The sequence below is a fragment of the Vulpes lagopus genome, chromosome 6 (assembly GCF_018345385.1).
Source record: "Vulpes lagopus strain Blue_001 chromosome 6, ASM1834538v1, whole genome shotgun sequence".
Classification (NCBI taxonomy): Eukaryota; Metazoa; Chordata; class Mammalia; order Carnivora; family Canidae; genus Vulpes; species Vulpes lagopus.
The window spans coordinates 77,798,063-78,086,420 of NC_054829.1; the positions used below are offsets into that span (position 1 = coordinate 77,798,063).

Sequence of the window (288,358 nt, forward strand, 5' to 3'; positions counted from 1 at the left end):
GTTAATTTTAGTCATTCTCACTGGTGTGAGGTGGTATCTCATTGTTTTGATTTGTATTTCCCTGATGGCAAGTGACGTGGAACATTTTTCCATATGCTTGTTGGCCATGTATAGGTCTTCTCTGGAGAAATGTTTGTTCATGTCTTCTGCCTATTTCTTGACTGGATTGTTTGTTTTTTGGGTACTGAGTTCAGTAAGTTCTTTATAGATCCTGGATACTAGCCCTTTATATGATACGCCATTTGCAAATATCTTCTCCCATTCTGCAGGTTGCCTTTTAGTTTTGTTGACTTCTTAGGATCACATCCCAACATCAACAACCTGCAAGGAAGATCTCCTAGACTCTGTCCTTTTGAGAAACTTAGGCCAAGATAGTCATTAACAGAAGTAGCTCAAAAAAAGCAAATGCTTCTGGACATGGATCACTCTCTAGTCACTCCATTGTTGGTTGATGACCCCAATGTGCTTTCACTCATGGTGGATTTGAAGTACAGGTAGAAGAGAAGCACTGGCTTATATGTAAAGCAGTAGCATTTAAACAGTATTGCACACACACACACACACACACACACACAAAACAGTATGGCACAATTTTAAGTATAAGGACTGTGAGGGTGTCCAGTTCCCAAAACTGACTTTGGACATCTTGAAAAAAGAAAATGACAAGCTCAGATTAGCCAACTGTAACTCAAGACATACTGTGAAAGCCAAATACATCCAGGGCAGTGCTTAAATGATTATTTCAGTAGCCACAGGGCAAACAATGCTAAAGATCAGGCACAGGGTTTGTATAACAGTAGTAGAGCCACAACAAATATGAGCATAATCTTCAAGGTTGTGCAAAGTGAAACTGTAAACGCTGGGATGGAAATATTTTGTAGAAAAGCCAGAGAAGGGGTACCTTGGTGCCTCAGTCAGCTGAGAAGCCAACTCTTCATTTTGGCTTAGATCATGATCTCAAGGTTGTGAGATCGAGTTGCACATTGGGCTCTGTGCTCAGCAGAGTCTGCTTGAGATTGTCTCTCTCCCACTGCCCCTCCCCTTATGCTCTCTCTTAAATATTAAAAAAAAAAAAAGATAAAAAAGGAAAAGCCAGAGAAGCTCAAATCCCCAGATGTCATTGAACCCTCAGGGCCCTCTCTCTTCCTAGAAGAAAGAAACCTCCTTTTGCCTGGAAACTTGCAAAGTTCTTACTTGCAGAAGCCTCAAAAGTCCTTCCAAAGTCCCATTCATGCTTCCATTCTTTGAACTTGGGACCAATAACTATGGTGACATTACAGTACCAACTGAGCAGAGGTATACAGCACTTAAACCAAAATAAACTAGCTTTCACACCCAAAGAATTCTAAGACCTGGGCTAACATTATGACCAGGATTAAAGAGAAATATGAATGTGGATCTTGAAAAGTGTTGAATCTGAGAGACCTGAGTAGGACTCTATATGGAATAATTTATTGACATAGTGGCCTTCTATTGTGATTCAAGATTTAAAGTCTTAGCAAACAATCAGTCCTAATATGCTGCTGGCATGATTCCTTGAAATTTGGTGTGGCAGGCTGTGTTCCTTGGGAAGCATAGTCTGAAATACAGATTAATATGCAATTAGTAGGAAACTGAAGATGGGATGGTGTTTCAGAGGTGCTGAGGTGGACTTAGACTGAAACTTAATACCCACATACCTCCCAGGCATTGGATGCTCCCAGGAAGGGTCATTTAGGGTTCACAATGCTGGTGCACAAATATTCATCATATTGGCATGAGAAAATAGGGCTGCTGCTACACAATGGAAGGCAGGAATAAGTATATCTGGAACCCAAGGGATTCGTGGGGCAGCTCTTGGTTCTTCCTTGTTCAGGGGTGGCTGGGAAAACCCAAGCAACCTATACCCAACAAGCACAAAACATCTTGTTGGGACGACGGTCTGGGTCGCCAAATCTTAGGAAAGCAATCTAGATCCACTGATGTGCTGGTGCAAAACTGAGTAAAATCTGGAATGCATGACAGAAGAGAGAAGGTGACAAATATTAATCAGCCTCAAAATCAGTTGCGATGGATTGTACCTTGTTCTCCGACTCCTTATTTTGTTGAGATTACAGTGTATCATTACGTCAGATTCCTCAGATGCCTCACATCCTCTCAGCTCACTTCCTTACTGCAATCATAGCTTAGCAACCAGTTGCACACAGGTGTAACTTTTTTGTAAAAAAGATTTTATTTATTTATTCATGAGAGACAGAGAGAGGTAGACACAGGCAGAGGGAGAAGCAGGCTCCATGCAGGGAGCCCGATGTGGGACTCCATCCCTGGTCTCCAGGATCACGCCGTGGACGGAAGGTGGCGCTAAACCGCTGAGCCACCCGGGCTGCCCACACAGGTGTAACTCAATAGCGCTTTGCTTTCCGGACCACCACCCAGTGTATTTCCCCCCATGAGATTCTTGCATGAATCTACTTAGTGAATTTAATAGATGCACACAGGTAAGAGTTAACACCCTTTTTTCCTGGGAGCCCCTACTCTCCTCTCCCACCCCTCATGAAGACAATTTTGAGGTGCACCCTACTCAGCTCCTCAGAGTCAGTGGTCAGTTTATGTCCCAGTTGCCCATAGAGGTGATCGGCTCAATATTGCATCCTTGACTTGGCTTTCCCTCTTTCTTGTCATTCCTACCCCCTTACTCTTTCTTGGGATCACTTCTCCAAATTACCTGCGTGCAAGCTTATCTTGGTGCCTTTTTCTATAATCTCATGAGATTGTTTCTTACATTCATTTTACTAGTATCGGTACATTTTTGTCAAGGTCATGTGGTGAAATGCAAGGACACTTAGTGTCTTGATTCCTCTATTTTAGAGTATCTTCTTAATAAGCCAGTTATCCTAAAGCCTGGTCCCTCTGAGATACAGTTCAAGTGATTCTACTTTTGGAGTACTTCCTGAAGGCTGCCAATGTCAAGACCTCTATACAGAGAGGATCCTTGGAGTCAATGACCAACTTATACTGGATCCTTGGTAAAAAGGGCCAATCAATAGGCACTGGGCTAAAGATCTGTCAATGTTCACAATCTGTTCCCCCCAAATCTTCCATTATCTTCCCTAAGCACTTACTAAACTGGACAGCTCAGTTGTTTCATTCTCTTCAAGAATAATCTGGTCCCAAGTATACCATATCTTAAATAACTTTTCAACTGAATATCCCTGAATGTAGTTTCAAAATTGCTATTTCAGTGTGCCTTTCCCTCCCCCGTCCCAAGACTCTAAAGATGTAAGATACCATTACTATAAAACACTTCAAATATTTTGTGTCAAAAATAGAAATGTTTGAAAAGTGAATTCTTCGAGGATGAGGAATCTGTCCAGCCTTATATCCCCAAAGCAGCTTGTTCCTAGTAGATAATTGAAATGTTGAATGAGTTTACTCTGTCTTGGAAAGTCTACTTATTAAGACTGGTTAATGTGGTAACTCAGCAGATCTGAAGGTTGCATATCAGCCAGTATGGGTTAGATCATGCTGCAATAACAAACCTTTATGAAGACACTAAGATTTGGCTGTTGTTTCTCACACATTTCTGTGTACGTCAGCAGGAAAGCTCTGTTCACTAGTCACTCAAAGATCTAGGATGGGAAGTTGAATCTCAATATATGCTTCCATTATCACCAAAGCAACAAATGGGAATACAGCAAACTGCACACTGGGTCTTAAAGCCTCACTCAGAAGTGACACATGTCCCTCTGCTCAGATATCTTCAGCCAAAGCAAGTCATAATTATGGCTAACTTCCAAATCTATTCTAATCAAGGTACTGTTTAAACAGTAATACAGTTTTCACTAGAAAAAAAATGTAGCATGAATTTATAATTTTTTGTCTGAATTACCTTGGCTTCTTACTTCACTTTCCAAGAGATGTACTGACCTAAAAGCAGACACATACTGCACAGACAAAGAGTAAAAAATCAAGACAAAGGTACGCAGTTGCAAAATGGCCATTTATTGCCTACAGGGGAAAGGGAGGGAAAGAAGAGGAAGTACACAGGTGCAAGGAAACAAGCATATATTTAGCCCTATACATCATGTGTGATCAGTACCCAATCTCCAAAATGGAAAAAAGTATTTTGTCATCTGACATAGTAGTTAAGGTTCTTAAGCACCTCCCTTCTGAGCTGCCACAAGATTTAAAAGGCAGGACTGCTTTGTTTAGTCAATGTTCACATTAATGAAAAAATACTACCACCCAACTGTGTCCTTTTGCACGCACATTTTGTACAGTGTCTACTGTGAAAAACATCTCAGCTGAGCAGTTCGGTCAAGTTTCAGACCTCATCAACTGTTTAATAAATAGAAAAATAAAGCAGCTGGTGATTTTGTCAGAGAGAATGTGTTCAGTAAGAGTAGAACCACTTTCTCCAAGGATAACAGAGTGTTAAATGATTAGAACGCCACAGAATCAGTCTATTAAACATTAAACACTAGTAAGCTACAATTACATGGCACTTCATTAAGTCTTCTAACAAGAGAATGAATGAAAAAAGAAAAAAAGGAAAAAAATCTTAGATTTTTAAACTGATTAATGGAACACAGTAACAAATTGATTTAGTGCTTGGCTTTTTCTTAGGACAAAAGTAAAGTAAATATATAACCTAAAACAGGAGAATCTGTTCTGGAATAGTACCACTAGAAACTCCCAAGCATTCAAGGGATAAATTACCAAAATATCTTGCTCAGTTTTAAACTCAAGTGTTTTGCTTTCCAACCATTAATTACAAAAACACTTTATAGGCCACAGAATGACTCAAATATATGCAAAACAATGTATTATTAATTTATTGCCAAATAATGAAAATAGATGAATCCTTCCCTATTCAAATGGTAAGTTGAGTTGAAGAGTAGATCGTCATTTATTTGGCACTTGTTTTATGGTTGAAAGAAATCACAATACAAGATATAAATTAACCCATAGTGAATATGGCAAACACCCTGGCCTTTCCGAAAGAGAAGGTACAAACACACTCTCTTTACCAAAAAGAAGTCTCCCTCATTACCACCCCATCCAGAAGTAAAAAAAGCCAAAGTTTGAAATGTTCATCCTCCTCAAAATATTCCAAGTAGTCCAATGAACTCTATTCCTCAACCTTTCCTAGATCAAAGAAATGCTTGCATTTGGACAACTGTACGAATGCCCATAGTGCACTTCTCAGTGCCGCTGGTGTTTAAGAAATTTGCCACTCACAACACTGAACAATTCCAGATCCAGTGTGCAGTAATACAGCCATCCAAACTCCTCCCACCCCCCCCACCCCCGAAAAAAGTTGGCAGAGCAACGCTCAGGAATTTCACAGGTAAGGGAATATATTTTTAGCAAGTTAAGCACAGAGAAAGAACAGTACAGCTTCTGAATACATACAGACCCAGACTACTGCATCACTTATTGTACCAAGACTGAAACAAGTAGCAGGAAACTAAGCCTGTTAAGCAAAGCCATTGTTTGACACATCAACACTGAGCCAATTGTGTGAGTTAAGATAACTAATTAAACAAATATGGTTCATATAACCATTAATAGCTTCAAAGAAAATACAGTTATATGTCAGTAACACAAAACTGAAGCAAGAAAGGGCCACTTTTGAGAGGGTTACCATGATTCTTATGCTTTTAGATTTAAAAGTGACAGAGGTACAAGTAGGGAAATAATCTAAATCTGGGGAGACTGTTGTAACAAAAAGAAGTACTAACAGGTGCCAAACTATGCTTTCTCCAAGTTTTTGAAAACTGCATGTACCAAGTATGCCAAGAGTCATATCCCTTGGCATTTACATACCCTTTTCAAAATGTGATTTACTGTTTCTGATAACATCATTTCTAGTTTTGGGACAATGCTACTGAGTTTAAACTAAGTGCCATAAAAAAAATGAACATTTAATAGGCAGAAATGTCCTTATTTTATATGCTTTGAAAGTAAAATCTATTTTACTTAAAAACATTCCATTACTTTAATGTCATGATGTATGTTGAATAAAACTTCAAACATGCTTGTTTTCCTTTGGTTCCAAGAATAACCCAAACTTACGCCAAAATAAATTACTAAGTAGGTTAACAAAGCTTGCTTTTCCTAGTACCTGCCTACTTCCTACTGTAAGACTTGAGTAAGTAATTCAACGAGAAACTTACATAAAGAAGGTATTTGGTTAAAATAAGAAAACATGCACGTTCTCCCTCACCACCTTCCTGAAAAAAACTTTTTTTTTTCATGGATCTTATTCAGAACACCCTGCAGTATAGGTATAAGAACTTTCTTCTTCTTATCCTTAAGCTTTAAGATGACACTTATTCACAGAGATTCCCAAATCATTTTCTGTAAAATCAAACACGCCCTTGGCATCCTGTTCTTAAATTACAACTTTGGTAAATAAGCCAGGTTAAAGGTGTAGTAATTAAGTTTCAATCTGAATTTGGTGATCATGATGCAATAAAAAAATTAAAATCATTCAAAGTAACCATAAGTATAAAAGTTTTGTCTACGAACTGGAAACTTTAGTGGAATTTCCTGGCTTAGAAAAATATCCTAATTTTCCTAGCTAATTTGTCTACCTATAATTCTCAGAGTTCTATAAACATGATATAATTCAAAAGGAAAAGGTTAAACAAATCTACATATTAGTTGGTTTTTTTTTTAAGGTGAGGGCAGGTAGGAAAAAGATAGTACCTTATAAATGTGACAATTCACATTTCTGTCAAAATATAAGTATATATGAGTGCTATTTTGAAAACGTGCCATAAAGTTACTGCTTGCTATATAACCATTATTCTATGGCCCTGCCAAATGTATCAGAAACTGATTATGTTTTCTGTGACCAAAGCTACTGATCAGTCAGTGCATTTTACAAAGCTATTAAAATCGCTCAGAATATAAGACTTAGAAACAAGTACTGTAAGTACTGGGACACAGTCAATTTGCTAGAAAACCTAGCCTTGTATTAGGAATGAAAAACCATATGCCTCTGGTTCCATCAAAGAACACATTTAACCTATTTTGTCTTGTGCTTTCTCTACTTCTTGCTATTTGATTTGAAAGTATAGATGGCATTTGTGATTTTTAGAAACTCTTGGAAATGCAAATACAAACTTAATTTTTCACCCACTTAACAACAGATACTTAGGAGATACAATTTCAAAATGGAACATAGTTATGTTTGCCCATGTTCCAGTTCTAATGTGCCACATCCTCAATTCTAATATAACCCATCATAGAATCAAGTGATACGAGTTTTAGGTATTTTCTCCCAATATTTCTCTGTGATTCAATACATAACTGTAACACACCAAATAATAGGGACAAATAAGAAACAAAGCTTTATATTTCTGCAAACTACAACACTGAAACACAGTGGCTTATTTAATACATTCACACAGGATGCTTATTAGTAAAATTAAATATCTGCCTATGAATATCAGAAAAGTAATTTGAAAAGAAAGAGCTTGGAACAAGGCAAATGGGAGGGTGGAAGGGTGGGGGGAGGGGGAGGGTGAAGCTGGTCTCAGAACCCATTGTGCCATTACCTGACTTTAACATGTGATATTCAAACGAATGTTCACACGCCTTACATCAAAGAAATGAAACAAAAATATTCAGCTACATTGTACAAAATTTTTTTTACATAAAACATCATAAATCTTGAACAGATTTACTATATCTGAATTCTAAAAAGTTGCCTATAGAATGGTGCTGGGATTCTGTTCTCTGCTTGCTTTTAGGCAGTGCTGTTGCTTAAAAGTTGACACCAGGCACAATATTTTAAAACAAAGTCAACAAGCAAGGAGCAGTAAGTGGATTTGAGCCTTTCCCAGATGTCAGTCCTGAGGATGCTGCAATATTCCCCATCAAAATGTGTAAAGCTATGAGGCAGAAACTGATGCCTGAGAGAGTGGGTGACTTGACATGCACTTGTATGACTGTTGTAATAGCAAACAGTGCAGTTTTCCCTTCCTCAAACAACACTGTTTTAATAAATTTAAAGAACACTCCAGTTCTTAGACAAATATCAGAAATCATATTTAACAGTTAAAAAAAACCACACATTATCACAACCTAAAAATGCCCAAATTTTCTCTTAACTTCAGATAAAATATGCAGCAGCCCCATGGCGTAAAGCTTATTAAACTTATTCTGAGAACTAGAAAGTATATAAGCATAAATATTTTACTTTCATTGAATATATACCATATGTCATTCACCTCTTCCTTTTGGCTTCTCACTGCCAAAGTTCCAAATGGCATGCGTTTTAACAAGACAATACTGAGGAGAGCAGCATTTCTGATCATCTGAATTGGCAGCTCAAAACAGATACCACTCCTTTTACAAAGGGAACAAAGGGTGAAAGGTGTGTGAAATTTGGGTAGTGGGCTAAAGGGAAACCGTGCACATGAAATTTGGGTTACCATGCCCCAAGTGTGTGTGCCACCCAAAACATAACACAATTAATTACCTACTTCAACAGAGCTATTACCAACATTTACTAAAACCACATTAAAAATACACAGGATAATGAATGGTTTGAAAGAGTGCATTTGGAAGCAGAGAGAACCCAATTACACACCTTCCTGCAACAGAGTGCCTCGATCATACACAAAATAAACTTAAGCTGTTTACAATGTTTCCCAATTTTTTTTATTTTTTCCCTCTACATTTAACTATTAAAAAAGTTTTTTATTAATAAATGGGCTCCTCTGTGGTTCATATACAATCATAAGTGAACTTTAAATTCCATTTTATACAAACATCTCAAAAAATATTGGGAGTGAAGTATGGTAGGAAATATTGCTCACATTGCTAATTAACATGCACATATGAAAGGAGGAAAATGTTTTGTTAGTGCATATACCTCCAGAGCAGAAAACCCACGCAAAACAAAAGATTTAAAATAAAACATACAGTAGCTGATTACAAAAAAAGGTAATGTCCACAAAATTAAGTTTTTCATGCTATTCTACTTTCCAGTACTATGGTTCAGGTAATCAATTTGCATGGCTAGATGTTGAATGTTTGAGGTATATAAGAAGGGATACCTGCACACTGAGGAAAATCTGTCACCTTAAGGGTTGTTTCTTTGTTTATTCTGGTACTTTACCATTTTTAAAAGAATATTTTATTTACATCAAACTCCACTCAACTACAATGACATTCCAATTATAATAGATGACAACAACGCCTCTATCACTAGGCACTTTTAAAAGGGAGGTTAGGCTCTACAGAACCCTTCTGATGCAATCCCATATATGACGTTACATCATCCCACCACCCTCGTCCCACTAAAATCACCCTTCTGGGGAAACATTATCTTATATAGCCTGATTAATTTACTATGGAAGAAATTAGTAGAAAATGACCAAAGGAAATGCATCATTTAAGACTAATAAAACAGCCTAAGATGTCAGGTTTGAAAGAGGAGGCAAATTGTATATATTTAAAACTAATTAAATAATTTAGATTTGACCTGTACTTTATATATTAGTGAGACACAAATATAGGCTATTTTCTTTTAAAATTTCATTCACATAATGGAAAATTTCTTGTTTATTAAAAATATCACATTTTGAGACTAGAAACAGTAAAGTGCATGAAAAGTTTAAAATATAAATTTCAGAAAACTCTTATAGCAGCAAAAAAGCAGAATAAAGAAAAACTTAAAAACAGAGACACAACCTTTTCCTGTTAACTGTGCCCTAATTAACATCAAGTAGCCAACCAATTTTTCCCCCAGAAAACCTATTATGTTCACTGCCTCTTGAGTCATAGATCTTCAACTGGCCCCTCCTGGGCAAAAAAAGGATTCCAACATTTCTAAAGAGCAACAACAGTTGGGAATAAACCAGTAGCTTCTTAATTCAACCCTGACAGACAACGGAAACAAAGATTAAAAGCATATAATGGCCATTTGGCAACTAGAGTCAGGAAAAAAATGATCCAGGGTTTTCAATTACTCCATGTTCTCTCTACCCCTCAAGTCCTTGCCACTGTCACCTCAAAAAGCCCAAACCAGCAGCCACCTGTCCTACTTCAAGAAACACATGAGATATTTGTATCACTTTTCCCTTTTAAAACTTTGATCAGGGCCTTTTTATTCAGCAGTTGTTTGGGTTTTGTTTGTTTGTTTTTTTAAACACTGAACTATAACAGCAAAAATTAATACCCAGATCTTATCTGTTTCTCCAGCACAATCAGGGAGAAAATGGTGGGTGACAATAATGAAAATATTAGACACTAATTTTGTGGGCAACCTAAATATAACAAATTCTACTTTCAAGACGTGTGGCAGTAGAAATTACCTACTATTTTCCAATAAACTAGAGAGAAAGGCTTAAAATTAATACTTCCAATGAGGTTATAACTAACAGAGGAACTAAATACAGAGTGATTCCTCAAAAAAAACAAAACAAAACAAAACAACCAGTGCTTGCCCAACAAACTGTCATGTGCTGTTGAATGCTTGATTTTGAAAGCATATTGTGCAACCATCTTTAATTTCTCTCTTCTTCTATTATGGTTAAAGCTGTATCATAGTTTATGTACAGATCTAGCAAATTTAAGTGCTTTGTTAATGTGCAAAAGACCAGGGGAGCCAAAAATCAGTTTGTTATAATGGAAAACAGAAATCTAAGAAATTTTTCCTGTAAGGCATGCCACCAGTTTAAAATGTCTTATTTATAGTTTTTAAAAATTGCCTTTTACAAAAATAGTTGGCTCATGTGAAACCATTCAAAAGAAAGTATTTGTTTTGGAAAAACAAATACACTGTTGTTGGGCCTTGAATTGGTGATTTATTAATTACGAATGCTGACTCCTAATATAATATGAAGAAGGTCCAACTTAAAAACAAATTAAAAATTTGGAAAGAGTAATACTTTGGTTCCAGCCCTAGTGCCAAATGATACCAATATACACAAAAATGTACAAAATCTTAGAGCAAACACATAATGAAAGGAACCTGAAGAAGCAGCTTAAGGATGGCCATACTTCACTCCTACATACTTTGATTTACAACTGTACAGGTCCATAGCAACAGATCCCCCCGTCTTTGCGGGGTAGTACTCCACTACCTCCGATTAGGCAAGTGAACACCATTAACAAGAGGCAGAAGTGGAGGGTGGAGTTCAAGTTGTGTTAACAGTGAGAAGTGGTCTGAAGGGATGTGAGGGTGTGGACACCCAGTGATGTTGTTCTCAACCAGCCATTGAGGATCTAAAGGCCCCAGGACACCAAGCACGTTCATATGAGTCTTGGAATAGAAAATGTAGTCAATCACGCCCTGGAAAGAGATTAGGGGTTGGGGAAAAAAAAGAAAAATATATGCTTAGAAAAAAAGAATAACTCAAGATATATAAAGAACAATTCATAATTTGTAAAAGCCAAATACCTGATTAACCTGTACTTCTAGTACCTGTTATCTTGACAATGGGTCAAATACGACTCAAGTCTTCAGTGGGTATTACATAAAATAAAGATGGCTCAACAGGGAAATACAGGACCCAACTGGAGTCATAAAGCCTTGTATGTGTGCATAAGTGGTAAGCAAACGGAGAAGCTAAACACACCAAACTGTCTAGGCATCTTTAAAATTGGCTTGCTTAAGTTAGTGAAATCTAATACATCAGTATAAACATTATGGGAATACACTAAATCTATCAGTTACAACAAGCTTTTTATATAAATGCATAATGAAAAGGTATGACTCAAATTAACTTTTTAATGTTAACTGGCATTATTTTCAATTATTTACACATCAAGATATCCAAACACATATGAATGAATCCATGGTAAAGCAGGTTTTCAGATTTGCCAATTCTAGTTCAGCTTTCTCAGATATGCTACCTATGTACAAATACTACATACAGTTAATTTTTCCAATGTGTTCTTCAGAATACTCATTTTCACAAATTCTGGTATACTGTAAATTCTGGATTCCTTAGCAAAAAATACTTGACAGGTATATATATATAGAGAGAGAGCCCAGCATGGAGCCTAATTAAAAAGGGGAGGGGAAGATAAAGTTAAATTTCTTCCTATCCATTTCAAAAGAGCCTGAGCCCAAGTGTGGAGAAATATTTCCAGATCTGGAAATATCTATTTAGAAATAGTAAACATAATGAGTTCCCGAAATATTATAATATTATAGTGAAATGGGCTACTTTAAAAAAATTAAAAAAAAAGAAAGTAGAGACTTTTAATTTTTATTTATTTATTTATTTATTTATTTATGACAGTCACAGAGACAGAGAGAGAGGCAGAGACACAGGCAGAGTGAGAAACAGGCTCCATGCATCGGGAGCCTGACGTGGGATTCGATCCCGGGTCTCCAGGATCGCGCCCTGAGTCAAAGGCAGGCGCCAAACCGCTGCGCCACCCAGGGATCCCAAGTAGAGACTTTTAATGAAAAAAGTTTGTATTATGAAATTTGGAAATAATTACCTCAGTTTGTTGACCAAGACCAAAATAATGAGATTGTGCTTTTGAGCAAGAGGGCCTCATTCAACATTTAGAAACCTTAATTTTGCCACAAATTAAGGTACCTACTTGAATCCAAGGAAGGACTTTTTGCCATTAATACTCAAAGTCTAAACAGTTAAAAAAAAATGATAGTACAAAGCATTATCCTTTCATTTTGGCTAATGCCCAGTTTTGCAGTGACATTTTAGGAAAAGGGTTACCAAGGGTCAGAGTGGATTTGTCTTTATGAGATCACTTTTGCTTCAACTATAAACAAAACATAAATGAAATACTCTGTTACTTAGGTTGAATAAATCTCCTGTATCACTTCTTAAGAGTGCCATTATGCACACTAGCTGCTAGACTTATAGAATCCTTTGCACACACAGGCCCCAAGAAGATGTTAAACACTCTAGAGAGTAAGACACATTTAACTGGAGGAATCACTTTTAACTATTTTCTTAATTTGAAACATTGAGAGTAAAAGCTCTTATCAAAACCCTTAGCAAGGTCCTATCTGCAAACTCACCCAAATATTTGTACATATGTATGTACATTTACATACTGTCAAGCCCACAAAGTAGGTTATTAGACTAATGATTCTTAACTTTTTTTTATTCAAACTTTTTTTTTAAGGCTACAATGTGGGGAAGTAGCCTTAATATTAGTAAAGACTATAGTAAGTTTATAGAACTGTATTTGAAAAAACAAAAAAGAAAGAATAATGGAAATAGCTTATGAGCTAACATTATGCTAATAAGTTTTAAAAGAATGTGAGAAAATTATATACTCTAATAGAGAAAGATTTATTACTTGACAAAATAGGAAAAGTGTCCTTTTTTCATTAACTGGTTCAGGCACACCCTTAGACTGGTGGGGCAAAGAGCAGCAGCAGCAATAGTGATGGCAGCAAATCTGCATTAAGCTGTCAATTCAATTTATCTGTTGTTACAGTCTGAAGGTTTCTGTCCCCCCAAAATTCACACCCTGAAATCCTAATTCCTAACATGATGGAAATAGGAGGTGGGTCTTTGGGGAGGTAATTCGATCATTAAGGTAGTGTTCTCATGAGTGGGATTAATGCTCTATAAAGAGAGACCCCAGAGAGTTCTCTCAGACTCTCTGCCTAGTGAGGATACAAAAATACAGGTCTCTGCAATCCAGAAGATCCTCATCTGAGCCTGACCATGCTGGTGCCCTGATTTTACACTTCCAGCCTCCAGCACTGTGATCAATAAACTTTTGTTGCTTATCACCCACACAGTCTATGGCCCATATTCTGTTAGCTATCACTAAGACACCTGGTCTACAAGCAATTGTCCTAAATGGCTTACCCACCCTTTGGTACATCCCAAATCAGTTCTAGATTAAATTCGTCTGAGTTCTAAACAACACGAAACCTCTCTCCCCTCACTCGAGAGGTCTCTCTTTTTTTTAAGATTTTATTTATCTGACACAGAGAGAGAGCTCAGAGAAGCAAGGGGGAGCAGCAGGCAGAGGGAGAGGGAGAAGTGAGCTCCCCACTGAGCAGGGAGCCCAACATGGGGCTCAATCCCAGGGCCCCAGGGTCATGACCTGAACCAAAAGCAGATGCTTAACCAGCTGAGCCACCCAGGCACCCCTGCATCTGAGTTCTAATATCACTTTTCTACATTTCTAACTTATTCAAGGACCAAGAAAGTAAACAGATGCTATAAGCCAAGTAAATAAAATTTAACAACACTCCACTGATGTAATGGCAGAATTTTGTATTTGGAACTGTATGTAATGTTAATTACATGACATTTTTTATGTCTGATACTATCTTTCCTTTTTTACTGATTGCCTTCAATACTGGGATGGCATAAAATGCTTTACATAAAACTGAAACACTCACTGTTATTTGGACTAAAAGCTTCATTTTCTGTTGTTAGGTATGCCCTTGGTTTGTTCTCTGGTCATCCTATCTTTAAATCTCCTCCCACTCTCCCATCCCATCCATCTATCTATCAAGCCAGCCAGTGTATTTATCTTCCTGTACACACCTGTCTCTCATGGATTTATAGCTCTGTCCTTCTGTCTCATCTTATCCTACATATTCAAACATCAAACACTCTCTGAGTCATGTGCTTTTGGTTCTTTTCCTGTACCTCTTTGGACAATGTAAATGGTTCAGTACAATTTTTGATTCAAATTATCACCACATGTAAAATCTTTTAAAGAAATAACAACAAAGGATTTTAAAACAATTAGATGGTTAAGAAAGATGGCTTAGATGAATATCCCAAATTTTGTTTCTCTAATTTCCATTGATGGACAAGGAAAAATAACCTTTATCAAAGCCTAGATGAGGTAGAAATTTGGTCTTTCTACCACACCCATGCCAAAACAACAAGAGTAGCAGAATTATTAAACATTTTAGGGAATTTTAATTTGGATTTTCTGGGTTGTACTGGCAAAGATGTATTATATATCACTATAGTCACAAGGACAGAAATTAACGTATAGTAAACTGTGTATCATTAAGCCTAGAGGTTTTCCTTTAAGCTTGCAAAAGAGCAGTGGTATGCTACAGCCAGCTGTACCTGCTTTCTTAGTGTTTCATCTCAATTCTGAATTCAATGGTATTACGTTGGGAGCTTAAAATCTACCATAGTGGGGAATACTTATACCACAGAAATCAACAAACACTGCAAGTTAGGGTTTCTTTTTCTGGGAAAGCTGGTTATTAAATGTCTACTAGCACATTACTGCATATGAGTGATTTGAACAAAATGAACTATCACTGGGGATATCACTATCTAACAGCAAGTACTAAAATTAGATTCAATTTATTCTAAGCAATTTTTTCTCTACTCTATGATCACAAAGTTGACTAATAACATCCCAGCAATTTCCCTTCCTCCTCCTCCAATTTGTTCCTTATAAAGGGGCTAACTAACAACAATCACTGAAAATAAAAACATAAAAAGATTTTGGAGATGTGAAAGAGCTCATTTCAAAATTTTTCTTTGGTATTTTTATGTATGACCCCTAGGCTTCTTACACCAAACCACTTTCTAACACCTGTACTTTTTTCCAGGAAAGTATAAGATTTTAATATAGATGCCTGAAATGCCAGAAAGTCAAACAGAAGTATAATGGAGAACTATAATCCAAAAGACTGATCAGATAATTGGCAATAGGAAAGTAATCTTAGTTACAGAAAACCACTACAATCTTTATTTTTATTTTTTATTTTTTTATATTTTATTTTATATTTATTTTATTATTTTATTTTATTTTATATTTTATTTATTTTATTTTATTTATTATTTTATTATTTTATTATTTTATTATTTTATTTTATTTTATTTTATTTTATTTTATTTTATTTATTTTATTTTATTTTATTATCCATGAAAGACTCAGAGTCATAGGCAGAGGGAGAAGCAGGCTCCATGCAGGGAGCCCAATGTGGGACTCGATCCCAGGACTCAAGGATCACACCCTGGGCTGAAGACAGACCTAAACCGCTGAGCCACCCAGGCATCTCACACACAGTCAATCTTTCTAAAGAACAATCTGTCTTGTACAATGGGCCCTCTAAATTTTTTTATCTTGAAAAAATATCTCTCTTTTCCTTTTATTAATAAGCTGTAGTGTTCCACTGCCTGGGAATATACTAGTTTGACTACATCAATAGAGGGCTGTGTGTGTGTGTGTGTGTGTGTGTGTGTGTATAAAAACAGACCCTCTCTAACCCCATCTCCCAAAGAAATTTGGAAAATTTAAAGATAGATAAGACATCTATGAAAATTACTAAGAAAATTCTTTGAGAATATTATATAAATTCATTCAAAGTAAACTTACTCATATACCTATATCAAGCTGATTATATAGATTCTTACTGAAAGTTAGGGAGTAATTATATTAATAAATATGAAGATTAACTATATTAATAAATATAAAGTGTTCTGAACAGTGCCTGGCAAATAGTAGGCATTTTGAGAGTTTGGGCTGTTTATTAGCATTACTTGAAATGTGAAAAACAAGGGTTCAAAATAATTCTCAAGTTAGCAATAACAAAAAACAAAGCTAACAAACCCCCTAACATTTAGTAGCATACTTCACGGCATTTTGAGAATCTAAAAATTCCTGAAGATTATACAATTAAGCATAAATAATACAGGTCTTTCTTATCCTATGTTTGTATTTAAAATAATTTCTATATCAGCTCAGAGACTGTCACTCACTTTGAAATCAAAGGTGTAATTGGTGTAAGGCATCAAGTTATTTTCATAGGCGCTCTTCAGTTGGAAGCCATGTGTGATTCTCCCTTCTGAGCTTCCATTCTTTCCATTGCAGCTGAAGTTCATAAGACACTCATTGTACCTTAGTTCCTTGAAGTCCTTATGGTTGTCAGCTACTCCTCCATTGCTCAAATATTCCACAACACCTAACAGAAAAGAAAAAGAAGAAATACTACCATTTAGCATTTAGACCTTAATATAAGACTATACGACCAAAATTTCATTATCAGGTGGATATACCAGGTTCAGAGCAGCTTAATTAGGTTGAGCCATATATGAAACTGCCTTTTTGTGGTGGTTGGTTGTTAAAAAAAAAAAATCAAACATCAATAACTTCATATGGTTAAATCAAACTGGAGGGTATTTGCCTGTTCCAAAACAAAGTATCAGGATCATCCAGAAATATCTTCAGTTTTTTAATGGGTTCTTCAAACTAAAGATGATTCCTTGAGGCAAAGGTGACATTCACCAAGAAAGACTTAACCTTGAAGGCTTTAGAATATTATCCTAAACCACTATCTCATTAGTATCTCACTATCCTATGCAGTCAATCAACAACTTTCAGGAATATGTATCATATAGCATACATAATAAAAAGTCATTTACAACAAAAATAGACTCTGCATCTTCAACATTTCAATGTCTATATTAGGTAGAAAGTATTCTTTATTTTGAACTACAGTGAATTCTTTTATTCTGATACTATATAAGGGACATTATATGCTACAAAAAAACTACTTGGTAAAAAATATTAAAAATGTATAAAAAGCTAAAGTAGAACCATTCACAAAATACAACTGCTTCCATTTAACAAGTAAATATGAAAAGTATATCACAATGCTGCTGCCGCTGCTGCTGCTGCTGCTGATGATGATAATGATTGAATACTGTTAGCTATCTCTTTCTATCTGTGATCAGGAATGACAGCAACATATAATGAATAAGTGATGAGCACAGTATCAGTACTGTGAAAAGGAGCTATCATGTATCTAGCATTTAGTATACGCCAGGCACTGTGTTAAGTACTTTACATACTTAAACCTCACAAACAACTTTATGTGGTGGCTAAAATTATTCCCTTATTTCAAAATGAGGAACTTACAGATTGCACCTGTAAGTGGTAGAAGCAGGATCTAACCCTGGCAGTCTGGCTCTAGAATCAGCTCACCACGCTGCACTGTCAATGACAGCTTATACAAATCAAATGAAGTGGGGGAAACATATTTGAGAGGATTTCACCTCAAAAAAGGACTGAGAAAGGAAGACAGGTTAAGGTGCCAATTGGGCTAGGGGCTAAAGACAAGTATGCAAAAGGATGATTTCAGCATTTGCTAAAGAGAAAAAGTAAAGATATTTTCTAGATTTGTGACTTATGAAAATTGCAAGCACTTGGGTTCACATTTATTGTTGAGTGATTATTTCAAATAATTTAAAATAGTTTATTGAAAATATAAAAAATTTAGAATATGCTACAGTAATAGAAAAACAGTAACACTTAAATGTCTCACATTTGAACTTTAATATCTAAAATGCAGAACTGATTTTTTACAAAGATCTGAAATAATATAAATTAGGATATAAAATGGTTTAGTACAGCTCAAGAAGTAATGTCAAATCCAAGGAGAATGTGGATCAGTTTTCTGCATCTAATTATCAGCATTCATATACCATTTAATGAATTCATTGAAAAGTTGCCAAGCATTAAATGTGTAAATTGCCCTGGGTAACACCGACATTTTCACAATGTTAATTCTTCAATCCATGAGCGTGGAATATTTTTCCATCTCTTTGTGTCTTCCTCAATTTCTTTCAGAATTGTTCTGTAGGTTTTAGGGTATAGATCCTTTACCTCTTTGGTTAGGTTTATTCCTAGGTATCTTATGCTTTTGGGTGCAATTATAAATGGGATTGACTCCTTAATTTCTCTTTCTTCAGTCTCATTGTTATCAAGACAGTATGGTAGTGGCACAAAAACAGACACATAGATCAATGGAACAGAATAGAGAATCCCAAAGTGGACCCTCAACTTTATGGTCAACTAATACTCGACAAAGCAAAGACTATCCACTGGAAAAAAAGACAGTCTCTTCAATAGACCATTCTCTTACACCATACACAAAGATAAACTCAAAATGGATGAAAGATATAAATGTGAGACAAGATTCCATCAAAATCCTAGAGGAGAACACAGGCAACACCCTTTTTGAACTTGGCCACAGCAAATTCTTGCAAGATACATCCATGAAGACAAAAGAAACAGAAGCAAAAATGAATTATTGGGACTTCATCAAGATAATAAGCTTTTGCAGAGCAAAAGAAGCAGTCAACAAAACTAAAAGACAACCTGCAGAATGGGAGAAGATATTTGCAAACGACATATCAGATAAAGGGCTAATATCCAAGATCTATAAAGAACTTATTAAACTCAACACCAAAGAAACAAACAATCCAATCATGAAATGGGCGAAAGACATGAACAGAAATCTCACAGAAGAAGACATAGACATGGCCAATAAGCACATGAGAAAATGCGCATCACTGGCCATCAGGGAAATACAAATCAAAACCACAATGAGATACCACCTCACACCAGTGAGAATGGGGAAAATTAACAAGGCAGGAAACCACAAATGTTGGAGAGGATGCGGAGAAAAGGGAACCCTCCTGCACTGTTGGTGGGAATGTGAACTGGTGCAGCCACTCTGGAAAACTGTGTGGAGGTTCCTCAAAGAGTTAAAAATAGATCTGCCCTACGACCCAGAAATTGCACTGTTAGGGATTTACCCCAAAGATATAGATGCAGTGAAAGGCTGGGACGTTTCTATCAGCAATGGCCACAATAGCCAAACTGTGGAAGGAGCCTCGGTGTTCATCGAAAAATGAATGGATAAAGAAGATGTGGTTTATGTATACAATGGAATATTACTCAGCCATTAGAAAAGACAAATACCCACCATTTGCTTCGACGTGGAGGGACCTGGAGGGTATTATGCTGAGTGAAATAAGTCAATCAGAAAAGGACAAACATATGGTCTCATTCATTTGGGGAATATAAAAATTAGTGAAAGGGAATAAAGGGAAAGGAGAGAAAATGAGTGAAAATATCAGTGAGGGTGACAAAACATGAGAGACACCTAACTCTGGGAAATGAACAAGGGGTAGTGGAAGGGGAGGTGGGTGGGGGGTTGGGGTGACTGGATGATGGGCACTGAGGGGGGCACTTGGCGGGATGAGCACTGGGTGTTATGCTATATGTTGGCAAATTGAACTCCAATAAAAAGAAATTTTTTTAAAAAATTGGGAAAAAAAAGCTTCTCTACTTGTTTGTTTAGTTAACTATGTAATAAAAGAGCTGATTAGCAAGCAGCATCAGATCCTCAAAAAAAAAAAAAAAAAAGTTGCCAAGCTTATTAAACTACTCGTGCTGAATATTTCCTCATTGTTTCTTCTCCATTGCACTCGGTGCCTCAGGATGCTGATTTTTTACTTGCATCAACAGCAAACCCCCCCACCCCACTCTACCTTCTAGTTGAATTTGGTCAATGGGCAGCACTGGCAGGACAGTAGAGTGAGACAGGGGGATATATTACCCCTGGCTCCCTTTTTGTTGATGTCAGAGATTAATAGCATCAGTTAACTCAAAGCCATCACTCCTACTACATAATCCTCTCTTTATAATTACTTTTTCCAAGTTCTGGTAACAGTTCCCACCACTCTCCAAACGTTGAGGTGTAGATGTGGTATAGAGTACCTAATTCCCTTAGTAATAGAGTACTGCCTTAACCCTGTACAAATTTTTGGAAATAGTTTCTTTACTAAACTTTCTGCAATTACCCCATGTCCTATTATCCCTGGATTCTTACTAATACATTCCCTAATTTCACAGAAAAATTCTCCACTCAAAAGTTAGGAGCAGGGATCCCTGGGTGGCGCAGCGGTTTGGCGCCTGCCTTTGGCCCAGGGCGCGATCCTGGAGACCCGGGATCGAATCCCACATCAGGCTCCCGGTGCATGGAGCCTGCTTCTCCCTCTGCCTGTGTCTCTGCCTCTCTCTCTCTCTCTCTGTGACTATCATAAATAAATTTAAAAAAAAAAAAAAAATTAAAAAAAAAAAAAAAGTTAGGAGCAAGCTAGCCCTTCAACTAGAAGCTAAAGCAAAACTAAAAGCAAAAGGAAATGATGTCATAAATACCTGAATCTGGCAATGAGTTAAGATCTGCACATAGCACCAGCGGGATGGAATTAGGATCTGCAGTTGGGCTGCCAGGCCTACTAGAGGCTTTCTCCAGAATGTTTTTAACCTCTGAGACAAACATCATGGTCTGGATGAGTTTCACATCAGAATACTCTGGGTCCCAATGCATGTGGGCATTTGCCACTATAAGCAGCTGTTTGTCTGCAGCATGAATAGGCTTCATACCTAAATTTAAACAGTAGAAAAAAAGGTAAGATTATGCTTTATATATCCAAAAAGCAATTAGCTTAAGGTTTTCTCCCCAAACCCTGTAGTCCCTTATTTTTTTTCCCATTAATTTATACCTTCCCTTTTATCTCATAATGTCTTAGAAGCTAAAGTGCTAAGATTCTGATAATTCCAACATGGGAATTACTCCTCTAGATCAGGGTAGACAAACTGCAGCCACAGACTAAACCTGGCCCACCACCTATTTTTGTACAGCCTATATGAGCTAATAGCCTGGTGTTACATTTTTAAAGGATTCTACAAAAATTTCCTTGAAAGACACTGACAGAGACTGTAGGTGACCCACAGAGACTAAAATATTAACTATCTGCCCCTTTACAGAAAAAGTTTGCCAATTTCTGCTCTTATACACCCAAGTTAAGAATTTTATCATGATATAATCAACATTTGATTTTAGTGCCTTGATTTGCTGAGTTCTTGAGGTAAACAAGCACTTTAAATAGCTATCATTTAAAGATCACAATTACCTAGTGAGGCAGGCTTTCAGTTATTTGAATTACCTAAACCTTAACTTAAATTCTTCCCACTGCCCAGTACTCAATCCACCTTGCACGTCCTGAGCAAATCAGTGATGGATCGACAATAAAAGGCAGTAATACTATATATATTAATTTATACAAATTAACTAAGGAAGAAAGTTTCCTATTAAAACAAATTCATACCAAACACCCAAATAGGGCACCTGGATGGCTCAGTGGTTGAGTGTCTGCCTTTGGCTCAGGGTGTGATTCTGGAGTCTTGGGATCAAGTCCCACATTGGGCTTCCTGCATGGAGCCTGCTTTTCCCTCTGCCTGTGTCTCTGCCTCTCTCTCTCTCTCTCTGTGTCTCATGAATAATAAATAAAACATCTAAAAAAATAAAACAAAATAAAAACAACACCCAAATAGTAATTTTAAAATGGAGACTTAGGGGATAGTGTGCTCTCAAAATGTGGACACTTGGGGTTTTAAATCTTTTTTACTGTTTATTTTCGTGTTGGGATGGTCACATAACCTTTGGTACTCAGGTTCATTTGGAAAGTGAGAAATGCAATTAGAAAATATGTGAGGTTCTTTCTTCCCCCTAAAATTCTGTTTTTAAAATTTTGTCAAAATAAGTATTAACATAGTATTAACTTTCAAAATGGGAAACAAAATATATAATATATTAAAAATTGTGAACATTAAAACTTGGTTACCATGTACAGGCAGAGAAAGATATTCAAAAATATTTAAAATACAAAGCTCAGTAGGCATGGTATGAGGCCATTTAAATAAAACTACAAAAAATAAATAAAACTACATACATACAGTCTATATCAGTAATGAGTAAAGAAATTAGCAAGAGCTTTTCCTAAAGAGTATGAATGAGATAAGGAACTTCTCTTTATTTTATATACTTTTGTATTATTGCAATATTAGTAAACATGCAAAATTCATTTTTTATTAAAATTTCTATAGAATTACCCTATGATCCAGCAGTTGCACTATGAGGATCAAAGGATACAAAAATACCATTTTGAAGGGATACATGCACCCCAATGTTTACAGCAGCATTACCAACAATAGCCAAATTATGGAAAGAGTCCAAATGCACACCTACTGATGAATGGATAAAGATATACATACACACACACACACATAAAAATGAAATATTACTCAGCATCAAAAAGAATTAAATCCTGCCATTCACAATGATGTGGATGGAGTTTGATGCTACGTGAAATAAGCCAGTCAGAGAAAAACAAATACCATACATATGATTTCACTCATATGTGGAACTTAAAGAAAAAACCAGATGAAGATTGGGGGTGAGGGGGGCGGAAAGAGAGGCAAACCAGAAAACAGACTCTTAACCACAGAGAACACACTCAGGGTTGATGGAGGGGAGTGAAGGGATAGGTTAAATGGGTAATGGGTATTAAGGAGGGCACTTGTGATGAGCACTGAATACTGTATGTAAGTAATGAATCACTAAATTCTATACCTGAAATATTATACTGTATATTAACTGTAATTTCCAGAAAATCAAAACTACCAAAAAATCTATAGAAATGCCTCTTAAATTTTTCTATTGAAAATATAAACTCTACAGAAAAAGACCTAATTTTCTAAGTCTTCTATTTTGATAAAGTTTATTATATCTTAGTAAAGTGAAAAGAAACTTACCTTCAATGTTGAATAATAAACAAGTAACTGAAGTGTTATATGTGACAGAAGTAGTCATTTTTTAAAAATTCTATTTAGGTACCCACCATTTGCTTCAACATGGATGGAACTGGAGGGTATAATGCTGAGTGAAGTAAGTCAATCGGAAAAGGACAAACAGTGTATGTTCTCATTCATTTGGGGAATATAAATAATAGTGAAAGGGAATATAAGGGAAGGGAGAAGAAATGTGTGGGAAATATCAGGAAGGGAGACAGAACATAAAGACTCCTAACTCTGGGAAACGAACTAGGGGTGGTGGAAGGGAGGAGGGCAGGGGGTGGGGGGAATGGGTGACGGGGACTGAGGGGGACACTTGACGGGAAGAGCACTGGGTGTTTTTCTGTATGTTGATAAACTGACACCAATAAAAATTAATTTATTAAAAAAATTCTATTTAGGTATAATTAATATAATAATGCTTTCAGATGTACTATATAATGATTCAATATTTGTTTACATTGCAAAATGATCACTACAGTAAGTCTAGTTACTATCTGTCACTATCTGTTAACTTTTATAAAGTTAAACTCTTGGGATTTACTCTCTTGGCAACTTTCAAGTACACTTTACAACATGAATGACTAGGGCACCTGGGTGGCTTGCTGGTTAAGCATCTGCCTTCTGCTCAGGTCATGATCTCAGGATCCTGGGATTGAGTTCCGTGGTGAGCTCCCTGCTCAGCAGGGAATCTGCATCTACCTTTCCCTTTGCTCCTCTCCCCATTTGTGCACATACATTCTCAAATAAATTTAAAAATATATATATATGAATGACTATAGACCCCCCATGCTGTACATATCCCCATAACTTATTTATTTTATAAGTAGAAGTTTGTACCTCTTGATCCACTTCACTCATTTTGCTCACTCCCCAGTCCCTCTCCCCTCTGGGAATCACCATTCTATTTTCTGTATCTATGATTTTGATTTTGTTGTCTCTTCATTTGTTTTGTTTTTTAGATTCCACATATAAGTGAGGTTATAAAATATTTCTTTCTCTGACTTATTCTATTTAGCATAATACTCTCAAGGCCCATCCATGTCATGCAAATGGCAGATATTCTTTTTTATAACTAAATAGCATTTCATACTACCTTTTCTTTAGCCATTCATCTGTTGATGGACACTTAGTTGCTTCCATGTCATGGCTATTATAAATAATGTTCCAATGAACATGGAGATGCCTATCTCTTTTCAAAGTTAGTATTTTCATCTTCTTTGGATAAATACCCAAAAGTGGAATTGCTGGATCACATAGTATTTCTTTTTTAACTTTTTTTTGTGGAACCTCCATACTGTTTCCCATAGTGTTATACCAGTTTATATTTCCACCAAGTATATAAGGATTCTCTTTCCTCCACATCCTCATCAAGACTTGTTATTTCTTGTCCTTTTAATAATAGCCATATTAAGGTATGAGGTGATACTTCATTGTGGTTCTGATTTCCATTTCCCTGATGATTAGTGATGTTGAATATCTTTCCATGTGCCTGATGGCCATCTCTGTCTTCTTTGGAGATATGTCTCTTCAGTACCTCTGCTCAAATTTTAATCTGAGTGTTCATTTTTCTTCCTATTGAGCTTTATGACTTATTTATATATTTTAGATATTAATTCTTTATCGGATATATGATTTACAAATATAGAAATAGTCCATTTAAAGCAATGTGATAAGATAAAATCTAACAGCCCAAATTCTCTAAGTTTTACTCTTTTCTGAGAAGTTTTATAGTGTCACTTCTGGCTATAGATTAAATGTTCACTATATTAAAATTAAGAACTACTGGGTACCGGATCCCTGGGTGGCACAGTGGTTTAGTGCCTGCCTTCAGCCCAGAGCGTGATCCTGGAGTCCTAGGATCAAGTCCCACATTGGGCTGCCTACATGGAGTCTGCTTCTCCCTCTGCCTGTGTCTCTGCCTCTCTCTGTCTCTCATGAATAAATAAGTAAAATCTTAAAGAAAAACAAAACAAAACAAAACTACCGGGTGCCTGGGTGGCTCAGTCGGTTAAGTGTCTGCCTCCGGATCAGGCTGTAGTCCCAAGGTCCTGGAATGGAGCCTGCATCAGGCTCCTTGCTGAACGGGGAGTCTGCTTCTCCCTCTCCCTCCCTCTGCCTGCTGTTCCCCTTGCTGTGCTTGCTTGCACACATTCTATCTAAATAAATAAATAAATAAATAAATAAATAAATGTTTTTTTGAGATTAAGGAACTATTTTTTTTTAATTTTTTTTTTTTATTTATGATAGTCACAGAGAGAGAGAGGCAGAGACACAGGCAGAGGGAGAAGCAGGCTCCATGCACCGGGAGCCCGACGTGGGACCCGATCCCGGGTCTCCAGGATCGCGCCCTGGGCCAAAGGCAGGCGCCAAACCGCTGCGCCACCCAGGGATCCCAGAGATTAAGGAACTATTAAAAACAATGGAGCCATAAGCACCTTCTATAATATTAAATTCCTCTTATAGAAGTAAGAGACATATTTCAAAATGTGAAACTGTCTGCTGTATAATTTATAATTACTCTTCTGAAAATTAAAAGGAGAATAAAACTTCAAAAGAAATTCAATTTTCATGTTACCAGAAAGAGGTACCTAACTTTTGAAAAGAATGAGACTGCAAAGGACATAACAGTAGGTAAAAAGGGAAAGGCCATAAAAGAAGAAAAATTTAAAATAAAATATCAAAGATTATTTGATGATGGATAAACTGAATACCAGAGAGAAAGGTTTGGACAGATAGGTATGGTCTGAATAATCCAAATCAATACTCAAAACAAACATCTTTTCTTTTATGATAAGTATTTTAAAAAAAAGTTTACAAATAAAGCCCTAATGTGGTCTTAACATCTCCTTGCTCTTGCGTAAAATATACTAATTAAATAAACAGTGAAATGCTCAAAGGCAGGCAGGAGAAAGGGGAAAAAAAGGTCTGGATATGCAAAGTACATATTGAGTTTCTGACTTTGAAGGAAGCTATAAATAATCTAAAATGCAAAAGATAACTACCAGGTAGATAAAAGATCCTGCTCTTATCCCAGTAATGACTGAGATATAACAAAGAAATTAGAGAAAACTTGCCAAGTACTTAACCTTAAAGATAAAAGATTTCGCACTCAAGAAGCTAAAAATATGGCTAAAAAGAGAACCAACTCATTTTAATTTCCAAACTCAGCCAACTAAGCATTTCCTACTTTAAATAGCCTTTTGGAAATAATGGCATATTAAAGACTTTCCTTTTTACAGATTACCTGGTAAGTAATATCCCTAGATATATATGATGGTTTACATAATTAGTCCTATTTTCCTGCCCATTTCCCTTAAGCTTTCTTAAAGACAAAAAGAAAAAAATAACTGTGCAATAAATAAGCAAGAGTCTGTGTATTTGTTTGAGATGGGAAAGCATGAGATGGTATTTATTTTTAGTAAGAATATTTTAAACTGCACTCACCTGTTCCAAATAGTTCCTTGTGGACCTCTAATACCACAGCGACACCAATATTATCTTTTGTCATCACTCTGTTCAGCATAGCTTCGGATCCATCTGAATTAGCCATTGCCACTTGGTTAAATTCCACTGTATGCTTTTGCACCAATGTAAATCTAAAAGGCACAATGCATTATTAGTGTAATAGTAGATACCTAGACTATCATGCTGAAAGACATTAAATGAGGGAGCAAAAGATACACTGTTCACTGTCTCCCTAGTCATTTTCCATCTGCAAGGGGACATGCATCAGTCCTGGCCAGGGGGACATAAGAAGTGCCACCTAGCAAAGACTGCATACATATCTCTTTGCCCTTTTATATGTTTATCCATGTGGTAAGAAGCAGGAGGGCAAAAGCTAACCCACTATGGACTGGGAAGCAGCTGAACCAGTTCTGGACTGATGTGAGAAAATTGCCCTTCTCTCATTTCTTTAAGCTATTATTAGAACTTTCTGATAAACTTTCTGATATTTAAAGGTGAACACAACCTTAACTAGTCAATAGATTAATGAGAAAGAACAAAATAAAATTTAACTACCCTGCTGTTTGCAGTTTTATTCTTACCACATCAAGATATTTGTCACAGGGCAGCCCCGGTGGCCGAGCGGTTTAGCGCCACCTTCAGCCCAGGGCATGATCTTGGACACCTGGGATTGAGTCCCATGTCAGGCTCCCTGTATGGAGCCTGCTTCTCCCTCTGCCTGTGTCTCTGCCTCTTTCTCTCTTTCTCTTTCTCTGTCTCTCTCATGGATAAATAAAATCTTTAAAAAAAAAAAAAAAGATATTTGTCACACACACAAAAAAGTTATTTGTCACACCCATATCTCAACTAAGGAGAAGCCATTTTTTTCATCTGATCTTTACTATAAAAAGGTGGAGTTAAACATATGTAAGGGTTCAGAAAGACAGCTTCTATAAGGTGAAAAATGACTCTCCCTGTATAGTTTCTTTTTGTTTTTTTTTAATTTTCTTTTTTTTTTATTTATGATAATCAGAGAGAGAGAGAGAGAGAGAGAGAGAGAGGCAGAAACACAGGCAGAGGGAGAAGCAGGCTCCATGCACCGGGAGCCCGACGTGGGATTTGATCCCGGGTCTCCAGGATCACGCCCTGGGCCAAAGGCAGGCGCCAAACCGCTGCGCCACCCAGGGATCCCACCCTGTATAGTTTCTGCATGAATAGTATTTTCTTTCTTTACTTCCAAGCTAAGTATTGTAGATTTATAGGACTTAATAGAATTGAATCTAGCACTGACATTTAATAGCAGTAAGACTTTAGGGCAAGCCATTTAACCACTTACAGCCTAGTTTTATTAGGTTTCTAAGATATTTATAAATGGCCAAAACCAACTAAATATAATTACTTTTCCCTAAGTACTATGTGGACAGAAGACACCTTTGTTCTTTTAACAGGCTTCCACCCCATCTTCCTCCTAGCTTTGAAACTGAAGCATGTATTCATCTCTTTATAAATACAGACTAAAATCTTACTATGCTGCAGGACACTGTGCTAGATAAAAACAGTACTCCTCTCCCTGCCCCAATTCTGAAGTTCTCATGCATGGAGAAGAACAAGGGCAAGAGTAATAAAGAGAAGGAAGATTCAAAGTATATTCTAGGTAGACTTGACGATCCTCCATACCAGACTTTTCCAAACATCTAAGCAGTAGAACATCTTTTTCAAACAATTTCTGGTAAGATTCTCGTACATAAAGTATTATGTTTGACTAAATCAATCACTGAAAACAATATGTTTTTATGAGTATAAAAATTTCAAATCGAAGGGTATAGATCATAGTCTTGTTAACAGTCCCTGCACCCAACTTATTTCTGCTTTTTCGTAAGCAGAACCTCTTTTATTCATTCAAAATGCTTAAGAGTCTTCTCTGGAAACCATGTCTTTCTTTCCTCTTGGAAGATTAATTTTCTACAGGCTGTAGTGTATATCTCTTTTTTTTTTAATTTATTGGAGCTCAATTTGCCAACATACAGCATAACACCCAGTGTTCATCCTGCCAAGTGCCCTGCTCAGTGCCCATCACCCAGTCATTCCAACCCACTGCCCACTTCCCCTTCCACTACCCCTTGTTCATTTCCCAGAATTAGGTATCTTTCATGTTTTGTCACCCTCACTGACTGATATTTTCACTCATTTTCTCTCCTTTCCTTTTTATTCCCTTTCACTAATTTTTATGTTCCCCAAATGAATGAGACCATATAATGTTTGTCCTTCTCCGATTGACTTATTTCACTAGCATAATACCCTCCAGGTCCCTCCAGGTCCAAGCAAATGGTGGGTATTTGTCGTTTCTAATGGCTGAGTAGTATTTCTGCATTTTTGTTTGGGTTATAAAGTATTAATAAAAATCCTGATCCACAGAGACACACGGATATAATTTGCAAATAACTGACCTTGAACTCAGAAAGCCTTAGCATGTAGGCAAAAACTTGATTCAGAGGTCTACACCAAAACAATTCAACTAAGCAGCACATCCAACACATATTATTAATTTCCAAAGTGTTAAAAATTGGTATTTGAAACATTTGAGTGAATATATTATTTTAAAATTATAATTTATTTGTATTTACTTTTTGAAATATATTCTAAATATTTACAGAACTCTTAAGGTGTATTTACAGGAACCTTGTAAGAAAGTATAAAAAGGGACACCTGGGTGGCTCAGTGGTTGACCATCTGCCTTTGGCTCAAGTTCTGGGATCGAGTCCCACATTGGGCTCCCTGCATGGAGCTTGCTTCTCCCTCTGCCTGTGTCTCTGCCTCTCTCTGTGTGTCTTTCATGAATAAATAAATAAAATATATATTTTTAAAAGTATAAAAATCCTGCTTAATGGTAATATTGTTAGTACTGGAATATTTTACTTCTACCAAAGTCAGGTTGTTATGGGGGGGGGGGGGTATCTAAGAGTTAGAAATGTCTTTGTTAACCAGAATTCGTTTCCCCTTACCTAACTTCCATTTAATCTAGATCTAGATATTTTCCTTAAGCAAATATAGAATAAAACCTAGTATCTCTTCTACTTGCCACTACTTTAAATATCCAATCACAGGATCCCTGGGTGGCGCAGCGGTTTGGCACTTGTCTTTGGCCCAGGGCGCGATCCTGGAGACCCGGGATCGAATCCCACATCAGGCTCCCGGTGCATGGAGCCTGCTTCTCCCTCTGCCTATGTCTCTGCCTCTCTCTCTCTCTCTGTGACTATCATAAATAAATAAAAATTAAAAAAAAATTTAAATATCCAATCACATCTTTTCTAAGAAATGGCCAATTTTTAAAAAATATTTATTTATTCATGAGAGACAGAGAGAGAGAGAGAGGAAGAGACATAGGCAGAGGGAGAAGCAGGCTCCCTGCAGAGAACCCGATAGGGTATTCGATACCCAGGCTCCAGGATCACGACCTAAGCCAAAGGCATATGCTCAACCACTGAGCCATCCAGGTGTCCCAGAAATGGCCAATTCTTTATATGATATATGGTGTGAGACAGTTGTTCACCTGAACATCTCAAGTTTTCCCAAAGGTACAGTATCTAGAATTGGGCATAAATGAACTAGTGCGGTCTTCATTTTGGACCGTATTTTTGTTAATAAAGACTGAAACTGCACTTTGGGGAAAGCCATATTAATCATAAACCAAATGAGAACTAAGATGTAACTAAAACTTCCTGGACTTTTTCCCTCTTAAACCAGGTCTCTCCAGTCCCGCATTTCATAAATGCTTATCAACAAATAAGTGGGGAAAAAAATGTACAATATACATATTGCACAGATTTGGGAACAAGCAAAAATACAAAGAAAATTGAGAGTTGCCTGCAACCAAATATCCTAACAAGTCAATATATTTCCCCAGACCTTTCTCCATGCATTTTCATGCAAATATTCCTATACAATTATGATAATACTCTATAATTTTATATTCTGGTTTATTAATAAACATTCTATCAGGACTTATAAAATTAAATATTCAAAACCAGTATATATGAAATGTATTATAGTTCACTATACAGACTCACCATAATTTAACATTCTGTGGCAGACATTTAAATTGCTTCTGATTTGAGCTATTATAACTAATGCCATTATGAACATTTTTACATATAAATATTTCTCTGTACTCTCAAATGACTGTATCCCTCCCTCTTTCCCTTCCCTTAATAATCTAAGTGTAGCCACTTTATTTCTGTTGAGTATCATTTCATGACTTTCTATTCATTAGTTCAGCCACTCTCAGTAAGCCACTCATATTAAGGATACTTTGTTATTTTTTTAAATTTTTATTTTAATTCCAGTCAGTTAATATACACAGTGTTGTATTAGTTTCAGGTGTATGATATAGTGATTCAACAATTCCATACGTCACCCAGTGCTTATCATAAATGTACTCCCTTACAGCCATCACCTATTTCACCCATCCCCCCACTTATCTCCTCCCCTCTGGTAACCATCAGTTTCTTCTCTTTAGTTAAAGAGTCTGTTTCTTGGTTTGTCTTTCTCCTCCCTTTGCTTATTTGTTTTGTTTCTTAAATACCAAATATGAGTGAAATCATATTGTGTTTGTCTTTCTCTGATTTATTTCACTTAGTTTAATAATCTCTAGCTCCATACATGTCCTTGCAAATGACGAGATTTCATTCATTTTCATGGCTGAATAATATTCCATTACATACACAGATACACACACACATCCCAAATCTTTCTTTATTCATCAATCAATGGACACTTGGTCTGCTTCTATATCTTGGCTATTGTACATAGTACTTCTATAAACATAGGGGTAAAATGCATCCCTCTGAACTGGTGTTTTTTGTATTCTTTCAGAAATATTCAGTAGTGCAACTGCTTAATCATAGGATAGTTTTATTTTTAACCTTTTGAAGAACTTCCATACTGTTTTCCAGAGTGGCTGCACCAGTTTGCATTCCCACCAACAGTGTAAGAGGATTCCTCTTTCTCCACATCCTCACCAACACCTGTTCCTTCTTGTGTTGTTGATTTTAGGCATTCTGACAAGTGTGAGGTGACATTTCATTGTAGTTTTAACTTGTATTTCCTTGATAAGTGACAATGAGCATATTTTCATGTGCCTTTTGGCCATTTGTATGTCATCTTTCAGAAATATTTGTTCATGTCTTCTACCCATTTTTTAATTGGATTATTTGGTTTTTTGGGGTGTTGAGTTGTACGGTTCTTTATATATTTTGGATACTAACCCTTTATCTGATATGTCATTTGCAAATATCTTTCCTCATTCTATAGTTTACCTCTTAGTTCTATTGATTATTTCCTTTGCTGTGCAGAAGTTTTCATTTTGATATAGCCCTAATAATTATTTTTGCTTTTATTTTCTTTGACTCAGGAGACCTATTTAGAAAAAATTTGCTATTGCTGATGTCAGAGAAGTCACTGACTAGGACACTTTGAAGCTTCATTCTTTTTTTCTAAAAGATTAAATATCCCTCCCTCCTTTTGGTTCTCACAAATCTTATGTGTGTTTATTGGTCTTCTCTTAAATAATCGAAATTCTCAATAGGACAGAACCAATAATAAAAATAATACATGCTGCCCATTACTGAGGATATATCTACTTTGTGTCAAAATTGTGATAGGGGGACACCTGGGTGGCTAAGCAGTTAGGCATCTGCTTTCGGCTCGGGGAGTGATGCTGGAGTCCCAGGATCAAGTCCTACATCAGGCTCCCTGCATGGAGCCTGCCACTCCCTCTGCCTATGTCTCTGCCCCCCTCTCTGTGTCTCTCATGAATAAATAAATAAAATCTTAAAAAAAAAAAACTTGTGATAGGTACTTCGTATGTTTTAATCCTATAACTTGCAAAAACTTTGCAAAGGGATGAATATGAAACACACTGTCCAGATTCCTCATCAACCCTTCAGGAATTGCTCCAGCTGCAAAAAGCTACCTCACTCAAGGTCAAGTACTTCCAGGAGTGATCTACATCCAGTTATACATCGAAAACAAAAGATAAAAGTTTAGGGATTTTGATCCCTCCTGGGTTAACTCTCACAGATCATTTTAGCTCCAAAGCTAACAGGCAGGATCAGCTGAGGCTGTAGGCTTATAACACAATTCTGTTTTCTATGTCCAATTTGATTTCTTTCCTGCTCCCTTCCATTGGGGAACATCAAACTACCTTATCTTTTTGAAAAATAAGATAGGTTTGTTCATTTTCAATATCCTAGGAACTTCTCCTACACTTCAAGATTCATAATAGATTACCCATGTCAGCTCTGTAGTCATACTTTTGCAAGATCTTTTATTACCACGGAATGTAATTATCTTGATTTGGAAACCTAACTAGTTCAGGCAGTTTAGTGACTCTTGGCTTACCAATCTCCTCTTCACTTCGTCTTTAGTCTTTCCACTTTGAAGATAATTCTCAATAGAGATCATGAAAGCAAAATAGAAGTTGTACAGCTGTTTTTTACCTTGACCCTCAATTAGTGATTATACAATTCACAATGGGTATATCCCTTCTTTACAGTGCATGGTATTTAAAATATCCTTCTCATTGCCTAAGCATTTTCACCAAGCCTCTGCTTTTTCTAGTCTTCTTAGCAAAGATCACAGATTCAGCCACGTTGTTTTTAAAATACATGCTTGGAAAAAAAAAAAAAAAATACATGCTTGGTTACTGACTTTTCTTCATTTAAAAATGAATCCTGAACAATTATTCAGTTTATGACATGCTTCTACCTACCCTTCAACTTACTTCCTAATTGGTATAATTAATGATTGTATTGCCTCACTTTTGACTTTTACTTCCAATCTTCTTAAAGTATCAGCTTTTTAATGTCTGTGGTTTCAAAAAGTTCAGAAAAATAAATACAGCTTTCCTGAACGAAGTATAGTATGTACATCCTTATAACTAACACTCCCTTCCTTGGCCCTTACAAATACGAAAGAGGACAGGGTCAAATTCTTGAATCTTATCATTTCAGCTTCACCAATTATTTGTTTTGTTTTTTAGATTTACTTATTAGAGAGAGAGCAAGCACACATGTGGGGGTGGGGGTGGAGGAGGAAGGGCAGAGGGAGAGAGCATCCTAAATAGACTCCAAGCGGAGTGTAGAGCCTGATGCAGGCCTTCATCTCACAACCCTGATGAGCTGAAACCAAGAGTTAGATGCTTAACCAACTGCACCATCCAAATGCCCCTTCACCAGTAGTTGAAGAATCAAAGAGATAGCTGAGAACTAAGCAATCAAAGAAAGTTCCTTCTTTACAGTGAGAATTAAGAGCAAGATATGCTTCTTGCATGGTAAAAACTTTTCAGGTACTCTACCTTAAGGAAATCTCCAGCACTAGTGCAGATCATTGCAGTCTCCTACAATTTGTCTTGTTTTTGTGTTACACTGTATTTATAATATATTCATAATATAACAAGAAATAATTATCCATTTTCCATCCATACTACCTTACTAATACTATTTCTTAATTCCCCCTCCGACACATAACCAAACACACTCTGCTATGCTTTGACTTTGTCTCATAGGTGACATTTTGACATACAGGGATATCTTCCTCATTCCTTCTATTAGATGTTTGTTTGGAATAAAACATACTGGTTTATAGTTACTTTTCACTCACTAATCTAAACCATCAAGCCTTGGTAACATGTAAAATCTTGTAACTTGTCTCTATTTAAATTCATTTTATCATTCCTATTGTATATGTAGAACGCAGATGCTATAAGCATTAATCTTCATGCTTTTTTTTCAGTCTAAGAATTCTATTTACCTCCTGAAAGTCTTATTTGATAGAAAGTTAAATGGGCTTAAAGACATCATATATAATAAAGACTGACATAATCAAAAACCAAAGACCCCACACCCTTCTTACATGATTTGAGAAAGATTATTAGGTTGAATCTTTCAAATACAGGAAAAACATGTCCAAAACAGTGCTTCAAACAGAACAATGAGATAGCTCATTTTTTTTCCCTAGCTTGTGATCTAGAAGTAATTTTATGGGCTGTGATGCCAACTGGTGAATGCCAACTATGAGCAAGCAAAACAGTATATAAGACTTCAGGAACAGCAAATAAGTCTAGTATCTAGATCTTCGTCTCCATTTGTCTCCATTTTCAATTTCAATTTCTCCATTTTCAATTGTGCATCTGGATCCAAGCCCATTTCTACTAACTGCTAAGTATACAAAATATGGTAAGAGGAAATTTAAGTTTCTGAGTCTAAAAAAGTTATCTATAGTAGCAGTCTTTCTGTATACACACAAGAACAAAAAAAATCCATCTATGTAGTTTATAAAATACTTTGCACTTAAGATAATAGTTACTGAGATAAAGGACAAGCAAATGCTGACTTCTAGAATTTTATGAATTGAAACTTTTATTTTCTGGTATCCATGCATCTAACCACCCAAAAAAATTTGTCATGATAACCAAAAGGTCCTGCCAAATCTTAAAGTGCTTTCTGAAACCCCGAAGACTAAACTACAATGAATATACTGCAAGTATATTATTTTATTGTATTCTATTTTAGAAATAGATAAGAAATTCTTATTATAGCATTTTGCTAAAAACTGTAATTATTATAGTTTCTATTTATTGTTACCTACTCTGTACCACCGTCTTCCACAAAGGGAAAAACTGTCATCAATGAAGATTAGGAATTATGAGATACTCTGGGGTTTTAGAAGAATGAGACTAAGTACTCTTCCTACAGCTATATTTTGACTTTGCCAGTTTTGTTAACTACATAAAGAAATTATCTTAGATGGTAATATACAAATATATACAAATGAGGAAATAAGCCCGGAAAGGGTAAGTGACTCATTCAAGGTTATATAGCTACATAAGTAGGAGAACCACCAGGCTTCACAATTCTTTTCTTTGCATTGTATTATGTCTCCAACCTGAAGGAAGAGTAGAATAAACATGGTAGTATACTTTGTATTAAATTTCAAATAGTTTGGCATTGGATAGTTAGGTCCTATGACATCAACAACTATTTGATACTACTCAGAAGAGAATATAATAAAGATATTAATCTGTTACTAGATCCAGGTTATTATTCAGGCAAAAAGAGTTGATGTCTGGAAGAAAATCTAATGATGCACCTAAGTATTTCCTATGTGTTCATCCCTTAACTAATTCATAGCATTTTTAATAATTCAAGCATCGATTTTCAAATACTTAATTGTTTAAAGTTCCCCTAGACAATAGTCATATTTGTTAGTTAATCTTAATCATCTCTAGTAAATTATCAAGGCATTTTAGATTTTCCTCTCAAATTGTGAAGGGAATGATAAAAATTATATTATCTTCCTTTGGGAAGAAACAATGGCAAATGGAAAAAGAACTTGATGTTTTATATTAATATTACCAGTACTCTTTTTTCAATTATGGTGTTTGAAGTAAATGTATATATGAATATAGGTAACAAACAACAAATTCAAGGTAATTTTTCTAAGTGAGGCAACCTTCTAAGACGTACAAGCAATAATGGAAGATCAACAAGAAACCTAAAAATTCAGTTTAGCACTATGGTTAAAAGCACTGACTATGGAGCCATACTACTTTCTGTACCTTGGTTTCCTCATCTATAAAAATGAGGATACAATTCTACCTCTAGCTCTGAGGCTTGCTTTAAAAATTAAATAAGAGAATCCATAAAATAAAAGGCCTAACATTACTACGAAGTAGTATCTATTGCTATTCTGAAATTCATAAAACAAAAATCACCAACTAGAAGAATTTAGTATATTCTAACCTCAAATACTTTAGGGGCTATGTACTAATTATTAGCCAAAATGAGAATATCTCTATTCAAAATTCACAGAGTAAAATAAACAAAAATTCACAAAAAATATAGGGAAGTAGGTACAAATAAATGAGAAAAGTAGGCCAAGTATCTTTCAAATTCACTTAATTCATATACTTAACATAACATGCTAGTAATATGCCTGTATCAATAAAACATGTAACTGGCTTTGTTATAACTGGTACTAATAAAGGGACAATACTGGAATACAGTATATGCTTATCCTATAAGTAGATGATTCCCTATCTAACATATCAAACCCAAATTATTAACCATATGATTTAACCTCGATCAGACTTTACACATTTCAGTCTTCTATTGGAGATTCCTTCATATTTTCCACTCTAAAACTGGCAGCCTTTCTGAGGCAAAAATATGTTCCTCTCTTTTCCTCAAGATGATAACTAAGGAATATGCCTGTAACATTCAGGCTCAGCCAGCACTCAAAAGAAGACCACTTTCTGAGTGTGTTGTGGCTCTACACCCTCCAGTAGGAAATGCAGGTTCCTAAATCCAGTGTACACAAGATAACAAAGGCTTCTATAAGATCATTTATGTATTTTATTAAGCAGATTCAGAATATTCTCACCGCTGACTTAATCAACCATATTAACCCCCCAAACACAAATTCTGTTTTCTGTGTGTCTGATGACTGTTTTCCATTGTCCTATCTCAATCCTTTAATTCTCCACCTCCATAGGCTGTGTTTCTCTTCCATCCTCCCTCATCTATCTATGCAAATCTCCATCTTATATATACCTTTTTTTACTTTGATTTTCTTATATGATTACCTTTTCCTACTAGACTAGAGCTCTAGTGGGATAAGGAACTATGTCTTGTCTTTGTGCCTTTTTTTTACTAGCACAGCACCTGTCAAAAAGCAAATGTTCAGTAAACATTTAGTGAATAAATGATTAAATATATGAAATGTGAATTGAAAAAGGTTAATAAAATTAAGGATTCTGAAAAAAGCCAACCTTAAAACAGAGAGACTCAGACCACTCATTTCAAATCTTAAAATGTACTATGCTTTCTTTTTTTTATAGTAGAACTAGTATTTTACTTCATGAAAACATATTTGGAAATACCATGCTAACACTATACTCAAGTATACACCTCTCAAAATTTTTATGTAATTTGGCAATAAAGCACTAAGTAAAATAAAGATTCTTAATTCTAATACACAGCCTAAGAAATATAACATTACCAAGAGTTTTTAATTTTTACATCTCTTGCTCTCTAACTTTTTGCTAATTTGTGTGTTAAAGAAATAAGTATGCACTATTATGCTTTGTTTCCTTAACTCACTTTTCTGTTTTGAAGAATATTGCACAACCATCCACATGCTTTCTCTCCTGCTCAGACATGATTTTGGCACGTGACTTTGGAGAAAAAAATCCATCGTATCCACGCTCCTTCAATGCTGGCAGAAAGAGAGTGAAGTATTGCTCTGTTTCCACTTCCTGAGGTGAAAGAAAAGTTGTCATCAAAATGACAGAGGAAAGAAAACACTGATTAAGATATAAAAATATTCAGCATTATGAGTAAAATGTGACTAAGTTAAAATAATTCACATAACAAATATTATCTATTCTAACCTTATTCCTAGCAGCAGCCATGTCACAATGGCAGCTTTTAAAACTCAAAGAACCTGACCTATTGGTATGATTTTTCTTGCTCACATAGCTAGTTGGTCCCAACTCTCTTTCGTCCCAGTTTAGAGTTCATTCTACCATACTTCAATTTATCAAAACTGGTAAAACTGGACATATTCCAGATTAAGCAGTAGGGAATAGTCAATTTTATACAGAGGTATAATATTTAAAATTATTTATCTTTCTCAACTGTGATAGAAAGGAATGATACCCAAAAGTGAGAAGTTTAACATCTATCAAGAAAAAGTTCTACTCTAAGGAATTTTTAGGTACCTGAACACCAATCATTCCAATGGTCCCTGTTAATCCAGTACTTTTAAGTTAGACTATTTTATTCTTTGACCCATAAAATATTTTTAACCAATCTTTCCAAATGAGATAATCAAATGTGAAGATAATGATTTATATGATAATGCTCATAACATGATTTTATAACAGTAAAAACTAATAAATAGCCTAAATTTCAGACATAGAGAAAATGCTAAATCAATAAATAATTATTCATATAATGAATCGGCATGAAGAATTTTAGTAATATAGAAAGTGCATTGAGTACAATAGTTTGATCTCAAATCTATTTTGAAAATATATCTGTAAATAAATAGGAAAATTGAATTAAAAAATACGTGCAATAAATATTTCAGAAGTTTTAACAGAGAAACTATTTTTGGATTATGACATTAGGTGTTTTCCTCCATCATTCTTTATATTTTTTCCAAAATATTCAATTTTTCTAGAATGAACATTTTATTCTACAGTATTACCTTATTACCTTTACAATAAAAAAATGCTTCTTAAATTATGACATTTTTATCCTTCAAACTATGCTTAGAAGAATGTGAGGCTATTATTACCGTGAATACTAAATTTTAAAAAAGGACAATTAAGTAACTACAACAAGGCTGACTTTGCCTCCTTCTCTCCCCCAATTCTAATGTCAGTTCTGTTTTTAGAAGAAAAATTAATGTTTGAAGATGTTTATTATTTCTCAGGAAATCATATGAACCATAGCCAACATAAATTATCAAGCTACTCTAGTTAAAAAAAAAAAAAGTTGTTTAAAAAATAATACCTTTTTTCAGGCTATGCTAAAAAGCAGTTATGAAATCATATCACTTAAAATTTTTAAATACCTTCATAAACATGTAACATGCTTTGAAAAGTTGCTAAGAAAAAATTACTAAACACTATCTAGAAACCTTGACTATTCATTAGCTAAGTGTTGAAAAGAAGTGCTAAAACACAAATTTCAACAGAAAGGTGCTTCTTCGGTTTAATTCATTATAATAAAGTGTTATAAAACACAAATGTCTAAATTTCAGATATGGTTTTTAAAATAACACAAAAATGCATGATTTATAGCACAGTATTTTTAAATGTTTACAATGTTTATCATTAAGGAATAGTGAACAAATAATTCTTTTTTTTTTTACAGAGTCTGTAAGTTAAATTTAGATTCCTAAGACACAACCTTCTGCAGTTTTCTCTTTCTACAATACCAATGATCTCTTCATAAGATGAACTGTTAACATGAATAATGGATAAGATTATTTTCACTTAATAGTAAATGAGTATAGGGGGAAGGTTATACTTAGCAAAATAGTTTCACTGCGCAAATGTCTTATATGCTTATTAAAATTGCCCTTTTTAAGAGGAGAGAAAACAATTCCTTTTGAATTTTGCTTTGAATACAGACTCTCTCCCAGAAGTAAGAACTAAGTTCACCTTTAAGTTTCAATTTCTTTTTTTAAATTTTTTTTAAGATTTTATTTTTAAGTAATTTCTACACGCAATGTGGGACTCGAACTTACTTGAACCCCAAAATCAAGAGTTGCATGCTCTACCAACTGAGCCAGTCAGGTGCCCCCAGACAACTAATTTCTATAGTTTTACCTGAAGACTAATGATATCTGCATCACAGTTAACAATTTCTTCCATAATTCCCTTTTTCCTGTATTCCCAGTTTAATGCCCAGGATGGGCAATAGCCGTATAGCTGCCGGGTGGCGTATTTATCACATAACACATTGTAACACATAACTGTGAATGATGCTAAGAATTGGGAGAAAAAAACAAAAGACAAAAGGGAGAAAATTAGGCAACTTTTTAAAAAAAGAAATACCATGTGTATACCTGCACAAGCACACATGGCACACAAACCTATCCTAAATATTGTGGAATGCCGTTGGCAAAATTCTGTTAAACTATATCTACAAAGACTTCACTAGAATCCATCACATCAAAATTCTATTACTAGAATTAGACTTACAGTTCATACTTTAGATTTTTAGGAAATTTATTTTAACAAAAATTCAAATTCTAAATCTGAAAGCTAATTGTACATAATTTTTTGACCAAACTCTAAATGGAACAAAAGTGAATTTTAGTTTTATTAAAAGGCTCTAACTTCATTAATTTTTAAAAATATACATTAATACTTTTGGGAGCCTCTTACTGCTCTGAGCCAGAAGCATATGAACTAATAACATAGTTATAAGTGAATCCTTTTTGCCAAATCATATATCCATTTCTGAAACTGAATTCTCATTTTAAAATGCCCTTAGATTATAAAAGGACTGTGACCAAACTAATAGGACAATAAGGTTTATATCCTTGTGCTCTGAAGAACAAGAGCATCAGTTATCACCTAGGAACTCAAAAATGCAGTCTCTTTGGTACCACAAAGACCTACTAAGTCAGAACCCGAAAGTTGACAAAATCCCCAGGTGAATCACATGTACATTAGCCTGAAAAGCCCTGATTTTTTTATCAGTAATTCTCTATCCAGGCTACCCATTACAATCACTTTGTACAGCATTTTTTAAAAGTGCTCATACCCAAGGCCCTGCTCAAGACTAATTAAGTTAGTGTATTTAGGGTCTAGATAATTCATATTTTTAAAAAGCATCTCAGATGATTATAGTGGGCAGGCATTGTTGCAAATCACATACTTAAATAAAAGGTGAGGAATCCAAATAATGAAAGTAATAGTACTTGATTGAAGTTGGTTGGTTAAGATTCAGCTAAATGGGGGCAAAATTAAGAGAAACTCAGTTCAGTGCTTCCCTGGGTATCTGACTGGAGGCCATTTTGTACACTGTCAGCTTTTTCACTATCTGGTACTGATTCTTAAAAATAATCATTATCGTTTTGTACCTATAAATCATAAGTTATTATAAACATCTCCCTAACTCCCTACTTTTACCAGTAGTAAAAGCCACTTTATTTAGCACTCAGATTCTACTTAAGAAAGTACAACAAATCCTGAGAAAAATTCATTCTCATTTTTCAATAAGGAAGGCCCAAGGATACATTACTTTGAGAATTCAACTGATGGATGAAATCATGTTTCTGTCATTCTTTTTCTTAATGAAAATGTAGGTATGCAGTATGAGGAAGGCTTTTTTTCAAGATTATGTTCATTAGTGCTCAAAAAGGGATTACTTTGAAGAACCAGAATATGGTGTTTTTATAATCAGAAAGGTAACAATTAATTATGCATTAAGGAAGGCTAAACAAAATAAATCCATCTATGTCAAGGCTTTGTATAAAACCTTAAGTATTCCTTTTACTCAGACCATCAATGTGTATCCTGTTAATAGGAGTGTTACTCAACACGGACACAGTGCCTCCTAGAACAAGGCTGATACTAAGCACGTGGTAGTTTTAAGATCACTGCCCCTGGAAGAAACAGAATTGTACTGTATATGCTGGTATTTCTCAGTGTTATTAACATACAAACAGAACCATGAAGATGATATACTTCCTACATTTCCTAATTTCAAAGCAAGTAATTTTTTCTGAATCCTCTAACTTTAAAAAAAAGCACACATACAGAAGGGCTTAAAAAGTACATAACAAGTTCTGCAATTCACCCTTTAAAAATTATTAAAGTGTCAGTATTCAGTGACTGGTTCAACCTTCATATTAAAACAATATAATTTTTATTTGTGAATTTTAAAATGAAACTGGATATAATGAAAACTTACTCTTGTGATTAAAAAGAAGGCATTTGGAAACATACTAATTCATAACTTATTTTAAGTAGAATTCCTAATCAAAAAATGTCTAATAAGCAGTAAGAAGCACTATAAATGATGTCTAATCTTTATTAGTCTCCACTGAAAAGATAAAGCTTTATATTTTCTACATTATTGCAGTTCTAGAAATGCTAACATATCTTTAAATTGATTAAAAATTCATGCTCTACAATTTCTACACCACTGGCCCGGCATTATATTTTGTTCCAATACAGCAAATATAGACTCAATCTAAATTATTCTTTTATAAGTGTTATCACTCTACCCACTCAAGATAGATAAAGTACCGAAGTAGTTTAAAATTTTTGGAAGAAAATTCATTATTTTTCATATTTTCTTTTTAAGTCACCCAATACCTTGTGTGAAGATGCCACTTGGAAGGCTTTATTTATTTTCTTATTGGAAGGCTTCATTATAAGGAATAATTTTAAAACCAAGAGCTCCATCACTATGAAAGATAGAGAAGATTCCTACATGTGGCCCTAATATGGGTTTTCTATTTTCAAATCTATCCATCAGTAGTAAGCTCATCTACCTTGTGGACATAAAATGAAGGTTTATTATACTTATATTACAAAGCCCAAATGCATTTCAAGTATTTCTGAAAATATTCAAGGAAGACTAAGGAAAACTATTTACCTGATGGCAGAATTTGGTCTCGTTCTTTTAATGTAATCCATGGCCTCGGAGGAAGCTGCTCTGGATGAACTAGGGAGAAGAAAAATCTTTTTTAAACATAAGTTAATTTCATGTGCTTCTAAAATTAGTATCATTTACTTTATAATGTCAAATCAACTTCTGTTTTCTCTTCAGCTCTAATGGCCCACAAACTGACTTAAAAATCTAATACTGAAACATAAAGAAGATTTAGAAGCCAAAGGAAGTTCAAGCAGACCTATGCTGAAAACATAATGAATATATGAAAACATTAGGAAACTCATTACTGACATTTCTACTTACACAGCATTTATGAGAAGTACCTACTTAAAACCTTACGTAGGATCGAGGTGCCTGGGTGGCTCAGTCAGTTAAGCATCCAACTCTTGATTTCAGCTCAGGTCATGATCTCAGGGGCTTGGAATCAAGCCCCGAGTTGGGCTCTGCTTTCAGCAGGGAGTCTGCTTAGGATTCTCTCCCCTGGGAATGCCTGGGTGGCTCAGCGGTTAAGCATCTGCATTTAGTCCCAGGATGAGTCCCACATTGGGCTCCTTGCATGGGGCCTACTTCTCCCTCTACTTATGTCTCTGCCTCTCTCTCTGTGTCTTTCATGAATAAGTAAAATCTTAAAAAAAAAAAAAAAAGAAAAAAGAAAAAAGAAAAAGGATTCTCTCCCTCACCTCTCTCACAGAAAAAATGAAGGCACTGGTTAAACATTAATTACTCAGATATGGTTATCAATACTATAGAACTAAAACCTACCCAACTATCAGATGAGAGAAAATTCACTAAGTTAAGATTTAACTAGCCTTTTACTTTTTTCCCTTTAAGAACATTTACAATTACAGGACAATTAGATTCAAGTTTGCAGATTTTCCCAGGGTATGCAATAGTTGAGAAATGTATTCCTTTAGAATAAAACACTCTTATCTTCATCCAGCCACAGAAATTTTGACCAGAGTATCCAAGATCTTTAAAAGCTTCTCTTTACTAGCCATTTTGGTGTTCCAAAAGTCTATCTAAAGAATGCATGTTTTAGCATCCATACTTTTCACAATGTGGAATGAACATTTTCTTTTGCATATTCCATATCTTGTCAGGAAAGGAATGAAGGATATCATTAGATGACGAACAAACCATCCAGCTGGATCAACATACTGAATATCCTGGAAAACAATCATGCCTGCCAGGAGTGCCAAGCCACAATCATAACAACTATCTAAAAAAATGGAAAGCCCAATATACAAATACAATGAAGTGTAAATAAGGAACTTTCTAGCTGCTGGGTTCCTTATCAGGAAATGGTTAAAAATTCAGAAATCAAAAAATCCTCAAAATAAAACCAGTAAGGTGATGCTGACATTTTGGTGCTTCCCAAAACTTTGCCAATATATTTTAATTAATTCATCACAATATATAAGTAAAATGTGTAGTATTCACTGACAATATCCAAAGAGCCAAAAACCTATGAAAAAACACTGTATCTAACCAGTAATCAAGAAAAATAAAGATGAGAGGGCATGTCTTTATCCAGACTGTCCCCCAAATTTTAATATAACCAGAATTGATAATGGTGATAAAAAACGAATACTTGCATACACAGCTGGTGAGAATACAAACTAGTACAGCTACCTGGGAGGACAAGTTGGATCATCTTTTAAAATTTAAACATATATGTCCCTATGACTCAGCAATTCTAATTTCCTGGGATCAGACCTATCTACTTGAAAAAAAGCATTCAAACAGATATTCACTACATTATTGTTTATAACAGCAAAATCAAGGGTAAATGGCTAATACCCATTTTACAGAAGTCTAAGCAAAAGTTTAAGAAAAAAAAGCAGAGATACAAGTGTGCTAAAATGGAAAGCTATATAAGAAATACTGGGTGAAAACAACTAGAAAATATATAATGATGGGGTGCCTGAGTGACTCAGTTGGTTAAGTGGCCAACTCTTGATTTTAGCTCAGGTCATGATCTCAGGGTCCTGTGAGGGATCAAGCACCCCACTGGCTCCATGCTCAGCAGGGAGTCTGCTTGAGGATTCTCTCATTCTCTCTCACTCTGCCCCTCCTCCTACTTACACACACACTCTAATAAATAAATAAATATTTAAAAAATATATATATAATGATAAAATAGAATATGTTTTATTAGAAAACATTTTAAAAACACACAGGAAAAGTAGTATTATCAAATTCTACTGGCATAATTTTTATATGTAAATGTCTATAAAAATACCTACAAGAACACACACTCAACTTACAAGTGTGTTTACTTATGATGGAGGGGACATGCAATTAAAGGTAGTGGTCAAAGAAAATTTTGGTCTTAATGGGAATTTAACATTTTTTACAAGGAGAATAATATATACATGTGTGCCATGTACTTTAATGTTCTTAAGATGAAACTACAATGTCAGTGATATGACAAACCATCAAATAAAATAAAGACTGTTTAAACTGACACAGTACTAGAATTTGGATTAATATGAAAGATAAGTCTGTTCTCATGAATAGAAAAGAAGAGACAGTAGTTAACATAGTAATAACTCTCTCAGGATCATACCTAAAATGTGATAAAACAGTAATCCTCCCATTTTATCTCCCATACATGCCACACCTGGTGCTAGACAGCCCTGCAACCAGCCCTGGAGCCATGAAGAATAGATTAGGGGCAGGGAGTAGGGCAGCAAGAAAATCATGATTTCTCTGGCCAGTGAAGCCAAAAAGAAGTGCAGCAAGTATTAGGTGGGAAACTTACACTCAGTGGCAGTTGTAATTCAATGTGCTAGTGGCAATCTAGCAGAGTCTAAGAGAGTCAACCCACCCCATCACTCCAGTGACGAGAAGCACTGGGCCTCATTTGCCCATGGTAAGTAAGGGTGTCAGCTGAGCCAGGAACAGCTGACAGAACCCATATACTAAATCTAAACTGGGCAACTGTCTGCTAAAATTGAGATTTGATTTTAAAAGGATCAAGAGTCTCCAAACTTAACATTTGAAATAACCAGGATTCAACTGAAAATCACTGGTCATACCAAAGGCCAAGAATATCAAAAATTAAGTGGAAAAAGACTATCAACAGAGACCAACACAGAGATGATTCAGATGTTAAAATTATCTGACAGACATTTTAGAGCAGCCATCATAAACCTGCTTCAAGAAGTAATTACAAATTCCCTTGAAACAAATAAAAAAATAAAATTCCCAAAGAAGCAGAAGTTCTACTTGCTGAAAAAGAAATTACTGAATGAAATTACTGAACTGAAAATCACAATAATCAAAATAATGAAACTCACTGGAAGGGCACAAAAATAAAGACAACCAAAAAATGAGTGAATCTGAGTATTTCATCTTAACAATTAAAAGGAAAATAAACTGTGGCAAAAAAATGAACAGAGCTTGAGAGACTAACAAAAGCTCTATGACTCATATAATCAGAATCCAGAATGACAAGAGAAAGAACATGGGCTTTTAAAAGTATTCTAAGAGATAATGGCTAAAAGGCCTCAAATTTGGTAAATGACATAACCTACAAATTCAAGAAGGTGAGAAAACTTCAAGTAGAATAAACCCAAAGAAATCCACACTAAGACACATCATAAACTGCTGAAAACTAAAGACCAAAAAAATCTCAAAAACATCAAAGAGAAAAGATATATTACCTATCAGGGAACAATGGGTTTCTTTTCTGAAACCATGGCAGCCAGAGGAAGTGGCACATTTTCAAGTGCTGAAAGAAAAGAACTGTCAAACCACAAATTCTGTATCATGCAAAATTTCCCTTCAGAAATCAAGGGGAAATAAAGATGTTATAAAAGGAAAACCATGAAACTTCGTGGCTAGCAGAACTGCCCTTAAAAAATAGCTAAAAGAAGCTCTCTAAACAGAAAGGAAATGATAAAAGAACTGGAACATCAAAAAAGAAAGAGCAAGCAATGAGTAAAATTAGGGGTATACACAATGGACTATCCTCTCCACATGAGCTTCTTAAATCATACCTGATGGCTAAAGCACAAATTATAACATCTGTGTGGTACTCTGTAAGTCAAGGAAAGATTACAGACAATTATATTTTAATAAAATTGGGGAGTGTGAAGGCATATAAAAGGGAAGGCATCAACAAGGCACTTAAAAGTGATAACACCACTATCAGTAGACTATGCTAAATATATATATTGTCATATCTAGAGCAACCACTAAGAAAACTACAGAAGACAATATACTCAAAGATAGCATAAATTTAAAAAGGTACAATTCTAAAATATATTTAGGTAACCCACAGGAAACCAAGAAATGATAAAGTAAAGGGAAACACAAGAAACAGAAAACTGAAAAAATGGCAGACTTAAGTTCTATGCATCAATAATTACTTCAAATGAAATGATCTAAATATACAAATTAAAACAGCAGAATCTTGGCAAGGCAGATAAGAAAAAAGTGATACCTGACTCAGTTGTATATTGTCTACAAGAAACTCATATCAAATATAATAAAATAGTAAAGTTGAAGGAGGAAGGAAAAAGATAATACCATGCCAGTATTAAACAACAACCAAAAAAAGCAGAGTGGTTAGATTAACAACAGATAAAGCAGACTTAAGGGCAAGGAAAATACTAGAAACAAAGAAGGGCATTACATAATGATAAAAGGTTCAATCCACCATATCAAATGTAATATAAATTCTAAATATGTACATACCAAACAATATACCTTCAAAATATATGAAGCAAAAACTGATAGGGCTGAAAGGAAAAATATGCAAATCTACAATTACAGTTGGGGATTTCAACATTATAATGTCAGTATTTATAACAATATGAGATAAAAAACTAGAAAAAATATAGAAGAATGGAACATCACCACTAACTAACATGATCTAATTTACATTTACAAAACCATTCACCAAGACAATAAAACAAATCCCAGCAAACTTAAAAGAACTGAAATAATGTAGAATGTTTTCCAACTGATCCCAAACTGGAATAAAACAAGAATAACAGAAAGAACAAGAAATTAACACATTTCTAAATAATCCATGAGTAAAAGAGGACGTTTCAAATGAAATTTTTAAAAATACATTAAGCAGAAAGAATACACAACATATCAAAATTTGTGGTTAGCTAATGTAGTTCTGAGAGGGAAATGTGTAATGCTACATGCTTGTATTTTTAAAGAGGAAGAATTTCAAGTCAAAACTCTTAAGTTTTTATTTCAAACAAGAAAAAGAACAAAATAAACCCAAAATAAGTAGACAGAAGGAATTACTAAGATATAAGGAAACAGAAAGGTTAAACATAAAAGAACAGAAAAAGATATATAGTGCAAATTCTAACCAAAAAGAATTTGCGTAGCTAGGTATTTTCATATAACCATACTAATATTAAAGTAATAAGAAGAGCATCAGGAGCTGATAAACACTTCAAATAACCAGAAAGATGAAATACATGAAAATATACCCTCAATATATGTAATTAAAAAGAAACACGAGGAACAAAGGAGGTGATTACATAATGATAAAAGAATTCATCTTTTTGATTCCTGCAAGAGCCGTAAGAAATAAACAAATCTGGGGTATGCAGGTGGCTCAGATTGTTATAGGTCTACCTTCAGCTTAGATCATGATCTCAGGGTCCTGGAAGGAAGACCTGAGTCAGCCTCTCTGCTCCGTGGGGGAGTCTGCTTCTCTCTCTCCCTCTGCCCCTCCCATTGCTTGTGCTTTCTCTTGCTTTTCTCTCTCTCTCTCTCTCTCTCTCTCAAATAAATAAGATCTTTAAAAAGATATAAACAAACCTACAATTAAAGTGGGAAATTTTAGCACAGCTCTATCAATAATAAATAAAAACAAAGTAATTACCAAGTGTCTATGTCATATTCAAACAGTTAACAAATGCTGTATTTATAGAAAACAGCACCAAATAACTACAGAATACACATTCTATTTAAGTACATACTTAACAATTAGAAAAATTAAGCATGTGCTGGCTAATAAATAGCACATTTTAAAAATTTTAACCAATTAAAAGTACTCTGACCACAATGCAACTAAACCAGGATTCAATGACAAAGAAAAACAACTCCTCTAGAAATAAAGACACTTCTAAGTGATTCATCTAAAAAGAAGTGATGAGAGCTTTTAGAAAACATGAACTGAATGATAATGAAAATAATACAATTAAAACTTGAAGGATGCAGCTAAAAACCATGTTTAAAGGGAGACATTAAAAAAATACTTTGAGAAAAAAAGGAAAGTCGAAGATTTTTTATGTATTCATTTGAGAGAGAGAGAGAGAGACAGAGAGAGAGAGAGACAGAGAGAGAGGGGGGGGGGGCGGGCAAGCAAGAGCAGAGGGAGAGGGAAAAGCAGAGTCCTGCTGAGCAGGGACCCCAATGCAGAACTCGATCCCAGGACCCCGGGATCATGACCTGAGCCCGAAGGCAGATGCTTAACCCCCTGAGCCACCCAGGTACCCAAAAAAAGGAAAGTCCAAAAGTTAATGATTTAGATGTTAAGCAGTTAAAAAAAGAAAAACAAATGAAACCCAAAGAAAGGCAAAGGAATAAAAATTTAAAATCACTGATACTGGGATCCCTGGGTGGTGCAGCGGTTTGGCGCCTGCCTTTGGCCCAGGGTGTGATCCTGGAGACCTGGGATCGAATCCCACGTCGGGCTCCCGGTGCATGGAGCCTGCTTCTCCCTCTGCCTATGTCTCTGCCTCTCTCTCTCTCTCTCTCTGTGACTATCATAAATAAATAAAATTAAATTAAAAATTAAAAAAATAGAAATAGAAAACCTGAACAGGCCAATAACCAGGGAGGAAATTGAAGCAGTCATCAAAAACCTCCCGAGACACAAGACTCCAGGGCCAGATGGCTTCCCAGGGGAATTCTATCAAACGTTTAAAGAAGAAATCATACCTATTCTACTAAAGCTGTTTGGAAAGATAGAAAGAGATGGAGTACTGCCAAATTCGTTCTATGAGGCCAGCATCACCTTAATTCCGAAACCAGACAAAGACCCCACCAAAAAGGAGAATTACAGACCAATATCCCTGATGAACATGGATGCAAAAATTCTCAACAAGATACTAGCCAATAGGATCCAACAACACATTAAGAAAATTATTCACCATGACCAAGTAGGATTTATCCCCGGGACACAAGGCTGGTTCAACACTCGTAAAACAATCAATGTGATTCATCATATCAGCAAGAGAAAAACCAAGAACCATATGATCCTCTCATTGGATGCAGAGAAAGCATTTGACAAAATACAGCATCCATTCCTGATCAAAACCCTTCAGAGTGTTGGGATAGAGGGAACTTTCCTCGACATCTTAAAAGCCATTTACGAAAAGCCCACAGCAAATATCATTCTCAATGGGGAAGCACTGGGAGCCTTTCCCCTAAGATCAGGAACAAGACAGGGATGTCCACTCTCACCACTGCTGTTCAACATAGTTCTGGAAGTCCTCGCCTCAGCAATCAGACAACAAAAAGACATTAAAGGCATTCAAATTGGCAAAGAAGAAGTCAAACTCTCCCTCTTCGCCGATGACATGATACTCTACATAGAAAACCCAAAAGCCTCCACCCCAAGATTGCTAGAACTCATACAGCAATTTGGTAGCGTGGCAGGATACAAAATCAATGCCCAGAAATCAATGGCATTTCTATACACTAACAATGAGACTGAAGAAAGAGAAATTAAGGAGTCAATCCCATTTACAATTGCACCCAAAAGCATAAGATACCTAGGAATAAACCTAACCAAAGAGGTGAAGGATCTATACCCTAAAAACTATAGAACACTTCTGAAAGAAATTGAGGAAGACACAAAGAGATGGAAAAATATTCCATGCTCATGGATTGGCAGAATTAATATTGTGAAAATGTCAATGTTACCCAGGGCAATTTACACGTTTAATGCAATCCCTAACAAAATACCATGGACTTTCTTCAAAGAGTGAGAACAAATTATTTTAAGATTTGTGTGGAATCAGAAAAGACCCCGAATAGCCAGGGGAATTTTAAAAAAGAAAACCATAGCTGGGGGCATCACAATGCCAGATTTCAGGTTGTACTACAAAGCTGTGGTCATCAAGACAGTGTGGTACTGGCACAAAAACAGACACATAGATCAATGGGACAGAATAGAGAACCCAGAAGTGGACCCTGAAATGTATGGTCATCTAATATTCGATAAAGGAGGAAAGACTATCCATTGGAAGAAAGACAGTCTCTTCAATAAATGGTGTTGGGAAAATTGGACATCCACATGCAGAAGAATGAAACTGGACCACTCTCTTTCACCATACACAAAGATAAACTCAAAATGGATGAGAGATCTAAATGTGAGACAAGATTCCATCAGAATCCTAGAGGAGAACACAGGCAACACCCTTTTTGAACTCGGCCACAGTAACTTCTTGCAAGATACATCCACAAAGGCAAAAGAAACAAAAGCAAAAATGAACTATTGGGACTTCATCAAGATAAGAAGCTTTTGCACAGCAAAGGATACAGTCAACAAAACTAAAAGACAACCTACAGAATGGGAGAAGATATTTGTAAACGACATATCAGATAAAGGGCTAGTTTCCAAAATCTATAAAGAACTTATTAAACTCAACACCAAAGAAACAAACAATCCAATCATGAAATGGGCAAAAGACATGAACAGAAATCTCACAGAGGAAGACATGGACATGGCCAACAGGCACATGAGAAAATGTTCTGCATCACTTGCCATCAGGGAAATACAAATCAAAACCACAATGAGATACCACCTCACCCCAGTGAGAATGGGGAAAATTAACAAGGCAGGAAACCACAAATGTTGGAGAGGATGCGGAGAAAAGGGAACCCTCTTACACTGTTGGTGGGAATGTGAACTGGTGCAGCCACTCTGGAAAACTGTGTGGAGGTTCCTCAAAGAGGTAAAAATAGACCTGCCCTACGACCCAGCAATTGCACTGCTGGGGATTTACCCCAAAGATTCAGATGCAATGAAACGTCGGGACACCTGCACCCCGATGTTTCTATCAGCAATGGCCACAATAGCCAAACTGTGGAAGGAGCCTCGGTGTCCATCGAAAGATGAATGGATAAAGAAGATGTGGTTTATGTATACAATGGAATATTACTCAGCAATTAGAAACGACAAATACCCACCATTTGCTTCAACGTGGATGGAACTGGAGGGTATTATGCTGAGTGAAATAAGTCAATCGGAGAAGGACAAGCAGTGTATGTTCTCATTCATTTGGGGAATATAAATAATAGTGAAAGGGAATATAAAGGAAGGGAGAAGAAATGTTGGGAAATATCAGGAAGGGAGACAGAACATAAAGACTCCTAACTCGGGGAAACGAACTAGGGGTGGTGGAAGGGGGGAGGAGGGCGGGTGTTGGAGGGGAATGGGTGACGGGCACTGAGGTGGACACTTGATGGGATGAGCACTGGGTGTTTTTCTGTATGTTGGTAAATTGAACACCAATAAAAATTAATTAAAAAAAAAAAACTAAAGTATGGAAAAAAAAATTAAAAAAATAAAAATAAATTTAAAAAAATAAAATCACTGATACTATTATTTATTAATAAGAGTGTCAATAAAGCTAAAAATCGGTCTTTTTCTACGCATGAAGTAAATAAAAGCAACATAAATAATATCTGGTATGTAAAAAAGACATCATCACTATATATCAAATAAACATTGAAAGATATTCTGAATAACTTTATGTCAATAAATTTGAAGATTTAGAGAAAATGGGCAAATTACCAAAAAACACAACTTTCAGAAACTGATAAGAGAAATGAAGAATCAGAACAGTACTACAGTTATTAAAGAAATTAAATCAGTAACTGAGAACTTCCTTCAAAGAAACCTCAGACTCAGATATATTCTACCAGACATTTAAGAAAAAAAGAAACCATTCTTAAATACACTTTTCTAAATAATAGAAAATAAATTTTATGATGCCAGTAAAATCTTTATACTAAAACCTGACAAGAATATTGAAGAAAAGAAAATTACTGGCCAATCTCACTCAAACTCATATGCAAAAAATCCTAGGTAAATTGTTAGTAAACTGAATAAGGGATACACACACACACACACACACACACACACACACACACAAACTTTCTTAACCTATATAAAAATTATGGTGAATGTCACATTTAATTGTAATTATTAAAAGCTAGTAATTTTTGAAATTAGATAAATTATCATTACTTTTAGTTAGCATGTACTGTGATCTTTAGCAAGCACAATAAAGAAAAAAGAAATAAAAGATATAAGAATTAGAGGGTTATAAAAGTGTCATTATTCATAGATGACACAATCGTAGAAATTGAAATAAAAATACATTAGGATTAAAAAGAGTTTAGCAAAGTGGCTGAATATGTATTTACCAAAGGCATTTTAAGTGTTCAGCAAGGTGCCTGGAAATCAAGAATATACAAAACCCAACTATATTCCATAAATAAGCAATAATAATCTTATTAAGATAAAATTCATTTTTGAAAAGAACATTTATGAGGGCATCAAAAAAAATCAATACCTAAAATAAATGTAATAAAAAAACATGAAGACCACTACACAGAAACATAAACTCAATAGAGAGAAATTAGAAAAATCACAATAAATCAAAGAATATTCAACGTTGTTAGATCAGAAGATCCAGTTGTAAACATATTGATTCTTTTTTTTTTTAAAGGTTTTATCTATTTATTAGAGACACACACAGAGAGAGAGAGAGAGAGAGAGAGAGACAGAGACAGAGAGAGAGAGAGGGAGGGAGGCAGAGGGAGAAGCAGGCTCCATGCAGGGAGCCTGATGTGGGACTTGATCCCAGGTCTCCAGGATCATGCCCTGGGCTGAAGGCAGCGCTAACCGCTAAGCCACCAGGGCTGCCCTGTTGATTATTCTTTCCAAAGCAATCTATAGATTTAATATTCTCAACCTAAATCTCTAACTTTTGGGAAGGAGAGAAATTTGAAAAGCCAATTCCAACAATTTTAATGAAAATACAAGGTAAAGGAAGAACACCAAAACTAGCTTGGACTTTAGAATCAAATCAAGAAAAAAAAAAAAAAAAAAAGAATCAAATCAAGAAGACTTACTCTATTGAATCTTAAGAATTTTATAAAAATATCATAATTACATTGTTATATTGCCATAAAGACTACCGGCAATGATCAGAAAACACAAAAATCAGAAATAAACCCATCATACAACAATAATTTATGACAAAGATGGCACTAAAAAACTTTTTTTTAAAGATTTTGTTTATTTATTCATGAGAGACACACAGAGAGAGAGAGAGAGAAAGGCAGAGACACAGGCAGAGGGAGAAGCAGGCTCCATGCAGGAAGCCTGATGTGGGACTCGATCCCTGGTCTCCAAGATCACACCCTGGGCTGAGGGCAAGTGCTAAACCACTGAGCCACCCAGGCTGCCCGGCACTAAAAAACATTAATGAAAGAACAGTCTTTTCAAAAAATGGCTCAAGATCAACTTAATCTACATATGGAAAAGTTATGAAAATTGACTCCTGTAAAAAAAAAAAAAAAAAAAAAAAGAAAATTGACTCCTGTGTTACTCAAATTTCAATTCTAGTAAGATATTAGCTTTAAATGTTACAAGCAAAAAATGGTATTTTTTAAAAGATTTTATTTATTTATTTATTCATAAGACATGGGGGCAGGGGGGAGAGGCAGAGACCTAGGCAGAGGGAGAAGCAGGCTCCATGCAAGGAGCCCGATGTGGGACTTGACCTCAGATCACCAGATCATACCCTGAGCCAAAGGCAGATGCTTAACCGCTGAGCCACCCAAGTGTCCCCAAATATGGTATTTTTAGATACAGTAAAATACATTCTTGAACTTGAGGTAGAAAAAAATTCTTAAATAGGACACAAAAGTAATACCATAATAGAAAAGATCAATGAATTCAATTATGTTAAAATGTTTTCTGTTCACCAAAAGACAAATTAAAAAAATAAAAATAAAAGACAAATTAAGAAAAGGAAGGCAAACAATAGCATGGGAGAAGATACCTGCAATATATAAAGCACCAAATGACTTGTATCTAAAGCTCTGCAGAATTCCTAAAATATTATACACACATACACCCCACACACATGCCATATGAATGAGTACATCTATTTAGACAAAGGAGATATGGATTTTTAAAGCAGGAAAGAAATAGTGTACACATACTATATATATAGCTAAATTAAACTTTTAGCCATATTATTAATTTGTTATAGAAAGGATCTCTCAAGTTTATTAACTCTCCCATTAATCAACTTTTAGTCTTTACAGCCAAAAAATTTTAGATGGTATTAATTTGGTTTTACATTATTGTAAATATTACTATTTTTTAAAATTTTTGTATGTAGATGTCTTCTGTGATGGAGAGAATTAAAGAATATAGACAACATATTGTGATGATGACCTCATGCTGGAATCTAGAGTTCTCTAGCTCTTTTTCAGGATTCTGTATTTTAGAAAGACATTATATTATTCCAAGAAAAATCTCTGAATTTAAACATCTACATACTTTTACTCATATTTTGAGTACTTAAGCAAAAAAAGAAAAAGTTTTAGGTCAAATACTTAAAAGACTCCTTAGAATACAACTATTTTAGTCAGGTGCATCTGGTGTTCTTAATCAAAATCCTGCTTCCAAATTTCCACATAGTATAGTGAATTCACAAAAAATGTGTACAGTGTATGGGATCCACATAATCTGCATCAAATTCAAACAATTAATAACTATGTATCTGGGATTAAGAGCAAGAGAATCTTGGGTTCACAGCTCTGGCATTAATCACCTGTGTTAACTTGGAAAAACTAATTTATTCTCTGAATCTCAGAACCTGCATCTGTATATTACCAGTAAAAATTCAGACCTCTTAGGTTCTTAGAAAGACTAAATGAGATAATGTTACTAAAGCTCCTAATATATTGCTTGGTAAACAGAAAGCACTCAGTATATGAAAAGAATGTCCCACTACCACGGGATTTAATAATAGGAGAAACTCTAAAATTATGATAAGCTTTAAAAAATGGTCAGATGCTCTTAAACAACATGTGACATATTAGCGAGTAGTAATACATGTAGAGTTCTCTGATTGGTCATTAAGAGTTACCTGCAAGATTGTCAAGCATGAAGTTCAGTAGCTTTCTGGTTCCATCTGGGTCCTGGTATAAATTGAGAATATCCTGTGATAAAGGATTGCCTAAAGCAGAATACAAAAGTAACATATGTAAGACTTACAACTGTAAGACCAGACAAATGTACACAATAAAACAAAATAATTTTCTAAAGTAAATTTTATAGTATTTAATCTGTTATTACATAAATTTAAAGAAATTATATGAATCTAAAGACTCTTTGTTAAGATAGTCATAAAGAAAAATTTCAAAAAAGTTCTTTCTTTCCAGATTTCACTGTTTATACTATATACCTACAATTTGTTTGCCAAAGTCACATATATAAACATATATATATCTTAGTCAATTCTGAAGTAATATCAAAACTCAGCACCCTGAATTTACCTTTATAAGTTCTATATTTATCTTTGAAGACAATATTCTAACTGAAAGACAAACAGTCCATACAAGAAAGAATGAATGCTATAAAAAAAAAAGGAGGGTCTTCCTAGTTAGAATATTTATATTACATATGGAGAAAGGATGACATTTCAACTAAAAAGGAAACCTTGTACAAATATATGACTTAGTTAAATATGAGAGGAAAATAAGAATTTTTCATAATGGTGATCAGGAATATCTGAGTAGTAACAGTATAAATGTATCAAACATAAAAAAAAACAAACAAGCTATTATTTTAAAATTTTTTTTAATTTTATTTATTTATGATAGGCACACAGTGAGAGAGAGAGAAGCAGAGACATAGGCAGAGGGAGAAGCAGGCTCCATGCACCGGGAGCCCGACGTGGGATTCGATCCCGGGTCTCCAGGATCGCGCCCCGGGGCCAAAGGCAGGCGCCAAACCGCTGCGCCACCCAGGGATCCCAACAAGTTATTATTAATAGTCTATATATTCCCTTAAGAAATATAAGAGGGGCACCTGGTGGCTCCAGCAGTTAAGCGTCTACCTTTGGCCCAGGTCATGATCCCAGGTTCCTGGGATCGAGCCCTGTGTGGGGTTCCCTGTTCAATGGAAAGCCTGCTTCTCCCTCTCCCTCTGCCCCTCCACGCTACTCCATGTTCTCTCTCTCTCTCAAATAAATAAAATCTTACTAAAATATTTGGGTATTTTATTACATATAACTCAAAGTACTAAGGGAAAAAACTATGATCAATGAGTTAAGCAGTACATCAGACACAGCTAAAAATAAAATTAGTGAACAGAAAAAAATACATTCAAAGAAACTACCAAGAATGTATCACTAAGAGAAAGATATAAAGTAGAAGACAGCAAAAGATATGTGAGTTAGATAAGATATCTTAACATATATCAAGTTGGAACTCTAGTCTAGAGAATAGAAGTTGGGTCTCTGGCTCAATATGGACTCAGAAGTTGTCACTCCTGCCCCGACAACTGAAGTTATAAGGCAAACTGCTGCCCTGAACACAACAGGGAGATATGTAAAATCACAGTCTAGTGGCAGCAAAATACTGGACACAGAAGCCCAGAAATGGAACTAGTATCAGTTGGCACACTTTAAGTTGTAACAGATAAACTGCTGGAGGCTTACAGAAAATTAGCTTGAGAGGTGTTAAAAAAAAAAAAAAAAACCAAAGCAAAAGGGATCCAGTCTTAGGAACCTCCAACACTTCCCTGAGTTTTATCTCTAAGAGCCCCCTGGGCTTTTTAATATACAGTCTGCAGAAAAATTCCCCTTGTTGCTTTTAGTGGGGGAAGGAGACAGAGTGGGCAATGCTCTTCTTAAGTCCTACATGCAAAGAAAACTGTTTTACCAGAGTATAATCAGGACAGGTTTTACCATTTAAGCTCAAGTTACTCCACACTCCAGGTCCATCTAGCCTGATTTAGGGCAGAAAGAGTACGAAGCAGGATATCTAATTCAAAGGCCCATTAAAAGACTGAGACCTAATCATAAAACTATAGGACTCTTCCTCTCTTCCTACATCTTATACATCAGTATTAATCCTGTATAATTACAGATGATTATTGTAAATAGAACCATAAGCCTGGGATCCCTGGGTGGCGCTGCGGTTTGGCGCCTGCCTTTGGCCCAGGGCGAGATCCTGGAGACCTGGGATCGAATCCCGCATCGGGCTCCCGGTGCATGGAGCCTGCTTCTCCCTCCGCCTGTGTCTCTGCCTCTCTCTCTCTCTCTGTGACTATCATAAATAAATAAAAATTAAAAATTAAAAAAAAAAGAACTATAAGCCTCAGAGTCTCTAGGAAAACCCATAGGCAACAGAGGAAATAAAAACAAGAAAACCGGAGGAAATTTTAGATTCTGACACACAACAGCAAACAGTTAACACAGACTAAGTCCTAGCCAGAAAGAATTCAGAGAGAAGTGAAAGACTCATTATTTTAAAAGAAAAAGGCTGCAAACTTTCAAAAGATAGTCCTTTAAAAATGAATAAACTGAGTCAAGAAGCACAATGTATACAAAGAAGTATATCAATGGATTTCATTTTACTTTGTACTGCAAACTAGAGAATGCCAATTACAAGTAGAATACTTTAAAATCTATTAGGGAAAATAATGAATTACTTAAAAACAGAAACTAAACAAAAAACATGGTAATAGCAATAAAAATAGCAAAATTGTAGACAAAAGTCCTATCTTATCAGAAAATATATTAAATATAAGTGGATTAAACTCAGATATTAGCAGTGAAGAAATTAGAATTCTAAAATGCAGACATTAACAGAATGAATAAAACATAATTCATTATATGCTGTCCACAAAAGATTCACTATAGATTCAAAGACACAAATAGATTGAAAATAAAGAACAGAAAGAGGTATGCCATGCAAACAAAAAAGAATGGAGTGACTATACTAAGAGTGGCTATACTAAGAAAGGGAAAATCTCAATGTTCTTTATCAATGAAAGAAATTCAGTTAGTAGTCAAAAACCTTTCAACAAAGATTAATTCCAGGCCTAAATGGTTTTACTGGAAAATTCTACCAATCATTTAAGAAAGTAATAATACAAATGTTCTGCAAACTCTTCCAGAAAAAAGAAGTGTTACACTTTCCAATTCATTTTATGAGGTCACCAGTATTCTGAAATCGAAACAAAGACATTGTAAGAAAAACATTACAGAATATGTCTTATGACCATTAATGTATAAACCCTCAACAAAATACTATATACACTAGTATATATATTCAGTATATATTTAGATGTTTCTCAATATATTAGAGAATATATAATGACCAAATTTTTTGAAATGGGAATAGAGGCTGACTCAACATCTGAAAAATCATATAAATGGAGTAAAGAAAAGTTACACGATCATCTCTATAGTCACACACAAAGTATTTGACCAAATTGGACTTAAATCAATAACAAAACCTTCAAACAAATGTGAAATAGAAGGAAATTTATTTAATCTGAATAGCATTACCAACAAACTTATCACTGATATAATTAATGGTGAGAGACTGTTTTTCTCTAAAATTGAGAACAAGGATGTGCACTGTCATCACAAGTATTTAATACTGTCCTAGCCAATGTGATAAGGCAATAAATTAAAAGCATATGCATTATAAATGAAGAAATGAAAGTCTCTTTGCACAGATTAAAAGTTTACCAATGATGCAAGAGACCAGCATTTGTAATATTTATAAATATAAATATTTTATATTTAAAAATTAACTGCATTTTAATTCTACAGTATCAATAAATAACTGAAATTTTAAAAGGCAGTATCATTTACAACAGCAATCAAAAATATCAAGTAAGTATAAATACAGCAAAGCATTTGTAAGATCTGCATGCTAAAAACTATAAAGTATTAAAGAAATAAGGAATGGCTTCATAAATGAAGAGACATATTGCATACATAGATTGGAAAACACAATCTTAAGTCTCGAGATTAAGATACTGAATCTCCTCCTCAAACTCATCCATATGTTCATCAATATTCAAAAAAAAAAATTTCAGCACAATATTTTGCAGAAATAATAAGCTGATTCTAAAATTTATATGGAAATGTATACCACCTAAAAGTATAAAAGCAAATGTGAAAAAAATCAAAATTTGGAGATCTCATGCTGCATAACCTCAAGGCTTATCATAAAGTTACAGTAAATCAAGTATTTTGGCATTGGCATAGATCAGTGGGACACAATAAAGTATCTAGCAGTAGATCCACATATATTTGGGTTCACTGAATTTTGACAGAGTTGCAAAAGAAGTCTACATAGAAAGTATAACCTTTTCAACAAATAGAGCTTAATTACTGGATGTGCATAGGCAAAAGAACAAACCTTGCCCCATATACAGAAATTAACTCAAAACAAATCATATATCTAAATGTAAAACCTAACTATAACATTTCTACAATAAGGGATCCCTGGGTGGCACAGTGGTTTAGCGCCTGCCTTTGGCCCAGGGCGCGATCCTGGAGACCCGGGATCGAATCGCACGTCGGGCTCCCTGAATGAAGCCTGCTTCTCCCTCTGCCTATGTCTCTGCCTCTCTCTCTCTCTGTGTGACTATCATAAATAAATAAAAATTTAAAAAAAAAACATTTCTACAATAAAATTTTCATGTACTTGGATGAGGTAAACATTTCTTAGAAATGACACCAAAGACATAAAAATCCATAGAAGAAAATAAATGATAAACTGGACTTCATCAAAATGGAAAACTGGCCCTATACAGAAAACAGAAATGCAAGCCACAGACTAGTAGAAAATATTTGCAAAACACTTAAACAGGATTTGAATCCAGAATATATAACTCAAATCTCAGTAATTAGAAAAAAGCAACTCAATTATAAAACTAGGCAAACAATGTGAAGACACTTCATCAAGGAAGACATACAAGAAATACGCAAACACATGAAAAGATACATTGTATCATTATTCATTACAGAAAAAAACTCATTATGAGCTATTCCTGCATCCTATTAGAATGGCAAAAATTGAAAAGACTGATTAATACCAAGTGCTGACAAGAATGCACAGTAACTAAAACTCATATTTGTAGTAGGAATGTAAAATGATACAACCACTTACAGAAAACAGTTTGATGGTTTCTTAGAGAATTCAACATATACCTACCATACGACCTGGTAATCCCACTTCCAGGTATTTACCCAAGGAAAATAAAATTTTGTTTCATGCAGAAATTTGTATTCAAATGTTTACATTGTGGCTTATTTCTAATCACCCGTAACTGAAAACAAAGTTCTTCAATTTGTGAACAGATAAAAATGTGCTGTATATCCACACAATAGAATACTACTCAGCAATAGAAATGAACTACTGAAATATCCAAAACGATTGAATCGCAAATGTATTATATGCTAAATGAAAGAACCTACTCTCAAAAAGCTACATTTTGTATGTTTCCCTATAGGATGTAAAGTAGGTGAAAGTAGATGTTGATTTCAACACAAATGAATTCTGAGGGGGTAAGAGAACGCTTCTATTTTTCAATTGTGGTGATGGTTATGAAAGCTAAATGTCTATCAACATTCACCAATTTTGAGTGTCTACACTCACCAAAGAGTTGAATTTCACTATATATAAATTATAACTTGGTAAAAAAAAGTTGCTAACAATTTAATTTTTTCAAAAATATATTAAAGGTATAATTTCAAGAGTAACCACTAAGAGTCTAGAAATAGAACATACTAACTCCAAAGCAAAAGAAAGTATATAAAACAAAGGGGAAAAAATATTTTTAGGCAAAAAAAAAAAAAAAGACACAGAAAGTTGTATCAAAAGGAAGGATAGCATAATACAAAAACATCCATAATTACAATATAGGTGAAGCAATTGATCTGAACCCACATTAAAAACAAAATAAAGTCAGAATGTATTAAAAACAAAGTTCAGGGGTAGCCGAGTGGCTCAGTCAGTTAAGTGTCTGACCCTTTAATTTCAGCTCACTTCATGATCTCAGGGTCCTCAGACTGAGTCCCACATTGGGCTCCCCCCAACCTCAGCAGGGAGTCTGCTTGTCTTCCTCTCCTTCTACCCCTCTCCCTATTTGCACATGCATGCCTTCTCTTGGCTCAAATAAATAAATAAATCTTAAAAAAAACAACAACAAAAAACAAAGTCCTAAGCATAAGTACACAGAAAGGTTGAAAGTAAACAGATGAGAAAAGATATATTAGACAAACATTAACCAAAAGAAAACTTGCACAGCTGCAATATTAGACAACATAGACCATAAGATGAAAATACTCAACAAGGAAGGAAGAGGCTCACTACCTATTATCAGGTTCTATTCACCAAAAGGTATATAGCATGATATACAATATAGCAAATATACAGCAAAAGGTGTAGGTGGTATACCTAATAAAATAATTTCAAAGGATATAAAGCAAAAGCTGAGTGAACTACATGGGGAAATGAGCAAATCTACAATTTTAGTGGAAATTTTACATTAATTACCTTAATTACAGGCTAGAGTCAAAAATGCATAAAAATATTTAAAAATCTGAGCAATAAATCTGATCTAACGGACAAATAATATAGACCTATGCCGAACAATCAGAGAAACAATATTCTTTCAGATGCAATAAAACATTTACAAAAATATATCACATACTAGGTCATAAATTAAGAACCAGAAAATGTCAGAGGATAGATTCATACAGGTTACCCTACCTGCCTATAAATGTTAACTTTAATGCTAACAATTAAAAAAGATTTAAAATCATGTATGCTTAGAAACATTAAATAATTAATGGGTCAAAGAAGATATGATAACCTATATTAAAAGTACTTAGACCAAAAGAAAAATGAAAATACTTCACGTTGAAATTGTGGGATATAGCCACAACAAAAAGAGCCAAATAGGCACATTTTATAGCCTTACTTAGATGTTTATACAAAATAAGAAAATCTAGGTATATATGAAACCACATATCCAACTTAAAAGGAGAAAAAAGGAAAATATAGAATAAGCCCAAACAAAACAGAACAAAGAAAAACAAAAACGACCCGTTTTTGAAAAATAAAAAGCAACACTGATTCACTGAAAATAACATAACTGACAAATCCATGGGGAGGCTAAATTAGGAAAAAAGAGAAGGCACAAATAAACAATTCTAGAAATGAAGAAGGGGATGATATAGCTATAAATAGAACAGAGTCTAAAAATATATCAAGAAAATATTATGAACACTTTCATGCAAATAAATTTGAAAAATTAAAAAGCCAAAACATTCCAATGGTACATATATGGTCCAACAAAACTGACTCATTAACAATTAGAAATCCTCAATGGTCTTATAACTAAAAATATATTGGGGTGGTACTTAAATATCTTCCATAAAGAAACAACTGTCAATGATAGTTTTATAGAATTATAAAATAAATTCTAGTTTTATAGAATTATAAAATAAATTATATAAATATAATTTATATATAGTGAAATTCACATCTTTGGTGAGTGCAGACACTCAAAATTGGTGAATGTTGATAGACATTTGGTTTTCATAACCATCAGCACAATTGGTATATAAAATATACCAAAATTTCAAGAACACATTAGTTCAATCTTATACAAACCCTTTAAGAGAACCAAATAAGAATCTTACTTAGGTCTGTCTTGTTCATGAGCATATGTGTAAAATTCCTAAAAAAAATTTTTTTGGGGATCCCTGGGTGGCGCAGTGGTTTGGCGCCTGCCTTTGGCCCAGGGCGCGATCCTGGAGACCCGGGATCGAATCCCACGTCGGGCTCCCGGTGCATGGAGCCTGCTTCTCCCTCTGCCTGTCTCTCTCTCTCTCTCTCTCTCTCTCTCTCTCTCTCTCTCTGACTATCATAAATAAAAAAAAAAAAAAATTAAAATAAAAAAAAAAATTTTTTTGTTGGGAAAAGCAGTCCACCAGGGACCCAGTGCTTCCCTCTTCATTCTTGGTAAGGGTGACAGATTCTGAGGTCTATAAGTCTGATACTGAGTAGTTTTGTAGCTAGTTATATAGGCAGCTAAATAGGTTAAGGCAACCATAGCAATATTTCCATGTAACTCTTTGCCTCCTGGGCAATTAATACTGCTGCTTACTAAAGAATTTGCTGCTTGCTTGAAAAGTGCTAAAACATTAGACATGAACTTACTCAAATGCAATGTAAACTCACTGTGTTCATAGCATGTTTAGACCCATCTTGTTGCTTGAAGGGATAATGATCTTTGTCTTGTCTCAGGAGTCTCAATGCCTCCTGCCACTATCCATGAAACAATCATTAACTTATCAGTAGGGTAAAATCTCAGCGCCTCCACAGTCCTTGAGAAATATTATCAAAATAAATCCAGCATACAAAAGCACAAGGTTGGCTTTATCTCAGTGATGCAAGTATAGTTTGAATTGGAAAAAATGGAGCACTTAGCTGACTTAGAACATTCGACTCTTGATCTTGGGCTCATGAGTTCAAGCCCCATCCTGGGTGTAGAGATTACCTAAATAAACTTTTTAAAATGAATAAATAAATAGGGAAAATATATAGATATAATTTACTAACTCAGCCTATGAAATGAGAAAGTTCTCCCACAACTGATGAAACATTTAATAAAATTCAGCACTTAAATAACGATTAGCAAAGCAGAAATAGAAGAACTTCTAGAAACTAAAAGTGTATTTTATGAAAAACATAAAGCAAATATGGAAAAATATTAGAAGCATTTCTTTTAAAATTGAGAATAGAGGCATGCTCATCCAGTATTAATACTTCTACTCAACATTGTACTTAACATCCTGCTCAGTACATTAAGAAAACATGTAAGTTGAAATAATTAAACCCAAAAGAATTTGCAGACAAATTTTCTGAAAGATAAGAATTTAGCCAAGAAAGCTTACTACAGATCAATTTTTCCCTCTTACTTGTATTTCTATACCCCAACAGCAAATAGGCAGGAAAAGCAACTTTAAAAATAATTGTTAACAGGGGCAGCCTGGGTGGCTCAGCGGTCTAGTGCTGCCTTCAGCCCAGGGCCTGATCCTGGAGACCCAGGACTGAGTCCCACGTCAGGCTCCCAGCATGGAGCCTGCTTCTCCCTCTACCTGTGTCTCTGCCTGCCTCTCTCTCTCTCATTAAAAAAAAAGAAAGAAAGAAATTGTAACAAGAAAAAGAAAAAAAGGTACCTAAGAAACAAAACCAATAAAAGATGTGCCTGAGAAAAAGGATGTGCAGAAAGTTATAAAATTTTATTTGAAATCATTAATATATAAATAAATGGGGGAAACACCAAAATTCATAGAAAGATTCAATATATTAAGGTTAATTCTTCTTAAATTGATCTACACATTCAATGCAATTCCAAAGTCACAAGAGTATTTTTTGTGAAACATAACAAGCTGTTTCTTATTTATGAGGAATCCAAGACAAACTGCCAAGACACTATGAAAGAAAAATGTAAGGGGAATTCCCAGACTAGATATCAAGTCTTAATATAAAGCCATCATGAAAAAAAAAAATAAATAAATAAAGCCATCATGATAATGGTAATGCAGTAATTGGTGCAAGGTCAGACAAATTAACTTCTGGATATATAAAATGGAGATCCTAAAACAGACCTTTACAAGCTGATAGGAAGGTGACTTTGCTGATTATCAGTGGGAAAAGGGAAAACTATTCAATAATGATAGTGAAACAGATGGTTATTCACAGAAAAAAAAAAAAGACTATATCACCCCCTCATGCCATATTAAAAAATTAGTTCCAAAATGGTACTGGAAGAATTGGATAGGTAAATGCAAAAGAATGAAACTGGACCACTTTCCCACACCATACACCAAAATAAACTTGAAAAGGTTTAATAACCTCAATGTAAGACCTGAGGCAGTCAAAACAGGCAGTCAAGTCTGGGACATTGGTCTTAATATCTTTGTGAATCTCTCTCCTTAGGCAAGGTAAACAAAAGGAAAAAGAAGTAACTGGGACAACATCAAACTTTTTTTTTTTTAGCACAGTGAAGGAAACCATCAACAAAACAAGAAAGCAATCTAATGAATGGTAGAAGGTATGTGCAAATACTGTTTGGTTAATACCCGAAATATACAAAGAATTCTTATACATCAACACCAAAGAAACTGATTAAAAACGGGTAGAGTTTTCCAAAGAAGACATACAGAGAGCCAACAGACACATAAAAAGGTGCTCATAATCACTAATCATCAAAGAGATGCAAATCTCTCTCTCTCTCTCTCTCTCTCACACACACACACACACACACACACACACAGAGGAATATGACTAAGCTATAAAAAATGAGATCTTGCCTTTTGTGACAACATGGATGGGTGTAGGGAGTATCATGCTAAGTGAAATAAGTTAGAGAAAGACAAATACCATATGATTTCATTTATATGCAGAACCTAAAAAAAATGAATAAAAAAGCAGAATCAGACCTATAAATACAGAGAACAAAGTTATGGCTGCCAGATTACTGCCAACAGACAAAATGGGTGAAGGGGAGTGGGAGATACAGGCTCCCAGTTATGGAATGAATTAAGTTAGAATAAAAAGCACATCATAAAAAGTCAATGGTGTTATAATAGTGTTACATGGTGACAGATAGTAGCTACACCTATGTTAAGCACAACATAACTTATAGAATTGTTGAATATCTAAGTTGTATACCTGAAGCCAATGTAACATGTGTCAAATATACCAAAAGAAATAATAAATCGACCTTTAAAAAGATATATGCACCCCCTGTTTACTGCAGCATTTTTACAACAGCCAAGATATGAAAACAACCTAAGCGACCAATGATAGATGAAAGGATAAAGATGTGGCATATATACATATACATATATATATATGTATATAATGAGATAATACTCATAAAAAAGAATAAAATCTTGCCATTTATGAAAACATAGGCCTAGAGGGAAGTATGCTAAGTGAACTAAACCAGAGAAAAACAAATACCTCAGGATTTCATTTGCATGTAGGACCTAAGAAACAAAACAAAACAGGGACACCTGACTGGTTCAGTCCATAGAGTATGCAACTATTGATCTCAGGGTTGTAAATTCAAGCCCCATGTTGAGCTTAGAGTTTACTTTAAAAACAAACACACAGGGCAGCCCTGGTGGCTCAGCGGTTTAGCGCCACCTTCAGTTCAGGGCCTGATCCTGGAGACCTGGAATCAAATCCCACATTGGGGGATCCCTGGGTGGCGCAGCGGTTTGGCGCCTGCCTCTGGCCCAGGGCGCGATCCTGGAGACCCAGGATCGAATCCCACGTCGGGCTCCCGGTGCATGGAGCCTGCTTCTCCCTCTGCCTGTGTCTCTGCCTCTCTCTCTCTCTGTGTAACTATCATAAATAAACTAAAAAAAAAAAAAAATCCCACATCGGGCTCCCTGCATGGAGCCTGCTTCTCCCTCTGCCCCTCTCTCTCTCTCTCTCTCTGTGTCTCTCATGAATAAATAAATAAAATCTTTTAAAAAAGGGGGGGGGGGAACCAGGGCTGCATGCATGGCTCAGTTAAGCAGCCAACTCTTGGTTTCAACTCAGGTCATGATCTCAGGACCGTGAGGCTGACCCCCTATCATAGGGCTCCACACTCAGCAGGGAGGGAATCTGACTCTCTCTCTGGCTCCCTCTCCCACCCCCCACATTGGTGCTCTTAAATAAATAAATCAAAACACACGCGCACAGACCCCAAACAAAAACCCAAACAGTCTCTTCCAGAGAACCACCAGGAGGTTGCCAGGAGGTAGGAGGATGGGGAGGAAATGCATAAAATGAGTGAAGAAGATAGAGTAGTACAAACTTCCAATCATATAATGAATAAATCACAGGGATGATAAGTGCAGCATAGAGGATGTAGTCAATAATATTTCAATAATATTATATGGTAACAGATGGTATCTAACCTTAATGTGGTATTTTGTAACGTATACACATCTGTCAAACCACTATGTTGTACCTGAAACTAATATGTCAACTATACTTCAATTAAAAATTTTTTGTAATTTCAAATTAATGAGAGAACTTATTATGAAGAGCAGAAGTTTACAAAACTTTTAGGAAATAATACAGAAAAAGAGTTTTCGACCTGGGACAGCATAGGATTTCTTTCACAAGACAAACATGCATTAATCATAAAAAATTTTTAAATTCAACTACAGTAAAAATATCAAATCTACTCATTAAAAGATACCTAAGAAAACAAAAGAAAAGCCACAGAATGGAAGAAGACATATACAATACAAAATAGACAAAAGAACTCCTGTAAGTCATTAATAAATACTTCAAGTGAAAATGCTCAGAGACATCAATAGCAACTTCAAACAAAAACCATGGCCAATAAATACATGGAAAGGTGCTCAGTCTTACTATCAATTAGGAAAACACAAATTAAGAGAACTAGAAACTATTTCACACTCAGTAACAGACAAAACTTTTAATTTTTTTAAAAGATTTTATTTATTTATTCATAGAAATGCAGAGAGAGAGAGAGAGAGAGAGGGGCAGAGACACAGGCAGAGGGAGAAGCAGGCTCCATGCAGAGAGCCTGACGTGGGACTCAATCCCAGGACTCCAGAATCATGCCCTGGGCTGCAGGTGGCACTAAACCGCTGCGCCACCGGGACTGCCCCAGACAAAACTTTTAAAAGTTGACAATACTACATGTTGGGAAGAAGACATAAATGGAAACTGTATTACTTTTGAGAGTGTACTTTAGTACAACTACCTTGTAAAACATTATGGCATTATGTAATAAAGCTAAGAAATACAAGTAAATCTCTACAACCCAACTATTCCACTCCTGGGAACTCTATCAGGAGATGTATACAAGAATGTTCATGGCTACATTGCTTATAGTAGCCATAAAAAGGTCAAATCATCTAAATATCTACTGTGGAATGAATAATTATAGCATATTCATATATCAGAGACAACACAGCAATTAAATTACAATTACATGCATGAGCATGGCTGAATTATAAAAACCATAAAGTTGAAAAAAGCCAAGTCATAGAAAAATACAGTCAGTAGGATTTCATTTATTTATATAAAGGTTAAATCACCAGTAATAGTTACATATATAACCACAGCATCTAGCACATAGTAGGTACTCATCAATACCTGTTGTTTGAAAAAAAAGTAAAGGAATAACTAACACAAAATTCAGGACAGTATAACTTCTGGGTAAAGGGATGAAGATGTAATCATGAAAAGGCCCACAGGAAAATTGTAAGGTATAGGGGATCTATGCCAACAAGGTGTGACTGCCTATGTCCAATAATCTCACCAACAGTTTTTATCACATTTTTGGAATTCTTCTAATCGGTAAAAGTTGAGAACAGTTCCAATTTGCAGTTGCTATTATGCATATGTTGATGAACTCCCTATGATTTAAAGCCTTGTGGATATTCTCTTATATTGACTATTAATATATACTAGATTGTTCTCTAATTTCTCGAAACCCATTATAAACACAAAAATAAGTACTTTACCTCCTGTATAAATGACAGATTTTCAAAGTGCATTTCTTAAAAAGGTACTGAGAATATATAATGGGTGTCCAGTTATTCATCATATTTTAAAATTTAGGCTATACTTTTTAACTTCGTGAATACAAAAACATGTTATTCCTTTATGTTTTATTTTACGAATAAATAATTTCAATTTCACAAGTAAAAGAAGCTTCTACTGCCATGGTCCATTTTATTTTAAGGGAGATATGTAATTCCTGGAATAAGGCTAGAAATCTTCACAATTATTGAAGTTCTAAATAGTTTACAACCTAGGACATCAATGTTTAATGCATGAGTACAGCTCTTTGGCCCATATGTCAGAGAAAGTACTGCCTTAACACCGTAAGACATGAATTCTAAATTATTTAAAATAACTATAGAAGACCTGCTTTTACTTACTTCTTCTATAAAATTAATACACTCTGGATTTTTCTTTTCAGTAATTTACTTGACTGGCCGTGTCTGTAGTTTTCTAACTTGCCTTCTTATTCCAACTCCTCAAATACTGTGCATACCCTTCACACATACTCCACAAATGTCAAAATAGAATTTCTAGAAATTAGCTTATTGGGCCAGGATGATCAAACTTATCAATATTTCCCTATCTGTGCTTCAGAGGAAGACAAGGAGATAGGAAAAAAGTGCTCCTTTCTTCAATTTCTAGACAAATGGCATCTCAGAGGTTGTGCATTCCCATTGTTTCTTTTAAATACATCACAGTGACATTTTAAATGCTCCATTCCAATTAGTCCCTTCCCTTTTCTAGACACAAAGTACTACTATGTGACTGCTAAAATGGATTAGGAAATTATTTTAATGTTTACCTTCCTAAGAATATAGAGCTACTATTCATTAGAGACATTTTATTTGTTCGGTTGCTTCATAAAACCAATCCTGTTTTTACTCTCTCAAACTTTTGAAAAATGACAGGAAGAGCTCCGAGTTTCTTTCATTTTTGAAAGGTCCTTGGCTTTTCTATATTGGATCACTTGAATAGAAATGAGCACTGCCAGAAAAATTCTCAAGAAAGAGAAAGGGACTGCATATAGGTATTTATCAGAGAACAAACTAGCTTAATGAAAAGAAATTTATTCACAGGCATGAACAGAGCTGATGCCTAATCTAAAGTACTAGAGTAGACGTCTAAGAAGAGATTTTAACAAATGTGAATCAGTAAACAGAAAGTCACTAGGATCGAAGACCAGCCAAAAACAGTAGTTTGGAAGACTAAGACTTTATTTTATTTTTTTAAGACTAAGATTTTAACTAGTAAAATAGAATGAAGGACAAAGGAGATAATGGATATTCAGAGTGATTCATTCAGTTGATGCTTAGTATAAATTTTATTGGAGTATGTCTCTACATGAGATAACAGTGTTATGAAACAGTAAGATATATAATATTTGCTTTTTTAGGAACATAGGGTACAAAGGGTAAATCCAGAGTTCAACAGTAAATTATTCATTTGCCACTGATATGCTCTCCATCGATATTAACAGGAGAATAGCTGTTCTTATTGGTGTTAAACAGTATGTTATTCTTAGAGACAAAAAAATTATTAAAATCAGTATGAAAGCATGATTTCATACTTCATGAATCTAGGATTATAAAAAATGACAATCATTCCATAATATTATTTAATAAAAAAAGAACAGACTTGTTCCCACTCCAACTCTAGCTGGATGCTTATTTGAACTACTTTTATAAGAATAAAATTTAGTATATAGAGGTTAAGGTGAAATGTCCCAACAGTTGCCTTGGGTTCATCTTTAAGAAAATATTTTAGGGACGCCTGGGTGGCTCAGCCGTTGAGCATCTGCCTTTGGCTCAGGGTGTGATCCCAGGATCCAGGATTGAATCCTGCATCGGGCTGCCTATGGGGAGCCGGCTTCTCCCTCTGCCTATGTCTCTGCCTCTCTATGTGTCTCTCATGAATAAATAAATCTTTAAAAAAAAGAAAATATTTTAGATGAAAGTATCCCCTGGTCTACTTTATATATGATATTAAATATCAATAAAGTTCTACAGAGAAACTAAAAACACAAGACATACCATTCATATACTTATATAAATTTACAATTTATTAACTGTACAAAAACTCTAATACCATTTTGGTCATTTCAACCAATAAGGCCAGGATTCTTTCCATTCATATTCAAATTTCAATCTTAATACTCCATTATATGACATATGCAAAGGTAAACAGAACATGTTCATAGAAAGTCAAATTGTTGTTGAAGGAAAATAACAGAAGTGTTTACTTTATAAGGTTTTAATGTTCATTCCTCATGAGCACAGAATAAAACATTTAATCAATACAGTACATCTGTATTTAGCCCTCTGAATTTAAAATATACTGTTCTTATGCTGTGCCATGAGAAAATTTTAACAGATTTCACTATTTATATGAATTAAGAATGACTTTCATCCCAAACTGATTGAGAGGTGATTATTAAGGAACATATATAGATTTCGTTTTATTAGATTACTTTCCTTGCTTGGGATGCCTGGGTGGCTCAGTGGTTGGCATCTGCCTTTGGCTCAGGGTGTGATCCCAGGGTCTGAGGATCAAGTCCTACATCAAGTTCCCTGCAGGGGAGCTGCTTCTCCCTCTGCCTATGTCTCTGCCTCTCTCTCTGTGTCTCTCATGAATAAATAAATAAAAATCTTTTAAAATAATAATAATATATTACTTTCTTATCTTAGCAAAAATTAAGTAAGCGGCACCTAGATACTAATTCTATGCTATGTACAAAGACCTTAATAAGTCTTTGTAGATCTTAATATAATATATTGGGGATTAAATTCTTATATTGTAGACCTTAATATATTGGGGATTAAATTCTTATAACAGCTCTTGGATTTTTTCATTTTCTTTGTAATCTATAAAATCCTACGATGGATGTCCATTTTCATATATAAGAGTATCTGTAACAGTATCTATATGCACAGTGGAACATATATTTTGGATTCATTTATTTAGAATAATCATACTTATTAGTTTATTTTTACTGTTATTGTGTTTTCTCTCTTACACCATACAATATGTCCATGCTATTTTATCTGCTCTATCAAAACCTGACATGGGTCATTCTGGGTAGGTTTACTTTATTAAGTCATTCTTTAAAAAGGGTGTGGTGGGGAGACTACAGAGTTAAATTTAAAGTATCTCCTTTAAGAATGGCAGCATGTTGAAATACTGAAGCTCACTTTGATACTAAAGAACCACTTTATTTTCAAAATCAAGCATAGTTACATTCGAAAAATTACTCTAAAACCTGACATATGTTGTAACTAAAATTGTGTTTAAAAGGCTCACAACACCTCAATACTCAGTGTTAATGCTGTCATCTTCTTAAAAAAATCACTCACCTTTCAAACCTAGAGTTTGTAGCTGGAAGAGCCGACCAAGTTCATAAGGCAAAACCCGTAACAGATTGTTATTTAAAAGCAATTCCCTGTTTTAAAAAACAAAACAAGACAAAACCTGTTTTAGCTTAATATATCAAACTTTATTAATATCTGTAATTGTTTTCTTAACCTTTCCTAACATACCATGAGTGATATTTACATTCAAAGTATATTTCTAAAAAAAAAAAACAAACACAAAGTATATTTCTATCCTTCCAATCAAAAAATATTGTGCAATATTAAAAGTACTACAAAATGTGTGACTGCCACAACTGTTAACAATGTTTCTATAACTTACCTTCTTAATATGAATATATTGAAGTTATAAGAATTGTATATCATTCTCAGGCTAAATTCACTCTTTTCTCTCTTACCCAAATGCTTACAAGACACAAATCAGAGTGACAGGTATTCTTAGTATCCAAAGACAACTGCTATCATTGAATCCAGTGTAATTCATAGAAAAAATAGACAATCACCTTTATCAGTTTTTATAACTGATTACAACTGTAATCTCATTAAGATACTATGATGAACAATCACTGACATAGAACATAAACACTGAAAACAAAGCATAAGATAATACAGATAGTAGGATAACATAGATAAGATCCACGTTTTTTATTTTGAAATTTTGGCCAGACTATATAAGAAATAAACAGCCCCTTGTTATACAGCTAAACAGTATGAAAGAAAAGAAACAAACAAACATACAGTAAGGAGATAGTGAAGAGTAAAATTCTCAAACATAAATATTTAATTTTAAACATATGACAGCAATTTTTAAAAATTACGACTCAGCAGATAAACATAGAAAGGAATCCCTGTTGATATTGAGAACATTTATACAAGGTCTTAAGGGACCTACAAATTTTTTTCCTATGAAGAGATTTTTAAATAATCCTGAAGGACTACAAACAAATCCATTTATTATCAAGTTTTCAAGATTTCCTTAAAGAGCTGTGACATATAAGTATACTTTGCCTTATAGAGCAGAGATATGTTCCTGAAAGTTTACAAGATCGCAATATTTTCTCAATTATGTATGAGTATCTTATCATACACTTGAGCGTCAAGTTAAGAGTCATATTTTAACCCCACCCCACCTCAAGTCTGTCAAAAGAAACAGAATCACATTTAACTAGAAACCTTCAAATTAGAGGAAATGTTCAATGGAAGCCAACTCAAGCACTGTTGCTTACAGTCAATATCATCTGATTTTCAAACATATATAGAAGTCCTCCTGTAAGAGGAATATTCCATAATTTTCTTATTTGGTAAATTTAGAATTTTATATACTGAGTCATATCTATAATATTTTCTTACCTGAGAGACACCATGTTTCCTAGTTCTGCTGGTAAACTTCTGAGTTTATTGGATGACAGATCCAGGTAAACCAGATTATGAAGCTTGGCAATATCAGGTGGAATGCGACTAAGGTAATTGTCATTTAGGTGCAGCGCTGTCAAGTGTGTCAATGACCAAAGTGATGTACTTAAGCTCCGCACTCTACCTAAAAGGCAAAATATTGAAGCATTAAATTCAAGGTCCATGTATTAGAAAAAGTCAGAAAACATATTTCAGAGTCTTATTTTTTACCATTTATTAGCTATATAAACCTGGGCAAATCAACTGGCCACAGCTGATATAAAATGAGATATTACCTTAATAATTTGTGTGAAGATCATTTTATAAACTTTACAAAAGTAAAATAGAATTTCATTTTATATCACTATTAAAACAACATATTTTGATTTAAATAGCAGTGAAAGGTAGAGAGGACACAAAATCTCAGACAGTAACTGTTACATTCCACATAGCTATCAAGCAGTAAGCTCCAGCTTACATCTATCCAGGGTTCTTTCTGTCACAGGTTCCTTCATGCTGTCTATAAGCAGACTTAAAGTGCCAACTAGGATTTTGTATTTATAGGAAAGAAATTTTTCAAGTGAAGAGAGCTCTGGTCTAAAAGAAACTTATTTCAGTTTTATCTGGGATTTAATCAAGTGGTTCTCAACCAGGGGCAATTTTATTCCCCAAGGGACTTTGGCTATCTGGACACATTCTTGGTTGTCAAAACTAGAAGAGTGCTACTGGCATCTAGTGGGTAGAGGCCAGGAATACTGCTAAACATTATGCTGTACAACTGAAACTAATGTCTCATTGTGTGTCAACTATACTTCAATTTTAAAAAACTGTAATTTATGTAAATTATAGTCCTTAAGATCTCTACTGATATGTATTACAGCAATCTTTTTATCTTATGTGTGTTTTAATGGAATTCTTTATAAGATGGTAATATCTCATGTTAATATTCATGTGTATTTAAACTTATATAAAAAAATAAAAATACAAAATAAACTTAATATGTTAATTTATATTTAAACATATATATGACAAATTATCACATTAAGGATCCAAATTGCTGAATAACTATCTTCACCGTCAAAATTCCAATATCATGTCTACCATGAAATTAATGTCCATTAAATCTTTAAAAAAAAAAAAAAAGAGGATAGTACTACTGGTATCTAGTGGATAAAGACCAGGAAAGCTGCTAAACAACCTTACAGTGTACACAACAGCCCCCACAAAGAACTGTCTAGCCCTAAGTGTCAGCAGTACCAAGTTGAGAAACCCGGGGTTAGCCCATTAGGATTTACTCATATTCATTCTTATTACCAATCATTTATCCACTTAGTTACCTTTTAGCTAAATGTACAGGTAATTCTTGCTGTTAATACTATAATGGGGGTTTAATGCTTCCAAATGAAAGCCTACTGGGGGGAAGAAACCCATTCCACATATTGTCTGTATTCTATCAAATCATAGGAGAAATACAATAATTATATTCTATTTTTAATAAACTTTTAACTTTACAATAATTTTAGATTTACAGAGAAGTTACCAAGGTAATACAGAGTCTCTGTATGCACCTCATCCCATTTCCCCCACTAACTACTTATATTGCCATGGTACATTTGTCAAAACTAGGAAACTAATACGGGTACGTTATTTTTTTTTTATTGGTACATTACTAATTTACGGATTTACAGATTTTATTTGGATTTCACCAGTTTTTACAACTTTTTGGTGTTAGGAGTCAATTCAATTCATTTTGCATTTGACTAAATGCATATCTCCTCTGGTCTGTGACAGAATCTGTCTCTCCTTGTTTTTCATAACCTTGACAATTTCAAGGATTACTAGTTAGGTATTTTGTAGAATGTCCTTCAGTTTGGGTTTGATTTTTTTTTCACTAGTAGCCTGGGACTGTAAGTTTTTAGAAATCATATTTCATTTTAACAAATCCTAAGTATGAAGGGTCATGAAACATAGTTATTACTTACTTGTTACAATAAACAACTTCTAGGTTTCCTACTCTGCAAATACGAGGATGACAGAAGAACGGCAAAGATTTCAATTTGCAAAAATAATTACTCTGACAGCCAAAACAAAATCTATTATATCAAAGAATCGGATTTACTCAGAAACTGAATTCCCAATGTCCTCAATTACAAATGCCAACTTTGGCGTAAGGTATTATCTCAAGAATGAACAGGAACAAAGATATTTAGACACAGGTAAATTAAACACTAGTAGTACCTCTGCATCTGGTATTTTCTCAATGAATTCATCTATTTTAAAATGTACAATATTCAATTCATGTTCATAATTGCTATTATATCCTGGATTTAATGCTTCATATTCCACTCACCCGAGATTTCTAATTCTGCCCAGTGAGATTTTTTCCCATTGGCTACCTCCTCTGCTGACATGATGGTATAAATTCTGCGAGGATCTGGAGGATCATATTTTTCCTTTGGCATCCCTATTAGTCTGTTTAAACAAACAAACAATAAACAAACAAGAGGATCATCAATTACTATAGTCTTATAGAAAAAAAGAAAAATAGGATGGTAAGTTTTCTTTTCCTCTCTCCCCTTGCCAGGCTACTAATTCATTTTATACCACAAATTCTCACTAGAAGGAAAACACATCTGCAGTATGTTAGGCTCTTGCAGGAACTTGGTAACAGATGCCTAAGGGAAAATGTAAACAAACAATGACATTGGATTTCACACTGAACTTTGTGGTTGCTTCATGAACATCCATTCCAACCCTTCTCCTTCCTTTAGCTGCCTTGCTTTCCTAAACAGACTGACCCTACACCAATTTTCTGAATGGACTCTGACTAGTCTAAGAATATCAGAGTAATCCATCCTCCCTAAGTCATATTCAAATATCTCATATCCAAGACAATCAACACATGACATTCCTCCTGTCACAGAGATTAGTTCAGAAGTATCTAATAATCATGAGGCTTCAGATTCATTCTATGCTTATGGAAAGAGAGGCTTCTCTCTCCTACTAGTCATAAAAGAAGAATATAGTCCACACTGCTATTGGTAACCAACCAACAATTATAAGGAAGTCAGCCATAGAAGCCAGTGTCTAGAAAAACGATACCTGTAGGACTCTCAAACACTGGGCTTTCTGGATACACAGCCAACATATTTTGCTTATTGTTTAAACTAGTTTAGTTTGTATTTTCTGTTACTTGCAGTCAAAAGCATCCTACAGGATGGTATTTTCTTAGTATGAGCCAGTCTTGATATAATCTGTTGTTCTTAGGTAATATGCCTTTTCTCTCAAAAGTGTCCAACTTGGGATGGGGGAGTGCGCCTGGGTGGCTCAGATGGTTAAGCCTTCAACTCTTAATCTGAGCTCAAGTCTTGATCTCAAGGTCGTAAATTCAAGCCCCATGTTGAGCTCCATAGTAGGCACAGAGCCTACTTAAAAACAGTTTTAAAAGGGCACCTGGGTGGCTCAGTTAAGTGTCTGCTCAGGTCATGATCTCAGGGTCCTGGGATCGAGCCCTGCATTGGGCTCCCTGCTCAATGAGGAGCCTGCTTCTTTCTCTCCCTCTGCCCCTCCCCCCCTTCATTCACTCTCTCTCTCTCTGCACTCCCTCTCTTAAATAAATAAATTTTTTTTCAAATAAAAAAATCTTTAAAAAAATAGTTTAGCGCTCGCTTCGGCAGCACATATACTAAAAACAAAAGTTTAAAAAAAGTGTCCAAATTTGAATGATGAGTTACATGGCCACTGTAATTGAAACTAATGCTATATATTCTTCATGTAACTGCCAAAATAATCACCAAATGATCATGATGACAACTCTGTATAAAAATCCTCAAGTGTGCAAGGTAGAAGCATATAATAAATGGCCCTAAATGTAACCATTTGCGGGGTCTAACACAAGAATTACTGCTTGGTAATTGTCAGAAAGTAAAAGCCAGCTCAGATCTAGCAAGAGTAGCAAATGACAAAGCCCTGCATACTATCTCTAAATTGCCTTGTTGTTTGCTTTTTTTTATAGTTGGTTCTTTCAAATTCAACACACACACACACACACACACACACACACACACACACACCAAAATCAAGTGCCTAAATCTGGGAGTATTTCCAAGTAGAGTTTGGAATTTATAATTCAATAGAATTTACTTTCAGGTGGTCTGAAATTTGTTACATACAGAGAATAAAGAAAAAATGGTGGTATTCCAATTTGTTTCAAAAAAATCACAGCTACTTCATAAGAATACAATCAAAATTTCCCATATCATAATCTACTGTTTCTTTTTTTATTTTAAGATTTTATTTATTTATTCATGAGAGACACAGAGAGAGAGAGAGCAGCAGAGACACAGGTAGAGGGAGAAGCAGGCTCCGTGCAGGGAGCCCGACATGGGACTCGATCCTGGGTCTCCAGGATCAAGCCCTGGGCTGAAGGCGGCGCTAAACCGTTGAGTCACCGGGGCTGCCCCTCTACTCATATTTCTGAAGGTAAAATAGTCACTTTCCCCTTTACTAAAAGGGGCAAAGAGAAAGTTTTCCAAATTTATTCACCTGTTTAACAGCAATTTGCTTCCAAGTTTCCAGGTTAAGCCTTTTTGCTTTAATCTTCTCATACACTTTCATTAATACTAACTCATATTTTATTTCCCATAAATATCCTAGATCTTTGTACAGCACAAAGAATATGATTATTTTCCACAGCAGGGAAAAAAAAAAAACTTGATTTCTACCACACTTAGCCTATGTAAAAATACTTCTAAAAATAAAATTTTTAGATAACAAGGTTTTTGGAATTTCTACTATGCACAAGTTACGTGTATCTCTATGAGTACATCTGCATACTAATGTAAGATTCCACAAAAACACCAGATTAAGCAAAGCCAAATCAAACAGATCCAAACCCAATGACATGCTACAAAATCCATTCACTACATTGAAGATGGGAAAAAATAAGGGCTGCAAAATATGCAAAAACAAACATTTTCAATGTTTCTCTAAAAATTAATCCCAGGAAATGGTAATTAATCCACATGTTCAATTTCCCTAAATATTTTAACAATCTAGACAGGTCAATAATTGCTGTCTCTTCTTGGCTCTCTAATTCTAATTTAAAAAACAGCTACTATTTAGAACTTTTAAAATTTTTCGTAAGTTCCTACCTTCCTAAATCACTAAAATTTACAAATTCTGTTCCTGCAAAACAAATTCATGAAATGTTTACCAGTGTTTACATGTAAAACCAAAGGAATATTAATACTGTCATATTAGGGCTCAGAGATCTCTTTCAAATTTGATTAGGAAGCCATTAAAAATACAAGTCACTCAATTCAAAATGAATATAGATTTGGATAGCCTGATTAAAGCTATAACATCTTACATTTGGGTTAACTAGCAAGCAATTTAGTAGAGTCTATAGTTCTCGTGATCACTACTATCTCAACCATCAGGTTTTCATATATGTTACTAAAGGTTTAGAGAATTCAAATTCAGGAAATTGGTAATACTGAAGCCTCCTATTCAGCTTTATTTCCCCTCTAAGTTACTCAGCATCAACTTTTCATGCTAGAGATATACCACAAAAACCTATTTCAAAATAATGTAAAATATAATTCAAATGTAGTTTAACTCTTTAAACATGACTCTTGAGAGTGTGATTTCTAATAGTCTCATAAGTCATTCTAAGGCTGAATACTGAATGATGAGTATTTTTTATCCAAAAATTAGAAATGTTTATTTTGGAAAGCCTAACAGCTAATTCCTTATCTTCTTTTTCAAACTGATGAAACAGGTAGGTTTTTGAATTGGTTTTTCCAGGAGTTCTAACTTTTGCAACATCTTACATCAGTTTCCCAAAGGATCCTCCTGTTACATCAACCTGATTTATACTAGAGATCCTGATCATGTAACAGAGTACAATAAAAGCCCCTTTGGCAACACAACCTGCTTAACTTCCCCATCTTCAATCCTACTTCAACACTATAAAAAATACACCACCTAGCTCCTCAAATGTAACTACATAAGCTTCTTTAAACCTGCCTTATATGTATACAATGGAATATTACTAAGCCATTAGAAACGACAAATACCCACCATTTGCTTTGAGGTGGATGGAACTAGAGGGTATTATGCTGAGTGAAATAAGTCAGTCGGAAAAGGACAAAACATATGGTCTCATTCATTTGGGGAATATAAAAATTAGTGAAAGGGAATAAAGGGAAAGGAGTGAAAATATCAGTGAGGGTGACAAAACATGACAGACACCTAACTCTGGGAAATGAACAAGGGGTAGTGGAAGGGGAGATGGGCAGGGGATTGGGGTGACTGGGTGATGGGCACTGAGGGGGGCACTTGGCGGGATGAGCACTGGGTGTTATGCCAAATGTTGGCAAATTGAACTCCAATAAAAAAATTTTTTTTAAATGTAACAAGGATTTTCAATATTAAAGATTAAATGAGATAAATACATTATTTTAATAGATGTTGAAATGTAATTGGAAAAAATATTTATTTATACTTGAAAAAAATAAAATATAGAATTAAAAAAAAACCTGCCTTCCACTTTCCATTCATTGAACCTTAGCATATCACCTACATGCTCCTCCCCAGATACTAGTGCAAAATTTCTTGAGTACCATCAAGAACCTGATTTTGTCCTACTTCTTAGTTCCTACATGAACTATCCTAAAAGTAAACTAGTTTAATCTCCAACACTGAAGGCTGATGAATCACTATCACATAGTGAAGATTTTCATTAATTTATTTCTCAGTCTTCTGTACCACAGGAAAAACTTCATGTAAACTTGTAAAATACAAACTGCATGGAAAATGTATTCTAATTTTTTCAGTTACAAGCCATATTTTTTTAACTATCTGTTTATTTGAGAGAGAGAGAAAGAGCAAGAGAGCACACATGCACACAAGATAGCAAGCAGCAGGAGGGGCAGAGGCAGACAGAGAATCTTCAATTGGACTCCCTTGTGAGAGGGAAGCCCAGTGCGAGGCTTGATCATGACCTGAGCTGAATCAAGAGTCAGCCACCCACCCAACTGGGCCACCAGTTACGAGCAATATTATACCTAGCACTAGAGCTACTTTGCCCTACAAAAATTTAATTTGGAGTTTCTGAAACCATAAATAAAATGCAAGATACCTAAATATCATGTTGATTCAGTGAATAGCATATTATAAGATGTAGATGAAATAAACCCAAATATACTATTACTAAGGAATCCCAAATAAATCTCAGATTTTTATATCTGAGGCTAATAAAATAACACAACTTAACTTCTCCCTCCTCCAAAAACAACAACAAAACAAAAAAACTAATCTGAGCCAAATCAGAACAAACTATTAAAGGCTAGCACTGGATTTCTCTTTTTTTTTTTTTTTTAAAGATTTATTTATTTATGATAGACATAGAGAGAGAGAGGCAGAGACACAGGAGGAGGGAGAAGCAGGCTCCATGCACCGGGAGCCCGACGTGGGACTCGATCCCGGGTCTCCAGGATCGCGCCCTGGGCCAAAGGCAGGCGCTAATCCGCTGCGCCACCCAGGGATCCCGGATTTCTCTTAATAGCGGTTATCTAGAACAACTTATAAAAAAAGAGCAGCCTCTATAATACATATAAAGATGTAAGTTCTTCCAGTGTTAAACCACAGCTTCCCACTCACCATCCTATCTAAATTTAAGGTCATTTTATCCAACTCCATAGTTGAGCACAATTACAATTATATCACTTAGAATTCAGTTTAAGAAAAAAAAAAAAAAAGAATTCAGTTTAAGAAAGAAAGTATGCTACAACTACCAGAGTGCTTCATAACGAATCAGAGACTTCTAACTACTCAACCCTAAAATACAAATCACTTGACATATATTTATTTCCATATAAATATTAAGTGGTCATTTCAACTGTAGTTTGCAGAGCAATCTTTGGCAGAAATACAGATGCTGGCAAAACTCCCAAAGTTAGAGGAAGACAAATTTAAGCCCATATTAGATATTTCTGCTTACATTTTAGAATATGATGTTAATGATTTGTTACATTTTACACATCTTCAGATAACTCTGTCTATACTGGCATTTATTCCCAACGGTTACAAAACACATTGTTATTTAATGAATATCCACCCAACTAACAACCATCCTTCCTACCTAGTCTTAAGCATTAAGACTATTTTTCTTCCTGAGAAAATAAGGCTAAGCTCACCTTTTCTAATGAAGCAAAATAACCCCTGAGCTACAGCATTACTGAAGTTTCTACTTCCTCATTAATAGCTATTTTTAACTATACACAACTCTTAATTATTATAACTGTCACATAAAATTTATATTTTCCCTAAATGGGCTCACCACCTGATACTAAAAAACAGTACCTAACAAGTCACACTACATACAGTAGGATCATATTGTTAAAAATAAAGATTGATGACACTCAAGAGCTTAGAAGACACCCTGAGATAAATAATGATTTCATTAGCATTCCCCATTCTACTTTTACACCAAGGGCCTATCTGGATGGCATTTGTCTGCAAGAACATATTCAACTAAAGTTCATAGATGATGATAATGCAAACAAAAAAAGAACCCCAAAGTTTTCATGAGTATCTCCCACTCTAAACAAAACACTAAACACTACTTTAAAAAAAAAAAGCAAAGCAAAACCTCTATCTTATGCTGATAAAGTCACACATCGTTATGAAAAAAATAACCTCCAATATTTGGAATTTCATGTTTCTGACCAGTTTAACATTTATTCAACATTTATTGCATGCCCACTACTATCATGTATATACTAAGCACATGAATTTCTACAGTAAACAAGATAAACAACATCCTTGCCCTCATGTATCTTATACCATTTTCATAACACTACTTGAAAAATAAAGTTATGGAATATATATTTACTTTCAAATAGTGTTATAAAGAATTTGGCATTTCTTGATACTATTTTCTTTCCCCCTTATCAGGTAGCTGCACTGCTCCCTTCTGTCACCATTCTGAATACAACTAAAGAGAAAATAAAGCATCCTTACCACAAAGGATGAGGGTACTGAAGTTGACCCCTCAACAACATTAGGTTTAAAATGCTTAGGTCTATTTATAAGCAGACTTTTTTACAGTACCATAAACATATTTACTCTTCCTTACAATTTTCTAAATGCCATTTTCTTTTCTCTAGCTTACTTTATTGTAAGAATACAGTATATACTATATGTAACATGCAAAACATATGTTAATCAACTATGCTATCAGTAAGGCTTCCAGTCAACAGTAGGCTTTTACTGGTTAAGTGTTAGGGCAATCTAAAATTACACATGAGTTTTCAAATACATGGCAGGTTGGCATTCCTAACCTCCAAGTTGTTCAAAGGTCAACCATAATAGGTAATCTACAGAATGATCAAGGACAGGTGGAGAAAGTACAGTTCCCAGAACAAGAATGGCAAGTTTTAATATTGGGGAATGGACCAGGTTATCCATTCCCCAATATTAAACCAGGTTATCAGTACATTTAATATATGGCGATGGCAAATACTTTCCTAACCCAGTGACATTATTTTTTCTATAATCCTTACTGAGAAACTGAATAATTAGGTAACAGTAGTAACAAGGATTCTTTTGGTCTTTAAGAATACTTGGATTCAGGGTGCCTGGCTGGCTCAATCAGAAGAGCATACAACTCTTGATCTCAGGGTCATGAGTTTGAGCCCCACATTGGGTGCAGAGATCACTAGAAATCAATTAAAAATAAATAAATAAAAACACTTGAACTCAACATGTCTTCTTTCTAGTTGGTTTATTCTTAGTGATCTACTTCAAATCCCAAACCAAACTAGTTACTTACCCAAACAAAATGAATAGGCATACATGGCAATAAAGCCTCTGGATGAAAATGAGATGTCATAATGCTTGCTGTATCTTTTTCTAAAGGTAACCTAAAGGTAATTTTATGGTATTCCACAAATGATAACCAAAAGAAGCTTCTAACGCTACAAAGGGTTAAGGGCACAGTCAACTTGTCAGCTAAAAAAGTACTAGGAGGAAAGAAAAAAAAAAAGAATCAGAATATAACTCTTTTTCTGCACATTGAGAAATTTTCTCTCATATGTGCATTACCAGAAAACAGCAGCAGCAACACAAAACCAATAAATACTAAAAAGGAAAATAAAGACCTGGGATTATAAATCTATCACTTCAAAATTCCAAAATAATGAGACAAGTTTCATCTTATTTCATCATTAATCAAATTGGACAACCAAAGCTTGTAACTCTATCATTCCAAATTAGGTCTTAGTCTCTACCTAACAGTCACTATGCTTTAATGCCTCTTATATTTACTTACTGCCTCCCACTTATCTAAAGATACTGAATATGATCTAATTATCCTGCAGGAAATGGGAGGTAAAGAGACTAGATTAAAATTTTCACATCAGTTTTTCCAGGACTATGATTTCATCCCCTTGATAACTTTCCACTTTTTTGGTGTAGCTTGTTTTCTATTTCATCAGATGAATACATTTTTATTTCTTTCAATGGATGTCAAATTCCTATCCATCCTTCATGGCTTAAGTCATCGTTCACCTCTTCTTCAGTACATTTCTCCATTTAAAAATCAACAAACGAATTCTAAAATTTATTTTTTTATCTTTTTTTTTAATTTTTATTTATTTATGATAGGCACACAGTGAGAGAGAGAGAGAGAGAGAGAGGCAGAGACACAGGCAGAGGGAGAAGCAGGCTCCATGCACCGGGAGCCTGACGTGGGATTCGATCCCGGGTCTCCAGGATTGCGCCCTGGACCAAAGGCAGGCGCTAAACCTGCTGCGCCACCCAGGGATCCCCCAATTCTAAAATTTATACAGAGAAATCTAGAATAGCAAAAACACTTTTGAAAAAAATATAAACTTTGGTGCATGCACTATCTAATGTTAAGACTTACTATAAAGATCTAGTAAACCATACAGTTTTGCATGGATGAAGGGATAGACACATAGAGTTTAAAGGAAGAGAACTTATAAACTAGAAATAGAACCACATCCATATAGCCAATAGATTTTGCACAGATGTGCAAAGGTAATTCAATAGAGGTAAGTTTTTCAACAAATGCTGTTAGAACAACTAGACATCTACACACAAAAATAAATAAATAAGCATCAACCCTTTGTACTATAAACAAACTTACAAGGATCATGAATTTATTTTTTTATTTAATAAAAAATTTTTTTATTGGTGTTCAATTTGCCAACATATAGACTAACACCCAGTGCTCATCCCGTCAAGTGCCCACCTCAGTGCCCGCCACCCAGTCACCCCCACCCCCACCCACCTCCCCTTCCACCACCCCTAGTTTGTTTCCCAGAGTTAGGAGTCTAGGATCATGAATTTAAATGTAAAACCAAAAGCCATGAAACTTACAGAAGAAAACATAAAAATCTTTATGACCTTGAATTAGGCAAATATTTCTTAGATAAAACACAAAAAGCACAGAAGAAAAATACTGATAAACTGAATTTCATGAAAATTTAAAACTTCTGCTCTTTGAAAGATGAATGAAAAGACATGTCCAAGACTGAAAAAAATATTTACATAACATAAATCTGAAAAAGCACTCAGAATATATAAAGAACTCTCAAAACAGGGGCAGCCCGGGTGGCTCAGCGGTTTAGTGCCGCCTTCAGCCTAAGGTGTGATCCTGGAGACCCAGGATCGAGTCCCATGTCAGGCTTCCTGCATGGAGCCTGTTTCTCCCTCTGCCTGTGTCTCTGCCTCTGTGTGTGTGTGTGTATGTCTCTGGTGAAAAAATAGATACAATCTTCAAAAAAAAGGAAAAAAAGAAAAACAACCCAATAAATAAATTGGCAAAAGATTTCAACAGGCATTTCATCAAAGGAGATACACAGATAAAAAAATAAGCACATGAAAAAATGCTCAACTATAGGCATTTGGGAAATACAACTTAAAATGACAATGAGATATCACTACTGGAATGAGTAAATTAAAAACTTCCAATACCTAGGGCCAATAAAGATACCTCACACCTCACACACAGACCCATCCTTGTGTGTATGCTTATATACATATATAAACATATATTCATTTATAAAAATACATACTCACAGCCCCTCACATTTCTCTGGTAGAAAGCAAAACAGTACTATCACTTTGGAAAGGAGTTCAGTTGTTACTCACCAAGTTAAATGTACTCTTATACAACCAACAATTCCATCCCCAAGTATATACCCAAGCATAATAAAAATTAATGTTAATTAAAAAAACCTGTACATAAATGTTTGCAGTAACTTTATTTATACGTTCCCACACTTGGAAACAACTCAAGTGTCCTTCAACTGACAATTAGATACTAACTATGGTACATACAATAAAATACTACTCAGTAATAAAAAGGATTGAACTAATGATAAAAACAACATGGATAAATGTCAAATGCATTATGCTAAATTAAAAATACCATTACCATACTCAAAAGGCTATGCACAATGTTCCTTACCATAATAAAGACCATATGACAAGCCCACAGCAAATATACTCAATGGTGAAAGCTGAAAGCTTTTTGGGTTTTTTTTAAGATTTATTTATTCATGACAGACACAGAGAGAGAGGCTGAGATACAGGCAGAGGGAGAAACAGGCTGATGTGGGAGCCTGTGGGACTCGATCCCAGAACTCCAGGATCACGCCTTGAGCCAAAGCCAGACGCTCAACCACTGAGCCACCCAGGAGTCCCCAAAAGCGTTTTATTTATGAGCAGGAATAAGACAAGGATGCTCACTCTTGTCACCTTTATCGAACATAGTACTAGAAGTCATATCCAAAGCAATTAGGCCAGAAAAAAATAAAAGGCACCCAAACTGTAAAGAAAGTAAAACTGTTTGCAGACATGACATTAATATAGAAAACCCTGAAGACTCCATCACAAAACTATCAGACTAATAAAGTGAAGTAGCAAGATATAGAATATACAAATTGTTTCATTTCTATACATTAATAAACTATCAGAAATTATGAAAACAATCCCATTTACAATTGCACTTAAGAAAATGCCTAGGAATAAATTTAACCAGGGAGATGAAAGATTAGTACAATGAACACTATATGACACTAATAAAAGAAACTGAAGATGACACAAAGAAATGGAAAGAGGGACGCCTTGGTGGCTCAGTGGCTCAGCAGCTGAATGTGTGCTTCTGGCTCAGGGCATGATCCTGGTCTGGGATTAAGTCCTGCATTGGGCTCCCTTCAAGGAGCCTGCTTCTTCCTCTGCCTATATTTCTGCCTCTCTCTGTCTCTCATGAATAAATAAAATCTTTAAAAAAAAAAAAAAAAGAAAGAAAGAAAGAAAAGAAAATGGAAAGATAGTCCATGCTCATGGATTGGAAAAATATTGTTAAAATGTCTATAATACCCAAAAGTAATCTACAGATTCAATGTAAACCCTATCAAAATTCCAACGGCACTTTTCCAGAGTAATAAAACAAGTAATTTTAAAATTTGTATGGAACCACAAAAGATGCTGATAGCCAAAGCAAGTTTGAGAAAGAGGAATAAAGCTGGAGCCATCATATTCCTGGATTCTAAACTATATTACAAAGCTATAATAGTCAACACAGCATGGTACTGGCATAAAGAGACATATAAATCAATGGAATGGAACAGAGTCCAGAAATAAACCCACATATATGACCAATTAATTTAAAACAAATGAGTTAAGAATATATAATGGGAAAAGGATAATCTCTTCAACAAACTGTGTTGGGAAAACTGAACCGCCACATGCAAAAAAATTAAAGTGGATCTCTATCTTAACACTGTATACAAGAACAACTCAAAATGGACTAAGGATTTGAACATAAGACTTGAAACCATAAAACTCCTGGAAGCTTCTTGATTAGGTCTTAGCAATGATTTTTGGATTTTACAGCACAAAGGCAACAAAAAAACAAACATGTGGGACATCAAACTGGAACCCTTCTGCTCAGTAAAGGAAACCCATCAACAAAATGAAAAGATAGCCAAAAGAATGGGAGAAAATATTTGCAAATCATATATCTGATAAGGGGTTAAAATCCAAAATATATAAAGAACCCATACAACTCAAATGAAAAAAAAATCCAATTAAAAACTGGGTAGATGGGATGCCTGGATGGTTCAGTGGTTGAGCATCTGCTTTTGACTCAGGGCATGATCCCAGGGTCCTGGGATCGAGTTCCACATCAGGCTCCCCACAGGGAGCCTGCTTCTCCCTCTGCCTATGTCTCTTGCCTCTCTGTGTCTCTCATGAATAAAAATTGGGTAGCAAAACTCATTAATTAATTAAAATGGGTAGACAATCTGAATAGACATTTTTCCAAGGAACACCAACAGATATACAATAAGGGACTCAACATCACTAATCATCAGGGAAATGTAAATCAAAACCACAATGAGGTACCACCTCATACCTATTAGAATGGCTACCATCAAAAAGACCAAATATAACAAGTGTTGGCAAGGATGCAAAGAAAAGGGAGCCCTTCCCTTGTGTACTACTGGTAGAAATGTAAACTGATGTAGCTACTAGAGAAAACAGTATGGAAGTTCTTCAAAAAATTAAAAATAGGGGGAGCCTGGGTGGTATAGTTGGTTAAGCATCTGACTCTTGGTTTCAGCTCAGGTCATGATCTCAGGGTTCAGAAATGAAGCTCTGCACTCAGCACAGAATCTGCTTAAAACTCTCTGCCCCTCTGCTGCTCTCCCGGCCTCATGCAATCTAAAAAAAATAAATCTTTAAAAAAATTACAAATAGAACCACCACATGATCCAACATTCCACTTCTGAGTATATATCCAAAGGAGCAAGATCACTATCTCAAAAAGATAACCTGCATCCCCATGATCACTGTAGCATTATCTACAATGCCAAGACATGCAAACAAAGTGTGTGTCTATTGGCAGATATGTGCATGAAGAAAATGTATTATAATGCACACACATATACATACACACCCCCAACACAGATTATTATTCAGCCATAAAAAGGAAGAAAATCCTCTCATTTGCAACAACATGGATATACTTTAAAGGCATTATGCTAAGCAAAATAAGTCAAATACTTTATGATCTTATACATGGAATCTAAAAACACGCACACACACACACACAACTGAATTATAGACACAATAGACTGATGGGCAAAATGGGTAATGGGGGTAATCTTCCAGTTAAAAAGTATGTCCTTGGGATGTAATGTACAACATGGTAACTATAGTTAATACTCTACTATATATATATGTGAAAATTGCTAAGAGAATAGATATTTAGGGGCACTTGGCTGGCTCAGTCAGTAAACCATGAGACTCTTGATCTTGGGTTCATGAGTTCAAGCTCACATCGGGCATGGAGCTTACTTTAAAAATAGAGAGAGAGTAGATGTTTAAAGTTATCATCATAAGAGAATCAGATCTATGTGTGATAACAGATATTAACTAGACTTAATTGTGGTAATGATTTCACAATATAGACATATATAAAATCATTATGCAATACAATAAAATATGTTATATTTCAACTGTATCTCAATTTCTTAAGGACTATATACTATATGAATCCATTTAGATGTCATTCCAGAATAAAAACTATTGGGACAGAAAACTGATGAGTGGCTAGCAGGGGCTAGGAATGGAAGGAGACTGGAAAAGGAATGAGGGAGTTTTCCTGTGATGTGACCTAGATATACTGGTTAATTTATAATTACTCACAATATTACCATCAGAAATACACTCAGAAAATAAAATAACTTAAGCCTCTTGTCTCTTGGTAAAGTAGACCTTGGGGGAAAAATTGCTATAACATCCAAAAACCATTAAGAGAGTAAAAAATGGAAAATAAACTAACAAGATGTAGGATTTCCCTATCTCTTAACCTCTCTTCAAGGCATTTATAAATACGTTAGCCTAAAAACAGCATCAATTGACCTGCAAGTAAAATCGCAGAATTTAAATCCACAGCATTTTGCAGTCTCTTAGTAACTTAATGTCAAAGAGTCACAATAAGTCAATTTTATTACTAACTAATAAATACCAAGAGGGTTTATGTGATCAGAGTCACTTGAAAAAAAACCCCTCCCTCTCTCCTTCCACTCCCCCAACACACACAAGAGAAGGGGATTACAAGCAGTGCAGGGTTGCTGAAAACTATCACACTAAATATGATGAAACTGTGTTGTATGGGAGGGCAAAAGAAAGATCATGGAAAGTTCAAAAGTCTATTCTGCTTTCCTGACTTCTTTCTATAGACTGTTTTCCTAATATAAATAACTCCCAGCCATAAGAAAGTCTAATAATAAACATGTACTATTAATCTTGGTTGCTTCCTTCTTTCATGCCCTTTTACTTTTCTTCTCTCAATAACATTTCTTCTAGTCACACTTCCAAGTGGGCCTATATCTTCTACTGAGTCAGCTATCACATTCTTAAAGAAATTATAAATGCCTTAAAAGCCATGTACTAATATGAAAAATAAAAAATATTCTTGTCTCTTTGCATCATAAAAGCAAATTACAGCGTAGCATTAACTGTCATCACATTTAACCCAAGCTTCTCAGCATGCACAATTATAATTACTAGTGTAGTGAACACTTCCAGTTAGCATAAGATCCAATTCTTTTTTTTTTAAAGATTTTATTTATTTATTCATGAGAATACACAGAGACAGAAAGAAGCAGAGACACAGGCAGAGGGAGAGGTAGGCTCCATGCAGGGAGCCTGATGTGGGACTCGATCCTGGGTCTCCAGGATCACACCCTGGGCTGAAGGCGGCGCTAAACCTCTGAGCCACCGGCGCTGCCCCATAAGATCCAATTCTAAAATACATACTCATATTCTTCTTTGAAATTGAGAGAATCCACTTAAAACAAATAATCTCTACATTCAGGATTCTTTAGGTCAGCAACTAGCTACCTTCTAGCTCTAAAATAAATCTATCAGATTTTGAAAACATATGTGAAATATAAATACATATGAAAACTACATGAAATAAATGTTAGGTAGGATCTAGACTTAGACTATTCCATCTAAAAGAATGATTTTATACTTCAGAAGAAAAGCAACAAAACTCCCAAATTTATGATTTATGAAAGTTAATTAAAAATTCCTACTCAGTGATACTTGGCTATAATTTTAGAAATATTTTTAGGCTATCCCAAATTCCTATTCAAAAATTTCAGAATTGGGCAGCCCAGGTGGCTTGGCACATTAGCACTGCCTTCCACCCAGGACGTGATCCTGGAGAGCTGGGATGGAGTCCCATGTCAGGCTCCCTGCATGGAGCCTGCTTCTCCCTCTGCCTGTGTCTCTGCCTCCTTCTGTGTGTGTCTCTCATGAATAAATAAAATCTTAAAAAAAAAATTCAGAATTAACACATATTTAATGAAAAACACCATTAATTTAATGTATACATAAATGGCTGCATTAAAAACATTGTAAGATGTCTAAATTAATACTTATTTAATAAAAGACAACTTAATTTTTATACAGGGATACACAAATATAGCAAGAAAAAGAGCTATAGCAATTCAACTCCATAAAACTAAGATAGACAAATGAATTGTCTTCAGGGAAAAAAAATTCCTAAAATTCATATTCCTTATGATTCTAAGATGGGAAATTAGAGTACAAAAAATATACCAAATAATAAACTCTCATGTTCTTAGAGGATGATTCTGAAATGAATTAAGTGAAAAATAACTCTCCAGTGATGCTAGTCATTCTAAAATGGTGACAAAAATATGTGTAAGAGTAACTAAAAGGCCATATATTCTATACAATGTTAATACAATTAACTGCAATCAAAGTATCATTCTCCTTGCTTTAAAGAACTAGCCTCCAATAAAACCAGTAACTCTTCCCAGGGTCCTAGGATCAAGTCCCACATCGGGCTCCCCCGCAGGGAGCCTGCTTCTCAGGAGCTCTGCCTCTCTCTCGCTTATGAATAAATAAATAAAATCTTAAAAAAAAAAAAAAACTAACTCTTTTATATTGGTAATAAGTATTATAAGTTTCCTCTAACAACTGCCTGAAAATCCTATTATTTACTTAAGCCTATGGGACTTAATGAATTTTTCAAAGTTACATAAAACATAAAATACTACAAAAATTGGTTTACCCAGAATTCTATCAGTTGGTTCTAATACCCACCATTTGTGCTAACTTACAGTTCTGCACTAAATAATCCCAAAGAAAAACATTAAATTGCAATTAGTATAGTGTGGATATTTACTTTTTGGTAGCCCAACCAGAAAATTGGTAATCTATATTTAGTAAAAAGCATTTCTCTAAAAACCAGGAGTCTATTCTCCAATTGTGGATGGGCACTAATTCAGTTTTTAAAAATCACTGAACATTTAAGTATGTGGGAAAGCATTCAAGATGTATTGCTAACTGAAAGCAAAAGCTGGTTACATATAACATAATCTCATCTTTGTAACAAAACTTATATATATGTGTGTGTACCAACATGTACAAAAAAGGTAGGAAAGAATCACAGAATTTGGAGTAATTCTTATTTTTCTTATTTAGCTATATTCACTTTTCTATACGGACAATAAATTATTCTTGTAATATGAAGAAAGGACCTTATAGTAACAACTTTTTTTTAGAGAAGTTTTAGGTTCACAGCAAAATTGGCAGAAAGTAAAGAGTTCCCACAAACTCCTTGTCCCCACACAGTATCCCTCCCCCAACAACATCTAGTACCAGAGTAGTACATTTGTCTCAATCAATAAATCTTTACTGACACTTCATCACCCAAAGTTCATAGTTTACAAATGGGTTCAGCCTTGCTATTATACATCCTACGGATTTCAACATTATCTATAATGACAAGTATTTACCATTGTGGCACCATATAGAATAATTTCACTGCCCTAAAAATCCTCTGTGCTCTGCCTATTCATACCTCTCTCCCCTCTAACTCCTGGCAACCACAGATGTTTTGATTGCATCCACTGTTTTGCCCTTTCCACAAATGCTATGTAGCTGGAATCATACATTATACAGCCTTAACAGACCAGCTTCTTTGACTTAGTAATATGCATAATAAGGCTCCTCTAGATCTTCCTATGGCTTGATAGTTCATTTCTTTTTAGCACTGAATAACATTCCATTATCTCGATGTGCCAGGGTTTATTTACTCACTCACCTACTGAAGGACACCTTGGTTATTTCCAAGTTTTAGCAAACATAAATAAAGTTGCCATATACATCTGTGTGCAAGTTTTTATGTGGATATAAGTTTTCAGTTTATTTGCATAACTAGCAATGAACATGACTGCCGGCTGGATCAAATGGTAAGACTATGTTTAGTTCCATAAGAAACTGCCAAATAGTCTCCTAAAGTGTCCGTACCATTCTGCATTTGAATCAGCAATGAAAGAGTTCCTGTTGCTCCACATATTCTCCAACATTTGGTGCTGCAAATGGTTTGTGGCCATTCTATAATATTATTTTTAATTAAAAACTAAAAACGCATTATCAAATGCATTGAAGATACATTGATACAAATATCAAATATTTGAAGATTACATGTGAAAACTTTCACATTTTTTAAAATAATCCTAGTCATAATTCTAATAACGTAGCATGTTATCAATACTGAGAAAGTTATATACTACCTACAGATACCTGCAAAAATATCAAGGTAACAATCTTATACTCTAAAATACACAAAAGTGAATACAAAAGTGAACAAAATTCTGCCAAATAAACGCAATTTAAAAAAATTTCACAAAATCAGTTACATAAAGAGATCACTGTCAATTGAGACATCTATATTTTCTTTGACCAAAGGAAATTATTTTTAAGCCTTTCTGTGAAATGTTTAGTTATTAAAATCTAAACCATAGAAGATATACTATAGCATACAATTTCTCTAAGGTTTATTCATCTGTTACACCCCTAATATTTTCCTAAAGCTTTTTCCATATTCTGATTAAGGAAATTAACTTGATTTTCCTTCAGCATTATTTAAGCTATGAACGTAATATAGTTTTCTTCTAAGTCATTCATATACCTATGTAACAGTATTTTTTTAATTATGAAAAATATTCTGATAAAGCAAACTGCATCTAAAGGAAATGATAGAGGTTTTTAATTTAGAGATTCAAAACCATATTCTTCCCAGAATATAGATACATACACACATCTGAAACATAAACATTATATTTAAAAGCATGTTTTGGTAACATACTACCAATAATACTTCACAATGTATTTATTCTTTATTTAATAATTTTAATTCAAATAAAATACCCTGAGTTACTTTTTTTTTTTTTTTTTTTTTTTACTTTTTTTTTTTTTTTTTTAAGAGCCTAAAGGTCACTTTTAAATGCCCCTGGGGACAACAGTCTAACTCCAAGCAATAATTTTCTTTCTAGGGGTAGAAAGTATTTGTTTCCCCAACCACCTCTGAGCACACTATAAAAAGTAAAATTAGTATGTGATTCCCTGTCCTTTTTGAAACCAAAGTGTAGAGAGACATACAAAAAGTTAAGCCTGGGTGCTATCCACTGAAAACGTCACTAGGTGCCCAATTCCATAAATCCACACATCAACACGGGCAAGAAAGGATTTTTTTTAAGCCATCAGTTTAAGGAGTCATCAACTGACCAACCCCAGTAGCACAACTAAGTCAAGCAGCTATACTAAAATAAGAAAGTTCTACCGCATAAAACTAATGGCTGTCTAAAAAAGTAAGTACTCGTTAAATCAATGGTCATTACTCCCAAGAAATACTAAAATAATAAATCAGTCTCAAATCACAGCACACACTAAAATCCTCTCTAAAAGTGAGGGTTCTCGGGCTGCCTGGATGGCTCAGTGGTTGAGCATCTGCCTCCAGCTCAGTGCGTGGTCCCAGAGTCCAGGGATGGAGTCTCACATTGGGCTCCCTTGGAGGAGCTCGCTTCTCTCTCTGCCTATGTCTCTACCCCTCTCTGTGTCTCTCATGAATAAATATATAAAATCTTTCAAAAATAAAAGTGTGGGTTCTCAACTAGCTGTGATTTTGCTCATTAAAGTATCTGGCAAACATCTGGAGACATTTCTGGTGGTCACATGGGGGAATGGTGCTAATGGCATCTAGTAAAGTAGACGTCATGGGTGCTGCTAAACATGAGCAATATCTTTGCCGATAATGGCTAATACGGAACAATGTTTCCTTAATTTTTTGTGCCATTCACAACCGACTCAAAGCATAATAAACTTTAAGCTAGGCACTTATTGTGATGAGCACTGGGGGTTGTACATAAGTAACAAATCACTAAAATCTAAACCCACAACTAACATTACACTATATGTCACCTAACTGGACATCGAATCAAAAAAAAAATGTGTAGTTTAAATGTTTATTTTTCATAATTTGCAGAGATTTACTTCATTCCTGAGTACATAATTAATTTTGTAATGGTACATGAAAAAAAATAAGCTGGATTAATATTTCCTCATCATTTTCTTAAGACTAGAAAATCAACAAATTAATCTCTATTTGTGGCATGTGCCTATTTCTGTGGTGCAAATACGTCCATGTGTATTTGTGGTACAATATTACCCATATTTTGAAAGGCAGGTTTCAAGCTGTCAACAGGATGTCCAGTAACATATCATTATATTGTATTTCAGAAGTAAACAATCTCAAAATTATAATAGTAAAATAGTGAGTTTCAGCATTGAAAGATTTTATCTATTTATTCATGAGAGACATAGAGAGAGAGGGGCGGAGACATAGGCAGAGGGAAAAGCGAGCTCCTCCAGGGGAGCCCTATGTGAGAAAATGATGAGTTTTCAGCATTTGTTTCTTTTTCTTTTTTTTTTTTTTTGCAGCATTTGTTTCTAACAGGGTTTAATTTTGTGTTATGTAATTTAATTTTCAATAGGTTGAACTCAATAACCAGCTTGCAACATTCCTGAAAAATTAACAGCTGGCTCTTTCAAACCAGCCCAAGCCAACTCTAGCATACCACTAAGTATATGAAATCCTGACTTTTCCTCTATTAGATGCTCAGTTAGTTCCTAGTAATTCTGCTTCACCAAAAAATTCAAATCAAACATCAACCTGCTCCATGTTGTACCTTCCCAAATCTAACTTATTCCTACTTATCTCCAAGGAGGTTCATTCATTAAGTAGTAAGACACAGAACTTGTTCTTTATGAGAATGTATACAACCTATTATATAAGAATATATATAGACTATAAGAATTAAAGAATATAAGAATATAAGAATTAAAACTTTACAAATAGAAAGAAACAGATGATCGTATTCAGTCCAGTGATTCTCAACCCTGGATAGCTTTTAAGGAAGAAACAGTATGAGTCTATACAAGCTCTTCCATAAAATTGAAGTGAACACTATAAAATATCAAAACCAGATAGCACATTAATTTTTTTTAATTTTAGCAAATCAAATCTAAAAATATATAAAGGGGATAATACATCATACCAAGTGGTATTATCTCAAGAATACAAAGGCTAACATTAAAAAAAAATCAATATAATCCACTTATATTCAGATTAGAAAGCAAAACCACCAAAATCCAACCACCATTCTTATCTAAAAAGAAAGAACTCAAATAATAAAAGGGACTATATTCAGCCTGATAAATACCATCTATAAAAAAGCCATAGGTAACATCATACTTAATATTTACCACTTAATCTCTAAATGCTTTCCTGAGATCACGAACAAGGTAACGATGTCAGCTCTCACTTCTATTCAACTTTGTACTGAATATTCCAGCCCACACAATTACACAGAAAAAAAATTAACAGGCATGAGCCTGGGAGGAGAAATCAACTCATCTTTGGTCTCAAACAACATGATTTTGTATATGTAGAAAAGCCTACAGAATCTACAAAAAAGATACAAAAACTAATTGTTTAGCAAGGTTGTAGGATACTAGATAAATATATAGAAATAAAATAGATTTGGGAAAGATATACAAGCAACAAGAACTTAGAAACTGCTTTTTTCTTTTTTTTTTAACTAAGCTCCATACCCAGCATGATGCCCAACACAGGGCTTGAACTCATGACCCTGAGATCATGAGCCAGATGCTTAACTAACTGAGTCACCCAGGAGCCCCAGAAACTGAAATTTTTTAAATACTATCTATAGGGGTACCTGGGTGGCTCAGTGATTGAGCGTATACCTTTGGCTCAGGTCATGATCCTGGGGTCCTGGGATCAAGTCCTGAATTAGGATCTTCTGCCTCTGCCTATGTCTCTGCCTCTCTCTGTGTCTCTTATGAAAAACTAAAATCTTAAAAAAAAATAACTCTTTAAACATTTTTTAAATAAATAAATATTATTTATAGTAGCATCAAAAACTATACAATATTGGGGATTAATATGAAAAGAAATGTGGAAAAATAGCATAATGCATAAAACTTGTTAAATCACCAGGCTGTACACCTGAAACCAGTATAACACTGTGTCAACTATATTCAAATTAAAAAAAAAAGAAAAAGATGTACAAAACCTGGATACTGAAAACACCACATAGTGACAAGAATTAAAGAGCTAAATGAATGGAGATATGCATCATCTTTATAGAACAGAAGATTCAACACTGTTAAGATGTTAATTCTCCCCAAATTGATCTATAGATTCAATGTAATAATTTCAATCAAAAATTAACTTCAATTAATTTCAAAAATTAATTTCAATCCCAGCATGTAGTTTTTGTAGAGACTGATTGACAAGCTCCTTCTAAAATGTAAAGGGAAGAGCACCTGGTTAGCTGTCAGTGAAACACAGGACTCTTGACCTAAGGGTTGTAAATCTAAGCCCCACGTTGGGCATAGAGATTACTTAAAATAAAATCTTTTTGATTTTGAAAAGGAAAAATAAAATTAAAAGTTTACACTAAGGGACACCTGGGTAGCTCAGTCGGTTCGGTTAAGTGCCTGTGTTCGGCTCAGGGAACAATGCCAGGGTCCTGGAATTGAGCCCTATACTGACAGGCTCCCTGTCCAGTGGGGAGCCTGGTTCTCCCTCTGCCCCTCACCCTTTCTCTCTCTCTCTCAAATAAAATCTCAAAATCTCTCTCAAAATTTTAAAAAACTTTACACTACTTGATTCAAGAGTTATTATAAAGTAATTATGGCAATGAGATATTAACAAAAGTTAAACAGATTGAGTGCAAGCTGGTGCAGCCACTCTGGAAAACAGTGTGAAGGTTCCTCAAGAAGTTAAAAATAGAACTACCCTATGACCCAGCAACTGCACTAATGGGTATTTACCCCAAAGATACAGATGTAGTAAAACAACAGGACATCTGCACCCCAATGTTCATAGCAGCAATGTCCACAATAGCCAAACTGGAAGCAGCCATGATGTCCTTCAACAGATGAAGGGATAAAGATGTGGTTGGGGCACCTAGGTGGCTTAGTGGTGGAGCGTGTGTCTTTGGCTCAGGGCATGATCCTGGGGTCCCAGATCGAGTCCCACATTGGGTTCCCTGCTTCTCCCTCTGCCTAAGTCTATGCCTCTCTCTCTGTGTCTCTCATGAATAACTAAATAAAATCTTAAAAAAAAAAAAACAAAAAGACATGGTCTATATATACAATGGAATATTACTCCGCAGTCAGGAAGGATGAATCCTACCGTATGGCTTCAACACGGATGGAACTGGAGGATATCATGCTGAGAGAAGTCAATTGGAGAAAGACAATCATCATATGGTTTCACTCATATGTGGAATATAAGAAATAGTGAAAGGGACTATAAGGGAAAGAAGGGAAACTGAGTGGGGAAAAATAAGAGAGAAAGACAAACCGTGAGAGACTCCTAACTCTGGGAAACAAAGGGCTTTAGAAGGGGTGGGGGGGGGGGTGCCTGGGTGATGGGTACTAAGGAGAGTACTTCATGGGATGAGCACTGGGTGTTATACTATATGTTAGCAAATTGAATTTAAATAAAATATTTTAAAAACAAAACAAAGTAAAATAAGTAACGTATTAATTTATATCACTAATTCACTAGTAATTACAAAATTCTAGGTTGTAGGAGTTTTCATTATCTCTTATTTTAGAGAAGCAGGAGGAACTGTAAATGTACAGGCCAAAATTATACAACATCTAGAAGAAAACCTTAATGATCTTAAGTCAGGCAAAGGTTTCTTAAATAACACAAAAGCATAATCCAGAAAACAAAAAATCGTCACGTTGAATTTCATCAAAATCAAGAACTTTTCTTCTTTGAATGGCAACAAGAAAATGAAAAAACAATCTACAGGTTGGGAAAAAAATTGCAAATCATATATAATAAAGAATGTGTATCCAGCATAAACAACCCTTAAAATTCAATAATAAAACTTTTTTAATGGAGAAAACATTTTAATATATAGTTCATCAAAGAAGATATATAGATGGCAAATAAGCACATCACAAGATGTTTAATGTCATTAGTCATTAGAGAAATGAAAATTAAACCACAATGAGATACCACTACATACCTACTAGAATGGCTATTATTAAAAATACTGACCAATTAAGAAATGTAGAGCAACTGGAACTCTTATACACTGAATATAATGAAAAATGATACAACCATGGGAAACAGTTTTGTGGTTTCTCAAAAAGTTAAATATATATCTATATGACCTAGACACCCCACTACTAAATATTCACCCAACAAAAATGAAAAAGTATTTCCAAAGACTCAATTGATCTCCAATGTTCTTTGTTTTATCTGTAATAGCCAAAAACTGGAAACAACCCAAATGACTATCAACATGCTGGTAGATAAATAAAAAGTAGTAAATACAACAATGAACTATTACTCAGCAAGGAAAAGGAATGACCTATTTACACACACAAGAACATGGAAAACTTTCAAAATAATTTTGCTGGGTGAAAGAAAACAATTTTTTAATTACTATATTTTACAACTGAAACAAATTAACACAACATGTTAACCACACTGGACTTAAAATTTTAAAAAGACAGAAAACAATTTTAATAATTTCAGCAAACTGATTCTTCAGGCAAACTGATTTTCAAAAAAATGGTCTAGAAAAGGGGAATTGAGTAATAGGAGGTCCAAACAGGTACTGACTGTCCAGCACAATTTCTATACTAAGAAGTTGGTAATTCAATTCTCATTTTTCTTCATATGAACCCCAAGGATAGATGGGTAGATAACAGAGCTGGAGACCCAAGATACCACAGCTTATTACCATCATACCCTTAACACCCTGAATCCAAGTAACCTGCATGGTCTACACAGTAACTCAAAAAGTTTACTTTTCTGACAGAGAAACAACAAATTTAGCACCTATGACTGTACAGCTAACTATTCAACAAACTTAGAGATAACACAAGAGAAACCATGTTCCCATTTCTCTTAACAAATTCTTATACTAGCAGTCCCTTTCTTTCATTTCCTACTTCCTCACTAACACAGATACAAAATAAGAAAAAATGGTTTGGGATTTTTTTTTTTTAATTTGTACTCTTATCCTCCAATTCACTGTCAGCCTAACTTCAAAGTACTCACATCTCTAAGATATCCAGGTAAGCAAGAAAAAAGCCACAGATGGAGAACAAAGTTTCCATCCTGTTATGTACTCAAGATGTTATTATGTAGTCAAGACAGATCTATCCAATACATCTGGCATGTGTTCAAGGATAAAAATGGAAAGTCATTTGTCTATTCTCCAGCATTCTCTGTAGCATACTGATCATCAAAGGTCCGTATCCGACTGCTGCAAATTCTCATCTGAATTTCTTTTTCCCTATAGTAAACCTACGAAAATTAAGTAGAGAGGGAAAGAACAAAAGCACAGTACTATATTCACAAGGATGTCTACAATATCAGAAAATCTGCTTCAAGCATTCTCCTAAAACTGCTAATCAGTAAGGACCGCCCAAAGAAAAGTATTCTCCTCAATTGGATGTGCAATCTGAAAGATGAGTTAACAAGAATCCACAGCACAGTCTGTGTCTTCAACTACCAGAAATGAAAACATCTTTGCTGCTAAAAAAAAAAAGCCAAAATAATAGTCAAAGTCAAGAGTAAATATGTTCCGATTCTGAGACAAGTTGCAAGGGCAGCTGTAAAAAGATCACAGATCACCCAGATAAGCCACATTGTTAAAAAGTAAGCATAACAACAACTGAGAGTTCTTATCAACTTTGACAAATCCACTAGAAAAACTGGACTCAGTCAACATGTTTAAATGTGAAAAAAATAAAACAACCTAAAGTAACATTCTAATATTTCATACAAAGTAAAATACTTCACCCTTTTCCTTCTCCTACCTCCCAATTTCAGGCTCTTCCTCTCTATTAATATATAAAACCAAAAATTTTAGTATTTCAAATATAATATCTTGAGTTGGCTTATATGAGCAAAAAGTCATCTGTGTATAAACTAAGAATATTGTACTGCATCAAGAAAATATAAACACTAATTCAAGAAACTGGTTTCTGTTACTAGAAAATTGAATCAGATAGTATCAAAAGCTAAAAATTTAATAAATTTCTCTTCACAATGAATACCTTTGCTAATTATTTTAGCTTTTCTATTTCTTTAGAAAATAATTTAAGGATTTACTTTAAGATTTGACTGATATGAAAGTCTGCAAGTAACCAAAATAACTATCCCATACTTTTAACCTGAACCAAACAATACAATGCTTCAGCATTAGATATACTCAGTAAGATATGCATTTAAAAGGTCTTAAAACTAGTTTGACTTATCTGAAAACCAGGATTTACAATTTGGAAAAACAGTATCTAAATGTACAAGATTCCATTAAAAATAGCATAGTAGGGGTGCCTGAGTGGCTTAGTTGATAAAACATCTGACTCTTGATCTCACCCCAGTTCTTGATGTCAGGGCTGTGAGTTCAAGACCCATATTGGGCTCCAAGCTGTGTGTGGAGCCCACTTAAAAAAAAAAAAAGTAGCAGAGTAAAACAGAAAAACCTTAGTTAACTAAACTCTAAAACTTGATAAGGCACAAAGAAAAGCTCCATCCAGGAAAGAGTTCTAAGGTGCCAGCATCTTAATTATGAAAGAATTTAAAAAGCAGGGCCAGGGGAATCCCTGGGTGGCTCAGCGGTTTAGCGCCTGCCTTCAGCCCAGGGCATGATCCCAGAGTCCTGGGATCAAGTCCCACATCAGGCTCCCTGCATGGAGCCTGCTTCTCCCTCTACCTGTGTCTCCGCCTGCAGATAGATAGATGATTGATTGATTGATTGATTGATAGATAGATAAAAATCTATAAATAGATAAAATCTATAAATAAATAAATATAAATGAATGAATGAATGAATGAATGAATGAATGAATGGCAGGGCCAATGCTGACTCACACTGATCCAAAACAGCATCAAACAATAGAGCTAATCCTTAACTTTTTGGCATGAATAAATGCCTAAGGAGAGTACCACTCTACTCATACAAATGATTGCCAAGAAAGTTGTGCTTTGTACTAAGCGGAAAAGGTTGGAAGGGAAGGGGTGTCAGCTTTCAAATAGCTCCTAAAGTAGTTGCTTAAAAAAGATAAATTAGAATAAGAACTTACAAAGGCTTTCAGTCAAGCTTGGTTCCAGGAAAAGGATACTTTGGTCCTATGTGAAAGCAAAAATCAGCCATTGTAAAATACAGATACCCAGATTTTGTCAGCAGAAGGATGAGCATTGTTCATTACTTCCCACAAGGGTACAGAGTCTTTAACTTGGATTCCTACTTTTTTTCCTAGCAGATAGATAACTCTGCAAAAGCAACAAAGCAAACTAAACATAAAATTCTTCTGAATTTCAATTCAGCAGTCAAAATGCCAACTTTACAAACTCATCAAAGGTCACAGAAAAGCAAATTTCCTGTTGTTACTTAAACTCATTACCTTCCTCCTAAGCTAACCAATACAGAATTTCCTTCTTGTTTTGAGGCTGACAAAATGGGGACAGTATACTTGCAACATACTAGGAAAAAAGGGCAATTACACAGAGTCAAGGAAAAGAATTTGACAACATTTTCTAAATCCCAATTACACATACTCCATGTCTATTATTTCTCCACTTGAGAAATATCTAAATAAATATTTTTATTAACAAATTTTTAAAACTTTGAGGGGCACCTGGGTGGCTCAGTGGTTGAGCGTCTGCCTTTGGCTCAGGTTGTGATCCAGGGTGCTTGGGATTGAGTACCACCTCAGATTCCCCACAGGGAGCCTGCTTCTCCCTCTGCCTATGTCTCTGCCTCTCTCTGTGTCTCTCATGAATAAATAAAATCCTTTTTAAAAAAAACTTTATTTTGAGGTTATTTTATAGAAAGAGGAAAAGTGTATTGCTTTGTAAACATTTGTCAAAAATACATAATAAACATCTGTCAAAAATCCACTATTTTGAGGGCAGCTAGATGGCTCAGTCAGTTAAGCATCTGCCTTCAGCTCACGTCATTTTCTCAGGGTCCTAGGATAGAGTCCCACATCAGGCTCCCTGCTCAGCTGGGAGTATGCTTCTCTCTCTCCCTCTGCTCTGCTCCTTCCCCCGTCGTGTTAGTTCTGCTCTCTCAAGTAAATAAAATCTTTTTTAAAAAGTCCACTATTTTGGGACTCCCAGGTGGCTCAGCAGTTGAGCTTCTGCCTTCAGCTCGGGGCGTCATCCCGGGGTCCAGGATCAAGTCCCACATCCGGCTCCCTGCAAGGAGCCTGCTTCTCTCTCTGCCTATGTCTCAACCTCTCTCTGTCTCTCTCATGAATAAATAAATAAATCTTTAAAAATTGAAAAAAAAAAGCCCACTATTTTTATTTATTAGAACTGTGTTCATTACCCTAAAAACCTTATAAGAAAAATGTAAATGATGATTACTGTATGACATTTATGTATTTCCCATCTCTTTCTAAAACGCACATAAAGTTGCTTTGTACAAAGGATATTTATCACTCTTTACAAATAACTATAATTTAATGGAGAATGTATGCAAATTCCATAAAGGGCTACTAAGAAGAATAAAATACAAATAGTCAAGAACTACCAGTCTGATGTTCTTGACCAGTCTGATGGATTAACTGTGAAATGTGCTACAAGGACTGTAATTCTAAAAGTAAAAATGGCCTAAATCTATCTATAAATTATATACACATATACTATATATGTATTAGTATTGTTACCCCTGTCCTCTTACCAGCATCCTAACAATGAAAGAAATAGGAAGAGTTACAACTGTTTCTCAAAGATGTATGTAATTATGGGTAATGTCCCATATGTACTTTTCATCCCTCATGTCTTCTATATTGCTCTACTTAGTAGTCATCCTATTAAAATATAGCTATTTCTCATCACTCCAATGAAAACTGTTCTTATTAAACATATATAACTTTAATATTACTAAATCAATTTTCAATCCTCTTTTTAATCAGCTCATCCTGTATGATTTCTCTAAAACTGAGGACCACCCTCTACATCTTAAAACTTCCCCTCCCAGGGGTCCCTGGGTGGCGCAGCGGTTTAGCGCCTGCCTTTGGCCCAGGGCACGATCCTGGAGACCCGGGATCGAATCCCACATCGGGCTCCTGGTGCATGGAACCTGCTTCTCCCTCTGCCTGTGTCTCTGCCTCTCTCTCTCTCTGTGACCATCATAAATAAAAAAAAAAAAAACTTCCCCTCCCTTATCTTCTGAATCAGATTATACATAGGTTGAAGGAAGACAGAGTTTGAGTGGGAGAGATAAGAAAACAGGCACTGAATGACCTGTGTGTCAACACTATGCTAGAAGATTTGAACACATTATCACATTTAATTTCACTAAAATAAAAACTATGTATTATTCTCACTTTAGCAATGACAAAGCTGAATGGAGAAGCTGTGAAACATTCAACGGCTCATTGTTAGTAAATGAGTAAAATGAAATTTGAATATGGATAATTCCAACCACAAAACCCAAGATTCTTTTTTTTTTAAGATTTATTTTTATTTATTTATTTATGATAGACATATAGAAAGAGAAGGAGAGAGAGAGAGAGAGAGAGAGAGAGAGAGAGAGGCAGAGACACAGGCAGAGGGAGAAACAGGCTCCATGCCGGGAGCCTGACACAGGACTCGATCCCAGGACTCCAGGATCGCACCCTGGGCCAAAGGCAGGCACGAAACCGCTGAGCCACCCAGGGACCCCCAAAAACCCAAGATTCTTCTACTAAACCATGACAAACTTAATTCTAAACATACATTTATAGAAGAAAATGCAGAATAATAATCTTATAATCTTGGAGTGCAGAAAACTTTTCTAAACAAGGTGAAGACCATAAAAAAAACAATGACAGATTAAATGATACAAACAAAATGTACTATCTGTAAGGCAAAGAGTAAAGTCATAAAGTCAAAAGATCAAGAGGAAAGTGGAGCAAAGTATCTAATACTTATAAGGGAGAATGAGGTAATGTTTCTAAAATAAAAACAGCTTTCACAAATCAATAAGAAAAAAATGTAAACACCCCAATAGAAAAATTGGGAGTAAAGTTAGGTCATGATCAAGCAAATTACAAAAAACTGGCCAAAAAAGTGAAAAATATAACTCCCCTATTAATCAAATAATTGCAAATTTTAAAAAACATATGACTTTATTATCGGAATGGCTAAGATTAATAATGTAAATAAGAGTTTGGGAAAATAGGCACCCATCATGCAGTTGACAAGAATATAATTTTATACATTTCTAAAGGATAACCCAAGATGTATCAATATTTTAAATGTGTAATCATTTTAATCCAGCAAGTCCACTTCTAGAAATTCATCCTTTAAAAAACTGTGAAAGAGGGAGCCTGGGTGGCTCAGTCAGTTGAGCATCTGACTCTTGATTTAGACACAGGTCATGATCTCAGGCTGTGAGATCAAGCCCACACCCAGTGTGGAACCTGCTTAAGATTCTCTCTCCCTTTCCTTCTGTAACCCCCCCCCATTAAAAATACATAAATATAAATAAATAAGTGTAAAGTGCATATATGAATCTTTTCCTTGCATTAATGTTGATAATTGTCAAAGGAAATTAATTGCCCATCAATAGGGGATTGAATTGTAGCATATCAATAAATTGAATTACATTCCAGACGTTAGAAAGCATAATATGTAGAAATGTAAAATGATGCTGCTGTTGTGAAAGTTTGTCAATTTTCCAAAAATTGAAAAAGAACTGCCATATGATCCAGTAATTACACTCTTAGGTTTATACCCAAGAGAACTGAAAACATATGTCCACACAAAAATTTGTACACGAATGTTCATAGCAGAACTATGTGTAATAGCCAAAAAACGGAAACCCAAATGTCCATCAGTTGATAAACAGATGAACAAAATATGATATGCCCATGACAGCATATTACTCAGCCATAAAAAGTTACAAAGTACTATTACATGCCACAACACAAAATAACCTTAAAATCATTATGCTAAGTGAAAGACGCCATACACAAAAAGTCATAGATTGTGTAATTCCATTTATATTTAATGCCTGGAGTAGGCAAATCCATAAGAGAAAAAGTAGACTGGTGGTTGCCAGTAGATGAAGAAATAGGCAAACTGGAATTGCTAATGGGATTAAGGTTTCTTTTGAGGGTGATGGAAATGTTCTAGAATTAGATAATAGTGGTAGTTCACAACACAGTGAAATACTAAAACCACTAAAGTGTATACTTGAAAACAGTGGTTTTTGAGGGGCACCTGAGTGGCTCATCAGCGGAGCATCTGCCTTCGGCTCAGGTCAGGATCCTAGGGCCCTGGAATCAAGCCCACATCGGGCTCTCTGTTCAGTGGGGAGCCTGCTTCTCCCTCTCCTTCTGCCTATTACTACCCTGCTTGTGCTGTCAAATAATCTTTTTAAAAAATTAAATAAACATGATTTTTATACTATAGTGATCTCTTTTTTAAAATGCTATCGGGGGATCCCTGGGTGGCGCAGCAGTTTGGCGCCTGCCTTTGGCCCAGGGCGCGATCCTGGAGACCCGGGATCGAATCCCACGTCGGGCTCCCGGTGTATGGAGCCTGCTTCTCCCTCTGCCTGTGTCTCTGCCTCTCTCTCTCTCTCTGTGACTATCATAAATAAATAAAAAAATAAAAATAAAAAAAATAAAATAAATAAAATAAATAAAATAAAATATAAAATAAAATATAAAAAAATAAATAAAATAAAATAAAATAAAATAAAATAAAATAAAATAAAATAAAATAAAATAAAATAAAATAAAATAAAATAAAATAAAATAAAATAAAATAAAATAAAATAAAATAAAATAAAATAAAATAAAATAAAATAAAATAAAATAAAATAAAATAAAATAAAATAAAATAAAATGCTATCGGGATCCCTGGGTGGCGCAGCGGTTTGGCGCTTGCCTTTGGCCCAGGGCGCGACCCAGGAGACCTGGGATCGAATCCCACATCAGGCTCCTGGTGCATGGAGCCTGCTTCTCCCTCTGCCTGTGTCTTTGCCCCTCTCTCTCTCTCTTTCTCTCTCTCTGTGACTATCATAAATAAATAAAAAATTTTTTAAAAAATGCTATAAATTTTTTAAAAGCGTAAGGCATATCTACTGATGGAAAAAATGACAATATGCTGGTTAAATCAGAAAGCAAATATAAAAAGGAGCATATAGAATCATTCTATTTATATATGTTTATACATACATATATGTATATATGCACATATTATTGCCCAGAAACAGACAATGGTTCAATACTACTAACCGTCTTGATCTCTGTAAGATAATCAGGAAATTATGCTTTTCAATATAATTTTTTATATAAGGAACAGATGTTATTTCCAAAAGCAGACTTGAAAAAATATTGCCATGTGGGAAAAAAAAAAAAAAAGACAGTAGTATGACAAAAATACACAAAATAGATGGAAACCAGGAGATAATACAAGCAAAGATTACTAACCTAGGGTCCATAAACCTTAGGAAATCTATAAATTTGCATAGGCAGATGCTCTTTCAATTAGAGCTAAAATATCTACCACGATATTAGCAGTACCTATGATTTTTGGTCACTAACGTGTTGTATTTTCATATCACGTGATAGTTGTTACAGATATCTCAAAATACCATCTGTATGTACTACTACTTCAAAATTATGGTAGTTATTGGGACGGCTGGGTGGCTCAGCAGTTGAGCATCTGCCTTTGGCTCAGGGCATGATCCTGGGGTTCCGGGATCAAGTCCCACATCGGACTCCCTGCATGGAGCCTGCTTCTCCCTCTGCCTATGTCTCTGCCTCTCTCTCTCTGTGTCTCTCATGAAAGAATAAATAAAATCTTTTTTAAAAATTATGGTAGTTATTATATTCACTACTAGATCCTGTAATTTAAATGCACTGATAAAGAGGCAAATACATTAATATTAATATATCACAAATCTGTTTTTTTACATTTTAGCATTTTAATGTAACAGGTTCCTTTTTAATCTTATTTTCTTTCATCCACTTAAAAATCATTATTCTAGGGATGCCTAGGTGGCTCAATGGTTGAGCGTCTGCCTTGGGCTCCCTGCAGGGAGCCTGCTTCTCCCTTTGCCTATGTATCTGTGTGTCTCATGATGAAATAAATAAAATCTCCTTAAAAACCACATTATTCTAAAAAGCCTTCATGGCGGCCTTCTCCAGGCTGCCAAAGGATCCATACCATCAAACAATCCACCCATATCCAAATATACCACCTATCTATTAGAGGTAGGAAAGGACATCAAAATCATGAGGATATTCTAATTATTCAGGCATAAAGCAATTAGGGCCTAAATCCAGGGGAAAAAGAGAAATCATCCCAATTTTAATCAATTTAACACAGAATTCAATCTGTCTCCCCCTCCTTCTGATTTCTTAGTCATCTGACTTCTTCCTTCATATCCACCAATGTCACCTTATTAAAAGCTCTGGCTACCCTGATTGACAGATTTATTTCTTGACTTAGCACTTCATATTTTAACTCCTTAAAAAAGAGCCTCCCTCTTTCTATTCTGATCTCAAATGATTCTGCATACTTCAACCAGATATTCTTCTTAAATAATTATTTCAAATTGCCACCAACATGCTCAAGATCACTCAATGCTGTCAGTGTGTTTAAGAGTCATATTTGTAATTACAGGATTCTAGGCCCATATCTGCAATTACTATTAATCAAAAGTAATATATTGCTATGTCTTACAAAGTATCTAAAACAACATTATAACAAAATTCAGACATTAATATGAGACCCTGAATTTATAGATGTAAAAGACCACTTAGCTGCTCTAGAGGTGAACAATAGGATAAAACTAAAATTCCTTACCTAGGCATTCAAACCCATCCCAAAAAATCATGTTCCAATATGCCTTATCAGCTTCCTGGTTGCCACTGAAGCTCTGGAAGTTAACCAGAAATTAACCAAATTTCCCTCTCATACCTGATTGTGGATTTGCCTTTCTGCTACTACCTATTTGTTGATGTCATTTCTATCATTTGCAATGCCATTTGATTATTCATTTGGTAAATAGTAACTAAGTCCCTAATATATACTAAACACTAAGCACACTGATACGAGTAGGGGTTTAACCCCTGCAAACACTTGGGCTACAAAATGAGATATCCCTGCTCTTAAAAACTCAACAGTCTGATGGAAAAATAGAAAGAGAAACCAGGTAAACACAAGACAATATGGTAAATGCTATATAAAAGGAATGCACAAGATGCTAGGGAAGCTAAAAGAGCATAAAGCAAACAACGAAGTGTCATCAGGTAAGATTTCTCAGAGTAGGAACAATCTAAGGTGAATTATTCAAAAAAATCAATGAGATCACAAAGTATTATAGGTATATATAAAACCATAAACCAAGCTATAAGTCATTCAGTATGGCAAACCTAAGGAATAGGTAGGTTCAGGAGAGAGATGTAATAAAATGATAAAACTGGAGAGGTACACAAGGACAAGATCATAATGGGTCTTACATATACTCCTATGAAGTCTCCACTTCCTTCTTAAAAAAAAAAAAAGGAACAGCAGGATATCCTGGAAAGTACACAGGTTTAGGAATTCCAATGACCTAAATCTGAATTTGAGCTCTGTCATTTCCTTGCTTTGTGAGTTTCATCAAATTTGCCTCTCTGAGCTTCAGTATCCTCAACTATAAAATAGGAATTAATAATATCAATTTTGCCAGGATTCTAAGAAAATTTTGTGTAAATCTCCTAGCAGAGAGGTCAGCAAACTATAGCTTGGCTTGCCAGCAATGAATGGTCTTACTTTTTTTTTTTTTTTTTAATTCATGAATGACAGAGACAGAGACACAGGCAGAGAGAGAAGCAGGCTCCGTACAGGGAGCCCGATGCAGGACTTGATTCCAGGACTCCAGGATCACTCCCTGAGCCGAAGGCAAACACTCAACCACTAAGCCACCCAGGTGTACCAATTTTTAAAGGATTGTTAAAAGAATAAAAAAACTACAACAACAACAACAACAAAAAAAAAAAACAAACAAAGAATACAGGACAGAGATCATAATGTAATCCCATGGCCAACATATTTACTATATAAAGCCCTTTATATAAAACACCAACTCCTGTCCTTAGCACATAGTAAGCAACCAAAAAATAGTAACTACTATTGAAGGATTTTAAGGAGAGAATTGAAGCAATGTCAAATGAATTTTGCAAGATTTCTCTGGTGACGATGGAACAGAAGTTAAAGGAGCTGCTAGGAGGACAAGCAAGGAGGATGCTGCAATGTTCCACTACCTTTTCCTTTTCTTTCTTCTCCTAACCATAAAGAGATCAACTTCTATTTCCTCCTTATCCCTGTAGATTACAAACCCATATGTACTCTATATGTTACAGCATTTAAATGGTCTTTGTCAGCATATTCTGATTATACTTGCTATTTACCAGGGCTTAAATCCCTTATATGTATAAGTAGTGAAAGGGTAAGTATTATGGAGTCAAACAGATCCTGTTCTATTTTTTTTATTTATTTATTTTTCAGATCCTATTCTAAATATTGATTTCACCAATATTTAAGACTTGTTACTTACTTGTATGGTTCCTAGTAATAAGAAACAGTAATGGCTAACTTATATGGAATTTTAAGGGTTTCTTTATCATGGATGTGCCACATACTATTCTAAGCACTTTATAGGTATTACTTGATTTAATGCTCAGAACAACTCTGTAAGAACTATGATCTCCCTATTACAAATGAGGAAACTGAAACATGGAAAAGGAAGTTCTCCGAAGAGCTAGGAAGTGAAGGATCCAAGGGCTCACATTATTGCCTACCTATAGAGTGAAGATCATACTCTACTTCACAGGATTTTCATGAAAACTAATTGAGATTACATATTTAAAGAGAAGGGTATGGCTTTTCATAGTTCTTAGTTCTCAGTAGTCCAATAAATAACTGTTCCATTTCCCAGTTAAAAAAAATTATATTCCAAACCCTGAATGAAATAGCTAATAGCCAAAAGAAACTTAATATTTCTTAAAAGTCTAATACTTTAAAGTGATTAAAATTCTTATATTGTTTCAAGATTATCATTCTGTACATTATTCACAACATATTATTCTGTAAGTTGCAGAAAACTGCACTAATATGAACCTATAGCAGAACATACTCTTGCCAGTTTTTTGCTTTTAAATATAAACATTATGATCAGACAGCAATGAATATATACATAAAGATCTCAAGAAAGTATTTGTATAAAGGGACATTCCAGTTTAGTATAGCCTATATTTAGTTCTGTTCTCTTAGTAGTATTTGTAACTAGTATTATATAACTCTGATCTATGTTACTCATTTAGGGAATTTATTTAAGTAATGTGGGAAGAGAAAAAGATTCTAAACTGTAAGATTACAGAGAGAGGTTCTCTCTGCAAAAGATGAATGTAAGGTAATACAAAGTGTTATAACTTCTACTTTGTTGTCACCAATTTCTATTGTTAACAAACAATACGAAAGCCCCAAAATACCTAGCATCTATTCAGTATGAACAATGAGTCCCTCACAGAGCAAAGTGCACTTATTTCTTCAAAAGAATTAAAAGTACATTTTTATTTCTAGTGAGATTTTAATGTGATCTAAAAAAAAAAAAATGGAACGTATCCTGCTACAAAAGAGAATACAAAACAAAACAAATATATATATATATTACCACTTTCTAATCCTGACTTGTAAACAAGAAGATTCTTGGCTAAGCCCAAAGTTATTTAGGTTAATTCTGTGACATACAACATGGACAAAAATAAGTGTGTGGTTTTTTTTTTTTTTTTTGAAACATTTTTCCGGGCAGCCCTGGTGGCCCAGGGGTTTAGCGCCACCTTTGGCTCAGGGCGTGATCCTGGAGTCCCGGGATCGAGTCCCACGACAGGCTCCCTGCATAGAGTCTGCTTCTCCCACTGCCTGTATCTCTGCCTCTCTCTCCTGCTCTGTGTCTCTCATGATTAAATAAAATCTTTGAAAAGAAAAAAAAAAATTTCATCAGAATGTAGCTGCATGGGAACACTATTTAAGTTCCAAAACTTAAAGGGCAATCACCATAAGTGAAACATAACCTTGGGCAGCCTGGGTGACTCAGCTGTTTAGCACCGCCTTCAGCCTAGGGCCTGATCCTGGAGACCTGGGATCGAGTCTCGCGTCAGGCTCCCTGCATGGAGACTGCTTCTCCCTCTACCTGTGTCTCTGCCTCTCTCTCTCTCCCTCTGTCTCTCTCATGAATAAATTAAATAAAATCTTAAAAAAAAAAAAAAAAAGGAAACATAACCTTACTTTGCAGAGCAAAATTTCCTAAAAAAGTTATCAGGTTTTTTAGAAAACTTACAAAAACAAAACCATTCATGCTGAAATATTTTGGGAAAAAGTCAGGTAATAACCAAGTCCCAAGTAAATATGGAATTCTTAATTAACAATACCCTCAATAATCACAAAAGTGTGTTCCCATCTTTTTAATTCTATAGTTAGCTCATTTATGATTTAGTATTCTGCTTCCTGTGTCCCCCTCCACACTAGCTATCAATGTAATCAGAAAAAAAAAAAATCCCCACAGTTTTTACTGAATATTTTCCAAAAGAAACAGCATTTTCCACTACTCAAGAAACCTGAATTATTCAAAAAATCTTCAGTGAAAGATTAAGGAGCCTCCTAATGTGTTCATGGATTAATGAGAAGGCAATTAGAGAACATTAAAGGAGTAGGGAGGGGAGGAAATGAGGGAAAAGAAGGTGGTGAAAGCTAGCTCCTCCTTCTCAAATAGGTTAAAGCATTATTACCTGCCACTCATTACTGGACATGGTATCTTCACTTTTGTAATCCATATTTCATACTTCCCTCAACTCACCCTAACACCCCAGGGATCCCTTCATGAGAGGAAACACTCAACAAACTAGAAACAGAATTACCTCAACCTAACAAAGAGCATCTATGAAAACCCCACAGCTAACATACTTAATAGTGAAAGACTGAATGCTTTCCCCTGAGATCAGGAACAAGACAAGGATATCTGTTCTTACTTTTTCAACAATGCACTGGAGATTTCAGCCAAGACCATTAGACAAGAAAATGAAATAACGCATCCAGATTGGAAAAGAAGTGAAAACTATCTTCACAAGTAACGTGACCTTTGTTATACAGAAAATGCTATGGAACGAACTAAAATATTGATCTAACAAACAAGTTCAGTAAGGTTGCAAGGTACAAAATCAATAGACGAAAATCAACTGGATGTTTATACACTTGCAATGAACCCAAAAATAAAACAATTCAATTTATAATAGCATCTAAAAGAATAAGATATTTAGGAATAAATGCAGCAAAATAAGTATTATTAGACTATGAAAACTGCAAAAAAATCTTGCTGAAAGAAATCAAAGAAGAGCTAAATAAATGGAAAGATCCCATGTTTGTGAATAGGAAGATTTAGTATACTTAAGATGGCAACACTCCCCAAATTGATCTACAGATTTAACACAATTCCTATCAAAATTCCAGCTGGCTTCACAGAAATTGACAAGGTGATACTGAAATTTTTTTTACTGTATTTTTTTATTGGAGTTCAATTTCCCAACATATGGTATAACACCCAGTGCTCATCCCATCAAGCGCCCTCCTCAGTGCCCGTCACCCAGTCGCCCCATCCCTCCACCTGCCTCCCCTTCCACTACCCCTTGTTCATTTCCCAGAGTTAGGAGTCTCTCATGGTTTGTCTCTCTCTAACAATGTTAGACTCCCTATATCAGGTCATATGCAGAAATTAACTCAAAATGGATCAAAAATCTAAATGTAAGTAACAAAACTAAGAAACTCTTACTACAAAACAAGAGTAAATCTGTGTGACCTTAGATTAGTAAATGGTTTCTCAGATATGACAAAAAGCACAATCAATAAAAAATTAAGATTTCATCAAAATTTAAAACTTAATTCTTCAGGATCCCTGGGTGGCGCAGCGGTTTGGTGCCTGTCATTGGCCCAGGGCGTGATCCTGGAGACCGGGGATCGAATCCCACATCGGGCTCCTGGTGCATGGAGCCTGCTTCTCCCTCTGCCTGTGTCTCTGCCCCCCTCTCTCTCTCTCTATCATAAATAAATAAAAATTTAAAAAAAATAAAAAAATAAAACTTATTCTTCAAAAGACATCATCAAGGATCTGTAAGAGTAACTCACAAGCTGCAGGAAATATTTGTATCAATAATACTTATATCTATAATAAATAAAAGACTCTTACAACTCAGTGACAAAAGATAGTTCATTTAAAAGTGGGCAAAGGATTTGAATACACATCTCTCAAAACAAATATATACAGAAATAGCAAAAAACAAATGAAAAGACACTCGGCATCTTTATAGAAATGCAAATCAAAACCACAATGAGATACTAACACTCACTAGGAGACCTATGGTCAAAAAGATAACAAATGCTGGCAAGGAGTAGAGAAGCTAGAGCCCTCATATATTGCTGGTAGGGACAGGCAATGGTGAGGGTGCTTTAGACAACAGAAGTTCCTCAAAACTTTAAACACAGAGGCACCATGGGGCACCTAGCTGGCTTGGTCAGTGTAACATGCAACTCTTGATCTCAGGGTTGAGTCTGAGTCCCACACGGGGTATAGAGATTACTTAAAAAATAAAATCTTTAATAAAGGAGGAGAAAATAGGGCAGCCCTGGTGGCACAGCGGTTTAGCGCCACCTGCAGCCCAGGGCGTGATCCTGGAGACCCAGGATGGAGTCCCACGTCAGGCTCTCTGTGTGGTGCCTGCTTCTCCCTCTGCCTGTGTCTCTGCCTCTCTCTCTCTGTCTTTATGAATAAATAAAAATCTTAAAAAAAAAGGAGAAAATAAACATAGAGGCATATGATCCAGCAATTCCACTCCTAGGCATTTACCCAAAAGAACTGAAACTATGTACACGAAAACTTGTATATGAATGTTCATAATGGAATTACTTATAATAGCCAAGTAATAGAAATAACCCAAATGCCCACTAGCTGATAAACAAAATGTAGTGTATATCCATACAATGGCATATTATGCAGCCATAAAAAGAATGAATTACTACAGCATGGATGAAACCTTGAAAACAGTGTAAGTGAAATAAGCCTGTAATAAGACCACATATTACATTAAGATTTCATTTGTGTGAAATGTTCAGAATAGGCAAATATAGTCAGAAAGCAAATCAGCGATTGCCTAGAAGTAAGGGTACAGGAGAAGGGGGGGGGAATACCCTTAAAGAATATAGGATTTATATTTCAGGTAATTTAAATGTTCTAAAATTGTGACGATGGCTGCACTACTATGAATATACTAAACATCACTGAATTACATATTTTAAATGGGCTACTTCTATGGTAAGTGAATTCTACCTCAAAAAATCTGTTACCTGGGATCCCTAGGTGGCTCACTGGTTTAGAGCCTGCCTTCCGCCCAGGGTGTGATACTGGACTCCCAGGATCAAGTCCCGCATCAGGCTCCCTACATGGAGCTAGCTTCTCCCTCTGCCTGTGTCTCTGCCTACCTCTCTCTCTGTGTCTCTCATGAATAAATAAATAAAGTCTTAAAAAGAAAAAAAAAAAAGCTGTTACCCAAAAAATGTTTTCAGTTTTTTAAGTAGTCCCTGACGCATCCACCATTCTATTTCATGTTACTCCCTTTCAGAATGTCTGCGGTTTATACTGTAGTTAGTGACTTGGGCTTGTTCATTCATTGCTTTGAAATAACTAAATTACAAGTTTTATCTCCTTTCCTCATAACCTACAAGCTTTGCAAGGGTTTCTTTTATTTCTTTCATACTTTAGAACCAAGTATAATAATGGATTCAGAATGGGCCCCCAAAAAAGGCTTGAATTTTCAAAATACAAAATATTAAAAATATGTACCATGGAGATATTAACAAGACTACTCAAAAGTCTTCTTTGGAGGAATACAGATATATATGACTTCTCAGATCCTTAACCAAACCATTCAGAATAAAAATAAGAGAAGGAGGGGGACCTGGGTGGCTCAGTGGTTGAGCATCGGCCTTCAGCTCAGGCCTTTATCACCGTCCTGGGACGGAGTCTCACATTGGGCTCCCCCCAGGGAGCCTACTTCTCCCTCTGCCCATGTCCCTGCCTCCCTCTGTGTCTCTCATGAATAAATAAATAAAACCTTTAAAAATAAATAAATAATAAAATAAAATAAAAATAAGTGAAGGAGAACATAGAGCTAAAGTTTCACATTACAATAATCCTAGGTAATAAAAAAATAAGTTATGATTCAATTAAAATTAAAGTTGTCTAGAGATAAAATTCATTTAATATGCCAGAGGCTCACTGTTAGTGCAGTTAATCAAAGAAAGTTGTAGTATTCTCATCATGAACCATGAGCACAAGTTAATAATTAAATCTTTGTTGTTTATTCAATGATTTTATTGTTCTGAGTGAAGTCTCACATATATTAAAATGACTTCAGAATTACAAAAACAGCAATAGTAAACAATAAAACATAGTAAGGTCCACCTAAATATTTCCTTAAAGTATAAAGTAATAATAATACTTTATCCTAATACGAGAAAGTAAAAATTCAAAACTGTGTTCCCATGAAACTGTAACCCAGGAACTGAAATTCAGTCAACTGATTTCAAAGTACAAAGAGAAAAACTCAAACAGCCAGAACCCAGTAGACTACAATGACAGTAGATAATTAGATAGTAAAGGAGAGACGTTACTAAAGGTTATAAAATCCAATTGTTATGTTCTCTGTAAAATTTGTATCTTTAAATAGCTAGATTTCACTTGTCATTCATTCTTCATAGAAGAGAGCTCTTCTTCCTTTTGTAGCTTTAACTCCTTCCTTCTCTCCCCCCTACCAACTGCCCCAATTTTACTCTTTGAAGATGGAAAGCAATTTTTAAGTATTATAACTCACCCTTTTGACATAATTTCATAAATATACACTACCATCTAAAGCAACATCATAAAATGCCCCAAGCTGTCCACCATCTGGGGACTACATTCTCCTCCCCCTTGCATTCAAATAAGACTCTATGACAAATTCTCACCAGTCAAATGTGGGCAGATGTTTGTCACTTTAAGTCTGGGAGTTCTTAAAAAATGGCCCGTAAGTAACAGGCAAGGCTCCAAGTCCCTAAAGAATGCTAGAGCCATAGATGTAAGGAGTGTGGGTCCCTCAAATACCACATGGAAGAAAGCCACAAGCCTGCTAACCAGGAGCACCTGCACAGAACTGTTACATGTGAGCAAAATACAAACTTACATGTGTTAAGCCACCGAAATTCTGGTGTATTTATCGCCCTAATTAGCATTATCCAGAGTAATACATACACAAAGTCTTAAGTATTTCAATTCCCTCTGATTAAAGACATTTGTAAGGGATATTTTGGAAAGATTGTTTAAAAGCCCATTTAAGTAACATTAAATTTTAAAATCTAAACAATTTTCCACCTTGATTTTGTTGAAACATAATTACTTTAAACAATGATAGCATGAGCAGTTCCATGGTTAATAAATTTACTGTCCACATGTCTCAATATTTTAGTTCAATATATTTTCATGATTACAAAGAAATGTTTTCCTCGCTTTTCCCAAATTAAAAAATCATTAAGTGTTTTAAAACACTGTGATTCATAATGTCTACTTTGTAACATCTAATGTCTATGTAGTTTAAAACAAAATTTTCTATTTTATTGTTCTTAAAGTATTAAAAATTATCTATTATTTCACTGTATTTCTTTACTTATTTTATTATCATCTATAATTCTTAAGAATTCTTCCTTTAAATATAACCATATGGCAGATAATTCTGTCCATTGTAAATGCAGACATGCCCATAAGACACATACTTTAACAAAACCATGACATTTCTCATTCTAATAAAGTTCCCCCTACTATCCTTCACAAAAGTGTTAAAATTTCAGCGATTTACAAGTGTGTTTTTTTTTAAGCTTACCATTGCTGATATAAATAAAAAATAAGGCCTAATTTGGAAACCTGGCTTTAGTAAATGGACATACTACAAACTTAACCCAATGAAACTCCTCACATTCTCTTCATCCTGCCTTCACCAAAATAATTTTTAAAAAGATAGAAAAGAAAAAAAAAATCCTTCTTTAACCTTTCCATTGCCTTTACCTTAAACTCTGTATCATCATTTTTTTCTCCACCACAATTAAAAATAAATGAACAGCACATTCATTACTCCACAGAGAGTAATAAAAATGGAAAACTATTCAAAGTTGATTGAGGATTTTTCCCTAAACCATCCAAGAATATATTCCAAGAAGTTTTTGTTTACCAAATCAGTCAACATGAACTCAAAGAATTACATAGCAATTTTTTTGGCACTTATTCTTTATGAATCTGTAAAATTAATCTAAACTCTTGTTTCTTGATCCATTTTAATGCTTGATTGTATTGGAATGTATATGTGCTATATACAGTACAATTTTTTCCAGAACTACATAGCCAGAATCATAAAAGTAGTAAAACTGAGAGATGGCCTACTCAAAAATACAGAGGAAAAAAAGTATGACTAGACAGTCTCTATAAACTAATATACTAGGCCACTTTAATGACAGTCTTATTTCTAGGAAAGACATAAAAAACATTAAAAGTTTCTATATACCTTATATATTATCAAAGGACTCTGAAATGTTCTATTGCCTTGATTTTTAACCTACAATTACATAATATTGCTCTCAGTTATCAAATGGGTATTTGTCCTTACACATGTTTTTCAATACCCACAGTCAGGGCTGCGGGAGGAATATTTAACTAAGCCTCTACTATGTGCCAAACATGTTTTTTCATTCCACCCTCAGGACAACCTTACTATAAAGGTATTATCTCCTTGTTACAAATGAAAAAAACAGAGACTTACAGACATTAGGTAACTTGCTAAGGTCAAACAGCTAAGAAAAATGGCACAGCCAGAGTTCTGAGGTAAAACAAGTCCTTTTTCCACTAAACTACATATGTTGTTTTTCCAGCAGTGGTCACAGAAAGCAGCTCTCCACTCCTATTCTTCCCTCCACTCTTGTTCCCAGTGCACAGCCTGGAACATTTGTGAGACCAGTTTTAGAAACAGGGCTATCTGGCCATTACACAGAGCATGGTCTGCAAAGATCCAATCTGTATCAGGACTTCATCCATAGGGTTTTAGCTAGATGAGCTTACGAAATGCAAACGGAAGGAGGGCGGAGTAAAGCAAATAATCATTCAAATACCATTTATATTTGGGTCTACAACGCACCGCACACCTATTGGCAGATTTATCTTCATAGTTCCGCTTTGCTTAGACCACTCTCAAAAATAGCTTCCCTGGAGCACACGCACACTGGGTGGACAATAAAGGCTCCTTGATCTAGGTTTTGGAGATTGTGAGTGAAACGTGTTTGTTTGTACGTGACTATCCTGATTGGCAATATAGATAAGCAGAAGCAGTAAGGTAGTAAAATGTAATGCTGTGCTTCCAACGTGTACAAACGGCTCAGCTAAACTCCCTGAACACAATCCATCTAAACAGCCTAAGATAAACAGGCCGAGTTAGGGACGATGACAGCTACAGTAACTTCCTCTTCCTCACCAACCTCCTCAGTTCCGCGTGTACACGCCTTTCCCCTAGGAGGCAGGATAAAACAATTTCAAATGCACAAAATCGATCCAATCCCACCAACACCACAGGACAGGAAAGCCAGCTTCCATTTCTTCCTTCGCCTCTCGGGAAAATTTTCATCTTAAAAATTGCACTCATGTTACCCACGAGAAAATATGTGCAACGAAAACTGAAAACGTGTACGCAGTCCCTCCACCGGGCCTTCAGAGAGAGCCGAGGCGAAAGGCTCTCCACGTCAAGTATTCCCGAGATTCGCTGCTTTGAGTCACTTTCCCTCGGGTCCCGCCGCCCGGAGGGGAAGAGCTCGCAGTTCGAACGCCAAAGTAAGCCTTCGCCTCTCTCGGCAGACGCGGAGGCGGCCGAGGCGACGGCAGTCCGCGCGTCCCGCCTCCGACCCTCACCTGCCCAGGCCCGAGGCAGCGCCCCGGGTCCTCGCGGGCCGGGCGTCCGGGAGGCGTCCGGGAGGCGTCCGGGAGGCGGGCGGGAGGCTCGCGGGCGGGAGGCTCGCGGGCGGCGGGCGGCCGGCGGGCGCCGAGGCGGTTAGGCCGCGCTGCAGGCCGGCGCGCTTCCTGCCGGGCCCGGGAGCAGCGGCGCGGCCCCGACCCGCAGCTCAGCCGGCCTGGCTGCCGCGCGCGTGCGGCGCACACACTCCCGTCCCCGGTCCGGCCCGGCCGCGGCCGAGCAGCTCTCCCCCGCGAGGCCCCCGAGCCTCGGCCACGGAGGGGGGAGGGGGGAGGGGGGCGGGGGCGCCACTCGGGGTCCCAGACACACGAAGTCCGCCCCCCGAGTGCCAGGCCCGGGCGCGGACCCCCCCACCCCGGAACCTTCGCCGCCGCCGACAGCGACGCGGGCCGGCCCCGCACCCGACACACACCCACTCGCCCCAGGTCCTCAGGCCGCCTCCCCGCCCGCCACGGCCTCACCTCGCACGCCCACACGCACATTTGTCCGTCTCCCACTTCGCCTTCCTCTTCCCAACACTCGATCCTACCCCGAGGCACAAACACACTCTACCTCATTCTCCCCCTCCGGCCCAGACGGAGCAACAGCAGCCATTTCCCCGCGGCAGGGGAGACACAGACGCGCGCGCGCACCAGGCCCCCGCAGATGCTTCCCTCCCAAGCCGCGGCCGCAGACGCAAACACAAACACCCACGGGCGGGCCTCGCTCCCGCCCGCCCCGCTGGGAGGCCGCCGCCACCCGCGGGGCCCGGATCCGCCCGCGGGCGAGTGGGAGCGCACGGCGCCGGGCCTGGGCCGCCGAGGGCCTGCCCCCTCCTCACCTGCATTCAGCGCGCCGGGGTCCGGGCGGCGGCGGCGGCGGCGGCGGCGGGGCGGCTGCTGCTGGTGCTGGTGCTGCGGCGGCGGGGGAGGCGGCGGCGGCGGTGGCGGCGGGGCTGAGGGCAGCAAAGACATGCAGGCAGCCCGCCGGGGGGAGAGGCACCGGCCGGAGCGGACGCGGGGCGGGCGGGCCGGGCCGGGCCGCCTGAGGAACCGCAGAGGCGGCGGCGAGGAGGGCGGCTGACGGGAGCGAGGAGACCGACGGGGGGCGGGGAGGGGGGCGAGGGCCGCGCCGCTGGGCTTCGGGGACGGTGACCCCGGGCGCTCGGGAGAGGCCCCGCGGCCGCGGCCCCGACGCGACGGCCCACTCCGAAGGGCGCTGCGCCTCCGCAGCCGCGGCTGTTACTCCGAGGGCGGCGCAGAGCCCGGCCTTGGCCTTGGCCTCCAGGCGCTGGGGCTGCTGCCGCTGCGGGGGTCGCTGCTGCGCCTGCTGCTGCCGGGCCCGAGGCTGCTGCACAGGGACGCCAGCTCTCGGTGCCTTCGCTCTCGCTCACACGTTCACAACCCCGAGGGCCGGGGAGAAGCGTCCGCGCGATATCGGAATTGGGATTAATAACAAGGTGCAGAGAGTGCGAGAAGGAGGAGGGTTGATTGACGTGGAGGGGCTGGCGAGAGTCAGACACTCCCCTGCGCGAGGGGGAGGGGGTGAGGGGGGAGGAGGCGGAGCTCCGGCGGGGCCCCTAGGCCCCGCCCCTCGGCCTCGGCCCCGCCCCCTGGGCCCCGCCGCGGGCCGTGGCGCGCCTGCGCGCGAGGCTGCCGGGGTTCTTACCCGTTTTCTCCTTTGCCCTTATCGCTCTTTTACTCTCTTTTCTTGGCTCGAGTGACAAGCGGAGCTGGGAAGACTGGTGGGCCATCAAGAATCCGCGTCCACGGAGCCATGGTGGGGAAGACACTGGCGAGCCCTCCTCCCCCTGTGTCCCTCCGGACTCGGCGCCGTTTCCTGCTCGCTGGCCGGAGGCTGCCTGAGCTGGAAGCCGAGCGCTGGCCGGGAGCTAATGAGACGTGAGGTGAGGTGAGGTGAGGTGAGGTGACGGAAGGAAAAGGCTTCCCGGCATCTTCGATGGGGTGTTTTTGTTTGTTTGTTCAACGTAAAACATCTGTAAGTCGTGTCGCGAAAGGTAAACTAGAGAACCTCCGACGCTCTGCGGCCATCCCCGTCCTGTTTGTTTTCTGACTCTCCCTTCTCGCGATAGAATCACGTTTGTTTGGCAGTGCCCCCCCGCCCCCGCCCCCCACCCCCAGGGAAAACATCAAAACGTAGAGAAAGATTAATGTTTACTTGGTGAATGTGGCCCTGACATCTTAAGTTTCTCGGGTCTAGCTATGTTTTTGTGGGTTAGCTTCTGCTTTTTACCACCGGTAGTCAAAAAAAATTATACCAAGTCTAGAGGCAGAGCAGTGCTATTGCACTTTTGCACAATCTCTCGGTGCATGCTCCAGGCTTGTGTACCTAAACAAGCAGCATAAGGGTATATTATTAGCAGTGTATTTTTCCCCACACAGGGGGAGTGTTTAGCACACTAAGCACGTTGTGTTGGTTGCAATTAATTAGGCCTTATTATTGAATGCCAAAGGCCTTCATCTCCTGGGGAAAGGAATGGTACATACAAATAATCATTTAGCCAGAACTAATCAGATATTAAGAGCCCATCATTGCAAAAGGACAATTGCACCTCTTTCATTTTTGTCACCAGAAAGTGAGTAAAGAAGCCCCTTAGGACAGAGGACTGTGGACTACTTTGTTTTCCACCCGTGTTAAGTTTCTATTTCCCTATGTGGCAGTCGCGTTCCGGCGTCTGTAATAGGTGTTAAAATGGCCTTAATCCTAAAAGAAGCCTCACTCATTCCCAACTGTCTTCAATCTAGACTGATATATATGAATAGTTCTCTCTGACTTTGTAAACAACAAAGAAGTCACTTCAGGAGCCCAGAATGGTAAACCTGCCTGAATGGCCTTTTGCCATAGCATTTCTCCTTGACACGCACTCTTCCCCCAAGGAGAAACACTACCAACTGTTGAAGAAAATAGGAAAATAAACACCTGAAAAATATAAATGTGGTGATGGCATAGCCTCAAAGATTTAAGCTTATTCAAATACCTATAGACATATAAATTCGTAGTTCTTTGTTTATATATAATAATGATCTATGAAGGATATTATGTTCCAGACATTGTATTTAGCCTCAGAAATACAAAGATAAGCATATACAGTCCCTATTCTTAAGTAGCTCACAATGGTTGTAGGGGAAACAGACTCTAAACAGGAAATTCTCACAGAGCAACCAGAAATGAAATTATGAAAGGTAATACAAAATAAATAGTCACAACAGTACCCAGGAGGATAAGGCTGATGGCACTGGCCTTTTACTTGAGCCATATATCTTGTCATTCTCACAGGCTAACTAGCAAGTAAGGACTAGGGCGAAGGAAGAAGGGATAGCCTTTGTGGCTGATAAGGAAGTGCTAATAATAAATGGTGTGATGTGCTGGTCCTGAAGCTCAGGTTTATGTGGGAGATGTTCATTGTTGGTCTTTAAATTTTATATGGTAAATTATCACAGTCCATTGAATAATTGTAATTGTGATATTCAGAGTTAAGAACAGTAGGTGTTTGTTTATTTTAAAACAGCAAATTAAATGCAGATTAAGTTTGTTTGTTTGTTTATTTCTTCATGAGAAACACAGAGAAAGAGAGAGGCAGAGACACAGGCAGAGGGAGAAGCAGGTTCCATGCAGGGAGCCCGACGTGGGACTCGATCCCAGGACTCCAGGATCATGCCCTGGGCCGAAGGTAGGCACTAAACCGTTGAGCCACCCAGGCACCCCCAGATTAAGTTTAAATAATCTCTATTCTCAGGAATGTTCTCTTTATACCATAGCAAATGTATTGACTCACCAAACAAAAGGAAAGCAAAACTTTTGTATATTAATAAATATAACTGTATTATCCAAAAAACAGACTGTTGTTTTTCTCATTTGCTATGAGATAGAGATTAAAGAAATAATTTTCAAATAGTTGGCAATGTATAGATGCTGAGAAATTAAATCTTCACTGATACTTAAAAACTCATAAGATTCCAATTCAAAAGACATTCTAATAATAAAACACTAGGACTAAAAAAAAAAAAATTAGCATTTAAGCCATTTTTAAAAAGCAGTTTTATAGTAGATCAAAGTTTGCAACCAAATGGTAACCTGTTTTGACAGCTCATTTCATGGGAATTTTTCATGTTCATCAGACATTTCAATTTTAATAAGATTAAAAATAACACAATATAAAAATCTCTCTTTAAAGAAAAGTGATTTATCCAATTGAAAGCTTCTGGCTTAAGTAAGGCCCTTTTGACAAAATTGGTAATAGCAATACTGTGAGGTACAATTTTTTTCTGAAACAACAATTATATTTATTTGCACTGTTACAAAATTGTTCATTCCTTCCCAATAAAAAAAAAAGTACTTGATGTTCTAGTGACCACCTGTGTCTTCTCCAAATTAGCAATTAATATTTGATCTGAGTAAATCAGATCTCTACATGTTATTTCTGTCAGTAGTGTAACTGGATCTATAAGATCCCTGAGAACTATGTTGTTTTATCTATTTTCTGAAATTCTGTTGAACAGCTCGCTCAAAAGGGAAAGGTTTAAAGTTTTTTATTTAAGAATATTATTGCTATTTGATAAAGATTCAACTAAACTGATTTCAATACACTTTTCTATTAATAGCCACATAATTGTTAAAGAAAATATCACATATAAGTTATTTAGTAAGATGTAATTAGTAAAATAATTAAATGTAATTTACCTGATACTCATTAGTATAACTTTTAAACAAGTATTAACCAAGATCTTGAATTTTTACTTCCCAGACCTCCTGACAGGGCATCCTGTCTTTCCATCAGCCTCCCCTTTGTTCCTTTCTCAGGAATGACTGTGGATGACACCAAAGACCATTCCAGCACCCTGGCCAAAGATGAACATTTTCCTCTCATTATATAGTGTGCCATATGATATGTTAGTTCCAGATAAAATGGCAAAGTCGGCAAAGTTCATCTTGGTGCCCCCTTACTTCCTTTTTCTATATTTCCCATTTCGAGTTCCTTGATCCCTGAATATTCAGAATCTCCACCCCAGCCCCATCAACATCAGCACCACTCTTTCTTGTGCTTTCCTTATTCCAAAACTTTTCTAGTTAAGCACTACCACTATCAATAAAAATCTACTACTTCAGTTTGTCAAGGACTTGTAGGCACCTGGCATGCTATCCAATCAATAAAATAAATTATTTTAATGCTGTATTCCAAGGATCCTCATGGGATTTTCAAACCCACCTAGGATACACAGAGGAGACCAGATACGTGAGACTTCAACTAGAAAGTTTCTATTTTACATATTGACCATCTATTTGTCTCCCTGGTAACTTTCCTTTTCCTACAAACAGTGGCACCCACTTTTTTTCTTTTTTCTTTTTTCTTTTTTAAAGATTTTATTTATTTATTCATGAGAGACAGAGAGAGGGAGAGAGAGAGAGAGAGAGGCAGAAACATAGGCAGAGGGAGAAGCAGGCTCCATGCAGGGAGCCCGACGTGGGACTCGATCCTGAGTCTCCAAGATAACACCCTGGGCCAAAGGCAGACACTAAGCCACCCAGGCATCCCAAACATGCTCCTTTCTTTTGGGGAAACTATTATTGCCTGTTCTATAAACAGGTGACTAGTGGCAGCTGCAGCTCAGTCCCCAAACTTCTTGGCTGTATACAGGGTGGGCATATGACACAAGCCCAAGCAAACAGCGCTCTTTCCCAGGATGTGTTCAGGTGGAACTTAAGGAAAGAAGGGCTATTCCACTTACAGTGGTAGTCTGAGAAAAGAAGGGAGTCTTGATAATGGCAAGTGGCCACATACTGCTTTACATGGAATGAAGCCATTACACAGAGATGAAAGGAGAGATAGCAAGTCCTGGTGGTGCACCGATCTGAATTTCCAGTCACCCATGGGGTCCAGTTGCACCTTTTCACATAGTGTGGTTAAACTTGTAAATTGTCTTCTAGACTAACTTGAGTTAGACCTTAAAACGAAAACATCCTGATACGTTGTTTCTGCATAAAAACTCTTTCAAAGAAGGCTAACTGCTGCTAAATAAGTTTGAAAGTCACTGGACCAAACTATAATAAGACATTATTGTTGGTTGAATCTTAGTCTACCAAACGTTAAAAGTCACCTTGTCCTAATTCCTTTTTCTACATGAGGAACCTAAGGCAAAGTAACTTGCTAAACATCACACAGGCAGTCAATGGCTGTCAAAGTCAGTTTTAGGAACTGATTTCTAGATACCTTGCTTAGTTGTTCTCTTCATTACACTATCCTGTCACCTGTGTAATTCCTCCCAATGGTATTTTTAAGAGGCAATTACTTAGAGAACCTTAATCTAAAAGAATAAATCACAGCAGTGGCAATTTCACTTACTGACTGCTTAGTGGGAAGCTATTTGCCTGCATGGAGGCCATAATAGATGCCTTTTCCTCTTTCAGCCTCTCACATGCTTTTCATATGGGACCCAAACATACTCTTTGAGTCTAAGATGGTCAGATCTACAGGTTTTAACTGCCGTATTTATGCTTATAATTTCCAATCTACATTTCTAATCCAGAGTTCTCTCCACACATTCAGACCTACATTGTCAGTTTCCTCCTGGGTATCTCCACCTGGACAGTCTATACATATTTCAAGATCAATATGCCTAAAACTGAGTTCTTTGTCTCTCCTCCAAAACCTGTTCCTGGCCTTATGTGACTCTTATTTAAAATGGTACCACCAGGATGTCTGGGTGGCTCAGTGGTTGAGCATCTGCCTTTGGCTCAGGGCGTGGTCCTGGGGTCCCGGGATTGAGTCCCACATCGGGCTCCCTGCATGGAGCCTGCTTCTCCCTCTGCCTATGTCTCTGCCTTTCTCTCTCTGTGTCTCTCATGAATAAATAAAATCTTTTTAAAAAAATGGTATCACCAAGGGGCATTTGGGTAGTTCAGTGGAGTAACTCTTAATTTCTCCCCAGATCATGATCTCAGTTTTGTGGGATCAAGCCCCACATGGGGCTCTATGCTCAGGGCAGAGTCGGCTTGGGGTTCTCTCTCCCCCTCTCCTTCTGCCCCTCCTCCCCTTGCTCTCTCTCTCTCTCTCTCTCTCCCTCTCTTTCTCTCCCTCTCTCTTAGCAAATAAATAGTATCTTTAAAAATTAAGTGGTACCACCATGCTAATTGTCATGTAATCATATGAATGGTTCCGCAATGCAGAATCCTAGGAATCATCCTTAAGTTTTCTCTCCCATCATCACCAAAATCTACCAATTTGACCTACTAAATACTTTCAATAATCTATTCCCTCCATCCCAGTGAACTGCTAATGTCATAGGTCAGCCTGAATCCTCTTGCCTAAGTTTTTGCATTTTGTCTATTAATGCATCCCTACTAAGTATAATCCCAACATCTTTTTAATACATATTCTAATTCATTTTATTTTGCTCTTAAAATCTTTCAATGACTTCCCATAATTTATAAACTGAAAGCAAATTCACAAGCATATATGGCCTTAATGATCTGCCTCTCCCTTATCACCACCACCTGAAGCCATTAACTTTCAGCCTCTCTCTCTCACCCCTGATTTTAATGAACCACTTATTTCCAAAACAGGACATGCTCTTTTAGTTCTCTTTGCACAAGCTACTTACTCAGCATGGCATGCTCTTTCCCATTTTGTCCTCCTTTTGAAATCATCTTTCAAGATTTGGCTCAAGCATCACTTCCTCCATGGAGCCATCTCTAAAAGCCCTACTGTGAAGGCAGCCAGGGTGCCTCGGTGGTTTAGCGCCACCTTCAGGCCAGAACCTGATCCTGGAGACCTGGGATGGAGTCCCACGTTGGGCTCCCTGCATGGAGCCTGCTTCTCTCCCTGCCTCTCTCTCTGTGTGTCTCTCATGAATAAATAAACAAATTTTTTAAAAAAATTAAAAAAAATAAGGGGGGATCCCTGGGTGGCGCAGCGGTTTGGCGCCTGCCTTTGGCCCAGGGCGCGATCCTGGGGACCCGGGATCGAGTCCCACGTCGGGCTCCCGGTGCATGGAGCCTGCTTCTCCCTCTGCCTGTGTCTCTGCCCCTCTCTCTGTCTCGCTGTGTGACTATCATAAATAAATAAAAATTAAAAAAAAAAGACCCCTCTGGGTGTTTTAAAAAAATTAAAAAAAAAATAAAAGCCCTACTGTGTATTTCTTTAGCACACTGTGCCCACTTTTATTACAATGTATGTGATTAAGTAGTAAATTCTCTTCAACATCTAATTTGAGCTAGACCTCTACAACCAAAGCATGCGGACTAACACATTGTTTCTGTGTGAGAGTTCTTTCAGAGAAGACTACTGCTAAATAAATTTGGAAATCACTGAATGATAAGGCATTATTATTGGTTGAATCATAGTCTTTAAAGAAGAGACATCTCATATGTGGAGATGAACTATAAAAGATTCTCTGTTTGTGTGAATGCAGTCTATCAGAGCCCAGCCCGCTCTCACTTCTTGGCCAGATGTCTATGTGCAAAATGCAAACTGAGCAACTATATCATGGTATACTGTAATTATATATGTAAGTATGCATCTATCTCACATAGTAGATCTTAAACCCTGTTTTTATTCCTAGCACATCACAGAGTGATACATAATGCTCAAGAAACATCTGTATAATTGATTAATTACTAGTAGCCCTTCTTAAACCATACTATTTGGTCTTAATTTACTAGTAATTAGCTGCTATACAAGAAATCATAAATAAGAGTGACTTAAATTTTATTTTTCTCTCACATAAAAGAAGTTATGGTAGGAGTCGATTCAGAGCTGAAATAGCACATCCATGTTCAGCAGGAATCTGTCTCCTCCCTGCTTTCCTTAGAACATGGCTCCATTTCCTGCCTCAGTATCCAATACAGCTGTCAGGGCCACCTCATACAGTTGTGCAGTTTGTTTACTGCAAAGGCACCTGACCAAGAAGTGAGTGGGATCTATATACTGCAAGCTAATTCACCTGACCAGAAGAGGAACTTTTTCTAATTCATCTGCAAGGACAGGTTTCTATTCTGTCCAGAGGTACCAAAGAGGTTATCTGAGATATTGGCCATTGGGATTCCAACTATCCCATGCATTCTCCTAGAAGAGCAACAATTATCCCCATCTCTAAGCACTTTCTTAGACGACCACCTGAAAAAAATATTTCCTTGGATTTCATTGGCCCAAATTTGATGACAGGACACAACTAGCTGAAAGGTAAGCTGAGAAAGACTGTTTCAGTTAAACATACTGCCACCATAAATAAATGTACTGGGAAGCTTCAATATAGGTGTAGCATACATACAATCCACCATTTTGACATTGGATGGTTGAAGAGTCCAAAGAAATAGAATTAAGGCATTGTACTGAGTTTCATAATTAAAAGTTCAAACTCTAATAAAGAAAACTTAAAATTGTTTATCTAAATTAAAGCAAGATACTTTCAATAAAACTTTCATGGTCTGTTTTTGGAAGCCAATAATCAATCTCTCAGTTTCTCTCTTTCTCTCTCTCTCTTTCTAAAAGGTCAGTAGAGGGCAGCCCGGGTGGCTCAGTGGTTTAGCACCGCCTTCAGCCCAGGGCGAGATCCTGGAGACCTGGGATTGAGTCCCAAGTCATCGGACTCCCTGCATGGAACCTGCTTCTCCCTCTGCCTCTCTCTCTCGCTCTCTCTCTGTGTTGCTCATGAATAAATAAAATCTTTTTTTAAAATAAATAAATGGTCAGTAGACTTTATTTTTGGTATGCCAAACACTCTATATATAAATTCTGAGTTATCAAGTAGAAGGATTCTCTTACCCTTTATAAATTAAAAAAGAAAAATGTCCCCTTAAGAATACGGTGATAACCTTAAAAATTACCATTAAAGTTTTAGGGCTGAGTGTTTTGTATTCATACCTATATTTCTAAGACAATGGTAATTAGTAAAGGCTCCACACTGCCTTTTGCTCAAGGATCTTTAGAACCTGGATTCAGACACCTTTCCAAACTTAGCACATTTTTCCTTCACACACCCTAATTCCATCCAAACTTGTTCCCTGCATATGCCCTGACTCCCACTCTGTACCCTTGTTTGACATTGTTCTTAGCTTCCACTTCTCAGCCTATCTCCACATAATGAAAACAAGCACACCTGTCAAGCACCATGTCCAATGTTCCTTCTTTTGTAAAGCTTTACTCTATGTATCCCCTCCCTACCAAATATATGTCTCTCCCCATCTAGATACCCACCACGTTTTGAGAGAAGGGACTCTGACGTTTTATTTGGTGCAGTAGAAATTCTATGGCTTTTGGGGTAAGAAAGACTGAGGTAAGACAGGATACAAATTCTGGCTCTGCATCTCACTATACCAGACAAATTCCTTACCTGCATCTGAAACCTAAGTATAAGATGTACTTACAAAGTTAGCATGAAGACAAGTGAAGTAGTAATTGTTAAGCCTGACAACAGTAGACACTCAATGTTTCTTGACTAAATTCATAAATATACAGGCTTGTGGTGAGTTATATTATTTTGAGTCATAATGTGTATGTTCCAAAGATACCTTCCATTAGATTCTATCAGAAGTAAAAATCATAAAAACAAAACACATTAAAATAAAACCACATTGACATAATTAAAAGACATAATTACAAGTAGAAATTGCTTAAAGCATGTGTTTACTTCAAAAAATTTCTTGAGACACCTGGGTGGCTCAGCGGTTAAGCATCTGCCTTCAGCCCAGGGCATGATCCTGGAGTCCTGGGATCGAGTCCCACATCGGGCTCCCTGCATGGAGCCTGCTTCTCTCTCTGCCTGTGTCTCTGCCTCTGTGTGTGTGTGTGTCTCTCATGAATAAAATCTTTATAAAAAATAAATGTTTAAAAAGAAAGAAAAATTTCTTCAACAGACATCTCCAGGTAACCATGGCCTGAAAAATTGTGGAAATACACACATCTGTTTGCACTGAATTAGGGAGACAGGAGTGATGTATTCTACTTCCAATTCTGCCATTAAACATGTTTGCTACCTTTGGCAATTTGCCAGGACTGTCATTTCCCAGCTTCATCTATCAAAAACAGTGAACTTGGGACACCTGGATGGCTCAGCGGTTGAGCGTATGCCTTCAGCTCAGGGCATGATCCCAGGATCCAGGATCAAGTCCCACATTGGGCTCCCTGTGAGGGACCTGCTTCTCCCTCTGCCTGTGTCTCTGCCTCTCTCTCTTTATCTCTCAGGAATAAATAAATAAATCTTTAAAAAAAAAAAAACAGAAAAACAAAAACAGTGAAATAAAATCAAGACACTATATACCCTAAACAACTTAAAGGTAGAGATACCAAGTGTAAATATTATGAGAAATAATAAATAATTTAAAATGTTATCTACTATAATATGTTATTATACAAAGACAAATAAATGGTTAAAGAAGTTATGTCTCTTTTGGTTCTCTTCCCACAATGAATTTCTTTATGAGTTTTCTGATAACATACCCTAATCAGTTTCCCAGAACAAACCTACCACCTACCTTACTTTTTTCTTCCATACTTCTTTCCTTTGATAGTGCAGTATTTATAACTGTCTTATCAATTAAGCTAATATTTTTACCTGACCAACTCTTTTGGTGGATAAGAAGAAATTATATGCTAATGCATGGGTTGACCCATATAACTGCTTAACCAAAAATACCAGATGTCACTGTGTTTTCATGCTAACTGCGTTGTGGAGGATATGCTTTTCTGTTTTTCTTGTTCTCATTTTTCAGGGCAACCTGCAATTCTGTGTACCAAACATGAACAAGAGATTGAAATCATAGAGAGGTTATATAACATCAACCCAGGCCCCACATGGATATGTGAATCGGTTAATAAAATTATAGTCAGTTGCTAAAGGGATGATTTTTCAGATAAGAATTTCTATGAAATTCCAAATTTCTAAAAGAATGTAGATGTTCACCTCTGGATTTATTTTGACTTTGATTTTGATTAAATGCTTTTTAATTAAAATATCAGAATAGGGAAGTAGGAGTGCACGAATAAACAAAGAGGTAGAAAAACAGGTACATTTTATCAATATTCTACTACTTGACCTGTTATTCTGAAAGCACACATAGTATCGTAATTTTCCTCAAGTGTTGTGAGAAATGGATGCTTCATGTGCTCTAAAATTTCTGTAAATTTTTTGTGAAGTATTTTTATATTTCTTTCAGAAACCAATTACAAAACAAAAACAAACAAACAAAAAAGAAACCAATCACACTTTACTGGGATTTTTCCTGTCAACAAAGTACATTTAGTATAGCCTCTAAAAATATGTCCCCTACTGTGCAGAAGAGATTTTTGAACTAGCTACACTACTGGGCTGAAACAAAAATTTCTTCCCACAGAAAGGAAGATGGCTGGTTGGCTGACTTACCCCATTGCATGTGAGAAGCTGGAACAGCAAGAGAGAGAATGGTGGACAGACCGCTTAGCTACTCATAGAACACAGAGAGGACGACAGGCCATGTCTTCATGCTGTGTGGTGCTGAGGAGGCTCTGCCCAGATGTCGAGCTAGCATATCAAAGCTAGAAACCCGATCTCCTCGATCTGATATTAAAAAAAAAAAAAATTAAAAGCTCAGAGTTGCACGTTTGACCCAGCAGCCCTACCCACCGGTAAATTGTGTCCTAGTGGATGTCAAGCCCTAGCCCATCTGGTTTGCCACTCCTCTATCCTCAGTAGTGAATAAGGCACCCAACAGTAAAAGAGTTCCATCCAAATTTCCTAAAAAGAGGAAAGAAGCCTACTCCTTTTCTCTGTGTGTCTTTAGGAGATAAGAAGAGTTTACTCTTAAATTGTGAAAGACTCCCAGAAATATTTGACTGAGAGAAGAATGGGGGACAGGAATGGAGTGGGACAGAAACATTCACTTGCAGAATCAAGACCCAGAAAAACTTAGCTTTTGTCAAATTTCCTCCCTAATACACAACCTGGTTAAGTCATACGGAACCTCATTTCCTTAAGGGCCATATATTTTGTTGTTGTTATTGTTAATAGCCCCTTATTAATGAATTCGCATTGTAGAAAATATAGACAAACAAAAATAAAAACATTACATTATCACTATATTTAACACCTTACTGATGTTTGTCTTCCTGGTTCTCTCTATATACACATTTTTAAACTAAATGAACTCATACTGTGTATGCTGTTTTGTAGCCTGCTTTGATCAATGATGTCCACCTATTTTAGTAAATGTTTGTCTAACACATAGAATATAATCTTAAAAATTTCTTACTGACACAAAAATGTCATTTAGAGCTGGTTTGTCTAAACCGCTCTCCTATCCAGGACCACACATTGCATAGAGTTGATACAGCTAAGTTTCTCTTTATCAAGTACTGCCCCTTTTTTCTGACCTTGGCTTGTTGAAGGAACTGGGACAATTATCCTGGAGAATGTCACACTTCATTTCTTCCTTGTGTTATCATTTGGTTAATTCCACTGTCCCCTGTGTTTCTTGTAAATGGGCTGCTATATGTAAAGTTTTAATTGATTCAAATTAAATATTTTTGGCTAGAATACTTCATAGGTATGTTCTGAATACCATATTGCCTCTCATCAGAAGACACATACTATCTGGTTGATTAACAATAAATAATACTGATGTGGAACCTGGATCAAGGTGATGACATTCGCCCTCACCCACCCAGAAACATAGCATAATGACTTGTGCAGGTGGAGACTTACTGTTTGGTAAAATACAGACTTCAGTATTGTTTTTGTTCTTAAGAATTTTATATGTCAGTTAATCATTAATTTGGTTTTAAAATCCATTATCTGACTGTTTTGTTTTTATTTTGATGGTAGACTTATCATCGTGATTGTTTTACTTTGTATGTTTATTAAGATTAGTTTTTATTTTTTTTTATTTTTTTTTATTATTATTTTTTTTTTATTTATGATAGTCACAGAGAGAGAGAGAGGCAGAGACACAGGCGGAGGGAGAAGCAGGCTCCATGCACCGGGAGCCCGATGTGGGATTCGATCCCGGGTCCCAGGATCGTGCCCTGGGCCAAAGGCAGGCGCCAAACCGCTGCGCCACCCAGGGATCCCCAAGATTAGTTTTTATATACCATCTTGTGTGGGAAACTGTGGCTCAGTTGTATGGTAGAGCAAATAAAATAGATGTTAAAATTTTGCATCAGGGATCCCTGGGTGGTGCAGCGGTTTGGCGCCTGCCTTCGGCCCAGGGCGCGATCCTGGAGACCCGGGATCGAGTCCCACGTCGGGCTCCCGGTGCATGGAGCCTGCTTCTCCCTCTGCCTGTGTCTCTGCCTCTCTCTCTCTCTCTCACTGTGTGCCTATAATAAATAAATAAAAATTAAAAAAAATAAAAATAAAATAAAATTTTGCATCAGATATTCTACACATCAAATAATTTACGTTTTGAAATTTGAGATTTATATAACCTAGAATAACTCTTTAAATGTTAAACATTAGGTTTTTGGGTTTGGTTTTTTTTTTTTTTTAACTTATACCAACCGTTGATACACCTACACAAAACAATTTTGGCAAACTTCTACCAGTTGATCTTTAAAATAATCATCAAGGAAATTATGGGGCAGCCCCATTGGCCCAGCGGTTTAGCGCCACCTTCAGCCCAGGGCCTGATTCTGGAAACCCAGGATCGAGTCCCACATCGGGCTCCCTGCGTGAAGCCTGCTTCTCCCTTGGCCAAAAAAAGGAGATTATGCTATTTTCTGAAATACAAATAATTTTGTTATTTGTTTTCTTTCCAGAATTATACTCCACATTTTTATTTAGTTTGTCTACATTGGTGGCCCAATCCCCAGAATAATTTCCCATCTATGATATTATATCCTGTGTATATCTTACACTGTGCTCCATATCCACATGGTGTTGTTTTCTATGAATAACTTTCAGATATAGTATTTTAAACTGAATAGACCAGGCAAACCTGCTTTTTTGGACTGATTTTATGAAATAGAACAATCTTTTAATGTGAAAAGAACTTCTATTTCACTCTTCTGTTCTAAAATGATTTATGCTCATCATACATTTTGACTTGTATTCTTTTTTTCAAAGAGTTTATTTATTTTTTTATTTGAGAGAGAGGGAAAGAGAGCATGAGTAGAGGGGGAGCTGCAGAAGGAGGAGGACAAATGCAGAGCTTGATGTGGGGCTCAATCCAATGACCCTGAGATTATCACCCAAACTGAGATCAAGAGTTGGACACCCAACCAAGTGAGTCACCCAGGCATCTCTCTGTTCTTTTTTTTTTTTTTTTCAAATTTTTTAAAATTTGTATTCTTTTGTTAAATTTTTCAGTTTCTTCTTTCTCTCAGCCTAAACTTGAAGGTTAGGATTACAACATATGATGTGATTTAAGAGAATCACTGCACAAAACAATTTCCCTCATTGCTTGTTATAATGCCTAAAAACCATGAGGACTCAGTCTTTTGAAAATAAAAACTTTTCTAAAATATTGTGTTAAAATGTACATCACCTTAAATTAATGTATTCCAACAGCTGCTATATAGAACATTACTTCCATGAATTCTTAGAGTTTAGGGAAAGGGAAGTTTCTGTGGCAAATTATATACAGGAAATGCTACAACTGTACTACTTTTAAAAACTCATAATACCCTTAAGCTTAACAACAACAACAAAAAAAGTGGAAAGTCTTAGCTAAGGAACCATGCCTAACTTCATTTACACCAGTGCTTTCTCAAATATATTGATGACAGAACTCAAATATATTGATGACTACTTACTTAAGACCCATAAATATCCTATTGTTATCAGTGTTCCATGGACCATACTTGGGGAAAGGCTTAAAACTATAGAACCAGAAAGCTGGAAATCCTGCTATTGATAATGCATCCTAGGCCTTAGGTTTTTCAGATAAAGAAACACACATAAAAATTAAATGACTTGGCTTAAAAAATAAAGCCAAGATTAGAACACATATTTTGTTTCCCATGTGATTCCTAGGAACCCAAGCAATACACTTCAATAATCCTCCAAGTAAAATAAAGCACACAAATTACTTGACCAAAATACTACTAAACTATAGAGCACATAAGAAGCCGCTCAGTTGGGTTACTGTGATCCCATAAGGTATTACAGGGGAAGGAATATGAGTTCTTGTGGGTTTTGTTTGTATATAAAAATGGGATCAACCCATAGGTAATGCTTAGAAATTTTCTTTATTCACTTGATCTTATGTTTCTTAAGGGTTTTTTTTAGTTTCTTTTTAATCCAGTTAACATAGTGTTATATTAGTTTCAGGTGTACAATATAGTGATTCAACACTTCCATACATTATCCCATGCTCATCACAAGTGCACTCCTTAATCCCCATCACCTATTTCACTCATCCACCCCCCCCCACCTCACCTCTGTAACTATTAGTTTGTTCTCTGTAATTAAAAGTCAATTTCTTGGTTTGTTCCTTTCTTTTTTCCCCCTTTGTTCATTTGTTTTGTTTCTTAAATCCATATATGAGTGAAATCATATGATATTTGTCTTTTTCTGACTATTTCGCTTAACATTACTCTCTAGTTCCATCCATGTATTACAAATAGCAAGATTTCATTTTTTACATGGCTGAATAATATTCATATATATAATATTTAATATTAATATAATAATATTCATATATATAACACATCTTTATCCATTCCTTAGTCAATGAACACTTGGGCTGCTTCCATAATTTCACTATTGCAAATAATATTCCTATAAACTGGAGTGCATGTTTCCCTTCAAATTAGTGTTTTTTAATTCTCTGGGTAAATAACCAGTACTGAAATTGCTGGATCATAGGATAGTTCTATTTTTAACTTTTTGAGGAAACTCCATACTGTTTTCCACATTTGCTGCACCAGTTTGCATTCCCACCAACAGTACAGGGGGATTCCCCTTTCTCCACATTCTTGTCAATATCTGTTTTTTCTTGTGTTGTTGATTTTAGCCATTCTGACAGATGTGAAAAGATACCATACTGTAGTTTTGATTTGCATTTGCCTGATGATGAGTGATGTTGAACATCTTTTCATGTTTCCATTGGCCATCTGTATGTCTTCTTTGGAAAAATGTCTGCTCATGTTTTAATTAGATTATTTGGTTTTTGGGTGTTGAGTTGTTTAAATTCTTAACACATTCTGGATACTAACACTTTATTGGATATGTCATTTGCAAATATCTTCTCCCATTCTGTAGGTTGCTTTTTAGTTTTGTTGATTGTTTCCTTTGCTGTGCAGAGGCGTTTTATTGTTATGAAGTCCCAATAGTTTATTTTTGCTTTTGTTTGCCTTGTCTCAGAGAGCCTATCTAGAAAAAAGTTGTAGTGGCTGATCAGAGAAATTACGGCCTGTTCTTCTAGGATTTTTATGGATTCAGGTCTCACACTTAGGTCTTTAATCCATTTTGAATTTATTTTTGTGTATGGTGTAAGAAGGTGGTTCAATTTCATTCTTTTGCATGTTGCTGTCCAGTCTTCCCAAGAGACTGTCTTTTTTCCACTGGATATTCTTTCCTGCTTTGTGGAGGATTACTTGACCATATAATTACAGGCTTTTTTCTGGGCTCTCCATTCTGTTTCATTGATCTATGTGTCTATTTTGTGTCATATTGTTTTGATTACTACAGCTTTGTAATATAACTTGAAGTGCAGACAAAACCTCTAGCTTTGCTTTTCTTTTTCAAGATGGCTTTAGCTATCCAGGGTCTTTTGTGGTGACCTTATGTTATTAATATATTTTATTGCCATGAAATATAATCCTAGAGCATGGTTTTCTAACCCATTAGACCCAATATTTTCTTCTAATAGCAAGTATTTTATAATGCCTTCCTTATTTTCCTGAGACAAAATACACAGGTAATATATTTAATGAACATAAGTTTTATTTTTAAACAAATTTTTAAAAGCAATATACTACATTAGCCATAAAATATAGGATAATAAAAGCAAAGCAATTTATAATGAAATAATAAAATGAAGTACTCAGACATAACTTCATTAAAAGGAGAATGAAGAAGCTAGATACTTGTACCTATATGTAGCTTTAATGTAAATGTCATGGCCAAAAAAAGCAGACTGATCTTCAGATGTGTTAATTTGTCATAAGAGTAACACTGTTGAATGACGAGATTTTCCCTAAATGATGAACTATCCTTGGTAAAATTCCAAGCAGAACAAGGTACATTTTTTTCTTCCATTTAAATAATAGCTGCATTCCTAGAAAATTCATATTAACCACGGGGGGAAAAAATCCTATGTTTTAAGTAAAATGGTATTCAGTTCTAGATTCAGATCATTATACACAAGGTTTGGGTTATTTTTTTTTTTCCTTTTTTACCTACACTCATGTCCACAGGGACATTTGAAAATCATGTAGGATGCATAGACAGCACCTTTCTATGTGGAGGACTTCCCTGAGAATTATAGGACATATAGTATCTTCAGCTTCTGTCCACTAATCCCAAGTATAATTCCCCACTGCCACTCCCAAGATTATGTTCTCCAAAAACCTTTCCTACAAACTCTCAAAATGCCCCCCCCCATGGACACACTAGTTACAAACCACAGTTGTAGAATGTATTTTAAAAATTGCTTAGCATTCCATTGAATTATTATGACACTAGTGGATTGATTACCAACTATTCACCAAATTAAAGAACACAATCTCCTTAAATCACCAAATGATTGTGATAGAAACCACTTACTGTGAGCTTACAATGTCCCAGACATTTTACTCACATTTGGTGTTTAACCTTTATAACCACCATAAAAAAGTAAGTAATAGTATTATTTTCTCCCACTCTACAGATAAGAAACCTGAGGTTCAAAGATGTCAAATAACCTTCTTCAAGGGAGCCAGGATCCAAAGCCAAGTCATCTTAATATTTAGGTCTATGTGCTTAGCTACAACATACTGCCAGACACAGTTTTTATTACTTCTGAAGTAGCCATTCTTTTTCTGTTCAGTGCTTTTCTTACTTTTTGATGCAGCTTCCCTTCATAATTGCCTTTTTAAAAAATTTTTCTAGAACAGTTCTTTTCTGGAAATATGAGCCTGTTTGCTACTCCCTCCTCCCCCAGTCTTTTAAAGTGAAGATCTGTGTTAGATTTGGATCTGCTACAATTGGTTCTAATTAATGTCCCTACCCCCAGGCAGTCTCTGAATGAATGACTCAATATAACTGAGCAAATTTAATTTTAAAAGGAGCTTGAGAATTTTTAACCTGAACCAACATGTCCAGGTAATATCTTATTATATGTTCATTGCCTCTTTTTCCTCACTAGCCATTCACTTTTTAAACTGTTGGATGGTTGCTTTAATCCCACTATTGTCACCTGAAAATATTATTTCAATGGTTATGAATAACCTCCTCATTAGTGGAGTGCTTTTTTCCTCCATTATTAGAATGGAAGTAATTTGAGGTCAGAGAATGTAAAGTCATTTTGTTTCCCGTACAATACATTGTAATGCTTGTACGTAGTAAATTTGCAGTAAATATTTGAGTGACTTCAGGAAGCTGAGTTCAATCTGATTAAGCACAATAATTATAAGCTAAACATGAGCAAACTTCTTCACTTACATCCTTTGTATTCTGTTTTCCACACCTATAAAATGAGTTGAATTCACACAGTTGTTGGGAAGTTACAATGAGATATTTATGAGTGTTGCTAGAACTGTATTAGCACATAGGAGACATTTGAAGAGTAGCTTTTCATCCCTTCTATCTTTTCCTTGCAACCTTTTCCCCTTCACAGAGTGCTTTGAGCCAAAGTAATGATAGTTCAAATTTTGAACCTGTGTATTTACAGCCTTTTTTTCCCCCTTTCTGTATGATATGTGTACAGAACTTGGTGGAATACCTAGACTCAATCAACAAACTTAGTTTTATAGTATTCTTATTTTTCTAAACACAAGGTCTATTTTCCTAATTATAAATGAAACTGGAAACTACAGCATAGTACCCTCATAACACCGAAATAACTTTCCCACCTGTACTATGACTGTAGGTATGTATCTCTTGAGAAATATTCAGCTTATTGTGTTGTGATACAGTCTGAACAACTAAATCTTCTTGTTGATATCTGCCAAGGAAAGGAGCTACTCCTCAGACCAATTTCCTGAGTGGCTGATATAAGTTGATATAAAGTAAGATTTGATCTCCAAAGGTCCAATATCAGAATGTTTGGAAGAGGTTTTGTTTTTGTTTTATTTTTAAAAGATTTTATTTATTTATTTGAGAGAGAAAGCACGTGAACAGAGGGACTGGCAGAGAGGGAGGGAGAGAGACAAGCAGACTCCATACTGAACACAGAGCCCAATTTGAGGCTTGATGCCAGGACCCTGAGATTGACACCTGAGAAGAAACCAAAAGTCACTCAATCACAACCAACTGAGCCACTCAGGTGCTCCTGGAAATGTTTTTTTGAGTGATTCCTATTAAAGATGTCTTTCATGATCCACCATGTGGTAGCAAAAGGATAGCCAAGAAGGAAGGACGCAGATAAGATCTCTTTTGTTTTTTAATTATCTTTTTTTTTCCCCCTTCAGGGTAGCACATGAGCTTTGGAGGCATGGTATAATTTCAACTCAGATTATCCAAATTCACACTGTTATTTAGCTATTGTTTATGTTGCCTTTTGCTATCCCCCAATCTTTAATAAACTTAAAAAAAATTTTTTAATTTTTTTACATAATCCCCCAACATGGGACTCAATTTACAATCCCAAAATCAAGAATCCCATGCTCTACTGCCTGAGCCAGCCAGGCACCCCACTTTAATAAACTATTTAACTGTATTACAGGAAACCAGGAAAAGGTTATTTGCCTATGCTTGAGCCAGAGTGCCAAAAAGGGGATCTGCACCCCTGCCTCAGTATGATCATCTCAATGACAATCAGTTTAAAGACCCATATGCCAAGAGAAGGCCAGAGGAAAAAAGAAAGGCCGTGTGTCCAACTATCTGCTAATCATTTGGAAATTCTTCTAATGTTAAACTTGGAAGATCTGGGTTATATTTTTGTTAAGAAAAACAGAATCCTAACACATATGATTAATTGCTTTATCCTCAGAGCCTTCCCAGCACATGGTGATCACTAAGAATTTGTAGAATGAATAAATGAGCCAGTATATACTTAATGAGCTTTTTGTCTTGTTTTGTAACTATTACTGTTTCATAGCCAGCATTTAACATACAGTACAGGTAACTTTTATTCAGGTTCAACCCAGTACTTATTGAGTACCTCCTATGAACAAGGAACGAAGCTAGTTGCTCTGGGAGACACAACCATGAATAAGATATGGCATCTTGCTTTAAGGAGCTAAAAATCTAGTGGCTGAGATAGACATAGACATAAATAACTATTTAATATGTAACCTTAGGGATATCTGAAGTTCCCTAGCTCATTACCTTTCTCTCTTTTTGTAAGCATTTTTCAATTTTTCCGTCCCTTAAGAACACTTGTGCTTTTGTACTTCATCTTCTTTGCTGGATTCACTCCCTTGACACCATTCTTATATCTTTCATATCAACAATTCTTATTGTTCTAATAGCTCTTTCCTCTCTCTTTTCAGTAAGCTTTAAATATATCCTTCTTGACTGGAGAAAAGACTTCCCTGGAGGCTTTTCTTTGATTAACTCTCAAGTTAGGTTGCTTTTCATTTTTAAAAAAGTTTTTTCTGTACTTTAGGTTGGTCATTCTTAATTTTTAATAGAATAGCCCTCTTTATATTTCCCCCAGAAGATATTAGGTAAATGTTTTATTGGTAAAGTGAAAAATCTGTGCCTAATGTGTTTTTTCCATTTAACACATAATATATGACAGAAGCTGGTTGAAATTCTTAATGGAAAGACTGGCAAGATGGGGGGAAAGTAGGGGGTCTTCAACTTATCTGGTCCCACAAATTTACCTAGATAACTTTCAAAACATCCTGAACACCTACAAATTCGATCTGAGAGGTAGAAAACACCTAGATTGCTACAGAGAGAAATGTTTTCACTTCTAACAAGGTAGGAAGGTGGGAAAAAATAAAAATGAAATTAAGTGGGGGAGAGAAAACGTGACTAGCTGCGCAAAAGCATTCAGGGCATGACAGCCTAGCCCTGGGCAAGTGGGAACTTTAAAAATCCCCATCTGAGCTTTCCCTGATGGAAAAGTGCTTAGCAGGGAAATTGGGCAGAATCACAGCGTTGGCAGTGAAGCATCAAGATCCTCAGAGACACTTTAAGACTAGGGGCACCCAGGACAAAGCTCACTGCAAACCACAATCCAATCTAGGTAACCGGTGGGAGTACTGCATACCTCCGGGGCATTTGGGAGAAGCCTGCCAGTTTCACGGGCCAATCCTGGAGATCCATTTACCCTACAGCCTGGCAATCGAAGGAGGTGGCAAGAGGCGGTCCCAGGAAGTGGGGTTCCAGCGACATAGGGCCCTGGATCCGAGGGCGAAGAAGCAGACAAAGCCAGCTATCTTCCATGCCCTCTGTGACAGACAGAAGCAGAGAGGGCACAGGACAGCGAGAACTCTTCTGGCGCTGGACGCCCTGCAAGCTGTGCAGATCAGTGTACCTGTGCCCGCCCCCAAGAGCATCTAGGCCATTGTGGACTGGGACACTGCAGTTACTTACTGAGTGGGGAGCTCAACAACAGAGCTGGAAATCTGGCCACCACCCATTTTTTTTCTTCATTTCACCATGCTCCTGGGAGGGGCAGGGAGGGCCTATAGGGAACAAAGGCCTCACAGAATAAATAGCTCGTACAGAGCCCAGCACCTGGGAAGGGGTGGGGCATCTCCGCCCAGGCACAGACACCTGAGAATCAGCACAGCAGACCCTCCCTCAGAAGACCAGCTGGGAGAACAAGGGAAGAGCAAGTTTATTGACCAAGCAGCACTGGAAAGCTCCAGGACTGCGGGGAAATAGTATAGAGAACTAGAGGGTCCTTTAAAAATATATTTTTTAAAAAATTTATTTACTTATGAGAGACACAGAGAGCAGCAGAGACATAGGCACAGGAAGACACAGGCTGCCAACAGGGATCCTGATGTGGGACTCGAAGCCCGAACTGGGACCACTCCATAAGCCAAAGGCAGATTCTTAACCACTGAGCCACTGAGGCTTCCCTAGAGGGTCCTTTATTTTTTTTTTTCATTACAACTTGTTTTAATATCAAGTTAAAATTTTCCAATATTTTTTTTCTATTCCGACCTTAACTAAAATATTTGACCAACTCTTTGTTTTTAAGTTTTTTCCCTTTTGACTCTCATATTTCTATAAATACAAGTCTCAGATATATTTTTCACTTCTGGATTCCCTTCAACATGTTGAACTTAATTTTGGTAGATATATGATATATGGGGTTTTGTTTTTTGTTTTTTCTGTCTTGTTTTGTTTTACGATGGTGGAAGTTAGTACCTTCTAACACATAACCAAAATACAGCCAGAACCAAGGGGACACCATGGTGGTTCATTCTGTGAGATTATTTTCTTTCTTCCTTCCCATTCTGCCCCCACCCCTTTTATCTTGTTTATGTTTTTGTGGTTGATGTTGAATCTTTATATAAGTATTGCTGATTTATATAAATTTGGTATTGAGCATCTTTAACATACAGAACAAAATACACTCAGAACCAAGAGGATCACCCTCTAGGACCCCTCAGGCAGACTATACTCTCTCTCTACTAACACTTCCTCACCACCATAATACCCTCAATTTTTTCCTTTTCCATTCTTTTTTTTCTTCTTCTTTCCTTTTGGTTTTATATTTTTGCTACTTTGTTTTAAAATTTGTTTTTCACATTAGTGGTCCTTCTTTTTTATTTTGTTCTGTTCTTCTTTTTGTTTTATTTTCTGGTCTCTAACCTTGTCAGAATTACCTAGGGTGTATCTTATATAGGTCATGGTTGATATGTTGACTTAGCTCATGATTACAGCCAATCTGCATGGGACAAAATGAATAGAAGGAAGACTTCACCACAAAAGAAAGAACCAGAAGCAATACTCTCTGCCACAGAGTTAAAGAACGTGGTTTTAAATACAATGTCAGAAATTCAATTCAGAAGTACAATTATAAAGTTACTGGTGGCTCTGGAAAAAGGTATAAAGGACTCTAGAGACTTCGTTACTGCAGAAGGAGATCTAATCAGGCCAAAATTAAAAATAATTTAACTGAGATGCAATTCAAGCTGGATGCTCTAACTACTAGGGTTAATGAGGTGGAAGAGAGAATGAGTGACATAGAAGACAAGTTGATGGAAAAGAAGGAAGCTGAGGATAAAAGAGAAAAACAATTAAGAACCCATGAAGGAAGGCTGAGGGAAATAAATGATAGTTTGAGGCAGGGTTTAAGACTGGATAAAAAAGCAGGACCCATCTATTTGCTGTCTACAAAAGACTCATTTTAGACAGAAGGACACAGACAGCCTGAAAATAAAAGGTTGGAGAACCATTTACCATTCAAATGGTCCTCAAAAGAAAGCAGGGGTAGCCATCCTTATATCAGATAAACTAAAATTTACCCCGAAGACTGTAGTGAGAGATGAAGAGGGACACTATATCATACTTAAAGGATCTATCCAACAAGAAGACTTAACAATCCTCAATATATATGCCCCGAATTTGGGAGCTGCCAAATATATCAATCAATTAATAACCAAAGATAAGACATACTTAGATAATAATACACTTACTTGGTGACTTCAATCTAGAGCTTTCCACACTCCGTAGGTCTTCTAAACACAATATCTCCGTGTTTAGATATCTAAACACGGAGAATATCTTCTTCTTCGTTAAAGAAACGAGAGCTTTAAATGATACACTGGACCAGATGGATGTCACAGATATCTAAAGAACTTTACATCCAAACTCAACTGAATACACATTCTTCTCAAGTGCACATGGAACTTTCTCCAGAATAGACCACATACAGGGTCACAAATCAGGGTCTGAACTAAAAGATTGGGATCGTCCCCTGCATATTCTCAGACCATAATGCCTTGAAATTAGAACTAAATCACAACAAGAAGTTTGGAAGGACTTCAAACACGTGGAGGTTAAGGACCATCCTGCTAAAAGATGAAAGGGTCAACCCAGAAATTAAGGAAGAATTAAAAAGATTCAAGGAAACTAATGAGAATGAAGATACAACCGTTCAAAATCTTTGGGATGCAGCAAAAGCAGTCCTGAGGGGGAAATACATCACAATACAAGCATCCATTCAAAAACTGGAAAGAACTCAAATACAAGAGCTAACCTTACACATAAAGGAGCAGGGGAAAAAACAGCAGATAGATCCTACACCCAGCAGAAAAAGAGAGTTAATAAAGATTCGAGCAGAACTCAACAAAATCGAGACCAGAAGAACTGTGGAACAGATCAACAAAACCAGGAGTTGGTTCTTTGAAAGAATTAATAAGATAGATAAACCATTAGCCAGCCTTATTAAAAAGAAGAGAGAGAAGACTCTAATTAATAAAATCATGAATGAGAAAGGAGAGATCACTACCAACACCAAGGAAATACAAACGATCTTAAAAACATATTATGAACACCTATACACCAATAAATGAGGCAATCTAGAAGAAATGCACGCATTTCTGGAAAGCCACAAACTACCAAAACTGGAACAGGAAGAAATAGAAAACCTGAACAGGCCAATAACCAGCAAGGATATTGAAGCAGTCATCAAAAACCTCCCAAGACACAAAAGTCGAGGGCAGATGGCTTCCCAGGGGAATTCTATCAAACGTTTAAAGAAGAAACCATACCTATTCTACTAAAACTGTTTGGAAAGATAGAAAGAGATGGAGTACTTCCAAATTCGTTCTATGAGGTCAGCATCACCTTAATTCCAAAACCAGACAAAGACCCCACCAAAAAGGAGAATTACAGGCCAATATCCCTGATGAACATGGATGCAAAAATTCTCAACAAGATACTAGCCAATAGGATACAATAGTACATTAAGAAAATTATTCACCATGACCAAGTAGGATTTATTCCCGGGACACAAAGCTGGTTCAACACTCATAAAACAATCAATGTGATTCATCATATCAGCAAGAGAAAAACCAAGAACCATATGATCCTCTCATTAGATGCAGAGAAAGCATTTGACAAAATACAGCACCCATTCCTGATCAAAACTCTTCAGAGTGTAGGGATAGAGGGAACATTCCTCAACACCTTAAAAGCCATCTGCGAAAAGCCCACAGCAAATATCATTCTCAATGGGGAAGCACTGGGAGCCTTTCCCCTAAGATCAGGAACAAGACAGGGATGTCCACTCTCACCACTGCTATTCAACATAGTTCTGGAAGTCCTTGCCTCAGCAATCAGACAACAAGAAGACATTAAAGGCATTCAAATAGGCAAAGAAGAGTCAAACTCTCCCTCTTCGCTGATGACATGATACTCTACATAGAAAACCCAAAAGCCTCTACCCCAAGATTGCTAGAACTCATACAGCAATTTGGCAGCGTGGCAGGATACAAAATCAATGCCCAGAAGTCAGTGGCATTTCTATACACTAACAATGAGACTGAAGAAAGAGAAATTAAGGAGTCAATCCCATTTACAATTGCACCCAAAAGTATAAGATACCTAGGAATAAACCTAACCAAAGAGGTAAAGGCCCTATACCCTAAAAACTATAGAATACATCTGAAAGAAATTGAGGAAGACACAAAGAGATGGAAAAATATTCCATGCTCATGGATTGGCAGAATTGATATTGTGAAAATGTCAATGTTACCCAGGGCAATTTATACGTTTAATGCAATCCCTATCAAAATACCATGGACTTTCTTCAGAGAGTTAGAACAAATTATTTTAAGATTTGTGTGGAATCAGAAAAGACCCCGAGTAGCCAGGGGAATTTTAAAAAAGAAAACCATATCTGGGGGCATCACGATGCCAGATTTCAGGTTGTACTACAAAGCTGTGGTCATTAAGACAGTGTGGTACTGGCACAAAAACAGACACATAGATCAATGGAACAGAATAGAGAATCCAGAAGTGGACCCTCAACTTTATGGTGAACTAATATTCGATAAAGGAGGAAAGACTCTCCATTGGAAGAAAGACAGTCTCTTCAATAAATGGTGCTGGGAAAATTGGACATCCACATGCAGAAGAATGAAACTAGACCACTCTCTTGCACCATACACAAAGATAAACTCAAAATGGATGAAAGATCTAAATGTGAGACAAGATTCCATCAAAATCCTAGAGGAAAACACAGGCAACACCCTTTTTGAACTCAGCCACAGTAACTTCTTGCAAGATACATCCACGAAGGCAAAAGAAACAAAAGCAAAAATGAACTATTGGGACTTCATCAAGATAAGAAGCTTTTGCACAGCAAAGGATACAGTCAACAAAACTAAAAGACAACCTACAGAATGGGAGAAGATATTTGCAAATGACATCAGATAAAGGGCTAGTTTCCAAGATCTATAAAGAACTTATTAAACTCAACACCAAAGAAACAAACAATCCAATCATGAAATGGGCAAAAGACATGAAGAGAAATCTCACAGAGGAACACATGGCCAACAAGCACATGAGAAAATGCTCTGCATCACTTGCCATCAGGGAAATACAAATCAAAACCACAATGAGATACCACCTCACACCAGTGAGAATGGGGAAAATTAACAAGGCAGGAAACCACAAATGTTGGAGAGGATGCGGAGAAAGGGGAACCCTCTTGCACTGTTGGTGGGAATGTGAACTGGTGCAGCCACTCTGGAAAACTGTGTGGAGGTTCCTCAAAGAGTTAAAAATAGACCTGCCCTACGACCCAGCAATTGCACTGCTGGGGAGTTACCCCAAAGATTCAGATACAATGAAACGCTGGGACACCTGCACCCCGATGTTTCTAGCAGCAATGTCCACAATAGCCAAACTGTGGAAGGAGACTCGGCGTCCATCGAAAGATGAATGGATAAAGAAGATGTGGTCTATGTATACAATGGAATATTACTCAGCCATTAGAAATGACAAATACCCACCATTTGCTTCAACGTGGATGGAACTGGAGGGTATTATGCTGAGTGAAATAAGTCAATCGGAGAAGGACAAACAGTGTATGTTCTCATTCATTTGGAGAATATAAATAATAGTGAAAGGGGATAGAAGGGAAGGGAGAAGAAATGGGTAGGAAATATCAGAAAGGGAGACAGAACATAAAGACTCCTAACTCTGGGAAATGAGCTAGGGGTGGTGGAAGGGGAGGAGGGCGGGGGTGAGGGTGAATGGGTGACGGGAACTGAGGGTGGCACTTGATGTGATGAGCACTGGGTGGTATTCTGTGTGTTGGCAAATTGAACACCAATAAAAAATAAATTTAGTATTAAAAAAATAAATAAATAAATGATAGCTTGAGAAGGAAGAATATATGTCTAATTGGGATTCCAAAAGAGGGAGAGAGAGAGAGAGAGAGAGACCACAAAGTATATTTGAATAAATCATAGCTGAAAACTCTCCAAATATGGGGAAGGAAACATGCCTACAGATCCAAGAGATAAAGAGGAATCCCCCCCAAAAAATCAATAAAAACTGTTCAACACCTCAACATTTAACAGTGAAACTTGCAAATTTCAAAGATAAAGCGAAAATTCTTAAAGCAGCAAGAGACTAGAGATCCCTAACTGACATGGGGAGAAATATGAGATTAACAGCAAACCTAAAAAAAAAAAAAAAAAAAACAGCAAACCTCTCCACAGAGACGGGGCAGGCAAGAAAGGCAATGATATATCCAGGGCACTAAATGAGCAGAGCATGCAGCCAAGAATACTTTATCCAGCAAGGCTCTCATTCAGGATAGGAGAGATAAAGAGCTTCCAGGATAGACAGAAACTGAAAGAATATGTGACCAACAACCCAGCTCTGCAAGAAATATTAAGGGGGACCCTATAAAAGACAGAGGATGCCCAAAGAAATAATACACAAAATAGGGACTGTATAGGTAATATGATGATGCTAAATTCATGTTTCAATAGTTACACTGAATGTAAACAGGCTAAATGATCCCATCAAAAGACACAGGGTATCAGACTGGATAAAAAGTCAAGATCCATCTATATGCTGTCTATAAGAGACTCATTTTAGACCTAAGGATACCTCCAGCCTGGAAATGAAAGAGCGAAGAACGATTTACCATTCAAATGGTCCTCAAAAGAAAGCTGGGGTAGCAATCCTCATATCAGATAAATTATCATTCTGAATGGGGAAAAACTGAGAGACTTTCCCCTAAGATCAGGAACACGACAGGGATGTCCATTCTCACCACTGTTATTCCACATAGTATTAGAAGTCTTAGCCTCAACAATCAGACAAAAAATAAAGAAATAAAAGGCATTCAGATTGGTAAAGAAATCAAAGTCTCCCTCTTCACAGATGACATGATACTGTGTATAGAAAACCCAGGGCAACCCCGGTGGCACAGCGGTTTAGCGCCGCCTGCGGCCTGGGGTGTGATACTGGGCTCCCAGGATCAAGTCCCACATCGGGCTCCCTGCAGGGAGCCTGTTTCATCCTCTGCCTGTGTCTCTGCCTCTCTCTTCGCTCTCTCTGAATGAATAAAGAAATCTTTAAATTAAAAAAAAAAAGAAAAGAAAACCCAGAGACTCTACCCCAAGATTGCTACAACTCATACAGCAATTCCCCAATGTGGCAGGATACAAATTCAAGGCACAGAAATCAGTGGCATTTCTATACACTAACAATGAGACTGAAGAAAGAGAAATTGAGTCACTCCCATTTACAATTGCACCCAAAAGCATAAGATACCTAGGAATAAACCTAACCAAAGAGGTAAAGGATCTATACCCTAAAAACTACAGAATACTTCTGAAAGAAATTGAGGAAGACATAAGGAGATGGAAAAATATTCCATGCTCATGGACTGGAAGAATTAATATTGTGAAAATGTCTATGCTACTCAGCACAATTTACGTATTCAATGCAATCCCTTTCAAAATACCATGGACTTTCTTCACAGAGTTGGAACAAATTATTTTAAGATTTGTGTGGAATCAGAAAAGACCTCGAATAGCTAGATGAATGCTGAAAAAGAAAACCAAAGCTGGTAGCATCACAATGGCCAGACTTCAATCTGTATTAGAAAGCTGTGATCATCAAGACAGTATGGTACTGGCACAAAAGCAGACACAGAGATCAATGGAACAGAATAGAGAACCCAGAAATGGGCCCTCACCTCTATGGTCAGCTCATCTTCAACAAAGCAGGAAAGAATATCCACTGGGAAAAAAAAAAAAAGACAGTATCTTCAATAAATGGTGCCGGGAAATTTGGACAGCCACATGCAGAAGAATGAAACCAGACCATTCTCTTACACCATACACAAAGATAAACTCAATATGGTTGAAAGATATAAATGTGAGACAAGAATCCATCAAAATCCTAGAGGAGAAACCCAGGCAACAATCTTTTTGAACTTGGCCACAGCCACTTCTTGCAAGATACATGTACGAAGGCAAGGGAAACAAAAGCAAAAATTAAGAATTGGGACTTAATCAGGATAAAAAGCTTCTGCACGACAAAAGAAACAGTCAACAGACTAAAAGACAACCTACAGAATGGGAGAAGATATTTAGAAATGATATATCAGATAAAGGGCTAGTATCCAAGATCTATAAAGAACTTATTAAACTCAACAGCAAAGAAACAAACAATCCAATCATGAAATGGGCAAAACAGAAATTTCACAGAGGAAGACATAGACATGGCCAACAAGCACATGAGTAAATGCTCTGCATCACCTGCCATCAGGGAAATACAAATCAAAACCACAATGAGATACCACCTCACACAAGTGAGAATGGTGAAAATTACCAAGACAGAAACCAACAAATGTTGGAGAGGATGTGGAGAAAGGGGGACTCTCTTGCACTGTTGGTGGGAATGTGAACTGGTGCAGCCACTCTGGAAAACTGTGTGGAGGTTCCTCAAAGAGTTAAAAATAGAGCTACTCTATGACCCAGCAATTGCACTGCTGGGGATTTACCCCAAAGATACTGATGTAGTGATACACCAGGACACCTGCACCCCACTGTTTCTAGCAGCAATGTCCACAATAGCCAAACTGTGGAAGGAGCCTCGGTGTCCTACAACAGATGAATGAATAAAGAAGATGTGGTCTATGTATACAATGGAATATTCCTCAGCCATTAGAAACGACAAATACCCACCATTTGCTTCAACATGGATGGAACTGGAGGGTATTAAGCTGAGTGAAGTAAGCCAATCGGAGAAGGACAATCATCATATGGTTTCACTCATATGGGTAATATAAAAAATAGTGAAGGAGATTATAGGAGAAAGGAGGGAAAATGAGTGGGAAATATCAGAGAGAGAGACAAACCATGAGAGACTCCTAACTCTGGGAAACAAACAAAGGGTTATGGAATGGGAGGTGGGTGAATAGGGTAACTAGGTGATGGGCAATGAGGAGGGCATATGATGGGATGTGGGATGAGCACTCGGTGTTATGCTATATGTTGGCACATTGAATTTAAATTTAAAAAAATGTAGGAACACCTGGGTGACTCAGTGGTTGAGCGTCTGCCTTTGTTTTGGGGTGTGGTCCTGGGGTCTGGGGATTGAGTCCCACATTAGGCTTCCTGCATGGTGCTTGATTCTCCCTCTGCCTATAATGCTGCCTTTCTGTGTGTCTCTTGTGAATAAATAAATAAAATTTCTTTAAAAAATTGTTTTAATGTTTAAAAAAGTAATTATTTTTTAAAAAGAAAGAAATTCGGGATCCCTGGGTGGCGCAGCGGTTTGGCGCCTGCCTTTGGCCCAGGGCGCGATCCTGGAGACCCGGGATCGAGTCCCACATCGGGCTCCCGGTGCATGGAGCCTGCTTCTCCCTCTGCCTGTGTCTCTCTGCCTCTCTCTCTCTCTCTCTGTGACTATCATAAATAAATAATAATTTTAAAAAATGTAAAAATAAAATAAAATAAAATAAAAAGAAAGAAATTCTTAATGGAGGACATAGATACAGTATCATATAAACAACATTGCTGCATTAAAATCAAAGACAATAAGCTTAGTTACCTTAAATACGAGTTGTGCAGCAAAGGCCCAACGGAGGTAAAGCAAGAAAATATAATGCCATTCCAATCCTCTCCAGTTTTCTTAAGTTTGGTAAAGAAAATGAGATACTACGTTGCATTCTAAAAGAAATATTTTATTACTATATTTCTGATTGCATAGCACTTTACAATTTACAAAACCTTTTAAAGTACAGTTAGCTCATTTGATCTTTACAATATTATTGTTTTGAAGAAATCAGAGTTATATCACAAGTGTCATTTTTTAGCAGATAAGAAAATTCAGAGATGCCTGATGATACCTCCAAATTTACAAGCTCTCCTTGTATGTGGCAACCTAGATCTCAAATTCAGGCATTCTTACTCTTAGGACGTGATTTGTCTGCCACTAACAATAATTATTTCATCAGGTCACTTCTATTTAAATTTAAATGTAGTTTTACTTATCTTGAAGTTTCTGAACCACAACCTGTAATGTATAAATATTTTTCACTAAGCCCTTGTATAGAAAATTAGTATAGATTATTTATATATTTAACCTGTAGGGCTAGACTTTTCACTATGTAGAAGTGCTATTTGAAGCATAGAAGCTGTAGAAATCCAAGAGATGAACTTCATGACCTAACTAATTGCATAATTGCATTTGACCTAAGAGAGATTCTTATGAGCTCTATTTAAGACTGTATAAAGTGAAAACACTGACCCAATTGTGTATGTCAATGATTTAGCACCAAATATCAAAATACTGGAGAGTTAAGGGGTTATTACATTATTAAATGAATATAATAATGATCTAACTCTCCACTGAAATGAAATTCAGTAGAATTAAATATTTGTCTCAGGGAAACACCATGGGTCAGCTTGACAATATCTTGAAATCAAGGTAAATGAATAGAAATCATCAAAGGGTTTTTAAACAGAAGGATTAGATATAAATGAAAAACTAAAAACGAAGTAAAAATGATTTTCTAATATTACTTCCAAATATCTTCACTATACCTATGTCTAATTCGTATAAAAAGTAAGTCTCAAAAGTCTCATGCACTTTTGAGGCAAACTGCAAATCAGCCAATGGTAAGCAAATTTTCTTACAACCTTTGTTTCTCATGCATCTCACATAACACCAGACCCCAACTAACAACAAAAAAGATTTCTTTCCAAAAATTTAGTTTTGAAATAGTGGTCTTGGGGCACCGGGGCTGGCTCAGTTGGTAGAGCACACAATTCTTGGTCTTGGGTTTGTCGGTTTGAGTCCCATGTTGGGTGTAGAGATTACTTAAAAGTAAAGTAAAATAAATAAAATAAAATGAAATAGTGGTCTAAAAGCCTATTTTTGCAACCTGGGTATTTATGAGTTGGATGTTTGTCACTCAAGGAGAATGACAATCAAAATCGTGTAAGAGGGCAGCCCTGGTAGCTCAGCGGTTTAGCGCTGCCTTCAGCCCAGGGCCTGATCCTGGAAACCCGGGATAGAGTCCCACGTCGGGCTCCCTGCACGGAGCCTGCTTCTCCCTCTGCCTATATCTCTGTCTCTCTCTGTGTGTCTCTCATGAATAAACAAGTAAAATCTTTAAAAAATAAAGAAAATTCAGTAAGGTCATTTAATATGTGGATTAAAATCTCTATTATCTGGGGCACCTGGGTGGCTCAGCTCAGATTGTGATCCCGGGGTTCTGGGATTGAGTTCTGCATAGAGCTCCCCTCAGGGAGCCTGCTTCTCCCGCTGCCTGTGTCTCTGCTTCTCTTTCTCTCTGTGTCTCTCATGAATAAATAAATAAAACCTTTTAAAAAAAAAAAAAACACCTCTATCATCTGTATTTTTATCATATTTTTCTATCATATTCCTAAGATTATACATTTGAACTAAGATTTGGCATAAAGCAAAGAGCCATAGAACAGAAATATGTCAACATTAATGTAATCCTTATAATTGAGAATCAAACCTCATTTAAGATGCTTAGTAGATGTAACAGTCCTTCATGTATTCCTAGAATTTATTGCTGGGTTTTGTTCTGACTCCTGGAAAGTATTTTGATCTAAAACATCTTATAAGCAGTCTACATGGGGCACATAGAGTGTTTTACTCAGGAGTCTAAATTGTTAATTTCACCTTTGATGTTTTTTAAAAAAATTTTTTTTATTTATTCATGAGAGACACAGAGAGGCAGAGACATAGGCAGAGGGACATGCAGGCTCCCTGCAAGGAGCCTGATGTGGGAGTAAATCCAGGGACTCTGGGATCACACCCTGAGCTGAAGGTAGATGCTCAATTGCTGAGCCACCCAGGCTTCCTGCCTTTGATGTTTCTTAAACATTTTTCTGTTTTTCTGCTCTCAGTAGCAATTTCTTGGAAGTCATAAAGGACTTGTAAGCACCTAATCATGCTATATTTTGTATAATTTTAAAATATTGCCTTTTAAAAAAAATTTTGTTTTATTTTCTTGGGAAGCTTACACCTCCTAGAAACTTCTTTCCCTCCTATATCACTCTAACCTGGATAGAGACCCAGGTCCTCAGTTGACTGTGCCTAACAACCAGCTGTGTAATTTTGGAAAAATCTATTCACCTCCTTGACCTCAGTTTTCTGAGAAATTTAGCTTTAAGTTCCTCTCAGAGTATTCCTTCTCAAAAAAAAAAAAAAAGAAGGAAGGAAAAGAAAAGGATTAATTTATTTATTTGAAAGAAAGACAGAGTGTGTGCAGAAAGAGAGAGAAAGGGAGAGAATCCCAAGCAGACTCCGTGCCAAGAGTGAAGCCTGACATGGGGCTCAATCCCATGACCCTGAGATCATGACCTGAGAAAAACAAGAGTTGATTTGAGCCACCCAGATGCCCCTCAAGGTATTCTTCCTTACATATTCTTTGACATAAAGCAATTGTCCAGAAACAGACATTGAAGAAATAAACATTATCCTGCCTTTCACATGTGTTTGGCCAGAATTATGAGGGTCTCTCAGACATCATTGGAATGAGAGGACTGGCCAGGAAAGGGGGCATGTTAAAGTCCTCCCTGCTGGAAGTATCCAACATGAGGTGTCATAAATTCAAGTCTAGGAATATTAAGGACCACCTAAAGCCCTGTCAAGAGTGATGACCAAATTTTGATACTGTGATTATTTTGAAGTTTTCAACTCTTATGGTCATCAACAGAATAAGGAAGCTGTTGAAGAGATATGCTCTGTGTATTTTGCTACTCATACACTGGTGTGGCAAGGAAGCACCATAGACCACTGATCAACTACGGGAAACAAACAACACTAGAAATACACTGTTGACAGTCTTTGGGTAACGTAAGCTTCTCTTGGGTTCTCATCAATTATCAATTATAGAAGAGGTTTGACTGTCAAATTTCCCAATACTTGGGAAATTCCTACTTTCTGGGGTCATCTATTATAATTTAGTTTACAGAAAAACAAAGTCTAGATGAATAAACATGTTAATAGTGGTGAGTTAAGACTCACTCCTAAGGGGAATGGGATTGCTGGGGAGAGACTTCCATATTTATTTTATACTCTTTGGATTTTCACTACTTTTCTTATTTAAAAAAAAAGAATTTTAATGTGCTATATTAACAATCCTAAGCTGAAAATAGGCTTGTTATCCAGACATTTCAGGTAATGGGTATCATTCTCAGGCTGAAAAGAAAAGAATTACTGTCTAATTTCTAGAGTAGATTTTACCACAATGGCTTAAATTTGTAGACATTTGGAAGAAAATTATTTTCATTTGCTTCCTTCTTTTCACAAGTATTTGATTATTTTATTGTATCATATTTTTGTGTGTTTATTTTTTCCAGGGTTAGTCTTGATACGTATATTCTTGGTACATGGCAATTGATCAATAAATGTTTGTTGAAGGAATACATTAAATAAACCTTAATCTTATTCTATTTCAAAATCAGAATAACTTTTATTTTATTTATTTATTCATGAGAGACACAGAGAGGCAGAGGCACAAGCAGAGAGAGAAGCAGGCTCTATGCAGGGAGCCTGATGTTCGACTTGATCCTGGGACTCCAGGGTCATGCCCTGGGCCAGAGGCAGACACTCAACTGCTGAGCCACCCAGGCATTCCCAGAATAACTTTTCAAATAGAAGGATACCAAGCTGGGCACTGAAACAGTGTTGGTTTTTTGTTTCTGTTTTTCCTAGTAACCTAGAAGATTTTACAATATTCTTTAAAAGTTATCTTAAAACTCAAAATGGATAAAAGATCTAAATGCGAGACAAGATTCCATCAAAATCCTAGAGGAGAACACAGGCAACACCCTTTTTGAACTCAGCCACAGTAACTTCTTGCAAGATACATCCACGAAGGCAAAAGAAACAAAAGCAAAAATGAACTATTGGGACTTCATCAAGATAAGAAGCTTTTGCACAGCAAAGGATACAGTCAACAAAACTCAAAGACAACCTGCAGAATGGGAGAAGATATTTGCAAATGACATATCAGATAAAGGGCTAGTTTCCAAGATCTATAAAGAACTTATTAAACTCAACAGCAAAGAAACAATCCAATCACGAAATGGGCAAAAGACATGAAGAGAAATCTCACAGAGGAAGACATAGACATGGCCAACATGCACATGAGAAAATGCTCTGCATCACTTGCCATCAGGGAAATACAAATCAAAACCACAATGAGTTACCACCTCACACCAGTGAGAATGGGGAAAATTAACAAGGCGGGAAACAACAAATATTGGAGAGGATGTGGAGAAAAGGGAACCCTCTTGCACTGTTGGTGGGAATGTGAACTGGTGCAGCCACTCTGGAAAACTGTGTGGAGGTTCCTCAAAGAGTTAAAAATAGACCTGCCCTATGACCCAGCAATTGCACTGTTGGGGATTTACCCCAAAGATTCAGATGCAATGAAACGTCGGGACACCTGCACCCCGATGTTTCTAGCAGCAATGGCCACAATAGCCAAACTGTGGAAGGAGCCTCGGTGTCCATCGAAAGATGAATGGATAAAGAAGATGTGGTTTATGTATACAATGGAATATTACTCAGCAATTAGAAACGACAAATACCCACCATTTGCTTCGACGTGGATGGAACTGGAGGGTATTATGCTGAGTGAAATAAGTCAATCGGAGAAGGACAAACAGTGTATGTTCTCATTCATTTGGGGAATATAAATAATAGTGAAAGGGAATATAAAGGAAGGGAAAAAAAATGTTGGGAAATATCAGGAAGGGAGACAGAACATAAAGACTCCTAACTCTGGGAAACGAACTAGGGGTGGTGGAAGGGGAGGAGGGCAGGTGGTGGAGGGGAATGAGTGACGGGCACTGAGGTGGACACTTGACGGGATGAGCACTGGGTGTTTTTCTGTATGTTGGTAAATTGAACACCAATAAAAATTAATTTAAAAAAAACTTATTAAACTCAACACCAAAGAAACAAACAATCCAATCATGAAATGGGCAAAAGACATGAACAGAAATCTCACAGAGGAAGACATGGCCAACAAGCACATGAGAAAATGCTCTGCATCACTTGCCATCAGGGAAATACAAATCAAAACCACAATGAGATACCACCTCACACCAGTGAGAATGGGGAAAATTAACAAGGCAGGAAACCACAAATGTTGGAGAGGATTCGGAGAAAAGGGAACCCTCCTGCACTGTTGGTGGGAATGTGAAATGGTGCAGCCACTCTGGAAAACTGTGTGGAGGGTCTTCAAAGAGTTAAAAATAGATCTGCCCTATGACCCAGCAATTGCACTGCTGGGGATTTACCCCAAAGATATAGATACAATGAAATGCCGGGACACTTGCACCCTGATGTTTATAGCAGCCATGTCCTCAATAGCTAAACTGTGGAAGGAGCCACAATGTCCTTCGACAGATGAATGGATAAAGAAGATGTGGTCTACTGAGGGAGGCACTTGACGGAATGAGCACTGGGTGTTATTCTGTATGTTGGTAAATTGAACACCAAGAAAAAATTAATTTATTAAAAAAAAAGAAGATGTAGTCTATATATACAATGGAATATTACTCAGCCATCAGAAGAGATGAATACCCACCATTTGCTTCAAAATGGATGGAACTGGAGGGTATTATGCTGAGTGGAGTAAGCCAGTCTGAGAAGTACAAACATTATATGGTCTCATTCATTTGGGGAATATAAATAATAGTGAAAGGGAATAGAGGGGTAGGGAGAAGTAATGGGTAGGAAATATCAGAAAGGGAGACAGAACATGGAAGACTTCTAACTCTGGGAAACGAACTAGGGGTGGTGGAAGGGGAGGAGGGCAGGGGGTGGGGGTGACTGGGTAGCGGGTACTGAGGGGGCACTTGACAGGATGAGCACTGGGTGTTATCTGTATGTTGGCAAATTGAACACCAATAAAAAATAAATTTATTATTAAAAAAAAGTTATCTTAAAAATTTTCCTACTTATTTTCAGGGAAATCTGATTTAACAAATACGTTGATAGTGAAAAAAATTTGACTTAATAAACAAGTTGTATATGATATCTCAGTTTCTAAAGAAATGATTAATTTTATGTTGGCAAAGCACTTGCATATTATTTAATTAGCTATTCCTCACAACTACTCCTCTAGTGCTATTATCTGAGTTTAAAAAGAATGATTAAATGAATGAATGAATGAATGAATGCTTTGCTTAAGATCCCAAAGGTAGGCAGCAGTGAAGACAATTTGATGTTCATTAGCCCTGTTGTCTCCCCAGAACAAAGGGTAGAACTGCAGAGCTTTCTTCTATGGCAGTAGTAGTGGTTCATTTATTAACGCTTGTCAGGAAAAGATGAAAGACTAAGCCAGATAAGAAGTGTCTGCCTGCTACAGGTATGGTTTAGCATCGTGGTTTATAACATATGTAGTAAATATTATAACCACTATTAGGCCTTGTGCTTTTTTTTCAGGCTTGCACCCTTTAAGTGCACAAACTCACATTTCTTCTCCAGTGCCAAAATATAGTTTACTTCTGCTCTAGGCCTAGGAAGAGAGAGAAGAGAGAAAGAGAATATGAACAAAGTTTAAATGGATCTGAATTACTGAGGTTTCTTTGCTATATTTTATTGAATTCCACATTTTAAAATTGATGGAAAGGTGCTTACTGAAAAAAAAGTGCTCATATTGATAAGTATAACTTTGAAGGAAGAGGGGAAAGTTATATTTTTGGCAGTAGGTCAGCTTTTACTAAATCTTATTTTCCTTTCCTTCTCTTTTGTTATTACATTTTTATTGAATATTTTCCTACAGCTTTTTTGGAATTAACTGAGTTACTCTAGTTGTTTGCATGCAGGAGTAAGGTTTTTTCCCCTCACTTCATTTAACATTCACATGAATTTTTATTCAATTTCTTTGGCTTTGGATATTCACCTCTCTTCATCGTCTGTGTTCTGAATAGCATTTTCTCTTCTGCCTATTGTTCATGTGAATGAGGCATTCACAGTTGGATTTACAAGCTGTTCTGGAAATTCAGAGTTTTCCTTTGTGGCATGTGACTCTTAGAACACAATCTATCCTTGGCATGTGCCAGTTAATGCCTACACTTCTCTAAGGCTAAGCATCAGTTAAGATGGTGGAAGAACATCAATGTTGAACTAAAACTTTTGACTAATAAGCCCCAAATTCCTTTTGTTTCGTAGTTGCATTTTGAACATGAATTCTGAGTGATTTCTGGGTGCTTTACTTTTTTCAATCCCAAACTCTTGTTCTTAGCTTTACCTGCCTCTTTGAAGTATTGACCAGCCGTATGTCTCAGTATAATCACTGACAAATATACATTATTATTGTGTTGGCTTTAATTCCCTACTAAAATTTAAATAAATTTGAGGTATTATTAATATCCATTTACAATGTCCTCTTGATTTTTAATATGGAACAAATCCTGCTGGATAACATTATACAAACAGCAATTTGATTTCCTGAAAGTAAACCTAAGTAATGAAAATTCCTACCCCTTGGGCTTAATGCATGATTTTAAATGTCAAAATCTGCCTAGAAAAGTCAACTATATTCCCCTCCCAGGTAGTTAGCTACAACCAGAAAGGAAGAAAAATTGAAATACTTCTATTTAAATGTTGTTACAGCATTAAATAAATTTGTCTTGAGTTTCTAATATAAAATGTCTAATAGAAGTCCCTCTGTTTGGAAGATGCAGCCCACTTCTAGACTTTAGTTTGGGAAAAGATCATTTAGAGATCATTGCGTTTAGTATTTCTGCATTAAGTTCTATTTTTCTCATTTTTTAAGGAATGTGGCAGGTATCCTTACCTTTTATCGGTGCCTAAGGAGCTTTGTGATGAAGTTATTACTGTTTCTCCCTTGTCTTCATTAATAGCCTCCAATCCCTGAGGACTCCTGGACAAGTCAAGCTCAATAGCCTAGCAGGCAAGGGCTGCTTTTTCTGTCAGGTTTCCCACCCATCTTTCCTAACTTAAAAATATCCTACACCACTTGATTTCCGAGAACCCTTTCTGACAGTCCCTGCTTTTGTCAATGCCAAACCCCTTCCAGAATCCACTATGCCTTGGATTCTCATTATAAACGTTTTCCATTACAAACTCAGCTGTGAAGGCTTCCCAAATAACAACCTCCCTCCCAGTTAGTGATCCCTCCAGGGCAGCGGCTTCCTAGGTGTGGTCTCCTTCAGGAATTATCAAAGTCACTTCATCACCCTGGAAACTTGTTAGAAATGTAAGAGTTGGGTAGCCTGGGTGGCTCAGCAGTTTAATGCAGCCTTCAGTCCCGGGTGTAATCCCAGAGAACCCAGATCAAGTCCCACGTCGGGCTCCCTGCATGGATCCTGCTTCTCCCTCTGCCTGTATCTCTGCCTCTCTCTCTGTGTCTTTATGAATAAATAAATAAGATCTTTAAAAAATGGAAGAGTTTTGGTGCACCCTAGGCCTAGTGAATTAGAAAGTCTGGGGGTGGGACCTATTGTGTTTTAACAAGCCCTTCTCTGGATTCTGACCCATGGCCATAGGGCATCAACTTATAGCCATACAAGTATCTCCAGACTCTCACTGGTTTTCATAGCAGGTTCTTAAGAAGACTTTCATGTAAAACTAATCCTAAACAAGTAAATAAAAACAAAAATACTTGCTTATAATGGCTTAGCTAAAACAAATTAGCCTGAAGCCAATTTTTCCAAATGTTATTTACTTAATGATCAGGGCTCTTAATGAACAATTTATCTAAATTCAATCTCCTTTGAATGTTTTTTACACCCTTATTGATGAAGTTTTGGAATATACGTGAGGTTTGGTGGGGTGAGGTCCAGAGCCGATGACCTCGAAAGAATTCTTGAGATGTCTTTGGTGCAAAATGGTGGTTTTATTAAAGCCTGGGCCTGTGACGGGTGGCTGATTATACACCTGGGAGTGGGAGGGGTTGGGAGGGGTGGGAAAATAGCCTACTCTCTAGGGAATTCTGGAAGCCAGTATTCCAGGACCTTGAGGGGATCAGCTATTGTTGGGGAAAGGTCACTTATTACCATTTAATAAAACCTGAGTCATGAGACCCTTCAGATGTGTATTGGTGGGCCATGTACTGGCAGATGATCTCCAATACATATCTTGGGTTTAGAGATAAGGAGAAATTTCTAAGGAATTTTTATATGTTAAAGTAGACTCACAGGATCCTAGGGGTTAGACTAAGATTGCCTTCTGCCCTTAGCAAAGTATGAATATGGAGGTAGTTGAATCTATAGAGGAATGTCACTCACCCTGTTTCAAGGACTTGTCAGTGTGCTTTGTCCTCAACTAGTCTCTTTTCTCCCATCACTTAACAGTTTCCACACCATTCTTTTTTTTTTTTTTTTTTTAAGATTTTATTTATTTATTCATAGAGAGAGAGGTGGAAGGAGAAGCAGGCTCCATGCAGGGAGCCTGACATGGGACTCGATCCCAGGTCTCCAGGATCAGGCCCTGGACTGAAGGCGGCGCTAAGCTGCTGAGCCACCCAGACTGCCCCCACACCATTCTTTAAGTCACTAATGATCTCTCAACTTTCATTTGAAACCTGAGATTTTCCCCACCTGGGCTAAGTTGTTCTCTTAATTGTTTCCAAAGTGAATTAGCTGCAGGTTTCTCCCATAACATTATGAATTTCTCATGAGCAAAAATCTGTTGTTTCTCTTATTATGTCTTATATTATGCCTCGTGTATGGTAGACATTTGAGGAATGATTGTTGGCTTCAATGCTGGTATACAGTATAATAGCAGACCGTACAGAACAGAGGCAAGCCTTGTATTCAAATGGCACTTCTTTCATTATTAGCCATGTGACTTTGGGCAAGTTTTTATTTTATTTTTTTTTTTAAGATTTATTTATTTATTCATTCAGAGAGAGCGAGAGAGAGGCAGAGACACAGGCAGAGGGAGAAGCAGGCCCCATGCAGGAAGCCCGATGTGGGACTCGATCCTGGGTCTCCAGGATCACACCCCAGGCTGCAGGCGGCACTAAACTGCTACGCCACCGGGGCTGCCCCTTTGGGCAAGTTTTTAAAAAAATCGCTCTATGCCTCAATCTCTTTACCTATAAAATGGGCATAATATATAATAGTACTCACATCATCGAGTTGTCATAGAATAAGAGGAGTTTATATATGTGAAGTGCTTAGGACCGTACCAGCATAAAGCAAACATTATGTATGAGTTAGTTATTATTTCTTTAGTATCAAATCCTAGTTCTGCTTTTATTCAATTATGTGTTTTACTCACCTATGTTCATTTCCTTTTCAACATTCCTTGTTCTTGTAGCTAGAGCACAGGGGTGCAAGAGCACCTGGCTCCAGGGCTGCCAAAAAGACCAGGTGTAGCCGCTTACCACTAACAATATCCAAAGGCCGAGAGATGAGTGGTGGGTGAGACAAGAAAGCAATTTAGTTCAATGAGGCCAACATCAGGAAAACAGTGGACTAGGCAGCTCAAAGACTTTCTCCCAAGTGCCAAAAATACTTCCAGGTTTATATATGGAAAATGTGGGACAAAGGTGGGTGGATACATGCAGTTAGGCAGCAAAGGTCACAGCTATCATTGTCTTGGAGTCAATCACTGGTCTAGTATTTCAGGCTTAGGGCAGTGCTTACTAGGGGGGGGTAGTTTTGTTTTTTTGTGGGTTTTTTTTTTTTTTTAAGATTTTATTTATTTATTTGACACAGAGAGAGAGCACAAGCAGTGGGAGTGGCAGGCAGGCTCCCAGTGGAACAGAGAGCATGACATGGGGCTTGATTCCAGGCCCTGAGGATCATGACCTGAGCTGACCCAGGCACCCCAAGGGGCAGTTCCAATTCCCATCCGGGGATGCTTTGCTCTCAGAGTAATCTGCTTGAGCCAGGAGACCACCTGGAAGGAAAAACACAACCAGGTAGTCTGAGAGCAGCCAAGAGTCAGCTGAAATTCCTTCCATTCTTATTATACTGTCTCTGCCTCATTTGGAATTAATAGAATTAATATGTCTTTTATCAGATACATGGCCTGCAAATATTTTCTCCCAGTCTTCTCATTCTGTTTAGATGTCTTTCAGAGAACAAAATCTTGAAATTTTAATAAAGTCTAATTTGTCAGTTTTTTCTTTCATGAATTGTGCCTTTGGTGTTTTATCTAACATGTTATGGCCAAAACCAAGGTCACCTAGAGTTTCTCCTACACTTCTAGAAGTTTTATAGTTTTTTTGTATCACATTTATGTCTATGTTCCATTCTGAGCAATTTGAGTAAGGTATAAGCTGTGTGTTAAGGTTCATTTCTTCTGCATTTAGATGTTCAATTGTCCTAGCATCATTTGTTGAAAAGACTATTCTGCTCTTTTTATTTATTTATTTTTTAAAGATTTTATTTATTTATTCATGAGGAACAGAGAGAGAGAGAGGCAGAGACACAGGCAGAGGGAAAAGCAGGCTCCATGCAGGGAGTCTGATGTGGGACTCGATCCCAGGTCTCCAGGATCAGGCCCTGGGCCGAAGGTGACGCTAAAAGGCTGAGCCACCAGGGCTGCCCTATTCTGCTCTTTTTAATGTCAAGTTCTATTCTTTCTCTCAAGAGAAAACACTCTATTTTTATAGTGTATTTTGAAACAGATATCTAGACCCAAGATGGAGCTTCTCCTACATGAGATGCCAGGTCAGCAAACTGAAACTGAGATAACTTTTGTGTCCCTGTAAATGCTCTGCTTGGCCAGAAACATAGCATATCACTTAGTTGATCCACAAATGCCAGCCAACTTGGGCTTTCTTACCTCAAAGTCGACTATTTGGCCCTAGCCAATCAGATATTTTCTGCTTTTCATTTCCTTGTTCTTTATTCCTTATCCTATAAAAGCTTCTCATCCTCCACCCTACTTTACAGTTCTCCAAAGGAGCATATCGTGAAGTGCTCATTTTGTTTGCCTAATCTAAATTGTCTTCTTTAATAACTTTTTAACATGTGACTCAACGTGACTCTTCTTTGTGTAGAAGAAAGCTTTTTTTTTTTTTAGAAAGCTTTTTATTCAACTCATTTGGATTGAGTGGCTGGTTTGTTCATCATATAAGATGATAATTACAAAAAAACGATAACTACATACCTTAAAGATTTTTTAAAGTTTAAAATGTGTAGAACTCATTCATTTGCTAAACTTTTCTTTGAATATGGATCTGCTGATTGTTCTAAATTGTCTTTTTCAGAAAATACAGATAAAATGCATCACCTGTGATAGCCAATGTTTCAGTTAGAACTCAGAATTCTTAGGTTTAAAAATGGGCTCCCCCATGTAATTATCTAGAGCACCTTACCTAGCCTCTCTCGTCTTTAATTTCCTCATCTGTAAAATGAGAGTAATAATAGTACTTATCTCATAAGAGAATAAATTAATATATGTTAATCACTTAGAACATTTGTCTCACACATAGTAAGTATGTTATAGGTATTTGCATTAAGGTGGAACAAGAACTTGTGGTACAATCTGAAGGAAGAATCCTATATCTTTATTCTCTTTTCTATATTTTTACAATTGCTTTGTTTGCAATTTGCCCAATTTGGCAGCAATGGCTTTTAGTGGCTTTTAGCAGCTTTCTCAAAATTCCAAAGCACTCAGATACATTTTCATATGAAAAACCTTTCTTGTACACACACATTTCATCAACATACATGGCAGATTTGGGGAATCAATGAACTCAGGTATAAAACTCCACTAGTGGGATAATCAGTGGTCAGACTACAGAAGAGATGGGAAGAGAACTTCAGCTGACTCTTTTGACCCCAGACTTTCTAGTTGGGTTATTCTTTCCAGCTCATCTCCTGGTTTAGGCAGAAAACCCTGACAGCAAAACAGTAAAGCATCTCCTGATGGGAGTTGAAACTACCCTTCAAGCAATAAAAACTGCCCTGAGGCAGCAATACCAGAAGTGTGATCGATTCCAAGACAATGATCAATTTGACCTTTGTTGCCTACCTGCATGTACCCACCCACCTTTGTCCTTATATAAACCTGGAAGTATTTTCGGAACTTTAGAGACAGTCTTTGAGACACTAGGCTAGTCCACCGCCAATGTTGGTCGCACTGAACTAAATTCCTTTCTTGTTTCACCATCACTTGTTTCTCTGCCTTTGGATTTTTCAGTGGTGAGTGGTCTTACCTGGTCTGTTTGGGAGCCCTGGAACCAGGTGCTCTTGTATCCTGTGCTCCGGCTACAAGATTACTAGCCAGGTTTTCAGAGTGCAATGGAAATCAGTCAATTTGTTTACAGAGGCATTGGAAAGATTCAGTTAATTTGGTTAACAGATTACATACCAATTGGTTAATAGGTTCTACAAATGCAACAAGACCATCTTTTTCTTTATTGGTATTTTTAAGCTGGTAGTGACAAAGTTTAAATGGACTCTGTGAGGGGATCCCTGGGTGGCTCAGGGGTTTAGCGCCTGCCTTCGGTCCGGGGCATGATCCTGGAGTTCCGGGACGATGTGGTTCCCTGCATGGAGCCTGCTTCTCCCTCTGCCCATGTCTCTGCCTCTCTCTGTGTCTCTCATGAATAAATAAATAAAATCATAAGCAGAAGGAGAAGCAGGTTCCCTGTGAGGAGCCTGATGTGGGACTGGATCCCCAGACTCAGGATCACGCCCTGAGCTGAAGACAGATGCTCAACCACTGAGCCACCCAGGTGCCCCCTCTTTTTAAAATATTTTATTTCAAACCAAATAAAGCAAAATGTTCCATTTTATTTCCATACGTAATGCAAGAAGTCAAGTTTAAGAAATGGGTTGAGATTATAGTGGATATGCCTCAAAGAAGAATTCTGGTAAAATGTCTCAACTAGCATTGATGCAGGCTGGCTGCCTCCAAGGACCCAGATGGGGCGGAGCAGGAGTCCTGCAGTTTCAGCCAAAAGTGTCCTTGGCTTTGTGCAGGATAGAAATCAAATGCAAGCTGGAAGGAAGTGAGAGCAGAATTTATTGAAGACAGAGAGTAGATACAGACGGAGCATCTGGGAAACTCGGAAAGGAAAAGAGAATGACTCTTTTCTTTGCTTGGGGTCTAAGGTTTTTATTATGGATTGTGTTCTGGTGTATAGCTCTTCTCACACATCCAGGAACTGGTTAAAGCCGAATGCTCAGTTGACCCCTCTAAGTCATTTGTACCCTGGAGCCAGGGGTCTTGGTGAGTCAGTGGTCTTGGAAAATGTCACTCCTTAGATGTTATCTGTTGTGTTGAAGACTTCAAAGGAATTACTAACTCCTTGACCTCTACAAAGAAGACATACATTATCTGTATGATAAGGTATATGTAGGGTAGGGGTGCAGGTCCTAACAAGAATAGAAGCAGGAAAAGTAGCAAAAAAGCAGTCCTTCAAGGGATCTCCTTGATTTCCCTGTTTCAGTACTATATATTACCTTCTGCAGCATATAAAACGGACGCAAAGTGGACAAAACTCACCCACGATTCAAATGGAAAAAAACATTTAATAATTCATCCACTTAAAAAGCATAATTGAGTGAGCTCAGACTAGTATAATAAAAGCTAGTGTATCTTGGGGCACCCGAGTGGCTTAGTTGATTAAGCGTCTGACTTCATTCAGTTCAAGTCATGATCACAGGGTGTTGAGATCGAGCCCCACATAGAGTACCATGTGTTGGGCTCCACACTCCATGGGAATGCTTCTCTCTCTCTCCGTCAGCCCCCCAGTACCGCTCGGGCACTCATAAGAGTGCTCTCTCTCTCTCAAATAAATTAAAAAACATAGAAAAAAATAAACAAACTCTTAACTAAGAGTTGTGTCCAAAAGTATATAAAATAGAAAAAGTATCAGGATATATCCACCAACGTAACAAAACATAGCAAGTTGTATAAATAATTATCAAATATAATAAGATTCTGGGACTCCTGGGTGGCTCAGCAATTGTGTGTCTGCCTTTGGCTCAAGGCATTGATCCCGAGATCCTGGGATTGAGTCCCACATCAGGCTCCCCATGGGGGGCCGGTTTCTCCCTCTGCCTATGTCTCTGCCTCTCTCTGTGTGTTTCGCAGGAATAAATAAAAATCTTTAATAAAAAAAAATATAATAACGTTCAGTTGCAAAGACCCTTAAGTGAGTCACTTAAAATATGGAAGGCAAAGGGACTTTCTCTAAGAATTTAGTCAGACCCTTACAAGTGGTAATTTTGAAGCTTTGGCCTGGTGGTTTGCTAATGGAACTACCATTAGGAGGTTTATTCTTCAGCAATAAGCCTATTTCTCATTCTGATAGACATCAGGGCAGGACATTTGAAAAGTAGTGGGATTAGAGGGTCCAGACCCAAGTGTTTGCAGGGTCTAGGCGACTTTGTGAATGACTGAAATGCCTAAAGAGGCAACCATGATGATTGCGATGCTAGTGGAGCTTGGTATGCCATCTACAAAGTGCAATGCTTACTCAGTTCCAGTGGGTCATGGCCATGTAGAAATATGGGGCCAGTATGGCTTGGTCTCCTAATTATTTTCAAAAGATGACAGAAATGTAAAATTTTAGCTTAATTAGTTGTCAGTATAATTAAAAAAATATTTGTGGCCCAATACTGTATTAATATGGCACATTGTCTCTGATAATTCATATTTCCCCTTAGGAGATGTGTATGTATGTCTCTGTCTCTGTGTATGAATGATCTAACAGCTTTCTGCTTAGACAATTGAAGAATGTGACATTTTGGCAACTCAAATTAGAGGGAAAAGCTAAAGAGGATCATACTGTAGTAGCTATGTCCTCCAACTGTTCTATGGGCCTTGGAACATGCTAGAGAACATGAAGAACTATCTTGTTAGAGCACTGGAGTCTCTAGGGCATTATTCTTGACTGAACAAATCTGAATATTGGATATGTATTGTGTTGGAAGGGTTATATGTTATGGTGGTAAGACCATCTCTTTTATGGACAGAAGGGGTTTCAGCAGACTGGTATAACACTGCACCTTGGAAATAAGATGAAGGTGGTGTTCTTACCATAAAACAAACCTCAGCACAGAGTTAAGAACAAAAATCGGGCAGCCCGGGTGGCTCAGCGGCTTAGTGCCGCCTTCGGCCCAGGGCATGATCCTGGAGACCCGGGATCGAGTCCCGCGTCGGGCTCCCTGCATGGAGCCTGCTTCTCCCTCTGTCTGTGTCTCTGCCTCTGTCTCTCTCTGTGTCTCTCACGAAAAAATAAATTTAAAAAATTTTAAAAAATCAACCATAATACAACCTGCTATGTATGACTTCTTGCCTGTGCTTCCGTTGAACTGTGGAAATTGTTCTTGTTGACATATTGTTAAAATTTTTTTGCTAAACATGTAATTCTTTTTTGTTTATCCCACCAGTTCAGTTAAAGTCTGATCTAACAATATATTGACCAGATGTCTGTACTAGTCAAGAGTCTGGCAGGAAACATGGCAAATTCAGAGTTTAACCAAAGAGAGTTTAAAAGGGGAACTATTGGGATCCCTGGGTGGCGCAGCGGTTTGGCGCCTGCCTTTGGCCCAGGGCGCGATCCTGGAGACCCGGGATCGAATCCCACATCAGGCTCCCGGTGCATGGAGCCTGCTTCTCCCTCCGCCTGTGTCTCTGCCTCTCTCTCTCTCTCTCTCTCTCTCTGTGACTATCATAAAAAATTAAAAAAAAAAAATAAAAAAATAAAAGGGGAACTATTAAAAAAAAAAATAAAAAAAAAATAAATAAAAATAAAAGGGGAACTATTTACATAGGTGCGGGCAGGGTTAAGGGCACTGCCAAGGAATGTTGAAATAAACATAGATGAGAAAGAGAGGGAGCTACTGCCACACCAGGCCTGAAGGAACAAGGGGAAACGTGGTTATTAGAAATGAGATGAGAGTTAGAGCTGTGGAAGGAGAGATGCCGGGAAGAACCAGTGGCCAATGACAAAATGCAGCCGCCACCAGGCCCACAGCCAAACAGAGGGAGCAGGACAATACCTTCTCTTCTCTTTCTTCCTGTCCTCTCTCACTGGAGCTCCCTACTGCCAAACCCAGAGAGAAGCCAGAGGCAAGGAAGCCCAGGTGATGCAGTTTAAAAGAGTCAGTCTCTAAGGGTACACCTAGCAGGGTGGACAAAAGTGAAGAATAAATGTAACCAGTGGCAAATGCAGTATAACCAGTACAATGATCTGTTAACATAAGGAATTACCAGTAATTTACCAGGTTATAACAAGGAGGGAAAAAAATCTGTTAGGAAAAAATGGGTAAAGATAATGAAATATTTTCGTAGCAGGTAGATTTATGCCAACCATGATAAGAACAGTTTCATAAAACTAGTTTCTTTTAAATCTACTAAATTATTTGAAAGAGGTAACATAAATGACAAAGGAGGGTTAGCCAGTGAATTTAATTTATTCAGATTTTGCAATGAATTGTGGTAATGCCTTTTTATAGATGATGAAAGATATTTAATTCTCATGGAATAAAGGCTAAGATAAATAATCATAGGTAACTTTAAGATTTAGCAAATTAGTAAGAAACAAAACAAATGAACAAAGAAAAAAAGAGACAAACCAAACCAAACCAAACCAAAACAAAACAAAAAAACCCAGACTCCTAACTACAGAGAACAAACTGATGGTTACTAGAGGGTAGATGGAGGGATGGGTTAAATAGGTGAAGGGGATTAAGAGCACACTTCTCATGATGAGCACTCAGTAATACATAGAATTGATGAATCCCTATACTGTGTGTGTGTGTGTGTGTGTGTGTGTGTGTGTGTGTGTGTATATATATAAAGATTTCATTTATTTATTCATGAGAGACACACTGAGAGAGGCAGAGACACAGGCAGAGGGAGAAGCAAGTTTCTCCAGGGGGCCCGATGTAGGACTCAATCCCAGGACCCCAGGCCCTGAGCTGAAGGCAGACGCCCAACTGCTGAGCCACCCAGGCCTCCCTATACTGTACATCTAAAACTAATGTAACACTGTATGTTAACTGTACTAGAATTAAAGTAGTAATAATAAAAATAAAGATTTAGCAAATTAGACAAGGATTTCATATTATAATGGACCCTCAAACAACATGGGTTTGAACTGCATGGTTCCACTTATAGGCAAATTTTTTTTCGACAAATACAGTATAGTACTATAAATGTATTTTATCTTCCATATGATTTTCTTAGTGGCACTTTCTTTTCTCTACTTTACTGTAAGCATACAGTATATAATACATATAACTGCAAAATATTTGCTAATCGATTGCTTATGTTATCCATAAGGCTTCCAGTCAACAGTAGGCTATTAATAGTTTAGTTTTTGGGGAGTGAAGAGTTATTCATGGATTTTTGACTCTACAGGGGATTGGCACCTCTAACCCCCATATTGCTCAAGGGCCAACTGTAATTCAACTGATACTAAGTCAAGATGCAGGGTACAGTGTGCCATATTTCAATCTGTAATTTGGAATTAGATATTTTATAAAAAGATGTAAGGAAAGAAACCTGCTAACCTTGGCCAAAGAAAATCTAGGAAAAATCAAACATTGGATGAGACCTAACAAACCTCATAACTGGGCAACATTATTATTTAAAAAAAATCATAGTTGCTTGCATTATTCTGAGATGGCTCTCTACATGCCACTGGTGTTTTCCAGACCAATGGTGAACTATATAGCCTTGATATTTCTTAGCCTTTAAGACCTCACTAATAATGATTGGCTCTATGCCTCCAGTATTCTTGAACTCTGGACAAATGAACTGGTTGTTATAAGGGAGTGTCGCATTGAGTGGAACCAAACACATATGCTACTGCATTATGTCTGCCCTTTTTGTCCTGTTCTGCTGCTTTTGGTTAGTTTTTGTGTGTAAGAAAGGTGCCAAAGCCATCAAAGCTATCTGTGTCCCAAGTATGTCACAGACTATAGCATGCTGCATTCTAGGATTTCTCTCATGTCCTCTTTTGATCTGGTTCCCATAAACAACAAGCCCTATGCTCATGGGGCTCTAAGTGGTTTCAGCAAAATGTCTCTTTTACATGTTTTTCTTGTGTCTTCCAGCCCAGGTTGTAACAGTAATGCTTGAAAGGCACTGAGCAGAAGCAGGGCCCTAAGGATTACTTCTCTTCCACATGGGTGCTGTATCCTTCAAATGCTCCCACCTCCCTTACATGAATAGCTCCTTAGAGCCAAACACACCCTGCAACTCTTCTGTCTGCTTGACAGGTATCTGAATCTCGAGATGCACACAGCTTGGGTTAAGTGCAGTCCTTCAATTACACAGCTGCTACTTCCTGATTCTATTCTGGGTGCCCTAGAAGTGGGGAGTTGTGGTAACACTGCAAAAATCCCCACTCGCTGTCATTCACGAAAGGTTCTGGGTCTCTTCTGATAGTGGGGCACTGGAAACCAGAGCATCTTACTCTCTCTAAATTTCTGCAGCCCTCCTTCTAGAGAGAGTTCAGAAAAGCAATGCATTCTTGTGGTTTCTTGAAGAATTACATGCTTTATATCAGTTTTGGTGGTACAATCTGTTTTAGAACCTGGATTATTACAGTTGAAAATAAATTTTATTTAGGAACCCATCTATTCTTATTTATATTCCCAGCCATTACTATTTTCCTTTGACCTTTGGAGAAATTCATTAATTTTTCTAAATACAATCTACTTTTCCTGATGGATTAGGATGCTCATTACTTCCCTGGACCCCTGGATAACTCTTTGATATATGTTTGCTTTGATTTGTTTCCTTGGGTTAGAGCTCTGTCATCTCTCCTAGATGAGCCAGAAGCATCTTTTATTTGTCCATTAAAAATTAATCCTTAACAATTATTCATAGTTGTTTAGCATAACTTAACAAGTTGTAACCAAAGCTAAGGAAGTGCAATGGAGAATCACATGCCACAAAAATGTTGTCATCCCTATTTTCAGATGAAAAGACCACAGCGCTGAGTGGGGATATAACCTGCTAGGGTTGGCCATGTCAGGAAAGCGTGACCTGAACCTCTGGCTCCTTGATTATTAAAGGCTCTTCTACTCTGAGTCTCGTTCTCTCCCCATCTCTCTCATACCACTACTCTTCTACCTCTATTACTTGTTTACTAAGGGAAGAAGACAAATGCTAACCCAGCTGCAACAACAGAAACTTTGTTAGATGGAATAAGATCATTTAGACAAGGATGGAGATGTTACTGTATATGGATGAATATTGGAGTATTTATTTAATTTTTTTTAAAAGATTGTATTTATTTATTCATGAAAGACAGAGAGAGAGGCAGAGACACAGGCAGAGGGAGAAGCAGGCTCCATACAGGGAGCCCAATATGGGACTCGATCCTGGAAGTCTGGTATCATGCCCTGAGCCAAAGACAGACGCTTAACCACTAAGGCACCCAGGCTTCCCAATGTTGGAGTATTTAGACTCAATATTTTTCAGATAAAATGACTAAGAAATAATTCTCAAGATTCCCTAAAAACCTTGGGTTCATTTCCTGAAGTAGTAAAAAGTAGATGTTTGGAGACAGAGAAAGAGCTTATTAATTACTAAGGCTGGGGCTTGAACTCAGCTTCAGTTCAACCTTATCTAAAAAAAATACAGGATCTGAAAAAAGTGCAACAACAAAATGTCAAGTTCACTTCTGAGTCTACAAAAACAATAAAGCCACACGGTACAAAAGAGAGGAAGAGAGTCACATCCTTTCAGTTACTTACAGCCTACTTTTGTGGGTTGGGTACACTCTTCAATAAAAATAAAACATTTTCCTGAGAATTGCTTTGTTGGATTGTTACTTTTCTTAGAGCTATAAAATGTTTAAAATATGCATCTCCAGGGGCGCCAGGCTGGCTCAGTCGGTAGAACATGTGACTCTTGATCTCGGGGTCATGGGTTCGAGCTCCACATTGGATGTAAAGATTTCTAAAAAAAATAAATAAACTTTAAAACAAAGTTTTTAAAAAGTTGGGTAAAACGGGCTCCTAAAAAATAAATTAAAAAACCCCCCACATTTCCATATTTAGATAAATATTTCAAGCAAGTTTTACCACTGCATGCATTGAAGATAAAAATTAACTCTAATTAGTGTTTTGTCGGTGCTTGTGATTTGCACGCTTGGCTCTGAAGATCAAAAAATAATACATATGTGCTCACATGTTATTTACCTTCTCCCACACACTCTGATATTATCTGGCCATTTTCTAATTTGAAACATCGGCATCAAAAATATTGAGTCATGGGTGTGTATGTATGTTTAAACATCAGAGTTTCAGGACAGTGAAGCAGGAAGAGGGTGCAGTGATCAAATATACTGAACTGATATTAGGCTCTAACACTAGCTGTGTGGCCCTTGGCAAGTTACTAACTTCTTGGGGCCTCAGTTACTTCATCTATAAAATGGGAATTAAGCAAGATCCCTATATGTATCAGCATGAAGTATGTTGTGTGATGCATGTCTAATAGTGGTTAAAAATGAAGTCTCTGGAGCCAGGCATCCTGGGTTGAAATCTCAATTTGACTACTTGTTAACTGGGCAAGTTACTTAACTTCCCAGTGTTTCTGTTCCTTCATCTGTAAAATGAGAATAATTATAGTGCCTATCCTATCGGGCTGTTGTGAAGATTTAAACAGTTAAATTATGTAAACCCTTTAAAAGAGTTTGGCACACATTAAGTGTTCAATAAATGTTAGCTATTATTATTCTTCTAAAATCGTGGTAATGTGGTAGCCATATGTGGCCATTGAGCACCTGGAATGGACTTAGTCCTAGTTGTGATATGCTCTACATGTAAAATAAATATAGAAATTCAAAGACAGTATAAAAAAAGAATGTAAAATATCTCAATATTTTTTATATTACATATTGAATTGATATTATGAATATATTGAGTGAAACAAATTGTTAAAAATAATTTTGTGTCTTTTTACTTTTTCAATGTAGCTACTAGAAAACTTAAAAGTACATATGTGACTTGCATTATGTTTGTTTTGGACAGAGGTATTCTAAAATACAGAAATCTTAAAGCAAGAAGTCCATCAAAAAGAACCTTACCTTTTGGTTTAGCTCAAATCTGGATACTTGTGGTATGAGGAAAAGCAAAGGAATTACAATGTACTAAGTGAAGCCATTACAAGTTGCTGCAATCTTAGGTTATGTTAATTTTTCCAGGAGTGATGCTCCTTTCTCCTCTGGAGTGTTTTGTTCAATCTTGGGATTGTATTTAAGAGAGGCACAGGCCACCTAGAGTATATGCTTGGTACGCCTCCTAGGAAAATGAAAATTTTTCTCACAATGCCTGGAAAAGAGGAACTGTGGGTGGGTAAGAATATGAACATACTCAGCTAAGTGAGAAGACATAAGAGACACGACAGCTGTCATTGAATACCAGGAATGTGGATTTGCCATGTGGAAATGAAATTGGAAATGGAATTGACCCAAAGGGTTCAATTGGGTCCAGGTTAGAGGGAAGATGATTTCAGCTTTAATATAGGGAGGAGCTTTAACAATTAGAGTCGTCCAAAATTGGAGTGAACTAGCTTATAGGATATTCAAGACTTTGCCACCATAGATTTAAGCAGATAATTACAGATAGAGTTTATATATCAGGTAGCTAGAAAACCTCAAAAGGTTTTCAAACTCTGAGATTCTATGATTAAGGCTTCGCTGCTGATTCTGGCAGAGAGCTGCCAATTCATGCATCATAGCCAGAATAACTAGAGTTCCAAGATTTTAATTAGGTTTTTTTTTTTTTTTTGCTTCTTTGTTTATTTAGGAGATACAGAAATTCACTGATACAAGCTCAAGAAAACATGTTATTGTGGGCTATGTATGGTAGATAGGGATCTCACAAGAAGGCAGGGAGAGGGATAGTGATACAGCAGACTTGACGGAAACTGTAACAGGAACTGAGGCTGCATCTGCTATCTTCCTCTCTGGGGCGGCTGATCTCTTCATGATAGCTCTGCTTTCCCCCGCATCCTTATTCTAGTCTATTCTGGAAACTGACTGGCTTCATATAACTCTGTTCATTGCCATTTCTGCTAAGAATTTCAGCTTGTCTTTCAAAGTTTCTCTGGCCCTGAATCTACACGTCACCTTACAGCTCAATTCTCCCACCTATATGTTTCCATCTTTCATTTTCTTCAATTCCAGTTTCATAAGAAAAAGGATTGGCCTAGATTTTTCAAGCCAGATCACTAGCTATAGTATGGAAGGACTTTCCTTGGGTCAGATGGCTTCAACTGGTCGAAATTAGACCCTCATGCTCACCCTAGACCTACTAAATTAGAATTTACAATTTAATAGGATTCCCACGTGATTTGTATTCACACTGAGGTTTGAGAAGTGTGGCTCTAGGATAGGTTAGTTTGGTTCAGGTCTTTTAAGTTATCAAAGACTTTTACTAGGAAACTTCCAGTAGTGTGTTATAGCCATGTGAGAACCAAGTGCTAAACTGTCAGAATTTTGTGAATTGGTTGATTTTATGTTTGGGAGCTTGAAACCAGATATTGTGGGAATATATATATACCACAGAAATGAGTACTACTACAAATTTGTTCCTTTTGTACTGGAGAGCCGGTTGTTAAACATTTACCAGCATTCCACTGGATAGTTTTAAATCTCCTAATTCAAGCTGGAATTAAATGTCTAGGGTTTGTGGGACACAGCAACTCCCATATTGGGGTAGAAGCAAAATAAAATGAGTTCTAATTCCTCACAAAATTTTCCACCTTATGATTAAGAAATAATTATTCTAGATAGACATTTCTTTATAAAAAAATAATCTGAGTCTGCAATAAACAAAAGGAGGGAAGGCAGTCTAGGTGATACTTAAAATCCAGATGGACAAATAAGCAGAGACCAGAAATTCTCCCAGCTGGCAGTTGGACAGTTTTGGAGCTAAAACCGAAGTATGGAATAGCAGTTTCTATATAGAGGAGAAGATAAGACTGGGTAGATTCAGGTCCTAGAGACATATCACATACAGGAATTAATGCTTTTATTGCCTATATTATATTGAGTATAAAATTGTTAAACAAAACAACTCCTCCCCACATTAATGATAGGTATGGATGCAAATGTGTCATGGTATTTATTACATAGGGAGTGGTTTTTAAAGTGTGGTCTCTGGACAAGTACACTAGTTCTCAGCATCCCCTGAGAACCTATTATAAATACAAATTCATGGGCCACACCCAGGCCTACTAGGTCAGAAACTCTGGGGGCTAGAGCCCAGCAATCTGTTTTACCCTGGGTGATTTAACCTGGGTGCTTCTGATGCCTATTATTGAAGAAGGAAATGTCATTGAGTTCCTTATTTTTGTTCAATAAAATAATTCATTTTCAACTTGAACCCAAAATAGGAAGTAACTCTTCTTGCAAGAGTTTCCAGAACAACTGAAAGATGGTTGAAGAAAGAGAGCAAGATCAAGAGAACTACAGAGCCAGGCAAATATTTAGAAACCTCTCCCAGGGAAGTTAGCCAAGCAGGCAGGAGGCTGGCATGTTGCCAAGACTCCTGGAAAGTATAAAACCTTCCTGGAAATCAACTGGGAAAAGTTGTGTTTAAAGTGAACCATAAGGAAGTACATAAACACTTTCTACAAATACTAATGAAAGCTCTGATATAAAGAAAGGGACATCCTAGCCCATGTATCATACATGTATCAGAATGTATTGTATTAAGAAATAAGCAGATAATGGAAAAGAAGGTATGAGAACAGCTTATTCATTTTGCCTCTCTGGTTAAGAGTTCTCACTGGTTCCTCACTAATGACACATTGTAACATGTAATGAGTGTTTACTCTGTGTCAGGTACTATAGTAAGTACCTCCATAAATTATCTCATTAGCCCTGTATCCCAGATAAGAAAACCCAGGCTCAAAGAGGTATAGCAACTTGTCCCACATTACATAGCTGGTAAGTGATGATACTGAGATTGAAGCCCAGAAAGTTTGGCTCCAGAGCACCATTACTTAACCAAAAGGTTACTGGCCTTCTTTAGTTAGAACTTCATTGCATATTAAATATTGAGAGGCTTGGAGTTCCCATTTCAGAGTGTGGATTTTTGTAGTTTTTAATAAGTTTCAAACTAAATAACCTCTTTTTAAAAAACTTTATTTATTTGAGATATAGAGACAGAGATAGAAGAGCACAAGGAGAAAGGAGAGGGAGAAGCAGGCTTCTCACTGAGCAGGGAGCCTGATGTAGGCCTCCATCCCAGAACCTCCGGATCATGACCTGAGCCAAAGGCAGACACATAACCGACAGCCACTCAGGCACCCCTAAATAATCTCTTTATGTATTGTTATATATAAATAAATGGACTCTGAACCCCATCTAATACCATCAAGTTCTGGTGGTCACAATAGCTAAACTGTGGAAGGAGCCACGATGTCCTTCAACAGATGAATGGATAAAGAAGATGTGGTCTATATATAAACGGAATATTACTCAACCATCAGAAAGGATAAATACCTACCATATGCTTCAATGTGGATGGAACTGGAGGATATTATGCTGAGTGAAGTAAGTAATTGAAGAAAGACAATCATCATATGGTTTCACTCATATGTGGACTATAAGAAATAGTGAAAGAGGCTATAAGAGAAAGGAGGGAAACTGAATGGGGAAAAATTAGAGACAAACCATGATGAGAGACTTCTAACTCTGGGAAACAAAGGGTTGGAGAAGGGGGGTGGTATAGAGGGATGGGATGACTGGGAGACAGGCAGTAAGGATGGCACTTGATGGGATGAGAACTGGGTTGGTTTTTTTTTTTAATTTTATTTATTCATTAGAGACACAGGGAGAGAGAGGCAGAGGCACGGGCCGAAGAAGAAGCAGGCTCCATGCAGGGAGCCCGAAATGGGACTCGATCCTGGGACTCCCGGATTAGGCCCTGGGCTGAAGGCAGCACTAAACCGCTGAGTCACCAGGGCTGCCCAGCATTGGGTGTTATACTATATGTTGGCAAATAGAATTTATTTATTTTTTTAGATTTTATTTATTCACTCATGAGAGACACAGACAGAGAGGCAGAGACATAGGCAGAGGGAGAAGCAGGCTCCATGCAGGGAGCCTGAATGTGGGACTCGATTCTGGGACCCTGGGATCATGACCTGAGCCAAAGGCAGCTGCTCAACCACTGAGCCACTCAGGTGCCCTAGCCAATTGAATTTAAATTAAAAAAAAAAAAAAAAGTTCTGGTGGTCAAAGTGGGCAGTCGGATAAGTTGCACCACTACAGGACACTGCTCTAGTAAGGTGACTACTACAAGCATACTGCCTGTTGTTACTCTGAGGAAAAGGGATGGAAACCAAAAGAAGCTCTCGAACCCGCAGGGAACCAACCGCGAACCATGCAGGTGTCTATATTATCTTGTTGTAATAGGAGACACAAAGAAGTACACAGGTGGGGGTGAAATTACTCTAGGTATAGAAATGGGGAGTTGTGGAGGCTATGGAAAAGCACTTTCATCACCTTTTTTGTCTGGAAATGGATTTGCCCTAATTGTTGAATTTACCCTCAAATGAAATTGGTTTTTAAGGATCATGAAGGCCATGGCTATGTTGGTTTCATTTGCTGCCTCGATGCGTAGCCAAGCACATTGCTTGACACAAGGCAAACAGTCATGTATCTGTGAAAAGGAAGGAGAAAAGAAAAGGAGAGAGAAAGGGACGAAAGTTATAAAGGCAGATCCAAGTTCTTTGAATTTGTGTGTATACCAGTCGTAAATGGGTGTGGACCTTTTGAAGTAACTGCTTAGGTGTTAATAGGACAGGGAAATAAATTAGAAACCATGTCTGTCATGTAGTCAGGTACAATGTATACATATGAAATAAATCATCTGGGAAGTTCCTACTTTGATCAGTTCAACTTCTCATGGGCAGCTTCATCGAAGTAAGTTAATTTTGCTAGCTTGCCATTGGAATGGCCAGAGAGCTTGTGTGTGTGTGTGTGTGTGTGTGTGTGTGTGTGTGTGTGTGTAGGGGTAGAGAGGGGTTGGCCTGGTGTCGAGGCTGGACAGAGAAGCAGGAGCTGGAAGCGAGCTCTGGAGGAAGGCGGGGGTGTGCGGGGCGCCGGGGCGGCTCAGGTCCCCATCCCCACCCCAGGGTCCTGGGATCCAGGGCTCCCCCCTCTGCCTGTGTCTCTGCCTCTATGTGTCTCTCATGAATAAATAAGTAAAATCTTTTTAAAAACCCCACAAAACTAGGAAGGGATATAAACTATGATGATTTTTTTTTTTTAAGATTAAACTATGCTGACAACAGCTTTGACTGATGGAAAGGACACTGATTTTTTTTTTTTTTTGAGTCCTAATAACCTGTGCGTCTCAAGATCTCCCATTTTAAAACCAGAAGTGCTCTGCAAATTTTTCAAGTACTGTTCAGTTGACCCTAATGGGCCAGCTTGCCGGCAGAAGGAACATGTTGAGCTGATTGACGTGAAGATGAACTTAAGACCACGCTGATCTCTAGTTGAGACAAAAGGAAAGTTTTGTTAGCGGGTGGGACGCCGCCTAGGGTGGAAGCGGCGAGTCTGGCGATTTGAAAGTCTTGACAAGGCTAGAAATGGGCCGATAGAAACTGGTGAGATTCCTCAGATTGTTTTCCATGCTTTGCTGGGTAGTCTCTCAATATATTAAATTATCGTTCTAAGTACATTTGAATCAAAGGGGAAAAAAGAAAAAATAGAGCAACGCGAACAAGACCGTGTTTTCCATGAAGGGCAGGTTTCTCTGCAGGTGGTTTAAGCGGTCCCCCGGAACCAAGAGGCACAGGGTCCTAGCACGGAAGGCCAGCACGGAAGCCCGACTGTAACACCGCCACGGGGGGGGGGGGGGGGGGGGGGGCTCGGGGTTCCCTGCCGGTGTGAAGCTTCTTTTGGTGCCGCCCCTTTTCCTCTTGCTCTTTCTAAGTCCTCACCCTTCCGTCAGTTCCGGAGAGGAACCCTTTTTAAGTTTCTTGCAAGTTGAAGCGTAGGACCGATTTCGTCAACACAATCCGGAACGGTCAACATGGCGGCGGCCATAAGATGTGCGGGTCGAGGTAAAGCAATGCGTGATCCGGACTTGGGGGGAAGTAGCTCCGGTGTCCTCCTGCGGTGGGCCAGACTCTCCTAGGCACGGGTCTGCGCGGCGGGCTCGAGGGCTCCCTGTTGTTGCGAGTTCTAGGTTCTCCAGAGGGCAACTGCTACTCACAAACGGCTTCACGGACGTCTCGCTCCCTTCTGGAGCCGCGAACCCCAGGCCTGGAGTGGGAGGCGGTGTGCGCTGCCAGCCTGCAGCCGCCCGCCGGGGCCGAGGTGAAGACGCGGTTCCGCCTCCAGCACGGGGTGCGGGCTGCGTGGGAGAACCTCGTAAGGACGTGAGTTCTGGCATGGAAAAGGCGGCGTGCTGAGTGAGCCGCACCTGCGAACTCCCCGCCGCGCAGGACGCTCACCGGCGCCTGCCCAGGCCGCCCTGCCGGCGACTCTCATTCTTAAAGGTCCAGACGTTGCGTGATTTGCATCGACATTTATCGTTGGGAGACTAAGTGTGTCCTACTTCTTGGTAGTAGCTCTTTTCCGGACTTAGCAAACTCCACGATTTATTGTCTAGGAGGACAGCCCTTTTTGGTACAATTTTTTTTTTTTGGTACAGTGCTCTTTAATTTTTGTTTTGTGATTTTGAAGCACCGATACATATTGTTATTGATTAAGGTAGCTCTTTAGTTGAAGGCAGCAGCCAGCATCACTCCTGTTTTACAGAGGAATAAACTGATCCCGTTAAAGTACGTGGTAGCGCTCGTATAACTAGTGAATGGCAGGGGCAAAACTGAAGCTTCACTCCTAGGCTAGAGATTTTTTCTTTCTTTTTTTTTAACCTACATCCTGCTTTTTCTCTGTGAGCTTCTTTGGGAATGCTTAGCGTCAGGACAGGATTCTGTGTTGGGGATAGTTGTTTAAAAGAGTGGTGATAACTACGAAGTGACCAAGCCAGAAAGTGTATCTTTACTGAAAAGAGACTTACGGTATTTTCTACATGTATGACAGAAATAACACTATATTAGACAAACCAAAAAGAGAACTGAGGATTATCATTTTCTTCGTGCCACATTTTCTTCTCTTGGCTTCTAGCATTCCTCTCTTAATTTTCTTTTTATCTCACCTGTCATTTCTCACATTACTTTGCTAGTTCCACCTCCTCTCCCCAGTCTCTTACCTTGCAATACCTCAGGAGCCAGGAACCCATCTTTAATCTCCATGTCTTTTTTAAAAAATATTTTATTTATTTATTCATGAGAGACACAGAGGCAGAGACACAGGCAGAGGAAGAAGTAGGCTCCATGCAGGGAGCCCGACGCGGAGATTGACACGGGGGGGGGGGGGGGGCTCAATCCCAGGACCCCAGGATCAAGCCCTGAGCCACCTAAGTGTCCCCCAATCTTCATGTCTTTTGTATGTAAATTCATTCCTCTAGTGATCTCTTCCAAGTTTCCTGGCTTTCACTATTATCTATATCTTAATGGCTCTCAAATTTTTATCTATGGTTGGGACCTCTTGTAAACTTTAGTTAGTTAGTTAGTTAGTTAGTAAAGGGATAGAAGTTTATTAAGCAAAGATAGAGAGAAAGCTCTCAGAAGCGGGAGGGGTCTCGACAGGGTTTCCCCTCTTGTGAACTTTAGATTCTTAAACTTACCTGCCAATTCTAGGTCTCCACTTGTATATCTCATTAGCACTTAACACTTGTCAGAAATCAGACTCATCATAGCCTGCAGTCTTCCCCCTCTCATTTGATGGTAACTTCATCCTCTTAGTTGTTTGGGCCAAAAGCATATCCACAATTCCCTCTCTTTTTCCCACACTTCACATAAAATAGTTGACACATTTGTTGGTTTACCCTCAAAATAAATCCAAAATCTATGTCCTCACTATACTATAGCAACTACCTTGCATGCCATTACAGTTCCTCACCTGGCATTCACTATGTTCTCAAAAGGTAGGGAAATTGGTCTTTTAAGAACCTAAATCATGTTACCCTTATTCTCAAAACTGTAAGACCTCCCCATTTTTCTTAGTTTTTAGAATGGCCTAACGATGTGTTGTCCATATTGTTATCCACTATTGAACACTTCAGGTGTGGTTAATCTAAATTGAGTGTGACAAATACATATTAGATTTTGAAGACTTAGTACCAAAAAAAGTAAAATACCTGAGTTTTTTTTTATATTAATAACATGTTGAAATGATAATGTTTTGAGTTATTAGCTGTAATATGTTAATTTTATTAATTAAGTTCACTGGTTTCTTTTTTTACCCTTTTTAATGTGGCTATTAGACAATTTAAAAATATACGTGTAGTTTACATTCTACTTCCACTGGACAGCACTGGCCTAGGGTCTTCACACCTGCCTTATCCCCCCTACTCACCCACTCACCCAGGTTACCTCTCTGACCTCTTTTCCAGTTACCTTTCTACTTACTCTGTGTTCTCTAGTCACATTGCCCTAATCAACACCAAGAACATTTCTGCCTTGGGACAACTTTTTCCTCCAACTGGGGTGGGCTTGAACGCTTTTTCTAGAAATTTGTGTGACTGATTTTTCCATTTCTTTCAAATCTTTTGAACTTTTGTTCAAAATTATGTTTGTGAAGTTCATCCATAGAACACATAGTTTAGTCATTTTTACTCTTCTCTAGCTTTCCAGTATAGGAATATACCACAATTTATTTATGGATTCTATGGTAGATAAATGTTTGGGTTCTTTTCTGCAGTATTGCCATTACAAAGATATGATGATGATAATGATGATGATGAATGATGATTTATTTTAATTCCAGTATAGTTGACATACAGTGTTAGTTTCAGATATATAATATGGTGATTCAGCAATTCTATATATTGCTCAGTGCTCATCATGATAAGTGTATTTTAATCCTCTTCACCTATTTCACCCATCCCTCCACCCACTTCCCCTCTGGTAACCATCTATTCTCTATAGTTAACAGTCTTTTTTTTCCTTTTTTGGTTTATCTCTCTTTTTAATTTTTTTTTCTTAAATTCCACATATGGGTGAAATATATAGTATTTGTTTTTCTCTGGCTGATTCATTCACTGATAATATCTAGATCCATCCATCCTGTTGCAAATGGCAAGATTTCATTCTTTTTTTTATGGCTAAGTAATATTTCATAGTGTGTGTATACACAGACACCAATCCCACATCTTCTTTTTCCATTGATTGATGGATGGACTCTTCGACTACTTCCATAATTTGGCTGTTATAATAATGCTGCAGTAAACATAGAAGTGCATGTATCTTTTTGAATTAGTGTTTTCATATTCTTTGGGTAAATACCCAGTAGTGGAATTAGTGGATCATATGGTAATTTTTTTTCTATTTTTAATTTTTTGAGGAACCTCCACACTTTTTTCCACAGTGGCTACACCAGTTTACATTCACCAACAGTGCTCGAGGTTGCTTTGTTTTTGTATCCGTGCCAAAATTTCTTTTGTGTGTTGTTGATTTTAGCCATTCTGACAGGTTATGAGGTGCTGTCTCATTATAGTTTTGATTTCAATTTCCCTGATGATGAGTGATCTTGCGAATTTTTTCATGAGTCTGTTGGACATCCATGTCTTTTTGGAGAAATGTCTGTTCATGTCTTCTGCCCATTTTTAAATTGAATTATTTGTTTTTTTTGTAGAGTTTTGTAAGTACTTTATATATTTTGGATACTAACCTGTTATTGGATATGTCATTTGAAAATATCTTCTCCCATTTAGTAGGTCATCTTTTAGTTTTGTTGATTGTTTCCTTTGCCGTGCAGAAGCTTTTTATTTTGATGTCGACTCAGTAGTTTGTTTTTTGCTTTTGTTTCCTTTGCCTCAGGAGATACATCTAGAAGGATGTTGCTACAGCTGATGTCCAAGAAACTACTGCCTGTTCTCTCCACTAAAATTTTTACGGTTTCAGGTCTCACATTTAGTTTTTTTTTTTTTTTTTTTAAAGATTTATTCATTTATTTTAGAGTTAGAGGTTGAGCAGGGGGAAAGGCAATGAGAAGGGAGAGAAAAGATAGAATCTCAAGCAGACTCCCCTCTGAGCATTGAGCCTGATGCTGGGCACAATCCCATAACCATAAGATTGTGACCTGAGCTGTAACCAAAAGTTGGATGCTTGACTGACTGAGCCATTCAGACACCCCTCACATTTAGGTTTTTAATCCATTTTGAATTTATTTTTGTGTATGGTGTAAGATAATGGTCCAGTTTCATTCTTTTGCATATAGCTGTCCAGTTATCTCAATGCCATTTGTTGAAGAGATTTTCTTTTTCCCATTGCATATTCTTGCCTAGTTTGTCAAAGATTAATTGGCCATATAATTATGGGTTTATTTTTGGGCTTTCTATTCTTTTCTGTTGGTCTATGTGTCTATTTCTGTGCCAATACTATATTGTTTTGATTACTGCAGATTTGTAGTATATTTTGAAATCTGGGATTGAGATGCCACCAGTTTAATTTTTCTTTTTCAAGATCACTTTAGATACTCAGGGTCTTTTGTAGTTCCATACAAATTTTAGGATCATTTGTTCTAGTTCTGTGAAAAATGCTATTGGTATTTTGATAGGGATTGCATTAAATCTGTAGGTTGCTTTGGGCAGTTACAGATGTTTTAACAATATTTGTTATCCCAATCCATGAGCATGGAATATCTTTCCATTAGTTTGTGTTATCTTCAATTCCTTTCTTCAGTGTTTTCTAGTTTTCAGAGTTTATTCCTTCTTATTTTATTGTTTTTGGTGCAATTGTAAATGGGACTGTTTTCTTAATTTCTCTTTCTGCTACCTCATTATTAATATAAAGAAATACAATGGATTTCTATATTGATTTTTGTGTCCTGCAATCTTACTGAACTCATTTATCAGTTATAGTAATTTTTTAGTGGAGTCTTTGGGTTTTCTTTATATAGTATGTTATCTGCAAATCGTGAAAGTGTGACTTCTTCCTTACTGATTTAGATCCTTTTATTTCTTACTGTTGTCTGATTGCTGTGGCCAGGACTTCCACTACTATGTTGAATAAATGAGAATGGATATCCTTGTCTTGTTCCTGATCTTAGGGGAAAAGCTCTCAGTTTTTCTCCTTTGAGGATGATGTTAGTTGTAGGTTTCTCATATATGGCATTTACTATGTTGAGGTATGTTCCCTCTAAATCTTCTTTGTTGAGGGTTTTTATCTTGAAGGGATGTTGTACTTTGTCAAATGCTTTTTCTGCATCTACTGAAATGATACTATTGTTTTTTATTTCTTATTGATATGATGTATATCACATTGGTTAGTTTGAGAATATTTAAACTTGTATCACAGGAATAAATCCCACTTGATCATGGTAAATGAGCTTTTTAATATATTGTTAGACTCAGTTTACTAATATTTTGTTGAGGGTTTTTGCATCTATGCCCAGAGATATTGACCTTTAGTTCTCTTTCTCTGTAGTGTCTTTATCTTGTTTCAGCATCAGGGTAATGCTGGCCTCATAAGATGAATTTGGAAGCTTTCCTTCCTTTTCTTTTTTTTTTTTCTTTTTTTAAGATTTATTTATTTATTCATAAGAATACACAGAGAGGAGAGAGAGAGAGGCAGAGACACAGGCAGAGGGAGAAGCAGGCTTCATGCAGGGAGCCTGATGTGGGACTCGATCTGGGGACTCCAGGATCACGTCCTGGGCCAAAGGCGGCGCTAAACTGCTGAGCCACCCGGGCTGCCCTCCTTCCTTTTCTATTTTTTAGAATAGTTTGAGAAGAATAGGTAACTCTTCTTTAAATGTTTGGTAGAATTTATCTGTGAAGCCATCTGGTCCTGGACTTTTGTTTGTTGGTTGGACTATTGATTACTGATTCAATTTCATTGCTGGTAGTCATTCTGTTCATTTTCTATTTCTTTCTGTTTTAGTTTTGATAGATTATATGTTTCTAGGATTTTATCCGTTTCTTCTAGGTTGTCCAATTTGTTGGCATATAATTTTTCATTATATTCTCTTATAATGGTTTGTATTTCTGTGATGTCAGACATTATTTCTCCTCTTTCTTTTTTTTTTTTTTTTTTTTTTTGAGATTTTATTTATTTATTCATGAGAAACACAGAGAGGAGAGAGAGAGAGAGAGGTAGAGGGAGAAGCAGGCTCCATGCAGGGAGCCCGACGTGGGGCTTGATCCCAGGTCTCCAGGATCACACCCTGGGTTGAAGGTGGCGCTAAACCGCCGAGCCCCCCCCCCCCCCCCCAGGCTGCCCACCTCTTTCATTTCTGATTTTGGTTTAAGTCCTTTCTCTCTCTCTTTTGATGATTCTGGCTCAAGGTTTCTCGATTTTGTTGATCTTTTCAAAGAACCAGTTTCTGGTTTCATTGATCTGTTCTATTGTTTGCTTTTAGTTTCATTTATTTCTGCTCTAATCTATTATTTCCTTCCTTCTACTGGTTTGAGGTTTTGTTTGTTCTTCTTTTACTAGCTCCTTTAGGTAGAAGGTTAGGTTCTTTATTTGAGATTTTTCTAGCTTCTTGAGATAGGCCTGTATTGTTGTGAACTTTCCTCTTAGAATAGCTTTTCCACCTCCAAAGGCTTTGACCATTGTGTTTTCATTTTAATTTGTCTGCATGTATTCTTTGATTTCCTCTTTGATTTCTTGGTGAGCCTTTCATTGTTTAGTAGCATGTTATTTAACCTTCATGTATTTGTGTTTTTTACAGATTTTTCTTGGGGTTGATTTCTAGTTTCATAATGTCTTGGTCAGAAAACATGAATGGGATGACTTTAATCTTCTTAATTTTGTTGAGACTTGTTTTGTGGCCTAATATGTGATTTATTCTGTAGAATGTTCCATACGCTTTGGAGAAGAATGTGTATTTTGGTGTTTGGGAATGGAATGTTATGAATATGTTAGATATATCTTGTCCAATGTGCCATTCAAAACTACTGTTTTCTTGTTGATTTTTCCATTTGAATAATTTATCCATTGACGTAAGTGGGTTGTTAAAGTCCCCTACTATTATTATATTACTACTGATTACTCCCTTTGTGTTTATTGTTAGCTGCTTTATGTATTGGGTCCTTCTATGTTGAATGCATAAATATTTACAGTCATTATATCTTTTTGTTTTGTTTTTCCCTTTGTGATTATATAATGTTCCCCTTTTTTCTCCTGTTACAGTCTTTGTTTTAAAGTCTATTTTGTCCAGTATAAATATTGCTCCTTTCTTTTCACTTCCATTTGCCTGATAATGCTTTTCCATCCCTTCACTCTCATTCTGCATATTTGTGGGGTTTTTTTGTGTGTGTGAGTGTGTGTGTGTTTTTTTTTTTTTGTAGCAAACTCTACTCCAGTGTGTGGGCTTCCAGCTCGACCCTGATATTGAGTCACATGCTCTACTGACTGAGCCAGCCAGATACCTCAATCTTCATGTGTCATTAGGTCTGAAATGAGTTTGTTATAGGCAACATATAGATGCATGTTGCTTTTTAAATCTATTTTATTATTCTGTGTCTTTTGACTTGAACGTATAGTCCATTTATTCAGAGTAATTACTACCATTTGGTTACTTGTTTTATGATTGTTTGTAGTTCTCTGTTTCTTCTTTCTCTCTTCTCTCATGGTTTTTTGGCTTTCTTCATGATACACTTGGATTTTTTTTCTCTCTTTTTTTTTAAAGATTTTATTCATTTATTTATGATAGAGAGAGAGAGAGGCAGAGACACAGGCAGAGGGAGAAGCAGGCTCCATGCCGGGAGCCTGACGTGGGACTCGATCCCGGGACTCCAGGATCACGCCCTGGACCAAAGGCAGGCTCCAAACTGCTGAGCCACCCAGGGATCCCCGGATTTTTTTTCTTTTTGCATATCACTGGTTTTTGATTTGTGGTTACTGTTAGGTTTCTATTTGACATATTATACATACAGCAGTCTAAATGGATGGTTTCTTAAGTTTGGATCCATTCTTTACTCCTCTCCTCCCCATGTTATAGATATATGGTGTCATACTTTACATCATTTTATTTTTGTGAATCCCTGACTGATTTTTATAGATAAACTTATTTTTACAGCTTTTGTGTTTCCTGCTTTTCTTATTCCTACTTATGGTCTTTCCCTTTCACTCAAAGAGTCCCCTTTAACATTCCTGTTGGACTAGTTTACTTGGTCATAAGTTCCTTTAACTTTTGTTTGTCTGGGAAACTATCTCTCCCTCTATTTTGAATGATAGCTTTGCTGGATGCAGTGTTCTTGGCTGCAGGTTTTTTTTTTTTTTTTTTCTTTCAGCGCTTTGAGTTTATCATGCCACTTTCTTCTGACCTGCAAAGTTTGTGCTGAAAATCTTCTGATAGGCTTATAAGGTTTCCCTTATATGTAACTTTTCAGTTGCTGCTTTTTTTTTTTTTTTAAAGATTTTATTTGTTTATTCATGAGAGACACAGAGAGGGAGGAAGAGAGAGAGAGGCAGAGACACAGGCAGAGGGAAAAGCAGGCTCCAAGCAGAGAGCCCGACGCAGGACTCAATCCTGGGACTCCAGGATCAAGCCCTGGGACGAGGGCAGTGCTAAACCAGTAAGCCACCCGGGCTGCCCTGTTGCTGCTTTTAAAATTCTTTCTTAACAACTACTTTTTGCCATTTTAATTCCTATGTGTTTTGGTGTGGACCTCCTTTGTTTGATTTTGTTAGGGGATCTCTATACATCCTGGATCTGGATTTTTGTCCCCCCCCCCCCCCCCCCAAGATTTAGAAATTTTCTGCTATTATTTATTTAGATAAATTTTCTGCACCCCTTTTTTCTTCTGGGATCCCTGTAATGGGAATGTTATTATGCTTGTTGGTGTTACTGAGTTCCCTAAGTCTATTTTCATATTTATTATTATGTTTCTTTCTCTTGTTTAGCTTGATTGCTTTCCATTATTCTATCCTACAGGTTACTACCATTTATTCCATCTAGTATATTTTTAATTTTAGCTATTGAGTTCTTTGATTGGTTTTATTTTATGTTTTCCATCCCTTTGTTAAAGCCTCACTGAGGTTCTTTACCTTTTTCTCAAGTCCAGTGAATTATTTTTATGACCATTACTTTACATTCTCTATCAGGCATATTATTTAGGTCTCTTGCTGTGATTTTTGTTCTATTTCTCACTTGGAACATATTCATCTGTATCCTCATTTTTTCTAGCTCTCTGTGTCTGTTTCTGTGTGTTTAAAAAGTCAGCTGTCTTCTGCTCTTGAAAGTAGTAGCCTTATGGAGAACAGGTCCTGTAGTGTGCTGCAGTGCAATGTCCCCTACTCACCAGAGCCTGGCACTTCAACCGTATCTTCAGTGAGTGTTGCATGTGCCCTGCTGTTGTGGCTGAACCATGTTTGCCTTCAGTCCAGTCATCTGCAATGGCTCTCTTGGCTTGTTGTGGGCAGGGTTTGGTCCCTCAGTTATTAATGGGCTAGTATGGGGCCACCTGGGACTTAAAGTTGAGTCAGATCAGGGATTTGCCAGAGATGCAATAGCACCTAACTATAGGTGAATGTGGGGGCAGGGTGCTTGGTGCCAGCAAGGTCCAAGTTGACAGGACCAGACCTCCAGCACCATATAGACTGAGACAGGTTGTGTTGGAGGGGGCAGATCTGCAGAAGTGCTCAGGATTGGGATGCATGGTGTTAGCAAGGTTTGCATGGGTCTGTTGTGAGAGGAGACCCAGATCAGAGGCCTGGCTGGTGGGGGCATGTCAGAAAGAGAACAGGGAACAGGGCACACTCTTAGCAAGTTAAGTAGCAAGTGTTGATGATGCACTGGTTCCTAAAGGTGTTGGTGTGTTGATGCTGGGGGTAAGGCATGAAAATGGTTACTGCCAGTAGTTTTGTTCCTGGAGAAGTCTCTCAAGGATCCCTGCCTCTCCAGCACATGCTCTGAGATTTATATAAACCAATCTCCCTCCTGTACATCCCAGGCATTTTTCAAACTGCTGTATTGTGCTGTATTGCATGGGGACTCTGTTTTGCTGCCTCTTTAAGGGCAGGGACTCAGTTTCCTCTTGTCCTCCTGGCTCCCTTCTGTCTCTCCCTCCTGTCTCTCCCATGAGCCTGCTGATTTGTAAGGTTCCAGGTCTTAAGACTTGCTTAAGAACTACTGAAATTCAGCCCCTCTGGTTTTCAAAGCCAAATGTTATAGAGATTGGTCTTCCCTGTGTGGGCTCCTTGGTGTGAGGGTCTGTTTCTGTCCCCTTTCTGTGTCCATGGTCTCCCTCTCTCCTGTGGACAGCCTTGCAGGTCCATTTAGCCCCTCTTTGAAGTGGCCTTGGCCTCTTCTCTACATTTAGCTGTAGAGAGTCTGATCTGCCAGCTTTTGGGGCATTTTCTGGTTTATTTACATTGAATTGGTTGTTAACTAGTTGTATCCCAGGGGTGAGGAGAGCTTATGGACCTCTTACCTTTGCCATCTTCCCCAGAAGTCTCCTGACATTATGATGTTGTTATTTTGGGCATGTATCTTGGTACACATGTGTAGGAGTTCTTCTAGGGCATATTTCTACAAGTGGAATTACTGCATCATTGATATATATATGCCCAGCTCATTGAGTTATGCCATTTTATTTTCCAAAGTGGTATTCCAGTTCATACTTTTATTTACTATGTGTAAAATTTACCCTTTTTTTTTTTTAAATCTTTTATTATTTTTTATTTATTTACTTATGATAGTCACAGAGAGAGAGAGAGGCAGAGACATAGGCAGAGGGAGAAGCAGGCTCATGCACCGGGAGCCCGACGTGGGATTCGATCCCAGGTCTCCAGGATCGCGCCCTGGGCCAAAGGCAGGCGCCAAACCGCTGCGCCACCCAGGGATCCCCAAATTTACCCTTACTTAACATTTTCAGCAACTCCAGACTTAAAAAAAAAAAAAGTTGCCAATCTGATGTATGTAAAATTTTGCTACTTAAATGATCGCACCTAGAAACTGTTACCTGTCCACAATTTAATCAAAGCATTCCTTGCTTTACTCTTTACTTTTTCATAAGAACTCTTGTGGAAAAAAATGATGTCAGCTGCAGTAAATGACATACTTAGTGATGTGGTTGATTTACATGCTGCTGTAATTTTGATTTATAGGCCAACTGACCACTCTTTAAATAGCACTGTGGAATGATATTTTATTATATTTTTTTTAAAGATTTATTTATTTATTTATTTATGATAGACACACAGAGAGAGAGAGAGAGGCAGAGAAACAGGAGGAGGGAGAAGCAGGCTCCATGCCAGGAGCCCGAAGTGGGACTCAATCCTGGTACTCCAGGATTGCACCCTGGGCCAAAGGCAGGCGCTAAACCGCTGAGCCACCCAGGGATCCCCCTTATTATATTTTAAATTAATATTTACTTGATTACTAATGAAATTATGCATTTTCCCATACATGCATGTACCGTTTATGTTTCCTTTAAAATTAGCCTGTTCATCTCTTTTATTTTTTAATTGGGTTGATCTTACATATTCTGGATATTAATCCTTTGTTCTATAGGTTGCTATTATGTTCTCCCAGTTTTTGGCTTGCCTTTCATTTTCTTTAATAAACAGATGTTCTTAACATTAATAAATTACTTTTTGGCTAGTGCTTTTGGGTTTTGTTTGTGAAATTGTTCCCTCCCAAACAGTCAAAAAGATATTTTTCTATATTCTGAAAACCTTTAGTTTGTCATTCAAATGTAAATCCTTAGTCCACCTACATTGGATTTTTGAGTGTGTGCGTGGTGTGAGATAGGGATCTAAATATACTCTTTTCCCTATGCATAATCCCTTTTCTTAACCCCACTTAATTGAATTCTTCATGAAGTGATTGGTAATAACATTTGTCCTATTTCAGATATACATAGAGAATAAAATTTAAATTCTTAAAAAGAAATTCAGGATATGTATATCATATTCCATAATAGTAGAGCTAACATACTCTGTTGATCCTGAACTGGATTAAGTTAAAACTAAGTGAAGCATGGGTGCCTGCCAAGCTCGGTTGGTAGAGCATGTGACTCAATCTCAGGTTTGTAAATTTGAGCCCCATGTTGAGTGTAGAGATTACCTAAAATCTTTTTAAAAAGTAAATAAAGACCGAATTATTCAATTAGATGTTTGCTTGGCTTTAGTTTCAAGAATTGAAGTTTCTACTTTTACAATTTTTTATTAAGATTTATTATTTGAGAGAAAGAATGTGCACAAGTGGGACAGGCAGAGGGAGAGGGAAAGAGAATCCCAAGCCAGCTCCTCACTGAGTACAGAGCCCAATATGAGCCTTGATCCCATGACCCTGAGATCATGACCTGAGCTGAAACCAGGAGTAGGACTGTTAACTGACTGGGCCACCCAGCTGCCCCTATTATTATGCTTTTTAAAGAATGGTTGAGACTCATAAAATATTGAATATTTTTTTTCGGAAAATATTAAAGATGAAAAAATTATGGGGGTAATGTTTAATGTTAATATTTTATATATTTTTTTTTCTTTCAAGTCTTGATACGTCATCAAAAGCATAGTCTTTCAAAGAAGGCTTATCAGATACCTCTTTATCCTTGTTCTGTATATGTTCAGGTGTCCAGCAGACATTTTGCTACTGCTACAAAGTAAGTATCTTTTTTTTATTACTTTTGTTTGCTTTTATTTAAAATTTTGATTAAAAAACATGCTTTTCCCATAAAGATGTACAGGGGCATAGAATTATGAAAGTTATCATCTCTGCTTTTTTTTAACATTTTATAATTTAAAAGAAAAATATGATTTATTATAGTAATACTTAACATTTATTAAATACTGCTATTCAGTAACTAATTTAGTCTCCACAGCTATTTTATGTGGAAGCTGTTGTTATTATGTTCTTTTTTTCAGTTGAAAAGCAAGGCATTGAAAGATTATGTAACCTGCCTAGGTTCACAGTAGTAGTAAGTGTTGGAGCTAGGAGTTTGTGACATAAGATTTATATATTGGTCTCTGCCCCCAGTTCCTGATAGAGAGCTTCTAAAATTCCTGTAATCTCCGGAGTGATAGGGATGCTAGGAGCATCTATTGTTGTAATATTTGGTCTTTGACCCAGTTCCTGATACAGAGCTCCTAAAACTCTTGTAATTTTCTGGGTGATAGGAGCATTTTGTCCTAATAAGAAATTTTTGGTAGGCTCCCAGATGGGGACTCGTCTCCGGAAAGACTAAGCCATGATTAGAAGCTTTCAACCCTATCTGTTATCCAGGGAAGAGAGAGGATCTAGACATTGAGTTCATAATTAATCATGCCTCCATAAAAATCCCTGTACTGTGAGGTTCTGAAAGTTTCTGGATTGGTGAGCATACATCTGTGCCCAAAGGGTGGTGCATCCAGACCCAATGGAGACAGAAACTCTTGCACTTCCAACTCTTCTGCATCTTGCCCTATGTACCTATTTATCTGTATTCTTTACCATATCTTTTGTTATATAAGAAACTGGTAAATGTTAACTAAGTGTTTCTATGAATTTTGTGAGCTATTCTAGCAAATTATGAAGTCTGTGGAGGGGGTCACAGGACCCCTTGATTTATTTATAGCTAGTTGGCCACAAATACCAGAGAGGCCTTTTGAATTGCTATTGGCATTTGAGGTGGGGGCAGTCTTATGGAACTGAGTCCTTAACTTGCGGGATCTGATGCTAAATCCAGGTAGATAGTATCAGAACTGCCGTTAATTGTTGGATACCTGGCTTGTATCAGATAATTGATTGGTGTGGGAAAAAATCCACACATTTAGTGTTAGAATTGTTTCTTATTTAATACCCTGAATACCCTGTCCTGCATCTTGCTTGCTTTTAACTTAACAATATATCTTGGAGATTGTTTCAGATGGAGCTGTCTAGTTATTTATTTTTTTGTTGTTGAGATATAATTGACACATTATTGTCAGGTGTCCAACATAATGATTCATTATTTATATGTTTGGGGAAATGCTCACCACGGTCTGGTTAATATCTATCACTATACAGAGCTATCACTTTCTTTTCTTGTGATGAGAACTTTTGAATATTTACTCTTCTAGCAACTTTCAGATAGACAATATAATTTTATTAACTATAGTCACTGTGCTGTACATTATATCCCTATGATTATTTTAAAATTAGAAGTTTGTACTTTTGACCACCTTCTCCCATTTTACCCACCACGCCTGTCTCTGGTAACCACCAGTATGTTCTCAGCATCTGTGAATTATTATTATTATTGTTTTTAAAGATTTCATGCATAAGTGAGATCATAAGGTCTTTTTATTCTCTGACTTGTTTCACTTAGCATAATGCCCTTAAAGTCCATCCATGTTGTCTCAAATGGCAAGATTTCATTCTTTATTTTTATGGCTGAATAATATTTCATTTTATATATCGACCATATTTTCTTTATTCATTCATTTGTCAATGGGCACTTAGGTTGTTTCCATGTTTTGGCTATTGTAAATAACACTCTAATGAACATGCCTATAGTGTTTCATTTCATATATCATAATTTAACCATTTACCTATTTCCCCCTCTGGTACCTATTTAGTTTTTCCGTCTTTGTTATTGTAAATGAATAGTCATGTACATAAATCTTGTCAAAGATTTTGAATGTATTCATAGTATAAACACTGAGAATAGAATTTTTGAAACAAAAGATGTATGCCCTGCAGACGGAGAGCTCCGTAGTTACTGCGGGAGCTGAATCCAGGGCTCCAGAGCTGGCCGCCACCACTGTGGTTGTTCCTCCTGGGGCCTCACAGGGTAAACAACCCCCACTGAGCCCTGCAGCAGGCAGGGGGCTGAGCAGCTCCCCCAAGTGCTAACACCTGAAAATCAGCACAACAGGCCCCTCCCCCAGAAGAACAGCTAGATGGACAAGTTCCAGGGGAACTCTGGGGACTTAAAGTATACAGATTCAGAAGATACTCCCCCGTGGTTTTTGTTTTTGTTTTGTTTTGCTTTTTGATTTCAGTTTGCTTCCCCCAACCTTTTTTTCCTTTCTTTCTTTTTTCTTTCTTTTTCTTCTCCTTTTTTTTTTCTTTTTTCTTTTTTCTTTTTCTCTTTTCTTTCCTTCTTTCTCTCCTCTCTCTTTCTCCTTTTCCCAATACAACTTGTTTTTGGCCACTCTGCACTGAGAAAAATGACTAGAAGGAAAACATCACCTTAGAAGAAAGAATCAGAAACAGTCCTCTCTCCCACAGAGTTACAAAATCTGGATTACAATTCAGTGTCAGAAAGCCAATTCAGAAGCACTATTATAAAGCTACTGGTGGCTCTAGAAAAAAAGCATAAAGGACTCAAGAGACTTCATGACTGCAGAATTTAGATCCAGTCAGGCAGAAATTAAAAATCAACTGAATGAGATGCAATCCAAACTAGAAGTCCTAACTACGAGGGTTAATGAGGTGGAAGAACGAGTGAGTGACATAGAAGACAAGCTGATGCAAAGAGGAAAACCGAGGAAAAAAGAGACAAACAATTAAAAGACCATGAGGATAGATTAAGGGAAATAAACGACAGCCTGAGGAAGAAAAACCTACGTTTAATTGGGGTTCCCGAGGGCGCTGAAAGGGACAGAGGACCAGAATATGTATTTGAAAAAATCCTAGCTGAAAACTTTCCTAATCTGGGAAGGGAAACAGGCATTCAGATCCAGGAAATAGAGAGATCCCCCCCTAAAATCAATAAAAGCCGTTCAACACCTCGACATTTAATAGTGAAGCTTGCAGATTCCAAACATAAAGAGAAGATCCTTAAAGCAGCAAAAGACAAGAAATCCCTGACTTTTATGGGGAGGAGTATTAGGGTAACAGCAGACCTCTCCACAGAGACCTGGCAGGCCAGAAGGGGCTGGCAGGATATATTCAGGGTCCTAAATGAGAAAAACATGCAATCAAGAATACTTTATCCAGCAAGGCTTTCATTCAGAATGGAAGGAGAGATAAAGAGCTTCCAAGACAGGCAGGAACTGAAAGAATATGTGACCTCCAAACCAGCTCTGCAAGAAATTTTAAGGGGGACTCTTAAAATTCCCCTTTAAGAAGAAGTTCAGTGGAACAATCCACAAAAACAAGGACTGAATAGATATCATGATGACATTAAACTCATATCTGTCAATAGTAACTCTGAACCTGAACGGGCTTAATGCCCCATCAAAAGGCGTAGGGTTTCAGACTGGATAAAAAAGCAGGACCCATCTATTTGCTGTCTACAAGAGACTCATTTTAGACAGAAGGACACCTACAGCCTGAAAATAAAAGGTTGGAGAACCATTTACCATTCAAATGGTCCTCAAAAGAAAGCAGGGGTAGCCATCCTTATATCAGATAAACTAAAATTTATCCCGAAGACTGTGGTGAGAGATGAAGAGGGACAGTATACCATACTTAAAGGATCTATCCAACAAGAGGACTTAACAATCCTCAATATATATGCCCTGAATGTGGGAGCTGCCAAATATATCAATTAATAACCAAAGTTAAGACATACTTAGATAATACACTTATACTTGGTGACTTCAATCTAGTGCTTTCTATACTCGATAGGTCTTCTAAATACAACATCTCCAAAGAAACAAGAGCTTTAAATGATACACGGGACCAGATGGATTTCACAGATATCTACAGAACTTTACATCCAAACTCAACTGAATACACAGTCTTCTCAAGTGCACATGGAACTTTCTCCAGAATAGACCACATACGGGGTCACAAATCGGGTCTGAACCGATACCAAAAGGTTGGTATCATCCCCTGCATATTCTCAGACCATAATGCCTTGAAATTAGAACTAAATCACAACAAGAAGTTTGGAAGGACTTCAAACACGTGGAGGTTAAGGACCATCCTGCTAAAAGATGAAAGGGTCAACCCAGAAATTAAGGAAGAATTAAAAAGATTCATGGAAACTAATGAGAATGAAGATACAACTGTTCAAAATCTTTGGGATGCAGCAAAAGCAGTCCTGAGGGGGAAATATACCGTAATACAAGCATCCATTCAAAAACTGGAAAGAACTCAAATACAAAAGCTAACCATAAAATAAAAAAAAAAAAAACAAAAAAAAAAAACAAAAAACTAACCTTACACCTACAGGAGCTAGAGAAAAAACAGCACATAGATCCTACACCCAGCAGAAGAAGAGAGTTCATTAAGATTCGAGCAGAACTCAACGAAATCGAGACCAGAAGAACTGTGGAACAGATCAACAAAACCAGGAGTTGGTTCTTTGAAAGAATTAATAAGATAGATAAACCATTAGCCAGCCTTATTAAAAAGAAGAGAGAGAAGACTCTAATTAATAAAATCATGAATGAGAAAGGAGCAATCACTACCAACACCAAGGAAATACAAACGATTCTAAAAACATATTGTGAACACCTATACGCCAATAAATTAGGCAAACTAGAAGAAATGCACGCATTTCTGGAAAGCCACAAACTACCAAAACTGGAACAGGAAGAAATAGAAAACCTGAACAGGCCAATAACCAGGGAGGAAATTGAAGCAGTCATCAAAAATCCCAAGACACAAAAGTCCAGGGCCAGATGGCTCCCTGGGGAATTCTATCAAACGTTTAAAGAAGAAACCATACCTATTCTACTAAAGCTGTTTGGAAAGGAAGAAAGAGATGGAGTACTTCCAAATTCGTTCTATGAGGCCAGCATCACCTTAATTCCGAAACCAGACAAAGACCCCACCAAAAAGGAGAATTACAGACCAATATCCCTGATGAACATGGATGCAAAAATTCTCAACAAGATACTAGCCAATAGGATCCAACAACACATTAAGAAAATTATTCACCATGACCAAGTAGGATTTATTCCCTGGACACAAGGCTGGTTCAACACTCATAAAATAATCAATGTGATTCATCATATCAGCAAGAGAAAAACCAAGAACCATATGATCCTCTCATTAGATGCAGAGAAACCATTTGACAAAAGACAGCATCCATTCCTGATCAAAACTCTTCAGAGTGTAGGGATAGAGGGAACATTCCTCGACATCTTAAAAGCCATCTATGAAAAGCCCACAGCAAATATCATTCTCAATGGGGAAGCACTGGGAGCCTTTCCCCTAAGATCAGGAACAAGACAGGGATGTCCACTCTCACCACTGCTATTCAACATAATACTGGAAGTCCTAGCCTCAGCTATCAGACAACAAAAAGACATTAAAGGCATTCAAATTGGCAAAGAAGAAGTCAAACTCTCCCTCTTCACTGATGACATGATACTCTACATAGAAAACCCAAAAGCCTCCACCTCAAGATTGCTAGAACTCATACAGCAATTTGGCAGCGTGGCAGGATACAAAATCAATGCCCAGAAGTCAGTGGCATTTCTATACACTAACAATGAGACTGAAGAAAGAGAAATTAAGGAGTCAGTCCCATTTACAATTGCACCCAAAAGTATAAGATACCTAGGAATAAACCTAACCAAAGAGGTAAAGGCCCTATACCCTAAAAACTATAGAATACTTCTGAAAGAAATTGAGGAAGACACAAAGAATTCCATGCTCATGGATTGGCAGAATTGATATTGTGAAAATGTCAATGTTACCCAGGGCAATTTACACGTTTAATGCAATCCGTATCAAAATAACCATGGACTTTCTTCAGAGAGTTAGAACAAATTATTTTAAGATTTGTGTGGAATCAGAAAAGACCCCGAGTAGCCAGGGGAATTTTAAGAAAGAAAACCATAGCTGGGGGCATCACAATGCCAGATTTCATGTTGGGCTACAAAGCTGTGGTCATCAAGACAGTGTGGAACTGGCACAAAAACAGACTCATAGATCAATGGAACAGAATAGAGAACCCAGAAGTGGACCTTCAACTTTATGGTGAACTAATATTTGATAAAGGAGGAAAGACTCTCCATTGGAAGAAAGACAGTCTCTTCAATAAATGGTGCTGGGAAAATTGGACATCCACATGCAGAAGAATGAAACTAGACCACCCTCTTTCACCAGACACAAAGATAAACTCAAAATGGATGAAAGATCTAAATGTGAGACAAGATTCCATCAAAATCCTAGAGGAGAACACAGGCAACACCCTTTTTGAACTCAGCCACAGTAACTTCTTGCAAGATACATCCACGAAGGCAAAAGAAACAAAAGCAAAAATGAACAATTTGTACTTCATCAAGATAAGAAGCTTTTGCACAGCAAAAGAAACAGTCAACAAAACTAAAAGACAAGCTACAGAATAGGATAAGATATTTGCAAATGATCTACCAGATAAAGGGCTAGTTTCCAAGATCTATAAAGAACTTCTTAAACTGAACACCAAAGAAACAAACAATCCAATCACGAAATGGGCAAAAGACATGAAGAGAAATCTCACAGAGGAAGACATACACATGGCCAACAAGCACATGAGAAAATGCTCTGCATCACTTGCCATCAGGGAAATACAAATCAAAACCACAATGAGATACCACCTCACACCAGTGAGAATGGGGAAAATTAACAAGGCAGGAAACCACAAATGTTGGAGAGGATGCGGAGAAAAGGGAACCCTCTTACACTGTTGGTGGGAATGTGAACTGGTGCAGCCACTCTGGAAAACTGTGTGGAGGTTCCTCAAAGATTTAAAAATAGATCTGCCCTACCACCCAACAATTGCACTCCTGGGGATTTACCCCAAAGATACAGATCCAATGAAAGGCCGGGACACCTGCACCCCGATGTTTCTAGCAGCAATGTCCAGAATAGCCAAACTGTGGAGGGAGCCTCGGTGTCCATCGACAGATGAATGGATAAAGAAAATGTGGTTTATGTATACAATGGAATATTACTCAGCCATTGGAAACAACAAATACCCACCATTTGCTTCGATGTGGATGGAACTGGAGGGTATTATGCTGAGTGAAGTAGGTCAATCGGAGAAGGACAAACATTATACGGTCTGATTCATTTGAGGAATATAAATAATAGTGAAAGGGAATATAAGGGAAGGGAGAAGAAATGTGTGGGAAATATCAGAAAGGGAGACAGAACATAAAGACTCCTATCTCTGGGAAACTCACTAGGGGTCTTGGAAGGGGAGGAGGGCGGGGGGTGGGGGTGAATGGGTGACGGGCACTGAGGGGGGCACTTGATGGGATGAGCACTGGGTGTTATTCTGTATGTTAGCAAATTGAACACCAATAAAAAATAAGTTTATTATTTAAAAAAAGTATGCATTTATAATTTTGAAAGGTAATACCAAATTGCCTTCATAGAGATATTGCCAGTTTATGTCCTTACCAGTAAGTAGTGTTAGAATGTCCATTTTTCCATATACAATATTGCTGAAATTTTTGAACTTTGCCAATTTGATAAATAATAAATGGAATCAGATTTTAATTCCTATTTCTTTTATTATCATTGAGGTTATATATCTTTTCATGTGTTTAAGAGCCACATTTTTTTTTCTCTGAATTTGTCTTTCTGTATTGTTCCAGTTTTTGTGTACATACTTTTGAAGTGAGCACTGTTTACTATAAATTTTTTGTTCATGTCCTATTCTGATTCTTTGTTGTTCATTAGTGGGAGCTCCTTATATAATAAGTTAACACATATCTGCACTGTATATTTTAACTGTTATGATAGAGAAATGGACCAAGTGCTGTGGGATCACAGGTGAAAGGTAAATTAATTCTACCTGGAAGAGGATATGGCAAGAAGTATTTGAACTGGGTCCTGGAATTTTGCAGAGGGGTTGAGAGGAAAAAGTATTTCAGTGGTGCAGAAGCATGAAAGTGAATGATACGGATAAAATACACTCTGCTGTAACTTGAATATAGGATGAAGAGGGAGGTGGCAGAAATGTGACTAGAAAGGAATCTTCCTTTGAGTTTGCATAGTTCCTGGATTCCTTTTGTTATTGAGAAGTTGGAGAAGTATTGGTTGTAGCAGTTTACATTCCCATACCCATCCAGCAGTGAGTGAGTGCCTGCATTCCTAAAAACTCTGGATATTGTCAGTCTTCATTTGTGTTTCTTTATCATATTTCTAATTTATATCTTTTTGCCTATTTTTCTGTTGAACTGTTTGTCTTTTTTTTTTTTTTCCTGCTTTTTGAAAATTCTTATTAGGGATATTAATTACGCTGAGAATATTTTATCTTTGTTTCCTTTATCCAATAGAAAAAAATTTTTTTTGAAAATTTTCATCCTATGTCTTCCCCATATTCTATTCCAGTGCAAGTTTAAAAGGACTTTAAAAGAAACAATGAGGGCAGCCCTTGTGGCTCAGGGGTTTAGCGCTGCCTTTGGCCCAGGGCGTGATCCTGGAGACCCGGGATTGAGCCCCATGTCAGGCTCCCTGCATGGAGCCTGCTTCTCCTTCTGCCTGTGTCTCTGTCTCTCTCTCTCTTTATGTTTCTCATGAATAAATAAATAAAATCTTTAAAAAATAAATAAATAAAATTTCTAAAATAAATAAATAAAAGGAGCAATGAGAGTTCTTCCATAGCTTGATGAGAATCATCATATTTATAATCTTAGTTGTGGTTTTAATTTTTTTTTTTTTAAGATTTTATTTATTTATTCACGAGAGACACAGAGAGAGAGGCAGAAAGGCACAGGCAGAGGGAGAAGCAGGCTCCATGCAGGGAGCCTGACATGGGACTCCATCCCGGGTCTCCAGGATCACACCCTGGGCTGAAGCAGTGCTAAACCGCTGAGCCCCTGGGGCTACCCTGTGGTTTTAATTCTTTAAGATTATTTCTTTATTTGAGAGGGAGAGTGCGTGCAAGTGCACATGCACTCTGTGGGGAGGGACAGGACAGAGAGAATCCCAAGCAGACTGCGTGCTAAGTGCAGAGCCCGATGTGGGGCTTGATCTCCCGACCCTGAGATTACAACCTGAGCCGAAGCTAAGAGTCGGAGACTCAACCTACTGTGGCATCCAGATGGCCCTATGTTTTTTTTTTTTTTTTTTTTTTTTAGTATACTGACTTTATAATATACTAAAAAAATGTTTTTTGTATGCCAAAATGTTTTTAAACATTTATTTATTCATTAGAGACACACAGAAAGAGGCAGAGACATAGGCAGAGGGAGAAGCAGGTCCCCCACAGGGAGCCTGAAGGACTCAATCCCAGAGTTCCAGGATCACACCCTGAGCTGAAAGCAGACACTCAACCACTGAGCCACCCAGGTGTCCCTGGAAAAAATTGTTTTTATCAGGATTTGAGACAGGGTAGAGAGGCTTGTGCCTGATTCTTCTCTCATCATTTCATTAATCCGTGTATGTGCATATACTCATAGTTTGTCAGTGGCAGATCCTGATATAAAAGGCCACTTTGGTCAACTCTGACTTTGGTTCTGTTTCTTTGTTGATAATAGGTTCTTTTTCTTCTTCACATATCTCAAAATTTTTTATTGATTGCGGAACATCTTGCATAGAACATTTGAAACCTAAGTACCTAGTTTTTATGCCTGGGAATGCACATGCCTCTTGTAACAGTGTTGAATCAGCCCAGTTAGAAGTGGAGCTAGGTTTTGGTTTTGTTGTTGCTATGGTTACAACCAGCTTCAAATTTCTGTTCTTTACCTGGTACAAAAGGTGGGGGCAGGGTTGCTGGAAAATTTTTCTCAGCATTCCTCTTTTATGCTCTGTTTTCTGCCTTGCCTGTGTTACCTGTACCTCAGGGCAGTGGGGGTGGGGGAGTCTCTCTTCATACTCTTGCTTCTTCCCGAGTGTAGATTGCTGTTGCTTATTAGTGTTTGCTGGACTGGAGATGCGTGCAGGACGGATTCTCTGTTTTCCAAATCAGCCTTTAAGTGCGCCCTGTGTGACTGGACCTTCAGGATGGGGTTTTCTCAATATTTCTGTCCCTTTTCCTCACGGTTTCTATCTATTGCAGGTCTTTGCCAGAGTGTCCAGGCCCTTCCCCAACTCGACTACTGTTGGAAGATATTGTGCTCAGGACTGTTTACTGACCTACCCCTAAGGATAGAAGTTTTTGTGTTTTTTTCTTCTTTCTTTTCCTTATACACATCGGTGTTTACCTGTGACCTATGTGGTTTCAGGGTTACATGTCTTTCTGGTAGCAGTGACAAATCTCTGTGCCTGAATTTTTTAGGGAAGCTTTCTAGTCTCCTGGCCTGCTCCAGTCTTTCCCAGGAGCATCTGGTGGAGGTTAATGGAAAAGGCCTACAAATTGAGTGTGAACTCCTATTGTGTGTGGATATCCCAGGAGGTTTCTAGTAGCCCTAACATTTTAGCTGGTTTTTTTTTCTTACCTGCTTACCTTTCTCTCCTACTATGCTACAGGTCTGACCTGAGTATGCATGTGGAGTGGGGATAGGGAATGCAGGCTGATTCTCTTTGGCTATAAGGCTACTTGGTTGCCCTGTAATCTTAGCTTTGTGATGCATTCAAGAAAAGTTGTGATTTTATCCGACTCTCTAATTGTTAATATTCATTCCAGTTTTTATTTTTCAATTTTCATTTATTTGTATCACTGTTTTTTTTTTTACTTTCACATTGTCAGTATAAACAGAACTTCTGCATTTAGTTTTATGAATAAAAGCATCAGAGATATTAGTGAACTTATTTACAGAATTACACTGAGAAAGAAGATGTCAGGATGTTTGCATTTCATTAATAATTACATGCCCTAGGCATTTTCTCTTTAGTTCTGTTTAGTTTAGTTTGATGGAAGTTGTGTATCACTATGCCCCCCAACCTCCATCCCGCAGTTCCTCAGGGTAAAGAGTTTTTCAGCCTTGAAGGGACTTGATCTCTGGGGTCACAGATCTTCAGAGTTCTTAAAATGAGCTTTATTATATAGCACTGATTTTTTTCTTGTTTTATTTGAGTATAACCATGGAATTATTTTTCCTTTTATACTTTTGGAGTTAAGGATCAGATAAGGCAGGGAGAAAGTTATTACCTGAGTATAGTCTCTTGTTATATTTAATCTGTGTCATTTAGATAGTTAAACACAGCTAAATTCACTTGAAGTCAGATTGCCAGATATTTTTCCCTGGCCTTGGCAAAAACCTTCTTAGTATGATTTATTTTTATTCCCAAGAATCATAGCATTTAAGCTCTCCTGATAGGGCCTTATATAATTGCATGAACAACAAGAGTTCTTCTGGATGTGATTGTAATGAATAAAGATAGACATTTTTGGAGGGTCATGAAAAACAGACAGTGGGTCTATAAAATTATTGACAGGTTTTGTTCAGTTATGTTTTTTTTTAATTTTGGAAGAAAGTGCTTTTTAGAGTCCTGTTTGATCTGTGTTATAATATGCTCTTTTTTTATTTAACTAAAACAGTGTTCCGTTTGTAAGTTAAAAAAATATTCTGGCCCCCTTCCTCGATCTTCAAAGCCAGGAATTCCCTTTCATGCTTGAATTTCTTGTTCCCATCTCTGTCAGATGTAGTTAGGAAAGGGAAAAAAATTTCTCTGCTTTTAAGGACTTGTGTGATTAGATAGGCCCCCTGGATTATCCAGACAGTCTCCCCATCTCAAAGTCTTTAGCCCTAAGCACATCTGCAAAGTCCTTTTTTGCCATGGAGATATAACATTTTTGGAAAGCTATTATTCTGCCTACCATAATATTTTAGAAATATTACTTAACTAATTTCAAACTCTATGGTTAAAAGATTACAGGTGTGATTTGAATTAATGTTGAAATTTTAAAATATATTATCTCTAGCTCTTTTTTTTTTTCTGTCTTAGGTTCAAACTCTTACCTGCAGTTACCTGTTGAACATATTTTCCTAGATATTTTATAAACACCTTGTTAGCTTTTGTTTTGTATCAAACCACTCAAGAATTATTTATCATTGCCCACACATGTGTTGGTCAGCTGATCTAAGCCAGGTTTGGATGGGGTATCTCTTAGGACCTTGACTGGGCTTGCTGCACATTTGAGTCTGCAGGTCAGCTGCAAATTGTCCAATCTAGCCTGGGGCTCTGTGGGGTCAGCTCTGTTTCATGTATCTCTTATTCTTGTAGCCCAAGCATATTCTTATGGAAATGGCAGAAATACAAACATGCAAGTGGAAACCTTTTAAGCTTCTTATTGGCCTAAGCTTAGAGCAGAGAAACTGTCACTTTTGCTTTATTATATTGACCAAACTAGTCAGATGACCAATCAAAGTGCTGGGAAATAGGTTCTACCTCTTTAAATAGGAGGAACTGCAAAGTCACTCAGCAAGGGGACTTGAATGAAGAGAGGGAATAAAGAAGTAGGGTCAGTGATGCAACTAACCCCACGCTCAAACTCTGTATTGCCTCAAACTAAACTCATCTTTGTAAATACCTCCCTTATAAGAAAACTATTTTGCTTTCTTTATTTCTAGTCTTAATGATACTACTCTATGCCTAGTCACCTAAGCTAGAAATGTAGGAGACATTATATAGACTTTTTCCATCTTTCTATTTCTGCAGTGTTTACTTTATAAATATATAATCTCATTTTCTCCGGTCTATTACCAATACTACTCCGGAGGCTATCATATTTCCTTGAGAAGAAAGGGAGGAATTAGTCTTTATATTGTCTCTAATTCAGCTTCCTTCAAATCTGTCTCTTGTATTATAGCTGGAATACTCTGTTGGAAATACAGATGCCACTCCTGTTCTGTGGCTTCTTATTACCTCTAGTGAAGGCGCTCTGTGATCTAGATTCTCCAGCCCCATCTTCTGATGTATCTTGCCTTCTGTTTTGCCCTTTAGTTCAGGAGTCAGCAAACTATGTCCAGTGGACCAAAAAAATCTGGTTTACTATCTATTTTTGTATAATTCATGGACATGGTCTTTACATTTTTAAGTGATTGGGTAAAAAAAGAAAAAACAGTATTTTGTGACACATGAAAATTATGAAATTTAAGCTATTTGTTCATAAAGTTTTATTGGAACGTGGCTACATTCATTCATTTTTCAATGTCTATGGCTGCTTTCACATTACAGTGCCAAAACTGAAATACTGAGATAAGAGACCACAAAATATTTTGCTGTCTGGTCCCTTCCAGAAAAGTTTTGCTCACCTTTGCTCTCGTCAGTTAGAATTTATTTATTTATTTAAGATTTTATTTATTTATTCACGAGAGAGAGAATGAGGGGCAGAGACACAGGTAGAGGTAGAAGCAGGCTCCATGCAGGGAGCCTGACGTGGGACTCGATCCTGGGTTTCCAGGATCAGGCCCTGGGCCAAAGGTGGTGCTAAACCGGTGCGCCACCAGGGCTGCCCATCAGTTAGAATTTATAATTGGTCTCCTTGAATACTTGTATTCTGTTTCATGACTCAATACTTTTATTATGTTTTCTTTGCCTGGCTGACCCTACTTTTTAAAGTAATAGCTTTATTGAGATGTAATTTACAAAGCATACAATTCACGCATTTAAAGTGTACAATTCAGTGGTTTTTAGTATATTCACACTTTTGACACCATCACCAGTGTCAATTTTAGAACATTTTTGTTAACTTCCCCTAAAACCTCATGCCTATTGACAGTGATGCCCCATTTTTTCTAACCTCCTTTCCCAGCCTCAGACAATCACTAAGTCTACTTTCAGCTTCTATGGACTTCCTATCCTTCATGTTTCATAAAATATGTGGACTTTTGTGACTGGCTTCTTTCACTGGCATAATGTTTTTACAGTTCATACTTGTTATAGCTTGTGTCAGTACTTCAATTCCTTTTCACTGCTGATTAATATTTAATAAAATGGATATACCACCACATTTATGTATTGATCTGGGTTATTGGACATTTGGGTTATTTTTACTTTTTGGCTGTTATGAGTAATGCTGCTATGAACATTTGTGTACACCTTTTCATGTGGTCATATGTTTTTGTCTTTCTAGGGTATATACTTTGGCCAATTCTTCCTTATTCTTCAAGAATTGATGTTAGGGTCATCTCTCATAGAACACTTTCCTAGTTTCCTATACTGGATTAAATGTCTTAACTACAGCTCTGATAACACTGTATCAAAGTACTTAGCCATTCTATTGAAATTATCTGTTTATATGTCTGTCTCCTCTTTTTCTCTAAATTTCTGGAGAACAGCATCAATGCCTTATCCAACTTTGTATCAACTGCATACAGTACAAAAGTTCACTTAATACTTGTTGAACTAGAAAAATTATAAAGCAGTCTATGCTTTTGAATTAAACAAAAAAAACCTTTATTTTTATTATTTTTTTCTGAATTATGTACATTGGCTTTTTTTAAAAAAAAGTTTCTTAGAATATGTATTGAGATAACTGATCTTGAATTTTTTTTTTAAGGCCTGCAAAGAAAACAAAAAAAAGTATGAAAGATAAAGCATCAGATGAGAAAAAAGATGAGATAGAAAAAATAAAGTCATATTCCTTTATGGAAGGTGAACCTGAGGATGATGTCTACTTAAAGCACCTATATCCAAGGCAGATATATGAGGTGGAGAAAGCTATTCAATTACTTAAGAAATTTCAAACTCTAGACTTTACTAATCCAAAGCAAGGTGTTTATCTTGATTTGACACTGGATATGTCACTGGGGAAGAAGGTATGTAAATTCAATTAAAATAAATTTGTGAATAGTAGCTGTGTGAATTGCTGTTTCTTAATTTTTTTAATTCCTTGTTTCCTAAAACAATTTTTGGGAAATCTTATGCTCTTTGTATACTATAGAATGAAAAATGTTTGTTTTTATTTTCCAAATATAAAATATGTTGAACATACTCTGCAGAGTTAATGAACATATGTCTCCTATTCACCTGAAAATCACTGATATAAATTTCAGCAAAAGTAGTATTAAAATTAATTGAGGTATTACTGTAACTTTGAAAAGTGACTTACGCTGCCTGAGTGTCATACTCCTTTTCTGTAAATGAGGATTTGGGATTAGCTCAGTTGCCTGCAGGTATGTTCCTTAGAGTCCTGTGTTGAGACTGAGTTTGTATGTGCATGTACCAAGCTCCTCACTCTTGCTTCATCCTAAACTTTTCTGCTTTATCTGTTTATATGGAGTTTTGGAAGACTTTTGCTTATAAAACTCTAAAAGTAGTAAAAATACTAAATTAGAGTTGAGGTCCATTATAGCACTAAATTTGGAAGTGTTGCATTTAAGAAATTTAATTTTCTTGGAAACAGTATTTTAATTTTTATTCTGAGGATGTCTTTTTTTTGGGTCAAACTAGAAGATACAAATTTTTGAATACAATTTAACAACCTCAACAACAACAGTTGAACACGTAGGAGGAGGCAGTACAGTGTAGTCCTTAAGAGCATGGGCTCTGGAGTCAGATTACAGTACAGGCCAGAATCCTGGTGTCACCACTTACTTGCTCTTTGGGTTTCTGGTTTAACCTCTTCAGATCTATTTTTCTACCTTCTTTTTTTTTTTTTTTTAATTTTTATTTATTTATGATAGTCACACACAGAGAGAGAGAGAGAGAGAGGCAGAGATACAGGCAGAGGGAGAAGCAGGCTCCATGCACCCGGAGCCCAACGTGGGATTCGATCCCGGGTCTCCAGGATCGCGCCCTGGGCCAAAGACAGGCGCTAAACCGCTGCGCCACCCAGGGTTCCCATTTTTCTACCTTCTTTAAGGGGAAATAAAATGCTTCTTTTATACAGTTTTTAAGAGGATTAATTGAGATAATGCATGTAAAGGATTTGATAAGTGCTTAATAGTCACAGTGAACATTTACTGGAAAATTTTCTGTGTACCAGCCACAATGTTAAGTGCTTTGCATGCATTTTCTCATTTAATTCTATAATAACCTCAAAAGAGGAAGCTGAGACATAGAAACTGAAGTAAGTTGTTCAAGGTCACAGAATAGGAGGTGGAGTTAGGATTTGAATCAAGGTCTTGAATCCAGAACGTTTTTCTTAGTTCTTATTTATTAGAGTTTATACCAGCCACGCTGTAATTTTATTTTATACCGCAGTGTTACTGTTAGTTCTTTTATTTTAAAAATGTTGTGGTATCCAAGATGATCACCCTCTCAGTCAGCCGTTAATGTACTGTTGACCATTGAACAACATAGGCTGAATTTGAGGATTCACTTACATGAAGAGTTTTTTTGATAAATACAGTACAATACTGTAAATATATTTTTCTTATTTTCTTAAGAACATTTTCTTTTCTTTAGCTTTCTTTGATATGATAATATAGTGTATCTAATATATACAGTGTACCAAATATGTGTTAGTTGACTATTTATGTTATCAGTAGTTAAGTTTTGGGGAAGTCAAAAGTCATACGCAGATTTTCCACTGGGCTGGGGATAGTGCTCCAACCCCTGAGTTCTTTAGCGGTCAGCTGTGGTTCATAATGAAGACTTGTTGTACCACACACTTTCATTAACATTGAAAGGGTACTGGTATCTTTCTAAGACATTTTTTTTGTTTTTGATAGAGCCCTTTTACAACAAGCTAATATTCCCCCAGGGAATTTTATCATGATTTTATCGTGGTTACTGGTCATTGAAAAATTCCCTGAAACCAGTTGTGACATGTTAATAGCAAAGGAATGTCAGTCAATAAAATTGAGTTGCATGTCTGATAACAAGTGTGCTTAAGAGTGTGCCTTCTTGTCTGAAAAGAAGTCCTCAGGAGCTTATCTTTACTCAAAATAAAGTTTTTTAAAAATATAACCTTTCAATCAGTTTTAATTAGGGAACAACCCTTTTTCCCTTTTTTCTAGATCTTAAAACTGCACAAAAACTATGGGCCTAGAACTTGTTTCCATGTGAAGTCTCTCTAAGTGATACGAGCCACAGGGCGAGACAGATCCTTGGCTTAGGTAACTGAACAAAAAAGTTCTGAGGCCCTGTAGAATCTCCACCCATGTTTGGGTGGGTGTCTCAATGCACGCCATTACATATCTTGGATTTTCCAACTGACTTCCCAAATGTCTTTCAAAGTGATAGGCAGTCTATATAGTTTCAGAATAGACCCAGTCAGAAGAGCCTTTCAGGCTTGGCATTTCTATCTTTGATTTAGGGTTAATAGTGACCTACTAAGCAGATTAGCTGGATATTTTCTGTTGTCCATTATGCATAGCTGTGCTCATATACTCCTTGATAGTATCAAAAAACTTACATGTTCTTTTTAATTTAATTCAAGGTAGTAAACATTTATTTATTTATTTTTTAAAGATTTTATTTATTCATGAGAGAGACAGAGAGTCAGAGACATAGGCAGAAGGAGAAGTAGGCTCCCTGCTGGGATCCCAAACCAGGGCTGGATCTGTGGACCCCGAGATCATGCCCTGAGCAGAAGGCAGACGCTCAACTGCTGAGGCACCCAGGCATCCCGTAAACATTTATTGATATCTGTCACGTAGAAGGCATTGTACTAGGTTCTGGGGAAGATATGGGTATTCAAACACATCTTTTAATATAGGAGAGACTGTGAAGAATGATGTAGAGATAGAAACCAAGTGCTATGGCAGTATGGAGGTGGGGAGAGAGATTTTCATTATGATTTCTTGATAGTCTCTTATGCTTTAATAGTAATCAGTAAATAGTTCTGAATTAGAGGACAGATGGTAGAACTAAAATGTTGAAAACAAAACATGTTAGCTTTGTTTTTTATAGATGTAAGAGATACAGAAAAGATGAATGAATTTTTCTTAATTATTTTTCCATTGTTGTATATTTAGAAAAAAGTGGAGCCATTTGCCAGTGTTCTTAGTTTTCCATACCCATTCATTTCAGAAATCAATAAAGTTGCTGTACTTACAGGGGTGAGTAACCTTTGCCAACTTTTCATATCATTTAATTTTTTTACATATCACATTGATCAGTGCTTAGATTAACTGAATGAATAGACTAGTCACATAGCCTTATTTTCCCCATTTGAAGCAGTTAGGTGCCTTATTTGAGGTTATGTCATTAGTCTGAGAAAGAGCTAAACTAGAATATTAATTTCATCATTTTTAATCTACTACATTATGTTTCTCATAAGAAACTGAAGAGAAATAGAGAATTTGTCCTACTAGTTCCTGCTTCCAACTCAAAGTACTCTTTTCAAAAACAATGAAATTATTTTAAAGCAATGAGCTCACTTAGTACTGTGAAGACAGAAACCACACTTTTAAAAATATCTAGTCTGAAAAGCCAGGAAAGTCGAAGCTGTAACAGAGTCATACGGCTCTTTTTCAGTCTTTTTGTGTTACTTATAAACATTTGTTTGTAATGTATTTATAAATTGTTAGAGCATTTTGATTCTTCTATATCTGCCTCACTTTCAAGGAAGAGATTTTTTTTACTTCTAGAAAGGTGGAGAATATAGCTGTTGGAATGCTATAAAACTTGAATGATTTAAAGGAGTGATACATTTTCACAGTAAAATCAAATGGCATAAATGGAATATACAGAAAGACAATAACTAATCCTGTGTTTTTCTTTTGAATTTTCAGACAGCTGGCTAAATTTATTTTAAGTTTTTAATTCTAGTTAGTTAACATACAGTCTTATATTTCAGGTGTACAATGTAGTTTTGATTTTGTCATTTCTTAAGTAATTTTTCCTCTTCTATATTGGTGATGTCTCCATTTAAGTTAGCAAAATTGAATATATTTTAATCTTTTACTTTTGGAAGATGATATATTGAAGGCATTGAAGAGTTAGGTTGAACCACTCTGGTTCAATGTGTTTCAATGTGTTTCCTCATGTGTTAGTCAAGAAACACCTTAATCACCTACAAAGTAAACTTGTTCAGGATGCAATATCTCTGATGCGTCTGATTAGAATTGATGCATTTTCAGTTAAAAGTAAAACCACAATTTTTACTTTGACCTGTGATATTATTTCTTACAAAATACTTGAAAGCAGATTGAATTTACTTAAAGATTGATGTTCAAACTATTGTATTTATAGAATGCATCAGAGATTAAAATAGCAGAAGAAAATGGAGCTGCGTTTGCAGGAGGAACTAATCTGATTCAGAAGGTACAGTGTTGTATTCATGTTCATTAGTTATAGAAATTGTTATCTTTGCCATCCATTGATTTGTTACATGTGGAACCTAACCACTATGTAATGTAAATGGTTAGTAAAGCTTTGTATAACAGGGAAGAATTTTCCCACTCTTTTAAGTCTCAAAATCAAGCTAAGAAAAAACTATCCAGTCTGATACTAATTATGCTTGACTTATATTGTGATTTTTTCCCCCTCTTTTCTTGCTGTATGTTTGTGAGAGTTTTGTGAGTAGACTGGAAAGGGCAATATGACTCTTTGTGGTTTTGAGTGGGAGATTTAAAATGACATTTAAAAGGTAGCACTCATGAACATCATTATTCATTTTTTGAAGCTCAAATATTTGTTTTTGCCTTCTTGAGGTGAAAGGTGTGATTAACTTTACAGATCACAAAGGATAGTATCTGACCTCTGTAGTAATATGATACTTTTTTTTTTTGTAATATGATACTTCTAATTACTCTTTTACTCTGCAGCCACTTCAGAGTTGCATAGATTCCCCATGAGGCAACAAGTGGTTATGCTGCTTGTATTGAGAAAGTAACAAAGAATTTGTGGAGCTGAATTGCAATCAGAACATTTTTTTTTTTTTTTTAAGAGGTGGGAAGAAGAAGCCTGACTGTTGAATTTTGGGAGTTAGTTTTGAAAATACAGGAGATTTTCTTTAACATTCTCTAAAATCTTTCTCTTTTAAATTTAATTGTTTAGGTTATAGGAATACTTTTTGTATTTGGCGCAGGAGAAAGTATATGAAAATTTCTTTTTTTTTTTTTTTTAAGATTTTATTTATTTATTCATGAGAGAGATAGAGAGGCCGAGACATAGGCAGAGGGAGAAGCAGGCCTCCCACAAGGAGCCTGATGTGGGACTTGATCCCCAGACTCCAGGAACAGGCCCTGAGCCAAAGGCAGATGCTCACTGGTGAGCCACCTAGGTGTCCCTGAAAATTTCTTTGTTGCATATTCAGATTTGGATTTGGGGAAAGTTTGAACTGGGCCCTTCCTTTGGGATGTAGAAGAGTGTTTGTAGGGTTTTTTTTTTTCTTTTTCCACCCGCAATAGTACTCTAAATGTGGGGAGGATTCTGTATTTTTAAGGAGAGTCTCCGGAATGATTTTTGGGAGTAGCGCTAATGGAAAATACAAAGAGATTATGCTTTCATGCAGAGTCTGGCTCAAAGTCAGAGGGTGGTACCAGTTCTTTCTGATGTATGATAAACTTTAATCAAATTATTAAAATTCTTTTAATTTTTAAAAACTAAACAATACCACATATTCTTTGGAATTGGAGAGTAGAGCTTAATGTCTGGAGCCAGAGAACTAATAACTATTTTTATTAAATTAGTGTACCGCCTTCCATCTGTTTTTTTGTTTTTTGTTTTTTTTTTTTTCAGAAAGCATAAGAGTGTCTGGTAGAACTGTCAAAACAACAATGGAGTTTAAATGAAGTTAAATGTTAAGCAAGAAATTACTTCTCAAGAAATAAATGTCTGTAACATTGTTTATTAAATAAAACATATTTGAAAAAGTAACCCTAAGGAAAGCAAGTACATTTTGAAATTATTTGGTCAATATTACAGGTACAAAATTTCTCTTAGGGATATCATTGATGATCTATTACTAGAGGAAAAATGCCATCTGTATAAGGCATCACTAGCATATTCTTGCAGGTTATCACATGGAATCTTTCTTTTTAATTTTTTTATTTTTATTTATTTTATTATTATTTTTTTTCACATGGAATCTTTCAAAGCTCATCCATGTTATTTTTTTTAAAGATTTATTTATTTATTGGAGAGAGAGAAAGAGAGAAAACAAGCAAGCATATGAATGGGGGGAGGGGCAGAGGGAGAAGGAAAGACTCCTTAAGCAGACTATGTACTGAGCTCATGACCTGACCCAAAATCAAGAGTATGCCACCCAACCAACTGAGCCACCCAGAAATCCCTCATTCATGTTAATTTTCAAAGGTATTCAGGTTATGAAATAAATTCAATCCAGTTTTGTAAATAGTATCATGAGTGTAATTTTTTAACACATTCTGTATTTTTTATTTAGATTAAATACTATTTTACTTAGCACTTATAAAAGGTAAGGTATGGGGATCCTTGGGTGGCGCAGCGGTTTGGCACCTGCCTTTGGCCCAGGGCGCGATCCTGGAGACCCGGGATCGAGTCCTACGTCGGACTCCCGGTGCATGGAGCCCGCTTCTCCCTCTGCCTGTGTCTCTGCCTCTCTCTCTCTCTCTGTGTGACTATCATAGATTAAAAAAAAAAGGTAAGGTTCGGTGAATTTACTAAACTAATAGTCATTTAGGTAAGGCCTTTATTTAATAAATTCATTTTGTTTCATTTTGAGATATCACAAATATACTTGGTTGTGAGAGATTTTTAAATAATTTAATTTTTACTCCTCCCTAAAGCATGGTTTTTGTTTATATAGTTTTGTATTATTCCAAGATGTGATTTTAAGGTTAACTGTAACATAACTTTCACACATAAATTTAAAGGAACATGTCATAAAATCCATATTGGAAAGTAATCTTAGAGTAGAAATTTCACATGCAGTTCTTTGACATTTAAAAATTGCCTCTGTTTTCATATTTATATGAATGAGAGCTCTTGTGTCTGGAACTACATTACATGTGTTTGAGATCTGGGTCTGCTCTTTGTAAGTGCACAATCTGATTAATATGCCTTGAGACCTCAGTTTCCTATCTGGAATGTGTGGCCAACATCAGTACTGGCCTCCTAGAATTATTGTAAAGACTGGATGAACTAAATCATTTGACATGTTTAGCAGAATGCTTGGCACATGTGTTAAGTGCTTGTTTAATGCAAGTTATTGTTAAGGGGACCACAGTAAGTTATTTAGGGAGTAAAGAATTTGCAAAAATAAGAATAGTAACAGAAAGGTAAAATTCCAGAATCACTGTTTAATTTTGCCATGGTACAAGATTTTAGGGTTTATTGTGTAACCCCAAACTGCGTTTTTTGAGTGACATACTATGGTAATAGTATATGCAAAAAGAATCATTGGTAAAATATTTGTTGTCCAGGCAGTATTATTCTAAAAAGTTCCTTTTCTATAATCAAACTAAATGTTTTTGTAATCACTTTGTAATCAACTGTATGTTTAAATGGAGTATATTGTAGTCTAATAATTATTTTAGATGCTTGCCTACATTAAAACTGTTTTTAAAAATTTGTATATTATTATTATTTTTGCTATTAAAATTGAATTAGAGTATGGATAAATATATTATAAATGAATTTATCTTTGACCATCTCACTCCTCTTTTATTTTTAGTTATTGGAGGCAATAGAAGTTTAGTTTCAGTTCTTTGTGAAAATAATTATAGATTAGTTCTCTTGATGCTCTAAATTTAGGAAAGCAGTGTGGTTGCTAGCAATTTGAGTGTTTTTTAATTTTACATGTGATATATTGCACAATTTTTGGCATTGTTTCTATGGCCAGTTTTAATGAACATAGGAATTCACCTTTGTTAGGAGTATATGAGGCATGCACACATCAGTGCTATCTTCTAGTTTATTATACTTTTGCCTAGTATAACCCCATGTAAGAATTAAATCAGATTAATTTTTTTTTTTTAGGGATGTGGCAGTTTTTAAAAGAACATCAGGGCAGCCCCGGTGGCTCAGCGGTTTAGCGCCGCCTTCAGCCCGGGGCGTGATCCTGGAGACCTGGGATCCAGTCCCACGTCAGGCTCCCTGTGTGGATATAGCTTCTCCCCCTGCCTGTGTCTCTCTGCCTCTCTCTCTCTCTGTCTCATGAATGAATAAATAAAATCTTAAAAAATAAAAAATAAAAAAATAAAAGAACATCAGAAAATATTTTGATTCTAATGGTTTTCATAATTGGTAAATGTGTTTGTAAGGTCTTTCTGTTTAAAGAAAAGAATTGTGCTTAATGTCTGTTTTCTAAGTTCTAAGGGAAATTTCTACATTATACTTTATTTTTAGAAGGATAAAGCTTTTCATATAATTTATCTTTTTTCCCCTGATTTTCAGATTTTGGATGATGAAATTCAATCAGACTTTTATGTAGCTGTTCCAGAAATAATGCCTGAGCTTAACCCATTAAAGAAGAAGCTGAAAAAAAGATTTCCAAAACTAACTCGAAGTAAGGGAGAATTCTTTTTATTAATTTAATATGCTGTCAAAACTTTCTAATATATATATTTATTTATAAAACGAAACTGCTTATATGTAGAGTAAATAATATGTTCTAGTATTTGAATTTCATGTTGTGAATTTCAAAGAACATGTGGATTTGATTTTTTTCCCCTTTGGCATTAATACTGGTAATAATAATTTGAAAACCTAGTTACTTTATAATACCAGTTCTTTAAATTTAGGCCACATTCAAGTTTGAAATTAATGCCATATATTTAACCCACTAGATATGTTATTTTCATACTATTTTATACCTCTTTATCAATATAATATGTATGCTTGTATATGTCAGCATTCATGTATTTTATATACATATACATATATATATATAAAATACTTATTGTGTGCATGGCTCTGTAGATATTTCCCTTAAGGAACTTTCCCCTTCTAGTCATTTCCCTCTTATGAAATCTAGTAAGAGGTAATGTTGTTACATAAATAGCCATAGTGTGAGGTATTATATGATAAATTCACAGTATGCCAAATGTGTTCAGTAGAGGAAGAATTTATACATTGGTGGGGAAATCAGAGAAGGCATGCTGAAGGAGATAACATGTAACCTATAATTTGAGGGCACCTGGGTGGCTCATTCTGTAGAGTGTGCAACTCTTGGTCTCAGGGTTGTGAGTTTGAGCCCCACTTTGGGTGTAGAGATTATTTAAAAATAAAATCTTAAAAAAGAAAATAAACTTTAACTTTAAAGGGCACCTAGCTGGCTCAATCAGTAGAGCATGTGACTCCTGATCCCAGAGTTGTGAATTGAAGCCCTACATTTGGTGTGGAGCCTACTTAAATAAGCAAACAAACAAAAATCCTATACCTTGAATAATTGGATGAGTAGATTATTATTATTATTAATATTATTATTAATTTTAAAGATTGTATTTATTTATTCACGAGAGAGACAGAGGCAGAGACATAGGCAGAGGGAGAAGCAGGCTTCCTGCAAGGAGCCCATTATGGAACTTGATCCCTGGACGAGGATCACACCCTGAGCCAAAGGCAGATGCTCAACCACTGAGCCACTCAGGCATCCCATTTTAAATAGAAGAAATCTATTAATGATTTACAATGATATAAGTCAGATATTATAGGCCATGTACAAAAAATGTCAGTTAATTCTCTTTGGCTTGTAGCAAATGGTACCCCTACATTGAAATGTAAGAGAATAATGGAATTGTATTGGAAGATTGATCCCATATTGGGAAGGATCTTAAGTAAGATCCTAATAAACTTGAGCTTTTATTCTGTATTTAGCAGGAATTTCTTAGAAGTTTTTAAAGTGGGGAGTTCCTTACAGTTTTAATCTAGAAAGAGTTCGTAAGATATATTGGCACGCATCAAAACTAGAAGTTGGGAGCTCAGGTTCGGTGCAATTATCAGAGACTAATAAAGGTAATGTTAAAACTAAAGTCTTCATAATGAGACGAGTAAGGAGATAAATGTCAAAGATACTAGGTCTTAGGGCTAATAGTTAGGAATGGACAAGTTGAGGAGGAGGAAGGGAGGAGTCCTATAATGCTGAGATTTTGAAGCCTAGGGATCTCCTAATAAATTGATATTAATGGAAACAGGGAATAGATTTGGGAGGAAGAATAAGTTTATTTGCTGACATTTTTTTAGGTGTGCTGGATTTGAGATAAAATTTTATGGTATAAACAGAACAAGTATTTTAAAATTGTTTTAGTAGATTCATTTTCAAATTCTAATTCAAATTGAACTAATTCATGATATATGATAGCCACTAATACTTATCTGAATTGTAGATTACGTTCTGTATTTAAGCTAATTCAAATGTCCTCTCTGATTCTTTTATTGTTGTAGAGTTTTGTTTAATTTTGGTAACTTGCATTGAATAACACATCCTTATTAGAAATCAGATTGAAGTTTGGTGCTTTTTATTAGGGATATCCATTATGGTAGTGTTTATTGTCATGGAATCAGACTTCGAGTCTTACCTAAGGAAAACGTGAAACTAAACATTATTTTAAAATTTAAACTGGAATTATAGTTGAATTTGATGAAAATATCTCTCATAATTTTTTGTTTCTAATTAAATTAAGCTCATTAAAACCAAACAATACTAAATATAGTCAATTAAAAGTGAAACTGAATAGCAAATATATCGGTATCCAGTTATCTCCTTACTTTGCATAGTGAACTGATTTTTCACAGAAATTAACTTTGTCACCTTTGCTACTTTATCCATTTTCTGATAAATCCTCTTGGCTTCTACTTTCTTTATTCTTTAGCCTTGAGTTTTTTTTATTACTGCTTTCATCATAAACGTTGAGACTATTGTTTTTAGCCTGAAAGATTTTCAAATAACTTATTTCTTTATTTCAAATTAGAAAAGTGTCCCTTTAAAATGTTTATCTTTATTAATTGACTTTATTTCTACTTTCATGAGTCATGGTTTCCGTATACCTACCATGGTCAAGTTTCCTAGGTATGTAGTCCCTCACTTCGATTTGCTTTAACAAAGCATCTTGAAAAAATAGACCTTTCTCCTTCTATAACGTTTTCTTTTCTCCCTCCTCAGGATCTGTTTAACAGCACTGGCAAAACATTTATGTTCTTTAAACATGAAGACAAACGATTAACCTGTCAAAAATGTTAACACAGAACACACCAGATGTGTATTAGAACAAATGAGACTAAAAAAAAAAAAAAAAAAAAAAAAAAAAAAAAAGAACAAATGAGACTTGTATTATGCATTTTCAGAGCTTATTCTGATTTTTTTTTTTTTTTTTAGGAACATTTGATTCCCCTTATATCCAACAAAAGATTTTAGGGTAAAATAGAAACTACATTTTGAGCAAATGGATGAAAATTAAAAAACAAACAAGCCCCTACAGCTGAGCTCATTAGTTTCCCATTTTGTCTTACATTTTGTTTTACTAATGGGAGTGGGTGTAACTGTCTTGGCTGGATTGAGCGTGCACATTTTGCAGCATGTTTAATGCTGCATTTTTATTCATTTTATTTTAATTACGTAACTGTAGGCAAGTTCTCTACTTGTCAAATGCACACTTGGGTTCTTTTCCTAGTATAATGTCATCTTTCTTTGAAAAAAAGACATTTAAAACTTGCTTTTCAAATTTCTTGGAAGAAATTGGGTTTCATTTTGCTTGTCAACTAGCTTTCTTCTCCCGATGTAAATGCCCTCTGGATTGTTTCCTCTTTAAAATAGATATGTTTTTTTGATATTTTATATTTTTTTTATTGCTAACCTATCTTTTCATACTTATTAAACAAAAAATATGACTATGAAAAATATCTTAATGGAATTAGTTTTTTATTACACATATTAACCTATGAGTGGGTATTATGACATAGATGGAGAAAGTGGAATCCTTTTTAAACTATGCTAAGTTATTGGCAGGTAGGTGGAAGAGGGACATGATTAGAAAATTGGACTCACTAATGTGTATTCTTCTTAACACATAGCTCTCTCTCTCTCTCTTTTTTTTTTTTAGCAACCCTGATTCCTTATTTTATTTTATTTTATTTTTTTTAATTGGAGTTCAATTTGCCAACATATAGCATAACACCCAGTGCTCATCCCATCAAGTGCCCCCCTCAGTGCCCATCATCCAGTCACCCCCAACCCCCGCCCACCTCCCTTTCACCACCCCTTGTTCGTTTCCCAGAGTTAGGAGTCTCTCATGTTCTGTCTCCTTTTCTGATATTTCCCACTCATTTTTTTGTCCTTTCCCCTTTATTCCCTTTCACTATTTTTTATATTCCCCAAATGAATGAGACCGTATAATGCTTGTCCTTCTCCGATTGACTTATTTCACTCAGCATAATACCCTCCAGTTCCATCCACATCGAAGCAAATGGTGGGTATTTGTTGTTTCTAATGGCTGAGTAATATTCCATTGTATACATAGACCACATCTTCTTTATCCATTCATCTGTCGATGGACACCGAGGCTCCTTCCACAGTTTGGCTATTGTGGACATTGCTGCTAGAAACATCGGGGTGCAGGTGTCCCGGCCTTTCATTGGATCTGTATCTTTGGGGTAAATCCCCAGCAGTGCAATTGCTGGGTCGTAGGGCAGGTCTATTTTTAACTCTTTGAGGAACATCCACACAGTTTTCCAGAGTGGCTGCACCAGTTCACATTCCCACCAACAGTGTTAAGAGGGTTCCCCTTTCTCCGCATCCTCTCCAACATTTGTGGTTTCCTGCCTTGTTAATTTTCCCCATTCTCACTGGTGTGAGGTGGTATCTCATTGTGGTTTTGATTTGTATTTCCCTGATGACAAGTGATGCAGAGCATTTTCTCATGTGCTTGTTGGCCATGTCTATGTCTTCCTCTGTGAGATTTCTCTTCATGTCTTTTGCCCATTTCATGATTGGATTGTTTCTTTGCTGTTGAGTTTAATAAGTTCTTTATAGATCTTGGAAACTAGCCCTTTATCTGATATATCATTTGCAAATATCTTCTCCCATTCTGCAGGTTGTCTTTGAGTTTTGTTGACTGTTTCTTTTGCTGTGCAAAAGCTTCTTATCTTGATGAAGTCCCAATAGTTCATTTTTGCTTTTGTTTCTCTTGCCTTCATGGATGTATCTTGCAAGAAGTTACTGTGGCCGAGTTCAAAAAGGGTGTTGCCTGTGTTCTCCTCTAGGATTTGGATGGACTCTTGTCTCACATTTAGATCTTTCATCCATTTTGAGTTTATCTTTAACACATAGCTCTTAGAGTTAACATCAATACTCTAGTTGGGGGATCCCTGGGTGGCGCAGCGGTTTAGCGCCTGTCTTTGGCCCAGGGCGCGATCCTGGAGACCCAGGATCGAGTCCCACGTCGGGCTCCCCGTGCATGGAGCCTGCTTCTCCCTCTGCCTGTGTCTCTTCCTCTCTCTCTCACTGTGTGCCTATCATAAATAAATTAAAAAAAAAACAACAAAAAAAAAAAACAATACTCTAGTTGGAGTCTTTTCAAAAAGAAAGGATGTTGTAGGGCAGCCCGGGTGGCTCAGCGGTTTAGTGTCATCTTCAGCCCAGGGCGTGATCCTGGAGACCCGGGATCAAGTCCCATGTCATGCTCCCTGTATGGAGCCTGTTTCTCCCTCTGCCTTTGTCTCTGCCTCTCTCTCTCTCCTCTCTGTGTTTCTCATGAATAAATAAATAAAATCTTTAAAAAAAAAAAAAAAAAAGAAAGAAAGGATGCTATAGCAGTCTTGTCCAAAGAGTATTCACATCTACTGAGTAGGACACTGCTTTCTGTATGGAAGATGGTATTGTATCATATTTGACACTAGTGGATGTAAACTTACTGAAACCTAATGTGAAATATTTTTAACTCATAGATTGACATGCTGTACTTAAGAGTATTACTTGCATTTTTAAACAATTGGAACTCTTTGGTTATATAAAGAAAAATATGAAGACAGGATTTTTACACAGTAATGAATTAGAAATTTTTCTAAATTTCTCCCCTCATGTATTAGTTTAAAAAGTATTTATGTGTGAAAGACTCCAATGATAATTAGGAATAATGATAATTATTATAGATTAATTATTGATATATTACAGCTGGTTTTGTTACTCTTCCTTCATTTCCTATACTCTAGCTGTAGTGGCCTTCTTGCCCTTCCTCATACACACTAAGTGTTCTCCCTTCTCTGGTCTTTGGACTTACTGTTTCATCTATCTATAATGCTCTTTGCTTATTAACCTGGTTCACTTTCTCATTCAAATATCACCTAGGCAAAGAGGCCTTCCATAACTACCCTATAGAAACTGTTATCCTCCATGCCCTCTTAATCACTGATTTTTTCATTATTGCAGTTTTTTAATTTTTTAGGACTTAATCACTTTTAGCATCTTATTCTGGCAACCACCATATTGTTCTCTGTGTTTATAGGTCATTTTGCCTTTTTGTTTGTTTTGTTTTTTAAATTACATATAGAAATGAAATCATACGGTATTTTCCTTTCTCTGTCTCACTTATTTCACTTGGCATAATAGCCCCCAGGTCCATCCATGTTGTTGCAAATGGCAAAGTCTCATACTTTTTTATGTCTGAGTAACTTTCCATTTGGGGTGTGTGTGTGTGTGTGTGTGTGTGTGTGTGTATGTATCAATCATACCTTTTTTATCCATTCATCTGTTGATGAACACTTGGGTTGCTTCTGTCTTGGCTATTGTAAATAATGCTGCAATAAACAAACATAGGGATACATATATATTTTTTTGAATTAGTGGTTTCATTTTCTTTGTGTAGATACTCAGCAGTGGGATTACTGGATTGCATGGTAATTTCTACCTTTTATTTTTTGAGGAACCTCCATACTGTTTTACACAGTGACTGTACCAATTCACATCCCTACCAGCAGTGCACAAGGATTCCTTTTTCACCACATCCTCACCAGCACTTGTTATTTCTTGTGTTTTTGATACTAGCCATTCTGACCAGGTATACGGTAATGTCTGATTGTGGTTTTGATTTGCATTTCCCTATGACTAGTGATGTTGAGCATCTTTTCATGTGTCTTTTGGCCCTCTGCATGTCTTTTTTGGGAAAATGTCTTTTCAGATTCCCTGCCCATTTTTTAATTGGATTGTTTTTCGGTGTGAGTTATGTATGTTCTTTATATATTTTGGCTGTTAACCCACTATCACATATATCAGTTGCACATATCTTCTCCCACTCAGTAGGTTGCCTTTTTGTTTTGTTGATTATTTTCTTCACTGTGCAAAAGCTTTTTATTTTTTGGTGTAGTCCCATTAGATTATTTTTGCTTTTATTTCCCTTGTCTAAGAAGTATCTAGAAAAATGTTGCTAAAGTTTTATCAGAGATTATTGACTATGTTTTCTTCTAGGAGTTTTATGATTTTAGGTCCCAGATTTAAGTCTTTAATCCATTTTGAGTTTATTTTTGTTTAGTGTAAAAAGGGGTCCAACTTCATTCTTTTGCATGTAGCTGTCTAGTTTTTCACTGTTTATTGAAGGGACCTTCTTTTCTCCATTGTATATTCTTGCCTTCTTTGGCGAAGATTAATTGACCATGTAAGTGTGGGTTAAATTTGGGCTCTGTCCTGTTCTGTTGATCCATGTGTCTATTTTTGTGCCAGTACCATACTTTTTCTGATTGCTACAGCTTTGCAGTATATCTTGAAATGTGGGATTTTTTTACCTCCAACTTTGTTCTGTTTTTCTTGTGTTTTTTTTTTTCTTCCCAAGATTGCTTTGGGTATTCAGGGTCTTTTGTGGCTCCATACAGATTTTGGGATTATTTGTTCTAGTTCTGTGAAAAATGCTGTTGGTATTGATAGGTATTCTATTGAATCTGTACATTGCTTTGGGTAGTATGGACATTTTAACGCATTTCTTAATTTTAACATAATATTAATTCCTTTGGTCCATGAGCATGGAATATCTTTCTATTTGTATCATCTTCAGTTTATTTCATCCATGTTTTATAGTTTTCAGTCTTCTACCTCCTTGGTCAAATGTATTCCTAGGTATTTTATTCTCTTTTGGTGCAATTCTAGATGAGATTGCTTTCTTAATTTCTCTTTCTGTTGCTTCATTGTTAATGTATAGAAATGCAACAGATTTCTGTATTATTAATTTTGTATCCTGCAAGCCTACTGAATTCATTTATTTTTTTAAGATTTTATTTATTTATTTGGGAGAGAGAAAGAAAGAGAGCTAGCATGAGAAGGAGGGGCAAAAGGAGAGGGAAAGGGAGAATCAGACTTCCTGCTGAGCACAGTCTGATGTGGGGCTCGATCCCAGGACACTGGACCTGAGCTGAAGTCAGACACTTAAGCAACTGAGCCACCCAGGCACCCTTCATTTATTACTTTTAATAGTTTTTGGTGGTCTTTAGGGTTTTCTGTGTAGTATTATATCATCTGCAAATAGAAACAGTTATACTTCTTCCTTACTAGTTTGGAAGGAAACTAGTTTTTTTTTTTTTTTTTTCCATGTCTGATTGCTATGGCTAGGACTTCAGTAGGTGTTGAATAAAAGTGGCAAGAGTCGACATCCTTATCTTATTCCTGTTTTTTGAGGAAAAGCTTCCAGTTTGTCATATTGAGTATAGTGTTAACTGTACATTTGTCATATTTAGCCTTTATTATGTTGAGGTATGTTCCTTCTGTATAGATGTTGAGAGTTTTTATCAGGAACAGATATTGAAATTTGTCATTGCCTTTTCTGTATCTACTAAGATGATCACATGATTTTCATCTTTCATTTTATATCCTTTTTTTTGTGGTGTGTATTTGGTTCTTATTAGAGTATGAGCACTTTTTGGTTTTGTCTAATTGTATTCACATGGCCTAGAATGATATGTGGCACATAGGGGACCTCAACAAATATTTGTACAGTGAATGCACATTGTAACATTCAGTTGATAGAAGATACAACATTAAATTAAGTCAAGTGAGGAATGAATTACAATTTATAGATTTTTTTTTGGATTAGAATAATTGTATGTATAGTTATTGAGAATCTGTATCTACCATGTCCCAAGCCTTGAGTGTGGTAAGTATGAACAAGACAGACAAGGCCCTTACTGTCACAGAACTGTTTTTTGCAGCAGGCAAACTTATTTAATTTGATATTTAATCATGCTCAGATTTCTAGTTAAACAAAAGAACCACAAAACGTATATTTGATATATAAAAAACCTTTATTTGATTTAGCTATCTTTTCTAGCTATGATCTTTTCTTCTTTGTTGTTTTATACTGTTTACACAAGTGGTCTTCACTGGTTGGATGTCTCCTTTTCCTTACCAAGTATTATTCTTTCTTACATCCTTCTTTCATAATTCAACTAAAATGTTGCTCTTAGTAAATATCATCAGTTTTTCTTTTGCTGTATTCAAAGATCTCTTCTAATTTTTTTTGTTTGTTTGTTTCTGGAAATTTTCTTTTACAATATATGATCTTAACTCACCTTATTTCTTACTAACTGTCCCTACTTTTTCTTCCCTGTCTTATTTTATCCTACTCTCTTCTTTCCTATGATATTCTTGGATAAAGGAGAAAAGAGAATATTAGAGTGAAATACCTGATTATATAGTTTAATACTGATTATGTTCATTATGGAAATTGGTAGAATTAGAAGAAGAGAAAGGGAAAGGAAGAAAGAAAAAGGAGAGAGGTAGAAGAATATAAAAGTACAGAGAAAAGAGAAAATGAAGAAGACAGCAACTACATATAATAAGGGCTAGCAGAGCCCTAGAAATAGTGGTGAAGATTTAACACTGGGCTATGTTGAAAAGCAGAATGGAATATTGGTTAATATATACCTCTCTTGGTCTTATGTTTATTCACTTACGACCTTGAACTGGCTTTTTAACATTTTTGTGTCTCTGTTTATGCATCTACAAAATGGATTTCATGATAACATCTCTCTATAGTGTTTTTATTATAGTGTATGTAAGAGCTTAGCACAGGCTGGGTGATAGGTGCATAATATAAATGAACTGCAATTATTATCGACTCCCTGAAATTCCTAAGGTAGCTATTTATTCTTTGCAGTTAATTTAGGAGTATTCATTCTTGTTCATGCCTTCATATATCATTTCTGCCTTCATAATTCATTTATTAATTAAAAACATAATAATTGAGGACCTACTATGTGCCAGACAGTGCACTGAGGGTTGAAAGATAAAAAGATAGTTTCCATCTTTAAGGAGATTTAAAAAAAGACAAGAACAAACTACTGCACTAAAATGCAGAAAGAGAACTAGTGTACAGTGTGCAAAGTGTTGAGAGGATTGAGGGACTACTTTGTAGAATCAGATTATATAAAGGAGGGATCCCTGGGTGACGCAGCAGTTTAGCACCTGCCTTTGGCCCAGGGCGCGATCCTGGAGACCCAGGATCGAATCCCACTCAGGCTCCAGGTGCATGGAGCCTGCTTCTCCCTCTGCCTATGTCTCTGCCTCTCTCTTTTTCTCTGTGTGTGACTATCATAAATAAATAAAAACTAAAAAAAAAAAAAAAATATATATATATATATATACATATATATATATATATATATATAAAGGAGACAGCAGTTGAGAGGTTAAGGATTAGTAAGTATTAGTAAGTATTTTCTTTCCTGACATGCATGGGGAGAACATTCCATGTAGAGGAAATGGCACAAAAATATGAGAAAGTTGTGTTCAGGAAATTATAAATACTATTCTATCATTTGGTACATAACATTTTATCAGATCATGGTGATCAGTGGGGTTAGACAGTGATAGGCAGTGGGCCAGATGACCGAGGGCTTTGTGTGATGTACTGTGGAGGTTAGATTTTATCCTTTATCAGTTAGAAGCCATTGAAAAATGTTGCGCAGAAGAATGATGTAAGATTTGCATATTTGAATTACTATATGTGGGAGCTGTGTAAGTGATAGCATGGTAATAGAGAAATGATGTAACTCAAACAGAGACTAGTAGGAGGCTAACGCAGTAGGCTAAGTAAAAGATGAATAAGGACAGAATCTGAGCAGCGGCAATAAAGATGAAGAGGAGAAAGGCTGTTGTGGGATATTGAGGAGGCAGAATGAACAGGAGTTACTGATTAGATATAGGGGGTAAGGGCGAGGGAGGAATCTAGAATGATTCCCTGATTTCTGTTGTGAGTAATCCAGTATATACTATGAAATATACAGGTGGTGAGACAGGTTTGGGCATGGTCATATCAGGCAAAAGAGGGAAGATGGAGTTAGGCTGGCACAAATTTATTCTATTTTCCTAGAAGTTAGTATTAAGATGAATAAGTTGTGATAAATAAATGTGCACATTGTAATTTCTAGAGTAAGTAAAAATCATGCACAAAGAGATACAGGTTAAAACTAAATAAAGGAATTAAAAAAAGATACACTAAAATATTTTTGTTTAAAAGAGAAGAGGCAGTAAAGGAAGAAAAGAGGAACATATGAGATGAGACAAATGAGACAAATAGAAAACACATCAAAATAAAAACCTAAATCCAGCCATATCAATAGTTTTGTTATTTGGAAATGGAATGAATGAACATTCCACCCAAAAGTCAGAGATTATAAGACAAAGAAAAAAAATCCAATTTTATGGTGTTTACAGGAGACACACTTTATATTCAAACATACAAAGAGGCTAAAAATAAAATGATAGGTAAAGATATACTATGAAAACAGTAAGCATTAGTGACTTGGACTGACTGTATTACTACCAGACAAAATGGACTGTTGAGACAAGAGCTGTTAGGAACAACTTTCTGCCAGTGAAACGGGCAAATTTCTTGTAAGACACAGATCACCAGCGTATCTAGAAAATCTACATGGATCTATAGCAACTGAAGAAATTGAATTAGTAATTTACAGCTTCCCACAGTGAAAAGTTCAGAGCCAGGTGACTTTCTTACTAGTGAATTCTATCCAATATTTAAGGCAAAAATAATATCACAACCTCTTTTAGAAAATAATGGGGAAGGAACACTTACCAACTCATTTTATGAACTCAGCATTACCCTGATATCAGAGGTAGACAGGACATTACAAACAAACAAAACAACAGACCATGAAGGAAAATATCCTTCATGAGCATTGAAGCACGAATTTTTTTTTTTTTTTTGAAGCACGAATTTTTAACAAAATATTAGCAAATTGAATCCAGCAGTATGTTTTTATGTATATATGTATGTATATAAAGGTTAGTAAACACTAACTAAGAAGGTTTATTCTAGGATCACAAAGTTAGCTTAAGATATGAACATCAATATACTATATCATGTTAATAGAATAAAGGAAGTAGGGCAGCCCCGGTGGCGCAGAGGTTTAGCACCGCCTGTAGCCCGGGGTGTGATCCTGGAAACCCTGGATCGAGTCCCACGTCGTCTCCCTGCATGGAGCCTGCTTCTCCCTCTGCCTGTGTCTCTGCCTCTCTCTTGCTCTCTCTGAATGAATAAATAAATAAATCTTTAAAAAAAATAAAATAAAAGACTAAACAAATTTTAAAAAAAGATTAAAAAAAATAATAAAGGAAGTAGATCTTAAGATCATCTCAGTAGATGCAGGGAAATCATTTGACAAAGTCTACAGCAGCCATTCATGCTAAGAATTTAGAATACTAGGAATAGAAGTGAACTTCCTCAACTTGACAAAGCACATTTATGAAAAATCAGCAGTTTATATCATTCTTAGTGATGAAACCATTAAGATTGAGTGCTTTCTACCTAAAATCAGGAACAAAGTAAAGATTTATGCTCTCATCATTTATGTTCAGCCTTGTACTGAAGGTCAGTGAAATAAAGGGCATACATATGGGAAAGGAAAAAAATCAAACTGTCTTTACACCCAGAAACTGTGATCCTGAGTGAATTTTAATAAGTGAATTTAGAGAAGTTACAGTATTTAAGATCAATACACAAAATCAACTGTATTTCTATAGTAGCAATAACTAATCAAAATGAAATTTATAAAAATAATAATAAGTGTTTAGAAGGTCAAATAAGGGAATAATAAGTCAAAATAAGGAATGCATTTAACAAAAGACACAAGACCTACTTACAGAGAGCTGTTTAATGTTGCTGAAAGTGTCAGGAATAACTAAGAAAATAAAGGGGCATGTCATTGCTATTTGAAGGATAATATTGTTAAGAGGGAGTTTTTCCTATATTTTCTACAAATTTAGTGCAGTCCCAATCAAGCTCCCAGAAGATTTTTTAAAAAAACATTTTTTTGAAATTAATAACATTTATTTTTGAATTAATATATAAGTGGAAATGGAAGGAGCCTGGAATTTAAAAAAAAATGTTTTTAAAAAAGGAAAAACAGAATTGGAGGACTTGCATTACCGGATTTAAGACTTTAGTGCTGTAGTAATCAGGACAGTGTGGTATGGCATGAGTATGGATGTGTGTAGATCAAACATTGGGAGTTAAAAAAAAATAGACCCAAGCCTAAGGGACAACTGCTTTTTGGCAAAGCTGCCAAGGTTATATGGGGAAAGAATACTTTTCAATGAATGTTTCTAAAATAACTGGATATCCCTTTCCTCACATCAAACACAAATATTAATTAAAAATGGCTCACAAATCTAATTGTAAGGGCTAAAGCCATGAAATTCTAGAAGAAAATTTTCTGGAAGAGCATCTTTCTGGCTCTGAATTAGGCAAAGATTTCTTAGGACACAAAAAAACATGAGCCATAGAAGAAATTGCTACATTGAACTATTAAAATTAAAAACTTGCTTATGGGAAAACACCACTAAGAAAATAAAAAGACAAGCCTCAGTTTGGTGGAGAATATTTGCTACATATATAACTGATAAAAGACTTATATCCAGAATATACAAAGAACTCTATAATTTAGGAAGAGACTATTTTTAAAAGGGGCAAAAGAACTGAACAGGCAGTTTACAAAATAAGATCTACATTTGGCCATTAAGCACTAGAAATGATGCTCAACATGTTGGTCATTAGGTAAATGCAAATCAACAAGGACAGACTTTGGTTAGAAAACAAAGAGGAGGATCCCTGGGTGGCTCAGCAGTTTGGCACCTGCCTTTGGCCCAGGACATGATCCTGGGGTCCTGGGATCGAGTCCCATGTCAGGCTCCCTGCATGAAGCCTGCTTCTCCCTCTGCCTGTGTCTCTGCCTCCCTCTCTGTGTCTTTCATGAATAAATAAAATCTTAAAAAAAAAAAAAAAAAAAAGACAGGAAGAAAAAGGAATATGTTAGGTCAAAGGAAGATTTTATTTGGGTATAGAATTGGCCTGAAAATTCAAATCTGCATCATTACTAAACCTATCAATTTTCATATATCATTTTTTCTTGGTTTCATATCAATTTTTTTTCTGGTTTCATATTCTAACTGTAAACACACTATATATTGTTTTTCAGTACTCCATCAGAACCTTCTCTTCAATATGTTTTAATGCAGACCTATTTCTATTTTCTTCTTAAGCCCTGATCTTTCAAACTCATTGAACGTCACTATGAGATCAGACCCAAGATGATGAAGTCGTTTGTTTATTCTTTCAGCAAACATTTGCCCTTTTGTACTCCTTACTAATTAACCTACCTGCATCTAGACAGAGATATTAGGTAGGCTATTGGAGATCATTGATGAGAGAGGTTGTGACTGGAGATAAAAATTGGCAATTATCTGTAGATAAATGGTTTTTAAAGCCATGCATCTGGATGAGATCACTTAGGTGTGATTAATAGAAAGAGGTCAGATGACTGAGCTCTAAGGTAGTTTAATCTTTGTAAGTCACCTAGGGGAGGGTGGGTCAACCAACAAATTGAGTGGAACAGCTAGTAAGAGTAGTGTTTCAGAGAACAAGTCTGGATATTTTAAGAAAAGAGATATATATACTCTGAACTGCTCTTGATAGGTCAAGTCAGAGGAGCATTGAGAAGTGATTATTAGATTTATCATTGTGAAGGTCATTGGTGACCTTGACACTATTATTTTCAGTGGATGATAATCTGATTGAAGTAGATTTAAGAGAAAATGGAAAGAGGAAGTAGAGAGAGAGAAAGACTAGACAGCTGTTTTGAGAACTAATACTCTTAAGGGAAGTATTGGCCGCCTGAAGACATTATGAAGTTGTAGATGTGTTTTAAGTTGGGAGATTTTATTGCAAGTTTGTAAGCTGTTGATAGTGTTTTAGAAAAGCATGTCTAAGAAAATCGACAGTGTAATAGAAGGGAGGGGTGGGATCTAGTGCACAAATGAAGATGATTGGCTTTTGCTAAGAGCACAGACTCTTCATTCACAGTGACAGAAAGGAAGAAGGCATTGTGGTTATAGATTTTGGTTAGTCAACATAATTCTTGAGCTCTCACTTTGTAGAAGACACTATTCTTAAGGAACAACATTTAGTAGAGATATGAGTGCCTGTTTTTTGTACACCACTATCAGCATTTACTGTTTATATGATACTATTTTTCATACTGTTTAATACTAGTTACATCAGAATGTGATACTAAAAAAAGTAGCATTTTATAGTAGTTGTTCCATCTGCACATCCCTTTTCTTCCCATCAATGACAATTAGATTGTAAGCTTCTTGTGGATAATTGCTTTGATTTACGGTGAAGTGCTCCTGAGCCATACTGAACAACTCCTCAGATGATCCTTAAAATATGCTGAAGATATACCATACTCTCTACGTAATGATATCTTCACGTTGACTTATCATGGGAAGAATTATTGGATACACTGAAGAGTGGTGTGTCATTAGTAGCATATTCCTTATTATATTTCTTACTCTTCAAATAATTCATATTTTCTATGTACAAAATTGAAAAATTTTCAAGTTAAGCTACGTTGTCACGAAATCTTAAAAACTTATATTTTGTGTATTAAATTTGAATTAATGACTGAAATTTGGGAGGTACCGTTTATTTTTGAAGTCTTCTCTGTGATCCTTTGAAAATTCTTAATTTTTACCTTGACTTAATTTTTCTTCTTTCTATATTCAGTTATACTTCTTTTTCTACCATAGTGGAGGACAAAGTTTTTTTTTTTCTTTTTTTAAAGGTTTGCATGTTTATTTATCATTACAATTTACATTACTCCAACAGAGCAGCCCACTGCTATGTTCTAATTCTTAGCCATTAAGTCCTACAAAAGTAAACCCAAGCTTTTACAGTAACTGAATCAATACAGAACTAAAACCTTTATAGCTATGTAAAGGGGCTTAGTTACCAAGGTGCTTATGTTCAACATGATGTCCTCTCTGGCAGAAGGGTGCATGCCTACACTAAAGGTCTGACCCATTTACTCATGCAACAAATTTATATTCCCCACCCTCCCTCCACCCACCGTAAAACAAAAACACAGCTATTTATAGTTGAGAAGACAAAGGTTCTTGGTTAACCAACTTTGCAAAAAAGACTGGCTCATTTCCAAGTGAATGAGACACTGAACATTGGCCAGAGTCCATTAGAATCCTATAAATTGAGTTTCAATTCTTAACTCTTTTTTCATGCCAATTTCTGTAGCCATTTGTGCAATAATGAGCTGCTTCTAGACTGTCAGTCACTATGATTTTCATTTCTACTGCTAAATCTTGTGACTTTTCTAGTTTGTTTCTCTTTTTTATGGTAAGAAAGGTCAGGTGAGTTTCACATGAAAGTAGGTAAAAAACTTCCTAAAAGATTTCAAGACTACTGTTTGCTTTTATCACAGAAAATCTTTTTTTTTTTATCACAGAAAATCTTAAAGATTTTATTTTAATTTGTCCTAATGTTTCTAAAGTGCAATGAGTGTCATCTTTGCATATACTTATTTATTGGTTATCTATTAGTGTGCAAGAACATTACCACAAATTTAGTGGCTTAAAACAACACACATGTACTATCTCATGGTTTCTGTATGTTAGGAATGTGTATATAGCTAAGCTGAGTCCTCTGCTTCAGTGTCTCATAAAGCTTCTATCAAGATATCATTCAGAACTTGTGGTTTCATCTGAGATTTGGCTGGGGAAGGGTCCTCTTCTGGACTCATTTGGCTTTTTGGCAGGATTCAGTTCTTTGCAGGTTGCTAGAACTTTTTCATGTGTCAGCTTAAAACATTGCAGCTGCTGCTTTAAAACTAGTAGGGAAGAGAGTGTTCTCCAAGATGGGCATTATGGTTTTATGTAATCTAATCATGTACATATAAGCATCTTGTCACTTGGTTAGAAGCAAGGTGTAGCTCCTATCCACACTCAGGGGGTGAGAGGGGATCACGAAAGAGCATGAAAACCAGGAAATGGGCATCAAGGGGGCCACTCTAAAGCCTGTCTGCCACAACTTGTTTGCTATGTCTTAATATGGAATGAATGTTTCTCTTATTCAGTAATTTTTGTTTATATATATATATAAACTTATATATAGTGATAACTTTGGGTTTTTAATTTTTCTAACCAGATTCTATTGGCCGTGACATCCCCAAAATGCTTGAATTATTTAAAACTGGACATGAAATTAAGGTAGATGAAGAAAGGGAGAACTTTCTCGAGACCAAAATAGCAACAGTAAGTTATAGTAAAAATTATTAAATAACCATCTTTTCTTTTTTCGCTTAAGTGCCTGATCATTTATAATACAATATGTCAGTCCTTTGAACTTGTTCTTGGTTCTAGCATCAGGAATAGCACTATTATACAGTTAGATATATTTTTTCTGTTCTGTAGATTGAACTCCTAATTTTAATGGTATTTAAGAATTCCTTCATGTGCCACTCAATGATACTGTCCTTTATCTTATTTGATTATTCTACGTATGTATTTTTTGCTCTCTGATATTCTAAGATTATTGAGAGTATGATTGTATATCCCTTTGGAACATTGCATAATGCTCAGCCCATAGTAGGTATTTAATACTACAACAATGGAATTGAGTAATTTGCTTTATTTTTATGAATTATTTTGATTATCCCTGTTTGTATTTTAAAACTGCCTACTCATAGAAGAGACTGGAAATCAACTTCCAAAGCTATTTTTTGGACTCTGTTATAGATATATCAGGTTTATAGGACTATGTTTGTAGATATATAGTTATTTGCTAATACCTTCTTTATGCTAAAAAATCTTCAGAGTATTTTTTTCCTGTTTAGTAACTAACCATAGGAATAATAGTGATATTGATAATAAAATTTAAACAGTACCTAGCAAGTGCCAGGCACTATTCTAAACACTCTTCATACATTCTCTTTCTTAATCTTCAACACTATGAGAGGACATATTATCATCACTATTTAATGGATGAAGGCATAGAAGCCCAAAGAGTTTAAATAATTTTTCTAAGGTCTCACAGCTAATATGAGGCAGAATAGGTATGTAAACATTGGCAGTCTTTTCAAGAGTCCAGGCTCTTTGCCCCAAACCATCTTCCCTCATGCCTGGAATTATTTGAATAGCTTGTTATTCCTCTTTCCATCCAGCTTTTAAGAGGAATTCTGCATTATAGCTAGTGGCTAATAGTCCAAGCTAATTGAGCTATGCCCAATATAGTTCATCAGAAGTAGGGAAAAGGCACTCAGCTAGTTTTATAGAATGAAAACTTGCTTTATTTTTTGTAAAGATTATATTTATTTATTCATGAGAGATACAGAGAGAGAGAGGCAAAGACACAGAGGGAGAAGCAGGCTCCGAGCAGGAAACCGATATGGGACTTGATCCCGGGTCTCCAGGATCACACCCTGGGCCAAAGGCACGTGCTAAACCACTAAGCCACCCAGGGATCCCCATAAAACTTGCTTTCTTTTTTTTTTAAGATTTTATTTATTTATTCATGAGAGACACACAGACACAGGCAGAGGGAGAAAACAGACTCCATGCAGGGAGCCCGACATGGGACTTGATCCCGGGTCTCCAGGATCACACCATGGGCCAAAGGCAGCACTAAACTGCTGAACCACCTGGGCTGCCCCAAAACTTGCTTTAGAAAAGGGCAGGATATTTTAATCTAGTCAGGGATTGGGAAATCCCTCATTGTCATTGCATTAGAGCTCAGCACCAATTGTGTGGTATCGTGTTCTCCTAGAATCTGATGTTGTACTTTCCTTATTTCCAGGAGGCCCTTGGCAGTGTTTCTTGTTTGTTAGGGATGACAACATTGTAATGGGAAAAGCAAATGAAAAAAATGGAAATTTTAAGAAAATATTCTAGAGTTGTAGAGACTTAGGTTTGAATACCTGTTCTATTACTTATGGGATGGCAGACTGTAAAAACCAAGTTTCTTAATGTTTGTCTTGAATTCCTGAGCTGTAGAATTTATGTAGTAATATTTATTTCACAATGTAGTTTTGAAGGTAAAATAAAAATATGAAATGGAAACAGCAGTTGTTACTGTTTTTTTTTTTTTGTTTTTAGAGATTTATTTTATTTCAGAGATAGAGTGTGTGGAGGGAGGAGCAGAGGGAGAGAATCTTTAAGCAGACTCTTGCTGAGTGGGGAGCCCTATATGCAGGGCTTGATCCCACAACCCATGAGATTATGACTTGAGCCAAAACCAAGTCGGATGCTCAACTGACTGAGCCACCCAGGTGCCCTGTTGTTATTGTTTTAGTTGGACTTTTGGGGACTATTGGATGTCTTTATAAGACTATTTCTTTCCAGCTGGATCTTTTCTTTTTGTTATGTTTTCAGTATATTTTTTTAATGGATCCTGACTCAGTGTATAAGAAATCATGGCATCTCATTTATTCTTTTTAACAGATGCCATAGTGATTAAGTGATTACATGAGCTCCAGTTCAGATTACTTGTATCATTTAGAGTTAGAATGCTTTTTCTTAATGAAAAATAAATGAACTTCTGTGTTTAAAGCAACTTTTTTTTTGAATACTACTTAAATATTTTGGTATTGTATAATAAGCAGGTTAAGAGAATGGGTTTTAGATCCATACTATCTGGATTCTAATCCTAGTTCCAGATTAGAATTGTGTTACTTTGCTCTCTGAACCTTAGTTTTCCCCCATTCCTCCTAAGTGTGAGATGAAGTTAATAATGATAATTACTTTCTAGGTTAGGAAGGAGTAGGTGAAATAATGAATATAAAGCAGACTTCTATTTCTGGCTAACATGAAGTAACAGGAACCTGATTTACTCTCACCTGAAACAGTCAGCATTACTGTGATACCAAAACCAGGCAAAGAAACTAACAGTTTAGTATCATTTATGAAAAATAGGTGTTAAAATTATAAACTAAATTTTATCTGATAGAATGCAGCAATATATGAAAAGGATAAGATCATCAAGTAGGATTTATCCTAGGAATGCTGTTAGTGTAACATTCAATGATCAATTATTAAAATTCACCATATTAACAAATTATAAAAGAAAAGCCATCTGATCATCTCAGTAGATATAAAGAAAGCATTTAATATAATCCAACATTTATTCCTGATTAAAAAGTCTTAGCAAACTAGGACTAGAAGTTAATGTCCTCAACCTGATAAACGGCATCTAAGAAAAACCAATAGTTAACATACTTAGAAGTAAAAGACTGAATACTTTCCTTTTTTTTTTTTTTTTTTTAAATACTATTCTTTTCAATTTTTACTTATCCATGACAGTCACAGAGAGAGAGAGAGAGAGAGAGGCAGAGACACAGGCAGAGGGAGAAGCAGGCTCCATGCACCGGGAGCCCGACGTGGGACTCGATCCCGGGTCTCCAGGATCGCGCCCTGGGACAAAGGCAGGCGCCAAACCGCTGCGCCACCCAGGGATCCCGAATACTTTCCTTCTAAGACCAGAAACAAGTTAAGGATATTCACTCTCACCACTTCTGTTCTCCATTGATCTAGGGATTCTAGGCAGTGCAATCAGGCAAAATGGAAGCATCCTGATTAGACAGGAAAAAATAAAATAGTTATTATTCACAGATGGTATGATCTAATTTTTTTTTTTTTTTTTTTTTTTTATTTATGATAGTCACAGAGAGAGAGAGAGGCAGAGACACAGGCGGAGGGAGAAGCAGGCTCCATGCACCGGGAGCCTGATGTGGGATTCGATCCCGGGTCTCCAGGATCGCGCCCTGGGCCAAAGGCAGGCGCCAAACCGCTGCGCCACCCAGGGATCCCCACAGATGGTATGATCTAGTTACAAAAACAAAGAAGTAAATTAAGTAAGGTTGCAGGATACAAGTATACAAAAACCAGTTTTGCTTCTGTATAGCAGCAATAATTAGAAATTAAAATTCTTTAAAGAAATTAAAAGTTTTCAATAATAATTTATAGTAATATAAAAAATAGGAAATACTTAGAGATAAATCTGACAAAAGATGTGAAAGATCCATACACTGAAAATTTCAAAATATACTTGAGGGAAATTAAAGAAGATCTAATAAATGATGAGGTATATGATGTTTATGGATCAGTAAATCGAGTATTTTAAAGATATCAGTTGTCCCCAAAGTAATGTATAGATTCAGCATATTCATAATCAAAATCCCACTTAGCCTTTTTTATTTTGTAGAAACTGGTAAGCTGATAATAAAATATGGAAATACAAAAGATCTAGAATAACTAAAACAACTTTGACAAATAGCAAAATTAGAGGTCTGATTTCAAGATTTATAAAGCTACAGTATTTAAGACAGTATGGAATTGACACCAAAGAAGACAAAGTGATATGGAATAGAATAGAGTCCCCAAAAAACAAAACAAAACATATATGGACAACTGATTTAAAACAAGTTGCAAAGTCATTTTTAATGGAGAAACATTAGTCTTTTCAAGAAATGATACCAGAACAGTTGAATATCTATCTACAGTAAAATGAACTTTGACCCATAACTTTATACCATATATAATTAACTCAAAATGTATCAAAGATGTAAATATAAAGCCTAAAATTATAAAATTTCTGGAAGAAAAAGTTGAGTTAGGGAATGATTTTTTTTTAGATGTGAATGTAAAGCATAGTCATGATCCACAAAAGAAGAAATTGATAAATTTCACTGTATAAAAACTAAAAGCTATTTTAGCTTTCTATTTTCTATTTATTTAAATATTTTATTTATTTATTCATTAGAGACACAGAGAGAGAGGCACGCAGAGACACAGGCAGAGGGAGAAGCAGGCTCCATGCAGGAAGCCCAACGCAGGACTCGATCCCAGATCTCTAGGATCACACCCTGGGCCAAAGGCGGTGCTAAACTGCTGAGCCACCCGGGCTGCCCAACATTTTCTTTTTAAAAGACACTGTTAAGAGAATGAGAGGATAAATCACAGACTGGGTTAAAATATTGATAAATCATATAACTTATCAATAATATCCATAATGTATAAAGAGCTCCCAAAGCTCGATAATAAAACAACCCAGTTTTAAAAACCAGCAAAAGATTGGAACATACCTCATCAAAATGTAACAAACACATGGCATAGAGATGAGAAACAATTTGAAAGATGCTCAACATTATTAGTTGTTATAGAAATACAAATTAAAACCACAGTGAGATATCACTATACATCTATTGGAATGCTTAAATTAAAAAGATTGACCATATCAAGGACTGGTAAAGATATGGAGAGACTGGAACACTTACACTACTTTGGCAGTGTAAAATGATATATCCTCTTTGGCAAACAGTTTGACAGCTTAAGAAATTTAACATCCAAGAGTGCCAGGCTGGCTCAGTCAGTTGGGTGGCTGACTCTTGATTTTGGCTCAGGTCATGATCTCAGCGCCCTAGGATTGAGCCATGCATTGGGCTCCACACTCAGTGGGAAGTCTGTTTCAGGATTCTCTCTCTCTCTCTCTCTCTCTCTCTCTCTTTCTGCCCCTCCCCCTACTTGCTCTCTCTCTAAAATAAATAAATACATCTTTTAAAAAAAGGAAATTTAACATCCACTTGCTAGATGATATACCATTCCACTTTTAGATATTTATCCAGGAGAAATGAAAACATATGTCCATACAAAGACCTATGAACAAATGCTCATAACAGATTTATTTGTAATAGCTAAAAGCTGGAAACATTCCACATGTCCATTGACAGGTGAATGTATAAACACTTTGTTATATCTATGTAATAGAATATTCTTTAGTAATAAAAAAATAATTGATACATGCTTTAATACGGATGAATATAAAAATGATTGTGCTAAGTAAAAGCCAGAGAAACTACATACTGTATGATTCTACTTATATAAAATTCTGACAAATGCAAATTTATATAGTGTCACTAATGTATAGTGACAGAAAGCAGACCAGTAGTTATAATGGGCAGAGGTAGATGGGGAGTAGTGGAAGGAGGGATTATAAAGGAGCACAAGGAATTTTGGGGATGATTGATGTGCTTGTTATTCTGACTGGTGAGGTTTTCATTAGTATATGCATATGTCACAACTTAATAAATTGACACTTTTAAGAATGTGCAGCTTATCCTGTGGGATACTATTCAGCAATGAAAAGGAAATGAACTATGGATACCTGCTCTGATGTGAGTCACAAAAACATGCTCAGTGAAAGAAATAAGACATAGAAACCACATACTATGTGATACCATTTATATGAAAGGGCAAAACTATAAAGACAAAAAATAGATGAATGGTTGTCTTGGGCAGAGGTGAGAGCAGTAGGTGTAGGCATTAACAGTAAACGTGCATAAAGGATCATGTTGGGGTGATGAAGATGTTTTAAAACTTACGGTGATCATTGCACAACTTGATAAGCTTACTAAAAAATAAACATAAGTTAGAAAATGGTAAATAATATGATATGCAAAATACACCTCAATCAAGTTAAAAATATGCGGTGTGCGGGCGGCCCGGGTGGCTCAGTGGTTTTGTGCCACCTTCAGCCCAGGGCCTGATCCTGGAGACCTGGGATCGAGTCCCACGTCAGGCTCCCTGCCTAGAGCCTGCTTCTCTCTCTCTGCCTGTGTCTCTGCCTCTCTCTCTCTCTCTCTCTCATGAATAAATAAATCTTTAAAAAAAAAATGCAGTGTGTCAAGTATATCAATAGTTATTTTAAAAGCAATAAAATATATTTACAGTTTTATCTAATATAGCTATTATATGAATTTTATTTATTATAAATATCAGATAACAAAGATTTTTTTTATTTACTTTTTTATTTATGATAGTCACACAGAAAGAGAGAGAGAGAGGCAGAGACACAGGCAGAGGGAGAAGCAGGCTCCATGCACCGGGAGCCCAATGTGGGATTCGATCCCAAGTCTCCAGGATCATGCCCTGGGCCAAAGGCAAGCCCCAACCCGCTGCGCCACCCAGGGATCCCCAGATAACAAAGATTTTAAAGCAAAGCAATATATCTGTCTCAAAAGTTTGAGATTTCTATGAATGATGTTATTTTTTTTAAGATTTATTTATTTATTTGAGAGAAAGAACACAAGAAGGGGGAGGCTTAGAGGGAGAGGGAGATAGCAAATCCTCAGGCAGACTCCCTACTGAGTGTGGAGCCCTGCATGGGTCTCAATCCCAGGACCCCAAGATCATGACCTGAGCTGAAACCAGGAGTTGGTTGCCCAACCCACTGAACCACCCATGCTCCCTGAGTGATGTTACTCTTACTGTACAGTTGGAAATATTGAAGATGTTGGGCTTTTTGTTCATTTGTTTTTGCCATCTGTGTGATGTGAGGCCTGGATTTAGAAAGAGTATGCAGATGAAAGAGCACTGGTAGATCACATGCCTGTTAAGGGGCCTTATTTTGGTATATAAGAAGGAAGGTATACAGAGCACAGGTCAACAAACTATAGCCCATGGGCCAAATCCAGTTGTGGTCAGCTTTTATACAGCCTGTGAGCCAAAATGCTCTTTACAACTTTAAAGGGTTGTAAAAAATAAAACAAAGAATTTCCTGCAAAGATTATATGTAGCCATAAAGCCTGAAATCTTTACTTTTTAGAGAAAAGATTTGCTGACCTCTGATCTACAAAGATGTTTTTTGGGAGAGTAAAATGTATTAATTTTGTTTAATTATTTTATTTGTATAATTATTTGTATTTGTATTTGTGTATATATATATATATACACATATATATGTATATACATGTATATATGTATATATGTATATATATAATTATTTGTATAATTATAATAAATAATTATTTGCTTGTAGAGGAGAGACTATCTTACTTCAGTTAAATCACTTGATATCTGTTGTTACGATTCTCAAAGGGTCTATACTGCCACATTGCTTCAAGATCTGTTCTAGTATTGATGTAATATAAAATTGATCTTAAGCTGGCTTTCCAGCTGAATGATCTTTCTTAGTTATCTGACTTGAAAATTAGTATCTTGGGTGTTAGAACTCAACTACTAATGCCATTGTATATCAAACCTATACAAATGCCCTTATAGCTAGCCAATATCTAACATTTGTCAGGAATGTTACTTATAGTTAAGTTAGTTTTTTTTGCTAATCTTTTCTACCATTTGTGCCTATAATTTACATATTCATGAAATTGGTTATGACTGCATGCTAGTAGATCAAATGCTCATATCAGTGAAAATGCAACTTATTTTTCTGAGAGAAAATATTTATTTGATTTTCATTTATGAAAATGCCATTTAAGTGATATGTTGAACATAATGCAAACACAACAGGTTATTGGAATATTTTATTTTTCTGTCAATTATATTACTGTCAAGTAGTCACCATTGTTTCTCGGCATGACGGATATGTTGGTTGGGATAAAAGTAAATTGCTAAATAACCAAATTTAAGGGAAAGATTTTAAAACATAAAAATAAAGATTCGCAGGGGAGAAAAAGCATATTTAATTGGACCCTAACTTATTTTAAAATTATGGTTCTTGCCATGAAAAAGAAATGAGGGACACCTGGGTGGCTCAGCGGTTTAGGGAGCCTGATGCAGGACTCGATCCCGGGACTCCAAGATCACACCCTGGGCGAAAGGCAGGTGCTAAACCACTGAGCCACTCAGGGATCCCATAATGACATTCTTATAAATACACATTGCCAGCTTTTTCCAAGTATACCCAGAAGATAAGTGTCCAGAAATAGAATTCTATAGAAAATGTTATTGTAGGGACGCCTGGGTGGCCTGGGATCAAGTCCCACATCGGGCTCCTTTCATGGAGCCTACTTCTCCCACGGCTTGTGTCTCTGCCTCTCTCTCTCTCTGTGTCTCTCATGAATAAATAAATAAAATCTTAAAAGAAAAAAGAAAGAAAAGAAAATGTTATTGTAAGTATTGCTAAATTGCTCTCTAAAATGTTTATATTAACTTACAATTCATCCAGTAGTGTGTTATGTGTGTTACCTCACATACTCACCAGAATTAGATATCATCAGATGTAATCATTTTGTTTGTTAAGTGATATATTACGTGTGTGTGTGTGTGTGTGTACGTGTGTGTGTGTGTGTACTTTTAATAGCTTAAAAATTCCAGGGTAAACATTATCGTTTTCTTCTTTGGTTATATAGTTCTCTTCTGTTCTTCTTAAGATTGTGAGTTTCCTCATCCTTCCCCCCATCCCATTCTTACTCCTTTTTTCTATATTTCTAACCTGCTCTGATTTTCCAACACTTCTTTTTTTCCTATGTGGGTTCCTATGACTCCCTTTACTGTGGACCCTGTCTGACTCACCTCTACCATGACTTGCTCTGTTTACCAGTGCCTACTAAATGACTGAGGGTGCTTGTAAAATTGAAATGTTTATAGATACTGATATTGCCTAACATCTGCTAATTACTGAAAATAAGGCCTTTTCTACCAGTGTTTTTGGGCTGATTTTTCTGGCCCATAATATTTTAGAGATTTTCCCTACATCCTGTATTAAAAATATCTTCATTTATTGATTTTTCTTAAACTTTATTCTCTGAATACAAGAAACTAATAGTTTACTTGTAACCTAACCAAAAAAAGAAAAAAACCAAAAACAACCAATTTAACATGTTTTATTTAATAAATATTAAGTACTGGCTCTGTGCTAGATACAAAAAAGAATAAGATATTTTTCTTAAGACATAACTAATAGTGAGATAAATATGGAAGTAAACTATAATAAAGTATGATAAATGTAATAATAGAGATTCATATAAAAAATGAAGAAGTTGCATGTAAGGAGCTGTGATTGATGTAATCATGGCATGGAGTAGATCAAGGATGGCTTCTCTATGAGGAGTTTGAAAATATATACCGGGTAAATTAAGGGTCATTATTTATATTTTAAAATAATACACAAAATGATGAGTGGTCTCCTATATATCTATATTGGTTTAGCTGTTTTAAAGGGACCAAATAACAGTGACTTCACCATGGTCGAAAGTTATTTCTCTCCCAAGTTTGAGCTGCTGATGGGCAGCTTAGGGCTGTTCTGCCCCAGAGTCATCTAGGAGTCAAAGTTCTCCCCCCAACCCCTTTTTCTTTCCATCTGCTAAGGTCTTTTATTCTGGGTGCTTAATTCTTGCGGATACCATGTCTGATTTGTAGCCTGTGTGAAGGAGGCAAGAAGGAGATGGAGAGCAAGCAGCTTTCTTTCAAGCATGTGAACCATTGATCTCATCACTTCTGCCCCTACACCATGGTCAGAGCTTACAGATATGGCTTAGCTGAAGATCTGTGCTAGCTGGTGACCATGTGCTCAGAAAAACTTTATTTAAAAGAAGGCTGGTGGGCACCTGAGTGGCTCAGTCAGTTAGGCATCTGCCTTCGGCTGGAGTCGTGATCCCAGGGTCCTGATTGAATCAGGCTCCCTGTGCAGTGTGGAGTCTGCTTCTCCCTCTCCCGCTGCCTGCCACTCTCCCTGCTTGTGCTTTCACGCCTTCTCTCTCCCTCTCTCTCTGTCAAATCTTTAAAAAATAAATAAAGTAAAAGAAGACCGGCTAGATTTGTGAGATAATTAAGGTGTTTGTTTGTTTGTTTGTTTAAGATTTTATTTATTTACTTATGAGAGACAGAGAGAGAGAGAGAAAGAGAGAAGCAGAAACACAGGCAGAGGGAGAGGCAGGCTCCACACAGGGAGCCCGACTTGGGACTCGATCCCCGGTCTCCAGGATCACGCCCTGGGCTGAGGGCGGCGCTGAACTGCTGAGCCACCCAGGCTGCCCGATAATTAAGGTTTTGACACAGCTGAGGAGGAACCAAGAAACCTAAAAGAATAAGAAAATAAAAGGAATTTTTGTTCGTTTTGTTTATTGCTGTATCCCCAGTTCTTAGAATAGTACCTGGCAAATATAGGTGCTCAGCAAGTAGTTGTTAAATGAATGAATATACAAATATATGAATAACAAAAGTATGAATATAAAGAATGAATATACAAATATACAAAATATACAAAATATACAAAAGTATGAATATAAAAGAATGAATATACAAATATATGAATAACAAAATGTAATTAAATACCACACATTTTCTTGGGATTTATTGCTTATTCTTACCTCTAGTCAAGCTCCTATTTGTAAATATCCTCAATATTTTTCTTCAGTTTTTTATTTTGAAAAATTTTAAATGAATGGAAAAGTTGAAAGAATAGTACAATGAACACCTATATACTATATTCTCATCACCATCTAGATTCACTAATTTTGCCACATTTGCATAGAAAAACTAGTAAAAGTAGTTTGCTTAGAGAAAGTAGTAGATATCTTTTTATTTTCTGAAACACATAAAATTGCAGACATCATAACATTTCATGCTAAATATTTTCTCATGCGGAGCCTAAGTACAGAATATTCCTCTATATGTGCTTTTCAAAGTAGTTTTATTTTTTGGTATGGCTTTTATAATTTATTAGTACCTTTTTTCTATTTATAATTTATTGATTTGTTCTTTTTCTTTATCCTATTATCCTGAGATTTTTGCTCATTGGTTTTCTAATTTTCTAAGTTTTATATGAGATTTATAAGTATTCCCTTTTTATTTTTATTTAAATTCTAGTTAGTTAACATATAGGGTAATATTAGTTTCAGGAGTAGAATTTAGTGATTCATCGATTTAGTGATTACATATACCACCCAGTGCTCATCAAATGCCTTCCTTAATACCCATCACCTATCTAGCCCATCCTCCTACCAGCTACCTCCAGTAACTTTCAGTTTATTCTCTATAGTAAAGAGTGTCTTATGGTTTGCCTTCCTGTTTTTTCTCCCCTTTCCCTATGTTCGTCTGTCTTGTATCTTAAATTCCAAAGAGTTTAAATCTGTGAATTTGCCTCTGATTGTATGTCTTGATATTTAGTTTTCTTGTCATTATTTTTAAAATGCTGTGTCATGGTATTTTTTTAATCTTATTTGGCAGAGTATTCAAAAAAATTTTTTGGCAGATTATTTAAAAAAAAAAAAAACTTCTTAGGGATGCCTGGGTGGCTCAGTGGTTGAGTACTGAGAGATTGCTTTTGGCTCAGGGCATGATCTTTTGTCTAGGGATCGAGTCCCACAAGTCCCGCATCAGGCTCCCTGCGAGGAACCTGCTTCTCCCTCTGCCTTTGTCTCTGCCTCTCTCACTTTGTCTCTTGTGAATAAATAAATAAAATCTTTAAGAAAAAAAACTTAAAGAAAATTGGAACCTTTTTTGGCTTAAGTTTTTGTTTTTGTTTTATTCTAGTTTGACTGCCTTATTGTTGAAGGCATTCTATGTAGTTTTTGCTTTTTAAAAATTTCTTGAATCTTTCATTGTGGCCTGTGGTGTAAGATTGGTATTCCTTTTTCTTTTTTCTTTTTTTTTTTTTTAATTTCTATTTATTTATGATAGTCACACACAGAGAGAGAGAGAGAGGCAGAGACACAGGCAGAGGGAGAAGCAGGCTCCATGCACCGGAAGCCCGACGTGGGATTCGATCCCGGGTCTCCAGGATCGTGCCCTGGGCCAAAGGCAGGCGCCAAACCGCTGCCCCACCCAGGGATCCCCGGTATTCTTTTTTGAAGTGTACCAGTGATGCTTCAAAATAACATATATGGTGAGGCTTCCAGGTAAAGATTACAGATTGAACACCACAGTGATAACTGATTAGAAAATGCCAAATCTAAGCCAGCACTGGAGAAAGCCAAAAAATGAGTACAGTCTAAATTTCAGGATCTTGCAAAGAGGCTCAGGATCTTACTCTAGATACCTCTGGAACTGAGTGTTGGTGGTATATCTGGAGATGGGACAAAAGCCCTCTGAAATAGGGAGCTTTAATTAAAACTATTGAAGATTCTTACATACTTCACAACACTGGGTAACTGCCCTTTCCCATGCTGGCAGATGGATAGAAAGATTAAAACAGTTTCTAACCTAGGGGAGATTGGAAGTTGAGAAAATTGATAATGGAGATTAAGCGAATCTAGGTATACTGAATGCTGAGAAATCCTTCCTCTATCCGCAGTCCCTCCCTTCCCCTGACTTGGCTTTCAGAACTCTGGCAGGAGGGGATTAGATGAGGTTTGGTTCAGTAATAATGATAGTGATAGTAATAATAATAGCAGGAGCAGCAGCAGTAGTAGTAATAGTAAGGTTTGTTTTCAGATTCCCCTTTCCTTTCTTTCTGCCTTCTGCTCTCTCTTTTTTTCTTTTAATAGCTCTTTGAAGTTTTTCTTTTCTATTTTCTTCCTCCCTCTCCTTTTTGCTTTTCTTTTTTTACTTCTTTTCTACTCATCCCTCCCTCTTTGGCTGTCCACTTACATACTGGAAAGATGAAAATATAATTAAATTTATGGGAAAATTAGTATGAATTAGTGGGAAGTGAATACCACAGAGTAATTTTTCAGTGACATTCAAGTTAACTTTGATTGCTTAGGGTTTCTAATCACAAAATGTTGCCTGGTAGATGTTGCCAAAGTTATAATGCTCTGTCTTAACAAATCATTGTTTATCTAAAAATGTTTTTAATATAAAAGTTCTCTAACGGTGTTTAAATGTTTTCCTGTGGTCTTGTATTATTCATTTGTTACATTATAAACTTTAAAAAAATATATTTGACAGTCTGTGAATTATTACTAATTCCAAATTAGTGGCATCAGTAAATTTATTATTAAACATTGATTCCTCTTGTGAGTGAATGGAGTCCTCCTCTTCCTTTATATTTTCCTATATTACAGGACAAGATCCCACTAGTATACTATAAAACCAAGTATATAAAAGAGCGTATTCTAAAGCAACTATATTCTTTAAAAATATGTGTGTCATTTGTTCTGTTTCAGTTTAGAAACTATTTCTATTCTTTTAATTTTTTAATATGTAGTCCTTTGAAGCACTATGTTTGTATATCCTTTGGATAATTAGAACATAAAATCTTGAATGATTTGGAATGAGGAAGACTTGTAAAAACTTCACTAAATATAATTGAAATTTTGAAGAATATATATCTTTAAAATATACATTATATAATAGACTGGCTTTGACATGAGCAGTTATTCATAGCATTAAAGAAAAAACAGCTGAAGCCCTTTTACAATCATATAAATAACCAGATTTTGAAGACTTATAAATGACAAATGTATCAACAAATAAAGCCCATACTCATTTTCTAAAAAAAAAAAAAAAACAGGGAAGGACAGCTCAGATTTACATTTATACCAGATTGAGCCAAGGCCTGATTTAACTAGTGTTTCTTGTTCAGGTTTCAAAAATACTTGGATCTTTGACACACTTAAAAAGGCAGTGTCTTCGATGTACTTTTTCTCTTAATTAAAGTTGTAGACATGGTTCATTCATAGGCATGTTACTTTGCTTTACTTATGTAATAGTGAATTGTTTTGTGGCAAGATTATTGTTAACCTGGCAGCTAATGAAAGCTGAAGTATATTGTAACAAAAATAAACAAGTTCAGGGTAAGAGAATATAAACATAGTAAAATCTTGTGATGAAACCAGAGCCTCCAGTTTTAACAAACATGTTACAACAGGAGAAGTGAATGTATTGACAAACATGTTACAACAGGAGAAGTGAATGTATTGAAGTTCACTTAAACAAGATGTGGATAATATCATTCATGGAAATTGAAGGCGTATTTTGTAGCAATGAGGCCTATAAATTGTGAAAGTGGCAAGCAAAGAATATTGCTTAAATCAGTTAGATCCAAGCAATAGTTGGATAAAAGGTGGTAGGTAGCCCATTGGCTCAGAGTTCACTGCCACTTCTCCTCTTTTTCCTCCATTCCTTCCATTTGATAATTAACTTGTCATTTGTTGCATTATTTCTGGCATACTACAGTGGGCTGTCTCATAGGTAAGGGAATTACAAGGAGGAGAAAATAAACTTTAGAATGTAAAAGTCAAATTCTGCACTTGTTCTCATTTAAAAAGAAGGAAGTAGATTGGTGATAGATCTTCGATCTTCAAAAGTGTGCATCTAAGAAAGAGGAGAAAGAAACTAATATTTATCCAGAACCCAGTATGTGCCAGCCTTCTGCTTGATGCTTTATTGTGAGAGATGTATATTTAACTGGGATGAATAATTCTTGTAGTATGTTACATTACATCCTTTGGATGGATAATCATCAGTATTAGGTCAAGAATTATTTATTACCATTTCCAATTTTCTTACCTATATTGTCATGAAATTAGAGGAAAATTTCCAAGAGCTTTTGGGAAATTGAAGGTGGGACTTTCCCGTTCTATCAGATATAAATAATACCATAGGACAAACCATACCATTTGAGAGAAACCACTAACTTTTCTCTTTAATTGCATTAACTTAATAATGTAGTGATCATTGATTAATAGAATAACATGAAAAATATGAGTAGGTCATAACATGTAACAGGGGAATAAACTGACTTGCTTTCCTTTGTTAATCCATTTGTTAGCAAGTAGTTGTCAGTATACTGTACATACTGCACATATAGCTTTCTTTTGTTTACTTCAAAAACCAGTGATAAATTTGATAGGTTTTACTGAAATCTATCTTTTTTTTTTTTTATGATAGTCACACACAGAGAGAGAGAGACAGGCAGAGACACAGGCAGAGGGAGAAGCAGGCTCCATGCCCCGGGAGCCCGACGTGGGACTCGATCCCGGGTCTCCAGGATCGCGCCCTGGGCCAAAGGCAGGCGCCAAACCGCTGCGCCACCCAGGGATCCCCTGAAATCTATCTTTATCCAAATGCTGGGAAAGGAAATTGAATGGGTCTGAAAGATAATTCCTTGTAAGTTTCATCACTGTTACTTTCAAACAAATAACATTCACTAATATTGTATAAATAGTAAACAAAATACCAATAAGCCCCTGTTTCAAATTATTAAATATATTAAGTAGAAACACAAAATTAAGTGTTTTCCAAATAGGTTTATCATTAGCAATGAGGAAAGCTGCTGTTGCCTGAGAGTACCCTCCTTCCCCCATTTAGATTTTGGTAAAGTTAGGAATTTGTTAAAATGATGTAAAGCATAACTCATACCACAACTTGTCTTTGCAAAAATTCTTATATATTTGGTGACAAATAATGTATTCTCATACAGGAGTTGGCAAACAGTGGCTCTGTGAGTCTATTTTTGTACCACTGTTTTTGTACCACCACTTAGAATGATCTTTTAAAGGGCTGTTAAAAAGAAAAAAAAGAAAAAAAGGAATATGCAGCAAAAATCGTATGTGGCCTTAAAAGCCTAATATATTTACCATCTGGTTCTTTGCAGAAAAAGTTTCCCAACTCTAAAATATAAATACATAACATAAAAGCCTGAAGTTCTGGTTCCAGGTGATACGGTGTAATCATATGACAACTTGTCTCTTGCACTGAATGCAGCTGTTATAAAACCTGGACAGAATGCATGGAGTAGCTATTTGAAGACCCTGAAAAGTAAATAGTAGCAGGCGAATTAGGGAAGACCAGAATTTGAAGTACCACCACTCACTCACCACTGGTGATGAGTTTGCCATTTTTCTCCTTGTCTTGTCACATGAACTACTCTCACCATAAGTCTAAAACTGGGAAGCGGACATTGATGCAGGCGGGGAGTTTCACGAGAAGCCTTTTACTTCAGGCTTGAGAAGTAGAGAACATGGATCCTAGTGGGGACAATTGGTGCAGAAAATTGGTACAAGTATCTAAAATTTGATAACAGAGAGCCTTCCTCTCTGACTGGAGGATGTATGATCACAAGAAGATGGGTGTGCACACTGTCTTTGCTTCTTTTCTCTCTCTGTCTTGTCTGTTGGCAACCAATGCAGGAACAGTAACAGAGAGTAAGTGGCAAAATGGGGTAAATAAAGCCCCAGCTATCTGGCCAGGGTTCCGAAAGGAGAGTCTTAGGGAATAAGAAGGTACTAGGAAGATCAAGGAGAGGGGGGAAACTAGGAAAGGGACCTCATAAAAATTATTTATGAACTACTAGAGATGGACAGAGGAAAGAAAGAACTTGAAGATAGATCATAGGAATTATCCAATCTGAAAAACAAAGACAAAATATAGGGAAAAGTAAGAAAGCCTTAGGGTCCTATAGGCCAATAAAAAGATCTAACCTTCATATTGTTGGTGTCCCCGAAAGAGAAGAAGCCTAGGGAGGGGCTTGAGCTCACGACCCTAAAATCAAGACCTGAGCTGAGATCAGAGTTGTATGCTTAACCGATTCAGCCATCCAGGCACCCCTAAAATTGAAACATTTAAAGTGAAATCAAAACTTATATTCATACAAATATCTGAATACATGTTTATAGAAATTATATTGATAATCATCAAAAGCTAGAAGAAACTCAGTTGTCCTTCTATATGTGAATGGATTAAAAAACCCCATCTGGTATATCATGCAATGGAATACTAATCAGGGATAAAAAGGGTATGAACTACTTATAGAACAACTTTAGAGAATCTCTAAAGGTTACATTCTATAACCCAAGTGAAAGTACTCAGAAGGTTACATACACCGAAAGCACAGGCAATGAAAGAGATAAATGGGACTTCATCAAGATTTAAAACTGTGCATCTAAGATTACTATCAGCAGAGTAAAAAGGCAACCAACTGAATGGCAGAAAATATCTGCAAATCATATATAAATGGTAAGAGACTTGTATCTAGAATATATGAAGAACTCTTACACAGTAGTCTTCCCCACCCCCCCTTATCTGTGGTTTCCCTTTTCACAGTTTCAGTTCCCCACAGTCAACTGCTATCTGGAAGTAGACAGTCCTCCTGATGCATTGTCAGGAGGTCAGTAACAGTCTGACGCTACGTCACAATGCCTGTGTCACTTACCTCACTTCATCTCACCATGTAGGCATTTTTTTTTAAGATTTATTTATTTAGGGATCCCTGGGTGGCGCAGCGGTTTAGCGCCTGCCTTTGGCCCAGGGCGTGATCCTGGAGACCCGGGATCGAATCCCACATCAGGCTCCCGGTGCATGGAGCCTGCTTCTCCCTCTGCCTGTGTCTCTGCCTCTCTCTCTCTCTCGCTCTCTCTATCATAAATAAAAAAAAAAAAAAAAAAAAAGATTTATTTATTTATTTGGGGGGGGCATGGAGAGGAGCTGAGGGAGAGGGAGAGACAGAATCTCAAGCAGACTTACAGCTGAGCTTGGAGCCCCGCACAGGACTTGATCCCACAACCCCAAGATCATAACCTGAGCTGAAATCAAGAGTTGGGCACTTAACTGACTGAGCCACCTAGGTGCCCCACCATGTAGGCATTTTACCATCTCACATCATCACAAGAAATGTGAGCATAGTAGAGGAAGATATTTTGAAAGAGAGAGAGGGAGGCCACATTCACATAAGTTTTATTATAGTGTGTTGTTATAATTTTTCTGTTTTATTATTCATTTCTTACTGTGCCTAATTTATAAGTTAAACTTTATCATAGATATGTATGAAAACATAGTATAGAGGTTTGGTACTATCTGCAGTTTCAGGCAGCCACTGGGGGTCTTGGAACCTATCCTCCATTGATAAGGGGGGACCACTCTAACTCAATAATAAAATTATAAATAATTCAAAAAATGAGCAAAGGAGGGGCACCTGGGTAGCTCAGTGGTTGAGCATCTGCCTTTGGCTTAAGGGCATGATCCCGGGGTCCTGGGATCAAGTCCTGCTTCAGGATCCTCACAGGGAGCCTACTTCTCCCTCTGCCTATGTCTCTGCCCCTCTCTCTCTGGGTCTCTCATGAATAAATAAAATCTTTTAAAAACTATATTTAAAAATGAGCAAAGGGTCTGAATACACATTTCTCTAAATAAGATATATAAATGGCCAATAAAGACATGAAAAGAGGCTGAGCATCATTAGCCAACAGGAAAATGCAAATTAAAACCAAAATGAGATACTGCTTCATATTTACAGGGCTGTCTGCTATCAAAAATACCCAAAAGTAAGTGTTGGTGAGGATACAAAGAAATTGGGACCCTGTGCATTGGTGGTGGGGATGTGAAATGGTGCGGTTGGTGTGGGAAATGACATGACAGTTCCTCAAAAAATTAAACATACAGCTACCATAGATCCATAGATTGTAGTTATAGTTAATATACCCAAAAGAATTGAAAGCAGGAACTCAAACAGATGTATGTACAGCCATGTTCATTGCAGCATTATTCAAATAGCCAAAAAGTGGAAGCAACCCAAGTGTCCAAGACAGATGAATGGATAAACAAAATGCATATTCAAGCGTACTTTGGAGATATTGCAGGTTCAGTTCTAGACCGCTGCAATAAAGTAAATATTACAATCAAGTGAGTCAAATGAATTTTTTTGGTTTCCTACTGCATATAAAAGTTATGTTTATATTATATGTAGTCCATTAAAGTGTGAGATAACATTATGTCTAAAAGAACAATATATGTGCCTTAATTAAAAATTACTTTATTGGGGATCCCTGGGTGGCTCAGCGGTTTAGCGCCTGCCTTCAGCCAGGGGCATGATCCTGGAGTCCCGGGATCGGGTCCCACGTCAGGCTCCCTGCGTGGGGCCTGCTTCTCCCTCTGCGTGTGTCTCTGCCTCTCTCTCTGTGTCTCTCATGAATGAACAAATAAAATCTTAAAAAAAAAATTACTTTATTGCTAAGAAATCCTAACCATCATCTGAGCTTTCAGGGATTTGTAATCTTAATGCTGATGGAGTAATTGAGGGTCTTGCCTTCCCGTTGATGGCTGCTGATTGATCAGGGCAGTGGTTGCTAAAGGTTAGGTGGCTGTGGAAATTTCTTAAAATAAGTCAACAATGAAGTTGGATTGTTGCAATTGACTCCATAACAAATATAATAATGAAAAGGTATGAAATACTGTGAGAATTACCAAAATATGACAGACATGAATTGAACAAATGCTGTTGGAAAAATGGTGCCAGTAGTAGACTTGTTCGACATAAGGTTGTCACAGAACTTCAATTTGTGGAAAATGCAGTATCTGTAAAATACAATAAAGTGAAGTTCAAGAAAATGAGGTATGCTAGCTATATATACAATGGAATATTATTCAGAATAAAAAAGGAAGGAAATTCTTACACATATATATAACATGTATGAACCTTGAAGACATTATGCTGAATGAAGTAAACCAATTGACAAAGGATACTCTCTATGACTTATTTGAGGTACCTAGAGCAGTCATATTCATAGAGACAGTGGAATGGTGGTTTCCAGGGGCCGGGGGAAACGGGAGAATGGGGAATTAGTGTTAAATGGGTACAGAGTTTTATTTTTTTATTTATTTTTTTAAATATTTTTTTTATTATTTATTTATGATAGTCACAGAGAGAGAGAGAGAGAGAGAGAGGCAGAGACACAGGCAGAGGGAGAAGCAGGCTCCATGCACCGGGAGCCCGATGTGGGATTCGATCCCGGGTCTCCAGGATCACGCCCTGGGCCAAAGGCAGGCGCCGAACCGCTGTGCCACCCAGGGATCCCCGGGTACAGAGTTTTAGATGAGGAAGACGGAAAAGGTTTTTGAGATGGATGGTGGTGAGAGTTGCACAACAATGAGAGTATACTTAATGCCACTGAACCACATACTTCAAAACAGTTAAAATGGTATATTTTATGCCATGTAAATTTTACCACAGTTTTAAACAATCACAAAGGAAAGAAAAGTTATGCCCTGTTACTCCATTTGTATGACATTTTTGAGAAGACAACACTTTAGTCACATATCAGGAGTTGCCAGGGTTAGAAGTGGCTGAGAGAGATCACGCGAGATAGTTCTTTTGTTATTTATTATGTATTGTGGTGATGGTTCCTCAAATGTATGTGTGAGTTAGAATTCATGGAACTGTAAACCTATAAAAGGTCAATTTTTAATCTTGAAAATATAATTGCATTTTAATCTGTCTTTAATCCTGAAAATATAATTATAAAGCATATCAGCTGTAACAAAATAATTAGCCTGTTGGGGCTGTGGTGGTGGTGAAGGTGGGGATTTTGCTTTTCCCTCCACTATCACTATGAATGAGTCTCATTTCAAAAAAATGTGAAGACAAAAAGTATGCCCTATAATTTGTAGCATCATAAAGGACTGCTTTTGTAATTTTAAATACTAAACTGAAGCTAATTTTTTTATTAACAAGTATGTAATAAAATATTTGAAAAATGTTAAATAGCATAAGAATATAAAATTCATACAAGGGTTGCCCTTGGTAACATTTTAGTATTTTTATTACTGCTGTCTCTATGCTTGTAGTTTTTGTTTATGTAATTGCTAACATACTATAAATTAACTTTATATTTTCTTTTTCTTAAATACTGTTTCTTGAATACTTTTCGAATTATTAAAATTCTTGCAAGATACCATTTTAATAGCTATATCATAATGTCATGTAGGTATATCATAATTTATTCAAACTTGATCCTTTTCTTGGGCATTTAGACTGTGATATCTCTCATTATTATTTATATCATTCCTGTGAACATAAATTCACATCTTTCATAGGTACAGAAATACAGTCTGTGTATAAATGTGTAACCCTTCATTGAAAAGTCTGAATTTAGTGGGATACAAACACAGAGTAGTTTTTTCCGTTCTCTGATTCTAGCTGTGCCATGTGTACGATTTCCTTTCTTTGTTTCCTTCTCTGACATGTTAGATAGAGCTCATAATTCGAGTGACTCTCAGTAATTAAAAGTGCAATCTGATTCAGTTCAGAACTCTAATCTCATATGCAAAAACTTCCCTTGTTCAGTTTGGAACCAGGCTTTTATGGTTCATGTGATCTGAAGTGAGGAGGGCTTCATTAAGTTTTCACTCACACCTCCTCCCACTCTGGAACTTAGAGTGCTACAATGACTTGATTCAGTTCTGAAATACCTTGTTCCAATCACCTTTGCAGACCTGATGAAGGGAATAAGGGATAGAAGGCACAGGCCTCTGCCTACCTATGTATATTTCTTGTCTCCACTTTGATTATTGCTCCATCTCTGGCTAACCCTTATTGTTTTGATGTCCTTCATAGCATGTGTTTAGCCAGCTAGTCTCCCCTTTGCTAGGTGCCCCCTCTCCAAGACTTCTTGGAGCTTTGCCTCCTTAATTGGCCTGCTTCTACTTAGGTGGATGTTGATTATAATAGGACTTTTTTGGCGCCTTTAATTGTTGGTATCTTTCTTTAGAATATAGGGTACTGGGCAGCCCCAGTGGCGAAGCGGTTTAGCGCTGCCTGCAGCCCGGGGTGTGATCCTGGAGACCCTGGATCGAGTCCCGCATCGGGTTCCCTGCATGGAGCGTGCTTCTCCTTCTGCCTGTGTCTCTGCCTCTCTCTCTCTCTCTCTCTCTCTCCTCTGTGTGTCTCTATGAATAAATGAATGAAAATATTTTTAAAAAATCTGTTTAGAATATAGGGTACTTGTAGTATGCCTTTTTTTGTTTCAGATTTATCACCTGATCTGGAAGTCCTGAAGAAACTTCCAGAAAAGCCCCATACAACATCTTCTAAACAAATATCTAGGGCACCTGAGTGGTTCAGTGTTTGAGCCTCTGCCTTTGGCTCAGGTCATGATCCTGGGATCCTGGGACTGAGTCCCATGTCGAGCTCCCTGCGGGAAGCCTGCTTCTCCCTCTGCCTATGTCTCTGCCTGTGTCTCATGCAGAAATAAATAAAACCTAAAAAAAAAAAAAAAAAAAGAATTTAAACACATATCCAAGCTTTGGACAGTTGTTAAAGCAGTCACTAAGCATTTTTCCTACTGTTACTTTAAATGGCAATTCAATTCTTAGCCTGACAAAACATTTTTTGCTTCATCTGCATAGTAGTTACTTAGAAATGTCTCAGCATCTGACAAAGCTTTCTGTTAACAAAACAAAATCTTTTTTGATCTAGCAAAAATTAATGGCTCTTTTTGCCCATTCACATCTTTAAACATCATCCTTCAGTCTGTCTTCCATACCAGGGGTCTGCAAACTGGTCTGTGGGCCATTTCTAGTTCTTCACTTGTTTTCGTAAGGCAAATTTCACTGGAACACAGTTGGACTCATTTGTTCATGTATTGTCTATGGCTTCCTTCTTGCTAAAGAGTGGAGTTGAATAGTTGCAACACAGACTGTTTAGCCTGCAGAACCCAAAATATTTGTTGTCTGACCATTTATAGAGAAAGTATGCCCAACTCCTGTTTTACACCCATCCTGTAGAATTCTTTCTAAAATCCACTCAGATATACCATTTGTCTGCTGAGAAAAATTAAACATTAAATAGTTTCTCACAGCTTCGCAGTTCCAAAAAAAAAAAATCTTTAGCCTTACATTTCAATCTTTTTGTGGTCTCCAATCCCTGTGTCAGGTTTGGACTCAGTATTTCTTCCTATTTTCGGTGATGGAGGCTAAAGTCTGGAGTTACAGATTGGCAGCTTACAGGCTAAATTTGGTCCTCATACTGCTTGGGCCCAAATAGTGGTTTTGTTTTGTTTTGTTGAATCAGCATGAAAAACTAGAGGATATCACAAAGAAGTTCAGATTTCTAGTTCTTGACAAGTCAGGAATTCTGTTAACACTGGCCTCATGGGCCTCAGTGCTAAGTAGCTTTCTGCCTCCCCCATGTGAAGTGGTGCTACCCACCTCTGCGCAGCTTGTGTCACACAGGTTTTGTATGCATATATATTCAGATCTGATCCTCCTCAATCCTACAAGTTAACCTGCTCTAGCCACTGTAGGCATTTGAGTTTGCTACACAGGCCTAGATACAGTGAACTACCTTGTGCTCATCTGTTCTACCTTATTATCATATTATATCATGCTGCTCCTTCTGCCTAAAAGATCCTCATTGTCCCTCAAAACTCTTCATCCTTTAAGACTCAGTTAATCTTTAAGACTTACTTGTCACTGTCTTGGGGTAGCCTTTTCTCTCAAAGTCAATCACTTCTTCCTCTGTGCCCTTATACTACATTGTTCACATAGAGTGGCATATATGATGATGTGTTTTAGTTACCTGATTGTAAGTTCCTTGAGAGCAAGGTTTGTATCTTATTCATCTTTTGCTCCTAGTTCCCAACCTGATGATGGATAGAGTGGGAGATGAGAAAGGGTTTCTGAATTATATGGTGTTACCGTCTCTATCAAAAGTTGGCAGGTGGTAAAGGATTCATTTGACAGAGAGAAAAATTCATATTTTTTCCCACTTAAATGCATATTTTTTTCCATTAAGTATTTCACTTAGTTTCTTCTTTTCCTACTCTATAACACACTCATTTGTGTTTTTCAGGCAACTGATAATTTATTTTTCATAAGAGCTACCAACACTTAAAAACTGTGTCCCACGTCACAAGCTAGTAAGTAGTGTAAGTGGACTTCAGATTAAGATTTCTATGCCTTTAGAGCTCGCTATAGCTGTTGAGCCACTCCTTACCAGGAGTATGTGCCCTTGGATAAGTTACAAAGTTTTCCAAGTCTTAGTTTCTAATGGTAAAAGAGGAATTGCAGTAGTTCCTATCTCAAAGGATTCTTGGGAGAAATGAATGAGAATATTTATGTACTGCTAAGAATAGAGCTTGGCGCAGAGGATTTACTCAATAAATCGAGATGCTCGGGGGATCCCTGGATGGCTCAGCCGTTTAGTGCCTGCCTTTGGCCCAGGGCATGGTCCTGGAGTCCCGGGATCAAGTCCCACATCAGGCTTCCTGCATGGAGCCTGCCTCTCTCTCTGCCTCTCTCTCTGCCTGTGTCTCTGCCTCTCTCTCTCTCTCTCTCTCTCTCTCTCTCTGTGCCTCTCATGAATAAATAAAAAAAATAAAATCTTTGAAAAAAAATCGAGATGCTCAATCAGTTATTCTTATTATTATTTTCCTTAATGTATATATATATATTATTTTCCTTTTCTTGGTTGAGACTGTTAGGAGTCATGGTGATTAAGACCACTGGCCCGTCTGCAGAAACTGTATGCTATGCCATGCTGTATTTAATCTTAGAATATTGTGTTTGGAAGAAATTTTGGAGGTCAGCTGTTCTAACAGGTGCTTTCCAAAGGAGCAGTCCTCTCCATGGATTTCAGTTAGAGATGATCATCTACGGGCTGTCAGAATGTTTACAGTGACAGCACCTGACAACCTTAGGAAATTGTTAAAAAATTATGTGTACATACTTCACTTGTTTGCTTCAGTTTTATCCCCTGTAAAAGGTAAAAAATTAAGTCAAATACTTTTCCTACACTATAGTCCTTAGTCCTCCAAAATATTTGGAGACTCACCTTTTTTTCCAGCAGTTCTCAAAGTGTGATTATAGATCCCTTTTAACAGACACACTTTCCTCAGAAGCCTTTCTTCTCCCTTCCCCTTTCTTTTAATCAGAGAATCCATGAAGACCCTGAAAGCATAGACTAATTTTTGTGTGTGCCTGTGTGCAGTTTTCTGGAGTGAGATTTGATAACCTCCCAAAATTTAAGAATCATTGCCTTGGGGGGGGGGGTACTAAAATGGTGGTGTAGTAGGAGGACCCTAGACTTTCCTTGTCCCTTGAACACAGCTAGATAACTATCAAATCATTCTGAATACTCAAGAAATCAACCTGAGGGCTGATAGAACAAACTGCATAGCTAAAGGGAGAGAAGAAGTCACCTCCAGGAAGGTAGGGAAGTGCCAAGATGTGTTTTGGGGGAGAAACAGATTGTGGGTACTGCAGAGGAAGGGAGTCCTGGAGCTAAAGAGTTGTAGTATACTAAGTAAAATAAATCAGAGAAAAACAAATACTGTATGATTTCACTGATATGAAATTTAAGAAACAAATATGAATGTAGGGGGGGAAAAGAGAAAAGACTTTTTTTTTTTTTTGAGAAAAGACTTTTTAAAAAAGAAAAGATTTATTTGAGCAAGAGAGAACATGAATGGGAGGGGCAAAGAGAGAGGGAGAGAAAATCTCAAGCAGTCTCCTGCTGAGCTTGGAGCCCAACTCTGGGCTCAATCATATGACCCTAAAATCACAACCTAAGCTGAAACAAAGAGTTGGATGCTTAACTAACTGTGCCACCCAGATACACCTACAGACTCTCAACTATAGAGAATAAATTGTAGGTTGCTAGAGAGGGAGGGAGGAGTAAAATGGGTGATAGGTATTAAGGAGTGCACTTGTTGAGATGAGCGCTGGGTATTGTACGTAAGTGATGAATCACTAAATTCTATACCTGAAACTAGTATTATACCATGTACTAACTAATGGAATTTAAATAAAAACTTTAAAGAAAAGAATCATTGTGTTAGGTACTCGTGACTACAGTTTGCTTTGCATACATCTACATCTCAAAGGGATGAAAAAATGGTCAGGAACCATTGATTTTTAGTTTTCTCATAATTGTAAAAACTAATTGAGGACAAAGGTTAGGAATTGCATGGAAAGAGGAAAATCTGAGAGTTAAAGCAAAGAGAGACATATGCACTGAGCCTCTACCCAAAAACATCTTTGGTAAGTCTTCCATCTAGTCTGCTTAGGGAATTATTTCTGACATAATAAGGGATGTTAAGCAGAAAGGAAGATTCAGTAGTCTTTTCTTGAAACCATGTCTGCTACAGAATGAGGAATAACTATCATGTCCTGTAGTGGGCATTTAACTAAACGTAAGTAGGATTGTAACTATTAGATACTCAAATGCACACATAGACACATGTATGAATATGGTGCTTACTATAGTTCAGGGTTCACCAATCCCAGTTTTCTTTTCTGCTGTACCAAGTCTTATGCTCTGATATTGAGAATCTAACAGATAATATCTCAAAATGGTCTGTCCTATTTTTGTAAGACTATAAAATGTTATTGCATGAGGGCACTATAGAAGTGCAGAGTAACTGAGATATAGATAGAGAAGCCTACGAATGTTACTTTCCTGAGTTATCTCTAGGTTATTGTCAGCCCAAATTCATTTCCTGTGCAAATTTTGATAAAATTCATACATGCATACTTTTACTGGGCCATAATTTGCACAAATAGCCAATTAAATAATCACAGTTACTGCATAACCATAAAATATATAGATTTTTTTCATAATTTTATGTAATATCTAAAAGAAAAGGTAAAATGACGTATTATGCCCATAAATATTTTAAAATTTAGTAGAGGACACAGTACTAAAAATTAGACGTGCTAAAATTTGGACAAAAATGTGAACTATGTTTGAAAACATTTTTATGTATTTTAGAACTTAATGAAATCATTGAAGTTATCCTAATAATGAAAGTTGCAGAGGAAGTATTTGTTTTGTGTTTCTCAAGCATATGTTGCATATGTTTAGCATCTTGTTTTATCTTACTGTAGGCAGGACGAGTCCACAGAAGTATAGTTGAGTTTAGTATATTCAGTATATTATATAACAGTGTAGAGCATAACTTAATAGTAAATAGTAAAAACATACGTTGGACATCTTGCTTTTTCTTGTACTTATTACTTTCCCAAATTTAAGGTAGCAGTGGGTCTTTAACAAAGGGTGAGGGAGCTTACTAGAGCTGTGGTGGTTACTTCATTTGATAATAGAAAGAAGGACAATTTGATTAATGTGGAGAAGTACGGATGAAGGGAGACACATGCTGATCATCTAAGTTTTTGTTTTGCTTTTGAACAAAGCAAATGTAAGGTGCCTTTTCTGCCAGTGAACTACTTGGTTAGAACATATAGAGTTCTGTGGACTTAAGAAGGTGAATTAAGCATTGCTTGATATTATTTTTTTCCTCTCACAGTCTCACTTATGGATTGGCATAACGTGAAAATGCCTCCAATAATATCCAAACCTTCTCATTTAGGGTTTGGTATTGCATCATGTCCAAGTGAATGTAAAATAAATGGTGATGATGAGAATAGTTTTTTTTTTTTTTCATGAGGAATTCTCTTCATGCTTACACAGCACATTTTCCACAGGGGTTTCAGAGTCACTAGAAAATAGAAAACATACTTGAACTCTTACCATGTGATGTGTTTTTTGTTTTTTTTTGCCATTATTCTATTGTGAGTTTTACATGAATTTCAAAAAATTGATTCATTTGGCAAAGTGTAAAATCCTTTAAACATCGGGATGTAATATAACTGATTTTAATTGGTATATTTTAGTAGAGTAACGTGCATTAAATTTGAATGATAAACATTCCAAAGTTGTGAGCTAGGTTTTGGAGTTTTATGAATAGGGCTTGTTCACTATATATGTACTTACTATAATTTTTGTTGAATAGCAAGATATTTGTTATTGCATAGAGTGTTACCATAGCATCCTGAAAAATGTCTCTGTATCAGATATGTATGTTTGAATGTGTGGTAGTTTTATTTTGTACTCCTGAAAGCATGAATTTCTAAACATTTTCATGGCGTCCTTTAAAAGTAAATCAACAAAGGGGATGTCTGAGTGGCTCAATCAGTTAAGCGTCTGACTTCTACTCAGGTCATGATCTCTGGGCCTCATTTTGGACTCTGCTCTCAGTGTGGAGTCTGCTTGTCCCTCTGCACCCCTCCTTTCCCCACTCTTGCTCTCTCTCTTTCTCAAATAAATAAAATCTTTAAAAAAGAAAACAAAAAGTAAAAGTAAATCAACAAAAAAACTTTAAGGGGATCCCTGGGTGGCTCAGCGGTTTGGCGCCTGCCTTTGGCCCAGGGTGCGATCCTGGAGTCCCGGAATCGAGTCCCGCGTCAGGCTCCCGGCATGGAGCCTGCTTCTCCCTCTGCCTGTGTCTCTGCCTCTCTCTCTCTCTCTCTCTCTCTCTCTCTCTCTTTTTCTCTATCATAAATAAATAAAATCTTTTTAAAAAAACAAAACAAAACAAAAAAAACTTTAAGTGGAAGTATCACTAAATCCTTGGGAGACAGGGATCAGGGATGGTATATTCTGCCTCAGGAAAACACTGTCTAAAATAAGTACTGGTATAGTTACCAAGAGTTGCATTATCTTCTCACTTTCACATTATTAATGTTATATATCCTTTTCTTTCAGCTGGATATGCAAAGTGACCAGATAGCTGCCAATCTGCAAGCAGTTATCAGTGAAGTTTGTAAGCACAGACCACTCAGTTTGGGTAAGTGATTTGCTGGAGTACTTCCCTATTGCTCTGTGGTTCTTTAAAAATGTAAAATATTAAGAAAACAATGAAGTTAAGAGCAAGTACAGTATACAATAGCAGCAGTATTTTCTGGAAGCTGTTTAGTAGGCTAGGAACACATATAGTGCCCTTATTATTGCATTATGTGCCATGCATATTCTCTTTGCAATTTCACTCCTGGCTGGTTGCAGCCAAAAAAGGGTTCATTATACTCAGTAGACTCTTTGTTTATAGACTTACTATTATAGGACTCTGTCAAGTTTAGTTTTATAACCAAGTGTATAATTAAAACACAATCTTAAGCTTTTTTTTTTTTTTTAAACCTTCTTTGGGAGTTAAACACACTGGTGAATAAATACCTCATTGTTAATTCTGCTGTCGTAGATATGGCCATAGTTCTTAGTAATTGTATGTGTATGCATTCTTATATTCTATGAAGCACTTTAATTTCAGTATAGGATCTTCTGAGACTATGGCAGGAGTGGAATGATGAACAGTAAATCTCTAAAAGGAATATATCCTCTTTTTACAGTTTTTTAAATAGAAGTATAATTAACATATAATGTTCTTTTAGTTTCAAGTGTACAACATAGTAATTCAGCATTTGTATACATTGCAAATTGATCTTGATCGCCACCATAAGACTAGTTACCATCTGTCAACATACAAAGTTAATAAAATAATATTGACTGTATTCCATGTGCTGTACATTACATCCCATGGACTTATTTCATAACTGAATGTTTCTACCTCTTGATCCCCTTCACCCATCTTGTTCCCTCCTCCAACTCTATACCCCCTTGGCACCCACCGCTCTGTTCTCCTTATCTGTGAGACGGGGTTTGGTTTGGTTTTGTTAGTTTGTTTTGTATTTTAGATTTCACTTATAAATGAAATCATTGGTATTTGTCTTTCTCTGTCTGAATCATTTCATTTAGCATAGTGTCTTCAAGGTCCTTTAGTGCTTATTATTTATATTTATTTATATTTATTTATTTATATTATTTATATTTATTTATATTTATCCCACTTACCCAAACAGAGTGGTCTGTGCTTACAAACTTCACTGATAACTGCTTGCAGATTGGCAGCTATCTGGTCACTTTGCATATCCAGCTGAAAGAAAAGGATATATAACAGAAAGATTTCATTCTTTAATATGCCTGAGTAGAATTCCACTGTGTGTGTGTGTGTGTGTGTGTGTGTATACCATATCTTCTTTATTCATTCATGTATAGATGGACACTTAGGTTGTTTTCATATCTTGGCTATTATAAATATGCTGAAAGGAACATAGAGGTGTTTATATCTTTTCAAACCAGTGTGTTCATTTTCTTTAGATATACCCCAAAGTGGAATTGCTGGACTGTTCTTTTTTAAATTTTTCGAGGAATCCTCATACTGTTTTCCAGTGTCTGCACCAATTTACATTCCCACTAACAATGCATGAGGGTTCTCTTTTTCTCCACATCCTTTCCAACATGTTATTTTTGATAATACCCATTCTGACAGGTATGAGGTGATAACTCATACCACGGAACTGGTGGTATGGAACTCATACCATTGTGGTTTTGATTTGCATTTCCAATGATTAATGATGTTGAGTTTCTTTTCATGTGCCTGTTGTCCATCTGTATGTCTTTGGGAAACTGTCTACTTAGATTCTCTGCCCAATTTTAAGTTGGATTTTTTTGTTATTGAGTTATAGGAGTTCTTTATAAATTTTGGATATTAACCCCTTATTGGATATGATTTGCAGATACCTTCTTTTGTTCAGTAAGTTGCCTTTTCATTTTGTTGATAGTGTCCTTTGCTCTGCAGAACTTTCTAGTTTAATATAGTCCCACTTGTTTATTTTTATTTTTTTTGCCCTTTGTAATCATCCTAAGAAAAAAAAACTGCTAAGACCTATGTTGAGGAGCTTATGACTTGTGTTTTCTTCTAGCAGTTTTATGGTGTCAGGTCTTACTTTCAATTTTTCAATTTCTTTGAGTTAATTTTTGTATGTGGTGTGAGGTATTGGTCCAGTTTTCCCACACCATTTATTAAAGAGACTGTCTTTCCTCCATTGTATATATCCTTGCTTCCTTTGTTGTGAATTGACTATATGTGTGTGGCTTTATTTCTGGTCCCTCTGTCCTCTTCTATCAATCCATGTCTTTTTTTTTTGTATATTTTTTATTGGAGTTCGTTTTGCCAAATATCGCATAATAACCAGAGCTCATCCTATCAAGTGCCCCCCTCAGTGCCCGAAACCCAGTCGTACCATCCCCATGCCCACCTCTCTTCCACTGCCCCTTGTTCGTTTCCCAGAGTTAGGAGTCTCTCATGTTCTGTCACCCTCTCTGATACTTCCCGCTCATTTTCTCTCCTTTCCCCTATAATCCTTTTACTATTTTCTATATTCTCCGAATGAATGAGACCATATAATGTTTGTCCTTCTCCAATTGACTCACTTCACTCAGCATAATACCCTCCAGTTCTATCCACGTCAAAGCAAATGTTGGGTATTTGTCGTTTCTGATGGCTGAGTAATATTCCATTGTTATATATAGACCACATCTTCTTTATCCATTCATCTGTCGATGAATTTAAATTTAAATGAATTTAAAGGAGTGTGGCTCCTTCCACAGCTTGGCTATTGTGGACATTGCTGCTATAAACATTGGGGTGCAGGTGTTCCGGTGTTTCACTGCATAGGTATCTTTGGGGTAAATCCCCAGCAGTGCAATTGCTGGGTCATAGGGTAGCTCTATTTTTAACTCTTTGAGGAACCTCCACTCAATTTTCCAAAGTGGCTGTACCAGTTCACATTCCCACCAACAGTGAAAGAGGGTCCCCCTTTCTCCACATCCTCTCCAACATTTGTTGTTTCCTGTCTTATTAATTTTCCCCATTCTCACTGGTGTGAGGTGGTATCTCATTGTGGTTTTGATTTGTATTTCCCTGATGGCAAGGGATGCGGAGCATGTGCTTGATGGCCATGTGTATGTCTTCTTTGGTGAAATTTCTGTTCATGACTTTTGCCCATTTCATGATTGGATTGTTTGTTTCTTTGCTGTTGAGTTTAATAAGTTCTTTATAGATCTTGGAAACTAGCCCTTTATCTGATACGTCATTTGCAAATATCTTCTCCCATTCTGTAGGTTGTCTTTTAGTTTTGTTGACTGTTTCTTTTGCTGTGCAGAAGCTTTTTATCTTGAGTAAGTCCCAATAATTCATTTTTGCTTTTGTTTCCCTTGCCTTCATAGATGTGTCTTGCAAGAAGTTGCTGTGTCCAAGTTTAAAAAGGGTGTTGCCTGTGTTGTCCTCTAGGATTTTGATGGAATCTTGTCTCACATTTAGATCTTTCATCCATTTTGAGTTTATCTTTGTGTATGGTTTAAGAGAATGGTCTAGTTTCATTCTTCTGCATGTGGCTGTCCAAATTCCCAACACCATTTATTGAAGAGACTGTCCTTTTTCCGTGGATAGTCTTTCCTGCTTTGTCGAATATTAGTTGACCATAGAGTTGAGGGCCCATTTCTGGGTTTTCTATTCTGTTCCATTGATCTCTGTGTCTGTTTTTTGTGCCAGTACCACACTGTCTTGATTACCACAGCTTTGTAGTACAACTTGAAATCCGGCATTGTGATGCCTCTGGCATTGGTTTTCTTTTTCAATATTCCCCTGGCTATTCAGGGTCTTTTCTGATTCCACACAAATCTTAAGATGACTTGTTCCAACTCTCTGAAGAAAGTCCATGGTATTTTGATAGGGATTGCATTAAATGTGTCAGTTGCCCTGGGTAGTGTTGACATTTTCACAATGTTAATTCTTCAATCCATGAGCGTGGAATATTTTTCCATCTCTTTGTGTCTTCCTCAATTTCTTTCAGAATTGTTCTGTAGGTTTTAGGGTATAGATCCTTTACCTCTTTGATTAGGTTTATTCCTAGGTATCTTATGTTTTTGGTTGCAATTGTAAATGGGACTGACTCCTTAATTTCTCTTTCTTCAGTCTCATTGTTAGTGTATAGAAATGCCACTGATTTCTGGGCATTGATTTTGTATTCTGCCACACTGCCGAATTGCTGTATGAGTTTTAGCAGTCTTGGGGTGGAGCCTTTTGGGTTTTCTATATATAGTACCATGTCATTTGCAAAGAGGGAGAGTTTGACTTCTTCTTTGCCAATTTGAATGCCTTTTATTTCTTTTTGTTGTCTGATTGCTGAGGCGAGGACTTCTAGTACTGTTGACTAGCAGTGGTGAGAGTGGACATCCCTGTCATGTTCCTGATCTTAGGGGAAAGGCTCCCAGTGTTTTCCCATTGAGAATGATGTTTGCTGTGGGCTTTTCATCGATGGCTTTTAAGACACTGGGGAATATGCCCTCTATCCCTACACTCTGAAGAGTTTTGATCAGGAATGGATGCTGTATTTTGTCAAATGTTTTCTCTGTATATATTGAGAGGATCATATGGTTCTTGTTTTTTTCTCTTATTGATGTGATCTATCACATTAATTGTTTTACGAATGTTGAAACAGCCTTGTATACCGGGGATAAATCCCACTTGGTCAGGGTGAATAATCTTCTTAATGTACTGTTGGATCCTATTGGCTAGTATCTTTTTCTTTTCAACAGTCAACTTTTATTGGATAATAATTGTGAATTAGGTAATGGAAGGATTCAAGGATGCCAGGCAAAAGTCATGGTCAGGAATGCCAAATGTGCTTCCACACTGGGCCCTCTTCAGTGGTACTTGCGTAGCTGTTTTGTTTGAGCTCCTTTTAAGAACAAAAGTAGTTGAACAGCACATAAGCAACCAGTACCATAGAAATCCCAGTGATGACCCCTACTTCACATTGAATACTTGTTGTAATACCGGTAGTAACCTCTTTGAAATGCTCCCAAAATGCCCTAAGGGGTGAAATCCCAGATCAGTATCCAGCCTGGCAGCTCTCCTAGTTTCACCTCCATGAGCTTCTCTTCCTTCACTGGTTCGGATGACGCCATCTTGGAGTCCTGGGTGTCCTATTGGCTAGTCTCTTGTTGAGAATTTTTGCATCTGTGTTCATCAGGGATATTGGTCTATAATTCTCCTTTTTGGTGGGGTCTTTGTCTGGTTTTGGAATTAAGGTGATGCTGGCCTCATAGAACGAGTTTGGAAGGGTTCTGTCCCTTTCTATCTTTTGGAACAGCTTTAGTAGAATAGGTATGTTTCTTCTTTAAACGTTTGATAGAATTCCCCTGGGAAGCCATCTGGCCCTGGGCGTTTGTACTTTGGGAGGTTTTTGATAACTGCTTCAATTTCCATGCTGGTTATTGGCCTGTTCAGGTTTTCTATTTCTTCCTGTTCCAGTTTTGGTAGTTTAAGGTTTTCCAGAAATGCGTCCATTTCTTCTAGATTGCCTAATTTATTAGCCTATAGCTGTTCATAATACGTATTCAAAACCGTTTGTATTTCCTTAGAATTGGTTGTGATCTCTCCTTTTTCATTTATGATTTTATTAATTTGAGTTGTTTCTTTTTTGTTTTTAATAAGGCTGGCTAATAGTTTATCTATCTTATTAATTTATTCAAAGAACCAACTTCTGGTTTGGTGATCTGTTCTACAGTTCTTCTGGTCTCTGTTTCATTGAGTTCTGCTCGTATCTTTTTTTTTTTTTTTTTAAGATTTATTTATTCATTCATTCATTCAGAGAGAGAGAGAGTCAGAGACACAGGCAGAGGGAGAAGTAGGCTCCATGCAGGAAGCCTGACGCGGGACTCAATCCCGAGTCTCCAGGATCACACCCTGGGCGGCAGATGGCGCTAAACTCCTGTGCCACCCGGTTTGCCCTGCTCGTATCTTTATTAATTCTCTTCTTCTGCTAGGTGTAGGTTTTATTTGCTGTTTTTTTCCAGTTCCTTTACGTGCAAGGTTAGCTTGTGTATTTGAGTTTTTTTCCAATTTTTTGAGGGAGGCTTGTATTGCAACGTATTTCCCTCTCAGGACTGCTTTTGCTGTATCCCAAAGATTTTGAACGGTTGTATCTTCATTCTCATTAGTTTTCATGAATCTTTTTAATTCTTCTCTAATTTCCTGGTTGACCCTTTCATCTTTTAGCAGCATGGTCTTTTACCTCCATGTGTTTCAATTTCTTCCAAATTTCTTCTTGTGATTGAGTTCTAGTTTCAAAGCATTATGGTCTGAAAATATGCAGGGGACAATCCCAATCTTTAGGTATTGGTTAAGACCTGATTTGTGACCCAGTATGTGGTCTATTCTGGATGAAGTTCCATGTGCACTTGAGAAGAATTTGTGTATTCAGTTGCATTTGGATGTAAAGTTCTGTAAATATCTGTGAAATCCATCTGGTCCAGTGTATCATTTAAAGCTCTCATTTCTTTGGAGATGTGCTTAGAAGATCAGTCATTTGTAGAAACCACCATGTTGAAGTCTCCCAGTATAAGTACGTTGTTATCTAAGTATGTCTTAACTTTGGTTATTAGTTGATATACTTGGCAGCTCCCACATTAGGGGCATAAATATTCATGATTGTTAGGTCCTCTTGTTGTGTACATCCTTTAAGTATGATATAGTGTCCCTCTTCATCTCTTACTACAGTCTTTGGAATAAACTTTAATTTATCTGACATAAGGATGGCTACCCCAGCTTTCTTTTGAGGACCATTTGAGTGGTAAATGGTTCTCCAACCTTTCATTTTCAGGCTGTAGGTGTCCTTAGGTCTAAAATGGGTCTCTTGTAGACAGCAGATAGATGGATCTTGCTTTTTTATCCAGTCTGAAACCCTGCGTCTTTTTTTTTTTTTTTTTTTTTTTTTTTTTTTTTACCCTGCGTCTTTTGATGGGATCATTAAGCCCATTCACGTCCAGAGTTACTATTGAAAGATATGAATTTAGTGTCATCATGATACCTATTCAGTCCCTGTTTTTGTGGGTTGTTTCTTTGGGCGTCCTCTTTCTTTTACAGGATCCCCCTTAATATTTCTTGCAGAGCTAGTTTGGTGGTCACATATTCTTTCAGTTTCTGCCTATCTTGGAAGCTCTTTATCTCTCCTCCTATTCTGAATGAGAGCCATGCTGGATAGAGTATTCTTGGCTGCATGTTCTTCTGATTTAGGACCCTGAATATATCCTGGCAGCCCTTTCTGGCCTGCCAGGTCTCTGTGGAGGGGTCTGCTGTTTATCTCATATTTCTCCCCATGTAAGTTAGGGATCTCTAGTCTCTTGCTGCTTTAAGGATTTTCTCTTTATCTTTGGAATTTGCAAGTTTCGCTATTAAATGTCAAGGTATTGAACAGTTTTTATTGATCTTGGCGGGGGGACCTGTCTATCTCCTGGATCTGAATGCCTGTTTCCCTCCCCAAATTAGGGAAATTCTCAGCTATAATTTGTTCAAATATGCTTTCTGGTCCTCTGTCCCTCTCGGCGCCCTCTAGAACCCCAATTATACATAGATTTTTTCCTTCTGAGGCTGACATTTATTTTCCTTAGCCTTTCCTCATGATCTTTTATTTTTTTCTCTTTTTTCCTCAGCTTCCTTCCTTGCCATCAACTTGTCTTCTATGTCACTCACTCTCTTCTACCTCATCAACCCTCAACCAGTTTGGATTGCATCTCATTTAATTGATTTTTAATTTTGGCCTGATTAGATCTAAATTCTGCAGCCATGAAATCTCTTGATTCCTTTATGCTTTTTTCCAGATCCACCAGTAGCTTTATAATTGTGCTTCTGAATTGGCTTTCTGATATCTAATTGTAATCCAAATTCTGTAACTCTGTGGGAGAGAGTACTGTTTCTGATTCTTTTGTGGTGAGTTCTTCTTTCTAGTCCTTTTGCTCAGTGCAGAGTGGCTATATGAGCAGGCTGTGTCAAGAATATCAACCATGACCTAAGTAAATTTCACCCTTGATGATTCTGCCAAGGTCAGAGACCAGAAATTGAAAACAAACATTAGAACGAAATAAAACAAAAGGACCACTAAAGTGAAAAATAAATTTTAAAACAAAGTAGTAAAAAAAGGCCGAAATCCTAAAGAAGAGAGAGAAAAAAGGAGGAGGAGGAGGAGGAAAAAGAAGAAAGAAGAAGAAAAAAGAAAAAAAAAGGAGGGGAGGACTGGGAGATGGTGGTGGTGATGAAGTTGTAGTGGAGGGAGAATGTAGTCTACCTGAGGGGTTTAGAGGATGAGCCTCTTGTTTCTGAGTATATTAAGTTCTGTATGTTAGAAGATGCTTAGTCCCAAATTTATATAAACCAGAACTAATGTGGAGGGCCCCAACATAGACCACCAAAACATAAATGAGATAAAAGAGGGGGCAGAATGGAAATGAGGAATCTCACAGAATGAACCAGCACAGTATACCACTTGGTTCTGGGTGCATACTGGTCATGTTTTAGAAGGTTATATTAACTTCCACCATTGTAGAACAAAATGAGGCAGAGGAAACAAGAAACACAAACAAACAAAAAAACATATCTTGTATATCTCCCAAAATTAAGTTGAGTATGTTGAAAGGAATCTAGAAGTGGAAAATATATGTGGGACCTCTAATTGTATGAAAGTCATAAAAAAAGAATCTTAAAAATGAAGAGGTGGTAAAACATTGTAATTAGGGTGGGAAAAGAGAAAAAACATTGGAAATTTTGCAGTCTGATATAAAAACGAGTTGTACTGGAAAAAGGAAGAAAAAAAATCGGGGTACCCTCTGGTTCTATATACTGTAACTCCCTTGACTTCCCCTGGAGCTTTCCATTGCTGCTTAGTGAAGAACTTGCTCTTCCCCTGTCCTTCAGCTGGTCTTTCGGGTGAGGGGCCTGCTGTGCTGATTCTCAGGTGTGTGCACCTGGGGGAGCTGCCCCGCCCCCTGCCGGCTGCTGGGCTCAGTGAGGCCCCTGTTGTTCTCTGGCAGCCGCCTCTCCCAGGCACACGGTGACACCAGGAGGAATAACAACACTGGCAGCGGCCAGCTCTCCAGACCTTGAGTCAGCTCCCCGCAGGAACCACTGCCTTCTCCCAGTCCACGCTGGACTACATGTTCCCTGCGTGGGGTGGGGGGTGAGGAGGCACTGACCTGCACAGCTTGGGGGCACCCAGCGGCAAGAGCGTCCTCGCTGTCCTGTGCCCTCCCTGCCTCCGTGTGTCCTGGGGGAGCGCAGGATCGTGGGCTGTGTCCCCCCAGCGCCCTGGGATCCAGGGCCTTTGCTGCTGGAATCACGCACCTGGGGCCATGGCTCCTGAAGGCAGCAGGGCGCAGCTCCCCCCGCCCCGGAGCCCCCTGACCCACCGGCATCTCCCCATGATCCTGCCCCATGCGGGCTCTAGCCCTTCAACAAGATTAGCCATGGTGTGCGCGGTGCGCTCTCTCCCGGGCGCACTCCCTCTATTAGTGACTCTGGGAAACTGGAAGCTCCACTGCCCCTCCTGCAATTCTGCCCTATTTCCCTGCTGAGTTCCTGTTTCCCTGCTGAGCGCCTTTTCCTCAGTCAGGGAAGAATCCTGGTGCGCATTTTTTCAAGTTTCGGTGTCCCCGGGGCTGGGCTCTCCTATCCCGGAGGCTCTCACCGCCCCCCTTAGCCTGGCTCCTCGTGCACCCCCCCCCCACCTGATTCTTCTTTATTATTTTTCTGCCTTCCTACCTTGTTAGAAGCAAAAACCCTTCTCTCTATAGCATTCCAGCTGTTCTTTCTTTAAATCTCAGGTTGAATTCATAGGTTTTCAGGACGGTTTGAAAGTTACCTAGGTTTGTTGGTGGGGCCAAGTGAGTTGCACTTACTCCTCTACCATCTTGCCCTCCCCTCCCATATGTCTTTTTATGTCAATACCATCCTGTTTTATTTTTTTTTTAAGATTTATTTATTATTCATAGAGACACACACACACAGAGAGAGAGAGAGAGAGAGAGAGAGGCAGTGACACAGGCAGAGGGAGAAGCAGGCTCCATGCAGGGAACCTGACGTGGGACTCGATCTGGGACTCCAGGGTGACACCCTGGGCTGCAGGCGGCACCAAACCACTGAGCAACCCGGGCTGCCCTGGCTTTGTTCTTTGTTAGGATTGTTTTGGCTACTCAGGGTAGCCAAACAAATTTTGTGGTTCCATACAAATTTTAGAGTTATTTGTTCTATTTCTGAACAATACCATTGAAATTCTGATAGAGATTGCATTTAATTTGTAGATTGCTTTGGGTAATGTACATTCTAAAAATATTAATTCTTCTAATCCGTGTGCATGGAATATCTATTTCTTTGTATCATCTTCAATTTCTTCTATTACTGTCTTACAGTGTTCAGTGTAATCTTTCACCTTCCTTATTAGATTTATTCCTAGGTATTTTATTCTTTTCAATATGATTGTAATGGGATTGTTACCTTAATTTCTCTTTGTGATATTTTGTTGTTAATGTCTAGAAACAGCTGATTTTTGTATATTCATTTTGTACCCTGTCACTTTATTGAATTTGTCTATTGGTTCTAACAGTTTTTTGTGTAATCTTTATCTTTTTTATATATAATCTTGTTTTATGTATTTTGGTGCTTTTATGTTGGGTGCATAGATATTTACACATGCTGTATCTTCTTTTCTTTTTAGATTTTATTTATTCGTGACAGAGAGAGGCAGAGACATAGGCAGAGGGAGAAGCAGGCTCCCTCGGGAGCCTGTTGTGGGACTCGATCCTGGGACTTTGGGATCACGCCCTGAGCCAAAGGCAGATGCTTAACTGCTGAGAAACCCAGGCATCCCTATACATGCTATATCTTCTTGCCAGGTTGACCCTTTCATCATTATATAGTTTGCCCTTCTTTTACTATAGTCTGTTTTAAAATCTATTTTGTTGGATAAGCCTAGCTACACCAGCTTTTTGTTTGTTTCCATTTGCATAGAATATCTTTTTTCTCAGTTTTTACTTTACTCAGTTTTTACTTCTAAGCTTAGTTTCTTGTAGGCAGAGTATAGATGAGTCTTGTTTTTTGTTTTTGTTTTTAAATCCATTCAGCCACTCTCTTCTGATTGAAGGATTTAGTCCATTTACATCTAAAGTAATTATTGATAGGTGTGTAGTTATTTCCTTTTTTTTTTAAAGATTGTATTTATTTATTCATGAGAGACACACAGAGAGAGAGAGGCATAGGGAGAGGGAGCAGCAGGCTTCCCTAAAGAAGCCCAATGTGGGACTCGATCCCAGATCCCAGGATCATGCCCTGAGCCAAAGGCAGATGCTAAAAAAAAAACAAAAAAACAAAGGCAGATGCTTAACCGCTGAGCTACCCAGCCATCCCTGCTTATTGCCATTTTGTTAATTGTTTTCTGAGTGTTTTTGTTGTTCCTCTGTCTCTTTTGATTTGATAGTTTTCTAAGATTTTATTTATTTGAGAGAGAGAGTGAGAGAGGGAGCAAGCATGAGTGGGAGCAAGGTAGAGGTAGAAGACTCCCTACTGAGCAGGGAGCCTGATGCAGGACTTGATCTCAGTGCTCTAGGATCATGACCTGAGCCAAAGGCAGATCCCTAACTAACTGAGCCACCCCAGCACCCTGGGAAATCTACAGTTTTTTTCCACCCTCTGTATTTTATGGTTTTTATGTCACATTTTACACTTTTTCATTTTATATATCCCTTAACTAATTATTATAGTTTTAGTTTTACTACTTTTGTCTTTTGATTTTTATGCTAGCCATATAGGTGAGTAAATGCACTACTTTTACAATATATATACATTTTCCAGTGAGATTCTTTTTACTTTAGTATGTTTTCTTGTCATTGTTAGTACTATTTCATTTCAGTTTAAAGAAGTCCTTTTGACATTTCTTAATAAGATTAGTTTAGTGATTATGAACTCCTTTAGCTTTTACTTATCTGAAAAACTCTATCTCTCCTTCTATTTTGAATAATTTTGCTTGGTAGAGTATTACTGCTTGTAGGTTTTTTCCTTTAAGCACCTTGAATATGTCCTGCCCTTTACTCTTGGCCTTCAAAGTTTCCTCTGAAAAATTTGCTGATAGCCTTATGGGGTTTCCTTTGTGTGTATCAAGTTGTTTTTTTCCTGCTACTTTTAACTTTAACTTTTGACATTTTAATTTTAATGTGTCTTGGTGTGAATCTCTTTGGTTTTATCTTATTTGGAACTTTCTGACCTTCTTGGATTTGGATGTTGATGTCCTTCCTCAAGTTACGGTTTTCAGTTATTATTTCTTTGTTATAAGTTTTCTGCCTGTTTATTTTCTTTATGGAACCCCTATAATGAGAATATTATTTTGCTTGGTGTTGTCCTATGTATTCCTTAAGCTATTTTCACGATTTAAAATTCTTTTTTTGTTTGTTTGTTTCCCTGTCTGGGTGAGTCCATTGTTGCGTCTTACAGGTTGCTGCTATGTTCTTCATCCAGGTGCTATTGAACCCTTCCAGTGTATTTTTCAATTCAGTAATTTTATTCTTCAGCTCTGATTTTTGTTTGGTACTTTCATATATTTTGTCTCTCTTTGTTGAAGTTCTCCTTATGTTTGTTTATTCTTCTGAGTGAGCATCTTTATGACCATTACTTTGATCTCTTTATCAGATAGATTACTTATCTCCATTTCATTAAGGTCTTTTTCTCAGGTTTTTCCTTGTTCTTTCATTTGGAACATATTTCTTTACCTCCAAATTTGGCCTGATTTTGTGTGTTTCTATGTATTACTTGAGGGAGTGGTAGATTTGTTACTTTCTTTGGTTTCTACTTCTGTAGGCAACAAGATTTGTTGGCCATGTACAAGATTTTCTGTGGTGCTTAGCTGTAGGAGGGAGCCACGTGCTCAAGGGATATCCCCTGTGTGGGCTTCACACACTTGCCAGCTGTATGTAGGGTGCTTGTCTATTTGTGGCATGGTAGGAATGAAGGAATGGGGGTGGGGGTTCACCTGGCTGACTGTGTAACAGGCTATATTTTTGGTTGGGGCTGGCCACCTGGCTGGTTGTGATTTGACTGCAACACAGCAGGGTAGTGGTACATGGGACTCTTGACCACCAGCTGTGCTGTGGCTATGGCATGTGGGGGCAGAGCATGCCCAGTGGCACTAGTAGGTTAGAGTGGCATTGCCAACATGACTCTTCCAGCATTAGCATTAGCGAAGTCAAATGATATTGCAAAAATTGCCTCAACCTGCACTTTCATCCCCAGAGAGAGTCTCAATAGGTTCCTGCATTCTAGCAGTTGCTTTAAGATAATAAGTGGGTTTCCTTCACATATGGTCTAGACACTTCTCAAACTGCTTCTTTTGCACCAGTTGTGGAGTGAGTGAGTTTGTGTGTGAGCCCTTTAAGAGCAAGTTCTCTGCTCTTCCCAGTTCTGGGGTTCTGAATGCACTGTTGGTTTTCAAATTCATATATTTTGGGAGCTCATCTCTCTGGTACAGGACACAGTGCTTGGGATGCCTGGTGTGGGAGACAAAGCCCTTGGTCCTCAGGGAAAAGTACTGTATTTTTGAGATCCCTCCTAATTGATGATCGCCTTCCCTGGGATGGTGTTTTTGCAGAGTGTTGTCTCTGACTTTCCCATGTGTCTCAGTGCAGCCCTTTTATCCTTTGTTGTGGAGATGCTGCTCATCTAGTCTTCAGGACTTTTTCGAGGAATTTGTTCCATATATAGTTGTAAATTTATTGTGTCTGTGGGAGGAGATGAGTTAAGGATCTTCTTAAGCTGTCATCTTGAACTATCTCCCATCTTTTTTTTTTTTTTTTTGACAATTTAAATGAAGTGCCTTAATTGTTCTTATGAAAAGCTATTTAATTTTTAAGGAATTGTGCTAAATGTTCAGTAACACAAAGTAGCATCAGTACTGTTTCATATAAATATTTAGAATATGGCCATCAAGTGTAAATATCACCACCTGCTCCCTTCACTTTCAGCTCTGCAGTAAAATAAATTCTGGGTGGTCATTTTCTGGAAGAGAGAAATGAATTATTACAGAATATGTAGTTTTAATGATAAAATTCTAATATGCTACTGTACAGTTAGTCTTCTACTTTAGAGATGAGATGATCTTTATAATTCACAATATTAATTCAGTTATATAAATACTTTAAAAGTAGAAAATATAACATGAGTTTTAAAAGGTTTGTTGTATGTTTCTATTTGCTCATTATATATCTATGAAATAAAACAAAAGTTGATTCTTTGTTTCCAGGACCTTTCGTAGTACGAGCTTTCCTTCGTACTTCAACAAGTGAAGGTTTATTACTAAAGATCAAGCCATTGTTGCCTAAAGAAGTAGAAACCGAAGAAAGTAACAAAGAAGATGCGTGAAAAATGTTATTAAATTATTTTCAGTGGATTAAGAAGCAACAGAGGAAATTATAAAACTGTATAATTTCTATATTTGGTGTCTTGTTATTTCTCAGTCATCGTGTTTGACAGTGAATTTTAACACTTGGAAAATCTTACAACAACACTTTCCAAAATAAAATAAAATTTTCTCTCTCTGAACCTATATTTTAAATCCTATTAAATTGTCTTCTTTAGAATTTAGATTCTGCATGCTGGTAATTATAGCGGCAATATCTAGCTTAATAACTTTCCCTTGAGAGCCATACTGTCTGGGGAAAAGTAATATTCTCAACTTTTGTAAGATAGAAAATGGCAGAGTCGTGAGCTATATCACAAATTTGACTATTTTCTTTTTCTTTTTTTTTAATTTTTATTTATTTATGATAGACACAGAGAGAGGGGGGGGGGGCAGAGACATAGGCAGAGGGAGAAGCAGGCTCCATGCACCGGGAGCCTGACGTGGGATTCGATCCCGGGTCTCCAGGATCGTGCCCTGGGCCAAAGGCAGGTGCCAAACCGCTGCACCACCCAGGGATCCCAAATTTGACTATTTTCTAAAGAAAAAGTATGGCAAGTGTTCATTCTAAGAATTTTAAATGTGACTTGTGATAGCGTGAACATAGAAAATGACTAAGACATTAAAACATGTGAGTGGGAAATAGTTTTTCCTTTTAGGAATTAATTTATAGTATTTGTGGGGCTTTATAATGACAACACTCTATAATTTAATGGTGCTTTACAATATACATATAGTGTATAGTGTTTTCACTATACTTCATATACTTAACCTCATTTGATCTTGAATTCCTTTACTTAACAGCAAGTAATAGGTTTGGATAGTGTTTGTTGAATGAACATCCCATGATGTGGATAGAACAACTTCATCGAATGGAGAAGTATCAGGCTAGGAAGTTGAGTGTATTTCATCAAGTGTCCGTTTGCAAAGTGGTGTTGGTCTTTATGTATTTACTGGCAGGTGACAAAATGGAAAACATAAGGATAAGTTTGAGATGCAGTTGCCCACTGTCCTTTCTTTGGAATGATTTCCTTTACCCAAAGACTATCTTCAGACCTTTTCTTTTCTTTTCTTTTCTTTTCTTTTTTGTTCTCTTCTTTCTTTTTCAGATGTTCAAATGCTGCTTCTTTCATGAAATAATAGCATTGATAAATTTGTTGGTGGGTTTTAGTAACACCCACTTTGTAAAGAGTATTTTGGCAGCTTCCAAATTGTTTTTGAAATAGAAGTGGATGGAGGAGTCCAAATGACTGTGAGCAACCATTGTACCTTAGTAAGCTTTTTTCCACAGGAAAATTAAAATTTGAGGGCTATTTACCTAAAACAATTTTAACATTAACTATAAAATAGTAATAGCAGTTATCTTCTGAGTGCCTACTACCAGCTTATGCTTTATATGCATCCTCTCATTTCATCCTCATAACAGTTCACTGAAGGGAGGGTTGGTACTCCTACTTACAGATAATGAAATTGAAACCTCTGTGAGCTCCCCTAAACTAAGACTCAAACCTAGATCTGTCTGAGTTTGAAGTCTGTTCTCTTAACCATTAGGGTATTTTATCTTCTTTTTATATATTCTAAGATAAATTGGACTGTTTAGCTAACAGTTTAAAATTGTGAGAACATTGGATAATTATGTCTTAGTATCTCTGGTTATGGCAGAGCTGATGTGAAGAAAGTAGAAATAAAAGGGTTATGGTATGGAAGGAGTGGTATGGTATGGAAGGAGTGGTATGAGAAAAGAGTGGTGTAGGTTAGGGAGACAAAAAGATATTTACTTGTTTTCCCTAGTTACTATCTTTTGAAGGCTTACTGATTAGTCATTATTTGAAGATCCTAATTCAGAGTAGAAGCTGTATTTTATATTTGTGGATCTTATTCTGATGAGTAGATTAAGTGTACTCTTATGATGGAAAGTTTTAAAAACACTAATAATTATAAAAAATCTCATAATCCTACTAAGAGATAACGAGCATTAATATTTTGGTGCTTTATATTGTCTTTTTCACTTGACAGAGAGAAAGAGAATATACACATGATGCTATAAAGTAAGCATTTTTCCATATTATTTGAAATCTCATGTAGAAAGCATCATTTTAATGGTTGAGCAATATTCCATCCTGTCCTGTAATTTATGGAATCATTTCTTAATTGTCGGACATTTAAATCACTTTCAGATCCCCCTTCTCTGTTATTTACAATGCTTTGGAGAAAATCTTTGAGTGTATTTTCCTCTCTAGTCCTAGCAGTGACATCCTGGGTTAAAAGGTATGATATGGCTAGAAGTCTTAATTGTGTCTTAGGTGCTTTTGTGATCAGAACAAACCAGAACAAGGAAGTATGGTTGGAAAATTTGCTCTAGGCAAGAACATTCAAGGGTTTTATTAACATTAAGGGATAAATTATTCCCTACTCTTTCATTAAGAATTTTTCCTTTTGGCTAACTAGAACTAATGTTGAGTGTTTATAATGATATGTTTCTAGAAAATAAAATTGTACTAGATTACCCTTAATGTAAATGTCTTTCTCTTTTGCATTATTATTATCGTCATATTTTCATAGAGAACAGAGAATTCAATCTTACATTTAAAGAGATTAAAAACTTAAAAATTTTATATTAAATACCAGTGATATTCAGACTTTAGCCTGTATTCAAATCACCTGGTGGGCTCACAATCACGAATCTCTGGGCTCTGCTTAGCAGTCTTGGGTGAACCTTTAAAATGTACATTTCTAACAAATTCCCAGGTGGTGATGTTGCTGTTTCATGGATAACACTTTGAGAACCCCTGTTATTTTCTATTGGCTTTTTAAATTCTGGCTAGATAAAAAACATCTCTGGCTGTGGTACCACCAACAATTTATTTAAAAACTCCAGGGGAGGGATCCCTGGGTGCCTCAGCTGTTTGGCACCTGCCTTCTGCCCAGGGCGTGATCCTGGAGTCTCGAGGATCGAGTCCCACATCAGGCTCTCTGCTTGGACCCTGCTTCTGCCTCTGTGTGTGTGTGTGTGTGTGTGTGTGTGTGTGTGTGTCTCATGAATAAATAAATAAAATATTAAAAAAATAAAAACTCCAGGTGCACCTGTCTGGCTCAGTCGGTAGAGCATGTGACTCTTAATTTCTGGGTTGTGAGTTCAACCCCTGTGTTGGGTGGGCATGGAGCCTACTCAAAAAAAAAAGTCACAGGTAATACTGATGCACCAGGATCAAGAATCACTGGTATATGCAATTAGCTAGGTTATTTTTAAAAAAGTAAAATTTGCAATAAAAGTTGCAATTTTAGGGCAGCCCGGGTGGCTCAGCGGTTTAGCACCTGCCTTCAGCCCAGGGCATGATCCTGGAGACCCAGGGTCTTTATAATGACAACACTATAATGACCATGCACTCTCCCTGCATGGAGCCTGCTTCTCCCTCTGCCTGTGTCTCTGTCTCCCTCTCTCTGTCTCTCCTGAGTAAATAAATAATCTTAAAAAAAAATAAGTTGCAATTTTAAGAACAGGTAATAAAAAGCTAATGCACCAAATTTAAGAGCCAGGACTGGGATGCCTGGGTGGCTCAGCGGTTAAGCAACTGCCTTTGGCTCAGGGCATGATCCTGGAGATCTGGGATTGAGTCCCACATCGGGCTTCCTGCATGGAGCCTGCTTCTTCCTCTGCCAATGTCTCTGCCTCTCTCTGTGTGTCTCTCATGAATAAATAAATAAAATCTTAAAAAAAAAAAAGCCAGGACTAATTTATAGGTTTTTGATTTATCTCTATGTGTAAGTAATTTAAATTCTGGGTTCTCAGTGTATGAGAAAACAATTCAAAATCTAGGATCTTTCTTCTGTAAAATAAGGACATTGTAAAATGATACCACTATGCTTTTCTGACAAAGTATTTTTTGCAGGTGGCATTTCACGTTGTTAGAAGTTATTTAATAGAACGTTAATTAATATTACTAATATCAACATACATGTAAACATGAATTTAATGGTATTAGGATTATCACATGAAGGACCAGATGCTTTGCCTGGAGGGGGGAGGCAGGCACTTATTCAATAGTGATTTTTTCTGTAGCAAGCAGTTAATAACAGTGTACAGTAGGTGGCGATCATAAGCTTTCATGCAACTTTTAAATAGCCTTGTGTTTATTGGTAAATACTTGGTTTTTTCCTTTGGCTATACAGATAAAAAAGCAAAATTATTATATAGACCACTTGGAGCTTTGTTTTATAATGAGTTTTTATTTGTTCATTTTAATTCTGTTTTGGATATACCGTGGAGTTTGCTTTAGTTGTCACTGTAAATAGTGCATTTAGAATTCTTTTCTTTGTTTTAAATTTTATTATAGAATTTTTCAGACAGTAAATTTTAAAAAATAAGGAAAACCTGTTTACTTACCACCCACCTTCAGTAATTATCAGCATTATGCAATTGTGCTAATTACATCTATCCCTTTCATCTATCCACCAGCCCCCAGTTTGTCCTTATGCCTACTAGAGTAATTAAAAGCAAATTCTGAAAAATCCCATGTATCATATATCTTAACCAATAGTGTCTTGAGAATAATGAAGCTATAATTACAAGAAGGTTTTAGGTCTCAGAACCCAATTTTTGTGTGTGCTACTCTGGCCATTGAGGGCATTCAGTTTTTATTAATTTTTTTCATGTAATACTGGGCAAATATCTAAAAATTTTTCGTGTAATAATGGGCAAATATCTATTTCTATTGCTCTGAGAACTTAGTAACATAATTAGCTATAGAAGGTGTGTATAAGGGCAGGCCGGGTGGCTCAGCGGTTTAGCGCCGCCTTCAGCCTGGGGTGTGATCCTGGAGACCCAGAATTGAGTCCCGCGTTGGGCTCCCTGCATGGAGCCTGCTTCTCCCTCTGCCTGTGTCTCTGCCTCTCTCTCTCTCTCTCTCTCTCTCTCTCTCTCTGTATCTCTCATGAATAAATAAATAAATAAATAATCTTTTAAAAAAGGGTATATAAATATCAGTACTTCAAAAAATAAGGAAGAAGTTGGTATCCTCACTTAAATTTTTATTTTTGAATCAAAATCTAAAATTAGAAATATAACTATTATAAGGAGTAGGTTGAAATAATATTTTCATCTGAACGTATCCAAAGAACAAAAAGTTTTACTATATAATTTTATTTTAAAAAATAGAGGAAAAAAAATAGAGGAACATTAAATAAATGAAGCAAAGGAGAAAGAACACAGTAAAAAATGTAAAGAAAACAATGGCCCATAATTTCTTAAATAACCAGTTAACATTTTGTTGTACTTCCTTTTTTTCCTTTTCTCTATGTGGAGGTCTCCTTTTTCCCTGAAATAGAGTGGCTATGGTCATGTTGGGTACAGAGTAGAAGAGAGACTTCTTGGCTCCCAAATTGCCAGCACTTTAATCACTTCCTTTTGAAAAAAGGCAACCAGAAACAATCACTATTTACTAAATGAAAGGTTTAATACTTTCTGTATCACATGTTACATAAATTTTATATTTTTGTTTCCTAAGTTGGTAATTGGTTTAATGAAAATTAATTTATACATTTTTTAAAATATAAATAAAACAGGGTTTCCCAAAGGGCAATAAGTATCTACCATTAGCGGCACAAGAAATCAATTTCAATAGTAAGTGAACCACATTTTAAATGAATATTTAAGTGTATCTTTAATGTATCATAGAAAAATATAACATCTAAAGACCATGATTTCATGGATATCATGACATGGGATGATATTACAATAGGTGATTATTTATAAAGTCCATTTGAAAACATTAAATTATATAAATATTTTAATCATATAAACTTTTCCACAGTGGCTGTCTTATTTTATATTACCTGCAGCAAGCTTCCAGTTTCTTCACATTCTCGTCAACATTTAGAATTGTCTGTCTTTTTTCTTATAACCATTTCTAGTCAGTGTGAAGTAGTTATACATATTTTAATTGAGAAAATGAGTTTTTTGCTAAGAAAGTATTTAGGTATAAATGATAATAGTTTTTAAATACATGCCATTGCAAGACGGAGCTTGGATACTCTGAAGCTCCAGAAATAGAGCTATAACTAATATAGATTTTATAAAGAAGTAAGTTCTGGCACAAAGTTAAGCAAAACTTAGATGCAGTGTACTCTCTTACAAATTAGTTGTAATCTCTTTATTGAGTGTATTTACATCCAGCTGTATCAGTTAGCATTCTGTAATTACTGTCAATGGAAACTGACTGACTTAAACAGAGACGGGATTAGTCATAAGGATTTGGGCTGATTCACAGAACTTAAGGAAAGGCCAAGGAACTGGTCTTGGGAAAGGATAGGAAGCATCTCATGGAATCTAAGTAGCGGGAACCAATGGACAGTTTCCTCAGCTACTGAATCAGCTCAGTCTTCTGACCTTGTGTCATTCCACTCAAGATTTAAGTTCTCAAGGCAGAGGGTCTGCTTGGCCTAGTTTAGCTTACACACCCACTCCTTGGTCAGGAAAAGACAGAATTGATCATTTCACTGAAAATGCATTCAGTAGGGTAAAAAAAAGTCCTCAGGAGAACATTGAGGTGCTTTTACCAAAAGAAGTGGCTATTGCGTGTTGGGCATGAAAACCAATAGATGTGTACTACATTAGGTTACTACAACTTGGATGGATATTTAGGAAGAATTAGGAGCACTGATGGGAGGGTTAACAAATCTTTAAAGCCCGTTCATTCTTTGAATTTTTATTAATATCTCCTCTGATTTCTGTGAAATCAGTAACTATTTCTATGAGCTCAAAATATTTCTTACTCAAAGTATTTTTAGACACATAGTAGATATTCTTTGCAGAAAAAAGTGTCCATTTATTTTTTGGAGGGGAGAAATGTCCATTTCATTTTCATTTTGTTAATTATAAACACATGAACAGATTCCCATGGTAAAAAGATTCAATCAGATCAAAACTTTCTGTGAATCGCCCACCCAACCTCTCTGGTGGCTCCATGTGAATCTTCTATACTTATAGAAATTCTGTTCCCACATGTATACAGTCAATTGCCTGTGGCATATGGATTAAAATCGACCGCATTATACTATATTTAATGTTTTACAATTATTTTTTTACTCAATATCCGGAGCATTATTCTATGACTACTATATTTTTTTTAAAGTTTGTATGTTGCTCCATAATATGAATGTACCCTAATATATATATTACCATATGTATATTACCAGTCCCTATTGATAGACATTTTGGTTTTTTCCGATATAACATTTTGATGAACGTAATTATTATGTGTGTCTTTGTAAGTATGAGCAAGTACTTCTCTAAGGTAGTTTGCTAAAATAATATAGTGATTAAGAGCACAAACCCTGGAGTCAAACTAAGGATTTAAGTTCCAACTCTGCTATATATGGTACATTGTTGTTATTGTCCAGTAATTTTAAGGCAAGTTTCATTGCCTTAAACTCAACAAATTCCATGAAGGATAATTGAAAAGAAAACTATTCTAAGGCATACCATATTCAAATTGTTGAGAACCAGTGATAAAGTGAAGCTCTGAGAAGCAGCCAAAGGAAAAAAAGAAACATTAAATATAGGGATATCAAGATAAGAATTACTACTGATTTCTTGTCAGAAAAAATCAAGCCAAAACAAGGAATGGGATGATAACTTTAGTATGCTTTTTTAAAAAGTTGATCTAAGAGTGGCTCAGTCAGTTGGGCATCTGACCTTGACTCAAGTCATGATCCCAGATTCCTGGGACAGGGCCCCCTGTTGGGCTCCCTGCTCAGCAGGGAGTCTGCTTCTCCCTCTCTCTGCCCCTGCCCCCCCTGCCTGTGCTCTGTCTCTTGCTTTCTCTCTCTCAAATAAATAAAATCTTTAAAAAAAAAAAAAAAAGATAATCTAAGATTCTATGTCAAATGAAAATAACCTTTAAAAAGGAGAGCAATATAAAGACATTTAGAGGCAGACAAAAGCAAAGAGTTTATTTCCAGCAAACCTGAATTACAAGAAAATTTACAAGTTCTTCCAGAGGAAGAAAAATTATACCAGATACAAACCTAGTTCCATACAAATGAATGAAAAATGCCAGAAGTGGGAAAATATGAGATTTTTTTTCATTTTTATCATTTAAAAAATTACCTTTTAAAAGCAAATGTAACAGTGTATGGTGGGGTTTATGGCAGTTTGAAGTAAAATATGAAAATAATAGCATAAAGGTTGGCAAGTTATATATACATATCATTGCAGCTGGGTACAATTTTCTGTGTTCATCTGGTGTTTTTTAGTGGATGAAATCACACAAAGTCAAAATTTAACTTATAGTAATTTTTTGTACTGTGTTAGAACAAATTTACATTGTGAAAAGTAAGCATTATAGTAGAACTGACCTTACAGTTCACTGAGTATGACAAAAGTTTATACACATGTGACCACGATGAAAATCAAAATGCAGAATATTTCCGTCACCTCAAAGAGTTTAGTTAGTGCATTTATACTAATTCCTGCCTTCACCTCAAGCAACAGATTTGCAGACTGCTCTAGACTTTCATATAAATGGACCATAGGATTGACACATGTATTTTATGTTTGGCTTCTTTTGCTCAGGAATAATGTTTTGAGGGATCCCTGGGTGGCTCAGTGGTTTGGCGCCTGCCTTTGGCCCGGGGCGCGATCCTGGAGTCCTGGGATCGAATCCCACGTCGGGCTCCTGGCATGGAGCCTGCTTCTCCCTCCTCCTGTGTCTTTGCCTCTTTCTCTCTCTCTGTGTGTCTATCATAAATAAAAGTAAATAAATAAATCTTTAAAAAAAAGGAATAATGTTTTGAAATTTATCCAAGTTGCTATATAATATATATCAAATATAGTGTTCGTTCTTTTTTTTTTATTGCTGAAATATATTCCCTCATATAGATACGGCAACTGTATTTATCCATTCAACAGATGGGTATTTGTGTTGTTTCCAGTTTGGGGCTATTATGAATAAAACTGAATATTCATGTTCAAACTTTTTGTTTTTATTTTGGTGGACATTTGCTTTCATTTCCCTTGGATAAATAATGGAACTGCTAGGTCTTATGGTAACTGACATTTTTCTCAAGAAACAACCAAATAAAATAAATTAAAAAAAAAAAAAAAAAAAGAAACAACCAAATAGGTCTACAAAGTGGTCATACCGTTTTATACTCCCACCAGCAACGTCTGAATGTTGAAATTACTTAATATTCTCAGTTGGGTTTTTCATTTGTTTAATTTTAGCTATTTTAGTGGGTGTGTAGTGGTATCATTGTGATTTCAATTTGCATTCCTCTGGTGACTAATGAGCTTTTCATGTGCTAATTAGATGTTCTCATATCTTATCTTGTAATTAGAACAAGGTGTCTGTTCAGATGTTTTGCTCTTTAAAAATTGGGTTGTCTTCTTACTGAGTTATGAGTATTTTATATAATTTGGTTTCAAGTCCATTGCAATGTATATGTTGCAAATATTTTCTTCCAGTTGTGCTCTAACTTCATTTCTTATGTCTTTCAAAAAGTGGAATTTTACAACTTTCTTTTTTTTTTTTTTTGAATTTTACAACTTTCATAACTATTTTATTTAATGTTTCTCATATGGTTAATGCTTTCCTTCCCCAAAATTGCAAAAAAATTTTTCTATATTTTGCTGTATTACATTTCTTCTATAAGGTTTATAATTTTTATCTTATTTTTTAGTATTGTTTTTGGGGGATTTATAATTTTTGGGGGGGTTTAATAGTTTTTAACCTTCATTTTTAGGTTTCTGGTTTATTTCAAAAAGATTTTTTTCCATGGTATAATGATTGAAATGCATTTTTTCCATGTAGATATTTAATTTTTCTAGCACCATTTGTTGAAAAGACCATCTCCTCTGTTCTCTCATATTTGGCTTGATCAAAATTAATTAATCGTATATGTATAGGTATGTATTTGAGCTCTCTATTTTGTTCAACAGAACTATTTATCTGTCTGTATATTAATACCACACTGTCTTGATATCTATAAATTATGGTAAACCTTAAAACAAAATAATGTAAGCATTCCAACTTTGTTTTTTAAAAAAATTTGTTCTGGGACACCTGGCTGGCTCAGCGGTTGAGCGTTTGCCTTCCGTTCAGGGTGTGATCCTGGGGTCCTGCTTCTCCCTCTGCCTGAGTCTCTGCCTCTATCTCTGTGTCTCTCAGGAATGAGTAAATAAAATCTTTAAAAAAATTTTAAAAAAAAATTTTTTTTGTTGTTCTGGCTTTTTTAGGCCTTTTTTTTTTTTTTTTTAACGATTATTTATTTATTTATTCATGAGAGACACAGAGAGGGAGAGAGGCAGAGACACAGGCAGAGGGAGAAGCAGGCTCCAGGCAGGGAGCCCGTCGTGGCACTCCCGGGACCCCAGGGTCACGCCCTGGGCTGCTGGTGGCGCTAAACCTTAGCTGAGCCACCCAGACTCCCCGGGCCATTTGTTTTCCTAGATAAATTTGAGAATTGGCTCATCAATGTCTACAAAATGGGCTATTGTATTTTGATTGAGATTTTATTGAATATGCATTTGAATTTAGATAGAACTGGTATGTAACAATATTGTCTACTAATACGTGTTTAGTATCTGTGTTTATTTAAATATTCTTTAATGGCTCTTAGCCAGAGAAAGGTTGAGGAAGTTCTTTCCTATTTCTAGTTTGCTGAGAATTTTTTTTGTTATTGTTGTT

General features: G+C 36.7%; 2 protein-coding genes, 1 long non-coding RNA gene and 1 pseudogene across 6 annotated transcripts; 2 read left to right on the forward strand and 2 right to left on the reverse strand.

Moving 5' to 3' along the window:
* Positions 1 to 3,960: 3,960 nt before the first annotated feature.
* CNOT6L (CCR4-NOT transcription complex subunit 6 like) lies at positions 3,961 to 122,419 on the reverse strand. Of its 2 annotated transcripts, none has more exons than XM_041758125.1 (12): positions 121,872 to 122,419; positions 76,836 to 76,957; positions 74,444 to 74,630; positions 73,079 to 73,164; positions 56,225 to 56,314; positions 43,044 to 43,112; positions 40,259 to 40,416; positions 38,019 to 38,173; positions 26,860 to 27,011; positions 20,935 to 21,162; positions 16,686 to 16,888; positions 3,961 to 11,293 (listed from the first exon to the last, which is right to left on the reverse strand). In XM_041758125.1, the coding sequence occupies exons 2-12, from the start codon at positions 76,945 to 76,947 to the stop codon at positions 11,081 to 11,083; spliced, it is 1,653 nt and encodes a 550-aa protein (XP_041614059.1). In that variant the 5' UTR covers positions 76,948 to 76,957; positions 121,872 to 122,419; the 3' UTR covers positions 3,961 to 11,080. The 2 variants fall into 2 exon arrangements, with proteins under 2 accessions (XP_041614059.1, XP_041614058.1); XM_041758124.1 differs by lacking the exon at positions 121,872 to 122,419 and adding an exon at positions 121,604 to 121,796.
* A 15-nt stretch (positions 122,420 to 122,434) lies between these two features.
* Positions 122,435 to 134,100, forward strand: LOC121492881. Its single transcript, XR_005988330.1, has 2 exons — positions 122,435 to 122,936; positions 133,379 to 134,100. It is a non-coding gene; the product is annotated as an uncharacterized LOC121492881 (long non-coding RNA).
* Positions 134,101 to 181,345: 47,245 nt separating this feature from the next.
* MRPL1 (mitochondrial ribosomal protein L1) lies at positions 181,346 to 277,820 on the forward strand. 3 transcript variants are annotated; one of them, XM_041759660.1, is made up of 9 exons: positions 181,346 to 181,536; positions 193,988 to 194,099; positions 208,740 to 208,998; positions 212,104 to 212,187; positions 213,323 to 213,394; positions 217,451 to 217,562; positions 234,487 to 234,593; positions 263,269 to 263,350; positions 277,518 to 277,820. In XM_041759660.1, exons 1-9 carry the CDS (start codon positions 181,506 to 181,508, stop codon positions 277,634 to 277,636), a joined length of 978 nt encoding a protein of 325 aa, XP_041615594.1. In that variant the 5' UTR covers positions 181,346 to 181,505; the 3' UTR covers positions 277,637 to 277,820. The 3 variants fall into 3 exon arrangements, with proteins under 3 accessions (XP_041615594.1, XP_041615595.1, XP_041615593.1); XM_041759659.1 differs by lacking the exon at positions 181,346 to 181,536 and adding an exon at positions 185,372 to 185,445; XM_041759661.1 differs by lacking the exon at positions 193,988 to 194,099 and having other exon boundaries at positions 181,349 to 181,536.
* On the reverse strand, positions 268,037 to 268,423 carry LOC121493628 (annotated as a pseudogene).
* Positions 277,821 to 288,358: the final 10,538 nt, after the last annotated feature.

Excerpts from the sequence above, each read along its gene's own strand:
- CNOT6L (XM_041758124.1), bottom strand. Across the intron at positions 40,417-43,043 it reads AGACCAAATTCTGCCATCAG|CATCATTCACAGTTATGTGT; the intron begins GTAAATAGTTTT and ends CCCAATTCTTAG. Across the intron at positions 27,012-38,018 it reads ATATTCTTCAAAACAGAAAA|ATTTACATTGGTGCAAAAGC; the intron begins GTGAGTTAAGGA and ends TGTGCCTTTTAG.
- MRPL1 (XM_041759659.1), top strand. The coding sequence starts at position 185,379 with ATGTTGCTACAGCTGATGTCCAAGAAACTACTGCCTGTTCTCTCCACT. Across the intron at positions 185,446-193,987 it reads TAAAATTTTTACGGTTTCAG|TCTTGATACGTCATCAAAAG; the intron begins GTCTCACATTTA and ends TTTTCTTTCAAG. Across the intron at positions 194,100-208,739 it reads CATTTTGCTACTGCTACAAA|GCCTGCAAAGAAAACAAAAA; the intron begins GTAAGTATCTTT and ends TTTTTTTTTAAG.